At 50.9% G+C, this 286297-nt stretch overlaps 4 protein-coding genes across 4 annotated transcripts; all 4 read right to left on the bottom strand.

Moving 5' to 3' along the window:
- Positions 1 to 68998: 68998 nt before the first annotated feature.
- On the bottom strand, positions 68999 to 85422 carry LOC144277556 (ultra-long-chain fatty acid omega-hydroxylase-like). The gene is made up of 12 exons (XM_077838431.1): positions 85168 to 85422; positions 83638 to 83782; positions 77532 to 77585; positions 75359 to 75486; positions 74005 to 74126; positions 72378 to 72645; positions 71424 to 71490; positions 70868 to 70997; positions 70274 to 70407; positions 70084 to 70148; positions 69497 to 69579; positions 68999 to 69203 (listed from the first exon to the last, which is right to left on the bottom strand). Exons 1-12 carry the CDS (start codon positions 85420 to 85422, stop codon positions 68999 to 69001), a joined length of 1656 nt encoding a protein of 551 aa, XP_077694557.1.
- A 23354-nt stretch (positions 85423 to 108776) lies between these two features.
- Positions 108777 to 158089, bottom strand: LOC144277892 (C-type lectin domain family 4 member G-like). Its single transcript, XM_077838916.1, has 10 exons — positions 157996 to 158089; positions 121095 to 121292; positions 118794 to 118919; positions 117092 to 117154; positions 115417 to 115479; positions 115168 to 115230; positions 112447 to 112536; positions 111472 to 111623; positions 109805 to 109911; positions 108777 to 108915 (listed from the first exon to the last, which is right to left on the bottom strand). The coding sequence occupies exons 1-10, from the start codon at positions 158087 to 158089 to the stop codon at positions 108777 to 108779; spliced, it is 1095 nt and encodes a 364-aa protein (XP_077695042.1).
- A 61038-nt stretch (positions 158090 to 219127) lies between these two features.
- Positions 219128 to 240479, bottom strand: LOC144277918 (gametocyte-specific factor 1-like). Its single transcript, XM_077838939.1, has 7 exons — positions 240458 to 240479; positions 234285 to 234385; positions 230994 to 231120; positions 230345 to 230431; positions 229821 to 229884; positions 225301 to 225395; positions 219128 to 219154 (listed from the first exon to the last, which is right to left on the bottom strand). The coding sequence occupies exons 1-7, from the start codon at positions 240477 to 240479 to the stop codon at positions 219141 to 219143; spliced, it is 510 nt and encodes a 169-aa protein (XP_077695065.1). The 3' UTR covers positions 219128 to 219140.
- Positions 240480 to 260078: 19599 nt separating this feature from the next.
- Positions 260079 to 279590, bottom strand: LOC144277891 (syntaxin-binding protein 2-like). The gene is made up of 19 exons (XM_077838915.1): positions 279554 to 279590; positions 277039 to 277088; positions 276002 to 276083; positions 275325 to 275401; positions 274287 to 274365; positions 273458 to 273561; positions 272178 to 272326; positions 271761 to 271845; positions 268711 to 268841; positions 268460 to 268567; positions 267406 to 267463; positions 266832 to 266897; positions 266025 to 266105; positions 265549 to 265687; positions 264052 to 264158; positions 263460 to 263549; positions 261258 to 261343; positions 260695 to 260852; positions 260079 to 260158 (listed from the first exon to the last, which is right to left on the bottom strand). The coding sequence occupies exons 1-19, from the start codon at positions 279588 to 279590 to the stop codon at positions 260079 to 260081; spliced, it is 1767 nt and encodes a 588-aa protein (XP_077695041.1).
- Between the last annotated feature and the right edge of the window lie 6707 nt (positions 279591 to 286297).

Raw genomic sequence — 286297 nt, 5'->3', positions numbered from 1 at the left:
AAATGAAACGGATTTTTAGTGTAACTTCCACTCAAGGCATAGGACAAACCCTAGGACAAGCATTTTGGGTAACTGTCCCAAAAAACAGGTTCTCCTGGTTATTGACCCTGCTGCCCACGGGGATGCAAAACACTTTCATTCGCACACGGTCTACGGGATATTTAGCATTAGTGGTAAGCAGGGACTCCGCGTGCCCCAGACAAACGCTCAGGGCCACCCGTACTTTCTTCACAAAAAGGGATGTTGATACAATGCGCAATTTAAAGCCTTCGGCTGCACTGCCCATTAAACAGAAAGCGTCTTTACTGCGCGTTAGTTTAATTTTCAAATCCACTCCGTTCAACAAATGAGATACATCTGTTCTGGTCTGTCTTTATTTCAATGGTAATGGTATCGATGTGGTGTTTTCTGACAGGAACGTAATGAGGTTTATCGTAGGTGATGGTGACAAACTCGTTGTTCCTTCCTCAGACAGGGACACAGCGTAACAGGGGAACAGAAAAGTCCCTCACAAACTGGTGTTCTACAATATCTGTGTGCAGATACAAGGAATTAAACCCCCCTGTGATGTCTGCCCAGAAGGAGAATTTTTGGACTCTGCGCTTGGGGCCCAAACCTAGAATGTTAGCTAGCTCCCTGCTGCTAGAAAACATAAAAGTAAAATCAGTGGATTTAAGGCTAACTTTTCTACCCACAGGGTCGTAGTTCATGACCACCTCAGGCGGTGCGGGATGACGAGCCACGGTACTGTTCATATGATCCAATCATTCGGGTATGGACGAGTAATAACCTCGTAGTAGGATAAAACTCTATGCCATATCTCCAAAGGTGATTTCAAAAGGGGTGTCCTCGCTGATAGTGTTCCAGCTGTGCGGTTATTTCCACTAACCCCACCTCCCAGGCACCTGGGAGATCCAAGGGCTTAATTAGCTGTATTGTAAAGTTCGAGCTGGTGTTTTGAGGAAAAACTGCAGAGCTGGCATTGCTGGGCAAAGTCATATAAAACCCGCCGTCGCTCATTTTTATCTCCCTCAGTCTTTGCAGGAGGAATCTTTTTGTTTGTTTGTGTCTAAATGTCAGAATTGAGAAGCTTCCACCCAGCTGGTAAACTTATCGCCCCCCACTCCCTCCCCCCAGCAAACCATTTCACCAGTAGCTGCTTTTTTCTCCCTTTTCCTTTCTCCGCTAGAACTTTTTCGATCCTGCAAATCCTGTCTCGTTTGGGGTTTACTTTTTGTAAATCTTCAGGGTAAAAAGATCCAGTAACTGTCTCACCCTCATAATCTTTTAATCAGTATACAGGTCTCTGGCTCCTGGTTAAGGCTTCATCCACTATAAATATCTCATTGGTAAACGTCTGTTCACAACCTTTTTCAAAAGCTCCTTTGGTTTTAGAGAGTCTCACGTGGTCGCCTTTTCTAAAAGGGGCAAGAACTGGTTTTATTGTAAAACCATCTCTATCAACCGGTTTCCATATCTTCAGAGAATTGGAAGGGTTAACATCAGCAGGTCTGGTACGTAGAGTTCTGTAAAAGCTCTGGTTGTAACTCTTCATAAAGTCAGGTAACCGGTGAATGTGGCGAAAGGCATTATGGGCCGTAAAATATCTCCATATCCTCCACATCTTTTTAAAGTTCTGTTAAATAGCTCCACAACCCCTGCTTTGACTTCATTATTAGTAACAAAAAGCGTTAACGCTGTGCCGTTTTAACAATCTGCTAAAAGGTTTGTTTCAAAATTCTTTCCACCATATCCATATTTGGATAGAATGTCTATCACTGTTAAGATGTACTTAAAACCGCTGTTGTGTTTGGAGAACCGGTGCATATGGACCAAATCTGCCTGCCATTGCGCGTCCACATCTGAAACAACGGTCTTGGTTCTTTTAAAACGTATTTGAGCTGGTTTGTGTAAAGTGTAAGCATCCTGGTGTGAAAGCCAAGCTGTTACCTGTCTTCTATTTAAATTTTTATGATGCTTTTTGGCCACTTGATAAAGAGGATTTACCCCGTCAAAGCCCCCAACTTTCCTGGGGGTGTAACAGATTTTCTTTAACAGAGCCGTCTGTGGAGACATGACTGTTCCTGGGACCATCTTTTACGAACACAAGTATGGAGCGGGACACGTTCATTCTGACACATTTAAATACGTTTTATTAATCGCCTGGTTTAACACAACCTTTTACAGCCGCCTGTAACAAAGGACGCCATGACCCCTACCATGAGGGAGTCTGAGCTGGTTCATTCTTCCATTTTTGTCCTTTTCTGGATTTTCCTCTTGAGATCTGTGTCTCAGACAGGAGCAAAAACAGCTGATGCGCGATAGATTTACTCCCACAGGGCTACCGATGTGTAACTTCTCAAAGGCCTCTAGAAAGGCATCGTCCAGCTGTTGAGAGATTTTCAGACAAAAAACACAGTGTAAGCACCCCACTGCCTGTTTTTAGATTTATGCAATGCCAGGTTGATTCCTAACCCCATTACACCCCCATGATCGACCGTCGCTTCTTAATCATTCATTTACCTGAGCGCCGTCTTTCCCGTTCACCTTGTGACTCCCCCAAGCCACAATTGCCTTCCAACTTTAGGGCATGGACAATGACAGGCTGTCACACTCATCGGGGTGCCTCACAAAGGTTTGGATTTTGGGGTCGGGTTCCGATGTATCCATCAACGGTTGAGTCAAAGGGCCCTCCTCGGAACTGTCACTGCCGTAGCGCTTTCTCCACACAAATCCAAAGGTCCTCGGGGCTAAAACAAAATCTGAAGGTCTCACGGGGGTGGTAAAGGAGTTCATGTTTCCTCTCAGCCTTTGCACAATTTCTAAAACACGTCTTCTTGGTAAGAGATGGCTTCCTCTGCCCGGCGCTGGGACTTATGGGGTGATGGTGCTGCACTCTGATTGGCAGAGGGTGTTGGGAGGAGTTCTTAGAGTGGTCACACGACACTCTTCTGGACAGTTCACCCAGTCCGAGAACCTGCCCCATTTTGGTCAAATCTCTTCTTGGGGCAGTCCTCTGCAGTCAAAACCCATCGCGATTGGTAGAAGGTGGTGGGAGGAGTTCTTAGAGGGGTCACATGAAGCACTTCCAGATGGGTCACACCACCCTGGAACTCCCCCCAGTTGGTCAAATCTCCTCTCAGGGTGGTCTCCAGTGGCTGAAACCCCTCCTGATTGGTAGAGGACGGTGGGAAGAATTCTTAGAGGGGTCACACAAACCACTTCCAGACAGATCACCCTGCCCCAGAACTCCCCCTGATTGGTCAAATCTTCTCTTGGGGCGTTCCTATCAGGGCGAAACCCATCCCGATTGGTAGAAGACAATGGGAGGAGTTCTTAGAGGGGTCACATGACACACCTTGCTTCCGGTCATTTGTCTGCCTTGACCCTGGAAGTAATACCCCATGCCTTGGGACTTCCAGTGACAGGTGGGCAGGGCTTATGTGGGCCAAGGGTGGGGTTAAAGTTTGATTGACAGTAGGGCCCTTATACTACTGGAGCGCCTTGTTCTGTTTGTCTCCGTTCCGCTTCATTCCCCAAACACTCGGCCAGGACAGATGTCACTTATGATCTCAGTTACCACCAGCTGGACAGAGGGACTTGGGTCTTTCTCGAGGACCTGGAGAGCTGAAATTACAGAGGACAACATGTTAGTGAACAGACTGTCAAATCACAGCTAAGCGTGATCACAGAATCTTGAAGTACCAGAGCAGAATGATCACATGGTAAAATGTGAAACTGGGCTCAGTCCTTCTATTGGGATGGAAAATACATGAGAGATGAGTATCATAGAATCATAAAATATCAGGATTGGAAGGGACCTCAGGAGGTCATCTAGGCCAACCCCCTGCTCAAAGCAGGACCAATCCCCAATTAAATCATACCAGCCAGGGCCTGACCTTAAAAACTTCTAAGGAAGGAGATTGTACCACCTCCCTAGGTAACGCATTCCAGTATTTCACCACCCTCCTAGTGAAAAAGTTTTTCCTAATATCCAACTTAAACCTCCCCACTGTAACTTGAGACCATTACTCCTTGTCCTGTCATCTTTTACCACTGAGAATAGTCTAGAACCATCCTCTTTGGAACCACCTCTCAGGTGGTTGAAAGCAGCTATCAAATCCCCCCTCATTCTTCTCTTCTGCAGACTAAACAATCCCAGTTCCCTCAGCCTCTCCTCATAAGTCATGTGTTCCAGACCCCTAATCATATTTCTTGCCCTTCGCTGTACTCTCTCTAATTTCTCCACATCCTTCTTGTAGTGTGGGGCCCAAAACTGGACACAGTACTCCAGATGAGGCCTCACCAATGTCGAATAGAGGGGAACGATCACGTCCATCGATCTGCTGGCAATGCCCCTATTTATACATCCCAAAATGCCATTGGCCTTCTTGGCAACAAGGGCACACTGTTGACTCATATCCAGCTTCTCGTCCACTGTCACCCCTAGGTCCTTTTCCGCAGAACTGCTGCCTAGCCATTCGGTCCCTAGTCTGTAGCGGTGCATTGGATTCTTCCGTCCTAAGTGCATGACCCTGCACTTCTCCTTGTTGAACCTCATCAGATTTCTTTTGGCCCAATCCTCCAATTTGTCTAGGTTCCTCTGTATCCTAACCCTACCTGCCACCGTATCTTCCACTCCTCCTAGTTTAGTATCATCCGCAAATTTGCTGAGAGTGCAATCCACACCATCCTCCAGATCATTTATGAAGATATTGAACAAAACCGGCCCCAGGACCGACCCTTGGGGCACTCCACTTTTATGCCTCACTTTTCATATTGTCACCTGTGCCTGAATTAGCTGGAGACTTATTACTTCTGAATACCACGCTACAGAAGCTCTCCAATACAAAGAAAGCTTTAGGTTCCTCCATTGGCTCCCTTCCATGCTCTCAACAAGCGTGAAGACCCTGACTCGACCAGAAAGATATCCACTCTGCTGTAAATGGAAGAAGGTCCATTGTTTCATTGTTCCACTTTTAAGTTTATTTTCCATCTCTGCTCAGGAGCCACTGTCGGAGCTCCAATAACCCTGGAATTTAACAGAGGCCAGGTCCAAACTGGTTTGTGCAGGATGCAGGGCATCTATTGGAAGAAAAATTGCTGGTGGGAAATTTGGGGTAACAGAAAGTGGCTACAACTTCTCCTCACCTGGGGAGTCCACAGAGAGCCAATAAAGCCCAAAGAGTGGATAGCACTGGCTGCGGAGGGCGCCTTGCCAGGACAACCAGGAGATGCACGGACTCACATCACACCTTCTGCAGCTTCCTCCTTCAGGGGAAATTAAAGCTGACTTTCTACTGGGCAAGAGTGAATTTGTCCTTTGACGTGTGGCTGATGCACTTTGCACCAGTGGTATCGGTTACTGCTGCTTCTCAGCTAAATTCCTTTAGAACTCATGGAAGAGCAGAACTTCAGCTGTATTTATTACTTACACATCAGCAGATGTTCCAGGTCCAGCCATTTCATACGCTGCGTGTCTGTGTGTTCCAAGATGATGCCTAAATACACAATGGAAAACAAACAACAATAAAACCTTTCCTTATTGAGTGCAAAGTGATATTAGCAGCCCCAAGACAGGTCTTGGGCGTCTCCTACTGTGGGCCTAAGGGTGAGCTGTGGGCAAGAGGATGCTAGTGCAGTTTAGAGTCCACACTGAAGAGAATGAGAGAGACTTTTTTTTAAAAAAAAGAATGTTTACACAAAACCCATTTGTTTTAAAGAGTCTGTGTTCCTCTTGCCACTGCTGTCAGTTATTGGAGACATGCTAAGCTAGTGTCTTGGTCTAGTGGTCTGAGCAAAGGACTGGGGCCAGGAATAAGTGAGTTCTAAGCACGGATCCCACAAGGTGACTGATAGGTGAGACTTAGGCCACAATGCCTGCCTTTCTCATGTGGATATTCTCGGGAGAAGAGGGCACAGGGCCAAAGAGGAGGAACCTTTTGCCTCCTTGACAAGTGGTGTGGCCAGGAACCTGAAACAGCAGGCGCTGAGGGCAGGTGGGTTGCATGCCTCCCAATGATGAAGTAGTAGTGAAGAGCACTGAGCAACATTGTGGGTGGGTCTGCACTTTGAGCTAGGGGGATCACTCCCAGTTCAACTGGACAGGCCCACACTAGCTCGGACAGTGCTCGCATGCTAAAATTAGAATGTAGCTAAAGCAGCACGAGCAGTGGGAGGAGCTAGCCCCCTTGAGAATCGACTTTGGGGTTTGGATGGGATCATACTTGGGGTGGTTAAACCTCCTGTTGCTCCTGCCATCGCAGCTACTCTCTATTTTTAGCACTCAGGGCTAGTGCGGGTATGTCTCATCAAGCTGGGAATTAGACCCCCAGCTCCAAGTGTAAACATGCCCTACATGACAGTGTCCCAGCCTCTACGACTAAATGACTGCACCATGCTTTCCCCGCAACAATCCCGAAGCACTTTATAGCAACTCACGATTTCCTCCGACCACCACACTGGAAAGGTAGGGATATTAACATCCCCATTTATGTATGGGAAGCTGAGGCACAGAGAGATTAATGGCAGCTCAGTGCTGCACAGTGGGATTTTCTTCTCTCTCCCTCAATGAGAATACCAAAAGGGACACTGGGCATCATCTCTCACCAGCTAACTTGGCTGCAACTGCCCGCATCTCTTCCCAGCTGCTACAGAAGTACGTGATGGTGATTTTGTACAAGTTCTCCAGCAGCTCGGCATTCTCTTTGGCCTAGAGGAAATCAGGGACACATGAGCTCTCTCTGGCTAGAAGTGCCCTTTGACTGCCAGCACATGCTTTTATGAGCCACATGTAAATCAGAGAAAGAACAGGCGACTGCGTGGACGTGGGAAAAATGGGGATCTGTGGCAGATTTACATTTCCCGTCACCCTCAGTCATATATCCCACTCTGACCATTATTTCCATTACCCATCACACATCCCCCCACACCTCTACACCACCACAAGCCACTCCAGTCAAGAATCTCAGACACTTCAACAGCTCACTCACAAGGTGCCTGCAAATGTCCACCTGGAGCTCTTCAGGCTTCAGCTCGGCTGTGCCATCAAGGTGTTCATTCACTGCAGTTTGGAGCCTCTTCAGTCCCAAAAACGTGACACTGAGGTGAAACATAGCTCTGCATTCCTGAAAAACAGAAAGAGTGTCACACCATTTAATTGTTCCCTACTGAGTGCTTTGGTCATTCAAAGGGAACTCATCTGCTTGCCTGCTCATCTATTCCAGGATAAAAAGGGATTCATCTGGATGTAATTGGCAGAAAACATGCAGGAATGACTAATAGAGGGGAGAGCTTCCACTCAAACCTGGAGGTAGCATCAATGTCTTTTTGGAACAGATCTACCTATGAAAGCTGCTTCACCAGGTCTCTCTTCTGTTCTGGGGAGGCAGGGGCCTGGGGTGCAGAGACAGACAGGAATAGAGAGCTGTCGGGCTCAGACCCATGACCTATCCTGGATTCTGGTGAGGCAGCCATGGACCAACCTGGCGGGAACTCACTCAGCAGGAGGGCAATGAACTGAGGGGAGAATTTGGGCCTCCACAGCAGGCAGGAATAGCAGAGCTCCCCTGGCATTGGGAGGAAGATTCCTTTGGCTTAGTCAATAAGTCACTCTCGGTCTTACCACTGAAACCTTGGGGTTCGGGTCTTGCAGGTGCAGCAGAAGTGTGACCCAGCTCTGTCTAACCTGGTCGTCGAAATAGGCCTTCCATTTTCTTTTTGTCAGGCAGGCCAGGATGCCAAATAGGACAAAGGCCAATAAACGCTGAGCATCATCCTCCTACAGCCAGGAAAGCCCCACAAGTTAATAACTAAGGGGCAATCACATCACGTACCTAGCACAGCCATCTCTTCTATGCTAAAGTTGAGGGATTCCAACTACAGCTAGTCGGAAACACTTTCATGAACCAATTTTTGATTTGAATTTGCTGATTCATCAAGCTATTTTAGCGACAGTTCCATTTTGATGAAATTCCTCCAGAAGTCAGGCAGGGGTCCTTAGAAACCTGCCTGCTGTCTTGCCAGTGCACTCATCCAGCTCCTTGGCAGCTGATCTAGCAGGCTGACTGGGATCATGGGCTTCCAGGCCCCCAGCTTCTGGGACTCTGGCTCTCAAATTTGCAACTCCCTGGCACCTCTAGCTCCCACAGTTTCCTGGGTTCCCAGCCCCGGGATAGTCTGAGAGCAGACTGCATGGGCCCAAGGCTTTCAATAGAGCTCGGTTGAGAATAGTAATTCTGTTTCACAAAGAGTTTTGAAGTTTGGGGAAAGGGATTCCCACAACTAGGAACAAAACCAAAATTTGAAATCTCAAAATTCTCTGCAAAACGGAATCATCATTCCAACCCTCTCACATAAAAATGGTATAGAGCAGGCCCAACACTCTCTATTGTACCTTGGAACCCCCTTTTCATGGTTATCTAGCTACCCAATCTAGTATTCAGACTTTCTTTGAGGTTCTCAGTGGCAAGAAAGAAGAACAGAAGGGGGAGACTGTGGGAGCAGGGATGTCATCCCCATCCTCCTAATGTTCTCCTCCTCCGTAAAACACCTCTCTTTCTTGGGACCGAAACATCTCTTCACTCTGACATGAGCAATGCCCAGGGAGTAAACGGAGTCTAATCAAGATCGTTTGAAGTGGGGCTGGAGAGTTCTGGTCACATATGTTGTCAAAGTAGGTCCGGATCTCTTGGGTGAGGTCTCTGAAGGAAGAACCTATGTCCTTCTCTTTCAGTTCCTTCAGGACTTTGGCCACTGCTTTCATGCTCTCGCCAATGACTTCAGAACTGAAAGGGTCATTTCAGGCCTTGATCAGTATGACCATAAGAAACTTCTTGTGCTTTTTCACCTGTACAAACATATGACATTAAAGAACACTTATCACTTATCACACTTCTAATAAGTTTTCTTTAGCAGTTATGAAGCTGTGGGAATTTCATCTCCCCCTCCCACCCCCTGGAGACCTATAGCTATATTTCAGACCAGGTTTGAGCTACAATGAGCCAAACTCGGTGCCATAATACACCTGTGTCATCCTATTAGTAGATTCCTAGTTACTTAGATTCCAAGGCCAAAAGGAACCATTGTGATTATCCGATCTGACCTCCTGCATAACATAGAACTTCCCTAAAATAGTCTCTGTTGGAAGTAGAGTGTATCTTTTAGAAAAACATCCAATCTTGATTTTAAAATTGCTAGTGACAGAGAATCCACTACAACCCTTGGTAAATTGTTCCAATGGTTAATTAAAATTACCATTAAAAATCAATGCCTTATTACCAGTCTGAATTAGTCTAGCTTCATTTTCCCCCATTGAATCTTCTTATACCTTTGTTTGCTAATGGGAAGAACCCATTCTCAAAATGTGTTCCCCATGTGAGTAATTATAGACTGTCCTCAAGTCACTCCTTAACCTTCTCTTTGTAAAGCTAAATAGATTGAGCTCCTTGAGTCTATCACTAGAGGTATCTTTTCCAATCCTTTGAGAATTCTTGTGACTCTTCTCTGAATCCTCTCTAATTTATCAGCATCCTTCTTGAATTGTGGACATCTGATCTGGACACAGCATTCCAGCAGTGCTCACATCAGTGTCATATTCAGAGGGAAAAGAACTTCTTTACTCTTATTCAAGATTCCTCTCTTTATGCCTCCAAGGATCATTTCAGCCCTTTTGGCCACAACTTTGCATTGGGAGCTTATGTTCAACTGATTATCTGCCATGACTCAAGTGGTTTTCAGCATCATTGCTTCTTGGGATAAAGTCTCTCATCCTGTAAGTATGGCCTGCATTTTTTGTTCCTAGATATAGACATTTACGCATGGTCATATTAAAGTGCACAGATTGTTTGCTTATGCCCAGCTTAGCAAAGGATCCAGCTTGCTCTATATTGACTGCAAAGAGGTTACTCGGGTATGTGAGAGAGCAGAATTTGGCCTAGTGCATTGTATGCAGCCTCTGTAAACTCTGAACAACTATTTCTCTTGGTTTCTCTAGTTATGCTGCATTCTAGTCAGTATTCTCTCTTACCTTCTCAGGCGCCCCATAGGCTAAATTTCCCAGGCCTCTTTCAGCCATCTGACGGACAATGCTGTTCTTATCATGTGACCTTTCTTCCAAGATGTGTAAGACTGGCTTAAGGAACTTCTTCTCCCTGAGCATGGGATCACTCATTAGCTGAAAGAAAATCAACCTGTCCATTAGCCCCAATAGGATCAGTAAGATTGGGAATAGAATTTGAGCAGACATGTCATACACTAAAAACAATAAGGAGTTCTCCTACAGCCCCAGTCTTGTGGATACAGACAAATATGGCTACCCCTCTGATACTTGGCACATAATACACTGTAACTTTAGTATTCCACACAAATGAGAAAGGTCTACAAAACATGGAGCTTTCCTTTTGGGCACTAGAATAGGGATCCACTCACCTCTTGAGAGCCTCTTAGTGGCTGGGTATGGTATCACAGTCCTTTTCTCACCCTGGTGCACCCTGCCAGCTGTCCTCAGTGAGTCTTCCGTGGCTCAGGCCTCTGGCTGAGTCCCAAAGTCCAAATGAACCCCTTCTGGGGTAGTCCAGAACAGTCCCATTGCCCTCACTAGGGTCTCCAGCCCCAACTCTGGGTCCTTTACATTCTGCCCTTTGTTCAAGCTCTCCATTAGCATTGTCCCCTCCGGGGGGCTTATACCACTGTTGGTGGTAGCGGAACCTGGGCCTGCCCCAAACTCTGGGTTCCAAACCATGGACCCTATAAACAGGAGCTAGGCACAGCTTGATTTCAGTTCATTGTCGCTTCTTCCTACCGGCCACTTTTAGCTTCACCCTCACCTCAGGGTTAAAGTTCTTCGGGACTCTCTTCCTGCAAACCCAACTTAAGTAAAGGCTGCCAGAATCAAACTCTGGCTGTCCCCTGAATTTCTGTGGCCAGAGAGCAGCACCCTTTCTTGCCCCTCCAGTTCCTGCCAGGAACTGACCTGCTAAGGCCCTTCAGCTCCTTTTAGCCGAGCCTCATGGGCTCGGATTGGCTGCTTTCATGAGGCCTCTCTAGACAGACCCAGACTGGGGACTCTTTTCCTGGGGCAGGGTGTAGTAGGATCATGGGGCCTCTTGTAAGGAGCCTCAAAGCCCAGGTACAGCCCATCACAGGCACAGAGAGGTTGTTTTTCTTAGAACCGGATGAGCCCCGAAGATAGTTGCTTAGTGTAAGTGGGAAATATGACGCAGACGTTGGAGGAAGGCTGTGGAAAGGGAAGATGCTCCAGCAGGTATCACACTAGCCTAGGACTTAGGAGACCCAGGTTCAATTTCCTGCTCCCTCAAAGACTTCCTGTGTGACCTTGGGCAAGTCACTTAGCCCTTCTGTGCATCAGTAAAATAGGAAGAATAGTGCTTCCCTACCTCGCAGAGGTGTTGTGGGGATATAGACATTAAAGAGTTTGGAGGTACTCAGATACTACAGTAATGAGAACCTAAGATAGACATGAATGTAGTTGTAGGTTGCTTCGTTGGTAGTATTAGGACACCAGGTTCATTCAGAAGATCTGCTGAGCGAAACCAAAATCAGGAGCTGTTGGTTAGGATCAGCACTAGGACTTGGCAGAAGAGATCCAGTCATCCAAACTCTGTCTGTATCTCTCTCAGCCAGCACCTGGTTGTGTAGCTAGTATAGGCAATGATGGCAATAAAAACAACAGAGAGAGAAGGACTCAGAAAGGTGTCGTGAAGTTCCTGGTGAGGTTTCCATATAAAGGAGGACTTATTCTACTGTTTAAAATGACAATTACTCCTATGAACTGAACTGTACAACTCCCAAAAGAAAGGCAGACAACAGTCTAATGGTGAAACTGCTCTTCAGAGCCCTGTGTCTTACCTGGGCAAGGAAAGCTGTGCTGGTGACTCGGTGGTTTTCTGTGGGGGAATTCACCCAGGGGAGGAGGTGCTGTATGATCTCAGGTGTTATGAGTCCAGATCTTAGCAGAAGACTGGAAGACAAAAGAAACCGCTCATGGGCTAGATTGCACACTTCAAAAACTCAGCTGCTCTGATCATACAGCTCTGATATCTAGGAGTGAGAGCCGTGTGTTTCCACCCAGGACACCCCCGCCCACAAAGCTATAAACGGGAGGTTCCCTCTCAGCCACTCTATTGGCTACTGATTCCCAAGGATAAAATGATGCCTCCTAGATCTCTTACCTCACCAGCAGACACACTCCCTCATGGTGAGTCTTGGGGTTTTCCAGAAGAATCCATGTTCTCTGCTTCCTGAGCGCTCTCACCAGTCTCTCATTCCCACCCTTGAAAAGCACAGACTCTAATGCTTTGATAGAAAGCCTGGGGAAAGAGAGGCACAGACCTGCAGCAATCAGGAGGAAGGTGCAGCTTGAACAGAGAGTCAGGAAGCCCTGGTTACTTCTCAGGTCTGCTGTTCAATTGACAGTTCATCCATTGGCAATATCCTGGACACCAGTGTCCGTGGAAGGACTTGATGCTGGGAGGTAAGTTTCAGTCTCATACATCTCATAGGACTAGTTTTGCTAGGGACAAAAATTTGCAGTCATTTTTCTCTTTCTGCAAGCAATATGGGCACTAGGAGAGTACAGTGATATGGAAAAGATACATGATCAGGACCCAGAAACAGGGGGTATAGAGTGTGGTGATCACTAATGGACATTTTGGAGTCATATCTCCAGATATGAGGTGACAGAGTGCTGAGGGTTTGCACTTGAGTCAGCACTCTGGTCACTATTCGTACTAATTCGGTTCCTCACAGAAGGCCTAATTGGATAGAGGTGTACCTGATTACGAGGTCAGATTGGGGCTAGTGAGTCAAGGAACCAATCATTCCATTAACAGGGAATCTGTATAAAAGGACATGGGCAGGAGCCCTTTGAGGGGAACAGACAGAGAAAGAAACTTGGGTGACCAGATGTCCCGATATTTGGGGCTTTATCTTATACAGGTGCCTATTCCCCCACCCCTACCCCCGTCCTGATTTTTCACGCTTGCTGTCTGGTCACCCTAAGAGAAACAGAAAGACAAAAAGCTAGGAGAGCCTGACAAAGTGAGGTCTCTGAGTGGAAACACCTTACCCTCCCCACACACACTGACTTTTGGAGAAGAGTTTAGAAAGTTGAGATACAATATAAAGGTGCTATGTATTGGTAGGGGGATTAAATAGACTATATGTTGGTGCTTAGACGGAAAAAAGTCTCAACGCGGTCTGTGTTTGTGGAAAATGTGGGGGTGCAACGGCCCTCTCTGTCACAGCTGGGGGCTCATCAGGGATTTCCCTGATATCTATGCAAATGGAGAGCCTGTTGGAGAAGCCGGTGTAGAGGTTTGGTAGTCCGGGTGATGGAGGGAACACCGAAACGGGTGATGAAGCAGCAAAGAGAAGTGTAGAACAGGGGCTCTCAACCTTTCTGTTTCTGAGCCTCCCCACACCCTCAACATGCTAGAAATACTCCATGGCCCAGTTCCAGGCCAGTTCCAGACCTCTGCCCTGCCAGGCATCAGAGTCTGGGGCTGGTACGTACATTCTAATTCACTAAAAGGTTGCCCCATGAGTCTCAAATAAAAGCCCATGTTACCAATATCATTGTGAATCGCAGGTACAGATGCTGCGTCAAGAGTTATGTATATGCACTGAAAATTACATTCTTAGGATCTGTGTCTCGGGACTAGTCACCAGGAAAGGTGACAAAATGGTTTTCTTTCAGGCAAGAAATGTTTATCCATCTGTTTGTTTACATGTGCATTAAGCATGTAGGGTTCACATTCAGTTGAGAAGGACTGTGAGAACTTCAAAGAAAGAAAAGTAGCAAGAAGTAGACAGGGGGTGGGGACCCAGTTTTGGGGTACATATCAAAGGTTTGCTCTAGTATAATTGGGGGACATCTTTCGCTTAGGAAGTAGATGGACAGCGACTTTGCTTGATGAAAGAGGGGTCACTATCAGGCTTGGTTGAGAACTTTGGGTGAGAAACATTTTTAGACAGGAGGTTAACGTGTTGGTTAAGTTTAGTTTCTAGGAGCAGCTTATGATTTCATTTTACATGTAACCATTTTTGGCTTGCATTCTTACTGACGATCACTGGACTCTCTGCTCTTTGATAATCTCGCTTCTTGTTTTCACTAGAAATATATCTAAGTGCTGTGTGTTTTGCAGTATAGAGTATAAGAAATAAAGTATCAAGTATAGAGTCTAAAGTAGAAGTAATAAACTGGTGTGTACTGTTCCATTGGGAACAGCAGGCCTGACAATTCTGTGGGAGTTCAGTGGATAAAGGGCTGGACACTATACGGAATGGTCAGAGGACTCGGGGGTGGGTGTGTGCCTGTCATTAACCTGTACAAAGAGACTGAGGTCTGAGGAGGCCTGGGTGGCAGTGTTTGTTTTGCCAGAGCCTGGTAGTTTCAGGGAACTGACCCACAGCAGGCACAGACAAGACTTCCTCACTCGAAGGGCACGTGATGGTAAGGTGCCTCGTAACCCTGGGAACTCCTGGGGAGCGTCACACAACTCTCCTGGAATTCTCTTTATTTCTCTCCCTTCCTTCTAATTACCGGCAAGGGTTGCCCTCAGTAAGTTGTAGTCCTTTTCGGAATCACCTCGGGCTGCTTCTCGTTGGCAAAGGCAGCTTTTGTCCGAGGGTTTGGCTGACCTGCTGCAGGAGAAGAGGAAACAACTCTGGGAGCAGTTCCCGCACAGCTTTGCTCGACTGCAGGGCTGACACCACCTCAAAGATGGCACACGTTGCCTGAAAGGAGAGCATGGTAAAAAAGGAGATCTCTTCCCAACACCATCACACCCTCTCTCCCCGTCTGATATCTGCTGTACTAAATTCTCCCTTCTGCCAGTAACTTGAATGACAGCAAGCAACTCGCTTAACTCGTGGCTCAGTTTCCCACATCTGTACAAATGTGTATGACCTCCCAAGGCACGTCGTGAGTCCTAAGGAAGAGTTGCAAAGCACTGTGAGAAACCTGCTCCAAAGACTTTCTAATGGCCAGATAGTATGAAGTAAAATCAGTCACGTACTCTAAAACTGCCGTATTTATTCCACAGACAGCAGAGCCGGACTCAGGGAAACAGTCCGCCAGAGGAGAAGTGCCCACACAGTAATATTATACCACACTTCCAGCTTTCCATAAGCAGGATTGTCACAGGGCACAGGAAAGCCTGAAAGACGTGTTTGTCATCTAACTTACTAAGAGAGGTTCAGCAGCTGCCAAATGCCTGTCAATTTGTGTCTCTGAGGTGATGCTGCTCTCTTTTCTTGTTGGAGTCTTTATCTTCTCTATTGGCACTTGTAGGACTTGAGTGGCAAGCAAGGGGTCTCCCCCCAGAGATCTCCACAGCTCAGCGATGTCACTGCAGTTTAACAGAAGTTACAGGTGAGCCCTGGACACTTTTGTGGCTCACACTGAATACATCATATTTTAGTAAAGACCAATGTTCTCCTTGCCTATGATGAGAGAGTTAGGAGTCCTGTCCTCCTTTAACGCTTCTCGTGTTTAAATATTGAGTTTCCAGTTACAGAACTAAGTTAAATGACCTAGTCTTCGTGCAGCCTAACCATTAATACTAGACTTCAGAAGGACAGGACACAAAGCGCCAACCTCACTTCCTGTTTTCCCCACTTCCCAGTCAATATGGAATCATGAGCATGTGGCTCCCAAAGAGCTAGGGTTTGGAAGGCAAGTGGATGAAAGAAAAGCCAGATTCCTACTAACTGGACATACAACTATGAGAACGAATATTCATGGCCATCCTATGTCCCCTTCACAAATGTTGTCCCTTCCCTCTGTTTGCCAGAAGCTGGGACTGGGCAACAGGGGATGGATCACTTGACAATGACCTGTTGTGTTCATTTCCTCTGGGGCATGTGGCACTGGTCACGGTCGCAAGACAGACTACTGGGCTAGATGGCTTTTTGGTCTGACCCAGTATGGCTGTTCTTATGGTCTTAGATTCCAGCACTGATAACTGATAACTCAGTTAGGGATCTTTAAACGAAATGATGGATCTGCTTCCAGTCCACTTTTAAGTACCAAAGATGGCAACTCTGCTCTAGCAGCACACCCTCACGGATACCAAGCAGAGGTCTGATGATAATATTGGCCCTAGTCTTTGCAATCAGCCAGGGATTTGCACTTGAAGCTGTCATGCTACCAGGAAACCAACAGCCACTGCTCATTTCCAGAGTGAGCTCAATTCAGGTGTCTAGAGAGGTAGATGTTTCCAACAATACACTCCAGTTATGCCAGTAAAGATAGGTCTTTAGGATGTCAAAGCAGCTATTAATGAATGGAAACAGAATAGGAGTACTTGTGGCACCTTAGAGACTAACGAATTTATTTGAGCATGAGCTTTCGTGAGCTACAGCTCACTTCTTCGGATGCATACCGTGGAAACTGCAGCAGACTTTATATATACACAGAGAATATGAAACAATACCTCCTTCCACCCCACTGTCCTGCTGGTAATAGCTTATCTAAAAGCCATTTCCAGCACAAATCCAGGTTTTCTCACCCTCCACCCCCCCACACAAATTCATTCTCCTGCTGGTGATAGCCCATCCAAAGTGACAACTCTTTACACAATGTGCATGATAATGAAGTTAGGCCATTTCCTGCACAAATCCAGGTTCTCTCACTCCCTCACCCCCCTCCAAAAACCCACCCCCATACACACACAAACTCACTCTCCTGCTGGTAATAGCTCATCCAAACTGGCCACTCTCCAAGTTTAAATCCAAGTTAAACCAGAACATCGGGGGGGGGGGGGGTAGGAAAAAACAAGAGGAAATAGGCTACCTTGCATAATGACTTAGCCACTCCCAGTCTCTATTTAAGCCTAAATTAATAGTATCCAATTTGCAAATGAATTCCAATTCAGCAGTTTCTCGCTGGAGTCTGGATTTGAAGTTTTTTTGTTTTAAGATAGCGACCTTCATGTCTGTGATTGCGTGACCAGAGAGATTGAAGTGTTCTCCGACTGGTTTATGAACCCTGACAGCAGGATTGTCTGGCTATGTAGACTCCCTCCTCAGGCCCTACGCTACCAGCACTCCCAGCTACCTTCGAGACACCACTGACTTCCTGAGGAAACTTCAATCCATCGGTGATCTTCCTGATAACACCATCCTGGCCACTATGGATGTAGAAGCCCTCTACACCAACATTCCACACAAAGATGGACTACAAGCCGTCAGGAACACTATCCCCGATAATGTCACGGCTAACCTGGTGGCTGAACTTTGTGACTTTGTCCTTACCCATAACTATTTCACATTTGGGGACAATGTATACCTTCAGATCAGCGGCACTGCTATGGGTACCCGCATGGCCCCACAGTATGCCAACATTTTTATGGCTGATTTAGAACAACGCTTCCTCAGCTCTCGTCCCCTAAAGCCCCTACTCTACTTGCGCTATATTGATGACATCTTCATCATCTGGACCCATGGAAAAGAAGCCCTTGAGGAATTCCACCATGATTTCAACAATTTCCATCCCACCACCAACCTCAGCCTGGTCCAGTCCACACAAGAGATACACTTCCTGGACACTACAGTGCTAATAAACAATGGTCACATAAACACCACCATATACCGGAAACCTACTGACCGCTATTCCTACCTGCATGCCTCCAGCTTTCACCCTGACCACACCACACGATCCATCGTCTACAGCCAAGCTCTGCGATACAACCGCATTTGCTCCAACCCCTCAGACAGAGACAAACACCTACAAGATCTCTGTCAAGCTTTCTTACAACTACAATACCCACCTGCGGAAGTAAAGAAACAGATTGATAGAGCCAGAAGAGTTCCCAGAAGTTACCTACTACAGGACAGGCCTAACAAAGAAAATAACAGAACGCCACTAGCCGTCACCTTCAGCCCCCAACTAAAACCCCTCCAACGCATTATTAAGGATCTACAACCTATCCTAAAGGATGACCCAACACTCTCACAAATCTTGGGAGACAGGCCAGTCCTTGCCTACAGACAGCCCCGCAACCTGAAGCAAATACTCACCAACAACCACATACCACACAACAGAACCACTAACCCAGGAACTTATCCTTGCAACAAAGCCCGTTGCCAATTGTGCCCACATATCTATTCAGGGGACACCATCACAGGGCCTAATAACATCAGCCACACTATCAGAGGCTCGTTCACCTGCACATCCACCAATGTGATTTATGCCATCATGTGCCAGCAATGCCCCTCTGCCATGTACATTGGTCAAACTGGACAGTCTCTACGTAAAAGAATAAATGGACACAAATCAGATGTCAAGAATTATAACATTCATAAACCAGTCGGAGAACACTTCAATCTCTCTGGTCATGCAATCACAGACATGAAGGTCGCTATCTTAAAACAAAAAAACTTCAAATCCAGACTCCAGCGAGAAACTGCTGAATTGGAATTCATTTGCAAATTGGATACTATTAATTTAGGCTTAAATAGAGACTGGGAGTGGCTAAGTCATTATGCAAGGTAGCCTATTTCCTCTTGTTTTTTCCTACCCCCCCCCCCCCCGATGTTCTGGTTTAACTTGGATTTAAACTTGGAGAGTGGCCAGTTTGGATGAGCTATTACCAGCAGGAGAGTGAGTTTGTGTGTGTATGGGGGTGGGTTTTTGGAGGGGGGTGAGGGAGTGAGAGAACCTGGATTTGTGCAGGAAATGGCCTAACTTCATTATCATGCACATTGTGTAAAGAGTTGTCACTTTGGATGGGCTATCACCAGCAGGAGAATGAATTTGTGTGGGGGGGTGGAGGGTGAGAAAACCTGGATTTGTGCTGGAAATGGCTTTTAGATAAGCTATTACCAGCAGGACAGTGGGGTGGAAGGAGGTATTGTTTCATATTCTCTGTGTATATATAAAGTCTGCTGCAGTTTCCACGGTATGCATCCGAAGAAGTGAGCTGTAGCTCACGAAAGCTCATGCTCAAATAAATTCGTTAGTCTCTAAGGTGCCACAAGTACTCCTTTTCTTTTTGCGAATACAGACTAACACGGCTGTTACTCTGAAACCTGGAAACAGAATGACGCTTAATTTCTCTCCGCACCCCACCGTAATATGTTCTTGGACCTTCCTGCAGAAAGAGCCAGGCTATTAACCCTTAGGAATTATCCCAAACTGCCTGCTGCCTAAATGAAGCCCTACATCTCCTAGTAAAGCTGTGGGATCCGTGTTTTACCAAGATAAATGCAAGAGGTGGAAAGGTAAATACCTGTCCATCGGCAGACATTTGCTGAGGAGGCTGGAGATCACTGCCTCTCGGTGATGGTGAGCTAGAATGGACACTGCCTCCATCAGGAACTGCCTCAAGCCGCCCTCCTGGATAGTAGGCATGTGGTGATATCGTATAGCCAGGATATCTGGTACCTGAAAGGAACAAAACCAGAAAGAAATGTCCCTTTTTCTTTCTCTCCATTCAGTCTACAGAATCAAAACCTTTATTTAGCCATTTGCTGCTTTTTTAGAAATGCCTCACTTCAAGAAACAAATGTTCAAATATGTCTGCATAACTTGAACCCACACAAATTGCCCACACACGGCTGTAAAAATTAACACTGACACACACATAGACATACCAGGTAATTTAATGTGGTGGTGCCCAGCTACGCATTACCAGTTCACATGCACAAAAGGCAGCTTTGCTTGCCCAGATTTTGCAGGTGTGATTTAAGCAGCCAAATCTGACCATTTGCCTCGAAGAATGCAGAGCTCATAAACAACCACAAGCACAAAATATGCAAGTGCTTTAAAGACAGTGTATAAATGCCTGGGACTATAAACAGGTGACTACCTCTCATATTCATTCCTAGCCCTTCACATCTTCAAAACACTGTGCAAACATGGCAGTTCTGCTGCGAGGGTTCCCTGCTCTGAGGACTTTCACCAGCCTTGTTAGAAGATTTGTGGCGTGCTCCTTTCATCTAGCCCTAATTCACTGGGCTCCAGAATAAGGCATATAAATAGTGGATCCCAAAGACCCTAGAGTTTTCTCCCTCCCTCCTTCTCTTCTCAAAGGGTACGTCTACACAGCAAAAAAATCCCACAGCAGTGAGTTTCAGAGCTCAGGTCAACCTGGGCCTGTGGGGCTTGCACTATGGGGCTAAAAGTGGAGCTGTTTCTGCTCGGGCTGGAGCCAGGCTCAGAAACCTGGCAAGAGGGTGGCAATAGCCCAGTGCTCTTTTTAATCCATGTAGCCCTTAGCCATAGGCCTCCTAATAACTGGAGGCCTCCAAGTGTCAGTCATTCTGTCTTCTTGTATTTTCCCCAGAATCTGTTTTCTCAAGCCTTTCTTGGCTGAATACTGTGGCAACAAGCAAGACCAATAAATAACCAACCATCTTCCTTTTCCCTTGGATTATCTCGATTTCCTGCTATTGATTCTGCCATTGCCTGACAGCAGACCATCCAATGTGGCCTCAGTAAAGTCTGTGGCCTGTTCCGAGGGAAAGTACTCACTAACAACCTGGGAACAAATCAAAAACAGGAGAGACCGCAATGATGTTTGGCTCCAGCACTTTTAAAAATGGAAAAAAAGATACCTGCATCAGCAAATGGTGAATTAGCCTCCTGTCTAGCTAGCCATTTGGGATTACAATTCTCTCTCTAGTCTAAAGACTACATTTTTGTATTCTACACTAATGATATCAGGTTAGAGGCAAAGACTCTGTCGCACAGTTAGCACAACATTGTACTGGATATGCAGGTATACCTGATATGCAGGTATACCGGAGATATACCTGCTCCGGGGCCCTTCCTGTAACCCTGCTCAGGCACTGCCCCTGTGCCCATTGCTCAGGCCAGGGTGCCCTCATGTGGCTCCTCTGGCTGCCTGGCTGCCCAGTTTCCTGGCCAGGGGGTGCTGTGGAGTTGCCAGGCCTCCCTATCTGCACTAAGCAGCAGTAAATGGTTTGGGGGGGCAGGGGTGGGGCACGTTGCCCTCCCTACAGCTCAAGGCCTCACAGCCTTTAAGAGCCAGGCCTCGGCTCTGACACTGCACCTGACTGGCCGCAGAAGGGGGAGCCCAGATCAGGGGGACGGGGGCTCCCATTGCACTGCCAGGGGGAACTAGAGAGATCCCTGACCCCAGCGCCTGAGAGAACCTGTTGAGGGAGGAGCAGCAAGAACCTAAATTCGATCATTAACTGTGTGGGGTCCAGTGGATTAGAGCGGATGGTGCTGGGAGCCAGGACTCCTGGGTTCTATCCTCAGCTCTGGGAGGGCAGTGAGGTCTAGTGTGTTAGAGGGGGGCTGGGAGCCAGGACTCCTGGGTTTACCCCCAGCTCTGAGAGTGGTGGGAAGAGCAGGATCTCAGGATTTGATCGGGGAACTAGGACTCCTGGGGCCACGGACTCATGTACCTGGCTGTGGGTGCATCCCAGGGGTGCTAGCACTGACCTGTCACTCCCTGTGCAGGTGTGGACAAGGAGAACCTCACCAAGCTGATCCAGCATGCCAACACCCAGCAGCAGAGAGACATCATCCACAACATGCAGTTCCTGGGCATCCCTCTCATGCCTGGGGTAAGGGACTGGGGCTAGGGGCCAGCAGCTGAACCCATGCCAGGGGGCAGATCTGTGCTGCACAGGGGAGCCCAGGCCATCCTGGAGGTGCCCCCCTCTGGCAGTGACCTACTCCCAGCACAGAGGTGGCCTCTGCCCCTGTACAGTGGGGTGATGCCCTCCCCATATGAGGGTGACCCCCGAGTTATTCCCCATCTGGGGTGACTTCTTCTGCCGCTGCAGAGGACCCTGGGGATCAGGATTAGGATTTGCATCAGCCAGGGATCAGATCGCCAGGGAGCTGGAGCTGGTGACCACTGCATGGGGTGGCCATGTGGCAAATGGGGGGAAGCAGCTCTGTTCTCCCATCAGTCTCTCTCCCCTCCTCTCTCTGTCTCTGTCTCTGTGTGTGTCTCTCTCTCTCGCTCAGTGATCCATTCTGTTCTTTTCTCTGCCTCTCCACTCTGCCCGGCTGGAGCGACTCAGGTAGGCCACGCTCTCCCTGTCTGCCCCCGTTCCCACCCCGTACCTCCTCCCTGCTGCCTCTCACCCCCCTCTCCCTTCCTCCCCCAGAGCGGGCAGCTGCGACTGGAGAGGAAGGCGCGGCTGGAGTCCACCTACCAGCTCTCCCGCTGGACCCCCATGCTCAAGGACATCATGGAGGTACCAGGCCATCTGCTTCCTGGCCTTGGGGGTGGGGGTCACAACTGGCAGGCTGGGCCCAAGGGCGTGGTTTGGGGTCAGCCATGTGTAGAGCCCTGCATATCCGCGCCCCATTTCTGCGGATAGTGGATCGGCTGCAGATACAACTGTGCAGGGCCCTACTCCCCAGCAGCGCCTGGCCCGCGGCATCCAGCTCAGGCAGCCCGGGGCCGCCGCTCCACAGCCAGTGGCTAGGCAACACGTCGGAGTTGGGGCTGTCCGGCACCCACTCGCCCCACCGCACTGCTTCCTGTCCAGCAGCTCGAGCAGCACCAGTGTCCCCACCAGCTCCTGGGCAGCAGGATTTGGGATTGGAGCGGGCGGGGCCCCGGCACCCCACCCCTCCACCCCACTGTGATGCAACATGCTCTGCTGCTGCCGTGTACGCTTGTGACCCCCCAGGAGCGGCACGTGATGAGAAACCCCTTCCCCCCCAGCCTCCACCCCCTCCACACTGCCTCTTCTCCTCAAGACCCCGCCCCCACACTACCCCTTCTCCTCGAGACCCTGCCCCCTCCAAGCTGCCCCTTCTCGAGGCCCTGCCCCCTCCACGCTGCCTCTTCCCTGCAAGACCCCTTCCCCACCCTCGCTAGCTGCTGCTGGTGAGGATGCGGATACAGGTAAAAGGCGGCTTGTGGATCGCAGGCTGATGCAAATCCACATTTTTGTATCTGCGCAGGGCTCTAGCCATGTGAGGGGCTCATCAGAGAGTCCTCTCCTGCTGCCATCCTTAGGGGTCTTAAATCATAGACACGAGTGCAAGGGAGTTGTCTAACTCGGTGCCGAGATGCTGCCAGCTCTGGGGTGGGCCATGGGCGGTATATACAGGGGTCCCTCACCGGGGCTGAATTCTTCCTAAGGAGTGGCAGGCAGCTGTTAACAGCCGCCCAGCAGCGCTGCCCAAGAGTCTAGGGCAGGAGGTGATCAGTGTGTGGGGCTGGAAGTGCAGGGGATCCAGGCAGCACACTGTCATGACTGGCACTGGAATCTGAATGGCTGGCAGGGTCCTTGGCCTAACCTCCAGTGAGGAGCAGCTGTTTGACGCTCATCTAAAGGATGAACTCCTGCAGCACAGTACTGGTCACTGACTGACCGGGGAGAGCGCCCCCTGCAGAGCCCCCCACCCACTCCCTGCAGTACGGCACTCCCTAGCGCCTCTGCTGACTCACTCGCACCCCCCAGCACCCAGTGGCTTTTCCTTAGAGGTCTCCTATCCAAGCACTGCCTGGGCCCAAACCTGCTTAGCTTGTGAGAGGTGACAGGGTCACTCCTTCCCCACACCCTTGCTGGGGGCTGAGCCCCTCATCACCCTGTCCTGTGGGACACTCCTCAAGGGGGTGGGGGGGCACACTTAGTTGCCTTCAACCTACTGGCTTGGGGCTCCTCCAGGCCAAGAATTAACCCCCCCGACCGGAGCTCCTGTCCCTGGCAGATCACAGGTGGGAGGCTCCCAGGCCCCTGTTCCAGCGTTGTGATGGTTCCTCCTGTGCGATTTTGGGACAGGTAGTTGCGGTAACCTCAGTCCCATGCCTAATCCAATCAGGGGCGCACCCCTCTGTGCCAGCCACAGCTTGGCAGGCCTTAAGCTTCCCTGTACAAGTCAACGCAGCGGACTAATGTAAAAGCCCCTATTATGTGGCATTAGGATGTATCATAGCCTAGGCCCCCTGCGTGGCTGGGACAAACCTCATGGAGCAAGAGGCAGGGCCTGGATCTGCCTGCAGCAGGGAAGGGCATTGAGGGCAGCCCCCTGCCTCCCCCGCCCCAAGTGAGGGGCCCTGGATCCGGCTGCAGGAGGTCTCTGCCCTCCCCATAACGGTGGATGGGTGGGGAGGTCAGAGCAGGGCACTGAGCAGCTGAGGGGGATGTGGGGAGTTGGGGGGCATCACTGGAGGAGTCAGCATGCTCTTTGCTGGCTCTCCATGCCCCACCCTGGAAAGGGGGCCCCAGGCTGCTGCCCCCAGGGACTGTCAATCATTCAGTGAGGAGCCGTCCCAGCCCCTCCGCCCCAATGGGGCCTGGCTTGGCCACCAGGTCCGAGGTTCCTGCTGCTTGGCCCCTGCTGATCTGTCCTCCCCCTCACCCCACCAGGACATACTTGAGGACAAACTGGACAAGAATCTGTGGCTCTTTGTGTCGGACCCTGTCCCTATCACCAGCTCCCAGGCTCCTGTCCCCTTCGTGTCGGACCCGGTCCATACCAGCAGCTCCCAGGTTACTGTCAGGTAAGGCTGAGCCTGGTTGGGCTGTGGGCGGCAGAGCCCTGACACACACACCCCAGGGTGTAGGAGCCTATGTGCCTGGGAGTGTGTGGCCAGGGCCTTGCCCTCTACAGGGGAGGGGGTGCCCAAGAGCCTGGAGCCCTGGACCCCTCTTACCATGTCCTCTGCGCCCCAGCAGTCCCTCAACACCCCAGGGCCCAGGATAGAGGAAAGGGACTGGACGAGCTTTAGACAGCACCCCCAGCCCAGGGCAGGTGCCACCCTCCCTTTCTCCCTTCTGCCTGCTTTGGACTCCTGTCCCACTCCCTTGGGCAAGGCCTGCCCCCCAGCCTCCTCCAGACTCTGCCCTTCCATCCGGCATTTCCTCAGCGAGCCCCTGGTATCCACACTGCCCCTCTCTCCCCCCAGCCCCCGCTTCAGGCATTGGCGGAAGAACAAGCCAGTGACTGAGTACCAGACGGGCCCGTGCCTCATCATCTACGGGCTGGGTGGGGTGTCCATGTCTGAGATGTGCTGCGCCTACGAAGTGACCCCGGCCACCAAGGGCAAGTGGGAGGTGGTGATCGGTGAGTAGGGCGAGTCCTGGGGGGAAGGGCGGCTGGAATGCCCAGGTCAGGGACAGTTGGGACCCCCTGGGAGGGGGAGACCCTAGAACTGCCTTGTTCTGCCTCTGGTCCGTGTGCCAGAGAGACCAGGAGGGAGCCCCAGGAGTCCCCCCAAGCCAGCTATAGGATCCCCATCAAGTGTGGGGTTGGGGCAGGCACTGAGCAAGCAACAGGGCCCAGCCCCCGAGGCTGGCCCCCACAGGGAACCATACCCACCCAGCCCCTGCCCCTCCCAGAATCAGCGCTGGAACCCTGCCCCCTGCGTCCCAGCCCCTGCTCTAACCACTAGCCGCCGCTTCCCGCTCAGATGTGGGACAGAACACCTGCCTCCTTGGTCCCACTCTTGGGCCTGGCCTTTGCCCCAACCCCCACCTCCTCCATCCTCCTGTGCCGAGAGCTGTCCCAGGGTCCCGCCACCCCGGCTGCTGCTGGCCCCCAGTCCTTGGGACCCTGTTCCTGCGCTGGCACCTGCATTGTGTGAGCAGCTGTGTAGGCTTGTCCCGCCAGCCAGGCCAGGGCTCCCCTCTGGCACCCTCTAGCCTGTGCCAACAGCTGGGGGTGCAGTGGCAGTGTCCCCACCCCCCTCCTTGTTGGAGGGTGAAAGGAGCCAAGGAGGGGCTGTGAGAGAGCCCCATTCTCCTACCCTTCCTGCACCCTGCTCCCCTGGCTCAGCTCGGAGACTCGTCCTGCCTCTGTAGTCAGTGGACATGGGGGTTAGCACCATCAGCAACCCCACCCCCCACCAGCTGGAGACAGTGAGAGACCAGTGCCAGGTCAAGGACCTGCCCCAGGACCCGGAGGAGTATGGGGGATCAGGGCCCAGACCAGGGGTGACCGTGGTGGGGGATCAGACCTATCACTCATGAGGGTTGGGGGTTGTCTAACTTCTCCTCTCAACCTGCTCGCAGGCTGTGACCCCTCCTGCCCTCTCCCAGCCCATCCCCTGCTCCCTTGGTGCCCAGGGGGCACTCAGCCAGCCACACAGGGTCGCGCACCCCATGAGGTGGGAGGGAGGCTTCAGGCCTGTGAGCTGTGCTGTGCCAAGGACCAAACCCACCTTACCCAGGTCCTGGGAGATTTTTGTGATGCACAGAGTCACTATTCTGGTTGCCTGTGACCTCTCCCGCCCTGACCTGCGGTGTCCCAGCCAGGCCAGTGGGGCGGAGTGGGGGGAGCAGCACGGCTATTGCAGGCAGTTGGGGAGGGCGGGGGGCTGGAGGGCACTGACTTGGCCATGCAGCCATGGGTTGGGGCCTGGGCTGAGCCAGGTTTGGCGCAGGGATGGCCTGGCTGGGCGCGCCCTGTTTGTGATCATCTGGGCCTGGCCTAGGCCACGTTAGGCTAGCACCCCTTCAAGCCCAGTGCCCCTGGCTGGTTCACGGGAGGGCAGGCGGCTGCTTCCCAGCCCAGCTGGGGGCTGCCCTGGGTGGGAGACAGGCAGAGGGAGAAAATGCAGTTCCTCTCCGCAGCACGAGGGGACCAGCCAGGTCAGGCACTCTCAGCCTATGCGCTCCCTGCAGCCCAGACTCTGCATTGCACCCCTCCTGTGCCGCTACCCATCTCACCCTGCCATGGCTCCCCAGCACCTGCCAGCCTCAGAGTGCCCCAGGCTTGGCAAAAGACGATCCCAGCCCCCCAGGGGGCTTGGAAAATGCCCAGCAGCACCCATGTGACATGAAACCTCAATAACAGGCACCCAGAGCAGGAGTGACTCACATGGATTTGGGGGCAGAGCTGGGCATGGAACCCAGGAGTCCTGCCTCCCAGCCCCCCCTGCTCTGCCCATCCTTCTCTCCTCTCATACTCCTGCTAATAATTGCACACGCAGCCTGCTGGGGAACGTGCCCCGGCACAGGTCAGTCCCGTAGAGCCCAGCAGGCCCTGTTTCCCCTCCCCCTGGGCCAGCTCCTGTCTCCCTGCTGGGCAAACGAGCCCTGCCAGCACTGCTTGCCTGCTGTGGACGGGGTGAGAGACCCTGGCACCTGGGATCTGCTGCTCGGGCCCAGCCCCAATCTGCTCAGCTGCGGAGCTTTCCATACCTGATCCCCGTGGGGAATTATCAGCCACAATTAACAGCCATTTGGATAATTGCTGCGCGGCTGCCAGGCAGGTAGGTGGCGGATTGGGGGGTGTGGAATTAAAATGCTCCAGCAGAGACACCTGCCCAACTGTGGGTTCGCCAGCTCCCCCCATGGCTGCCCTTACAGCTGGGCTGCCACTGGGGCTCCGTGTGCACCCCAAGCCTGCATCTTGAGCAAGGGGGACCCCAGCCACACACGCTGTACCCCTCAGCCTGCCCCCAGAAACATGAGGGGGGTGCAGGCCTGAGACAGCCGGCCATGGTCCTGGTTGGTGCTAGGCGGGAGGGTGGGTCTGGCAGACAGGCCCAGCCTCCAGTCCCTCTCAGGGCAGAGTGCAGGATGCTGCCCTGGCTCTGCCATGCTATGCCCCAGGCCCTGGTGAGGGCAGCTGGAGAGGGCTGCATGCATCAGCCCATGCAGTGGGCCTGGGGGAGCTGATCACTGTGCTGGTCCCAGCCCTGGGGGCTGGTGGGAATGGGGTGCCAAGATGCCCCTGTCTCCCAGTGCCAGGGCCCCCAAGACCTTTGGGCCTGGATTGGGGGGATCATGACTAGGGCGGAGCTGGGACCCAGGGCCAGGTGAGGCTGCACCAGGCTTGCAGTAGAGCTCATCCTGCAGAGACCTGCATGCAGACCCTGCTGGAGGGAGAGTGTTTGGGGCAGAGCGGGGTGACTTGGGGGGCTTACAGCAGGGCTGGGGGGAGGCAATGGGAGTAGCAGGGAGGGGGAGAGGTTTGCAGTAACTGCAAGCTGCATACACTGCATGGGTGGGGGGGTCAGGGGTGATTTGGGGTGGGGCAGTGGGAGGCAGGAGTGGGGGTGGGTGACACCCCCATGCAGTGGCAGTGCCCCCTGTAGGCAGCACTGGTGCATCCAATGGGACCCTGAGCAAATATTGTCTAAAGATCGGAGTTAACCAAACCCAGGCTGAGCCAGCCCTGCCCCCAACCTGCCCATCCCTTGTGGGTGTGGACTGCAGCCCGGTGCCCCCTGCCCTGGGCCTGGCCATGCTGGGGGCTGAGTGATCCCAGAATGATGCCCAGTGCACACCCCTTCTCCCGGGCAGGGACTCAGCATCTTTTCCCCCAGCCCTCCCCAGAATCGGCCCCCAACCTCCGGGGCTGGGCGGGAGGCAGGGAAGGCGACCGGCCTGAGCCAAGTTCACAATTATGCAACCAGCCCGTGTGATACTGCTTATCATCTTACCGCGCAGCCCAAAGCCGGCTAACCTGCCAGTTTAGTGGCATTTCATTGCCTGAAATTAATCTCATTTCCTAATTACTGAGTGAGCTCCATCTGCTGGGTTGGGTTGGGCTGGGCTTTAAGAAGGGGGCAGCGTAGTGTGATCAGCATCAGTTACAGAGACAGTCTGTTGGAGAGAACCCTCTCCACCGCCAGCCCGAGACCCCCCTCACCACAGCCAGCCCAGTATCCCCTCTCCCTGCTATGCTGGCTCTGACCATTGTCATTAGGGTGACCAGATAGCAAGTGTGAAAAATTGGAACGGGGTGGGGGGTAATAGGAGCCTATATAAGAAAAAGATCCAAATATCGGGACTGTCCCTATAAAATTGGGACATCTGGTCACCCGAAGTGTCATGTGCTGTGGAGCAGCTCTCAACGTGGGTGCCAACCTCCGGGCAGCCCCAAAATTGGCTGGGTGTTCTCAAAAGAGCTTACAGCAACCAGGTACTGGCTGTGAATTCCTCCAGCCCTGCAACAGCCGCAGACAGTCCCCTGAGGCACCCCGGTCTAGCAAGTCGGCCTCAATGATAGACAGGCCCAGGGTTAGGTTCCAAAAGGCAATAGAAGCTGCTGTCACGTTCAAGCTCTGTTTCTCTTTCCGGGCTAACCCCAGCTGAGCTGCTTGCGGATCCCTTGCTTACGCTTTGAAATCTTGCCCTCCCCAGGTGCCAAGCTCGGCAGTGCTACAGCTCCTTCTGGCCAGGCATTTTATTCCTTGTTCCCAGAGCTCAAACTGATGGAACGAGTGTCGGCACCTGGCTCCCCTTCAAGGGCATGGGGGCTGCAATAGGAAGAGAGCCTAAAATAGGAGCCCTTGTATTAAAGGCCTGGTACAAGGCCTAAGCTAAAGTAGGGGCAAACTTTGCTAATAGAAAGCAAAAGTCAGGCTGTGAGTGAACGTCAGGCCCTGCCCGCTGGCACGTTCCCAGGGTCTGGCGAGCCCTGCACTGATCGTGCAGAAACGCGCAGTCCTGGACCGTGCTGAGCACAAAGGACTCACACAAACCCACTCCAGAAGCGTGGTACGAAAACCACAATATCAAGAATGGTGCAAAAACATTCCCCAAGGATAACAGGAACACACTGAGCCCTCCTAAAAGATAAGGTCAAATAGCAATGTAATAAATAAAAATGTTTTAATCAAACCAATATGTACAAAAAAGTGGACAATAACTAGCCAGGTCAGAGGACAGTATCTAAGTCAGAGGGGCAGCTTGTTTGTATCAGGGTATCTCTGAGAGAATGTGTTGGTCCAGCCAAGGGGGCAATGGAAAGTCCCGCCATTCACTGAGCTGCGTCCATTGTCACAGGCATACATGTCTTAGTATCCTCGTAGAGTCTGCCAGGTGCTATTAGCATGCCTTGTGTCAAGGTTCCTCCCCCACTCTGAACTCTAGGGTACAGATGTGGGGACCTGCATGAAAAACCTCCTAAGCTTATCTTTACCAGCTTAGGTCAAAACTTCCCCAAGGTACAAAGTATTCCACCCGTGGTCCTTGGAATGGCCGCTACCACCACCAAACTAATACTGGTTACTGGGGAAGAGCTGTTTGGACGCGTCTTTCCCCCCAAAATACTTCCCAAAACCCTGCACCCCACTTCCTGGACAAGGTTTGGTAAAAAGCCTCACCAATTTGCCTAGGTGACTACAGACCCAGACCCTTGGATCTTAAGAACAATGAACAATCCTCCCAACACTTGCACCCCCCCTTTCCTGGGAAATGTTGGATAAAAAGCCTCACCAATTTGCATAGGTGACCACAGACCCAAAGCCTTGGATCTGAGAACAATGAAAAAGCATTCAGTTTTTTACAAGAAAACTTTTAATAGAAAATAGAAGTAAATAGAAATAAAGAAATCCCCCCTGTAAAATCAGGATGGTAGATATCTTACAGGGTAATTAGATTAAAAAACATAGAGAACCCCTCTAGGCAAAACCTTAAGTTACAAAAAAGATACACAGACAGAAATAGTTATTCTATTCAGCACAATTCTTTTCTCAGCCATTTAAAGAAATCATAATCTAACACATACCTAGCTAGATTACTTACTAAAAGTTCTAAGACTCCATTCCTGGTCTATCCCTGGCCAAGCACAGCATACAGACAGACACAGACCCTTTGTTTCTCTCCCTCCTCCCAGCTTTTGAAAGTATCTTGTCTCCTCATTGGTCACTTTGGTCAGGTGCCAGCGAGGTTACCTTTAGCTTCTTAACCCTTTACAGGTGAGAGGAGCTTTCCCCTGGCCAGGAGGGATTTCAAAGGGGTTTACCCTTCCCTTTATATTTATGACACGCCCCCCAAATCTCAGCTAGGATGAAACACTGGCTGGGATTTCTTCCTGGAGCTCTAGGAAAAACAGAGTTAATAAGACACATGCATCTCTAAATATACTACCAAGTACATAAAGACTAACAATATTTTCCACATCTCAAGGACGATTTTAACCAGTTGACTCTGGGAAACTTTCACGGGAGAGTGCATCAGCCACTTTGTTAGAAGCTCCTGAGATGTGTTGGATGTCGAAATCAAAATCTTGGAGAGCTAAACTCCACCGAAGAAGTTTTTTGTTAGTTTCCTTGACGGTGTGAAGCCACTTCAGTGCAGCATGGTCGGTTTGCAGGTGGAAACGCCGTCCCCAAACATATGGGCGTAGCTTTTCCAGAGCGTAGACAATGGCATAACATTCTTTTTCAGTGACTGACCAGTTGCTTTCCCTCTCAGACAGTTTTTTGCTGAGAAACACTACAGGGTGGAATTCTTGATCAGATCCTTTCTGCATTAAAACTGCTCCCACACCACGCTCGGATGCATCTGTGGTTACTAGGAACGGTTTGTCAAAGTCTGGGGCCCTTAGTACAGGGTCAGACATGAGTGTCGCTTTAAGCTTGTTAAAGGCCTTCTGACACTTTCCGGTCCACTGAACAGCATTTGGCTGTTTCTTTTTGGTTAGGTCTGTCAGTGGGGCAGCGATTTGGCTGTAGTGCGGTACAAATCGTCTGTAATAACCGGCCAAGCCTAAGAAGGATTGAACCTGTTTCTTTGACTTTGGGACAGGCCACTTTTGGATAGCATCCACTTTGGCCTGTAGGGGGCTGATAGTTCCTTGACCCACCTGGTGTCCAAGGTAAGTCACTCTGTTTAGGCCTATTTGACACTTCTTAGCCTTAACAGTTAGTCCTGCCTCCCTTATGCGCTCAAGGACTTTTTGTAGATGTTCCAGGTGGTCTGCCCAGGAATCCGAAAATATGGCCACATCGTCAAGGTAGGCGACTGCATATTCTCCTAATCCCGCTAGGAGACCATCTACAAGTCTTTGGAAAGTGGCGGGTGCATTTCGCAGCCCGAAAGGGAGTACATTAAATTCATACAGCCCGAGATGTGTGATGAAGGCTGACCTTTCCTTGGCAGATTCATCTAGCGGTACCTGCCAGTACCCCTTTGTTAAGTCCAAGGTAGAGATGAACTGGGCCCGTCCCAGTTTCTCTAACAGTTCATCTGTGCGTGGCATTGGATAGTTGTCTGGGCGAGTTACAGCATTTAGCTTACGGTAGTCCACGCAAAAACGTATTTCCCCATCTGGTTTGGGAACTAGAACCACTGGAGATGCCCATGCACTTTCAGAGGGGCGGATTACACCCATCTGTAACATATCCTGGATCTCCCGTTCTATAGCAGTTTTAGCTTGAGGAGACACCCGGTAAGGTTGGACCCTAATTGGGTGAGCATTACCTGTGTCAATGGAGTGGTATGCCCGTTCAGTCAGTCCTGGGGTGGCTGAGAACGTTGGCGCGTAGCTAGTGCACAGCTCCTGGATCTGCTGTCGCTGCATATGCCCAAGGGTCATGGAGAGGTTCACCTCTTCCACACCACCAGCACATTTCCCTTCGTAGTAGACACCTTCAGGCCACTCAGCATCATCTTCTCCCTGGGCTGTAAACTGACAAACCTTTAATTCTCTGGAATAAAAGGGCTTTAGAGAATTAATATGGTACACCTTAGGCTTTCGGTTGGAGGTGGGGAATGCTATGAGATAATTAACAGCTCCCAGGCGCTCCTGGACCATGAATGGCCCTTCCCACGATGCTTCCATTTTATGGGCCTGGAGCGCCCTTAAGACCATGACCTGGTCTCCTACTTTGAAGGAACGCTCTCTGGCATGTTTATCATACCAGGCTTTTTGCTCTTTTTGAGCATCCTGTAAGTTTTCTTTAGCAAGGGCTAAAGAGGTTCGGAGGGTGTTTTGTAGGTTGGTTACAAAGTCCAGAATGTTAGTTCCTGGAGAAGGTGTAAATCCCTCCCATTTCTGCTTCACCAACTGCAATGGCCCCTTAACCTCACGGCCATATACAAGTTCAAATGGGGAAAACCCTAAACTGGGATGTGGTACAGCTCTGTAGGCAAAGAGCAACTGCTGCAACACTGGGTCCCAATCATTGGAGTGCTCATTTACGTATCATGGCCCCCAAAGTTCCATTAAACTTCTCCACCATGCCATTTGTTTGATGGTGGTAAGGAGTGGCAACCAAGTGATTTACCCCATGAGCTTCCCAAAGGTTTTTCATAGTTCCTGCCAGGAAATTAGTCCCTGCATCTGTGAGGATGTCGGAGGGCCAACCTACCCTGGCAAAAATGTCTGCTAGTGCCTGGCATACACTTTTAGCCCTGGTGTTGCTTAGAGCTACTGCTTCCGGCCATCGGGTGGCAAAATCCATGAAAGTCAGTATGTACTGCTTTCCTCTGGCTGTCTTTTTCGGAAAAGGACCCAGAATATCCACAGCTACTCGCTGAAATGGAACTTCAATGATGGGGAGTGGTTGTAGAGGGGCTTTGACCTGGTCTTGGGGTTTTCCCACTCTTTGGCACACCTCACAAGACTGGACATAGGTAGAAACATCCTTGCCCATTCCCTCCCAGTGGAATGACCCCCCCAAACGGTCTTTGGTCCTGTTCACCCCAGCATGGCCACTAGGGTGATCGTGGGCTAAGCTCAAGAGCTTGGCCCGGTATTTAGTTGGAACTACCAACTGTCTCTGAGGATGCCAGTCTTCCTGGTGTCCACCAGAAAGAGTTTCCTTGTATAAAAGTCCTCTTTCTACAACAAACCCAGATCGATTAGAAGAGCTGAGAGGCGGTGGGTTGCTCCGTGCCGCCGTCCAAGCTCTCTGGAGGCTTTCATCTGCTTCCTGTTCGGTCTGGAACTGTTCCCTTGATGCTGGGGACATCAGTTCCTCATTGGATTGTGGACCTAGGCTTGGTCCCTCTGGAAGCGATATAGGGGATGGAGCTGTTTCTGTTGACTGTGAACCGCTCTCCGCTGGTGCACTAGGTTGGGATTCAGGCTCCGGCTGAGCCTCTTGTGTAGGGTTATCGGCTGCTGCCAGTTCAGGTTCGGTGGGGCCCTCTGGTGTTGAGGTTGCAAGTACTGGATTCAGTGCTGGCACGGGGTCTGGTGTTGGTTGTTCGGCTGGTTCCGGTTCTGGGACTGGTTCCGTCTGGGTCTCTGGGACTGGATCCACTACTGCTGTTGCAGACATTGGCCTGGGGTCCGGGTCCATCACCTCTGACTGGGTCCTGATAGAAGTTTCTGGAACAGAGCTAGGCCTCACGGCTTGTTTAGCCTGGCTGCGGGTGACCATTCCCACCCTCTTGGCCTGCTTCACATGATTGGCCAAGTCTTCTCCCAACAGCATGGGGATGGGATAATCATCATAGACTGCAAAAGTCCACATTCCTGACCAGCCCTTGTACTGGACAGGCAACTTGGCTGTAGGCAAATTGAAAGAGTTGGACTTGAAGGGTTGAATCGTCACTTGGATCTCTGGGTTGATTAAATTGGGGTCCACTAAGGAAGCATGGATAGCTGACACTTGTGCTCCGGTGTCCCTCCACGCGGTGACCTTCTTCCCGCCCACACTCACAGTTTCCCTCCGCTCCAAGGGTATCTGGGAGGTATCTGGGCCTGTGGACCTCTGGTGTGATTCCGGTGCAATGAACTGTAATCTGTTGGGGTTCTTGGGGCAGTTGGCCTTTACATGCCCCAGCTCGTTACATTTAAAACATCGTCCAGCTGACGGGTCACTGGGGCGAGGAGGGTTGCTGGAGAACGGGGTGGCAGGACGATAAGGGGTCTGGAGGGTTCTTTGGGAGGTAGGTGGGGCCTTGGGCGGCCCCCGGTAATAGGGTGTGGTCTGGGGTGGTCCCTTCTGGTCTCCGCTCCAACTGCGACCAGTTTTCTTCTTCTCTGCCACCTCCACCCATCTGGCTCCAATCTCTCCTGCCTCGATTACAGTTTTGGGTTTCCCATCTAGGATGTATCTTTCTATTTCCTCAGGAACACCCTCTAAGAATTGTTCCATTTGCATTAGGAAGGGCAAATTTACTGGAGATTCAACACTTGCTCCTGATATCCAGGCATCCCAATGTTTCACAATGTGGTAGGCATGTCGGGTAAATGACATGTCTGGTTTCCACCTTAGGGCTCTGAACCTCCGACGAGACTGCTCGGGTGTTATCCCCATTCTGACTCTCGCCTTGGATTTAAACAGTTCATACTTGTTCATGTGTTCTTTAGGCATTTCAGCTGCCACCTTAGCTAAGGGTCCACTGAGCTGCGGCCTCAGCTCTACCATGTATTGGTCAGTAGAGATGTTGTACCCAAGGCAGGCCCTTTCGAAGTTTTCTAGGAAGGCCTCAGTATCATCGCCTGCCTTGTAGGTGGGGAACTTTCTGGGATGGGAAGTGGTACTTGGAGAAGGATTACCAGGGTTTGTTGGGATATTCTGCTGAGCCTTTATCTTCTCCATCTCCTCCACATACTTCCTCTCTTTTTCCTTCTCCTCCAGTTCTTTGTCCCTCGCTTCCATAGCTCTCCTGTGAGCAGCCGCTTGGTGTTGTTCTGCTTCTCTCGCTGCCTCCCTTTCTTGTTCCTTCTTCAGCTGCATGAGTTCTATCTGTCTTTCATGTTCCCTTTGTCTTTCCTCAGCCTGAAATTTGGCTAATTCCAGCTGTAGTCGAGCTGAGGATTTGGTCATTCTAACCTCTCTGTTTTTAACTAACTTTACACCCGAGGTTTAGAAATAAACAAACAAAACTTGGCTGTAAAATTTTGCTGTGCTGGAATAGAATACCTATTCTCTGATAGTGATTGTCAGCCTACAGAAAAAGACAATTCCCTTGTCTCTGCTCTGGGCCCAACTTAAAGCAAAAAACCTCCAGCTACTTGGAAACCTGCTTACCCAGCCCAAAGAAAAAAAAAATTCCCTTTCAAACCTGTGCTCCTTGTAAAACAAAAAAATCAAAATCCAAAAAAAAAAACACCCTGCCACTTTTGTCTCCAGGCAAATGGGTAGAGCACACCCCCCCTATTTACTTTTTGGAAGAAAAGAAAAAAAAAAACAAAAACTCTGGGTTGGAAGACTGTGAATTTCCCTGCAGGAGTTAAGTACCCTGCCTCCAGGCAAAGAAAACCTGCAATTCACAAAGATAATCCCCTTTTGTCTCTGCTTGGCCACAAAGCAGGGAAAACCCAAGCTGCTTTCAGTTTCAAAGCTGCTTCAAAGCCACAGGAAAAAAAAATTCCTTTTTAAAATCTGTATTTCTAGTTCAAAAAATCTCAACTGGATCTCAAAATGATTTCAGGTTAATCCCACCACTATGCCACCATGTCAAGGTTCCTCCCCCACTCTGAACTCTAGGGTACAGATGTGGGGACCTGCATGAAAAACCTCCTAAGCTTATCTTTACCAGCTTAGGTCAAAACTTCCCCAAGGTACAAAGTATTCCACCCGTGGTCCTTGGAATGGCCGCTACCACCACCAAACTAATACTGGTTACTGGGGAAGAGCTGTTTGGACGCATCTTTCCCCCCAAAATACTTCCCAAAACCCTGCACCCCACTTCCTGGACAAGGTTTGGTAAAAAGCCTCACCAATTTGCCTAGGTGACTACAGACCCAGACCCTTGGATCTTAAGAACAATGAACAATCCTCCCAACACTTGCACCCCCCCTTTCCTGGGAAATGTTGGATAAAAAGCCTCACCAATTTGCATAGGTGACCACAGACCCAAACCCTTGGATCTGAGAACAATGAAAAAGCATTCAGTTTTTTACAAGAAAACTTTTAATAGAAAATAGAAGTAAATAGAAATAAAGAAATCCCCCCTGTAAAATCAGGATGGTAGATATCTTACAGGGTAATTAGATTAAAAAACATAGAGAACCCCTCTAGGCAAAACCTTAAGTTACAAAAAAGATACACAGACAGAAATAGTTATTCTATTCAGCACAATTCTTTTCTCAGCCATTTAAAGAAATCATAATCTAACACATACCTAGCTAGATTACTTACTAAAAGTTCTAAGACTCCATTCCTGGTCTATCCCTGGCCAAGCACAGCATACAGACAGACACAGACCCTTTGTTTCTCTCCCTCCTCCCAGCTTTTGAAAGTATCTTGTCTCCTCATTGGTCACTTTGGTCAGGTGCCAGCGAGGTTACCTTTAGCTTCTTAACCCTTTACAGGTGAGAGGAGCTTTCCCCTGGCCAGGAGGGATTTCAAAGGGGTTTACCCTTCCCTTTATATTTATGACACCTTGTCAACAATAAACCTGGCCGGGTGCCTTCGTCCCTTAACGGATCTTGTGGTCATTGGGCTGCTGTGCTGGCTGTCTGCACAGAGCTGGGGCAGCACACAGGGAGAACACACACACACGCAGTGAAATATCTAACAACAGAGGCAATCAGTAAGGATGTTTCGCAATGGCCGTTTGGTTTCAATGGGCAGGCCCAGCACTTTACACTAATTCATGCTTCTCCCCTGTTTGGGGGAGTTACACAGGCCATGGCTAAACTACAAAATCAAATTGCCCGCCACAGTAGTTACAGCGCTTGTGTGTGTGTACACCTGGCTCCTTGTGTCTGTGGTGTGTGCTATCGATTGTACTGTCAGTGTGGGGCATTGCGGGACAGTCGATGTAAGCAACGCAGTACGTACACTGACACTGCATTGACCTAACTACGCTGACTGGGGGAAGTGGCATGATTAAGTCGGCAAAGCAGGTGAGTTACATCAGCGGGAGCCAAATTTTAGTGTAGACGCAGTGTTAGGTGGACGTAAGCTGCCTTGCAAACTCAGTAGTGTAGAGCAGTTACAGAGGTTTACAGTGCAAACATTCATTCTAACTTTATACCACGGGCTACAGAGGTTATGGGAGAGATCAATCCTGCAAGCAATTCCACAAGTCAAAACACTCCACACACGCTGATAAGCAGCTGTTTTAACACGGCTAACACACAGGCTGGGTCAAGCTCTGCATTTGTCAGTGTTCAGTGAGGCTTAAGGGCCTGGGCATGAGCTGGCACCTGGTCTGCTAGCGTCACAGGACCCATCTAGCCCAGTACCCCACCCTCTCCCTGCTGCCTCCTTCCCCAAATCAGATCAATGGGGCCAGACACCCCAGCACCCCCGCTAGTTCAGAGGAAGGTGCAAGAACCCCCTCCTAGTGGCTAATGATGACATAATCAGTGGGGGGGTCAGGGGGGCATATCCCCCTCATCCTGACAGTCAGCAGTGGCCTTGTGCCCTGTTTTCTAAATTCTGTCCTGACACCCTTGCTCCCCATCCCCCCACCATCCTTGTCTGAATCCTGCCAGGCTCGCAATGTCAGTGACATCTAGTGGCAGTGAGTTCCCCTGGCTAATTATGTAACTTCCCTTGACATTTGCTTTCACAGAGTGTCCCATTGCTCTTGCAACACTGGGGCAGGTGAAGGGGGGCAAATAGGAGCACCCCTCTCCTTTCATTATATTCTGTACCTATTTCAGCCCTGCTTCTTTTGCTCCTCTTTAAACTAAAGCCTGAGCTTTTTTGTTGGTAAATTGGCCTTTTTCTTGACAGTGTTGTAGAAAAAATTTGCTTCTTTCTAAACATTTCAGGTTTTTGATGAGCAATTTAAAAAAAAACCTTCGAAAAATTATCCCTCCCTCCCCCATTTCTCTGCCCTTAGTCCTTTTCTCATTTGCCACTGGAAAGTGGATGGGAGGGGATGAAAAAAACCCACACATACACACACACACACACACACTCATTTTGGGCTTTTGAAAAATTTTTGCAAGAGGTGAAAACATAAGGGTTCCACACACACACCCCCAAATTTCCAAAGCAGCTCAATTGTGGGGTTGCTGCTCTTCCTGCTGCCCTTCTAGTGCCAGGGTAGACCAACACCCTGTCACACTTTAACCCTTAAATGGCCAGCGTTGCCAACACCCATCATTGCATGGTGAGCCCAGCAGTGGGTGGGTGGGTGGGTGAGTTGGAATGGGATCAGTAATGAAGAATCTTTGCTTTCGTTAGATAAAGTGCCCACCCTCGGCGTGGCGGAGAAGCCCCAGACCTCGCTCCTCCCAAACACAGCCATGCCAGGATGCAAACAAATATTAAAATCTTGTGATTTTTAAAGCAAATCTCATGATTTTGAGGCCTGACTAATGACTTCTGAATGTTGGGGGGCAAGAGGGGCACCAAAGCTGATGGGCCTGCTCGGCCTTCGTGCCATCTGTAGAAGAAAAAAACCATCTAGGGGAGTTGTTTCTTTTTCCGCTTTCTTGCAACGTACAAGAAGATTTATGAGGATTTTTTTTTAATGAAAGAAAGGGATGGGGTTCTACTTGTTTTTTCACTTGAAAAGTGTCAAGAATGTCTTCCCTGTTTTGTTGGAGCTCTCCTTTAGAGGAATCAGAATTAAGGATTTCAGAGTATCATTATGGATTGGGAGCTTTCAGCTATAAATTGAAGGGGTTAGGAGTTGATTCTTCCAATTGTTTGTTAGCCATTTGAATCAAATGCATCTTAACAGAAACCAACAAGGAAATTTTAAACACTGTAATTATGAGGGGAAGTGATTTTTATTCAGTCTTGTTTCACTTCCTTAGTATCTGTGAAATCCATACCTACTCGTCATCCATAGCTCCTCCAAGAAAAACTGGGAAGATATGACCTGAATTTCCATTGTAAAGAAAGCAGCAGACTGATTTATTTATTTGTTTAAAAAGGAACCCACACGTTGGGCCTTTTTTTACATAAAAACCAATTTTCTTTTCCTTTGCAAGACACCTTTAAAACAGCCAGAGGGCTGTTCTCTCCAATATAATAATTTTTTGGTCTGGTTTTCTGGGATTTTGCTTCTTTACTGATAAAAAGACAGGCCTAACTGAGAGACTGAACCCATATTAGGGCCAAATTCTGCTCCTCGGTTACATGAGAATGTCGCTCCCTGACTAGGGCCCAAATCTGTGTAAAGAAGAGTAAACCTGGTCCCGAGGGAGTATCGAACAACTTCCAATTGTTTTTATTTCCTTGTCTTCCAGCAGACGGTGGTACCGATCAATAGTATTGTTCATGCTGTAGCTGTATTACATTTCCTTGACTTTGGCTTGCTCTATGATCATTTTATATTTGTTATCAGGGCCAACCCCTCAGCTAATGTAAGTCATATCATTTCATTAAAGTCAAGGAAACTTTGCTAATTTACCCCACCTGAGAATCTGATCTTTGCAGTTTAATACCAGTCTCCTTCTATATTTACAGGGAATCATGTTTCCTCAAAGGGCTTTAAATCTGATGTCAAATCATTTCAAGTTTAAATTTACAAAGTTTAACAAAGTTTAAGTTTAACAAAGATTAACTGGTTCAAGTTAACATACTTGGAGGCCCAGATATGTTACAACTGTTTGTTTAAGAAGGGTGGTTGAGTCTAAACTATAAAAACAGTTCCAAATATGGACCACAGTTCAGGAAAGCAGCCTTATTCATCATAGCCTATGAATGATGTAAGCAAGTTCTGAAAATGTGGATCTTAGATCATGGTCATAATTTAAAAAAATTAATTGACACAGCTGGACACCATTCACATTTGAAACATAAAGTAGCTTAAAACTGTCCTAGCTTGAAGTGGTTTGAAACTACTTCAGGAAATGTGGTCCTCTTACAAGTGTAGATGCGAGGTTGCATATATGGTAAAGCCATGTATACAGAATGCATGCTGATTTTAGTCCTACAGATTTCCTAAACACTATACAGAATATCTAATTGCTTATTTTTAAATCCTAATCAGAGAAAAATTAAAATGATTTGTGCAAATAATTGAATTCTAAGGATTGTGTAACAACAAACACTTATTTTCTAGATCTACTGAGAGCTAGCTCTGAACCAACAAAACAGTATTTTAGCGTTTATGGTTCTTTACTGAAGCAGGTCTATTCTTTATCTAAGAACATGAAAACAAAAGAATTCATAATATTGTTATCCCTTTTGACCTGAGCAATTAGTGAATATTTTCGGTCTTGTGAGTTGTTTTCACTTGGGGGAAAAATGGATGATGGAGTCAGGTATTTTTTTTGACGCAATCCTGTTTATTTACAAAGAATGTACACAAAGTTCAATTTCCCTAACGACAGCAGGAATAGTTACTTGGCTCACAATTCCAAGCGTCTTTCTATCCAGCAGTCTACCCTAAAGCTCTCTCTCTCTCTCTCTCTCTCTCTCAGCTTTTTCTGAGATCACACTACAAATACTTCTCTGGGGCTCCTTTGTGCTTCTGCGGTGTCACACTCCCTCTCTTCCTCCCCCCGCCCCGAACCCCATCCCCCTGTATTTGCATTCAGACCCCAGTGAAAGCCCCTTCCACTGTATGGCTCAACTCCTATTCCAGCTTTACTTGATGGTGGCTTCTATTATGTCAGCCATCTATTCCACAGAAGAGCTTGATTGTTTTTTACATTGATCCTGAATAAAGGACAACTGGTATGCCCACCAGCTTCAATAAGGCTTCCCCTTTCCCCAGCATAACTACCTGCTTTCATGTTCTTTTTATAAATCTGTATCTTGTAGACTTCCGCAAAACCCACAGCATTCTTCTATTTTTACTAACCTGAAACAGGATATTGAATGCATAATTTCAGTTACACCAATGTAAATCTGTGGTAATTCATTAGAATTATTCCATATTTATCCTGGTGGCAAAATATGTTAGCAAGTCACTAGAGAAAACATGACACTTTTTGATAATTGTTATAACAGATCTATCACAAGCCCAGAGAATTGAAATGATCATTTTTGGTTGGAAAATGTTGATGCAAATTAAACACTTTGTGAATTCCCCCCCGCCCCCATTTTCTAACCAGCCCAACAAGTAATGTTTATAGCCCAAAAACCTAAGGGGCATTCAGAAGGGGCAGCTCCAGGAATTTAGTAGAAAGAAAATCGTATGGTATTAAAGTGATGAGGAGGCTCTTTCTATAGCACTTAATTTCCAGCAGATTTGGATTCAACAAGACAAATAGAGCATGCTTGCAGGTATCAGTAAAGCTATTGCTACATGGATATCTTCCAAAGCAATTGCATGTTAAATTAAATAGTTATTCCCCACCCTTGCCTCAATCAGTGGTTCGAGGCAATAAGTTGAAGATAAACATCTGTCTCTCTGACAGTCAGTGTTGTTTCTTCTCCTCCTCTCTCTTCTCTTTACAGATGAGGCTGCAGGTAAGACTTGTGACCCGTGACCGTCCCTGGCTGCCACTCAGATGGACAGCCCTGAGGCTGTGTCCAGGGCAGCCTTTTATAGGTATGCCCAGAAAACCCCTTAGAAAAGGCGGGAAGCCCTTCTGGGAAACCCCTTAGAAAAGGCGGGAAGCCCTTCTGGGAAACCCCTTAGGAAAACTGGTTCTGACTGGAACTTGTTTACAGCTTCCAGGAGAACTAAAAGAGCGGGAAAATGGACCTATAGTGCAAAACTCCTACCTGCATCTCACTAGAGGGGCAGGGGGGTGGGATGGGGCCAGCTGGCCAACAGGAGGTGGAGGGGCAGGGCTTGTTCCGTGATGACATCAAGAATGCTACGCAGGCTGTGCACGCTGTCCCCAGGGAACACCTCCTTCACCAGGGTCTCCTTCCTATCCTGCAACACAGCAATACCCTCCTTAGGGAGCCCAATCACCCAACCTCGCCATCCCTGCCACCAAAACTCACTTGGCACCAGGTTCTGTGGAGGCCTGCTCCATGAGCCCCTCCCTGGAAGGGAGGCAGCCACAGGGGAGCCTCCATGCCGACAGCCACAGTGATCCCGAAGGGCAGAGCTGCTTGACAGCTGGCCTCAGCCATTGTGTCCCACATGCCCCTCTGCCCCAAGGTGTCCCCAGGTGCAGGGGACTACCCAGCCAAGCGGTGCAGAGCACTGGGGCCACAACCAGCCTCCCCAGCTGTCTTGGGGCAGGAGGGGTTGCTGGTGGCTGCTGAGCAGTGAGGTGCCTCCAGCAGATGGACATGGCAGGGTGGGCTGGGACATGCCCCCCTCACCTACTGGGTCAGGAAGAGCTCCAGCTTGCCATCCTGCACCACGTAGGTGCTGGTGTCAGGCTGGCCAGGCCAGAAGACGTACTCACCCTGTTGGAACTGCTGGAAAAACATGTGCTTACAGAGCTCCAGGAACAGCGACTTCTCAAAATGGCCCAGCACCCTGCAAGGAAGGACGGGTCATGGTGGGCAGAAGGGGGAGCAAAGCCTTCAGCAACTCATGGCAGGGACTTGGGGCTCATGTCATGAAGGGCCCTTGGGGCCCAGCCCAAGCTCCTTCATCACATGGGCCAGAGCACCTGCCCAGAGCCCAGCTGGCTGTGCAGGCTCTGTCAGTCATCCCCCTGTTGCCGGCACCCAGTGCCGAGAGGCTAAACAACAGCTGGAGTTGGTTCGCTACCCGGTGTGCTACACCCAATAATCACAACGGGGTGGAGAAGCAGAAAAGTTTATTTGCAGCTGCAAAAAGGTACAGGGAGAATAAAATCTCAAATCCTGCACCCAGAGCAGGAAGTTACACAGGCTTTTATACATTCTTTTTCCCAGCATACTTATCCAATAGCAAGCTGCCCTAAGTATTCATATAACCAGCCAATCCAGTTCCCAGCTAGTGCCCTTGTGCTCTGTATCATTTCTTAAACCATACATAAAGTTGCTTTATTCAGCATTGTTCTTCCATATCTGCCCTGTTTGGCCTTGCTTAGTTTTAGGCAGTTTGACTCTGCAACATATTGTTGCAGATCCTCAGCATAACTGCTGTGAGTGCCTCCAGGCGGGGGGGCCAAGGACACTTGGGCCTAGTACGCAGAGATGCTGCGAGTGCCTCCAGGCGGGAGGGGGGGCCAAGGACACTTGCGAGTGGGCTTCATCGACATTCGTGGTCTTCCATCCCCTCGAGTTACCTAGTGGCCATGCCCCAGTGTCCCCAACACCCCCACCCCCATCTCAATGTATGGGGGAGTGGGAGCTACCCAGATGGTCAAGTCTCCAGTGACACTACCCTGCTCCAGGATCCCAGTGCCCACAAGCTGTCACCCCTAGGGACAGAGATCTCTCCCTGACCCCAAACACAGCCACTTCTGGGGAAGAGTCCATCTGATGCAATAGCCCCACAGCAACACTGCCAGAACTCATTCAGGACGAATGCTATGCTGGGTCCCCACCACGAGCCCACAAGGGCATTTGCTCTCACCCAACAGAGTCTGCCTCCACCTGCCCTACCCTGGGGAGCACTAGCTCTGTATCAGCCAAGAGGGAAGAGTGCTCCCTACTGGAGAACCAGGGCCACCATTCCTGCTGCTCCAGAGCATTCTTGGCAACTCTCCCACCTATGGTCTGCCTGGGCTGAAGCCTGCACAACTTAGACCAGTTGTTCTCAATCTGTGGTCCGCAGACCCCTGGGGTCCACACATTATGCTTAAGGGGTCCACAAAGGACAGGTTAAAAACAGACTGAACAGAATTCAGCTGTATGTAAGATTTCCCAAGGGGTCCGCACCTGCATTCAAAATTTCCAGAGAGATCTGAACATGAAGAAAGGTTGAGACCCACTGGACTATATGATCTGACAGGCTTACACTGTGTCCAGGCCACCGGTCCCGATTTTCCCAAGACCATGCTGGGAAATTAGTTGGACAGAGTGCTCCATTACACATAGCCAGCTGGCCAGATCATGGGCTCAGGATCATCCTAGCTCTCCTGGATTTCGAACCTCAGAGGTGCCCACCCTAAGTCAAGCTTGCTTGTGGGGAGGGGGAAATGTGGCTGCAGCTGAGTCTGGGCTCGGGGCCCCGGTGCATGGGGGCACTCACCGGACGTTCTTCAACATGTACAGCACCTCGGACGGCAAGTGGGAGTTGGCCACATCAAACTCAGTCAGATCCGCTTCCAGCACTGAAGGCGGTGACTCCTTCAGCTGCAGGAAGGGCAGCTCCTTCTTGATGCACAGGATCCTGGGCACAGGGACAGACAGGGTAGGGGATAGACAGGGCCAACCAGAGAGTTACCTGCAGGGGCAGATTCCCCCCCACACACCCAGGGCAGGAAAGAATCTGCATCATGCATCAAGGAGGCAGGACTTGTTCCTGAGTCATGGCACTCACTCATGCCAGGGGTCTGAGGCCCAAGGGCCTCAGCCAGAGAGCTGAGCAGCACCAAGCCGCAGGCTGGTCTGGTGCCGGTCAACTGCTCTGGGGGTGGGTTCTCGAGGCTGGTGTCCAAGATGGGGTGCAGCTGCTTTGCAGAGCAATGAGAGGTCAGAGTTAGTGCTAATGGCTTAGGGGGGAAACATACAACCCACTCCCGCAGCAGGGCTAGGAACATGGGTGCCTCCACTACCCCTCATGGCAGGGCTGGGCCATCCCCAGTTGTCTCACACCATGGAGGGCGAATGAACCCACTTACTTTTTGGCAATGTTCAACATCTTGAGCTTCTTCTTCATGCGGGGCTGGGAGGTGCTGGAGGTGGTTGTGTCCACAAGGGAGGAAGTTGTTGGGGACACTGGGGCATGGCCACTAGGTAACTCGAGGGGATGGAAGACCACGAGTGTCGATGAAGCCCACTTGCACTAGGCCCAAGTGTCCTTGGCCCCCCTCCCGCCTGGAGGCACTCGCAGCATCTCTGCGTACTAGGCCCAAGTGTCCTTGGTCCCCCGCGCCTGGAGGCACACACAGCAGTTATGCTGAGGATCTGCAACAATATGTTGCAGAGTCAAACTGCCTAAAACTAAGCAAGGCCAAACAGGGCAGATATGGAAGAACAATGCTAAATAAATAAATAAAGCAGCTTTATGTATGGTTTAAGAAATGATACAGAGCACAAGGGCACTAGCTGGGAACTGGATTGGCTGGCTATATGGATACTTAGGGCAGCTTGCTACTGGATAAGTATGCTGGGGAAAAGGATGTATAAAAGCCTGTGTAACTTCCTGCTCTGGGTGCAGGATTTGAGATTTTATTCTCCCTGTACCTTTTTGCAGCTGCAAATAAACTTTTCTGCTTCTCCACCCCGTTGTGATTATTGGGTGTAGCACACCGGGTAGTGAACCAACCTCAGCTGTTGTTTAGCCTCTCGGAACTGGGTGCTGGCAACAAGGTGTACTGGGAAACCTACAGAGACAGCCCAGGTAAGCCACCAGCTACTCTCACGGACAGCACCTGCTGGAGCCAGAAGTCTGGGCGAGGAGAGTCGGCACTCAGCCAACCACATGCTGCCAGCAAGCCATGCAGAAGACACAGTCCGGGAATCCTCATGGAACTGGCCTTCTCCTGCAGGTCACCCCACCCCAGTGCCAGCCCTCCCAGCTCCTGGTGCCTGGTTCCCTGCCCCCCTGAATCCTCACAGGCAGTCAGATGATGGGCCTGGGGCAGAGGCCTTGGGGAAAGCCCAGAGCCCTACTGCCTCACACCGATCTGCTCATGAAGCAGCTCAGTGGGGAGCTGCTGGACAGGACTCCCGGTCGTGGGGATGGGGTTCTGCTCACATCTCTGGGATTAGTGACCCCACAGGACCCTCCCCAGACCCAGACCCAGACTCTGGCAGAGCTATCTGCTGCTGTGCCCCAGGTCTTGGCAACTTGACCCAGCTGGGCTGCAGCATACCCCCCACAGAAGCCCATCTCCCGCCACTGCTCCCAGCTGGAGTTCACTTTCCACCCCCAGCTCTGCCCCAGCTCACCCTCACTGCTTCCTGCAGAGACAACCAGCACCAGGAGACCCACCCCTGCATACCAAACTGACTCGTGAACACCCCCCACTCCGCGTCTCGGCCAGCACTGCCCCCCCTTTGCCCCCAGACAGAGCCAAGTGGGTGGGGAGAGCAGGGAGAGGCTGGGAATGTTAGTGCTTTGAAAACACTCTCCCCACCTTTGGAACATGAGCCTGGATAGGTCCCTGTCATCAGCCAGACTGTCCCCTTGGGGCAGGTGCCTGGGGCCCTCGCATGCTGAACCTGTCCCTCCCTCCAGGCAGGGCCCAGCTCCTGGCTGCCTGGGCAGACAGCCACATGCCCTGCCCTGTCTGCTAACCCCTCTTCTGTTACTTAGTGTGACAAAGCTCTGGAAGGTGCTTATGAGCTGTCTGCACCTAGCACCCTGGCACCACTACCCGCTGGGGGAAAGAATTCATTCTCTCCCTAGGCCATGGGAGAGCTGGCCAGGGATCTGAGACAGAGTTACTCGGACTTTCTGGGCTGGAATCAACATATCTGAGCAGCAGACCCTCAGTGCCTGGAGACAGACACCTGGTTCAGAGGCAGGTGAGCACAGCGTGGTTGGGTCCGGAGAACAAAACCAGGTGGCTGGGGGGAGAGCTGAGCTGGGGGGGAGAGCCTATGTCTACGCTGCAAGAAAAGACCTATGGCCCAACCCCAGCTGACCCAGGTCAGCTGACTCAAGCTGTGGGGCTAAAAATTGCAGTGTAGATGTTTCTGGCTGGAGTCTGTGCTCTGGGGCCCTCCACCCTCGTGGGGTTTCAGAGCCCAGGCTCCAGCCTGGGCCCAAATGCCTACACTGTAATTTTTAGCCCTGTGAGCCCAAGTCAATTGGCCCGGGCCCAGCCTCGCAGCGGTAGGTTTTTCATTGCAGTGTAGACGTGTCCCCAGACACACAGCGCTGACCTGAGGCAGACAAAGGGACAGGGAAAGGAACGGTTCCTATAACAGCTTGGCTTGAGGGAGGCCTGGTGCTGGTCAGCCTGAACTCGGTCTCCACTTTTTCTTCTCTGTGCTAAGCTAGGATCTCTCAGAGCCCTTGAGCTGAGTAATAAACTGTCCCCTTGGCTTGAACAGGCTCCTGCCTCACTGAGCACAGTGCCCACAAGGGCCCAGCACAGGCCTCCCGCAGGAGTCTGACTGGGACGTTGCACTATCCATGATTTTATGAAAATATGCTAATGAGTAGGAATATAATGTAACTGGAATATGCTTCATGGAAAAGGTCTCTTGTAAGGTATCATTACAAAGCTTACAATCCACTGAGTGTGGGCATCCTATTTGTATAAATGTATCACTCTTGTATCTGAAACTGGAAATATGAAATCTAACTCTGAGGGCCTATTGTAATTATGTGAAGAGTGAGCCATTAATGGAATCTTGATGGCTCCCATCAGCCAGGACAGTTGACTGTGGATGGCTCTGTTTGCAGGCAGCCCTTCCTGTGAGTCAGGCTGGGAGGAATGAAGGCTTGGAGTCTCACAGGAAATGTGACCATGTCACCTGGTACTGGAATCCATCTTAAACTTGGTGCTTAACAATTTAGAAGGGGGGGAGCGACCCAGAGAGACAAAAGATTCCTGCCTTGTGCCAAAGCCATATAAGGGGGTGGAACAGAACAAAGGGGACTGCAATCATGAGAAATCCCCTAGCTACCACCTGAGCTGGAACAAGGGCTGTACCGGGGAAAGAACTGTGCCCAGACTAGGAAGGCGTCCAGTCTGTGAAAGAAACTTATTGAAACATCTCTGAGGGTAAGATTTTTTCTGTATTCAGTTGTATGACTGTATTAGAAATAGATTTGCGTGTTTTATTTTATTTTACTTGCTAATTCACTTTGTTCTGTCCGTTACTACTTGGAACCACTTAAATCCTACTTTCTGTATTTAATAAAATCACTTTTTACTTATTAATTAACCTGGAGTATGTATTAGTACCTGGGGGGGGGGAGGGCGGCAAACAGCTGTGCGTATCTCTCTATCAGTGTTAGAATCATAGAATCATAGAATATCAGGGTTGGAAGGGACCTCAGGAGGTCATCTAGTCCAACCCCCTGCTCAAAAGCAGGACCCATACCCAATTAAATCATCCCAGCCAGGGCTTTGTCAAGCCTGACCTTAAAAACTTCTAAGGAAGGAGATTCCACCACCTCCCTAGGCAACGCATTCCAATGTTTCACCACCCTCCTAGTGAAAAAGTTTTTCCTAATATCCAACCTAAACCTCCCCCACTGCAACTTGAGACCATTACTCCTTGTCCTGTCCTCTTCCACCACTGAGAATAGTCTAGAACCATCCTCTCTGGAACTACCTCTCAGGTAGTTGAAAGCAGCTATCAAATCCCCCCTCATTCTTCTCTTCTGCAGACTAAACAATCCCAGTTCCCTCAGCCTCTCCTCATAACTCAATTGTTCCAGACCCCTAATCATTTTTGTTGCCCTTCGCTGGACTCTCTCCAATTTATCCACATCCTTCTTGTAGTGTGGGGCCCAAAACTGGACACAGTACTCCAGATGAGGCCTCACCAATGTCGAATAGAGGGGGACGATCACGTCCCTCGATCTGCTCGCTATGCCCCTACTTATACATCCCAAAATGCCATTGGCCTTCTTGGCAACAAGGGCACACTGCTGACTCATATCCAGCTTCTCGTCCACTGTCACCCCTAGGTCCTTTTCCGCAGAACTGCTGCCTAGCCATTCGGTCCCTAGTCTGTAGTTGTGCATTGGGTTCTTCCGTCCTAAGTGCAGGACCCTGCACTTATCCTTATTGAACTTCATCAGATTTCTTTTGGCCCAATCCTCCAATTTGTCTAGGTCCCTCTGTATCCTATCCCTGCCCTCCAGCGTATCTACCACTCCTCCCAGTTTAGTATCATCCGCAAATTTGCTGAGAGTGCAATCCACACCATCCTCCAGATCATTTATGAAGATATTGAACAAAACCGGCCCCAGGACCGACCCCTGGGGCACTCCACTTGACACCGGCTGCCAACTAGACATGGAGCCATTGATCACTACCCGTTGAGCCCGACAATCTAGCCAACTTTCTACCCACCTTATAGTGCATTCATCCAGCCCATACTTCCTTAACTTGCTGACAAGAATACTGTGGGAGACCATGTCAAAAGCTTTGCTAAAGTCAAGATACAATACATCCACTGCTTTCCCTTCATCCACAGAACCAGTAATCTCATCATAGAAGGCAATTAGATTAGTCAGGCATGACCTTCCCTTGGTGAATCCATGCTGACTGTTCCTGATCACTTTTCTCTCATGTAAGTGCTTCAGGATTGATTCTTTGAGGACCTGCTCCATGATTTTTCCGGGGACTGAAGTGAGGCTTACTGGCCTGTAGTTTCCAGGATCCTCCTTCTTCCCTTTTTTAAAGATTGGCACTACATTAGCCTTTTTCCAGTCATCCGGGACTTCCCCCATTCGCCACGAGTTTTCAAAGATAATGGCCAATGGCTCTGCAATCACAGCCGCCAGTTCCTTTAGCACTCTCGGATGCAACTCATCCGGCCCCATGGACTTGTGCACGTCCAGTTTTTCTAAATAGTCCCTAACCACCTCTTTCTTCACAGAGGGCTGGCCATCTATTCCCCATGTTGTGATGCCCAGCACAGCAGTCTGGGAGCTGACCTTGTTCGTGAAGACAGAGGCAAAAAAGCATTGAGTACATTAGCTATTTCCACATCCTCCGTCACTAGGTTGCCTCCCTCATTCATTAAGGGGCCCACACTTTCCTTGGCTTTCTTCTTGTTGTCAACATACCTGAAGAAACCCTTCTTGTTACTCTTAACATCTCTCGCTAGCTGCAGCTCCAGGTGCGATTTGGCCCTCCTAATTTCATTCCTACATGCCCGAGCAATATTTTTATACTCTTCCCTGGTCATATGTCCAACCTTCCACTTCTTGTAAGCTTCTTTTTTATGCTTAAGATCTGCTAGTATTTCACCGTTAAGCCAAGCTGGTCGCCTGCCATACTTACTATTCTTTCGACACATCGGGATGGTTTGTCCCTGTAACCTCAACAGGGATTCCTTGAAATACAGCCAGCTCTCCTGGACTCCTTTCCCCTTCATGTTAGTCCCCCAGGGGATCCTACCCATCCGTTCCCTGAGGGAGTCGAAGTCTGCTTTCCTGAAGTCCAGGGTCCGTATCCTGCTGCTTACCTTTCTTCCCTGTGTCAGGATCCTGAACTCAACCAACTCATGGTCACTGCCTCCCAGATTCCCATCCACTTTTGCTTCCCCTACTAATTGTTCCCGGTTAGAGAGGGCGAATAATTTCTGAGTTTACCCTGTACAAGCTTTATTTATTTGGGGATTTATTTGGGGTTTGGACCCCCTTGGGAGTTGAGCATCTGAGTGTTAAAGACAGGAACACTTCCTAACCTGTTTTCAATTGAGCCTACAGCCGTTAGGGGACGTGGTTCAGACCTGGGTCTGGGTTTGCAGCAGGCTAGTGGGTCTGGCTCAAACCAGGTACGGCACTGAAGTCCCAAGCTGCCAGGGCAGGAAAGCAGGGGCAGAAGTAGTCTTGGCACATCAGTTGGCAACCCCAAGGGGGTTTCTGTGATCCAACCCGTCACATTGACTCAGCCAAATTTTCTGCAGACAGGCAGGGCTGGCACCCAAGGACCAAGTTTTGGGCCTATCCTGTGTAACTGTGTGGTCCCTATCACACTGAAGGGGTCACTCCCAAGGGACTGGTTATAGGGTGGGGGGGGGGGCATAGGCTAGACCCTGTGGCTCTGTGACAGGGAAGATGACCGGGAGATCAGGCCCACCTGCAGTGATTCACCTGCTAGAGCCCTTATTCCTCAGCTACAGCGGGAGGAGAAGAGCATGGGTTGGGCGCGGTGCCATGGGGCCAGCTCACAGGGGCACCAGGCCAAGGCCAGGGCTCAACACCCTGTGGCAGAACAATCTCTGCAGTTCAGAGCCCCTGGCCGTACTGGCTGGGAGCCACCACCCTGTCCAACACCAGTGTCTAACTGTGAAATTGAACTACCCCCAGAGACGCCCTTCAGCTGGGCAGGGAGGGGACAGGGATTGGAGCACTACACCGGAGCTGGCAGAGCCATCAACACTTTCACTGCCAGCACCCACTGACTCCCCAGCCTGGGCCAGCGCATGGTGCTCTGCCCCAGCCCCATACCTTGTGCATGATCTTGCGTCCTTAGAACAGCACTTTGTCCCGCTTGCGGAATCGATACTTGGGTATCTCCTGATCCTGAACCGCTGAGAGAGAGGGAGACATGAAAGGCTACCAGTGCAGGGAACCCAGGGCCAGCAAGGGTTGGAGCCTGCCCCCTTCCTCACCAATCTGACTCCCTGCTTGCACGCCCCATTGCAACCCACCTCCCAGCCCAGGGAGGGGTGCAGAGGCCTTGGGGGTACAGATGGTAGAGTCTTGCCTCCCCCCCGCCAGCCCCAGGAAGCTGGGCTGGCCGCAAAGAACCCCAGGAGCTTTATGCCCTACCCAACCAGTCCCTGGATACCCCTCACAATCCCTTTGTATGTTGGGAAACTGAGGCACAGGGCAGTGAGTCAGTAGGAGAGAACCCAGGAGTCCTGGTTGCCAGCCCCCTGCTCCAGCTATTGTGGTCTCACTGCCTATACAGGCATGCAGGCACTAAGCCCAAGATGGCCTGATGGGCAGCAGCGTGCCTGAGCCATGGCTGCGAAAGGGATCAGATTTGCTCCCTGCAGGGATTGGCACTTACTCTTGTGGCGCAGCCTAGGGACCAGCACCAGGGTCAAGGTGGCGATGAGCAACATGGAAACTCCAACGCCAATCATGACATCCAGCACCTATAGGAAGAGGCATGTTCCAGACCCGGCTTCCAGACAGGCCGCAGGTGGGTCCAAGGCACCACCAGCCATGCTCTGGAGGACTGAACGGGGCAGGCGAGAGCAGCCCTCACCCTGTGGAGCACTTGTTTGGACGTGGAAATTCAGGCAATATTTTTATGAGCAGTGTGTGCCTCAGTTTCCCTGTGGGCTTTGTCCTGCTATGCAGCGAGTGGAAAAGGGAAGGCACAAAAGTGTCTGACCCAACAAGCCACCTGCCTGGAGACCACCATTCACATGAACTGAACCGATCCTACTGTCAGGGAGCCACAGGATCAGTGCTAGGCCCCCAGCTTTGGACCACTCTCTTGGAGGAACCCCTTCAATGTGGAGACCCCCAGGAGAGATGGGGGACGGGACACGTGCAGTCATGTACTCTCCGCCCCCCGCCCCCTCCGCCCCCCCGCGATTTCTACCAGGGTTCACACCAGAACCTTTAATTTGTGCCCCGGCCCGAGCTACAGAAAGGCGTTGCCTCTGCCCAGCAGAAATCCGGGAGGCCTCAGGGCAGCGGGGATGGTCTCCGAGGCTGGCGCCCAGGGCGTGTCTCCCTCAAGCAGCTTGCCCTGCTCCAGCAGTGTAGCCCTGAGGGGCTCCAAGCGCATCGCAAGCCACAGCGCCCCGCTGGGAGCGAAGTGGGGATCCCCCAACAGAGAGAGGGGGAAGCCTTGCCATTTAACCTCCTGCAGCTGTGTGGGCATGTGTGTGCGCCGGGGCTGCACCAGCACCAGTGCCCAACCTCGCGGAGTCCACCCCGGAGCCAGGAATAGAGCATGGGGAGCTGGATCCCGCGGCCAAAGGCCAGGCAGGACCGGGAGCCTGCAGCCAAAGGTGGGGCTGGCAGAGGAGGGAGGGCGGGGGGGCGGGCAGGAGCTGGTTCTGAGCTGGGAAGTGGCCCTGCATGGCACTGAAGAAGGCACAGTGAGTGACTGGGAGGCCGTGCTGCAGCCCACAGGGTGTATGGCATGATACCCCCACGTGTCACCTCTGCTGCCAAGGTTCCTCCAGGGCAGGCCACGGAGCCGCACCGCCCCCTGAGGCCGAACTGCTGCGGTGCCGGCAGCACTCCGGCTTCACCCCCTGAGCTCTGCTCAGCGAGTCCAACGGAGAGATTCCTGGCAGAGTCCACTCCGCAGGGACCAATGCACCAGAGACACTCACCCAGGCTGGTTGATTTGGCAGCTGGAACCCAGCATGGGAAGTGCTCGCTTCACCATGAGCCTTAAAGCACAGGCAGTTCCCGCCAGCCCAGAGCAACGCCATGCCAGCTGTCTCTGACTCCCTTCCTTGGGCCAAGCAGTGAGAGCTCCCAGCCTCTTCCAGAAGCGCACTCTTTTCCCCCCACCTCCCACCACCCAGTCCTTTGGTCTCGAGCCAGGGTCTCTGCTCAGCTTCTCTGCTGACAGGCGGTGGGGCACTGGTTGCCAGTTATCCATGTACTGGTGACCGGGGTTTTCCACTGATATGGGTCGGCCTCAGCCAGTCCTGTCTAATGACCACTTCAGTCCGCTCAGAGAGCGAGGACACACACACACACACCCCTCCCTCTTCCCCCTCATGTCTCTCAGTCTGCCCTGAGAACAAACAATCCTTTTCCCACACTGGGTAGCCATGCAAAATATAGGAGAAACTGAGGCAAGCAGGACTCAAAAATATTACAGAAAATTCCCATTTTGTCACACCTGCCCCTGTGGTGGAGGATCCCAAAGAGACAACAGAGCCCCAAGGACTGAGCCGTTCACAGTTAAGCTGAGACAGGCTGGGCATGGGCATGCAGCCTGGCTGGAGACCAGGGGAACAGATGACTGCAGGGTGCTTCTGGGAGCAGAGACTCCAAATGGGGTCCACGAGGATGGAGCTCAAAGGATCAAGACATGGCACAGCCCTGGCTCCCACCAAGACAAACTGTCCCATGCTCACCTGTCTCATGCTAACCTAAGGGTCCCCAACACCCTATTGCAGGGGATTAGTAACTACCCCCGCTCTGGAAAGGCCACACAGTATCACTGCAGGTACTAGCTTATGCAGCAATCCCTGACAGGGAAATGTCCCCAAACATGAGCTCACTGTGAGCAGCAGGGGACACTGGAGCCCAGAGGCCCAGGCTCAGAGGTGCTGAGGCTGTGTGGCTTGCCCTGCGGAGACAGTGTGACCCCTGGGATCTGATGCATTACAGGGCTCACCCCAGGATGCTCTGCAGAGGCTGCAGCTCAGACCCCAGACCCTGTGAATTAGGAACAACCGGTCCCAGCACATAGTGCAGCACCACAAGCCAAGCACCTGACCTGCACAGGCTGCGACCACATGGGCCACATCACAGGGAGGGAGGCTGCACTGCAGGGTGCCCGGGCTGTACAGTAGCTGGGTTGGCTGCTCCATCAGCGAGGCTACCCCTGGCCAGGTCTTGGGAAAGTAGGAAGAACCCCCCGCAGCCTGCCCTTCGGCTAGTATCTACTCCCGCCTGCCACACACCCCACCCCTGCTGGCGGAGGGACCAATGTGAGCGGGGCAGGGCAGCCACACACAGCACTAGAGGACCTGGAAGCCAGCAGGCTCCCCACAGCTCAAATCAGGGGGAAATTCTTTCCCAGCCCCTCCCCCAGTCCAAGAACAGTGTTTGACCCCATCAGCCCCTCCACCCACCTCCTGGGCAAGTACCAGAGCCTCCCATCCCACCAGGAGCTGTGCTGCCTTGGGCCCGGGACCGTGGGCTATGCCAGCGGGCCAGCACTTCCACTGCCCACGGGAGGGACCACGACACTGCTCCATATCCCCCAGGAACACAATCCCTCCAGGAGACACCACACCTGGCCCCCACTCCCAGGCATAACCCCCCAGCCCCCCTCCTCACCATGCTGGTCTGGAGCTGATCTTCCACAAAGAGCTTAAGGTTGGGCAGCACGGCTATAAGCGCTGCATCCTGTGTGGAGAGAGATGCAGACAGAGCCTCAGCACCAGCAGGCAGGCTGATGCTGCCATCAAAGCCCATGGGCCCAGCCCTATGGCTGCTCCCCCCAACATCTGGCCATAAAGGTCTCTCTATAGCACCTTCCATCCCAACACGCCTTGCTGAGTGTGCAGTGTGTGCAGGGACCACTGGCCCACCACTGAAATGCAGCCACCACTGGAGTGAGGCTGACAGCTGTTCAAGGGGCACGTAACAGTGCAGACGTAGAAAGGACGTTGAAGTGGAGAGCAAGACTCCAGCAATCCTGGGACACTGTGTCCTGGGCAGGCCCCAGCAGGCCACACCTTCCCAGACACATCCCAGAGGGCCGCTGGGCTCTGGAGAGGCTTCTGCCAAACCCAGGACCACATCTGGGAAGAAGGTTCCCATGGGAGATGGGGGATCCTTGGAGCTGGAATGTGACCTGGATGCTGGATTTAACATTCCTAAGTCAGAGGGGAGGGGCATCCTGCTGGGGCAAGTGCAGGTCCTGGGGAGGACTCTGACTGGGATGCCAGCCAAGGTGCCCTGCACTAGGGAAGTGTCCCCAGCCCCCAGGAAATGGTGGTGGTGGGGAGGGTCTCTTCAGGTCCTTGTCCAGCCAGTGGACAGCACCAGAAGGGGGAGCTCTCTGAACGTGGGTGGCAGGGGTGGAACGAGGGGTTGAGAGGCTGGGAACTCGCTCGCTCCAGCGACTGCCAGGCTCCAGAGGACAAACTGCCAGGGGCCCCAGCAAGGAACTAGACAGCACCTACCTCCTGCTCATCCTGGGGCTCAGACTCACTCTGCCCCATGTCTGCTCTCGGCTCTGGTCCCAGAAAGGTGCCTGAGAACAAGCAAAGACCTTTATGCTGTGCCATTTGGGGGAAGCCGGGGTCCACCATGCCCAGCTCTCATGACCCCCCAGAACCACAGACCTCCTTATTAACCCTCCCAATAGTTTCCCTCCCTCACAGGGGGCCCCATTCCCCCCACCCCGCCTCCCCAAGACAGCACCCTCCCAGCCAGTCTGTTACCTCCTGGCTGGGAGCACAGGTCACTGGGCAACATGGGGCTGGCCCTTCCCTCACTGATCCTCACCCTACTGCCCTTGACCTGAACTGCAGACACACCTGGGGAGCAGCTGGTCCTGTGGGGCTCCCCACCGGTGCTAGTCCCATTGTTTGGGGAAGGACTGTTCCTGCTTGATATCTGCCAAGGAGAAAGGTCTCAGGCAGAGTCCAGACCCTGCCCACTCACCTCCTGAGCCAGGGGTGTCCCTGCCCCATTCCAGGGCAGATGGGCCCTCTGCACCTGCCCTCCAAGTCACCACCTTGTCTATCACCAGACACAGACCGGAGATGCTTTGCCCAAGAACACAGGCAGCATGACTCAGACCCCAACCCAGCCGTGCAGAGTGTGGGGTGTGGAGGAGAGAGTCCCAGTTCGCACTGTGGAAATGGGCAATTTCCAGCTCAGGACAGGGCTGGGCACTGGGGGTCAGGCCTGGACTGAGACGCAGGGGCTGCCTCCCAGCATGGGCAGACGGGTACACAGGAGTTCGGCTGCTTCCAACAGCAGCACGGCCATGGCAGCCGGTTGACTCCCACCTGAGTGTGTTCCCTGGGGGTGAGCGGGATTGTACTCTGGCGGCCACCCGCACACTGGGGCCACACTGCTCTTGTTCACGCGCCAGCTTGTGTAAAACTGTGCCTCTCTCCACCTGTCTAGGGAGCAACCTCCTAGCTGCTGTGCAGATAGACCAGGGGTGACCAGCCTGAGACGGAGCCAGAATTTACCAAAGTGCCTTGCCAAAGAGCCACAGTAACACGTCAGCAGCCCCCCGTCAGCTCCCCCCCCACCACCGCCCCCCGTGTCTCCCAGCTGCCAGCAGCACCGCCGAGCAGCGCCTAACTCTCCATCCCTCTGCCTCCCCCCGCCGCGATCCGCTGTTCTGTGGCGTGCCGAAGGCTCGCGGGGGAGGCGGGAGGAGGAGCAAGGGCGCGGCAGACTCCGGGGAAGGGGCGGGGGCCTTGGGGGAAGGAGTGGAGTGGGGCTGGGGGCTGGGGCTGGGGCAGAGCCCGGAGTTGAGCAGTGAGCACCCTGTAGCACACTGGAAAGTTGGCACCAGTAGCTCCAGCCCTGGAGTTGGCGTTGATACAAGGAGCCGCATATTAACCTCTGAAGAGCCGCATGTGGCTCTGGAGCCACAGGGTGGCCGCCCCGAGATAGACCGTAGGCAGGGAGAGGCCAGTTAAGGCCACCCAGGCTGTGTGTTGCCTGGGGCAGATGAGGAAGGATGTCCAAGAGGGGTGCCAGCCCCTAGAGAGGAGGGGGTGATAAGACAGACTCACTCATTCCCTCCAAGAGGGACAACCCCCCGCACCCCCCAATCCCTCGTTAGTAACGTTCTCCCCCATGCTGTGTTGGCTTCCATCAGAACAGCACTAGCCAGTGCTGCCCCTGCAACCTCTCCTGCCAGTGCTGCCCTGCCCCAGCACCCCGTGCGGGCGCAGACCCTGGGCTGAAATGGCTCCAGCAGGACATTCTCGCTGCACACCAGGACCTCACCAGGAACTCGCTTGCTGCAGCTTGGACACACGGACAGGGCAGGCAAAGCGGCGATACACAGGGGCAGCTTAACCTTCGCCGGCCAAGGCCGAGCTCTGTGGTCTCAGGGGAAGGGGATGCCAACAGAGCCCTGGCCGGCCAGGGAACACATGGGAGAGGCTGTTGGAGGGCCAGGGCCAGCACCAGTCCCCTAGGGAGGGCTGTTCACCTCCTCTCTCCGCTGTGGAATATCAGAGCTAACTTTGATTCCATTGGGAGTCTAGTTACAGGCTGTAGAGCTCACTTTGGGCTAATGGTGCACCAGCACTGAGGCTCCCCTACTACAAGTTGAAATCATGAAAGAGCTAAATTTACTAAGAGCTGAAATCACTGAGCGTTGTGTTAAGTAGTGGGGGAGCCTGAAGATATATTGTGGAGCAGTTTGCGGGACGGCTGGAGTGCCTTGTGGACAGGCTGGTGGAGCAGTTCATAGGACGGCAAGAGCTGCTGGTGGGACGCGGAGCAGTCTGTTGGACGGCGGGAGCTGCTTGTGGGCTGCGGAGCGAAGCGGAGCGAAGCAGTTTGTGGTGCAGCGAGCGGAGCGGAGCGAAGGCCCATGGAGCTGTAGGGCGGTCAGCTTCAGATCATGTAAGGTGCCTTTTACCCCCGCCCCCATCTCCACCCAGGTTGGGAGGTAAAGCTCTGCAGATAAATTTTTGAACTCTGGGGCTGCCCTGACCAGGGACAGAGACTTTTGGGTCATTGGACTTTTGGGACTTTGGGTGATTTGGGGTTGCTGGACTCAAGAACCAAAGGGAAAGGGCATGCCCCAATTTGCTTGGGGTGGGTTTTTTGCTCATGGGTTGTGTTATGAATCCTGTTGGTGGTGTTTCCCCAACATAATGCCACATTGTTTCTCTCTGTTATTAAAAGGCTTTTTGCTACACTCAGACTCTGTGCTTGCGAGAGGGGAAGTATTGCCTCTTGGAGGCGCCCAGCGGGGGTGGTATATATTTGTCCCAGGTCACTGGGTGGGGGCTCGAGCCGGTTTGCATTCTGTTATTGTAATGGATCCCCTAGATATTGAACCCGGCCCTTGTTGCTGCCAACTCTGACGGGCAGAAGGGTTACACAGACTTAAAAGTGGCAATTCTTCAACCAAAAAAATCGTCAAAAACAGACTTGAACGAGAAACTGCAGAACTGGAATTAATTTGCAAACTGGACACCATCAAATTAGGCCTGAATAAAGACTGGGAGTGGCTGGGTCACTACAAAAAGTAAAAACAATGAGAAGTCCTTGTGACACCTTAGAGACTAACAAATTTATTTGGGCATAAGCTTTCGTGGGATATAACCCACTTCATCAGATGGGTTTTAGCCCACGAAAGCTTATGCCCTAATAAATCTGTTAGTTGCTAAGGTACCACAAGGACTCCTTGTTGTTTTTGCTGATACAGACTAACATGGCTACCCCTCTGAAACTTGTCACCACTACAAAAAGTAATTTTCCCTCTGCTGATACTCACACCTTCTTATCAACTGTTGGACATGGGAGACGTCCACCTTGATTGCACTGGCCTTTTAGCACTGACCCACCGCTTGGTAAGGCAACTTCCATCTTTTCATATATATAGTGCTTACTGTATTTTTCACTCCATGCATCTGATGAAGTGGGTTTTAGCCCATGAAAGCTTATGCCCAGATAAATTTGTTAGTCTCTAAGGTGCCACAAGGACTTCTTGTTGTTTTTGCTGATGCAGACTAATGCGGCTACCCCTCTGAAACCTGAATTACGAGAGAGGCAGAAACGGCCACTAGAGGGAGCCATGGAGATTGCACTCTTTGAATCCACAAAGAAAAATACACAGACATTTGAAAAGACCATGGGGCTAGAAGGGCCTCGGTAGGGCGTGAGTATGATAATGACCCAGGCTTGGTCCTGTCATCCCCCTCGTTATCTTAATGCAAAGAGAAATGATGTGACATTGACCCTGGAACTAGATACAGGAGTGGCGATGCCCATGGTCGCTCAAGGGGTTATGTGGAAGTGTGAAAGGGAAAAGAGGACTTGTGTGCAGGTATTTTAGTTTGGTTAAGAGACCGAGCAAGAAACAGGCCAACCTTAACCCTAATAATGCGAGATTTGTAGAAGCGGGGTTTGTGCGAGGCGGATGGGAAAACTACAAGGGACCTTGCTTTAAGATAAGAATGGAACGCAATGTTGACTCAGGATAATGGGATGAGAAATGTATAAACAGGACACAGATATATGTAATGAAAGGGGATAAATATTGCTTTATATTGTTTGTACTTTGAAGATTTGCCTAAGGACAGACACTCTGTCCAATTGCTGTCATCCCTGAAATTGCATGAATAAACTGTCTCTGATTTGTTGTAAGACTGAGTTTTCTTCCACAGTTACAAATCCCCTGTGGGATGATTGAGAGACACTGAGCTGCTTTTACAGAATTACAATACTGGGCAGACAGGAGTATTAGGCAGTCTCCCAGTCACTGCAATATATAAAGGTAGCTGTTCCCCATTAGAGTTAATTGTAACGGAAGGAAATGGTCCCCCATTGATGGGCAGAAAGTGGGTATCCAACGTTTGACTGGATTGGAGTGTGGTGCACCACATGCCAGACAGAGATGGGGAACGGAAAGAAAACTACAAAGCTGTATATAATACAGACATGGGATTGGTAGAAGGCACAGCAGCAAGGCTGGTTGCATCTGACAAGGCCGGTTGCATCTGACAAGGCCATTTCTAAACCCACTGTGACAAAGTGGGAATTTTCTGTGATATTTTTTATTATGCCTATATGTGCCTCAGTTTCCCCTATGAGCTGCAGGGTTACCCTAGGGGGTAAAAAGGCTTGTTTGCTCTCTGAAGAGGCTCAGAGACTCTGGTGTGAATGGCTCCTAACTGTTTGGGGCTTGGGCCCCATATCAATGGAGTTCTCAATAAGACAATGGCAAACCCAATCACAGAGCCTTTGATAGCAATGATCATGGATGGCCCACCTCTCAGCAGGAAGCAAGCAGTGTTTGCCCAGCTGGAGAACAAAGGACTGGGGAGGTGCCAGGGGGTGATTAAGTGTTGGCTTCTGAGGGCTTCTGGGCACACACCTGAACTGGGACAGAGTGATCAGAGGGACAGAGCTTTGGGCTCTGTCCTGACCAGGATGGACTCTGCTGTAACATCCTTTTCTCTGTGCTAGCCAAGGACTTCCTTTGCTGTGTTCCAGCTGGGTGTCCCTACGGATGCTGCTGGAAGAGGAGCATTACTCCATGAGATTGTACAAGTCTCCCTCAGAGATCTGCCTCAGTTGGACTTGCTGAGTGGCATACTCAGTGTGAAGCAGGGGTGCTGAAGGCCCAGAGGTCCAGCCTAAGGAGGCAATGAAGCCATGTGCTTTCCCTGGAGGAAGAGTGAGGTCACTAGGGGCCTGGCTCACTGAAGGAGTTCTCCCAGAGGCTGTTGCAAAGCTGGGCTCATAGCTCCGGTCCTGTGGATTGGTGACAGAGACCTGTTCCATATGCTCTGCGATAGACAGCGGAAAACCAAATGGAGGAATTGCAAAATGGTGTAAGTTCAAGATCATTGAATGGGCTGCCCCAGTTGTGTGTACCCCAAAGAGGGATGGCAGCAGAAGAATTTGTGGGGACTATAACATCACCATAAACTCCGGGCTGAAAGTGGCCCAATATCCAATTGCTAAACTACAAGATTTGCAGAACTGACAGCAGGAGTGATGTTTCCCAAGCTAGACTTGTCTCAAGCCTACCAGCAGGGGGTGCTGGAACCAGATTAAAAAATATCTGACCTTGAAGCCACATAAGGGGCCATTGGGTGTGAAAGCTGACCTTATGACCCCCTTGCGGGGAGCTAGTGCACCTGCTGTGTATCGAAGAGTAACGGTCAGGCGCGGCGGGGGGTGAATGGTGAGGACGGTTATTTTGATGACCTATTGATAACAGAGGAATTCAGAAGGGCTAGAGGAGGTTCTACAGAGATTAACTCTAACGCTATATTTTTGCGAAGATAAGTGTACGTGTTTCAAAACCAGGTTACTCGCTTGGAGCATGGTGGCGGTGGAGAAGGGTAAACCCGTTAAAAAAAGCCACTGAGAATGCACCAGTAACACAGAATGTCTTGGAGTTTAGATTGTTTCTGGCCCCGTTAAACTGCTATGGAAGGCTACTTCCAAATGGAGCCGCATTAAGCAGTCCGATGTCCACGCTGTTATGGACAAATACGAAGCCAGTTTGGACAGAAAAGGAAAACAAGGGTTTTGAGGCCTCAAAAAAGAATCGGAGTCATTCCAGGCTCCTGGAACATTTCAGTCCGGGATCCCCTAGCACTGGTCTGTGAGTGAGGCCTCTCCTGTAGGTGCTGGGGCTGTCACTGCACACACTGGTAAAGATGGGAGTGAAAACCCCAGAGAATTCACTCCAGAATGTTCTCAAAGGCTGAGAGAAACTATTCACAGATAGAAAAAGCGGCTTTTGGCACCATTTTGGGGGTAATTAAACTCCATGAGGACCTGTTTAGACAAATGTTTGCCCTCATCACTGATCATAAACCCTAGGCCCAAAGGCAGGGGTTCCACTGAACTGAGCTGAGCTTCAGAGATGGGCTGTGATCTCCGCTGCCTACCAGTAGGTGTGTATCATACCCCATCAGAGGCGCTGTCCCATTTGTGTCTTTACACAGGGAAGCAGAGAGGAAAACCCTGTGTGTACAGTGTCTTGGCTCACCACCCTATTACAGCTAAGGAAATTGCTCTGGAAACAACCACAGACCCCGCTTTAGTTAAGGTGATGCACTAAGCACTTTCAGGGTGGCCAAATCACACAATCAAAGAGCAACCTGGCCCTTGCTATTTCAGGAAAGTGGAGTTATCCATGGACAATGGTCATTTGCCATGGCGCCATTAGTAATAATACCCGAAAGCTTACAGAAAAGGCTGCTAGTGGTATTACATGAGCAGCACCAAGGGGTGGTAATAACGAAAGGGGAGGTGTGACATAGAGACTCCTTGGCAAAGGGTCCCCTGTTCTTTGCACACATCTCTCACCTCTGACCTGACAAACTCTCTACGCCAACCAGGACTTGCAGGATATTGCTCCATGAACAGTAACGTATAAGGTATCTACAGAAAGCTCAGAACTTGTCAAGATTCATACTCATTACAAGACATACGTATGCACAGGTAATATTTAAGGAATAATGTATTAATATTGACAGCATGCTTTATAAACTTGGAGTAAAAGTCAGTCACCAGGGGATAATATGTCTCAGGGACGGCCTGTTTAAGCAGGAGAGAGTTGTACCTGCTCTTGTTGGCCGGTGATGTAATGCAAGGCTCAGTTGTCCAGCCTTGCTCCATCCCAAGACTATCCATGGAAAACCATCAGAGAGAACTACAAGTAATCAAAACCTCTTGGAGGTAAAGAAAGGAACTTTACAACAGACAGGGGATCACCCAGTCTAGGAATAGAGACTGTGAAGCTGGAAGACCAGGTGCCAGCTCATGTCAAGACCCCTAGCCCTCAACTGAACCCTGACAAAGACATAGCTGGAACAGTCTGGCTCGCCTGGGTGTTAGTGTTGTTAAACTAGGTATTAGGTTTGTGACACAGGGCCAGAAAGGGTTACACAACTAGCAGGCTGATTGACCCAGATTCAACCTTTAAAGACATATTAGTAGATAATGATTATGTTTTTTGTCTGTTTACATATTGTTAGAGTTTGACAATGTAAGCAAATGGTTCCTGTCTATCGCTGGATTCTGTTAATTCAGAGATCAAAAGGAAATGTTAACATTTAGATGAATTGTGAATGTAGTAATATCATCGTCCTTATTTCTCTTTGAAGTTTGTGGTAAACTACCTGTAAACGGCTGAAGATGGGCAGTTGCCTTATGTTAATCCATGTAGCTAATTATCGGTGATGCTTAGGAAATAGGAGGTCTCCTTCAAAGCTAGGATAATTGCCTATTGTTCACCCAAGAACTGCACGCTGTCAAGAGGCTGCTAGAAAACTATAAAAAGAACTCTAGGGCCCTGATCCTATCATCTCTGATCTGCTTAAGCTTCATGAGGGGAAGTTTGAGTCACAAGAATGAGGTCTCCAGTCCCACCTGAGTCACCCTGATATTGGACGTTGGACTGCCACACATATGGACTAATTCTGAAAGTACTTTTTTCAACTCTAAAGCTCACCATCTCTACTATAAGAAAAGAAGTACTTGTGGCACTTTAGAGACTAACCAATTTATTTGAGCATAAGCTTTTGTGAGCTACAGCTCACTTCATCCGATGAAGTGAGCTGTAGCTCACAAAAGCTTATGCTCAAATAAATTGGTTAGTCTCTAAGGTGCCACAAGTACTCCTTTTCTTTTTGCAAATACAGACTAACACGGTTGTTACTCTGAAACCTGTCATCTCTATTATGAAACTGATCTAAGAACTCTATTCATATCTGTATGTGTAATGATCTCTACCCGATACTCTCTCCTTTCATTTTTAATAAATTTTAATTTAGTTGATAAGAATTGGCTGTAAGCATGGATTTGGATAAGATCTGAAATATTCATTAACTTGGTGGGTAATGTGTCCGATCCTTTGGGACTGGTAGAACTTTTTATATAATGAACAAGATTTTCAGTAATCCTCATCATATTTGACTTGGCTGTCTGGGTGGGAGCTGAAGGCTGGGTTGCTATAAGGGAACTATATTTCTGGCTTCTGGGTAACCAGTAAGGTATTGGGGAAGCTGTTTTGTTGCTGGCTTGGTGCATCTAAGTATTAGAATAACTGCCACTTTAATGTATTCTAAGAAGGTCTCTTGTCTAAAGGATCTCTGGCTGTGCTATGCAGGACAGACTGACTGAGCACAGTGGTTCCTTCTGGCCTTGAAATCTAGGACTCTATAACCCATTAGATCCCACTCCCCTCCCAGAGCCAGAAATAGAACCCAGGAGTCCTGCCGCCCAGCCGTTGGCTGTGACCACTGTCTCTCCTCCCCAAGACAGACGCAAAACCCAAGACTCCTGAGCCCCAATATCCTGCTGCCGTCTAGTAAATAGCTGTGTAACCCATCATCAAAGTGAGTGCCACCCCACACCCCAGTAGGCTCACATGGGCGGGGTCGGGGGCTAATCCCTGGCCCTTTTGCCCAGGCAGCATAGCTGGGGCTGGGCTCCTGCCCACATGGTTTAGAAGCAGCTACACACAGGATTTCTGTTATTCTGGTTTTATTTTTCAGCCGCTGAGTTATTTTAGCACCACCCCATTGGCCGGTTCAAATGCCTGGAGCTGCCGGTCCTGGTGCGCTGGGCAACCCGGACCAAGGTTCCTTGCTGCAGATGGCATTACTCCATATGGATGCTGCTGTCACACCCAGCAGGCAGAGAAGACGAGGGGTGTGATGTTATTGACATGAACTGTGACAGTATAGATCATTGTTGCAACCAAGGTCCTATAGTTGCACCAAATCTTGTACAGAGGTCTAGTAAGGTGTCTATGAAAAGGCTGTAATTTGCTGGTTATGATTATGCTGTCTGTATGTGTGTATCATTTTTGTATTTGAAGTTATGAATATTGGCTATGTACTTGTATCTCAATGTGTTTGATTCTAAGTAGCATCAGTGAAGCATTCAGTCGGCTTCTTGAGAAAGGACTGTTCTGCGTAAGTGTCCAATCAGGAAACACTTAACTGACAATGGACCTTGGGAGACTCCAATCCACATCTGAGGAGCCTTCCTGGGAACGTTCAAGGTAGCATGTGAGCAATGGCTGCCGCCGGCAAACTGAGTCATGCATGGACATGTACTTGCCCACATGACTCCAAACTCCATCTTGTTGCTGTGATTTTCCACAGAAAGAACAAATGGGTCCTTCCACATGGCAGAAGATATAAAAGGCCCTGGAAACCCCTCCATTTTGTCTTCAGTCCTGCTTCTGACCTCTGGAGGAACTGTGCTTGAACCTGAAGCTCTGAACAAAGGACAGAACAACCCATCCAAGCTGGGATGTCTGTAGTCCAGAGACTTGATTGGTTTAAATCAGCAGTAATCCTATCAAGCCTGAACTAAGAACTTTGCAATTGTTGTATGTATTTGATTCCATTTGACCAATTTTAACTCTCATCTATCTTTCTTTCTTTTTATGAATAAACCTTTAGATTCTAAAGGATTGGCAATAGCATGATTTGTGGGTAAGATATGACTGGTACATTGACCTGGGTCTGGGGCTTGGTCCTTTGGGATCGGGATAACCTTTTTCCTGTTACTGCGGTATTGGTTTTCATAACCATTCATCCCCATAAGGAGCGGTGCTGGTGGTAATACTGGGAAACTGGACTGTCTGACTTCTGGTTAGCCAGTGGGATAAAACTGAAGTCCTCTCCGTTTGGCTGGTTTCGTGGGCCTTAGTAGTAAAGGACCCCCAGCCTTGGGCTGTGACGGCCCTGCTCTAAGCAATTTGTCCTGAATTGATACTCTCAGTAGTGTCCCGTCAAAGGCTGCTTTGTTACAAGGGGGTGGTGATAACACACAGAACTGGGCACTGAGACCTGGGCCCTTGCTGCCCCTCGCCCCGCTCAGTTGCCCAGAGTTTCCCTGCCAGTGACTGGGTGCTAGCCTAGAGGTCACAGCAGGCAGAGGTGGGTTAAAATTTATTGAGGCCCTGGGCACAAAGAACATTTGGGCCCCCACCCCATTCAAACACAAATGTATCAAAATGTATTAATACAAAGACTCCATTCACTCTTTACACAACGCATTATTAATGAAGCAAACCAGTCCATGATGTCTAAATAAACTACTCAATTTTTCCACATAGAATATGAATACGGCTAGATATCACTACACAAAGGTGTTCACTGCGACTTTGGACAACACCGATGTTACAAGAATCAGTCGTTCACAGGTCAACAAGCAGTTCTTTCATCTCCCCCAGTTTTCTTAAGCCTGACCGTTACGCAGGGGCCCCTCGCCCGCGGCAGTGACTCTTGCTGGTGGCCACTCTGACACTTGTTCCTAAAATACTTAATTAACTTTAAGAAAAAAATAAACAAATACGCACATACACACACGTCCAAATTAGTGTAATTTATTTACGTAGGGTTTGGGGTTTTTTTGCAGACTGAATAATAAAAATAAAGTACAGTTTTCTCTATTCTTTACTGGCCCTAAACAGAATAGAAACGCAAACAAACGTGCTTTGCATGTTCTTGTCTTTTTTGTTGTAGTTTCTTTTGCTTTTTTGGTTGCTTTGGTTATTTTTAGCCTTGTGAGCTAGTAAATCTGCTGCCCTGAAAAGTGATACTTGTATGTTAATATCACTTTTCACAGCCTCCCAGCTAGCTACTAAGTCTGCTGTGAAAAGTGACATTACCAAACATACAAATATCACTTTTCACAGCAGTTACACAGCCCTGGCAAGCCCGGAGACAAATTAAACCCTGTATGGGGAGGTGGATATGGAGGCAGTGGGGGCCCGGGGCACTGGGGGGAATGAATAGAGAGCTGGTGGAGGCAATGTGGGACTGTGGGGGTGGGAGTGGCAGCAGGGGCCAGAGTTGATGGTGGAGAGGGGGGAGCTGGGGGCCTGCACCCGCTGCTGCATGGTCAGGAGCCAGAGCCAGAGAGCCCAAAAACCCGGGGCTGGAGGACGCAGAGTGGGCTTGGGCAAAGGGGGGTTGGTGAGCCTGGGGCTGGCACTTGCTGCCTCACAGCTGGGGACCAGAGCCAGAAGACCCGTGGCCAGATCCTGGGGCCTGAAGCCCTGTGGCCAAGGAATGGAGCACGCGGTTGAAGTCTGGGGCTCGAGGAGGCAGTGGGGACTGGGGAGATGGCGGGGGGGGGGTCCCAGATCCCAGATCCCAAAGCCTCGTGGCCTCGACCCTGCAGCAGGGGCCTTGGACTTCACCATGCTCCGGAACCAACTTAGAAATATCATGAAACCAACTGTCCCGCAGCTCCAGGTCCATCTGCCCCAGCGGCCACATATGGCCCCCTGCTCGCTCTCTCAACCATTGTTTGTCTCTTTGAGCCATGAGTTCCCTGTGGGAGGGAGTGGGTCCCTGCTGGGTCTGCAGCCAGCCCTCCCGGGCACGGTCTGGCAATACACACACACAATGGGGAATTGTACATGTGCGTGAGTAACAAAGGCTTCCCTGCCCCAACTCCCGCAGGTGACTGCAGGCAGCAGGTTGCGATTGCTGGGCAGCTGCCCCCTGGATCACTGCCCCACCCCAAAGCCACCTGCAGCAGAGTGAGAAATGGCCTTTGCCAGCGCTCACCTGGGGCACTGGGGGCCCCTCAGGAAGATCGGCCAGAGCACTGAGCCACGTGCCTGCAGGCCTCTCAGCTGTTCATGCCCCAGGCCAGGCAGGTGGATTGATGAGTGCAGGAGTGGGGGGAGCAGGACAGAGCAGGAGGAAAGATGCCTACCCTCCGGGGAAGAGGAGTGAGAGACAGACCAGACCCTCAGCTACAGACAGCAGCATCGGGGCACAGGTGGGCTGGCAAGAAAGCAGGGGCTGCTCCACTAACAAGCCCACAGCATTTAGGGTTATTGACCACGTGTTCTTAGATGCCCCACCATAAGTATGTGGCACTTCACCCCCCAACTGCATTTACCCTCATCCCCTGTGGGCAGGGCCATTAGCCCCATTGCACTGATGGGAGTTGAGGGCCAGAGGCTGAGTGACTTTCCCAAGGCCACTCAGGGAGCCTGTGGCAGAGCAGGGAATTGAACATGGGTCTCCCACATCCTAGACTAGTGGCCAGACAGCTTGGCACCCTGCCTCTGGCCAGTGGGGGCAGGGAACGCAGGCCAAAGGGTCGCCCAGGCTGTGAGCGGGCAGCGTCGGGAGCCAGGCTGCTTGGCTCCATTTCTAGCTCTGACATTGAGTCACCAGGTGGCCGTGGACATCCAGCGGGGCTGGGGAGAGGCACTTGTCACCCTGCCTCCCAGGGGCAGGTAGGGGAGGGCTAAGCAGCTGGTGTCTGAAAGGAGCCTGCAGCACCTGAGGGGCCCCATGCCCGGACCCCACAGCGCCTCCTTTGGTACAGAGGGCTGGTCTAGATTAGAGGAGAGAGCTGGCCCCACCATGATCCCCACCTGGTCCTCCACTCGGCAGGCCCCTGAGCTGTGCAGAGCAGGCTGGATCCCCGCAGCGGGCGGGAGCGCACGGCCCTAGGAGCACGGTGCGGGGGGCCGGCCCTCACGCCTGGGCCCCAGCGGCTCCAGGTGCAGCCACAGCCCGTTCTCGCTGCGCAGGATCAGCTCGGGCTTGCGCCGCACGGGCCTGCTCTGGTCCAGCCGCAGGGCGAAGCGCAGCAGGGTCAGCACCAGCACCACCTTCATCTCTGCCATGGCGAAGTTCTGCCCGATGCAGTTCCTGCGAGAAAGCCAGGGGTGTCAGCCGGTGCTCTTCGCCTGGAAGCCACACCCCCTGTGAGGGCAGGGATGGGGGAGCACGGACAGACAGATGCTGGGGGGAGCCCTCCCCCCTGTGGGAGAAGGGACAGATCCTCAGCAATAACAGCTGGCCCCAGCACTGACCAGAGGCCACCTCCTGCCTGTCCCACAATGCTTCACTGCAGCCAGGGAGCCGCTTGCTGGTGGGCAGCCGGGGGTGGGGGAGGGGGCAGTTCGTGCGGCGAGGGGCTCTGAGCCCGGCAGGCAGGTTACCTGGGTCCAGCAGAGAAGGGCATGAAGGCCAGTGGGGGCTGGTTCTTGGAGTTCTCTGGGTCGAAGCGGTGTGGGTTATAGACCTGGAGCAGCAAGCACAAGGCACGGTGAGGGGAGCGAGGGCGAAGGGTGGGGTGTGGGGCTGGTCCCGGAGCCAAGGGGGAGCAAAGGCAGCCCCTCCCCGGGTGCAGCTTGGGCACCAGGCTCCCCAAGAGTGAGCTTCTGACTGGGGCCATGCGCTGGCAGCGGGGATGGTTCTGCCTCCACCCAGCACTCAGGGACCCATCCCCACCCAGTGTGAATGGGGGTGCGACCCTCACTCCCCTCTAGGCGAGCTGGGGGGGGGGGGAGGAGGAGCTTCCTCTCTGGGGAGGGTCACTGGGAATCGGAAGCTGCTACTTTGATGGCACTTCAGCACCCCCTGGTGCCACGCTGGGGCATTGGGTCAGCAATGACTCCGAGGGGACAGTGCCCCTACTGAGCCCCGCAATCCCACTCTCTGCAGCACAGCGCCCCCTGGTGCCACGCTGGAGGTGGCCGTGGGGTGGAGTAGAGCCAAAGGGGCAGAACAGAGTAACCAGTGGTACCTGGGGCTCCGGCCAGACAGCAGGATTGTGATGCGTCCCATAGATACTGATCAGACAGACGTTCCCTGCCAGAGAGGAAACTGCCTCATTAGAGAGAGGAAAGGGAGAAGGAGGGGAGGGGTTGTGCACCACAGGGGTTATGGGCCCGGTGCCATGCCCCTGGCTGGGGGGCAGGGAAGAAGGCTGGTACCTTTGGGTAGGACACGTCCGTCAGGCAGTTTGATGTCCTCGGTGCAGCGCCGGGACACGGCCGTGACGGGCGGGTGCAGACGCAGACTCTCCTTGATGCACATGGTGGAGAAGGGCATCCGGGACAGGTCCTCCCTGCAGAGAACAGAGCTTAGCGCTGGCCCCAGAGGTGGATGCATGGGGGGCCCAGTGCGAGCCCATGAGCCAGGCAATGGGGCTGGGACAGACTCGCATAGGCATGGAGCTGGCACTGAGGGGACAAACAACACCGTGACGGGGCGGGGGGGGGGAGCATGCACATCTGAGTGGCAGGGTCCTTGGGCATCCAGGGCGGGACACGCAAAACCCAGAGCAGCAGGGCCCTCGGGCACTGGGGAGCAGCCTAGGGCCATCTTGCAGGGGAAGCCCTCCAGCTTGTGGGGCTGGCAGAGGTGAAGGGACCCCAGTGCTAGGCATAGACTGGTGGGGACGGGAGGGGAGGGGAGGGCAGCGGCTGGGCTAACCCTCACAGGTGGGGTGGGGGCTGTGCTGGAACTACAGGGCGTGGAAGTGGGGGTGCTGGGGGTAAGCACTGCAGCTGAAGCAGCCATCTCACCATTCAACCTCCTCCGACTCCTTGTCCCGCAGTAAGTCCTTGATCTCCTCCCGGCAGCGCTCCTGGTACTCGGGGTGACAGGCCAGGTTATACAGCAGCCAGGAGAGGCCGCTGGCTGTGGTGTCGTGGCCTGCAGAGAGAGAGGCCAGCGCAGCGTGAGAGCCGCGGGGGCAGAGAGGGACCATGGAGAGTCCGGGGCTGGAGGGACCCTCCCCCTGCCAGCACCTCCTCCGGGGCCTTGCTCCCCATGACTCTCTGGCAGTGCCAGCTGGGAACTCCAGGCCCCTCGTGCCTGCGGGGCAAATGGGGTGACTCTGAGCATCTGTCTCCACTACCACCACCTCCTCCGTTGCTGGGACTGTCTGGCAGTGCCCAGGGGCAGATCTGTCTTAGCCCCATTTCACGGAAAGGCACACCGAGCTCACTCAGAGCCAGGGACTGAACCCAGCTCTCCTGCCCTCCCCCCCATGTCATCTGCGGAGACCCCATCCTCCCACATGAGGCTGTGAGGTCAGCAGGCGAGCCCCCCCACCTCCTCTCCAGGGGGGCTCCTCACCCTCAAACATGAAGGTGTCGGCCTCAGCTGCGATGTCCTCGTCTGACAGGTCCTGGCCGTCCTCATCCTGCACAAAGCACACACTGCTGGACGGGTAACCTGGCTCCCTGTGACTCAGGGACCACGGGCCCACGCCTCCCCCACTTCAGAGCCTGGGAGGATGGGACATCTTGGGGTGGAGTGAGCTTGGCCATCTCCCCTCCACCCAGCCCGGGGAAAGAGGCAGTCCCTGCCCTGCCCCACAGCCCCAGGCCCCAAGGTGGGCTCTCCCCTTCCCCCATGCCCAGCCTGGCTCTGGTGTTAGAGCTCCCCAGAGATGCCAGCCTCATGTCGCCAAGTGCAGTTCATATCGCTCCACGCTGAGCATGCTGGGAAGGCAGCTCTGGCTGGGCCGCCCCAGAGAGCTGGGCCGGGGGGCAAGTCCCGGTGTGACAGACATCACACAGCACCTTCCACCTGGCTCCCCAGGACTCTCTGGCAGTGCCAAATGGGAACTCCAGGCCCTGCCCTGGACGTCAACGAACCCCCACACTCCCGAGGGCAGGATCTCCCACTGTGTCCCCTTGGCCAATCGCAGGACATCCGTGACCTCCGCCCACCCCCATGGGGCAGGCCCCCCATGTCCCCTTGGCCAATCGCAGGACATCCGTGACCTCCCCCCACCCCCACGGGGCAGGCCCCCCCATGTCCCCTTGGCCAATCGCAGGACATCCTTGACCTCCGCCCACCCCCACGGGGCAGGCCCCCCCATGTCCCCTTGGCCAGGAGCAGGACATCCGTGACCTCCGCCCACCCCCACGGGGCAGGCCCCCCCATGTTCCCTTGGCCAATCGCAGGACATCCGTGACCTCCGCCCACCCCCACGGGGCAGGCCCCCCCATGTCCCCTTGGCCAATCGCAGGACATCCATGACCTCCGCCCACCCCCACGGGGCAGGCCCCCCCACCATGTTACCTTGGCCAGGAGCAGGATGTCAATGAAGTCCACCGTCCTGCCCTGCTTGGATTTGAGCCAGGCCTCCCTGCCCTGGTGGCTCAGGGCCTGGTGGCGCCGCTGCACCACGTCGGCCGTGAAGCGGTGCACGGTGTCGCAGGCGCGCCGGAAGCGCCGCCCGTCGGGTGACAGGCGGAACAGGAAGTCGCAGTGCAGGAGCAGGCGGTGCTGGCGTCCCACCACCAGGGAGCTGAGTTCCAGGATGGCTGCGATGTAGTCACTGGGTGTCCTGCAACACAACAGGCCAGCATGTGCCTGACAGACCGGGGCGGGGGCCCCCTGATCAGAGCTGGGGGATCCCGGCGGGCTGGGCCTCGCCACAGAGCGATGGCGTGATCTCCCAGCCACGGGATCTCCGGGCCGGCCGGCGGGGAAGTGACCAAGCTTGGGTGCCTCTGGCTGCTGCTGCGGCTCAGCCAGTGTGGGACGGTGACAAATGACCAGAAAGGGTTAAGCATCCTGCAGGACAAATGACTCAGATTCAACCCTTAAAAACATACGGGGAGATCACGTTTGTGGTTTTGGGTATTTACGTACATACTAGCAGAGGTCACCAATGTAATCAAACAGTCCCTGTCCATGCTGTATTCGGTTAATTCAGAGATCAAAAGAACATCAATGAACTGTAAACGCAGGATATCGTCGCTGTATTCCTCTCTCTTTGAAATGTACAGCCAATCATCTGCGACTGGTGGAAAAACCGGCAACTGCCTTGTGTTACTTCGTGTAGCTAATTACCGGTGATGGACCTACTTCAGAGTTGCCCCGATTGCCTATTGTTGGTCTAAGGACTCCAACCTGTCAAAGAAGGCCTGGAGTTGTATAAAAAGACCCTTGGGTCCTGATCCTGTTTATCTCAGATCTGCTTGAGGCTTCATGCAGGGGAAGCCTAAGCCACAAGGACTGAGATCCCAGTTCTGACTGGACCGCCCTGAATATAAACACTGGACTATAACCAATGGACTATTTCTGAAAGAACTCTTTGCCTCTGCAAAGCTCTCCATCTCGGCTATAAATCTGAACCTCAAGAATTATACTCATGTCTGTATGTGCACCAGTGCAGTAAAACAGGTACAAGCTGCCGACGAGGGCCCTGCAGTACACGTATAAACTGGGGGCAGGAGGGTTCTGGGGTGATGGGACTGAGGTGAGGAGCTTCCTGGCAGCGAGAGGCATGCAACAGCAGGATCATCCCCCAAGCGAGTCACAGCACAGCCATGCCGACCCCACAGGCGTTAGCAGACAGATCTGCGAGTGCAAGCACCAAGCACCAGCCTCCGCGCAGCGAGCTGCAGGAGCTCCACCCCCAGTGCTGACCCGGGGTGCAGCCACTATAGCAACCCCCCAACGCCTCCAGACACCCACTGGAGAGCCCCTGCCCAGGCCTGCAGTAACACCCTCCCCGCCCTGGGATCTCCAGTTCAGGGACCCATTCCGTGAATCCGGCCAGGCTCACTGGGGCCAGGCCAGGAAGGGAGGGAGGGACCCTGCAGCCCATTCTCCCCACTCTGACCTCCCCCAGTGAGGGGGCTCCCACCCTCGGGTCAGCGCGGGGCCCTGCTGGGGGAGCTGCCCCCGCGTCACTCACTCCTGGCAGTTGCTGTTGTAGCTGAAGACGCATTTCTGCAAACTGTCCAGGGTCATGAGGCTGATCTGACCAAACATGTCCAGGGAGGTGGAGCCTGACGCCACCAGCCGGCGCCACTTGGCCTGTGGGGGAACAGTGCCCGTGAGAGCCGCCCCCGAGCAGCTGCCTGCAGGGACAGCACTGCGGAGCCCAGTGCCCATGCAATGCGGGTGGGCCAGCGTCAGAGACAGGCAAGCAGACAGGGGAGGAGGCTAGTGGACTGGTGCAGTGACAGGGCTGGGCATGTGGTGGGGGCAGGTGAAAGAGCAGTGGACAGGCGGGTGGGCGGGCAGGGTATCGGTGCAGTATATGCCCGGGGGGCGGTGCAGGGCCAGAAGCACTGCGTAGTGATGGTACAGCATATTGCATAGTGTGTGGGGGAGGCATGGGGAGGGCAGGCTGCTGGTTCCACATATGCCAAGGGAGGAAGGCACTAGTGCAGCGTGTGCTATGGGGGGAGGGTCACGGGCAGGCTGGGGGTGGCAGGGTGCCAGGGCACTGTGTGCCATAGGGGGAAAGGTCCCAGGCAGGCTGGCAGGTGCCAGGGCAGTGTGTGCCATGGGGGGGAGAGTACACGGGCAGGCTGGGGGGTGGCATGGTGCCAGGGCAGTGTGTGCCATGGGGGGAGGATCACGGGCAGGCTGGGATTTGAATGGTGCCAGGGAACTGTGTGCCATGGGGGAGGGTCCTGGGCAGGCTGGGGGTGGCAGGGCAGCGTGTGCCATTGGGGGGAGGGTCACGGGCAGGCTGGGGTTTGAAGGCTGCCAGGACAGTGTGTGCCGTGTGGGGGGAGGGTCCCAGGCAGGCTGGCAGATGCCAGTGTAGCATATGCCGTGGGGGGAGGGTCCCAGGCAGGCTAGCAGGTGCCAGGGCAGTGTGTGCCATGGCAGGAGGCTCATGGGCAGGCTGGGGGGTGGCATGGTGCCAGGGCAGTGTGTGCCATGGCGGGAGGGTCACGGGCAGACTGGGATTTGAAGGGTGCCAGGGCACTGTGTGCCATGGGGGAGGGTCCACGGGCAGGCTGGCGGGTGCCAAGGCAGTGTGTGCCGTGGGGGGGGAGGGTCCATGGGCAGGCTGGAGGGTGCCAGGACACTGTGTGCCATGGGGGAGGGTCCTGGGCAGGCTGGGGGTGGCAGGGCAGCGTGTGCCATGGCGGGAGGGTCATGGGCAGGCTGGGATTTGAAGGGTGCCAGGGCACTGTGTGCCATGGGGGAGGGTCCCGGGCAGGCTGGCGGGTGCCAGGGCAGTGTGTGCCGTGGGAGGGGCCAGAGGCACAGGCATAGATTTGGTGCCATGACGGGAGGGGGTTACTCACATGCATGATGTCAGTGCTCTGGTTGAAGATCTTCATGTAGGGCTTCAGGATGTCGAAGTGGAAGGCTGGTGTCAGCATGCGCCGGTGCCGCACCCATTTCGGACCATTGCTCAGCAGCAAACCGTCCCCTGAGATGACAGGCGCTCAGCTCAGAGCCCTGGCAGAGATCCCGCAGCCCAGGCCCCCTGCAGCCCGCTGAGTCGCAGCCAGCTGGGGTGCTCAGCGAGAATCAACCTCCCTGGTGCATGTTGGGCAGCACGAGAGTGCGTGCACGTGTGCAATGCGTGCATGGGTGGGGGTGTGAGTGAAGCATGTGTGTGTTTGTGGGGGCACGTGTGGGCATGACCATGCAGGTGCATGCGTGTGTGTACGTGCAGGTGCGTGGTGGTATGCACACAGAGGTACGTGCGCATGTGAAGGCGTGTGTGTGATCCTGGGCACACCCATGTGCTGGTGCTCACGGCTATGGCACGAGTAGCTCCAGCTCCACACTGACATAAGAATGGACAGACTGGATCAGCTCAATGGTCCATCCAGCCCAGTCTCCTGTCTGCCAACAGTGGCCATATCCCTCCTTTGTCGTCTCTCTTCCAAGCTGAAAAATCCCCGTCTTTTTAATCTTTCCTCATATGGAACCTGTCCCATACCCCTCGTCATTTTTGTTGCCCTTTTATGAACCTTTTCCACGTCCAATATATCTTTTTTGAGATGGAGCAACCACACCTGCATGCAGTATTCAAGATGTGGGGGTACCATGCATTTATATAGAGACAATATGATATTTTTCTGCATTATTATCTCTCCCTTTTCTAATGGTTCCCAACATTCAGTTCGCTTCTTTGACTGCCGCAGCACATTGAGTGGATGTTTTCAGATAACTATCCACAATGACTCCAAGATCTCTTTCTTGAGTGGTATCAGCTGATTCAGGCCCCATCATTATTTATGTATAGTTGGGATTATGTTTTCCAATGTGCGTTACTTTGCATTTATCAGCATTGAATTTCATCTGCCATTTTGTTGCCCAGTCACCCAGTTTGGAGAGATTCTTTTGAAACTCTTTGCAGTCTGCTTTGGACTTATCCTGAGCAGTTTTGTATCATCTGTAAATTTCGTCACCTCTTTACCCACTTTTCCAGATCATTTATGAATATGTTGAATGGGACTGGTCCCAGTACAGACCCCTGGGGGACACCACTATTACCTCTCTCCATTCTGAAAACTGACCATTTATTCCCACCCTTTGTTTCCAGTCTTTTAACCAGTTACTGATCCAGAAAGGACCTTCCCTCTTATCCCACGATAGCTTACTTTGCTTAAGAGCCTTTGGTGTAGGAACTTGGTGAGTCACTCCCCTTCCCTTGATCAGTCAGGGACTGCGATGAGGTAATGCTCACCTGACCCTGAAGGGTCAGGGTGGGGGGACACAGCCAAGAGGGAAGAAAGAACATGATAAAAGGGAGAGACATTTGCCATGGTCTTCTTCTCTCTTCCACCTCCATCTACAGACCTCACCAAGCCACTGAAGCGCTGATCAAAGGGGAGAGCCTGGCTGAAGGACAACCAGCTAGCCTGTGGTGAGAAGCATCTAAATTTGTAAGGACAATAAAAGCGTTAAGATCAGCTTAGAATGTGTTTTGCTTTCATTTTGTTTGACCAAATCCGACTTGTTTTGCTTTGACTTATAAATCACTTAAATCTATCTTTGTAGTCAATAAATCTCTTTGTTTATTCTACCTGACGCAGTGCATTTCGTTTGAAGTGTGTCAGAGACTCCCCTTGGGAGAACAAGCCTGGTAAATATCAATTTCTTTGTTAAATTGATGAAATCTCATAAGCTTGCAGCGGGCATAACTGGACACTGCAAGACGGAGGTTCCTAGGGTTGTGTCTGGGACCAGAGATATTAGCTAGTGTCATTCAATTGCACAGACCAAGGAGCAGCTTACATGCCAGGGGCTGTGTGTGAACAGCCCCAGAGTGGGGGTTCTCACAGAAGAGCAGGGTAAGGCTGGCTCCCAGAGTCAAGGATTGGAGTGACCTAGCTGATCATCGGTCCAGATAACACCAGAGGGGAACATCACACCCTCCATTCCCCACAAGCCCCTCCCCTGGGGTCCGGGCCCCATGACACCAAGCACAACAGATCCAAGCCCAGAAGAAAGGGCACTCACCTAGCCAGGGCTTCAGGAAGCCGTAGAACAGGTAGTCCTTGGGTGCGATGGCAACTGTGGGGGAGACCAGAGACCGGCAGGCCCAGGGGTTAGTGCTGAGACACACATGGCTCGGGGGTGCAGAGATGCGGCACACCTGGGGTTTAGTGCTGAGACACACACACGGCAGAGTGGAACAGAGATGGGCGCACCCCGGTGTTAGTGCTCAGACGCACACGGCACTGGGGGCGGTAATGGGGTGCACCCTGGCGTTAGCGCTCACACACACATACACGGTTTAGGACACAGGGAAGGAGTGCAGGACTACTGTTATCAGAGCCCCGGCTGGAGCTGCAGCTCCAATGGGCCCCCTTTTGGTCTGGAAAGGGGCAGCTGCAGGAATGTGGGTCTGTCCAGTGCCCACCTGCTCCACAGGCTGTTTCCTAAGGAGCCTTGGCGCATCGCCCTGTGAAAGCAGCCCCCATCAGACAAGGCAGAACCCTGCTGGACACCCTGCTCCAGGCTCTACCCTAGGAGCCAGGAGGGTGGCTGCTGGGGCAACGGGACAGGCTCAGTGAACAGCGTGAAGGAGCCACACGACAGGGACCAGGTGCTGAGCCACCAGGCCCCTCACGCAGAGCAGGCTTGCTCTGAGCAAGTCACAGACAGGTAGGAGGACACGGGGCACAAGCAGCATCCGCAGCCTGGGCCGGGCCTGCAGCGCGACAGAGACTCCTCCTGGGGCAGTGCCTGTGACCCACGGACTGCGTGAGTTTGGCCGTCACGTGGGGCCTTCACAATAGAGAGCTTGGCATCCTTAAAACTCCCTATTAGCTGTATTCCCTGGCTCTGTGAGCAGAGTGGGGATCCTGTGGCTACAGCAGGGTCTGGAGGGGGCTGGGAGCCAGGACTCCTGGGTTCTATTCCTGTCTCTTACATGGACATGCTGTGTGAGTCCCCTGCCCCCTCTGTACCTCAGTGACTCCCTACCTCGCAGGGCTGGGCGAATGGCTGGCACTCGGGTGGGTGACATGGGAGACGGGCAAAGGTGGCTTGGCAGGCCCAGCTCTCTGAGACTGAGCTGGCCACAGCTGCTCCTCTCCCTGGGTCAGCCAGAGACAATAGGGGCAGAAACTGCCCCCCCTGCACCACTAGCCCCAGGACCACCCCCTCTCTGCACCATTCCCCAGATTCCCCCACGCCCAACATCCCACTAGCCTCACGGCCATGCACCCCCACAACAGTATCTCTCTGCTGCTCCCCATAGGCCCCCCCAAGAATATCGGCCATTTGGTCCTTATGACTCTCCCTGACCTGTTTCTCCCCTGGACCACCTCCCTCATTGTCCCCTTCACCCCACAGCCCTGCCGTGCTCCCTTTGGGACCATGGACTGAGTTGATGAAGGTGTCCCTGAGCCAGCTGGATGCTATCAGATCCCCCACTTGCCTATCACCAGCCAGGGATGCTGGCAGGGCTGCAATGAACCTTTGCTCCCATGAGTCACTGGCCCAGAGCCTGACGGCAGCTCCAGCTGGGCTTCAGCCAGCCAGACGTGCTCCTCTCAGGACGCTAAGGGATGGCTACAGCCTCTGCCCTAACTCCTCTGGGGCCAGGGGGACTCACTAAGGACCCTGGGTTGGCAGCACCCAGCCAGACAAGCAGCCCAATGAACAGCCACCTGCCGAGCTGAGCTCGGCCTGAGACCTGATCCCTTCCCCCAGCCCCGACAGCCAGGCAGCTTCCTCCTCAGCCACGTGGAGGAGGGCTGGTCTCAGCAGCCAGTCCTCCTGGCCGGGGGCTTTTCTAGGGAGCAGCTGCCCTCTCACCACTGGGCCCATGTCCCTAGAGGTCCCGTCATGGCGGGTGCAGCACACATAACATCGAGAGCTCCAGGCGCCTGCTGGGAATCCAACCCCTGCTGAGCCCCAGGACAGACAGACAGACGGACACACAAACTGCTGGGGCCACCCTCACTACCTGACTCCAGCAGCACGGGTTTAACGGCCTCTGGGTGGAAGAGCCGGAGAATGGGCCCAAACCACCAAAGGCAGGAGTGGCCGTAGCGCCCGACGAGCTCATCTACGCACTGCATCCCCTCCTCCCTGTTCTGACCCTACAACGAGGAGCCATGGGTTAGCCACGGGCCAGCTGGGACTCCGGCCACGTCTCCGGCCAGGGCGACATGCTGGGCCCAGCGCCCGACTCAGCCCACTGCAGGAGCAGCAGCTCCCCAAGCAGACCAACTGCTGGCTGCTCTCAGAGCGCCTCTGGCTTCATTTCTAATGGGGGAGGGAGGGCTGCCCTCACCTGGCAGTCGGTTGGATGGGGCCACTTGGGGCTCCCTGTGTTATTGCAAACACGGCTCCCAGCCATTCTCCGTGCAGAGGTGAACCCGGGGGCTCAGTGGGCAGCGAGCATGAGCCCTCAGCCCCGGCATGAACTGGCTACATGCATTCACACAGCCCCAGCACTGCATCCCTGCCCTGCGCTTCTCTGCTATCCAGCTGAGCTGAGCAGGAGACTGAGGGCTCCTGAGCCCCGAAGCACCTCTCTCCTGGCCCCGTGACATCCAGCTCTGCTCCAGGGAGCAACGTTCATTGCTCAGACCCAGCTGCTGGCTTTGAGGACTAAGGCCAGACCTCCCTTCTCTGTGTCCTGCCAAGCCCACCTGGCACTGGGGGAGGGAGCTGGACTCTGTTCCCACTGCTGCATCAGCAACGGGATTGTTTACAAAGTTCCCGCAGACTGCACTGGGCTCCTGGGCACAGCGAGTCATACAAAGGGCTGGCGGGGTAGGGCTGGATGCTAGGCTGGCGGGGAGGGGCAGCATTTCTATTTGTTGCTTTGGCTCTGGACTTAGGGCCCTGGTGAAACTTCCAGAGTCACTTCTCAACCACCCTGCAGGGCAGCAGTTCAGGGATGAGCAAACAAGCCCCAGCGTAGCTCCACGTGCCCTTGGCCCTGCGGGCCCAGGCGCCACTTGGAGCAGGGCTAATTGGGAAGAGTGGCAGCAGTACGTTAACGGGGACAGATGTCCCCTCCGCAAGGGGGCAGAAGAGGCTGGAGCAGGAGCCCCCAGGCCAGGGAGCACCGACCAGGCTGGGGGCTGGATTCCGTCGGAGTCTGGCTTCAGCTCATCGCGCGTCCCCCTGCAGCGCACAGCCCCAGCAACTCGCTCACCAGAGAGGGGCCTGCGCTGGCGGTGCTGGGACACCTGGAGGCGTTCTGCCTGCTCCTGCCCTCCTCGCCCACACCCCAGTGGGACTCTGCCCCATCCCCCTATGGCAGCAGGCAGCCTTCTGGGTGCCCCTGGATCCAGAGAGTAGCAGGGGCTGGGCTGGATGCCCCAAAGCAGTAAATGACACAATCTCTCAAGAGCCAAACAGGAACTGGTACAAACTAGGGCACAAGGAAGACCCCACCCCCCAAACACCTGGCCCCCGCAGCTACATGGCCCCATTTTATTCCCCTGCCTCCCTGCACAGAGCACGTTGACGGCCTTTGCCCAGGGTGAGCTGGTGCAGACAGTGGCCTGCAGCAAGAGCAGTCACATCAAGGGAGCTGGAGGAGCTGGACTAAGGCAGCCTGTCCTCCAGGGGGGACCCAGAACCGCCCGGGGGGGAAAAGGGGATTCTGTAGAGCTGCACAGCCCAGCCTGTCCGACAAGGTTTCCACTGCAGCACGGCCCCAGAGACAGGCTGAAGCTTCCTGGGGCTGCCTGGGCAGAGCTGTCCCGCAATGGAGCAGGGAGGCAATAGCCCCTCCCTCCAATGTGCCCCCACCTCAAATAGCACAGCGACAGCTGGGGAGGGGTCTGGGAGGAGCCACCAGAACACCTCAAGCTCTGGGAAACCTGCCTCTCTGGGGGAGGCCACAGGAGCCCAACGGATTTAATTTCTTCAAGGGCAGGAAAAGAGGTGCCTAGATCCCAGCTACCAGCCCCTCCATGGGCAGGGACGCCTGGCAGCAGGGGGCTCTGCCATCCAGCAGACAGCGGCAGAGTCAGATCCAGCGGGAACGAACTCAGACTGACAACACAGTGCAGGTGTTTAACAGGGAGGGGAGCGAGCCCTGGGAACTGTTAGGATATAGATATTCAGGCCTGTCTGTAAAGGCCTATCCCCTAAGAATTTAGGTGTATTCTTATCACTTGGCTAGTTATAGAGGTATAAAAGAAAGAATCAAAATCACTGTCTGCTGGTGTAAGGGCCTTCTCTTACTGTGACAGTCTGAGGCCCTGTTCTTAGCTAAGGCCTTTGGCTAAGCCGCAGAGGCAGCCATAAGCTGGGAAGCGACCGGTCACCTCCTCACATTCCAAACTAGTCACACTGAAATAAGGGGCTATTGGGCTGTCAGGCACTATCAGGACAGGATTGTATTCCTGTCACCTCCAGAGAAAGGGAAGTGCCTAGAAAATGTAAAAGGAAACTTAGTTTGATAGCATCCTGTCTGGCAAGAACTCACTTATCAATAGCTGGGATGTGAAATCCTCATTTCTCTATTGTCTTGTCATTATAGTTCCCACTTTGCTATTGTTTGTCTGTATAATCTCTGTCTGGTTCTGTGATTGTTCCTGTCTGCTGTATAATTAATTTTGCTGGGTGTAAACTAATTAAGGTGGTGGGATATAATTGGGTACATAATCATCTTACAGTATGTTAGGACTGGTTAGTTAAATTTCAGGAAAATGATTGGTTAAGGTATAGCTAAGCAGAACTCAAGTTTTACTATATAATCTGTAGTCAATGAGGAAGTGAGTGGGTGTGGGTGGGAGGGGGTGGGCATGTGGGTGAGGGAAATGGGAACAGGGAATGGGGCTGGGGAAATTGGAATAATGTTTGGCTAAGGGCAGGAATGGGAACAGGGACACAGGTGTAAGGCTCTGTGGTGTCAGAGCTGGGAAGGAAGATACTAAGGAAGGAAACTGGAATCATGCTTGCTGGAAGTTCACCCCAATAAACATCGAATTGTTTGCACCTTTGGATTTCGGGTATTGTTGCTCTCTGTTCATGCGAGAAGGACCAGGGAAGTAAGTGGGTGAAGGAATAAGCCCCCTAACAGGAACAGCTGGCCCAGGGACACAGGGGCTTTGCCATCCCTGGGAGTCTTTACATGGAGATGGGCTGTCCCTTTGTAACGCTCCCTCCAGCACAGCCAGGAGCTTGGGGCTGGCTGAAGGGAGCTCTGGGGAGGGTCTCTGCCTTGTGTGACACCGGCAGTCAGATTAGAGGAGCAGAATGGTCCCTCTTGGCCTGACCCACCCTGCATTCAGCTCTGGGCCCCCTGGACAGTAAACCAATCCCAGGGGTCAAGGCCAGAAGAGGCTGCTGGGCCCACACAGTGCAGAACACAGGGGAGAGCAGCCAAGGTGGCAGGGAAGGATTGGTTCACCCGGGCAGAGGAGCGAGTCAGTTGAGCCAAGGGGCCTGCACTGATTATGTATGAGAACACGAGGGCTGTGACCCACGGGGCTGGGGGGTTGAGCTGGAGCAGAGGGAAACCCAGGCTGGACAGTGCGGACTCCGAGGAGCTATTGCAGGGAGACGGCCATTAGCTCCCCAGGCGGATTGTCCTGTCTGGTGCCTTCCCCAGGGCTCTGGTCGGGCTGCTCTGCAGGGTCTCAGGTGACTGGCTCCCAGCCCTGCCCTGGGGAAGTCAGGAAAGCCTTCATACCACCATGATGTCACACTGGGGGTAAGGGACTGGCTGGGAGCCCTGTCCCTTGGGATGTTCACAGCTAGCCTGGCCAGGGCCCTGGAGAACAGATTGCTGGGGCCAGTCCTGCATAGGTTCCCAGGGGACGGGCTAGAGGGGCCCAGCTGGTGTCTCCCATCTCTGGCCCCACAAGTTGTGTCTATAGTGCACGTAGACACCCGTGACCTGCCCATGTCAGCTGACTCGGACTCAGGGCTGTAAATCTGAGGTATAGACATTTGGGCTTAACTGGAGCCCAAGATCTGGGATCCCACAGGGAGGAGGTCCCAGAGGCCAGGCTCCAGCCCCAGCTGGAATATCTACACTGCAGGGTAACAGCCCCACAGGCTGAGCCCGAGCCAGCTACAGGTGTCTACATGCTGTACGGACATACCCTCAGAGCCTCACCACCACCCCCAGGAGTCAGCGTACCTGAGGCTGTTGTGATCGGCCTGAGGAAATCAGGGTGCACCAGGCACAGGACTGGCAGGAAGGGCCCCATCCATGTCACAAAGACCTGGGAGAATGTAGCCACTGTTTGGGACACCAGGCTCAGCCCCTCCTCACCAGGTATGAACTGCAGGAGGGACGGGGCAGAGTTAATATAGGAGAGACCCAATCCTACCCGGGACTCCTGAGCAAGTCAGCGCATGCCAGGCAGGGGCAGAATCGGATCCTGTGATCAGAGGCAGGACTGCCGTGTGCAATGCCTCACCAAGTGTATCTGTCAAGACCCTCACTCCTGGCCCAGTGCTCACATCCCATCCATCTTGGGGAATGCTCCCCAGAGCAGTCAATACATTTCCGAGACTGCCCCTCTCCCCAAGGACCTAGAGACTGGCCTGACCCCTAGTGTCAGGGGACCCTCCGACACCAACCCTATCTCCCCTCACTGCGCTGGTGGCTGCTCTGAGGCCAAACATGCCTCACTCCAAGCAGCCAGTTGGGTCTCCTAGGTCCCTCTGTGCTCTGAGGGGCAGAGCTCCTGCAATGCCCGATGTCACAGCACATGGTGATTGGCTATGCCCTTGCCAAAGCTACACCAGGTGGGGCCAGCCTGCCAGGGGCTTTATAACCCTCCCTGCTCCACAGCAAAGGCGGCCGAACAGGCCCAGGGGCCACTTACCACCAATGCAGGCAGAGCCATTGGGGTGCAGCTGGCTGGCAGGGGTGTCACGGGGCTGGGCCAGGGAGCATGGCAGGGGCCAGTGGTGAGCAGAGATGCTTCTATGGATTGGTTCCCTTAGAGCCCCTGCCGCTGGGCAAGTGTCTGGGCACCAGCACCCAGAGCCACCCACCAGGGCACATCCCACGCTCAGCCTGGGGCCCTGCCTGGAGAATGTGGCATTTGAGTGCAGGGCACTGAGTGGTTAGGGGGCCATTTGCACCCCTGTCTCACTCTGCATGTGGGCCGGCATCCCACCTGCCCCATCCAGTGCCAGAGGTGGATCCCAGGGCCCTGCCGTATCGGGGGTGCATCAGACCCAGCAGCCATAGGAAGGGCCCCACCCACAGCAGGAGGGGGAGCAGCAGCGTGGCTAATGCCTCTGCCTCCAGCTCAGGCCCGCCTCGTTGGGTCAGGAAGTCTGACTGAGTTCAGACGCTGCTCACTCTGGTGCCAGACAGGGCGCGTGCTGAGAACCTGGTGGAGCTGTCCCAGGACCCTCGTCTCCTACCCCTGCTCGGTCCCAACCCCATTCCCATGTGTCATGCAGCTGCAGCGAGCACGGCGCCCTGAGCAACCTGCCATGCCATGCTCCCCTTGCCAGCACCAGCTGGGGCCAAAGCCCTTCACCTGGGAGAGAGGGAGAGGCTTGAACCAGCAGGGTCACCTGCCCCCAGCCCTCTCAGGGGCTATTCTACCAGCCCCTCCCTTGGGGTGGGCCAGGGTGGCTCCTCCCAGCAGGGGTCAAGCCATGTCTCAGTGGCAACAAGGAGTAAGAGGGGAGAGAAGACACTCACCCCCTTCTCGCCCCCACGGGACATGACACCTACCATCCCCAAGTGTCCCAGCAGCCAGTTGCGACGCGGGGGCTCCGGGAAGCAGCGCAGCCGCTGGCAGGTCACATAGTAGCGGTGCCAGGATCTCCCAAGCTGCAGGAGGGTGCGGAAGAGCAGGGCCAGCAGAGCAAGGAGCAGGGCGGAAACGGTGTAGGCGCGGAAGGGGGTCCGCTCCATGCTCAGCAGCTCCAGCACCCAGTCCGTGAGCGGCAGCATCCTGTGGGGAAAGACCGGGCTGTTACGGGGGTGAACTGCCACTGGGTCCCTTTGTTACAAGCTGTATGTACGTTACTGAGCTGCTGAGAGGTAGATACACTGGAGGGTAGGGAAGGGTCCAGAGTGACCTAGACAAATTGGAGGACTGGGCCAAAAGAAATCTGAGGAGGTTCAACAGGGACAAATGCAGAGTCCTGCACTTAGGAAGGAGGAATCCCATGCACCGCTACAGGCTGGGGACCGACTGGCTAAGCAGCAGTTCTGCAGAAAAGGACCTGGGGATTACAGTGGATGAGAAGCTGAATATGAGTCAGCAGTGTGCCCTTGTTGCCAAGAAGGCCAACGGCATATTGGTAGGAGCAGTGCCAGCAGATCGAGGGAAGTGATTATTCCCCTCTATTCGGCACTGGTGAGGCCACACCTGGAGTACTGCGTCCAGTTTTGGGCCCCCCACCTCAGGAAGGATGTGGACAAATTTGAGAGAGTCCAGCGGAGGGCAATGAAAATGATTAGAGGGCTGGGGCACCTGACTTACGCGGAGAGGCTGAGAGAACTGGGCTTATTTAGTCTGCAGAAGAGAAGAGTGAGGGGGGATTTGACAGCAGCCTTCAACTACCTGAAGGGGGATTCCAAAGAGGATGGAGCTCAGCTGTTCTCAGTGGTAGCAGATGACAGAACAAGAAGCAATGGTCTCAAGTTGCAGTGGGGGAGGTCTAGGCTGGCTATTAAGAAACACTATTTCACTGGGGGGGTGGTAAAGCACTGGAATGGGTTCTCTAGGGAGATGGTGGAATCTCCTTCCTTCAAGGTTTTTAAGGCCCAGCTTGACAAAGCCTTGGCTGGGATGATTTAGTTGGGGTTGGTCCTGCTTTGAGCAGGGGGTTGGACTAGATGACCTCCTGAGGTCTCTTCCAACCCTAATCTTCTATGATTTTATGTGTGAGCCAGGAGAGAACCCAGCCCCCCTAGCCAGCCAATAACCCTTCCTGCTCCTAACCCCCCAGGCTCCCCCACACAGCCAATAGCCCTTTCTGCTCCCCAGAGGCAGCGTGTTTGGGGGGGTGTCACACAGGGTCACATATCCCCCTCTCCCCCCAAGACTTCTACCAGGGTTTATATCCACCGGAGCCAACTGGCTCTTCCCCAGGGCACAGGCTGGGGCTGGCTGGTGTATGAGACTCACTGCCGACTTCTCCCTCTCCTCACACAGGCCTGGGCTCTGCAAAACTGCCGCGAGCTTCCCCTGGGCGGGCAGGGCAAGGCACTTGGCAGCAGGGCGCTGGCTCCCTCGGCCATGCTGCAGAGTGGCTAGTGCTCGCACCTCTTCCCGGCTCTTGCTCCCTCCGCATACAGCTGGCTCTAGCCCTCCGTGCCCAGCACCTCCCTGGCGCAGCTGGCTCCTTTCCTGCCCTTCCCCCCTGCACAGAGCTGGCTCAGGGCTGCCGCACAGAGCTGGACCTTGCCCCAGCTGCCTGCAGGCTCAGGGCGGTTCCCGCCCAGCTAGAGCCTCTCCGGGACCCTCCTGCACACAGCTGGCTTCAAGCTTTTACTCCCGGCGCCTCCAGCTCCTGCCCGTCTCCCCCCATCACACACCTGGGGCTGGGCTCTCCTGGGGGGCACAACAGCCACTCCCCGCCTGCCTACCTACCCCAAAGCCGGCCTTCCCCAGGCCCTGGCTTCCTTACCTGCCAGAGCTCCCTGGACACCAGCTGCAGCAGCCTTTCCCTTGGGTCCTACAGCCTGACAAGTCTGGTGCAGCCAAGGAGGGACTTCCCCGTCGCGGTGGGCTGTAACCTCAGGAGCAGCTGCCTGCAAGACCGGTCCCCAGCTGAGACTCCATAGCACGGCGTGCAAAGCCGCTCTGGAAACCAAAACGCCTTTGTCCCCGGCGCGCTTGCCCTGAGCCCCACTGCGTGCCCCCAGAGCCTTTGCATCGCTCCGCGCCCTCAACAGTTATGGGGCACCTCCGCTGCCGCCCCGCCAGCAGCCCTCCGAGCCCTGCCCCCCGCCCCCGGCTCCCCCTCCCAGCCCGGGGCATTCGCTGCTGCCGGGATCCCGGCTCATGGGAAGCCCCGCTGACACCGAGCGGGGGGGCTGGGCCATGCAGAGCCCGGCCCGGGCAGGGGACGAACCAGCCGCTCCGCTCACCTGGGCCGGGCACGGACGCTGGGACTCACGGGCTAAGCTCCGGGAGCGGCCTTCATAGCCAGGTGGGGCCAGAGGAGGGGCTCGGCTCGGCTTGGCTCGGCTCGGCTCCGTGGGTGATGGGCTCCAGGCTGGGACACGATTGCCCCCTACCGGGGGTCTGCGCAGGTCGGGGTGTGGCTCCGAGCGGCCGCAGCCCGGGGCCGTCGCTTGGCTCCAGCGCCGGTAGAGCCCAGCCCGCCAGCTCCAGAGAGCAGGGGCCACAGCTCACGCTCCAGCCCGCAGGGCCCGGGAGCCACCTCTGCTCTTGTATCAGCAGCTGATTTGTCTGCCTGGTTCCACCCGGGGGGCACTGTGCCGCTGCCCCTCCCCGCTCCCCCCCCCCCCCAGCTCTCCCCATAGCGACTGCAGAGGCCGCAGCGCTATGCTGGTGCCAGCCAGGGGCCCTTGTCTCTCTGGCGAGGGGGCAGGGAGCCCAGCCTGGTGCTCAGGGCCTCTGCAGCTGGCCGGACACCGGAGGGGAAAGCCCAGCCTCCCCCCACCAGCCAGCGTGAATTGGCTCTGCACTGGATGAACCTGGGCCCATCACACGAAGCCACTGCACAGACCCAAACACACACCCAGGGAGCCCATCCAGAACAGTGTCATTTTCAGAAAAAGCCCAGCTAACCCGCCACTTTACACCCCGTGAACATCTGACACCCACAGCCTGGGACTGCTCCCTTGTGTGTGTCTGAAAGCAAAGTTAGGGAGTGTAAACAAACAGTAGTCCAGGTTGCTCTGAGACCTAATTCAAAGTTAAACATGCAGGAAGTTAACACACTGTTAATCTTTCATCAATTTACCTCTACTAGCAAATTGACACCAGTTATGGTACAGAATAAAAAACTAGCTTGGAACGCAGTCATAACTCCATATTAATAATGGTGCTCGCTGGTCACTGGCGGTGAGTGACCCTGAGCCTCAGCACATACAAGTGTGAGTCTCTTTGGGGGCCAAAGGAGCAGCTCTGGAGCTTCAGTAGACCTCTAGGGCTATGGCGTCACTGCAAAACGGGCATAGCGCTGATCAAGTACAACCCTAGTGGAGACAAGGCTCTGGAATTTCTACTTCCATGTAGCTAGGTGAGCTCAAGCTGAAGTGTGTGCGTGCGGGGGGGTCTAGTGTTGACCTCAGCAAGTTACATGGAGGTAAAAACTACTTGTCCCTCGTCTCCACTAGGGCTGTATATTGAGATGCGGAGAATTTAAGGCCAGAAGAGACCATTAGATCAGCGTTTCCCAAGCTGTGCTCCGTGGAACACTGGTGTTCCTCATGAGGTGAAGAGGTGTTCCGTGAAAGAATCTAGAGTTTAATTATGACTCTTGCCCTTCATTTTTGTACTACTTTATAAGCACTTTCCAGTTCGAAATTGTTAGTTCAAGTTATTTAAAATTTGTATTTTTGCTTTGTTTTATAAAATAAAATATATTTGAGCATAAATAACGCAATTTTTTATTTGAAAACCAAACGACTACAGAATAATATTATAAGTATTCGGTAATAGACTAAAAAGTGCTCCGTGGCCAAAACAGTTTGGGAGACGCTGCATTAGATCATCCAGTCTGACCTCCACAGGCCCTTCCACGTCACTCAGCTACCCCTGCATTGAGCCCAGTAACTTGCGTTGGACTAAAGCATCTCTCAGAAAGGCCTCCAGCCTGGATCTGTAAACATCAAGAAATGGAGAATCCACCACTTCCCCTGGGAGTTTATTCCAATGGCTAATCCCCCTTTACAGAGCTATCACCCCTGTACAGGGTGACCACATGTACCGATTTTTGGCTCTCTCTCTCACATAGGCTCCTATTACCCCTCACCCCCCATCCCGATTTTTCACATTTGCTGTCTGGTCACCCTACCCCTGTAGAAACAACTGTTTTGTCAGTGAAGATGTAGCCAACGTGTGTCAAAGCTCATGTCCGTGTGACAAGGCTGAATCCCCAGTCTGTCACTCCGAGTGCGGAAGGTGGGGGCCTGCAAGGCTTCTAAAAATTAATACTGGCCACTCCAAGCTTGTATTACACTCCCAAGGTTACAGCTTTTCTCTGACCTTGACTTGGTAAACGCTGCCACCACCCAAATGCAAAACAAAACAACAACAACAAAAAAACCCCAAAGAAAACCCTTGGATCCAGGAAGGAACACTTGGGAATTCCTCCCTGTGGGGTACCTTAAGCCCTTTCATGCCCCTCCGGGGAAGAGCTGAGAAAGAAAACAAAGGAAATTAGCTGTTGCCACCAGCTAATCAAACAACATGCACAAACCTCTTAGGACACCAAAAATCCAATCCTGTTCTTAAAAAAGGTAAAAAAAAAATTTAAAAAGAAAAAAATATATCTAGAGCTTAGGCTTTTGCTAGATTTTAAAAGCGCAATTCCAAATATTAAGCACCCAACTAGCTTTTGGGGGGGTTCAGCTTAAAGGTTACAAGCAAACAATAGCATCGGGGTTAGCACAGAGGAGATCCCCAAGCCAAAATAAAAAAATAAACCTGATTGTGTCTAACGAAACATTCCCTGTCCAAATAATTTCTTCTAGTTATGGAAGATGAAATGTCATACCTGGTTCAAACCTTACACAACACTGCTGCTCCATGTCTCCTTCTCCAGAGAACAGACAAAGGGAAAGTTTCTTTCTCAATTTTAAAAAGTTCTAACTTCCCATTGGCTCTTGTGGTCAGGTGCCCACTCCTTTCCTTTTACCTGCGGGCTTGTTAACCCTTTACAGGTAAAGCAGAGAACAGACAAGGAGGAATGTTACAACTAACTGGCTGGCTGGGTGTTCATAAACGGGGGCTACCCCCCACCCTTCATTTATCACACCTTGTTCACTTACTCCTGGTCTCATTGCGTTCTGAGGATGTCTGAAAGCAACCTTGACTTCCAGCAAACTAAGTGTGGGGCTGGATTTGCTTCCAGGGCTTTTACAGAAAATAACTGAAAACAGCACACAGTAGCTGAAGACAATTGAAATAAGGATAAGAGATAAGGAGCTTTTCTGAGAGGGGATGCTCCGCAGAAAGGTAGTTTTTAAACTTATTTCTTGTCTTCATGGTTATGAGCTATATAACAACAACACCTAGCTCTTATATAGCACTTTCCACCAGCAGGTCTCAAAGCGCTTTACAAAGGAGGTCAGTCAGTATCATTATTGCCATTTTACAGATGGGGACACTGAAGCATAGGATAAGGAAGGGCCTTGCCCAACATCATCTGAGAATCCACATCTCCTGAGTTCATTCCTCCAAGGTCACTTCCTCCAAACCAAGACCCCCATCCTGCAGCTACTGCAGCCCCAGGGGATGCACAATCTGGCGCAGGATCGGGTCCTACAGTTTTTGGCTGGATAATATTGTTCTATAGAGTCCTGTGGAAAAGAAAACCCTGCCGCCACCTGAACTCTGGGTCGCTCCAGCCCCACCAAACCAACATGGGATAAGTTCCCTTGGTCCTTCAGGGCACTGGTGACTGAATCCTGGGCTGTCCTATGCAAGGTAGATCTGAGCTAGAAGAGTGAGTCAGGTTTCCTTTCAGTCACACGACTCTATGTTTAAATGTTTGTTCTATTGAGGTAAAAGGTTAGCAAAATATACATATAAGTACACAGGCCCTGCATTATCCCTACTGCAACCCAACAAACATTACTTTGCTTTTTCATTACCAAGGATACAAAGTTTATGAGAGAGTTGTAAATACTGTTATATTAACCTCACATTTCATGATTCTGTCGAGTGATAAGGCAGCATATACTGACCTTGGGGCATGCCGCCTTTACCCCATTTCATATCCAGCCTTGGGATATAAACACCTATGAGCCATCACTGGATTTTTTTTCTCCTTGAGAAATTCAAGCACTTTGCAAACCAATTAAACCAGATATATATTTAATTAATAGATGTTAAGGTCAGATTTAAAGACTCCAAGTGATGGAGACCCCACTATGTCCCTAGATCCATTGTTCTGATGGTTCCTCACTGATAAAAATTTCTAGTCTGATTTTTGTCTCACTTCAGCATCTCATTCAGCCATTGTCTCTTAGATTAAAGAGCCCTAGATCATCAGCAATCTCCTCCATAGGGACAGGATAACAGCAAGCGGCTAAGGGCCGAGTTTCCATGGGAGTTTGTAGAAGAGCGTTTGAAGCCTTTATCGGCACATTACAAGAGTGAACAGCTATTGTGACCTGCACCAGATATGCCACACTCACTTCCTGCCTGAGGAGACTCCATCTGCATGAGGTGTGAGGCTGGCAGCTTGATGGAGGAGAAGGTTTGTGGTCCGGAGGAACAGCTGATCATGTTGCAAAACACCAAGGTTATGGCGAAATTCCTGGGTACTCAGATCCAGCCAGCACCATGGCAGATACCACACTGGGAGGCTGTGGAGTCCAGTGACCAAGGGAGACAAGAAAACAGAAAAGATGACTGGAAATTTGTTATCTCTGGAGGTAGGAGAACCCCAAGGATCTGCTCACAGCTGGAAGTATCAAATCGCTGCCAGGCGCAGAGTAAGGCATCTGAAGAGAGCAACCTCCAAGAACGAACCAGAGGGAAGGACCTACAGACATTAGAGAAAAGAACTGAGAACTGCTGCCAGCTCAGGCTAGACAGACCCAGACAAGCCCAAGAGAACATCCACAACTGGCCAAAGGAGACAGACAGTCCTTAGTGGGGACTGTATGCTAAGAAGAATGGACAGGGCATTCTGCAATAGGTAGAAGCACGGCAGGACAGCTAGCTGCCTTCCGTGAGCGAAGATGAAGAACGCCACCACCAGAATAAACTAGATTCTGAGGTCAGCAGGAGAGACCCCTTCTGCAGTGACCTACAAAGACGCCAATTCAGACACACTTCTGCAGATCCTGGAACGTGCCTGCACAGGCTGGAGGCAGGGCTTAAAAGGGGGAGCAGAGCATCTCAGAAGGGGGCAGGCAGCGGAAGGGAGCAGACCTGTGCTCTGAACTCTTGGGAAGGGGCATCCCAGGAACTCTTGCAGCCTGAGGCTTGGAGATACAGACCTAACCAAGAGGGACGGGGGACTTTTGAAGCTCAGAGATTTTAATTTACCCTGCAGGAAGAGATGCTGGTAGGAAGCGATCCAGGGAGGCAGTTGCATCACACTCCAAAGTGCCGATCTCAACAGCCTACCATTGGGCCCTGGATCAGAGTCCCGTGGAGAGGGTGGGCCCGAGCTCCCCTACCAACCCCTGAAAAGGTGACAATGACAGAAGTCTATCCCTTGGTGGGAACCTAACTGGGGATGATCCTGAAGGTGCAAGGGTCCAGAATCCCAAACCCCAACCCAAATGGGAAGCCTGGGAAGAAGACAACTCAGCACACCTGGCCTGACCACTAGGTGGAGCTGCCAGCGAGTGTTCCCCTTCACATGGTACAAACCCCCAGATATGTAAACCAGACTCAGTGTTATGCATCTGACAAATCCAAGCACAAAGGGGCATGTAAGGAGCACATGTTTAATTATCTCTATATTAATGCACGGAGCCTGGGGAATAAACAAGAGGCGTTGGAGACACTCAGGTAGGAGAGAGGACACACGACATGGCTGGTATTACTGAAACTTGCTGGCTTGGATTTGTGACTGGAACGTTAAAAATCAATAGTTAAAACTTGTTCCGTCAGGGCAGAATGGGAAAAAGGGGAGAGGTGGTACTTTACCTCAAAGGCGCCGTTACCTGTCCCAGACCATGCAGAATCACAGGACCACAAAGGCTAATGGATTAAAGTTCTCACTGATAAAAGTAAAACTGAGGATATGGGGGGGGGGGTACTGGTGGGCATCTGTTACAGACCACCTAATCTCACTAGGAAACAGAACAAACTGCTTCTTAAGCATCTGTCAATAACGTGTAGGAAGAAACACTGTTATTATGGGGGACTTCAACCTGGGAAACACTTGCTACACATTTCCTTTGGCTGGTAACAAAACTTCCTTGGGGTGTATAAAAACAATAGATGATAATTTCCTAACACAGAGAATCCTGCTCCCAATGCAAAGGAACTCAGTATGGAACCTCGTTCTGAGGGACAAAGAACAGTTAATCACTGAGCTGAACATTAGCAGTTGCCGAGGTACCAGTGATCATGATCCGGTTGCATTTACTTTGTGCGAACAGAATACGGCACCAATTAGGGTCATGTGTACTTGCAGTTCTAGAGGGCCAATTTCCCAAAGCTTAAAGCAGCAGCTGGCTTAAGTGAGTGGGACCATGAATATATAGTGGGAAACGGTAACGAAAACTGGGAGGTGTTTGGGGAGAACTTACTTGATGACCAAAAAGCTACAATTCTGCAGACACAGAAAAAGTGAGAGTGGGCCAAAACCCAGCCTGGGTCAAAGGAGATGTGGGTTCAGCGATAAAACACACAAAAATCAGTATATAAGGAGTGGGGGAAAGGGGAAGTAACTGGCAATGAATGTAAGTTACAGTTAAACAATGTCGGTATCCTGGATTTCCAGGATGGTCTGTGCCCCCCGGCCTTTACACAGCCATGCTTCATTGTGCTGGGCCTGAGGCCTCCATTGTTTGCCCCATGGCTCTGCTAGTCAGAGATGGAGCCCTTGGGCTCCAGCCCCCCTGTTGTCAGAGGTGCCACGGCTTGTTGGAGGTGATTTAATTATGTTGACAGAAGAGCTCCTCCCACCAGTAGAGAGCGGCTACAAAAGTGATTGTACAGCGGCACAGCTGTATCGGTACAGCTGTGTCACTGGAAACTCGCTAGTGTAGACATGGCCTAAGTTCCGCTTCCAGCGAATGGAGCGTGTTAGATTTTTTCTGCTAGATTGAAGAGCTGATTGTTAAATATTTGTTCCCCATGAAGGTAACTATAGCGTGTAATCAAGGCATCCTTTAACCTTCTTTTTGGTAAACTAAATAGATTGAGCTCCTTGGATCTATCATTGTAGGCATGTTTTCTAATCCTTTAATCGTTCTTGTGGCTCTTCTGAACCCTTTCCAGTTTATCAACCTCCTTCTTGAAATGGGGGCAGCAGAACTGGATATGGTATTCCAGCAGCTGTCAGACCAGTGTCAAATCCAGAGGTAAAATAACCTCTCTACTCCTGCTCAAGAGTTTTCTGTTTATGTGTTTAGCTCTTTTGGCAACAGCATCACACTGGTAGCTCATGTTCACTTTATTATCCACCTCTGCGCCCAGCGAATCCCCGTCCTGTAAGTGTGGCCTACATTCTTTGCTCCTAGATGTATACATTTACATGTAACCATATTAAAACGCATCTTGTTTGCTTGTGCCCAGTTTACCAAGAGATCCATATCGCTCTGTATCAGTGACTTGTCCTCTTTGTTTTTTACTAGTCCCCTTATGTCAGGGTTCCCTCCCCACTCTGAACTCTAGGGTACAGATGTGGGGACCTGCATGAAAGACCCCCTAAGCTTATTTCTACCAGCTTAGGTTAAAACTTCCCCAAGACACAAATTCTGCCACCACCAAGTGATTTAACAAAGAATTAGGGAAAGGACCACTTGGAGTTCCTATTCCCCCAAAATATCCCCCCAAGCCCTTACACCCCTTTTCCTGGGGAGGCTTGAGGATAATATCCTAACCAATTGGTTACAAAGTGATCACAGACCCAAACCCCTGGGTCTTAGGACAATAGAGAAATCAGTCAGGTTCTTTAAAAAAAAAAAAGGTAAAAATCACCTCTGTAAAATCAGGATGGAAAATAACTTTACAGGGTAACAAAAGATTCAAAAACACAGCAGAACTTCCTCTAGGCTTCATTTCAAAGTTACAAAAAACAGGAAAAAACCTCCCTCCTGCAAAGGAAAAATTCACAAGCAAAACAAAAGATAATCTAACACGCCTTGCTTGGCTTTTACTTACAACTTTTGTAATATGAAAGACTGATAGGATAGTTTATAGGAGAAGGAGTTTTCTGACCTGATGCTTCTCTGCTTCCCAAGAGAACACACAAAACCAAAGCCTTCCCCACCCCAAGATTTGAAAGGATCTTCTTTCTCCATTGGTCCTTTTGGTCAGGGGCCAACCAGGTTATTTCAGCTTCTTAACCCCTTACAGGTAAGCAGGAATTCTAGGCTACCCTTAGCTGTATGACACCTTAGTTTTGTGATTTTATGTTTCTTCTTGGTCATTGATAAAAATGCTAACTAACGTAGGGTCAAGAACCGATTCCCTGTTTACTGTTACATTTTGTGACCTATTAGTTAGCCAGTTTTTAATCCATTTAATCTATGGCATGTTAATTTTATATTGTTCTAGTTTTTGAATCAAAATGTCACACAATACCAAGTCAAATGCTTTACAGAAGTCTATTACATCAACACTATTATCTTTATCAAACAAACTTGTAATCTTGTCAGAAAAAGCTATCAAGTTAGTTTGACAGGATCTATTTGCCATAACCCCATTTTGATTTGTGTGACAAAGTGGTAATTTTTTGTAATATTTATATAAAGCCTATGTGTGCCTCAGTTTCCCCTATATGCTGCATTGTTACCTAGTGGGTGGAAAGGGATTGTTTGCTCTCTGGGCGGGCTAAACCAGAGGTGTGAGTGTTGCCTAGCTGTCTGGGCCATGTTTCCCATATCAGTGGAGCATCTGAGAAGAAAATGCCAAATCCAATTGCCAGGACACTGATGCCTAGCAACCAATAAGGCAGGGGGATAAGGATGTGACTGGTTCCCCCCAGCTCTTTGAGGTGCTGCCTGGAACTGGGGTACCACTGACTTTGCCTGACCCACCAGCCTTGACTCCCTTTCACCCTGTAGTGCTGTGACAAGCTGCAGACATGCTCCCGGCCTCACACTTTCACCACCACACAAGTAGGGACACACCTAGCTGCAGAAACACACAGACACTGAAATCATCTTTGCATGGGAAGGCTTAGCTAAGGAATTGCCCAGTACTCAAGTACACACATCCCTCTTGAGGGTAAACCCAAAATTGTTCCGTCTTGCACTGCAGAGATAACTGTACAGCATAAGCTCATGAAATTCACCCCCTCCCTCAGTGTGGAGAAGGCTATACACAGCTTTCTGCCCCAAGTTATGATTTCCACACACTACTTTTAGACAAAACAAGTTTATTAACTACAAAAGATAGATTTTAAGTGATTATAAGGGATAGCAAACAGATCAAAGCAGATTATCTAGCAAATAAAACAAAAACGCAATCTAAGTTCAATATATTCACATAATTGGATATGAGCAGCAAATTCTCACCCTAAAGGCAGTTTACAGAGAGTCTTGAAGACATGCTGCCCTTGCTTGCAGCTTAAAATTAATAGAATCATAGAAGATTAGGGTTGGAAGAGACCTCAGGATTTCATCTAGTCCAATCCCCTGCTCAAAGCAGGACCAACACCAACTAAATCCAACTAAATTCCAGATATTCCAGACACAGGGAAGGCAACACTCTAGCCTGGGTTCAGCCCTTCCCCCTAGTTCAGTCCTTTTGTTTCTCAGGTGTTTCCAGCAGCCTTCTTTCTTGGGCGGGGAGTCAGTGAAGAACGAACAACGATGATGTCACCCCCCTGCCTTAAATAGTTTTTGCATATGGCAGGGACCCTTTGTCTCCCAGTTTGATTCCCACTCCTGGTCAGTGGAAAAACACTAGTATTATCATGAAGTCCAGTACCAAGTGACTTGGTCACATGTCCCTGCAGCCATAACTCAGAGACTGTTTGCAGCGTCCTCAGGAAGGCTCCCTGGCAGGTGACTAGCATCTTCGAAGACCTATTGTTCTCCCTAATGGCCTTTCCCAGCCATCCATCTAGACTGATTGCATTCTGCCTAGTGGGTGTTCCCCAGGTGTAAACACATTTGTAATAGATGCATAGACAATATTCCAAACTTCAGATACAAAAAAGATACATGCATACTAGTACGATAATCATATTCAGTAAATCATAACTTTTCCAATGATCTCTCACATGCCTTATCTTGCACAAAATACATCATAATTATGCCATACTCACATCACAGTAATATTACTATAAAGAATATGGGGCGTCATGCCACAATGAACTTCCCCACCTCTTCTTAGGGAGGCTGAACAGCTTCTCCCCAGCTCAAGAACAAAGGATTGGAGAGGTAAGAGGTGTAGGTTAAGGGTGGGCTGAGGGAAGCAGTCGGGACACACATCTGGGAGTCGAACAAAGGGGGTCAGACAGACATGAGAACATCCATACTGGGCCAGACCAAAGGTCCATCTAGCCCACTATCCTGTCAATGCAGGTGCCCCAGAGGGACTGAACAGAACAGGTAATAATCAAGTGATCCATCCCATCGCCCATTCCCAGCTCCTGGCAAACAGAGGCTAGAAATACCATCTCATAATAGCCATTGATGGATCCATCCTCCATGAATTTATCTAGTTTTTATTTTTTGAACCCTGTTGTAGTTTTGGCCTTCACAACATCCTCTGGCAAAGAGTTCCACAGGTTGTGCATTCTGTTAAGAAATACTTCCTTTTGTTTCTTTTAAACCTGCTGCCTATTAATTTCATTTGGTGACCCTAGTTCTCGTGTTATGAGAAGGAGTAAATAACACTTCCTTATTGACTTTCTCCAAGCCAGTCATGATTTTATAGACCTCTATCATATCCCCCCTTAATCGTCTCTTTTCCAAGCTGAATAATTCCAGTCTTATTAATCTCTCCTCATACGGCAGCTGTTCCATGTCTCTAATCATTTTTGTTGCCCTTCTCTGAACCTTTTCCAAGTCCAATATATCTTTTTTGAGATGGGGAGACCACATCTGCACGCAATATTCAAGATATGGGCGTACCATGGATTTATATAGAGGCAGCAGGATATTTTCAGTCTTATTATCTGTCCATTTCCTAAGAATTCCCAACATTCTGTTCTCTGTTTTGACTGCCGCTGCACATTGAGAATCCACTTTTCAGAGAACTATCCACAATGACTCCAAGGTCTCTTTCTTGAGTGGTAACAGCTAATTTAGACCCCATCATTTTATATGCATAGTGGGATTCTGCTTTCTGCCTTTTCTGTATTAGGATTGATTATTCTATTATTTCCCTGTAGTAATGGTCTGGATCAGGGTTCACTTCCCAATGTTTAGTCCTCTCTGCACAGCTCTATAATATGCCTCTTAAGGAACTGGTTACATGCCACCTCCCTCACTGTTTTCTGGAACTAAGCTTGTTTCTACTGTTGCGGTCACTTCTTGCAAAACTTTGCTGTTGCATTCAGCGTCTCAGCTCTCCCGCCAGCTGTCGCTGATTTACAGGTTGCTCTGACCCAGCCATTACAGTCGCTCTGGGACTGCTCCCTTCGTTGTTCTAGGCCTGAGGCCTCCACATTTTGCAATGTGCTTCTCGCCGGGGCTCCCCAGTGAGTCCAGCTGAATGTAGACCCCTGTGAGAGACTCGACCCCTTTGGCAACGATGCAGCCAGCAGGGATTGGCAGTGACACTGCATGGCCTGTTCAGACCACGCCCTCGTCATTGGTCACCTGGACTCCAGGACCAAGGGGGGCAGGTTTGTCCGGGAAAGCCAAACCGAGCTCAGAGCCTGTGTTGGCAGCATCCCCTGCCCCTCTGCTCCAAAATCCCTGGATTTCAGCTCTCTCTGCTACACAGCAGTCATCTTAACACCCCACACACCCACTTGGTCCCTTTCTCTCAGGTGCCGTCCTGCTGAGCACACACGTTCTCCTCTCCTTGACAGTTCATTCAAACCAACCCAGACCTGCCTGCTTATGACCCACACCCCTTGTCTCACCTTGTCCCAGAGGAAATATTAACCCCTTTACACCCAGGCTGTGGCAATACACAGTGAGTGGGGAAACGGAGTCATGCATATTGTTCATAAAAACATTACAAAAATGTCCACATTCTCCACAACAGGTGACTGAGAAGGGAAGTCAAAGGAACCACTGAAATATCAATGGCCAATACGGTTAATGCCAATAACGTCGAGGAAAAAAAAACACACCTTGTGATGGTACAAGTCCTTTGCTAGATGTAGACGGTTCAGTGTCAGGACCCCTGAGCTCTGCTGCTGACTGGTTGGGTGACCTGGGGTAAATCCCACAGCGCCTCTGAACCCCACTTCAAAAATAACCAGAGTTAAAGACACAACTCCTATCAGAGCCTTGCCAAACAGATTTCACCGGACCAAATCACAGTCAGTTCTCTTCTCCACTTCCCAGCCCTCCAGAGACTGACGGGCTGCGGCCACAGACAGAGCAGGAGGGACCGAGATGCCACCAAGGCCTCAGGCCCCTGCAGTGGCAGAGAATTGTTTGGGTGAGACAGGTTCAGATGATCCTAGCAGGATCCCTGCTCCATGCTGGAGAGGAAGCCGAACCCCAACTTCCCCTGCTCCCCCAAGGTCCCTGCCAGTCTGACTTGGGGCAAAATACCTTCCTGACCCCAAAACTGGCAATCAGTGTGACCCTGAGCCTGGGAGCAAGAATCACCAACTGGGCATCTAGGAACAAAGCACTTACTGTAACACCTCAGGGCGGGTGGCAGGGATAGCTCAGTGGTTTGAGCATTGGCCTGCTAAACCCAGGGTTGTGAGTTCAATCCTTGAGGGGGCCATTTGGGATCTGGGGCAAAAATTGGGGATTGGTCCTGCTTTGAGCAGGGGGTTGGACTAGATGACCTCCTGAGGTCCCTTCCAACCCTCATATTCTATGCCCTGGTCCATATCGTCCTGTGTCCTTCCTTCAGCTGTGGCCAATCCCTGATGCTTCAGCGGAAGGCGAAAGAAAACCAAAATGCACTGGGCCAATTGTGCATCTGCGGGGAAAGTATTCCTCCCTGACCCCTGCAGGTGACAAATTGAAGCCCTGAAGCATGAGCATTGATTGTAGAAATTGTCTAAGTGTAAAGCTGTGAGTGTTCTCAGCATGGTGAGGGCCATGCAGCGCTTCCTCTGCTCTCCAAGCCAGAGCAAAGAGTATGGTATTTTATCCTGGTGCTGGAGCCAGAGATACAGGACAGGGGTGGGGTTATTATAAATGATGTGAACTGCGCTTACACCACACAAATCAGACAAGGCCTTGCCCAAAGAGCTCGCAGACTGAATGAGGTAAGAGAGACAAGCAGCACAAATCCATCCCACCTTCTTCTCTGCATTGGGTGAGAGCACAACACGCTCCCTGCACTGGCCCTGTGGGGCTGCCAGGCTTGGTTGCCGGGCTCCCATCTCTTTCTCTTGCCCTCTCTGGCTGCGTGTGGAAGCAGGATGCTTGTGCACTAGGAGACCTGTGGGAACAGATTTCCTTCTGAGAGCAGTAATGCTAATCCCCGCTAGGATGTTGCTCTGCCACCCGAGTCTGTCCCCTAGCAACAGGAGAGACAGCAGTGGACATTGGGACAATCCCCAACATCAGCCCCCCCATGGCATCACCATGGCAGTCCCCACCCTTCCAATTGCTTCTGCCTGCAGGCATTGCTGAATTTCAGCTGCTCTCTCTCCCTCAACCATGCTATGGGTCTGTTTGCCCCGAGCCCTGTTACGAGCCAGTCCGTCTCCTCCCCTTTACAATGAGTCTATTCTGATTCCATTCCAGAGCCACTGACCTTGGGGCCTGAACCCCCGGCCCGGGCCGGGATTTTACACTTGGCAGAAAAGCTTTGAGCCAGGATGTTCCAGTTACTTCAAAGGCAAAAGTGGCTCCAGAGTGGCAGGGTCAATGAAACAAGGTCTCCCCTGCTCTGAGCACATTCTAGGGTCACTCGTCACATCTCTCCTTTATCTTTATCCCCAACCTCCTAACCCTTATCACCTCAGACCTGTTGGGCCCAAACAACAGAGCCCTGGGCCCCAAAGCCCCACATCTATCAGAGATTTCAAACCCAGACTGGGATCTGGGTCCCAATTGACGCGATCTTCACTATGAGGTGAACCACAGCCCCAGACCCCGGCAATTTGGGCTGTTAGAGATGGAGCCCAGATCTGAATTCGGTATCTTGGCCATCTCTTACAGTGACCCATAGCACAGGGTGGGACTAAGGGGACCTTATGGCCTCTTCTTTCACGCACACACACACACACACAGAGGGAGCCAGGGAGAGCTGAAGAATGGTCAGTCACCTCAGTTTACCCCGTCACGCTGTGTGGAGAGGCTCACAACTGTGAGTGCTGACCTCCAGGGCAGTCTGTCAATAACAGGGCAGACACCCCATGCTGGTGCTGTGTTCTATAATTAGATTTCACCAAGCCAGTAACAACTGTGAATTCCTGGATCACTATACCAGCCTTACCATGGAGTCACAGACAGTCCCCTTAGACTCTCCAGTCTATCCTGCCACCCAGACAAACTGGACTTAGTGATAAATGCTCACTTACACCAAAAATCGCACCACATTCAGGTTGCTTCCAGTCCCAAGGCACCAGTCACTTATCCCAGATCAGTTGGTACCTTCAATCTTCTACCAAACACAACGCCCGCAGCCAGTCCTATCTGAAAGTTTATTAACTAGGAAAAAGAAAGAAATAAACAAATGAGTTGCAATCTAGATCCTAAGAGTGACAGAGTTGTAGTGATCTGTCAATTCAAAGTGTCTTTGAGGGCGAACTCAAAAGGCAGCCCCTGGTGATTTCTGACTTCAGTTTGGTGTCTCCAGCCCTGTCAGAGTTCAAACAGTGAATTCGGAACTGTTTAAGAACACTTTGCTAGATGCCCGAAAAGCCACAATAATGACAGATGAACATACTGGTTAAAAAAAAAAAGACCTGGTTTAGAGGGGAAGTGAAGGCAACTATATACATATATATCTCAAATAAATGGAAGAAATGGGGAAGTTGGTAGTAATGAATATAAATCAGAAGCTAGGAATTGTAGAAAATTGATAAGGGAAGCAAAGGGACACAAGGAGAAATCTTGTGGCCAGAAGAGTTAAGGACAATAAGGAGTTTTTTAAGTCTATTAGGAACAAAGCGAATCCTAACAATAGTATTGGTCTATTACTAGGTGGAAATGGTAGAATTATCAATAATAACAGAGAAAAGGTAGAAGTGTTCGATAAATATTTCTGTTCTATATTTGGGAAAAACACAAATGATGATTCATTTCATATGATAACACTCTTTCCATTCTACTAGTATCTCAGGAGGATGTTAACCAGTAGGGACTCATGTTTAATCAGTAGGTCTGGATAACTTGCAAACAAGAGTATTAAGAAAGCCTGCTGAAGAGCTTGCTTTAATGTTCATTTTCAACAAGTCATGGAACATGGAGAAAGTTCCAGAAGAGTCAAAGAAAGCCAACACTGTGCCAATATTTTAAAAAAGCAAACAGGATGACCCAGGTAATTATATACCTGTCAGTCTGAGATTGATCCCAGGCAAGATAACAGAGCAGCTGATACTGGAATTAAAGAACAGTAATATAAGTAACGTCAATCAACATGGGTTTATGGAAAACAGCTCCTGTCAAAGTAACTAGATATCTTTTTTGTTGAGTCTATAAGTTTGCTTGATAACAGCAGTAGTGTTGATTTAATATACTTTAATATTCTGAAAGGCATTTCACTTGGTACTGCATTCAAACTAGAATGATATAAAATTAACATGATGATACACATTAAATGGACTAAAGCTGAATGAACTAACTGAAAGTTACATTTTGAGACTATATATGGTGAATCATCATCAAACAGGTGATTCCAGCAGTGCACCACAGGGGTCCGGTTTTGGCCCCACATTATTTAAGGTTTTTTTCAACGACTTGGAAGAAAACATAAAGTCACTGACGAAGTTTGCAGACGACCCAATGAGTAGGGGATATTTATAACGAACTACATTCAAAAAGCGACATAAAAAGAATTAGCTGCAAATGCGAGCACCAAACAGGCAATGGTTAATTAAGGTTACCCCCGCAACTTTAATTTGGCCCTTGTGCATATGCATTATGACACGGCTTTTAATGCCATGATCGTTCACTATTACCCACAGGACCCTGGCCCCAATACTGGCATTTCCACACTTTTGAGTACATGGCTTTGCAACCTGAAAAAAACAAAATACCACCAAGTGGAGCCAAAATAACCCTCCTTGTGGGACCACAGGAGAGTTGACGCATTTCAATATACAGCATGGACCTCTGCCACTTGAGCTAACGGAGGAACTGGTAGAAGTGGTCGACTCTTATCCTCTCTCTGCACCAGCCTCTAGAGAGGGATGGGACACACGCTTTGCCAGTGGGTTCACAGCTATTTGCCTGACAGCGGAGGAATGCTGAGAGGCAGGGCTTGTCTAAGACGGCGGATTAGTCCACCCTAACGAGAATGAGTGTGGCTTGAAAATGCCTGCGTACACACAACACAAACCCTTAAAGGGCGCTAACTCAGGAATCCTGGGCTCTGTGCCAGCTTTGGGAAGGGCATCTGTTCCGGGGGCTATTGACTCTGCTACCCCCTCCCCCACCCCACCCCTTCTGCCCCTGCCCCTAACATCTCCCTCCTCCTCCCCCTCTCCCCTCTGCGCCTATGCGCCTAGCCCTTATCCTTTTCCCCGACTACTCTCCCCTACTTCTCAGCCCCACAAACAGCCAGGCCCGCTGTGTTCCCTTCTCCCCTCTTTCTCACCCCTATGGTTAGGCTGTTTCCTCCGTCTCCGGGGGAGCATTGAGTGCACAGGAGAGACAGTCTGGGGCCCAGCACCACAGCATCCCCCAGCAGCCAGGAGGAGCCATTATAGGAAAAGCCCTGCTCATCCTTGTAGCCTGTTTCTGGTGATTTCTGGGCCCGTTTTGCTGTGATGCCCTGCCCTGCTCTTTGCACATAGAATCATAGAATCATAGAATATCAGGGTTGGAAGGGACCTCAGGAGGTCATCTAGTCCAACCCCCTGCTCAAAGCATCTGAAGAGGTAAAGTATTGCAGCTAACTACATAGCTTCACCCCACTGCTTCTCTCCCTCGCTTTGGGCCAAACAAAGTCCGTGCTGCAGTGCTGGTCATTTTCGGGAACCGCCAAGGTCAGCACCGCCTGGCTGCAACCCGCACCCACTCCCACACTCAAACTCCCTCCCAGAGCCCGCCCCTTTATCCCCTCCTGCACCCCAAACACCTGATGCCCCAGCCCTGAGCCTGCACCCCACACCCTAACTCCCTCCCAGAGCTCTCACCCCTCATCCCCTCCCGCACCCCAAACCTCTGCGGCCTCTGTCCTGAGTCCCCACCCCACAGCCAAACTCCCGCCCAGAGCCCGCACCCAAACTCCCTCCCAGAGCCAAAACCCCCTCCCACACCCAAACTCCCTCGCAGAGCCTGCACCCTGCACCCACTCCCGCACCCAAACTCCCTCCCAGAGCCCACACCCTCTCCCACACCCAAACTCCCGCCCAGAGCCCACACCCCCTCCCGCACCCAAACTCCCTCCCAGAACCCGCACCCCCTCCCGCACCCAAACTCCCTCCCTGAGCCCTCACACTGCACCTCCTCCCGCACCCAAACTCCCTCCCATAACCTGCACCCCCTCTTGCACCCCAACCCCCTGCCCCAGCCTTGTGAAAGTGAGTGGGATGGGGAATGGTATCAGGGCCCGCATCTCAGACAGCCTTCCTGGGCCCTGATACCATCCCCCACCCCACACACTTTCCCTCTCTGCCCCGATCCCATCTCCCGACCCCACACACTTTCCCTCCCCATCCCTGATCCCATCCTGCACCCCGCACACATGCCCTCTCCACCCCTGAACCCATCCCCCACGCACACATTTGCCCTTCCCCCAAATCCTATCCATGTGACCCCAGGGACCTCTTGGTGCCAACTGGCAGAGGGGACAAAGTGGATGCACAGGGTTAACTTGGATCCCCTGGCTCAGGAATAAGTATAATAATTCACCAAAGGTGACATGAAAGGTCTCTAGCGAAAGCCAGTAGCTCACTGGTCATCACAATCACTGTGAAACATATGTACGGATAATAGTTAAGAAGTTATGTATAGATGCTTAAAAATATGTGGTTTAAGTTGGGGGCTTCTTACCAGAAGGTGATTGTGACAGGGCGCTTGCCTCGCACTGGCCCTAAGAGGGTTAAAATCCATCTAGGGAGGCTGAGGGGCAGGCAGCCAAAGGAGGGGCTGCTGGGGAAACAGCCAATTAGGGCAGCGGCTGCAGAAAATTAGGGTGGCAGCTGGAGCAGCCAATCAGGGCCCAGCCAGCCTACATAAAAGGAAGCTGCAGACCAGAGCACATAGTCTGCTGCAGGGAGTCCTAGGGAGAAGACTGGCTTCCTAGAGGGCTATAGAGAGACCAGCACTGGGGAAAGGGCAGGTGCTAACAGGGACTGGGAGAGCTCCTGACAGACTGCCAGGACTTACAGGCTTGAGGCCCTGGGAAAAGGAGCTGGAGCCAGAGGCAGGAGCAGAAGGAACTGAGGCTGCGGGGAAGTGGCCCAGGGAATCGAGACAGTGAGCTGGAAGGAAGGAGCAGCCTGGCTGTGGACTGCCAAGCTGCTGAGAGGAGTGGCTGGATGCTTGTTGGAGGAGTCCCCTGGAAGTGGGGAACCGGATGGTGACATGGCTGGAGGGCTGTGCCACAAAGCAGATGAGAGAAAGGAGCTGTAATAGGTCTGCAGGCGGAGGTGAGAATGGGAGAGCCACCACCCAGAACACACCTGCTGCACTGAGCTAATTCCTGAAATGACCAGCAGGTGGCGCCAGTGTGGTGAGTGATGCCATGACAGGGATAAGCCGGTTCCTTTCAAGCAGGAGGTGAGAGATGCTTCTCTCTCCGTCTGAGCTGGTGTGTGCTGTAAGACTCACACTGGATGCCTATTTGCTTTATGGAGCCTGAACCTAATCAAGAGTTTGCAAAGTCTACAAGAAAGATGCAGACAGGAGAAAGCATCCAGCAGGGGGCATCCTGTTTACGAGCAAAGACAATGGATGTGGGAGGAGGGGTATAACTGGGAGTACTGGGGTACACATATGAGCCTAAAACGAGGGGACAGGCTACCAGCATGCATATCTTACGAAAGGAGGGTCCCAGCTGTTAAGTGCTGAGAGAAAGACTTTGGGTGAGCTAAGCTTTGTTAGACAGGGAAGTTTCTCTGGTTAGTTAAGTTGAGGCTCTAGAAACCATGTTATGATTTTATTTGACAGGTAACTATTTGTTTCCAATATTTGTTACTTGCTGCTTTTCAAACTTCTATTCTTAATTGAACTTATACTTGGCTTCACTGTATAAACATGTCTAAGTGCTGTCTTTCAAGTGGAGCTGTGTTCTGAGGTGTAGCTGCTAAGCTGCAGTGTCTGGCTCCTTTAGGAGCAGTGTAGCCAAAGGCATGGTGAGTGTTCCCCTGGAGAGGCCAGCCCCTGTGCCATGGGACACTCACTCACAGGACTTGGGTTGGAGTGCATTTATTGCTAACCCTCACAATTCCTCTGTCCCCTTTTCCCTCCCCAACATCCCTGTCCCTCCTTCCCTCCTCCACACTAGTAGGCTTGCCAACTTTCTAAACCCTGAAAACCAAACACTCCTGCCCCACCTCTTCCTCTGAGGCCCTGCCCCACCTCTCTCCCACTCCATCGCTCGCTCTCCACCCCAGCCCCCATGACTCATGCCCCTAGGACTTACCTGCTGCCTTGTCACCATGCCTCAGTGGGTCACAACTGAATACCAAATTCAGACCAAACTGCTGAGAAATAGGGCAGATACACCCCAAAACTGGTGGTTATTCTTCCATAAAAGATACCAGATCAGCAACAAAAGTAAACTTCTGGCTAACAAGAAGTCAGAAATTCAGCCTCCTTAGATATTCCAGTCCTGGATTCAACATCCAGACACTAGACTTAATGATGTGTGATTATTTAAAACCAATTTCATCAAACAAAGGGTTCTTCTGATCCCAAAGGAGCAGCCACATACCCAGATCAATATATAACTCAGATCTTACCCAATAATCACGCTGTTGTCAGTCCTTTAGTATCTCATATCTAAAGGTTTATTTATAGAAAGCAAGAGGTGAGACTTAAAATTGGTTAAAGGAATCAAATACATACAATAATTGCAAAGTTCTTGGTTCAGGCTTGAAGCAGGGATGCACTAAACTGCTGGCTTGTTAAATCTCTGGTTGCTTCCAAATGACCCGGGGCCCTTTAAATCACACCCGAGCTACCAGCTGCAGAGGCGGCTGGGAGGCTCGGGAGCGATTTAAAGGGCCCAGGGCTCCAGCTGCCGCTACCGCAGCTGAGCCCTGGGCCTTTTAAATCACTGAGGAGCCCTGGGGGCTCCCGGCTGTCACCGCTACCCCAGGGCTCTGCGCTCTGGCAGAGCTTTAAAGGGCCTGGGGCTTCGCTGTGGTAGCAGCTGCCAGAGCCCCGAGCCCTTTAAATCCCCACCTGAGCCCAGCTGCCCGAGCCCTGGGGTAGTGGTGGCCGGGCTCCATTGGGGATTTAAAGGGCCCCGGGGCAGTAGCGGTGGCTGGAGCTGTGTAAATTTTAGCCCTAGTTAGCAGGGGAGGAAAACTTGCACTAAACCAGGAAGTTGGTCACATCCTTTACTATAGAGAAATGACCAGATCTATACCATGTTGATGGGATTGACTGGCAGGTTCTAAAATTTGACTTCTTGTGCAGTAAGGATTCTGCCCCCTTTCCCCATAAATGCTGATAATGGATTAATATAGTTCAGGGGGCTAGCTGGGTTTTCCACCCAATAAATTGCCACATTGTGAAAGAGTCTGTTTTGTCTAATAGTTAAAGCAGGGGCTGGAATTCAGGGCACTTAGGATCTTTTCCCAGCTCTGGGAGTTGAATGGGGTCTAGGGATTAGAGTCAGGGGGGTTGAGAGTCAGGATTCCTGGGTTCTATCCCTGGCTCTTGGCGGGGAGGATGGTTTAGTGGTTAGAGCAGTAGTAGTCAGGACTCCTGTTTCCAGCCATGTGAAATCCTGTAGTGTAATAAGAGCAGGGGACTGGGAGTCAGGACTCCTGGGTACTAATCCAGTCTCTTCCACTGATTCACTGCTGTGACCTGGGTAAGTCCTTGTGCTTCAGTTTCGCCAGCTATAAAGTTGGGGTGATAGTACCTTGCTCCCAAGAGTGGAAGGGGTGAGGTCTGTGAGGTTTAATGCACTGAAGTTTGTAAAGAGCTGGCAGACCTTGCATGGAAGGGGCAGAGGGCAGCGGGGTGGCTCTGTGGTTATTAAGATGCACTGGCTGTGTTGTGTTCCTCCTGGCCACTGTTTAACAAGTCCACTTCTTTTCACAGATCCAGCCATCCCCATTCATCGTACACGCAGCGTCGTTCCACTTCCCATCTTTGAGCATCATCACACAGTCCTCACCGCTGCCAAAATTGTTGGGCTCCCCTCGATCCCAGTTGCTGGGGATCAAAGAGTAGCAAACTCAGCTAGGCATTCGAGGGAAGCCCTGGTGAAATGCACTCCCTGAAATCCCACTTAAGCCCCCAGAGAGGGTGATCCGGCCTCACCCTCTGGAAAGTGGTTTGAGGCTGACTGTTACAGAGCACTGGATAAGAGCCAAGTGTAATGATATAGGGCCTGACTGACCTCTGTTACTCTAGTTTTAAACTGGTCTAGCTATTAACTTCAATAGAATTTACACTGGTGTAAATCTGGGGTAATACAGTGGTGGATCAGGGCCGTACTGTTACAGTGAGTTACCCACAGTCTTACAAGTGCTTTTCCTGAGTGGCTGAGCACTGACCAGGCTTGGAGGACACCCTGCGTGGTTAGTGCTGTGATCCACATTCTCTTTGGTCAGTCCTCGCTTCCAGCCTGACTCTCTACGTGGAGTTAATTCTCAGGATAGAGTCACTTCCTGGGAACACTGGGCTATTTGGGCTGAGGTTTATGCAAGAGGGGACTGAGCTGGGTGCTGTTGGTGATACCTCTGCCCCAGGTCTAGTGTAAATAAACAAGTTACACTAAGAAGGAGCCAGATTCCACCGATTTCTTCTAAAAGGGGAAACTGCCCCGTAAGACCCTGAAAACTGCTACTGCTCAGCTGAAGGTGACAATTTAAAGCTGAGCATCATCCACCACTTTGTTCTCTACCCCACTAGCTCAGGTTCCCTGTAGGGAAACTCTGGACAGTTTAAAGAGCAGAGCAGATGGAAGATGAATCAAGAAAGGGCAGCTCCACCCACTCAGCCAATGACTCAATGTGTTTGAAATGTACTAATTGGCCAGTTGCACCAGAGCCAACCCCCCACCCTGCCCTCATGTACCAGTGAGCGGGATTGGGCTGACCTGTGTGACACAGAACTGTCGTCGACCCATATAAATGTCCCTTCATTGCTAACATCGTGCAGGCCAATCCAGTACTGCTTGCTGTTAGCATTCTTTGTCAAAAACTCCTGAAAAAAGAAAATGATTGATTGCAATAAAATATGGCCCAAATCTAAGGCACCATCCCAATCCCACCTCACACAGCCCGTACTCCTCTCTGTTGTTCTCCTTGTGCCGAGATGTGGCCCATTGGGTTAGGCAGTGACTGAGATCGAGGCCCCCTTGGGCCAGGTGCTTCACAGACACCTAGTGAAAGATGCTCCCTGCCCCAAAGAGCTTACAATCCAACAGACAAAACCAAGGGTGAGAGGGGAAACTAAGGCATGGTGATTTGTGCCAGGCCACACAGAAGGTCAGTGGCAGAGCAGCGAGTAGGACCCAGCTGTCCTGGCTCCCAGGCTTGTCCTGCACCACTAGACCAGGCTGGCTCCCCTCCCAAAGGACCTGCTGAGGGAGCTGCGGCTCTGGATGGATGTGGAAGCACCATGTGGACATGGAGGCTAGGCAGGAAACATCAGGGAGCTCCCAAGTGACCACGATCTCATGGATCCCAGTCCTCCACCAGACGCTGTGTGTCCTTTCCCCATCACTCCTTACAATCAGGGGTCTCTCTCTGATTCCCGCAAAGGTTCCCTTCCCAGGGACCTTCCCTGGAGCTGTCAGGCTGATTTGCCTGAGGGTCCCCAGCAGCCTGACTGGCGCTTGGGATGAATTGTGCAGTGACTCTTGGGAGTTGGGGGAGCGCCCGAAGTCTGTGTTCTGGGAAGCGGTTTGCTACTCGATCCTGTGCCAATAGACGGTGCTCACGTATATGTAGCATGGTCCCTGGGTTTTGTAGGACCAAGACAATTTCTTGTGCACTGCAAATGGCTACCTCAGAGCGGCCATACTGGGTCAGGCCAATGGCCCATCTAGCCCAGTGTCCTGTCTTGCGACAGTGGCCAGGACCAGGTGCTTCAGAGGGCATGAACAGAACAGGGCAATTATTGAGTAATCCATCCCGTGTTATCCACTCCCAACTTCTAGCAGTCAGAGGCTTAGGGACACCCAGAGCATTGGGGTTACGTCCCTGACCATCTTGGCTAATAGCCATTGATGGACCTGTCCTCCAGGATCTCATCTCATTCTTTTTTGACCCTAGTTATACTTTTGGCCTCCACAACATCCCCTGGCAGTGAGTTCCTCAGACTGACTTTGTGTTGTGTGAAGAAATACCTCCTTAACTTTGGTTTAAACCTGCTGCCTATTAATTTCATCAGGTGATGCCTAGTTCTTGTGTTCTGTGAAGGGTCAATAACACTTCTTTATTCACAGTCTCCGCACCCGTCCTGGTTTTATAGCCTCTGTCACATCCCCCCTTAGCCATCCCTTTTCCAAGCTGAACAGTCCCACTCTTTTTAATCTCTCCTCATCTGGAAGCTGTTCCAGCCCCCTGATCATTTTTGTTGCCCTTCTTGTGCACATCTTTACACCAGTGCATAATGTGTTTCCTAGGCACTGAGTAGAGAAACATCAGCTACTATCCTGTCCCCAGGCATCTCTCTCATGCCAAGAGCCTCCCAATTGCTGGTAGACCATCTCCACGCCCTGTCCGGGCTGTGTGGCTGGACTCAGTGAGCCTGACTGACCTGCTTTTGTGGGTTATCAAGAATAATCAGCTCGGCACCTTGGTCTTTGCAGGCCTGCTTGGCATAGGACCAGTGTTTACGCACTGTGGAGAAGTAGTAGCAGGTCCCTGAATTCAGCAGCCAGCCAGCTGGACAAATGCTGCAGGCAGAGTCTGCAATGCAAGACAAGCAGAGGTCACTCTCAGCGCTGGACTGCAACGGACAATAATAGCGTCTGCCCAGTACCCTTTAGCCAATGACCTCAACGCGCTTAGCCAAGGTGGGGAAGCGTCACCCTTAATTTGCAGAGGGGGGGAAACTGAGACAGAGAGAGGTGCAGTAACTTGCTCAAGACCATTCCCAAGCTGGGAAGAGAACTCAGGAGACCTGATTTCCGGCCTCACCTGCTCTAACCACTAGCCCAGTGGTTTTCAACCTTTTTTCATTTACGGCCCTTTAAAACATTTCTAATGGTGGTGCAGACCCCTTTGGAAATCTTAGACATAGTCTGCAGACCCCCAGGGATCCGCGTACCACAGGTTGAAAGCCACTGCACTGGACAACATTGGCCTCAAGGAGCTGGGAATAGAAGCCAGGAGTCCCAGTGGCCAGCCCTCTGCTCTAACCACTAGACTTCATATACCTCCCAGAGATGGGAATAGAACCCAGGTGTCCTGCATTCCAGTCCCCTGCTCTAACTATTAGACAAAACTGACTCCTTGACAAACTAGGGGAAATCCCAGCTAGCCCCCTGAACATTAACACTGCTTGTGGGGAAAAGGAGCAGGAATCCTAACTGCACGAGGTGCCATGGCCCAGGCCCCCATTTGCTGGGTGCCGTACATTATTTGTTACATGGATTATGGCAGTGCTTAGATGCCGCAGTCATAGATCAGGCCCCATTCTGTCAGGCATGGTACAAACACAAAACAGAAAGACGGTCCCTGCCATGAAGAGCTGACAGTCTCAGCAAGTCGAGGCTGGCGTGTGTCTCACTGTTCCTTTTCTGGACAGCATCCAGAATCTTGTAGGCTTCAGCCCTGATGGTATCTCTGTCACTTTTCGCTTTGGCCAGACCCTCTGACACTGCAAACACAACACACTGTCACATGTAGGAATAGGGTTGTACCCCTTTAAGCAGTATGTGAGCCTTGAGTGGCGCTCACCATATTCTGTACTTCAGAAGCTGCCAGAAGCCAGCTAGAGCAGCTGGTGTGTGCAGCTAGGCCTGGCACACCTGTGTGCAGATCGTAAACACTGGGACTTGGGGCCTGGCTGTGACACTGAAGTGGGGCCCCTATCCCAGCAGCAGGAGTCACAGAGCTTGTTACACGGTCAGTCTGACACAGTCATTAGGGACTGGAGACCCGGCTGGAATCACCAGCTGAACCTGAACCTTTCACAAGGGTCAAAATCATTCATCTAAAACCAGGTCCCTGCCCCCAAACCTCAGCAGGAGCCCTGCCCTCGCCTCACACCCAGGCACACTGCCCTGCCCCACAATTCCCTACCTCTGGCTCCCCAGTTTATTACACCTGGGTCATCTTCTGCCCAGCCCTTTCATCTACCTGCCTCCCCTCAGCCACTAATGAGTCACCATCCCCATCTCCCTCCCCTCGGCCCTCCCCTGCTTCCAAAACACATATCCCCTCTCCTAGCGGTCCCAAGTGAACCTAGGGAGAAAGAAACAGCCAGATCCCCCCTCTGTAGCAGCCCAGCCCATGGGAGTCCTTAAAGGCCAGAGACTCCTGCAGTGACCGGGAATGCACCTGGGGTGAGAATCTCTGGAACTGAAGAGTGAACTGGCTTCCCCAGTTCACCCCAGCTAGTCACACACACTGAGCCTGGTACAAGAGGAGCCCTGAGTGCAGAGGCTCTGTGGGCACTGGCTGTGTCCCTGCCCCTCTGGTGGGTCACCCAGAGTAGGGCAGGGCCCTGATTTCCGGCCTCGGTGACTTGATCCCAAATGCTGCTTGCGCGGGCTGGCCTGGCGGGGTAGGGTGGAATGGATCCCAAATCGCCATGGGAACCTGGCGCTGGGATTCTCCATCCCGCTGTTGCCGGCACCCAGTGCCGAGAGGCTGAACAACAGCTTGAGTTGGTTTGTTACCCGGTGTGCTACACCCAATAATTACAACGGGGTGGAGAAGCAGAAAAGTTTATTTGCAGCTGCAAAAAGGTACAGGGAGAATAAAATTTTAAATCCTGCACACAGAGCAGGAAGTTACATAGGCTTTTATACATTTTTTTTTCTAGGGGCGTACACCGTGCCCTAACCCCTGAGCTCTGTCCCTGTCCCATACCTACAGGGTAACTCTGGGCGTCCCCAGCTTCCAACAGAGCATATAATCCGGATTTTGAAAGGTTTCTACCTTATTCAAGGGACCGGTTCTTTACCGCCGTCCACAACAGCTTCTCCACTATATGAGTGCGTTGCACCGTTGTGCCCTCTGGGGTTGATCAAATCGCGTCTCCTCCGAGGCCCCCGATGAACTCACCGCTGCGCGCTGGGCGTCGGTTCTCGCCGCAATCCTCGACCTCCAGGAGGGGTCCGGGCAAGGCTAAATTGCAGCCTCGTCGCCCACCCAGGGACGCCAAAAGCTATTAATCATAAAATCATAGAATATCAGGGTTGGAAGCGACCCCAGAAGGTCATCTAGTCCAACCCCCTGCTCGAAGCAGGATCAATTCCCAGTTAAATCATCCCAGCCAGGGCTTTGTCAAGCCTGACCTTAAAAACTTCTAAGGAAGGAGATTCCACCCCCTCCCTAGGTAACGCATTCCAGTGTTTCACCACCCTCATAGTGAAAATTTTTTCCTAATATCCAATCTAAACCTCCCCCCTGCAACTTGAGACCATTACTCCTCGTTCTGTCATCTGCTACCATTGAGAACAGTCTAGAGCCATCCTCTTTGGAACCCCCTTTCAGGTAGTTGAAAGCAGCTATCAAATCCCCCCTCATTCTTCTCTTCTGCAGACTAAACAATCCCAGCTCCCTCAGCCTCTTCTCATAAGTCATGTGTTCTAGACCCCTAATCATATTGCCGGCACCCAGTGCCGAGAGGCTGAACAACAGCTTGAGTTGGTTCGTTACCCGGTGTGCTACACCCAATAATTACAACGGGGTGGAGAAGCAGAAAAGTTTATTTGCAGCTGCAAAAAGGTACAGGGAGAATAAAATCTTAAATCCTGCACACAGAGCAGGAAGTTACATAGGCTTTTATACATTTTTTTTTTAGCATACTTATTTAATAGCAAGCTGCCCCAAGTATCCATGTAGCCAGCCAATTCAGTTCCCAGCTAGTTTCCTGATTCTTTGTATTATTTGTTAAACTATATATAAAGCTGCTTTATTTAGCATTGTTTTTTTATATTTGCCCTGTTTGGCCTTGCTTAGTTTCAGGCAGTCTGACTCTGCAACATATTGTTGCAGATTTTCAGCATAACTGCTGTGTGTGCCTCCAGGCGGGGGGGCCAAGGACACTTGGGCCTAGTACGCAGAGCTGCTGCGAGTGCCTCCAGGCAGGAGGAGGGGCCAAGGACACCGGGGCCTAGTGCGAGGGGGCTTCATCAACACTCGTGGTCTTCCATCCCCTCGAGTTACCTAGTGGCCATGCCCCAGTGTCCCCAACACCGCTCTCTTCTTTCTGCTGTTCTCCACCCCCTCCTCTGCCTGAGCCCTGCTCCCTGCCCCCCGCCCCGCCATGGGCACTCACCTTCCACTCTCAGCGTGGCCTGGTCCGACTGCAGCCTCTTCAGCTCCGTGGCCAGCTCCACCTCTGAGAGATAAACAGGGCTGATCACGTTCCTGAGAGGGGACCCAGGGCTCAGCGGGAACAAGGAGGTGGCCAGGGAATGGGGGATGTTGGGGGGAGCTTGGAAGGAGGAGGAGTGATGTGACTGGGGTGCAGGAGGTTCGTAGAGGTGATGCTGGGCTGTGGGTCTGTGAGGGCTTCAGTACGTACCAGTGCTGTGCATGGCGGACTGGTTGAAATGAAGTGTCTCCAGTTGCTTCGCTGTCTTGGAGCCTGGAAGACACAGAGGCCGGTGAGCTGGGAACTACCCCTCTCTTCATCTCGTGGGGCAGGGCCGTGTTCCCTAGCAGAGCGGGTCTGTAAGGTACTGGGGTCTCCCGGGGCTGGTTTCCTTCCTGGGAAGAGGCGGCGCGGGTGGATTTTCTTTCGTCCCCTGGCCATGACGGTCCATGACTCAGGCTCCGAGATGGAGAGCGACTTGCCCCAGGCCAGGTAGTGAAGCAAGATTAGAACTCGGGGCTCCCTGCCTCGTGTTCATTCACTCAGACCCCACCTCCAGCTACCAGCCCTGCCTGGGGACAGCTTGTTAGTGAGTTTAGTTAGGGCCCATCCAGACTAGGGAAATTTGTACTAGTGTCACCGTGGACTGGTGCAAATCCCTAGTGCAGACACATGGCACAAGGCTTGCCCAGGTTACCAGGATTAGACCCATTGATGTGAGTCCTACTTTGCATTATCCCAGTGTGTGTCTACATTAGTGTTTTGCATCAGCATTTACCTATCAGGACACGGTCTATAGACAAGGGGCAGGTTCTCCATCACCTGGAATTATTAAAAGATTGTCTGTCTCTTTCTACAAGTTCCACTCCAGCTTCACTGCCAGATATGGGCTGGATATAGGAATCGCTGGGTGGGATTTTCTGGCCTCTGCTATGCAGGAGGTCAGACTAGAGGCCCATAACAGTCCCTTCTGGCTGTAACATCTATGAGCAACGATGGTGCAAACTTCCCTAATGCAGACAGGAACCTAGCTAGTTAGATAGACCCTGAGCCAAACACCACTGAAGACAATGGGAGCCTTTCTATTGGTTCGGTGGGTTTCAGATCAAACCATTAGTTAGTTAATAGGAGCAGAACAGAAAAGAAGAGAGGTTTGGTATTTCTTGTTTCCTTGTTTCCCTTTGCCTGTCTGTCTGTCTCCACCTATCATCCCATGTCTTACACTTAGGTTGGAAGCTCTTTGGGGCAGGAACTGGCTTTGTGTACTATGTTTGTACAGCACCTCACACAATGGAGTCCTGGTTCATAACTGGGGCTCCTGGGTGCTGCCATAATACACCTAACAGGCGAGTCTGGGATCCATAGACAATCACAGTCCTTGTTATAGCCAATGAGTGCTAAGTATCCCCTTTTAGACACAAGAGGAGGAGCAATCAACCTCATTTATGTAGTGAAACAGCTGCAGACAATGAAAGTGACCACCCAAGGCACCAGGCTGCATGGCAGGAAAGAGCTGTGTGGGCCGAGGGGCACCCTGGTTGTAGCCCCAGGTGTTCGGAGCAGCCTGTGTGTGAGGGAGGCTGAAGGAGCTGTGAGCGGGACCCTGTCAGGAAGCAGAGATGGAGTTTCTTGGGCACAGAGCTGAAGGGGCAGAAGGGGCATTTCCGAGACAGGGAACAGCCTGCAGCTGTTTGTTCCTGCTGTGTTCAAGGGAACAAGATGTTCTAACTAAACAAGATCACAGCGAGAACAGACCTGCTTGGGAGCAGCGATTGCTCCCCCTAACAGGAACAAACCCGACAGCACCTCCGATTTTGGCTTCTGCCAAAGGGGCAACATCAGTAATACAAATACACGGACACTCATAAGTAAACTGAATTGTTACCGTTGCCTCTCAGTACAGATTGACCAGTCCGCAACTGCTCCAGCTCCTTGGACATCTCCGAGTCTAGACAGAAGGACAGATGCCAGCTGTTGTTTATATGGTTTGGGGGGGGGCGGGGGGAGGGGGGCTGAGTTTTTGATTTGGGTTCACAGCGTAGAGCGACATGCCGCATTTCTACTTTCCAACTTCCCCCTGTGGAGATAATCTCTGAGGGTGATATCCCCAAAGGGATTTTGGCATTGCAATGCTGAGCACCACAGTGCCTAGAAAATCCCAGGAACACCCACAAAGCCGAGTTACATGCCCAGGCTCCGATACAATGACTGGGGAGAGCAATGCATCTGAGTGCAATCCCCAAAACGCAGCACGCTAGGTGGGGAGCTGTGTAAGTAGCCAATGGGAGATACTGATGAGCCATCCCCACCCTTTTCTCAGAGCTAGGCATGCTAATCCAGGCTGCAGGAATGGGAAGTATCTAGCTCTGCTAGTGATCCACAAACAGGAACTCCTCTCCTGGCTTAGGCACCTAAGTAGTGTCTTTTGGGAATGAGTTAGGTGCCTGCCTCGTTCTACACAAAATGCAGGGGAGGAGGTGCTGCTGCCCACCTTATAATTTATAGCCCAATGGTCAGAACACTCACTTGGGATGTGGGCGACCCAGGTTCAAATCCCTCCTCCCTGGCAGAGGAGCAGAAAGGATTTGTATAGGGGTTTAGGTGGGAGACAAGCATCCAGATGCCTGGAGGGAGGCAGGAGTGTGCATGCCTAGAGGTGTCGAGTGAGTTTAGGTGCCTACAGTGCTCAGTGGGAGTTTTGTGGATTGCAGTAGGAGCCTTAGGTGCCTCACTGGCTTCAAGGATTTCACCCAGAGTCCCCTCTGAATGACCTCTGCCCTGGCGCAGTCTGGCCAACTCCAGAGGTTAAAAACCAATCACAAGATTGGCTTAAAAATCATGAGATTTGTGAAAAATAATAGACTTTACTTTTCTTTTCTTTGCCTCCTGGTTTCTGAGCCATTACATCGCTTTCCCAAGCTTTTCTCTGCAACTAGAATCCGTCTCAGTATTTTTAAATGAAGGCTCAGATTCTCACCTAATCACAGGACACCTGGAGCTGGGGCTTTAATTCAAACACCACCTAGAGTTCACAACGCTGAGGCTGCTGTGTGTAATGACACCCACCAAGGCTCCTCAGCAGGATGTGAATCCCTGCCACAGCAAAGACCTTTTGAGCTACAGGAGCTACTCTCTTAACTGGCAGGAGTAGTTAGGCTGTTATCCTGCGTGGAGCAGCTGCTAGAGGGCATCCCAACACACATTGTACTTACTTGTACCTGTGAATACATTCAAGAATCAAACACCAGCGTGTTCCTGCTCACAGTGTGGGCTCTGGGAAGGTGCCCCACTGCTGTGAATTGGAGGGCAGGTGGCCTGACTTAATGAGCCTTGTCTTACAATTAGCAGCACTATGGCACAATGAAACACATTGCAGGGCCTATATCCCTTCTCCTGCAGTGTCTTGACACTGGCCATTGCCAGACACAAGGGGACCTGGCTGGGAGGTACTCTTGGCCTGAAATCCTGGCCTTGCTGAAGCCAATGAGAGTTTGGCCATTGACTTAATGGAGTCAGGATTTCACCCCTGGTCTTTTCCACTGGTCCATTCCTGTGTGATAGTCCTAAACGCACTCCGGGATACTTACACTTGCCAATCACCATGGCGAGGAGGATGACCCATAATACAAACGACAAGGCGTTCACAGCGTTAAGGGGTAATACTGACCTTTCCTCCCCATTCAGGCCGCTACCGCACTGCAGCAAGGAATTCCCTGGAAGGCAGGAGCAGAGACAGCGGGGGTTAGAGCATTGGTCCCTGCCCTCTGGCGAACCAGTGCTGCGGGGGCAGGTGTGCTCGAAGCCTCGCAGGGAAGGCACTAGGGGAATTCAGAATTCACTATTATTGTAATTCATAAATAGAGATGGACGTGCCACTGGGGTCAGGAATCTCTGTGTAGCACAGAGCATGCAGGGGAATTCACACCCTCTATCTATCTATTCCTATAGAATCATAGAATATTAGGGTTGAAAGAGACATCAGGAGGTCATCTAGTCCAACCCCCTGCTCAAAGCAGGACCAATCCCCAACTAAATCATCCCAGCCAGGGCTTTGTCAAGCTGGGCCTTAAAAACTTCTAAGGATGGAGATTCCACCAAATCCCTAGGTAACCCATTCCAGTGCTTCACCACCCTCCTAGTGAAAGAGTTTTGCCTAATATCCAACCTAGACCTCCCCCACTGCAACTTGAGACCATTGCTCCTTATATCCACCCTATCTATCTATCATTTGCCCACCTGGATTTCCATTGAGCCTAAGCCCCAGAAGTAAGAGAACCCCATTTCCTGGGAGTTCCCTCTGTTTTCCCAAGGATCCTTTGGGGGAGCCAGGCCATGAGATCCATGTGAGATGCTGGGATGATTCCCTGGGGTTTCACCTCCCACCCTTTCTTCTCTCTGCTTTGACTGCCTTCCACCATCAGGATACAGCTCCGCGGCTGCAACCCCTGCCTACATCTCCCCCTCACCCCCTGTTCAGTGCGTGCTCCCCTCCTGATGGTTGCTTGTACCACCTCCCTATGGCCAGCCCTGGCCTCCCCCCCAGTGCCCTATGCTCTCCCATACACTGTCCTCTAAGATTCCTCCCCATCTTGCTGCAGACTCATGCGCCATGAAGCCTGCCAGGCAGAAAGGCTGCCCCCCGCTCTGTGCTGCTCTGTCCCATCCACTGTAGCCTCCTCCAGGCAGGGACAAGCCCTTGGTTCAGAGCGTTGCTCCATGCACAGTACCATGTACTCACCAGCCAACCCCCCCTTCCTCCACTGCCCCAGCCCACTGTGCTGCTGTCAGTGGGGAGGGGAAGGAAGCAGCTGTGTCTCCAACGCCTACATCTCAAATCAGCGCCCCCTCCCACACACACACACACACATATCCCCCTTCACTTTCCAGGAATGAAAGTAAAAAAAGAGGAAGAAAAGAAGCACAAATCTGCTGTAAGCACAGAATTGCACGAGGCATGTTCCTATTGCACAACGCAGGGACATCCCGCCTGATCAGCAGAACTCTGGCTCTGAAATGCCTCTCGTAACACGTCCACCCCTGGGCCTGGGACAGGGATCAGGGCCAAGGCTCCTGATGGTATAACCTGCAATTGTGTACGACGGGCTCCAGCGCCCAGCAACTCGTACATTGTGGACACTAGTCCTGAGTGCAATATGGATGCAAAATGGATCTATTTATCCATTTATCCATTCAATCCCATAAATGCTAGCCATCCCTATATAACCCCATCCAGCCATCCCCATACTCCTCCATCCGTCCATCCATCCAGCCATCCCCATACACCCCCCTCCATTCATCTCCATATACCCCCCATCCACCCATCACCATAAACCCCCCTCCATCCATCCATCCCCATACACCCCCCTCCATCCATCTCCATATACCCCCCCATCCATCTATCCATCCCCATACACGCACATCCATCCCTATCTATCTCACAATCTCCATACACACCAGTTCATCCACATCTATCTATCTATCTATCATCATACAGCACCCCTCCATCCCCATACACTCTCTCTCTCTCTCTCTTGCTCCCCCGCTTTTAAACCCCTCATTGCCAGAGTATGCAAGCACCAAACATAAACATCTGATGAAATGCTGCTGAGACAAGCCTGGAATTCTCAGCCTGGCTCTGCCCAGCACCTCCTGCTGTGATGTATGAAACGCCACCCTCCCAGAGTACAGACCTGCCTTCGAGTCTGACTTCGCTGCTGAGCACTATGCCGCTCCATAAGTAGGGCCCAATCCTGCAAACCTCGCTGACACCGCCCTCCTCTTGGCTTCACTGGGGTGTGGAGTCTGCAGGATCAGGGCGTGTTATCAAGGAGTGAGCTGATTAGCAGGAAATGATTGCGCACTCTCCCACTAATGCAGCCTGGGGTTACCTGCTCTCCCAAAAGCCATTTCTGTCTCCTGTTCCTTGAGCGTCCCTTGGTCGGACTCTTCGCACTTTTGGTAAATGCTGCCTGAAGGCATCACTCTGAGCCTCTTCCTACCCCAATGGCTCAAACGGCTTTTATACCAGCTGAGGTTTTGAGCATCTTTCCTGGAAAAGGAAACACATGTACCCAGCCACTCTTCCTCTCTTCAGAACACAGAGATCTGTGACCCTGTCACTTCTCCTCTAGCAGCTGGGAGCCTTCATCCAATCAGGATTCCTGGTGCAGCTGACAAACAATAGCCACCCACCCAGTGACCCAAGGAGCACAGACAATCTTTAAGTGGGAGGATCTTTTCAGAGCTGGGCATGTCCTTACCCTGGGCCCGGCAAGAGGGGTTCTCGCGTGTGCAGTCTGTGAACATTGCTGTTCAGGGAAACAGAATGGTGAACATCTTGCAAATAAACAAACGGCACTAAGAAAACACCTGACTCCATGTCACCGATTTCTGCTCCAAACAGGAAGCCAATCTACAAGGGCCTGAAAAGCCACTTGTCAAAGGGCACCAACATCTTTCTCTCTTTTCAGGGTCTTTGTGCCATTGATGGCACTTGGCATCTTGTCAGTTTCACTGGTTTCCAGCCCTGCATAGGCTGTGAGTCGGGTTCCCCTGTTGTTTGCATTGATCTCTCTCACAGCACCAGGGAGGGGAAAACAAGGAAAATGCAACGGTAAAAGTACAAAAATTGGCAGGAGTACCCAGGGGAGGAGTAGGAGCTGAAACAACTTGTGTAACTAAAATCACTAGGGGGAATATTTTCAAAAGCACCTAAGGGGATGTCTACACTGCAGCAAAAGCCATGCGGCATGGCTGCGGCTGACCCAGGTCAGCTGACTCAGGCTTGTGGGATGCAGCCTGCAGGGGCTAAAAATTGCAGTGTAGACATTTGGGCTCGGGTGGGAGCCCAGGCTTTGAGACCCTGCCCCTCACCATGTTTCAGAGCCGGGGCTCCAGCCCAAGCCCAAACGTCTATACTGCAATTTTTAGCCCCACAGCACAAGTCCCAGAAGCCCGAGTCGATTGACCCCAGTTCTGTGGCTCAGTGCAGTGGATTTTTTATCGCAGTGTAGACGTACCCTAAGTAATTTAGGAGCATAAATCCCAGTTTCAAAAGGCACTTGGGGCCAGATTTTCAAAGGTATCTGGCCCCTAGAGATGCAAAATCACCTCTCCAGCCCACAGACTGTAACAGTGATGTTGGTGTCTCAGGGAGTTCTGTTCTGAGTAGAGTTCTAAGAAAGGGGATGATATCTTGGGTTCTGGAACCGGACCAGGACTCCTAGATGCTACTGTAATACAAATAAATAATAATCGTCTGTTCCTCAAGAAATGGCTCTCATCTCCAGCTGGCTGACTCCAACGCCAAGATAGCTCAGGACAGAGACACTGCCAGTGACAGAGCTGCAGAATACCTCTGAAAACTGGGCTGAGAGGGGAACCCAGCGGAGAAAGAGGAAAAGGAAGATCTCACCTGGGCCAGCAGGTAAATGATTGGCCTGGCTCCGCCGCCTCTCTGTGGGCTGCTCTGCCTCAGTTTTTGCACCAATGTCACTAAGCCCTGGTCTACACTAGGACTTTAGGTCGAATTTAGCAGCGTAAAATCGATCTAAACCTGCACCCGTCCACAGGATGAAGCCCTTTATTTCGACTTAAAGGGCTCTTGAAATCGATTTCCATACTCCACCCCTGACAAGTGGATTAGCGCTTAAATTAGCCTTGCCGGGTCGAATTTGGGCTACTATGGACACAATTCGACGGTATTGGCCTCCGGGAGCTATCCCAGAGTGCTCCATTGTGACCGCTCTGGACAGCACTCTCAACTCAGATGCATTGGCCGGGTAGACAGGAAAAGAACTGCGAACTTCTGAATCTCATTTCCTGTTTGGCCAGTGTGGCAAGCTGCAGGTGACCATGCAGAGCTCATCAGCACAGGTGACCATGATGGAGTCCCAGAATCGCAAAAGAGCTCCAGCATGGACCGAACGGGAGGTACGGGATCTGATCGCTGTATGGGGAGAGGAATCCGTGCTATCAGAACTCTGTTCCAGTTTTCGAAATGCCAAAACCTTTGTCAAAATCTCCCAGGGCATGAGGGACAGAGGCCATAACAGCGATCCGAAGCAGTGCCGCGTGAAACTTAAGGAGCTGAGGCAAGCCTACCAGAAAACCAGAGGGGCGAACGGCCGCTCCGGTTCAGAGCCCCAAACATGCCACTTCTGTGACGAGCTGCAGGCCATTTTAGGGGGTTCAGCCACCACTACCCCAGCCGTGTTGTTTGACTCTGTCAAGGTTCCTTCCCCACTCTGAATGCTAGGGTACAGATGTGGGGACCTGCATGAAAAACCTCCTAAGCTTCTCTTTACCAGCTTAGGTCAAAACTTCCCCAAGGTACAAAATATTCTACCCTTTGTCCTTGGATTGGCCACTACCACCACCAAACAAATACTGGTTACTGGGGAAGAGCTGTTGGAAATGTCTTTCCCCCCAAAATACTTCTCAAAACCTTGCACCCCACTTTCTGGACAAGGTTTGGTAAAAAGCCTCACCAATTTGCCTAGGTGACTACAGACCCAGACCCTTGGATCTTAAGAACAATGAACAATCCTCCCAACACTTGCACTCCCCCTTTCCAGGGAAATGTTGGCTAAAAAGCCTCACCAATTTGCATAGGTGACCACAGACCCAAACCCTTGGATCTGAGAACAATGAAAAAGCATTCAGTTTTCTTACAAGAAGACTTTTCATAGAAATAGAAGTAAATAGAAGTAAAGAAATCCCCTCTGTAAAATCAGGATGGTAGATACCTTACAGGGTAATTAGATTCAAAACATAGAGAACCCCTCTAGGCAAAACCTTAAGTTACAAAAAAGATACACAGAAGGAAATAGTTATTCTATTCAGCACAATTCTTTTCTCAGCCATTTAAAGAAATCATAATCTAACACATACCTAGCTAGATTACTTACTAAAAGTTCTAAGACTCCATTCCTGGTCTATCCCCGACAAAAGCAGCATATAGACAGACAGAGACCCTTTGTTTCTCTCCCTCCTCCCAGCTTTTGAAAGTATCTTGTCTCCTCATTGGTCATTTTGGTCAGGTGCCAGCGAGGTTACCTTTAGCTTCTTAACCCTTTACAGGTGAGAGGAGTTTTCCTCTGGCCAGGAGGGATTTTAAAGGGGTTTACCCTTCCCTTTATATTTATGACATGCCCCCCAAATCTCAGCTAGGGTGAAACACTGGCTGGGATTTCTTCCTGGAGCTCTAGGAAAAACAGAGTTAATAAGACACATGCATCTCTAAATATACTACCAAGTACATAAAGACTAACAATATTTTCCACATCTCCAGGACGATTTTAACCAGTTGATTCTGGGAAACTTTCACGGGAGAGTGCATCAGCCACTTTGTTAGAAGCTCCTGAGATGTGTTGGATGTCAAAATCAAAATCTTGGAGAGCTAAACTCCACCGAAGAAGTTTTTTGCTATTTTCTTTGACGGTGTGAAGCCACTTCAGTGCATCATGGTCGGTTTGCAGGTGGAAACGCCGTCCCCAAACATATGGGCGTAGCTTTTTCAGAGCGTAGACAATGGCGTAACATTCTTTTTCAGTGACTGACCAGTTGCTTTCCTTCTCAGACAGTTTTTTGCTGAGAAACACTACAGGGTGGAATTCTTGATCAGGTCCTTTCTGCATTAAAACTGCTCCCACACCACGCTCGGACGCATCTGTGGTTACTAGGAATGGTTTGTCAAAGTCTGGGGCCCTTAGTACAGGGTCAGACATGAGTGTCACTTTAAGCTTGTTAAAGGCCTTCTGACACTTTTCGGTCCACTGAACAGCATTTGGCTGTTTCTTTTTGGTTAGGTCTGTCAGTGGGGCGGCGATTTGGCTGTATTGCGGTACAAATCGTCTGTAATAACCGGCCAAGCCTAAGAAGGATTGAACCTGTTTCTTTCACTTTGGGACAGACCACTTTTGGATAGCATCCACTTTGGCCTGTAGGGGGCTGGTAGTTCCTTGACCCACCTGGTGTCCAAGGTAAGTCACTCTGTTTAGGTCTATTTGACACTTCTTAGCCTTAACAGTTAGTCCTGCCTCCCTTATGCGCTCAAGGACTTTTTGTAGATGTTCCAGGTGGTCTGCCCAGGAATCCGAAAATATGGCCACATCGTCAAGGTAGGCGACTGCATATTCTCCTAATCCCACTAGGAGACCATCTACAAGTCTTTGGAAGGTGGCGGGTGCATTTTGCGGCCCGAAAGGGAGTACATTAAATTCATACAGCCCAAGATGTGTGGTGAAGGCTGACCTTTCCTTGGCAGATTCATCTAGTGGTACCTGCCAGTACCCCTTGGTTAAGTCCAAGGTAGAGATGAACTGGGCCCGTCCCAGTTTCTCTAATAGTTCATCTGTGCATGGCATTGGATAGTTGTCTGGGCGAGTTACAGCATTTAGCTTACAGTAGTTCACACAAAAACATATCTCCCCATCTGGTTTGGGAACTAGAACCACTGGAGATGCCCATGCACTTCCAGAAGGGCGGATTACACCCATCTGTAACATATCCTGGATCTCCCGGTCTATAGCAGTTTTAGCTTGAGGAGACACCCAGTAAGGTTGGACCCTAATTGGGTGAGCATTACCTGTGTCAATGGAATGGTATGCCCGTTCAGTCAGTCCTGGGGTGGCTGAGAACGTTGGCGCGTAGCTAGTGCACAGCTCCTTGATCTGCTGTCGCTGCACATGCCCAAGGGTCATGGAGAGGTTCACCTCTTCCACACCACCAGCACATTTCCCTTCGTAGGAGACACCTTCAGGCCACTCAGCGTCGTCTCCTCCCTGGGCTGTAAACTGACAAACCTTTAATTCTCTGGAATAAAAGGGCTTGAGAGAATTAATATGGTACACCTTAGGCTTTTTGTTGGAGGTGGGGAATGCTATGAGATAATTAACAGCTCCCAGGCTCTCCTGGACCGTGAATGGCCCTTCCCACAATGCTTCCATTTTATGGGCCTGGAGCGCCTTTAAGACCATGACCTGGTCCCCTACTTTGAAGGAACGCTCTCTGGCATGTTTATCATACCAGGCTTTTTGCTCTTTTTGAGCATCCTGTAAGTTTTCTTTAGCAAGGGCTAAAGCGGTTCAGAGGGTGTTTTGTAGGTTGGTTACAAAGTCCAGAATGTTCGTTCCTGGAGAAGGTGTAAATCCCTCCCATTGCTGCTTCACCAACTGTAATGGCCCCTTAACCTCACAGCCATATACAAGTTCAAATGGGGAAAACCCGAAACTGGGATGTGGTACAGCTCTGTAGGCAAAGAGCAACTACTGCAACACTAGGTCCCAATCACTGGAGTGCTCATTTATGAATTTACAGAACATGGCCCCCAAAGTTCTATTAAACTTCTCCACCATGCCATTTGTTTGATGGTGGTAAGGAGTGGCAACCAAGTGATTTACCCTCAAGGGATTATGAGTGGTACACTGTCAGTAGCAGTACTGGAATAGATGGGCAAAGGAGGGCGGGTTATGCTGTTGTGACCCTCCATGACACTGTGGAAGCTGAAGGTTTGCCTGCTGGGACCTCTGCCCAGCTTGCCAAACTAATAGCCCTGACCCGTGCACTTGAACTTTCAAAAGGAAAGCAGGTCAACATTTTTACTGATTCAAAGTATGCTTTTGGTGTGCTACATGCTCATGCTGGCCTATGGAAGCAAAGGGGAATGCTGACAGCCCAAGGCTCCCCAGTCAAGTACGGGCCCCAAATCCTCCAGCTCCTAGAAGCCATACAACTTCCCTCGGAAGTGACAGTGGTACACTGTAAGGCCCATCAAAGGGACGATCAAGATGTGGCCAGAGGTAATGACCGGGCAGATAGAGAGGCTAAGCATGCTGCCACCCTGCCATCCCCTCAGACTGAGAACGCCCATATGCATGCCCTTATGCCATCAGTAGGGGAGCTTCCAACCCCTCAGTACTCTGGGGAGGAGAGACAGCTAACTGACAAACTCGGTCTCCGGGAAAAGGAGGGATGGCTCCATTCCCCAGAAGGGAAGGTCCTCTTACCAAAGGGCCTGATCCAGCCGGTGCTGCAAAAATTACATCAAACCGCTCATGGTGGCAGGGAAGCACTTATCCAGCTAATGGGAAAATACTTTATCACTTCCGGACTCCGACCCCTGGCTGCCCAGGTACAAGCGGACTGCTTAGTCTGCCAAAAGAATAACCCCTGACTGGGACATCCTGTGCCACCAGCTGCCCTAGAACCCACTCCGGGCCCCGGACAAGTGTGGCAAATAGACTTTACTGAGTTTCCCCGGACCCAAGGGTTCAAATAGCTCCTTGTCATAGTGGATTGGTTCAGCGGATGGCCAGAAGCCTTCCCATGCCGTAACTGCACTGCCAGAACAGTGGCCCTCAAGTTTGTTAAGGAGATCTTTCCTCGCTTTGGACTCCCCCTGTGGATGGAATCTGACAACGGGACACATTTCACGTCAAAAATCATTCAAAGCATCTCACATGCCTTACAGGTCCCCTGGAAACTCCCCTGGAGACCGCAGGCCAGTGGGGTAGTGGAGCGTACCAATCAGACCCTTAAACGGCATCTCTCAAAAGTGTGCCAAGAAGCCTCACTGTGATGGCCTGATGCTTTGCCCCTCGTCCTACTTCGTATCCGCATTCTCCCGAGGGTAGATTAGGGCTTAGTCCCTTTGAAATTATGTTTGGAAGGGCATGCCTTATGAATGGTACCTCGGTTCTGTCAGGGGAATGGAGCTGGGTAATGGTTTTTTGTCACAGTATATGTGTTCCCTGTCTGCTGTTCTCTTGTCTCTTCACAGGTATACCAAGGATTCCCAGCCTCTCCCCTTGGACTCTCCCTTCCACTCCTTACAGCCCGATGACTCTGTGCTTGTTCGTACCTGGAAAGACGAGCCTCTCCAGGAAAAGTGGAAAGGACCCTATACCGTCCTGCTGATCTCCCATACAGTGGCAAAGATCGAGGGACACAAGAACTGGATCCATCACTCTTGTCTGAAGGCAGTAACCGCCCCCTCGTCAGCAGGACAGTGGACCATCCAACCTGCTGACTCCTCATCTAGTGATGATCTCTGGCTAAAGCTACTGTTTAAAAGACACAAATAGTGGGCATCTTAATGTTAAAATGGGCCCTCCCAGGTCCTGGAGACCCTGGGTTGGGATAATTAATTGGGTAAGATTGTTATTCTCTGTATTGTTATTTCCAAACTGTGCATATCGGGAGCATAACTCCCTTGTTTCGCTTGCGCACCATGTTGCTACTTTAACAAACCAGACTGATTGCTGGGTATGTGCTCCAACTCCACTGTCCCCCAAAACGGGAATGCCCCTTGACATGCTGCCCTTGACCCTAGCAGAATTAGCCGCCACCAAAGAGCAGGAAAGAACAGACTCGCCGTTCTGGAATAAGACTTCTTTACAGCAAGCCGCCTATCAGGACCAGGAGTATTCAGTTGCAGTACTCACTGAGGGAGTGTTATGTTTTACCCAAAACCAATCTGATCACTATGGGCGTCCTGTGGGAAAAAGCTCTTGTGTTATTACACAGTGGGCTGATGGGTATTGGGTAAAGACCAAAAGGGGAGGCCAACAGTGTGGGTGTAATGGTTCCTCCCCTTTTAGGGAAACTCTTACAAATAATTTTACCACAAAAGAAAGGTTTGGAAATATAACTTGCCGTCCAGTTAATATCTCCAACGTAGCCCTACAGGGTCACTATTTTGTATGTGGCCGAAAGGCTTACAAGGTGCTGCCAGCCAACTGGACAGGTAGCTGTTATATAGCTCATGGAGTTCCTCACCTTTCCATAACTGCCACACTGTCCAAAGGAAAGATTAGAAATGCCCGAGACACCTCTGTTGCGTCACGAGAAAAGACCCTGCGGCGACTGACTACGGCATTGGAGGGCAATATGAAGAATTCCCTCACAACCGAGAAGCTTGTAGGGTGCTCTGTACTGGGAATAGCGCCACTGTTTACCAGGCCAGCCACGGCATGCATAGGCCGCTATACTGCAAGGCCGCAAGTGGTACTTGAGAAAGTGGCCTTCGAGTTAGAGGACATGGTTAGTGATTTAGGATCAGCAGTAAAAACATTAAATAAAGAGGTACAGCAGCTCAGGACGTTTTCCCTCCAAAAAAGGCTGGCTTTGGACTAATCTCTTGGCATCCCAAGGAGAGGTTTGTGCCCTCGTCGGGCCCCGATGTTGTGTATATGTCAATGATAGCAGTTATGAGATCTATGAAAAGGTGGTACAGGTTGAGGCCCATGCCTGAGCCGGAGCACAGGTTGCCTATACTGTTCCAGAGAGCGCTTGGTTGCAAACCTTGTTTTCAGGCTGGGGTTTGTCGTCTTGGCTTGGTGGTATATTTAGCCTGTTATTGAAACTTTTCTTTTCTGTATTGCTTGTATTACTGGTATTATGCTGTGCAGTATCATGTGTTAGGGCCCTTTTGCAAAAGTTAATAAGTCATTCTTTTCAGGGCTATCACAAAGTGCTTATGCAAAGTCCTATTGTAAAGAAATAAGTAGCCCAAGTGAGAAAACTCAGAGCCAAGGCTGTTGAGTGTTCTCAAGGGAGGGAGTTGTTGGGGACACTGGGGCATGGCCACTAGGTAACTCGAGGGGATGGAAGACCACGAGTGTCAATGAAGCCCCCTCGCACTAGGCCCAGGTGTCCTTACTTTATGTTTCAAATGTGAGTGGTGTCTGCTGTGTCAATTAATTTTTTTAAATTATGACCATGATCTAAGATCCACATTTTCAGAATTTTCTTACATCATTCATATGCTCGGATGAATAAGGCTGCTTTCCTGAACTGTGGTCCATATTTGGAACTGTCTTTCTAGTTTAGACTCAACCACCCTTCTTATACAGTTTGGAAGTTGTTCGATACTCCCTCGGGACCAGATTTACTCTTCTTTACACAGATTTGGGCCCTAGTCGGGGAGCGACATACTCATGTAACCGAGGAGCAGAATTTGGCCCTCATATGGGTTCAGTCTCTCAGTTAGGCCTGTCTTTTTATCTTATCTATTGATATAGCATCCATCCCGAGAGTAGAAGAGCAGCTGTCCCATTTCAGATGAGATACATCAATACCTATATTGATTATTCACAATGTTTTTATCTTTGTTGTACTGTTCCTTTTGAGAAATAAGAAAATAGAGTCAAAGTAAAATGTACTTTTTCTCCCAAATCTATGTGCCATTCCTGATCTTGATTGAACAGGGGAGAGCGTCTTTCCTCTGGATTAAGAATCCAGCTGAGACAACTACCCCAGCCCCACACATTCTACAAGGGAATCCAAAGTCAGAGCAGTGGCATTCAGTGAAGGGTAGCTGCTCTCTTTGAACATCCTGATAGATGAAATAAAGGACTGGGGGTTATCATTAAAAGTACCTTAAATGGGAGCTCAATCCCCAGAGCAATGATTGCCGAATCAGGAAAAAACAAGAAAGTATGTCCTCTCAGGGATTGGCATATTCAAGTTTACAAGAGAGACGATAAAGACTGGCCATGACGTAGAAAAATCATAATTCAAGTTTGCCAGTAAGAAAAGAGCCTGAGTAATAGTCAGCTAAAGAATGGAAGGGACCAGTTTACCCAGGAAGTTACAAGAGCCTTTATTAAAATGGAGAGCTACTTTTGTCCTTCTGTCTGCTTGCTTCTGGCAAAGGTTCTCAGGAATAGAGGGGGAATCTCTTGGGGTCCAGCAACTCTGCTGGCTTGGGAAAGTGTGCACTGCATCACCCACTCCTCCCTGTGTGAGACAATCTCTGTGCCTCTGTTTCGACAGTTCAAAACCTTGAAAAATATCTTGCTTTACAGCTCAATACAGAAATTGCCAGAACCTAGTCCTGTACTTTTTTCTTTAAAAACAAACAATGAAATGGGGATGTTTGCACGACAATGACATGAATCGATGTCTGTATTTTTATATCTTTAGATGCCCAACAAATATATAAAAATCTGCATGAAAATAACAATTAGTAAGTTTGCAAAACTGAGCAATGGAAAGTTCGGAAATGCCAGGATTCAGGGAATCTGAGTACTGTGCACGTGCATTTTGACACAGTCTTTAATTGCACAATTGTACTATTTTTTTCCACAGGCCCCTCATTCAGTGACCATTGAAGTGTTGTTTGTTGTTTGCCTTCAGACACTGTGTACATACTTCTGCAACGTGAACACATCAAGTCAGGTTCCAGGTCGCAGTCCTTCTCTTCCAGGGGCTCAGTGGCCAGGGCCCAGTATATCTAAAATATCAGGTAAATCCCTGGGATTAGGGGTGTGGCTGACAGGGCCTATTTCTCAGGCACCATGAAGTGTTCTACTCTAAGGATGAGGCTTGTCTGTGCAGTAGATAGAGCTTTCTCAGGGGACAGTCTGTGACAGGAGAACAAACTCCCATGTCATTCCGAGGCTATTAGAGAGACAAGGTGGGTGAGGGAGAGGGTGACCAGATAGTGAGTATGAAAAATCGTGATGGGGGTGGGGTGGGATTGATAGGCACCTAAACCCCGAATATCTGGACTGTCCCTATAAACTTAGGACATCTGGTCACCCTAGCTGAGGTAATATCTTCTGTTGGACCAACTTCTGTTGGTGAAAGAAATAACCTTTCAAGGACCTGAAGGAGAACTCTGTGCACTCCTTTCCCCAACAGAAGTTAGTCCAATAAAAGATATTACCATGACAGATGTGAGTCATATTATTAATGTACTAGACGAAGCTGCTCAGATACTTCATTGAGGAGAACAGTGGAAAAACCTAGATAGAATAAAGTGAAGGAGAAAGAGAGAGCCTCTTTCTGAGATTATCCTTTTCCTTCTCCCTAATGATCCTATTTGCTAACAAAGATATACATTCTTAGTGCTGTTGTGGCTTTGTGCAGAAGTGTGAATTGTCTCAGTAGATTCTGATGTATTTTATCTTTTAGGCAAAGATATCGAAAACAGGGAATACAAACAACACATGTTATGCAAACCCGTACCACTAGGTGGAAGCAGATATTTTGAGTTGTCATTAATTGAGAAACCATTTCAAAAAGCAAAGTAATGTTCTTGGAATTCTGCTTTAAGCCACAAGGCACACAGCTAAGCAGAGTCATCTTTTGAGTGCTGGATCTTTAATTTTTTTTCCATACGAGAACCTGCTTAAAATCCCATTAATAAACTGTGTTCTCTTCACTCTCCTATTTGTCTGTGCTGTGACGGAAAAATCTAATTGTCTGTCAATAATGGCTTTTATTTGAAGCAGAGAGTTAGAAAACATGTGTGTAAAATGCTTTGAAGAAGAAAATCTCTCTAGAAATGCAAATTATTATTATTGTTCTTATTGGGTCAAATTCTACAGTAGGTATTTAGGCTCCTAGCTTCCACTGATTTCAGACAGACAGACACAGACACAGACCCTTTGTTTTTTCTCCCTCCTCCCAGCTTTTGAAAGTATCTTGTCTCCTCATTGGTCATTTTGGTCAGGTGCCAACGAGGTTACCTTGAGCTTCTAAACCCTTTACAGGTGAGAGGATTTTTCCTCTGGCCAGGAGGGATTTTAAAGGGGTTTACCCTTCCCTTTATATTTATAACAAATGCATTTTCTGTATTTACCAGCTTTGTTTTCTTGCATCCTCAGTCATTTTGGGCCTTGTACATAATGTGTATAAATGGAATATTTATCATCCTCTCTGACTGTAATGTGTTTTAAGTGATGGTATATTGTCAAGCTGCATTCAGTATGGGTTAATCTGTTGATCCTCATTAGTGAGAGAAGTGTATGAATTACGAGCCCAAGCAGGATCCCGCTGCTCATTGCTGCAGCTCAACTTGCACTGCTGCAGAACACTATTTGTGTGTGTGCACAACGCTTTTGTGTTGTGAAAACCTTGCCCCCTGTAAATACACTCAAAGTCAACCTCTGATCCAGCTCTTGTCAAATGCAGCCAGTTAACATCATGGTGACCTCGGGTGTAAAGCTGTGGCCTCTTCCTTTTGAGGGTCTACTGTTGCCCAAGTTCTAAGTCAACTGTGGCAGTGTTTGGGTGATGATGTGCTAATTTATGAGCTCCTTGATGCCTCCACAGTGTTTGTCATGGCTTTGCCACACATCCTCTTGTTCTGTTCTTGATCTTAATTTGTTCTGTGGCATGACATAGTTCATGGTGTTACTTGTCACATGCACGAACACTCTTCCCATCACTGGTCCATCCGTCGTGGACTTATATGTGGATGCCTTGCCCGGATGTTAACAGCTGCAATGAGCAAGCATTCTTACAATTACCTGTGCTCCTACCTGATGCTGCATTTTTGAAAGGCCCAACTTTATGGAGCCAGGTGTAGACAGTGAGGGGTGCAGAACACCAGCACAGAGACAGGCAAACTCTCTGTGCTGACCATGCCCTTAGCTTCTTGCAGAGCGGCCTGCTGTTTATGTACTAAAAATGGAGTAGGCCTCAACTGTGTGCCACTGGATACTTTCCATCTTGTGCAAATGTACGAGTCCCCAGTTTACACAATGGCATGAAACAGGGGCTGAGTCACATCAGACCCTGACTCAGGAAGAAAGTTCCCGAAATAGGTAGCACTATATTAGTTATCTGCTGGCGCCTGGTCAAAGGGGGCTTTTTGCTTGCTTTATTATCCTCTTGTCTATTTGTTGTGCTGTTAAGATGTGTTAATTAATTAATGACAGTTAAGGACCATCTTGTTCTCTGTTTGTACAGGTCCTAGCGCAATGGGATCCTGCTCTGTGACTGGGACTGTGAGGCAGTACTGCAATACAAATAATCACATGCTGATCTCCAGAAATATTTTTATAGCATGGCCATCCCCACTAGCTTAAGAGATTAGTCACGGTAAATGGAAGTATGTGAACCTGACATCTGCAGTTTAACTCAGTCCCCTTGTCTCCTGCACTGAGTGTTCTTTCTGCTCAATACACACTCAATGGTAGGCATGCCCACAGAATAGGGTTATGAAGATGGGTCTCTGGGAGGCTTTGACTTCCTCTACCATGGGATGCTATTGCAGGAAGGAGGTTTGCTGGGAAGAGATGGGGTCCATCTGATCAAGAAGGAGAAGAACATCTTCATGCACTGACTCACCAACCTTAGGAGAAGAGCTTAAAACTAAGTTCAGAGGGGGCAGGTGAAAAAAGCCACCAGGTAAAAAAAGGTGGCCTTAATAGAGAACTAGCTGTGTGGGGAGAAGTAGATGTGGAAAATTGCAGTAGAATTACAGGAGAAACAAGAGGGAAATCCATGGGGGCATCCGCTTAACATCTTAGATGTCTGTACACACAAGCAAGGAGTAATAATAATGGGGAATAAGCAGTAAGAACTGGGAGTTTTAGTACATGAATCTTAACTGAGCTTAACTGCATCACAGATACTTGATGGGATAAATCTCATGACTGGACTATTGGTATAGAGGGCTATAGCTTGTTGAGGAAGGACAGGCAGGAAAAAAAAGAGAGGACATATTGCATTGTAAACCTGTTCTGAGGTCCAGAAGGAGGTGAGAAGCAGACCAGTTGAAAGTCTCTGAGTAAAGATAAAAGAGGGAATAAACAGGGGTGAGGTCCTGGTAGGGGGTCTATTACAGACCACCAAATCAGGAAGAGGAGGGAGATGAGGCATTTCTAGAACAAACAACAGAAATATGCAAAACACAAATCCTGATCGTAATGGGGGACTTTACCTACCCAGACATCTGCTGAAAAAGGAATATGGTAAAACCCAAAATTACCCAATAAGTTCCTGGAATGTACTGGGGACAATGCTTTGTTTCAGAAAATGGAGGAAGTAAGCGGGGGGACAGCCATTTTAGACTTGATTCTGACCAGCAGGGAGGAGCTGGTGGTGAATGTGAAGGTGGAAGGTGATTTGGGTGAAAGGGATCAGGAAGGATAGATTTCATGATTCTAAGGAAAGGAAGGAGTGAGAATGACCGGAGAAGGACTGCCAAAAGCAGACTTTAACATCCTCAGAGAATTGGTAGGTAGCGACCATGGGGAAAAAGTCTAAGGCATAAAGGAGTTCAGGAAAGCTGGCAGTTTAACCTCCAGGAGACAATATTAAAGGCACAACTGCCAATGCAAAGGAAAGACAGGAAGAATAGTAAGAGGCCAATGGCTCCATCAGAAGTTTTGTAATGACCTGAAAATCAAAAAGAAATCCTACAAAATGGGGAAACATGGACGAATTACTAAGGAGGAGTACAAAAGAATAGCATGTCCGTGTAAGGGCAAAATCAGAAAGGGTAAGGCACCAAATCACTTATACATAGCAAAGGACACATGTCATTGGAATTCTTTTTCCATATGGTTTACTGCAAAGAGTGTCATCACTCTGAATGCTTTGAAGGCAACATCATCTCCAAAATCAAGTGTGGCCTCTACATATGGCCATACATATGACACCACACTGTATTAAATACAACAAAAAATAATTTAGTTGATTTGTTTGGCGGGACATGGAAATGAAGAATAAATTTCAATTCATTGTAAAACAATATAAAATCAATATTTGTAATACAGTCCAATAAGATTTCATCAAGCTTTTTAATCAACCGAATTAAAAAGCAAAGGAAACCAACCACCCACACTCAAGTGTCACTGTGCATTCCAACCAACCACCCACACTCAAGTGTCACTGTGCATTCTCCAAGGCAGTTTCTTCTCTTTCTTTGTTCGGTGCTTTTATTTTCTATCCATTCAACCAGGAGCAGATTTTCCAATAAAACCAATATTGGAAAGTGTGGCAAACTGAGAGAGGGACGGAACCAAAATTCAAAATGATTTAGAGCGAATGAGAAATTCTACACTGGAGCAAATTTAGCCACCTATTGGACTGCGTACATGGATGGGCCCAGATATTGAAATGTATTTAGGTTCCTCACATCTATTGATTTCAGTGCGAGTTAGGAGCCTAAATATCTTTGAGGCTCTTGTCCATGTCATCACAGCACCCACCTGGTCAGCAGCAGTTTATGTGCTATGTCACAGTCACAGCGATGTCATAATAGTGCTTGCATTATCTGAACTGGCTATCCTGGACAGGACAGGACAGCCTGAGAGGCCAGCTGCCTATCAGTACTGGAGCTCTTTGGAGAAAGGACTGGAGGAAGTGTTGAGGAAAGATTAAAACATGAATAAATTTGTGAGTGAGCAGGAGGTAACCGACAGAGGTAAGGGTCAGCATTGTATTCTCTATATCCATTCTATATTCACACACACATGTAGAAAGCATAGGCATGCAGATTAGCTGTAATGTTCTCCTTTTGTATGAGCAGAACCTCAGCTGCTGGAAACCAGTGTCCCTCTGTTGACTTCCTTGTAGCTGTGTTGATTTACACCAGTTGAGGAGTTGGCCTACAGCCTCTGGACCTGGAAACTTTCCTGAGAATCTGAGTTTCTAGGGAATGTTATGGGGGAGGTCTTCCTTCTTTTCTCCCAGTTGTTTTATGTTTGTTATGGGCCCTCATTTTGTGTCTTCTGCATCCATGGAGCCAACTCCATCAGAGAGAGGGGAAATTAGAACAAAAAAGGCAGAAGGACTTCTCCTCTAGCTGTCTAAATGAAGCTCTGCTAATATCTTAAATGCAAGAGTACAAAGCATGGGGTCACATTTCTTAGCAACACTAGTGCTCCTCATCCCACACGGATGGGCAGTGTAGGTTACAGTTATGATTCCGTTTGCATCTGGGTGTTACAACTGAAGGATGCAATTTGCATAACGGATGGGCAGTCTTTCCTGGGAAGGGGAAATCTTGTTAGTTCCTCCTTCATGTTTGGAATGCTGTTACAATGGAGACAGATAAATACGGCATTTCAGATTTCTTGTGAAATATTAAGTCTCCTGGAGAATTTCTGCTCAGAACGAAGAGATACATGGGAGATCAAATCCTGTTTTTTTTCATACACCAGCTATTTCATTGTTTCCTAGAGTTTAAGGCCAGAAGGGACCATTAGATCATCTAGTCTGACTTCCTGTATTTCACAGGCCACTAAATTTCACCTAGCAACCCTACCCTGAACCCCAAAACTTGTCTTGGACGAAAACATTTCAGTCTTTAGGAGACAAAACTGTTGTGTGCCATCAGCAGAGGACAGGAGAGACTGAGGTTCCACCAATGCCTGAGGCCCTTGCAATGGTCGAGAATTGATTAGGTCAGATATACTCAGATTATCCTAGCAGGTGATCAGTGCCCCATCCTCCCACTCAAAGGTCCCTGCCAATCCGACCAGGGGGAAATTCCTTCCCACCCACAACTCTGGAGATCAGTTGGACCCTGAGCATGTGAGCAGGACAGCTGAGGAAACAGATTCTCTGAACCATCTTAGAGCACTGGTCCACCCTACCAGGTGTCCCATCTCCTGCTATGGTCAATCCCTGACGCTTCAGATGAAGGTTGGAGGGACCCACCCCACCCCACCCCACTCACAGTGTACACCTTGCCAATTGTGCATGGGGGTGGGGGGGGGCGGGGGAATTCCTTTATGACCTCTACAGGCAACTGTACAGGGGGGAGGGATAGCTCAGTGGTTTGAACATTGGCCTGCTAAACCCAGGGTTGTGAGTGCAATCCTTGAGGGGGCCATTTAGGGATCTGGGGCAAAAGTTGGGGATTGGTCCTGCTTTGAGCAGGGGGTTGGACTAGATGACCTCCTGAGGTCCCTTCCAACCCTGATATTCTATGAACTGGATGAACTCCGTTCCATGAGTCTTCTCTGCAAGTATTTAAACTACCATAAAAGAAGATTGAAGGCTTTCTTCAAAACAAGGGGCCTAAAGTTAGGCTTCTAAATTCATACTGAGGTCTCCAACAGTGGCCTGATTTTCAAGAGATACCGAGCCCCAAAAGTTCCCAGCATAGCCAATAGGTACATCTGGGTGCTGAGGATTTTTGAAAATGGGGCCCTGACTAAGCAAAACTCTTAAGCATGTGCTTAACTTTAGCTCTATTTCTTGGCTTAGAGTTAAATTATTACTCTGTATGCTATCAAAACTCATCAATTGACAGTAAAGAGGGAAAGGAAGATTATTTTACGGGGGGATCTACTTGAAAGGAGCATATTTGCTTCATTATGATTTCCCCCCAAGCACACTGGGTAGTTCAGCAAACAAACCTGGTCATGAGGAGGAAGGAAGAGGATTTCCAGGATTCCCAGGTCTACTTCTCACAGTGTTGGGGCTCCTGCAGAATCTTTACTGGATAGTGAATTAAAGAGGCCAGCACCAATTTCTGCTATCCTTTTATTTAATTTCAGGTGTTTATAATGAGGTTGTTTCCCTCCTGGCACATATGGATGATCAAGATAAGGGCAAAATTGCCCTCAGGATTGCCTTTATAGCCGAGACCAAGCTGGCTATCGTTCTGACAGTTCTGCTCGAGAAACTGCAAAAGGATGAGGTAGGGCAGTTTCATGAAATTACATCCGCTTTCCAGGTGTCCACACCAAATTCTGCCTGACTTCATGGGGGTACAGGGGACTGCACGGGGATAATTCAGTGTAGAACTTGGCCTGGCGCACCATCAGGAGAATCAGTATTCGCCCTTCTGTCCTCAGGCGTAAACTCATCATGCAAAATGCTGTTCTTACAGATCAGGATGATATAATGCTCTATAAAGAGAGCATTGTCCTTTTACTCACAGTGGAGTACATGGGCTGTAGACAGTAAAAGTACACCATCGGACTAGCAGTAATCTCTTCTAATAATACTTTGCCCTTCTTTCGCATCTTCATCCAAAAATCTCAAAGCACTTCCCTGATACTAATGAATTAAGACTCACAGCACCCTTGTGAGAATGGGAAGCATTATCCTCATGTACGGATGACTTGTGTCACAGGGAATTAAGTAACTTGCTCAACACCACTTAGCAAGTTAGTCAAAGAATGTGAATAAAACCCAAGTGAACTGACTCCCTGCTCTAAATCCTAGCCAACACTCCTTTATTATGATGACATATTATTGAGATTATAGCATTGAAGGGACCCTTATCTATATATTTTCTACGGGGGGAATTCTGCAAGAAAAAAATAAAAATGATGCGTACAATATTTTAGAAGTTCTGCAAAATTCTGCATATTTTGTTTGTCAAAATATTACAATATAATTACACCCGTTAAAATTATTTTTGGTTATTTATTTCAAAATACCTGTCAGCAAGTATGTCTGTATGAATACAGACAACAAAAAGGATTCAGGAAATGTTTTTTGACAAACTGATTCCTTACTATGCATGTTAATACAGAACTCAGAGTAATAATTCATTTAAACTCAATACAGAACCATATTTCTTGCACCCCTTAGGCACAGTGCAAAGGCTTGGTAGAGTCAGGGGTAATGGAGGAGCTGAGGGAGAGGGAAGTAAATTGCTGGGAAGGAGCCTGGGTGTGAACTTGGAGCGTTGCTGGGTACGGGTGGGAAAAGTCTGGAACAGTTTTTTTGGGAGGGGAGGGGAGGAATTGTTAGGCAGCTCCCCCCATGCAGACCCTGTCTGACCCCTAACCTCTCCCATTCAGTAAGGCACATCTGCCCCTGTCTCCATGTGTTCCTGCACACCCGTGGGTCCTGGCACCCCCTGTCCACATGTGTCCCTCCACCCCCACTCAGAAACCCACTCCCGTGTAGATCTAACGGCTGAGCTCATTGCCCCTGGGAGCGGCTGAGGACTTACTGCAGGAGTTGGGTATTTTATATTCCACATTTACAAATTCTGCCTGGAGTGGCTAGAGCAAGGGCAAGGTGCTCATTTTTATTGTTTGTTCTGAAGAAATGAAACTAGAGAAGGGGGCAGTGAAGGGCGCTTCCTCTGGCTCTTTTCTCTCCAGGAAGATTAAACGATGTCAGTTGCTCGGCTGCTTCTGAAGCGCTGCTCAGTGCGGTGCTTGTGGAGGGCCGGGCACGTTTTACACCAATTAAGCCACCAATTAGGGCAGGGGCTTATTAGCCACATTCCTGTCTGGTCGGCAAGAAAGAGTTTTCCCAATTCTTCTCTTTTATGTTTTGTCCCCAGCAAAACAGAGTAGACATTTACTGTGTCCTGGAGAAAGTCTTACAGCAGGACACCCAGGGCCTGGAGAGAAGGCTTGCGAAGAAAATAATAACACTAGCCTCAAACCACATGAGAGAGACTCAGGTAAGTTAGTTCTCCCGAGATACCAATCAAAGGATCCAAAGCTTTAACTCATTCAAACTCTCTTTTGGGGGGATAAACTATATACTGAAATGAAAATGTATTCTTCTGTTAGAGGCCCACACCTTCCTCCAGACCAAAGCCCAGGTCCTAGACAGCACTTGTGCACATGCATAAGATGGGACAACTCACGTGCTGAAAGTTACACATGTGCTGAAGTGCTTTGCAGGATCAGGACCTGAGACACATGATCTCAGACCCAGAGACAGGCCTATGGTGTCTTAAGGAGCAAGTCTTTCCCGAAGTCTACTCAGGATTTCATTATTGAGACTGATTTTATGGGGAAGGCGCTCTGATACTGTAGCGATAAATGGCAGTATAAAGCCCCAAGACAGACAGAATCTGAGCTATCTCCAAAAGAAGCAGCATTGGATTTAGAATATAGTTTGCCAGCAGGAAAACCCATGGAAAAATCCCTCTCTTGTTCCAAAGGAAGTCAGCCTCCTTTTGGGGGACAGTTTATTCCAGGAAAGCTCTCGGAATATCTTGAAGCTGCCCAGTCTGTGTCTCACTTACCGCCTCAGGGAAGGGCAGGGAAAATATCATGTGACTATGGTGACCAGTCACCCACCACAAGTAGCTAACAGTGAATAGGCTAACGAAGCAGCTTGCAAGCAACTCGAAGGCTGAAAACTGGTTAGCCAAGTGACTCAAGGAATATTTATGACGAATGACTCTACCCTCAGAAAGTTGGGTTGGTTCATTCACAACTTGTGCACAGAAATGAGAACTTGACTCATGTAAACAACTCTGGCTAGTGCAACCGGCTTCAGTCACCTCAGTCTCTCTTTTTTGGTTTTAGGAAGCAAGAAATGAACTAAAAGTGGCAGCTAGCAACACCTTAGTGACTCTGGCATGCTGCTATTTCAGTGATGTCATGTTAGAGCTGATGTATCATCTGGAGCTGCCTGAGGAGTTTATTTTCATTACGTTGGGCAACCTGTCATCCGCCTATGGTATGGTCACTTCCCTCTTTTCTTTCAAAGTGATTGTTTTTCATTTAAGGACAGGGGATTATCTCTCTACCTAAAAATGTTACCGCTAAACAGAGCTCTGTTTGAGTGTGTGTGTAGAAACACAAGATTAACTGCTGTTGCTAGTTCTGGCCTCCAGATCATGAGCGATCCAGCCGGAGGTGCAGGCTCTAACTTATGCCCCTGAGTGAAGTACCTGAAGGATGGGAATGAGTGGAAGATCAGGTCTAGTGGAGCTCTTCTCCACCCCACTTCCCATCTCGCCCCAGTGCCCTCTCCCCTTACTCTGGGAGTGAGTTGGGCATTGGGCACAGCTGTACACTTGTGGAGGATTCCCCCCTTCAGGGTGAATCCCCCACTGGCTTTCAATGGCTGATTTAAAGCCATTCTGCTTTGCTTACGCAGCGCCAATGGCCTCGGAACCCATAGCATCCTGCCCCACAGTGTTTCTAAGTGTGTTGTAAGAAGGCAGAGAGCAGCTGATTGTCTGTCTTCCTTCTCTTCTGGCCTTTCTCTGCAGCACTTAAGTGTATCCCTTTTGTGGGAATGATCCTGAACGTCATGATCTCCATGTTGGAGTTAGTCAAGGACAGCAGGATGAGACAAGCATTTTGTGGTGGTAAGTGCCAGCACTTCCTGTAGGTGCCCCAAATGGATATTTAGGGGGTCTTGGTACAGATTTAAGTGACTGAACCAGTTTGCAAACAGGCCCTGAACTGTGCTCCCTTCCCTGGATTGCACCAGGTGCTGCGTTCCTTGGCTCCCGTGGCACTCAGTGAAGTTGAGAATGCTCCTTACTTTGCAGGAGGTGCTGAGCATTTGTAAGTTCAGGCCCTTTGTGACTCACGCATATCGTTTAAAATAAACAGACACAAAGGCTGAAGCTTTGGAGGCTCCTGGGGGAGGAGGTGAAGGGAGCAGATTTCATTACTGTACATTTAAAAATCCCCTGTTTCCCACTCCTCCACCCATTCTCTCTCCTTAGTTTCTTCATCATCATCATCATCTCCTTTCACCCTCTTTCTCTGTCTTCTCTTCTTCTCCACTTCTCTCTTCCTTTGCTTTTCAGGTGATGCTCAGTAAGGGGTTAATCCTGGGCCCTTGAGGGAAATGGGAATTTTGCCATCCACTTCATAGAGAACAGGATTGGGCCCTAATTCGTCTTAGCAAGGACACTAGATACACCTACTTTTAGGGCAAAGTGCTCCCCACTACCTTCAAATCCCACTAAAGCCAATGGCAGTTAGGGGCACTGAACATCTTTCAGACAAAGTGTAACTCAAGATGAAATCATACAGTGTTCGGGTTGAATAAACAACAACTGCAGAGGACGCGAGTCTTCAAATGATGGTAATTGAAAAAAGATGGAGAGATGTACAAAGAAAAAAGCCTTTTAAGAAACAAGAAATGGAATGGGGGAAAGAGAAATAGCTCCAAATTGATATGGGATTTCAGCATCTAGTCCTGATAGGAGCTGCCATGGAATTGGAGTAAACAATAGGCCTGGGTGTCTTCTCTGAGAAAGCAACTTCTCCTCATTATTACTATGTCCTTTTCATATTGCCTGTCTTCTCTCCTTCCGTGCAGTTCTGGAAAAATGCTCAAGGGCAGTGAATGGATATTTTACGAACTGGGAAAAGTGCTCATTCCCCAGAATGGGTGAATCACGATTCTGCAATCAAATTCTTCCCTTATATTGTCATGTGACCAGCAACTGGCTGACCTGTGAGGAGCTGGAGGTGAGAATTGCTGACTTTTTAAACCTTTAGCGGAAATTGTGATGTTACATTCTGTGTGTCTGGCACTCTTTGTGATGATGGCATTTAATGGTAGGTCCTTTTGGATGGAACAGAGTATCATGTAAAACATCGAAAACCCATACGTTTATAATGTCACCACATCATGGAAATTCGGTCTGTACCTAGTGTACATGGATTCTAGTTTTGTGCACCTAATGTGCAGATGAACCCGGGATAGTGGGCTAAATTAATTCCTGGTCTAAGTCCATTCAGCCCCAGTGCAGTTACAGCAGGGATGAGTTGGCCTAGAATGCATATTAATCTGGGGAAATATTTTACCTGCTCTAGTTGTGAGGTGCATTAGAATATAATCCTGACACCAACCCTACGAGTCCTGGTTCTTTACCAGGAAATATTGGGATAGGACCGTTCCGACAGTGGAACAAGGGAAATTGCACTCATTAGAAGTAGAAAAGGTGTGCCTATTGGAAGATATTGAATGAATTCGTAGGAACATAAATTCTGTGTCTCATCTATGCAGCTCAAGCAGGCCATCATCAAAGCCCTTGGTCCCATGATGGGCATCCTACTACACAAAAAGGAGCCACCAAATCCAATATTTAAGGAGATCTCATGGCTCCTTGAGCAATATAAGGAGGAAATTGATGTTTTTCACGTCACCAAGGTGAGGTACCACTCATTAAGGTAACTGTCTCTGTGTGTGCATGTGTGAACTGCAGGAGGAATTTGCTACCAGTGGGGTTTCCTGGTCTAGATAGTGACTTGTTAGATAATAAAGATGCACACAAGTTCTGGCTTTATACACATGGTGACCCAGGCAACAAGATTTGTAGGTAACTGCCTCTGATGAAAAGCATCCTCTGTTTCCTGGGGAGGAGGAGAAGGAGATAAAAAAACAAAACACCTGCACAACAAGATACTCCCTCCTTGTGATTTCCCAAAACATCCTGTCAACTCTGTGTCTCTCTTTTAGATCCTAAGCTCCTCAGAGCAGGGGCTACCATCTGTTGTCTCTGGTCGGTACCAAGCCAACTGTCAACGGTTGAAAATCAATAATAAGGAGGCTTGAGGGTCATTGTTTTGCACTGCATAACTAGATAGATATAAAATCATTGCCTGTCTGTTTCATCTACCGTTCTATGCAGTGCTGTTGTAGCCATGTTGGTCCAAGATATTGGAGCGACAAGGTGGGTGTGATAATCTAATTGAAGATATCGTCTCACTCGCCTTGTCTCTCTATTTCATCCACCCTCAGTACCACATGAGCGAGAAGTAAGGGGCCATATTCTGTCTTCAGTGGGGCTACACAGTTGTAAATGAAGTCATGAGACAGCTCTAACTTCTTGGTAGTGATATTTACTCACCGTCTATGTTGGTTGAAGCTTTCTAGTACAGAGTATGTGGTCACTTTGGGGGTTGAAATACTCATGATTTGGAGGGAACCAATGCATCATGGACTTGTTTGATAGCATCAGGGCACTACACAACTGTGTAAACATAGTAAAGTATGTAGATGGCATCCGAGACATTCTGGAAGCTTCAAGCAGCAACGGAGAAAAGTGTGTTAGATGCAGGAAGGAATTCGATTTTCACCTTTTTTTAAATCAATAACCTGGCAGAGGACATAAAATCATCACTGATAAAGTTGACAGGTGAGATAAAAATGGGGGAGTGGTAAATAATGGAGAGGACAGCTCACGGATTCAGAGTGATCTAGATCACTTAGCAAACGGGGCGCAAAGAAACAATATGCCTTTAAATATGGCTGAATGTAAATGTATGCGTCTAGGCACAAGGGATTTAGGCCAGACATACATGATGGGGGATGCTGTCCTGGGAAGCAGTGACTCTGAAAAAGATTTTGGGGGTCATGGGGCATAATCAGCTGAACATGAACTCATGCTGTGGCCAAAAAAGCTAAAGCTGGGATGCATCAAAAGGGGAATCTCAAGGAGGAGCACAGTGGTTATTTTACCTCTAAATCTGGCACTTGTCTGACGACTGTTGGAATCCTGTGTCTAGTTCTCGTGCCCACAATTCAAAAAGGGTGTTGCTAAATTGACAGAAGAGCCACAGTGAGGAAAGGATTAGAAAATATGCCTTACAGAGGGAGAATCAAGGAAGTCAATCTATTTAGTTTAATACACAGAAAGTAAAAGGGTGTGTGATGGGGTTTACCTACCCCGCATTGGTTCAGCAGGGGTTAATCATGCTTTGTGGGCTGAGGAGGTCATGCCCCCTCATCTCTGCTCGGCATGCTTCAGCTGGACCCAGATACAAAAGAGAGCCGCTCAGCTCAGGCTGGGATGGCTGCCAAAGGGAGCAGAGGCGCATTGCAGGCTCCTGCAGAGAGACTGCCAGTGCTCCAGGATTCAGAGGCCAGCCGGACTCTGGCTGCAGCTGACCCCCAGCCACCCAATGCCAGAGATGGAGGAGAGACCCCAGAATCCCTGAGACTCCCAGCTGCGGAAGAACGGGTGGGAAGCAGCCTAGGTGGACGAAGCATTGATCCACTTGAGGTAGCAGGCTTGACTCAGCATGCTTTGGAAGGATCCCCGCTGAGTTGGTGGCAGATAGCCCTGCGCCCTGGGCTGGGACCCTGTGCAATAGGTAGGACCCAGTGGAGAAGGGCTCACCACTAGGCAACACTACCCTGCCGCAAAAGGTGGTTCTATCGACTCTGGCCACTAGGCCGCATTGCCCTGCAGCCAAGGGTGGGTCTACTGACTTTGGCCACTAGGCCGCACTGCCATCCCGAGAAGGGCAGCCCAAGTGACTCAGGCTGTTGGGCCGCGGTCCCTCACCCAAGGGCTGCTGCTGTTCTGATCCCGACCATTAGGCGATGCTGCCCTAGGAGCCCGGACTGCTGTGGTGGCTAGGGAGACTAGGCCAGTTGGGCCACTCCAGATCTACTTCAATTCCTCCTCAACCTGATACCACCCTGACGGGGTGGACCTATCCTGTGACAGGGTGACTTAATTACAGTCTATAATATCTTACATGAGGGACTCCTATTATCTAATGGGCCCTTCCGTCTAGCAGAGAAAGGTGTCACTTGATCCAATGGCTAGAAACTGAAGCTAGACACTTTCAGACTGGAAATACGGTGTACATTTTTAATGGTGAGATAATTAACCATTAGAGCCATTTCCCAAGGGCCGAGGCGGATTCTGATGATTTTTCAATCAGGATTGGTATGTTTTTCTCAAAGCTCTGCTCTGGGAATTATTCTGGGCAAGGTCTATGGCCTGTGTCATACCGACCGGAGGTCAGACTAGGTGATGGCAAGAATCCGATCTGGCCTTGGAATCTAGGAATCCCCTGAATCTGCTTCAGTCACTACATATGGCTCCTTTGTGTGCCCACCATCTGACTTTTGCCCTCTGTTGCAGAGTCTGAGCCAGCTCTTGGAGGTCTCTGTTGAATATAAGATCCCTCTACCTAAAGGGAAGTTTCAAGCCATCTGCAGTGCTCTGCACAACCAGGTGAGGGGTGGTTTTGCTTGGATCCCTTCAGCTTAGGCACAGCAGATCTGAAGCATATTAACACTAAAAAATCAATGGAATGATCGTGCAGAGCCTGGGGACCTCCTTATGCCTTACTGATTTCTGCAGGCTCAGGAGTAAGCAGGGAGCGGTCTCATTTTCTTAGCTACTATCCAGCTCAGTTTGTAAAGCGATTGCACCATAAGCCGATTACCAGGGGGAGTCAGAGTTGTAAAGTAAAAACTGTGGCTGTGTCTTGATTAGGTCAGCTCTGCTGCTCAAAACACTTTAGCTTCTCTTATCTAATGTATTGGTCATTGTCTTTGAGTCTTGCTGTGCATGCAGGACCATCTCCCTGGGGTTCAGACCTCTAGTTGGACAAGCAGGAAGTGGAAGCTTAGAAATGAATTGAACATTTTTCTTTTCCCTTGCTTCTGATTAGGTTTTCTTTCACCATTTCCCTTCTTCCCACAGATCTGTTCTCCAGCTAAGCAGCTCAGCATAGAAAACCACAAAGAGCTGTTCCATTGTGTACTTCTGCTAGGTAAGGGGAAGAGACTCTGAGTTACACAGTGGTTTCTTTGTAACTTCCTTACCTTTGTGAGGTACGGTAAGAAGAAGAGTTCTGCAGACAGTGAGGATGTGATTTCTTCCCTTGCAGCCCGTTCTTCTCCTGATGATCTGCTAGCATTTCTACACAAGCAGCTGGAGATTGAGCATGAGGCCGTTCGTGTGGCGTCTTTAGATTTCCTGAGAGCTATTGTGGGTGCTGACTGTAAGTAACACAGGAACAACTGTGCCAGCTGCCCTATTGGCCGACATGCTGAGGGTTGAGTTGAGGACATCCAGAGCTAAAAGCTTGAGCTACTAGAGATTGAGCTAAAGAACCAAGGCTTTGTAGGCACGGCAGGGCTGCAGCAGACTCATCACCTCTGCAACTGGGGCACAGAGGCTCTAGAACACACAGTCACCAGTGGTTTGGAGATCCACTAAGGGACCAAATGCTGCCCTAAGTTACTCCCATATGGCCACACAGAAATCAACAGGTTCAACTAAGTGCTGAATGTAGCCCAAGATATTTGTCAAGGTCTTTTTCAACTTCAAATACAGAAGTTAACTTGGGGCTAATGCATGTTAACAATAATCAGATAAAAATAGAATAATACTCCTGACTCAAGAATCCTAAGTATATACACTCTAGACTAGATTCTGAGTTCTGTTATGCCGGTGTAAACACAGATTAACTTCAGTCACCTCAGTCTATCAAACTCCTTTATAATATTTCCATCATGGTAGTAGGATGATGGCACTATTTAGAGAAATGGAATTACTTTAGATTTACACTGGTGCAACTGAGACCAGAATCTGGTCCTATGTCTTCCCCACTGATTCTGTAGAGGAGAGAAGCTTGATACTATTCTTAACTAGGGCCCTTTGAAATCCAGGATTAATTCCAATGTGGAAAGTGAGTGTGTGTGGAACAAAGAAGCACAGTACACCTCTCCTTATCTTTCAGTGCCTGAGACAAGAGTTAAAAAGCTTCTGATTGTGAAGGCAGTGAAATCTACTCTCAGTGATCAGAATGCTACGGTAAGATTGTGTGTGGAACAGTGAACTATTTCAACTTTTTCAGTGTTATGGGATGAATGGATATCTGGGTGGAGCTTTCATTCCGATCCAGATGAGAGACTGCAGAATAGAGAAGGCATGTCATTCTCCTACCGGTGTTAAATGTATCCATGTTTCTAATCCAAGGAGACAAAATCAAAAGCATAAGGACTCTCATATCATATCCTAGCTCCTATTTCCGGCAGAAGGGCTAACAAGAAGTGCTGTGTGTAATCTCTACCCTTGCAGGTGAGGAAGGCAGCTCTTCATTTCATCAGGACGCTGCTCAGTTCAGGAAGTGTGGAGAATTGTGCAGCATGGGATCTGGTAGCATATGTTTTCAGCGAGTTCAGTGTGTCCACCAGCAAACTGGTAAGGAGAGTTCTTAACACTTAGGACTCGGTCCTACCATTCTTGCATGCTGATTGCTCCCTTTGACTTCAGTGGGAGTTTTGACTCCAGGACAGCTGGACTGAATGAATAGAGCCAGAATCGGATCCGTTATATTGGTGTAAAGTCAAGGTAACTCCACTGACTTGAGTGGTGTTACTCTGGATTTATACTAGTGTAACAGAGACCAGAATCTCACACTGGGTATTTCCATCTAACAGAGTTATCTATGCTGCTCCAACCTCTGATGAGTCATTGAACATTCAGAAAACACCATTTTTCAGTGAAATATTCCTGTACAAGGAAGCACATCTTTTTGTTTTAAATGGACTCTCCAAAAAACAGAACGATGCCCCGTTCTGTGGCTGTCAAAGCAGACCTAAACTATCAGCAAAACACTCAGGTTATGCAGGTTGCATAAAAATATCTTCAATCCGTATTTCTATCCATGGACACAGCCCCGGGCCCCAGACACTTTGTGCTCCATGACTGAATCCATGATATGTATGAACATAAACAGTTCAACTTGACAGTAAGTTGTTGAAGATCTTAGCTCTGCCTGGCCCCTTTTCGACAACGTTGGAGCTTGTGGCAATACACACTCACACATATATCTTAAAGAAGGCTGCTTTTTCTCATCAGGCCAGTTTTGGTCTCCTTTAAACTGAAATCAGTAGAGAATTAGGCCCATTGATAGAATCACACTCACTACACACAGAATGACCAAGCTGGTTGGGGCATCAGAACAAAGAGATTGGATCCCCCTGGTTCTGCAAATTTATTTCCCCTGGGCAGAATCGGAATGGTTTTCCTCAGAGATCAAAAGATGAAACAGTTTTTCAAATTTTAAAAAATTGAACACTGTTGGGGGAACTCTTTTGTGTTCAGTGAATCATTCCCTTCATTTTAGGGTTTTCCTAAGCCTGGGATCTGACCCACCAGTTCGGAGTTTCTATTATTCTCTTCCCTTCAGACGTTTGTGCACTTCCAGTGCAGTATAAAAGCAGGCATAGGTCAGTGCTCAAGATGGCTTTGTAAGAGAAGGACACTGGTTCTATTGCCAGTGTCTTACTACTAGCGAATAAGTTCTATGTAGCTATCTCACAGCAGTGTACAACACTTCTCACCCAGGATGTTGAGGAAGAAAGCACGATCCAAACCCTGTGCATTGACATCCTGCAATGTCTGGACACCTCAGTCAATGGAATGACCCAAGTAAGTGACCTCTTGCTACTGCTTCTTGAAATAGGGACGTTCTTCCTTACGTTCCTTGTACCCCTCCACAAGGAAGCCTTCTGCACAGTCAGCATAATGGAGGATCAGCATGTCAGATTCAAGTCAGGGATGATGTGACCCCTTCATCATGGAGTAAGCGGTTCACAGTAGAAAAAAGATATAAAGCAACTTAACTGGAAGGAATCATGTTGCAGAGATCGTCTCTTAATTCTTTCCACTGTCTGAGTGCAACTTCCCCTTAGATCCCCCATGAATACTTCTGAAATGTAGAGTTGGTGATCCTAGATTTGAAGAGATATTGGGGCTGGGACTGTGCCTTATATAGGTCTGTCAAGTTCTGGGTAAGCTTATGGTACTATCTAAATATCTCCATAATGCTCTAATGCTGGGAAAGAGGCTTCATCTCTGGGTGAGAGCCCAATTGCTCACTGTTAGGGGGCTTATTCCTTCACCCACTCACTTCCCTGGTCCTTCTCTCATGAACAGAGAGCAACAATACCCGAAGTCCAAAGGTGCAAACAATTCGATGTTTATTGGGGTGAACTTCCAGCAAGCATGATTCCAGTTTCCTTCCTTAGTATCCTCCTTCCCAGCTCTGACACCACAGAGCCTTACACCTGTGTCCCTGTTCCCATTCCTGCCCTTAGCCAAACATGATTCCAATTTCCTTACCCCCATTCCCTGTTCCCATTTCCCCCACCCCCCTACTTCCTGATTGACTGCAGACTATATAGTAAAACTTGACTTCTGCTTTGCTATACCTTAACCAATCATGTTCCTGAAATTTAACTAACCAATCCTAACATATTGTAACATGATTATGTAATCAATTATATCCCACCACCTTAATTAGTTTACAGCCAGCAAAATTAATTATACAGCAGACAGGAACAATCACAGAACCAAACAGAGATTATACAGACAAACAATAGCAAAGTGGGAACTATAATGGGGGGAGGGATAGCTCAGTGGTTTGAGCATTGGCCTGCTAAACCCAGGGTTGTGAGTTCAATCCTTGAGGGGGCCATTTAGGGATCTGGGCCAAAAATTGGGGATTGGTCCTGCTTTGAGCAGGGGGTTGGACTAGATGACCTCCTGAGGTCTCTTCCAACCCTGATATTCTATGATTCTATGATAATGACAAGACAATACAGAAGTGAGGATTTCACATCCCAGTATTGGTAAGTGAGTTCTTGCCAGACAGGAAGCTATCAAACTAAGTTTCCTTTTACATCTTCTAGGCCCTTCCCTTTCTCTGGAGGTGATAGGCACTATCAGGACAGGATTGTATTCCTAACAGCCCAATAGCACCTGATTTCAGTGTGACTAGTTTGGAATGTGAGGATGTGACTGTTCGCTTCCTAGCTTATGGCTGCCTCTGCTGCTTAGCCAAAGGCCTTAGCGTAAGAAGAGGGCCTCAGACTGTCACAGTAAGAGAAAAAAGAAAAGGAGTACTTGTGGCACCTTAGAGACTAACCAATTTATTTGAGCATAAGCTTTCGTGAGCTACAGCTCACTTCATCGGATGCATACTGTGGAAACTGCAGAAGACATTATATATACACAGAAGAAAAGGAGTACTTGTGGCACCTTAGAGACTAACCAATTTATTTGAGCATGAGCTTTCGTGAGCTACAGCTCACTTCATCAGATACATACCGTGGAAACTGCAGCAGACTTTATATATACACAGAGAATATGAAACAATACCTCCTCCCACCCCACTGTCCTGCTGGTAATAGCTTATCTAAAGTAATCGTCAGGTTAGGCCATTTCCAGCACAAATCCAGGTTTTCTCACCCTCCACCCCCCCACACAAATTCACTCTCCTGCTGGTGATAGCCCATCCAAAGTGACAACTCTTTACACAATGTGCATGATAATGAAGTTAGGCCATTTCCTGCACAAATCCAGGTTCTCTCACTCCCTCACCCCCCTCCAAAAACCCACCCCCATACACACACAGACTCACTCTCCTGCTGGTAATAGCTCGTCCAAACTGACCACTCTCCAAGTTTAAATCCAAGTTAAACCACAACATCTGGGGGGGGGGGAGGAAAAAACAAGAGGAAATAGGCTACCTTGCATAATGACTTAGCCACTCCCAGTCTCTATTTAAGCCTAAATTAATAGTATCCAATTTGCAAATGAATTCCAATTCAGCAGTTTCTCGCTGGAGTCTGGATTTGAAGTTTTTTTGTTTTAAGATAGCGACCTTCATGTCTGTGATTGCGTGACCAGAGAGATTGAAGTGTTCTCCGACTGGTTTATGAGAGAAGGCTCTTACACCAGCAGACAGTGATTTTGATTCTTTCTTTTATACCTCTATAACTAGCCAAGTGATAAGAATACACCTAAATTCTTAAAGTACAGGCCTTTGCAGACAGGCCTGAATATCTATATCCTAACACTCACCAAACAAGATAGTGTGTTTAAAAGACAGAGTGAGGGGGCACCAGACAGGTAGAGTGAGCTAATGGGGAGAGAGAGATGAGGTGATAGGTTAGGGAAGGGTCCGTGATGAATCGAAGGAGAAGCTACATGACAGGGAGGGATTCAGACAGCAGGATACTGGAGGTGGGGGGGGAAATAGCTCCGTACTGAACAGTCTCGCTCTTCTCTGCAGGTGTTATGGCCAAGGCTGCTGGAGTATGTGGTGCCAGCTCAGTACACGGGTACTTTGAAGCCTCTTTGCAGATGCCTGAGGGAACTGGCTGAGAAAAAGCAGCAGGAAGGAGAAGCAGCTGCTTGCCTCGACTACAGTGGACGAGGTTTATAAGAGAAACTCTTTCATTTCTTCTCTCCAGGCACTATGAAATGAACAGGTTCAGTCTGCTCCAGTTCTCTCATCTGCAATCAGGAGGCTAAAATTAATGAGGGATGGTCTTGGGATTACAACCCGGCCATGGGAGGGAGCTAGGAAATGTGGGTTCTGTTCCCAGCTCGCCACCAAAATTCGGATGTGACCTTGGGGAAATCACTTGATCTTTCTCTCTCAGCTTCCCCACTTGTGAAATGAAGGAGTAATTCATGCCAACCTCACAGAGGTGCTATGAGGTGGAATTCATACATGTTTGTAGAGCATTCTGAGATGCTCAGACTGAAAGCACTATGGAAATGCAAATTATTATCAGCTGTATTCAACATTGGTGGGCATGTTGGACATGGATAGGTGAAGAACATCAGCAGGACTCTCTGCAAAGCCTGGCATAATTAACGCTATTCTGTTTCTTTCCCTAGTGCAACTCCCTACACCCCAGGGGCTGCTGGCGCGACTCCTGGTGAGTAGACCATGAGAATAGGTTTTCTGTGGAATGGGACAGTTAACTATACAAATTGGTTTTGTAGCTAGATGCTTGACTTAGGCTGAGGGATGTGTATGACTGGGTCTCTCTCTCTCCTCGGCCTCTCCTGAGACACACTGTCCTGCATCCTCCTACTAGCTCGAATGCTTTCTTCTTCAGGAAGGCACTGCAGTAGAAGCAACAACTCTCTTGGATTGTCTCCACAATGAGAGTCTCTGAACTATTCCCTCCCTCAGGAACAAACTGGTATTGTGCTGACAAAACTTAGCCTGTTCTTTCTCTCTCATTGACAGGTAGTAGCCTCATCCCCTTATGAAAGAGAAGGACACGGATGTGCTGCCTTGCAGTTACTAAAGGCCCTGCACCAAACTGTCCATGCAGCAGTGGGTGAGATGTGGGTAGTAAAGATCCCATCTCTGCTGCAGTACATTGAAGGTAAAGTGTTAGTTAGGAGGAGTGTGGTCCATGGAGAATAGAAGGGAAGCCAGAAAATGCAGCTTCGTATTGACGTGTGTTGTGCCATTCCTGTTGCAGTACGTGGGAACAGTGGGGAATTGAAATGGGGCTTCTAGGCCCACACTTTTCCTTCCTCTGGATAACTGTGAACCACTGAGGCCAATTCAAACAGGGCAGAATCAGACCAGGAAGGTTTCAGCTGAATGGAAATGTCACAGCACTTTCCCCCACACCTTTGCAAGGTTATTTTTTGGGAAGGTCAATATGCATGAAGCTGGAGGTTAGTGAAAGATTTTGGGGTTACATATAGAGTCTGATTTTGCAAACGGACTTTTTCTGAAAATTAAACCCCACGTTTACTTTCAAGGGGGATTCAATTAAAAAACCCAGAGTTTGTCTTTCTGTAAGGAAACCTGCACCATAAAAGCTAGGTTGGCCAAGTGGGTGCCCTAGGGAGAATCTAGGTATTGTGGACCTAATAATGTCTTTCACCAATTTTACAGTGGTATGACTCTATTGACCTCCATGGAGAAAACCCTTCAGTCAGCGCAGGCTGTGTCTACACGATGGCGTTATGCCAGCAGAGCTCCAGTGACGTAGCTGCGCCTGTCTAGTCTCTGTGGAGCAGGACAGACCCTAAGTGCAGCACAAGCCCGCTATGTTTCTCATGAACATCGAATCCCCCAATGGACAAGCGGGTTTGATATTTCAAAAAAGATTTTAAAAAATGAGCTGTATCTTCCCTCCTGGCTGCGGCTGTACAGAGTCCCCAGCACTACACTGTGCTGACATTAAAGAAGGCTAGGTTAGAGCTGGACACTCAGAAACAGGGCCAGATTCTCAGCTGATGTAAATCAGTATAATTCCATTGACTTCAGTGAAGCTACACGATTTACATCCAGTTCGGATTTAGTCCAGAATCTCTGATTCTGCAGGAAAAGTTTGTATTCCTACTAAACCCAGTCTTCTGATGTGCTGAAGAGTTTTGTGAGGTGCTCAGCACCCTCAGCTCCCATTCAAGTCAAGAGGAATTGGGAGTGCTCAGCATCTCACTCCTGGTGGGTTGACGGACCCTGAATAAAAATGCCAGCAGGGTACGTAACATCTGACGAAGTGAGCTGTAGCTCACGAAAGCTTACGCTCAAATAAATTTCTTAGTCTCTAAGGTGCCACAAGTCCTCCTTTTCTTTTTGCGGATACAGGCTGAGACGGCTGCTACTCTGAAACAGGACATTTTCTGTTGGTCCAACAAAGAACGTTGGCGCAGGTCCCTGTGACGGCGCAACGACTCACCCCTGCAGCGCCTCCTGCTGGCCATCTGGGAATTAGCTCTTTCCAGCACAGAGCACCCTCTGCAGGCCCATGTCCCTCTCAGACCCCGGTGCCCTTTTTACCCAGGGTGCTGTGCCCTGGCAGTACCCCCTCAGTCTCTATGGGTCTCCCTTCTCTGGGGAACGCCCAACCCTCTAATCCCCACCTTGCCTCAGTCTGGACCCCTGCACCTTGGGACAGATTGCAGTGTAAGAGCCAGTCACCACAGGCAAGGGGGTTTGGGTCTGCTGCCTTTCCCTGCAACCCAGTACCCCTATGGGCCTTGGACCAGGCCCGATAGCCTGGGGAGTTGCCACCCTAGAGCTTCCCTGCTCCTCTGGCCTTTCCCCAGCCCAGCCCAGCCCAGCCTCATTCCCAGTACCCTTTCTGCAGGCAGGCCCTACTCCCTTCAAAACTAGAGAGAAAGACTTTCTCCTACTAGCCCACGGCCCTCTTATAAGGGCCAGCTGGGCCCTGATTACCCTGGCTACAGCTGTGGCTGCTTTCCCCGTCAGCCCAGCTCTTGTTAATCCCTTTCATAGATTCATAGATATCAAGGTCAGAAGGGACCATTATAATCATCTAGTCTGACCTCCTGTACAACATAGACCACAGAATCTCACCCACCCACTCCTGCGAAAAACCTCTCATCTCTTTCCCTCCTACAGCCCTCGCCCAGGGCTGTTTTAAGCCCCTCAGGACAGGAGTGGGGTGACTCTCCCAGAACCCAATAGGTACAGTTCCATTTCGCCTTGAAAGCCCAGGTATGTTACAGCTTGGCAGACCAGGAGTTTTAGAAGGACTGATTGGAAAGGAGATACCTGGGATGACTCTTCTTGCTAATCTAGGTGACACTGTTGTTTTTCCTCCTGCTTTATAGGAAACACAGAGAATTCCCTGGACCATGCACGGTGGGAGCACATGCTGCTTCAGGTAGAGGATGGCTTTCAGATGTATTGTCACAGTCCTCTCTTCCCCCTCCAAATATATCAGCTGGGGAAAAAATTAATGATAAATTATTCATTATAAGCAGAGCTGGTCAAACCATTTCATTTGCAACTTTTGTTCAATTAAAAATGGCCTTTTTATTTTCATGGGACATTTTCAAATTTTTCAGGGTTCTTTTTTTTTTTTTAAACACACACACAAAAAAACCCCAGAACAAAATAACCCCAACCCAAATAGAAAATGTTTAGTTTTTTGAAACTGAAGCTGATTTTTTTTTCCAGTTGCTTTGCTGTTTGTCTCCTTCCCCCTTCCCCCACTCCCCCTCCCCCGCTTTTCAATCACAAAGTGGAAGAGGGGGAAAAAAGCACGGGGATGAGGGATAAAGGGAAGGAAATGGGGAAAACAAAGAATTGAATAATGGTCATCTTTGATTTTGAAAAGCAAAATATTTTTGTGTTTTCACTTTTCATTTGTATGTTGAAAAATCAAGAAAACAAAAAATCCCACTTGTTTTGTGAAATGGCCTTACTATTGTTCAACCAGCTCTAGTTATAAATCCCTCTGTATTACCCCTGGGAACAACACAAAACTTAACCAGAAACCCAGCATGCTAATGGTGCTAATGCATCACTGGGGGACGTCTAAAGGATTTTTTTTTCTATTTGCCACTCAAAAGAAAACTTGCTCTGAGAAACCCAAAAAGGAAAAGAGACAAGACAAGGTTTGGTGTCTGTATCTCATGGAGAAGCCTTTGTGGTCAGAAAGAGCTCTTTACAGCCTCATGTAAATCCAGACAAGGAAGATTTTTATGGCGAGGGCTGAAAATGAAAGGAAAGGACCTAGTGACAAAGAAGCCCCAGAAGGTTTGGAGTTCCATTTGGGGTTGGATTACACTCTAGAATTTCCCATTCCAGATCCAGCCTCATTTGAAATTCTTTGGGCTCCAAAATCAACTAAGATTAGGTTCTCTTGTGAGGTTTCTGATATTTCCTGGCTGCTGTTCAAAAGTCGGGCCTGAAACAGCAAAGTGCTGAGAGTTACTAACCTCTGGCTGACTTCAATGGGAGTTGAGGGTGTGACCCCGGGTCCTTTGGGTACCCACTGGCAGAGGCCACAGGAGTGCATAGGGTTCCCAGGATTCCCTGGATCTGATCTCTATATCATCAAAGGGTGTCATGTAAAGCCTTTCCTGGATGCCTGTGCCACACTGCATAATCCTCATAATCATTGCACAGTGACTGGATGGATAATATCTAAGGCGTTATGGTTGTCTACTGAAATTGATGCTTTGAAGGTCTGTGCGTTGGGGCTGGTCACCAGAAGGTGATAAAGAAGTTTCTTTCAGGCAGAAGATGCTTAGCTGCTTGAATGGCTGTATGTCGATTGAGTAATTATTCACAGTGGATGCTAATCAATAGAGCAAAATTCTAATCAAGTGATTGCAAAGTCTCCAGAGGAGATTCGAGACAAGAAAAACAAACAAACAATAGGGGGTACCCTGTTTATAAGCGGACAATGGATGCTTGGAACTATATCTGGAGGTCCAGAGGTATCCTGCACCAGGTATCCTTCACCTATTGGACAAATTGCCAGCTGGCTTGTCTTATGAATAGAGGATCACATTTGGTCTGGGTGTTTCCTGCTGGGAGAGAGATTTGGGGGAGCTATCCCTTGTGAGACAGGGGACTGTTTGGTTCTTTAAGTTGAAGCTCTAGAAGTGTGTTAGGATTTTATTTTTATGTAACCATTTGTTTACATTAATTTTTCTTGCTGCTTCTCAAATCTCTGATCTTGGTGAATTAAACTCTACTTCTTTTCACTGTCAATGTATCGAAGTGTGTGAAATGGAGCGGTGATGCTGAGGTGAAACTGGTAAGGTGGTGTGTAGCAAACCTCTGAATTCTGTGAGTGTCCAGTGGAACAGGGGCTGGACATTCTGGGGATGTCCAGAGGGCGAGCGGTTGGAGTGTACTGATCGCTTATCTGTGGAAGGACAGTGGATCCTGGACGGGGTGAGAAGGGTGTGCTTGTGTTTCCTGTGACTGGCAGAGTCAGGAGCTGACACTTGGCAGGTACAGAGAAGGCTTCCTCATGCTAAGGGCAGGTGGTAGTGAGGTCCCTCACAACCCTGGGTACCTCGGGAGGTGTCATAAAGGGTCCAGAGCACTTCAGAGAAGGTGCCTGGTTCTTCGTAGTCCAGGGCCCTTTGTTCAAAGTTGACTAGAGCCATCGTCCATCCACTGGAAAATCACTCCTCGATGGTCAGACGTTTTGGCTCCATCTCATTCTCCAATTCACTGTCCATCTGGGTTTGGGGACTGAGAGGAATCCTCAGGCAAAGGTTCAAGAACAAGAGGCAGAGGAAGTCTGGGTTGTCAATGTTTATAGTTCTCAATAGGGAAATAATCTTCCCAGGACACCTGAATATTGGAAAGTGTACAACAGAACAAGGAAGCAAAAACCAACCAACCAAACAAAACCCCAAACCCCACAACAGCCCCCACATTCTTGCAATTAACCATCTGCTTTAACTCTGGTTTTACACGCAGTTCCTAAGAACATCTCTGGAGATGATAGACGACAGTGCCTGGAGCAGCCAGATATCCCTTGAGTTGAGCTGGCAGATGGCCGGCTATGCCAGCCCCTCCAAAGAGAAGGTTTGTTCTCTGTTAAGGTTTAGTTTCTAGTTACTTTCCCCTGAAATTCTGATTGGAGGGCTGCATAAGGCTTCTCTCAAGGTTTCATTATTTGATATTTTATTCTGCGTCTAAAATTTGTTTGTACTTATTCCCTGCTCTCTTGCCCCCCTGCCCTTCCAATATTTGCTTGGACAGGCTGCTTGTCTGTCCTGCATTGTTGGTTCTCTGGCTGGGCTAGACGATGGGATGTTTCTGTAGCATGGGTGCTTGGACTTGGCTGTCTTGTTCCTTCCTGAGTGTTGCTGAGCTGGGTCTGTACTGACAGGCACGTTGTGTTCCTGATATCCCAGGGCTGGTCTCTTTCTTTCAGAGTTTCCTGTATAAGGCTCTAGGAACGTCCTTAGCAGCTTGTCAGGACCTGGTCCATGTTAAATCACAGATTCATACACTTCTGACGACAGCAGATTATATGGAAGCCCCTGAGAGACAGGTGAGGCCTCTGTCCCTCTCCCCATTTTACCAAGTAATCCCTGAATGCTCCCTGTGGGGCTCAGCTCTGAGTTGGCCTGGGACAGATGCCATTTTGCTTCCTATCCTCTTGATTGCTATTTCACTCAGCGCCCGCTCCCCATGTGTCTCAGGCCTGATTGGCACTTTACACCACTTTGGGTGAAAGGAATGGACTCGTGGGCTCTATCAGACACCTGGTTCGATCCTAACCTGTATTTCTCTTGGGTGACAGGGAGTCGTCTCCATCCTCGCAGTCTGTGCTGCGAGCCACTTGGACCTCACCTTGAAGGCACTTCAGGAGTTTGGGGCTGCAATGAGCCAGGTTAAGATGTCTGGGTTCGTCAGCCGCCTGAAGGTAAAGGAGCCAGGGGGTTCTCTCAGACTTCCTCTCCCTCTGAAGCAGGGGCAGCAGCCCCGCGGTAGTGTCTGCTCCGGTCAGCTAGCATTGTCCCCCAGTGTCTGCGTTCTACGTGATGCCGGCCGTTAAGCAGACAGGAGCACAATGTGGAGCTGGGGTTCTCTCAAATGATTTTTACCGTCTGATGACTCATGGCTTGAGCGCCCCTCCCATGCACAATGTGTGGGAACTACATCAGTTGCTTGCATGGAAAAGCATTGAAGGTATTTTTAACTGTTTTTTATTCCAGGTTAGTAGCTGGAAATGAGGAGGTGTTGCAAGCAACATGTGGCTTACCAACCCGCTTTAGGTAGACCACCAGTGGTCTACGGATGACAATTAGGGAACCTCTGATTTAGAACAGTGGTTCTCAACCTTTCCAGATTAGTGTCCCCCTTTCAGGAGTCTGATTTGTCTTGTGTCCCCCAAATTTCACCTCACTTAAAAACTACTTGCTTACAAAATTAGGCATAAAATTATAAAAGTGTCCTAGCACATTATTCCTGAAAAAAAGACTGCTTATTTTCCCATTTTTGCCCTAGAATTAGAAAATACATCAACTGGAATCTAAATATTGTACCTGCATTTCAGCGGGCAGTATATAGAGTAGTCTAAAGAAGCCATTGTATGAAATTTGAGTTAGTAACTTTGCAAGTGCTTTCTTTGTCATCTGCTGTAAAACTAGGCAAATATCTAGATGAGTTGATATACCCCCTGGAAGACCCCTGCAGACCCTCAGGGGTACAGAAGTCCCCCTGGTTGAACACCACTGATCTAGAGGATAGAGCAGGAGACTAGGCCTCTGGGCTCCCATTGCTGGCTCTGCCATTTACTCACTGTGCAGCCTTAGGCAAGACATTTAGCGCCTGATCTTGTACCCACCAGTGTCAATGACTAAGCTCCCATGTACTCCACTGCTGTCGGTTCAGCCTTTTCGGCTCTCTGGGTCAGAGTTACCCAGTGGGAATGATGGCGATGGGGCGGCGAGTTCTATGGGCTCATGGTGCCCGGGCTCCAGCAGTATTCAAGGCTCGGGGGCCCGGCTCCACCAATGTTTGATTCATTCCAAGGCCAAATGAATCAGAAGAACTTGTCTCTAGTGATGTTTCCTATTGTCTAGGATTACCACCATGGGACAAGAGGCAAGACTCGCCGCACCCTGATGCTGACATACAGCAACGTGGCTGTCCATGCTCCAAAAGAGCAGCTTCTCTCCCGAGTAGAGGCAGACATCACAGGGAACGTCCTTCACCATTACAGAATCAGTTGTCAGGTAAGAGCTTTTGCGTGACAACTGTGAGGAGCATTACCCTGAAGTTATAGCATTGCCTCTGAGCTTATAGAGAGAGGGCTTGTATTTTCTAAAACTCTCCTTTGAGCAATAATTTGTCACATGTCTCAAATTTAAAACTGTAATGGATGGAGCGTGAGCTGTCACATGTTGTATCACTTTTGTTGCTCTTCTTTGTATTTCTCTAGTTTTTCTATATTCTTCTGAAATTCTGTCGAGCACAGCTGCACAGTAATTCAGATGCAGTCACACTCAGGCTATTCAGAATAACACTCTAACTCCCCTAATATGTATGTGTATCTAGCTCTATCTTTTGCTAGCCAAGAGAGAATGGTGCTAATTTGTATTTATTTCTTTGCTGTCACTCTGTTTCTTGGACTCACTACTTCCCTTCCCTCTTCTCTGTCGTCTTGTTTGTCTGTGTGCTCGTTATTTCTGTTCCCTAGGTGTCTGACTGCTGGTACTGACTCTCCTCTCAGTGCAACCTCGCCACGTCACTTTGCCATTCAATTCTGCCCTGTCTAAGTGAGAATCTCATTTAGCCTTTGTCAAAAAAGTTGATATCCTCCAGAAGTTCACAAATGCAAATATTCCATAGGATGGCCCCTGATCTTGACCTCTGCAAAACACCCCCTCTGGATACATTTCCTGCCTTTTGGAAGATTTAACAATCATGATTTCTCTCTGCTCCATATTCACCAGCCAGGCCATTTTGAGGATGTGTGTTATGTGGGACTATAGACATTGCTAATAGCTGTTTTGCATTTTGTTTTTCAGGTGCTGGGCATCGCTCTTACAAACAAGGTAAATTCTAAATAATCTGCCCTCAGCTCTTGCCTTTTCTATCCACAAGTTGCTTGTTTAAATTGCACAGAGCTTGATTTCCTTGCTACATCAAGCAGGAGTCCTGGCTGCTCTGGTGTAAGTGGCCCTGGATTTCTTTCATGAACCTGGGTTTTCTCTTCTTCTGAGGTGGGTGCAGAGCCAGGGTCCTCTGCCTTCTGGGGTCTGTGGACACCTCTCTCCTCTCCTGTGGCTAGATTTAATTCCTGATCTTTATCTTCTGGACTCTGGTTCTTCTCTCCGTTTCTCATCCACATCCTCTTGTTTCTCCTTCTGGATTATGTAGGACATGCACCTAAAATTAACCCTCATCCAGAATGTCACGGAGATTAGCTGTGCCATTTTGGAGACCAGAGACTCCCAGGAGTTCGAATTCTCTTACAAACTGGAGCTCCTTGGCTACATGCTGGTGAGTGATGAGGAGCTTTGAGGACTGAAGTACAATGGAGTTTGTTGTAATGTCATCAGACTGGGTTTCCAGGTAGATGTTGTTTTATCCAGTGGCTGTGACTGTACCACCGCAGTCTCATGAGCTACCTGCACGGCACCCAGAATGCTGCTGGGTCCACTCTGAGCTTGGCAGGGATGCCGACCTATTGTGGGCTGTAAGTGGCAGGAATGGCTTGTGTCTGGGGAGTTATCTTTCTGTCCTCCGTATAGCCTGCAAATGGCCCTACAGTCCATTTCTGAGGCAGAGAGCCTGCCGAGCACGGTGTCTGTTTATTACAGGTCTGGCATATGGCCCTGTTTCAGGGTGTGAGAGGAAAGCCTCTCTGCCTTTCAAATCCATTTCCCATTTTTTTTAATTTCCCTATTCGTGCATTTCAGGACTTCATTAAAAAGGAACCACTGGATTCCCTGGCATCTCCAGTTCGCTACAAGGCAATTCTTGCCATTAGACATCTGAGGTAGGCTATTTTCTGCCATATTTCCTGGCCCTGTGACATCGTCTTTGTTAGTTCATGAGTGCCAGGTTGGGAGCAGTTTGATGCCTGCCGGGTTTGGCTCACATGCTGCTCACCAGCAGAACTTTAGTTCTTGAGGGTTTGAATGTGTCCATTTGGAGGTTTGTGCTTGAAAGACACAAACTTGGAGGTCGTGGGGCATGCAGTCCAATGCAGGAGAGTTCAGATGGGGAGGGAGGTGTCTGGCTTGCTGGCAGGGGGAAGGAAGCTTGTGGGTTTCTCTAAAAAGGGGACTTGAAGCTTTAGCTTTACTTCTCAGTGAGCCAATACTTAATAGAGGTGCAAAGAGGTGCTCAGCTGCAAAGTGAAGGGTTGTTTGCATTTGGGGTTTTAGATTGAGACAATCTCCAGTCATTGGACCCATTTCTTTTACTTGGAGGTGGTACTGAGTCTAATGCATGACTTTTCTCTCTCTCTCTTTCTTCTGCCAGCAAACTCAAACCATCTTTGACCTTGAAGGAAAACCGTGAGCTCCTTCATCAGTGTTTCAAAAGTTTGTTTCCCCTCCCTCCCCTGGAGAAGATGATGAAAGAGGAAGGTGAGACAGCAAAGGATGCTCTGCCTATACAGGTACGTGACAACAATTCTCCTCAGGCACCATCCACTGTATTTCTGCCCAGCAGGCACTGGGTGATGGCAGTCACACATGGCCTCCCTGGCAAGGTTATGGTTAGCTTTCCCCAGCCCCCAGTCGTCCCCTCCCCGCCACACACACACACAAATTATCTGTGCTGAGCCTCACTCCTTCTCTTCTGGTTTCAGTCACTGTACGTAGAGTCCTTGGAAGCCCTTAGCAAGCTAATGAAGACTTTGCTGGAGGAAGAACCAACCGCACACTGGTTCCAGGAAATGTTTCAAGTGAGTAGACCATTGAACCATGGTGAAGATTGTTTGTTTGTTTGTTGTGTTACTGCAGGGAAGAGTCAGAGATTTAGGGGGTCAAGCTTCAGTTGTGGAGGAATTTTCCACAATGGAGTGAATTGTCGGGGGAAAAAGCACCAAATTCTTCCTGGGATAAGCAGGCATGTGCCCTGCTGAAATCCACAGAAGCTATGCCATTTTATGCCAGGGCTGGATTGGGACCAACTTCTTACAATGTAGTTGACACTACTTGGACCGGCAAGAAAATCACCACTGCAGTAGCCAAATCCAAGAGAACCAGTTGAAACTGATCACCTCTTCAAAGAGTAATTCATTCATATTGAGTTAAGCCCTGTGTATGGAAACTTATCCAGAGGAGACTTCCTGTTCCTCAGACATGAACAGAATATCTTGAAGAGCTGAGGGGTGGGGAGTTTGATGCACCTTCAGTATAAAAATGAAGTTCTAAAAGGAGCTGGGCTTCGGGGGGGACTTCTCTGCTCTTTTTCAAATTAATAAAAAGAAATGCTCCTCTCTGTCATTTGGCCACTCAACGTGGGAGAAGTTGCCCAGGAAACAAAACACAGCAGCAGACATCAAACAGCATGTAATGTGGTAGACAGCTCCCATCAGACAGTCTACAGGAGACATCACGTACACAGGCCCAGGTTCATCTCTCATGTAACTCCTTTGTCTTCAATCACTCAGAGGTGAATCTGGTCCCTGGCACTTCCATTAGACATGTAATTCCTTCGCTCCATGGAGATCGGGTGCTTTGGAGAGGGATTTTAGTGACAATTAAACCTGTTTAAGAGGAACTTTTGGGAGGGATTTTCTGGTACTAACTCTGTCCATTCCCCTGCTCTACCAACAGCTACTAGAGACATGGCTCCATTCAGAGAAGGAGTGGGAGAGAGAAAGGGCCTTGCAGGCCACCATCCAGCTGCTGACTGCCTATCAAGAGACAGTTCATAGCACAGTGAGTATAGCCTTCCTCTTCCTTGAGTTGACTTCCCTGCTTATATCCGATCTGACACTCAACGCAAATGCATGAAAAAAGCTTCCAGGGCAGCAGCTGGGATCTCAAAGTGACTAAGATCCCTCTGCTTCCATAAGAGAGAGGTTTACACAACAATGCTGTGACCACACTCCGGGCAGACTGCAAGAAGTAGAGGGCAGACGATCCCCCAAACTGATGGCTTATTCTAGAATTACATGCACCAAGTCAACAGCAAAAGAGCTTCCACCCTAGTTAACAAAATGCCAAACACGGTCCGCTTTTGGCATTCCAGACCTAGGCTCCCTTCTAAACAGCCCAGTCTAATATAGTGAGGGGTTACTGAAAACCTGATTCACCATATGTGAGGTTCACCCATCATAAAGGACCAGATGCTTATCCCCAAGTCAAGGTGAATCTCAGGTCTTTCCCAAATAGCATGCTGCCAGCCAATCCTTAATAACGAAATTGAAGATTTCTTCTTAAAAGAAAGAAGAGAGTTACAAATGGTTAAAAGATCAATATCCATACAAGTGACTGTCAATGTTCATAGTTCAGGATCACAACAGTGATGGAATAAACTGCTGGCTTGTACAAGTCTCTCTGGAATCATCCCAACAGATCAGAATCCAAAGGCAGCTTAGATGTAAAGACTGTTAGTTTTTCCATGCATTTTCCAGGTTCTTTCAAATGATGATTTGGAAGCTCTCTGTCCTATGGCTTACACTTTCCCTGTTCAAAGTTTCAGCAGACTAGAGATGACAGGATGAGGCCCGAGCCTTCTCTTTTCTAGCTATTCTAGCAGGCTGACAAGCCTACCTCACAAAAATGGTTACAGCAGGACCTTCCCCCGAGAAAGACTAGGCAATGCAGATCGCCTCCTGTACTTTGCTTTGAAGCTAATCTTCTATTTCCTGTGCATACACAGTAAACTAGTTACTCATTCGCATAAGGTGATTAGCCGTTCTTCCATTATAACACAGAGAGTTAAGCTGAAGACAATGTAGAAATTATTAGTTTCCTGCAGTATCTTACATCTTTGATTTTAAGGTTAACTGAACACCTTGCACACATAATGAAGACCTGAAAGGGAATGAGCATCGACAAGCTAATTTGGTTACATTGTGAAACTTCTAACCGCGTATAGATCAACACAGACAAATAGACTTAGCATCTATTGTTCCTTTTTGAATGAGTTGAGGATTGCTAGTCTAATCCATCTCTTTGAAATTCACATGCAAGTGAACTGTCTTGATACAGTGGAAGTGCCTCTTGTAAAGTTATTATGGGTCATACACAGGTTGCCTGGTCTGCCAGTGTCACAAATGCATTCTTGGTTCTTATGCTCCCAGGGTGGTAAAGGAAAATTTCTATTTAACCAGCTAAGAACATAAAACATAAGAATGGCTAACCTGCCTCCCGCAAAAGAATGGTTCATCTGGCCCAGTATCCTGTCTTCTGACTGCATTGTGTGAAGATATGCTTCCTTTGGTTTGTTTTAAACCTGCTGCCTATTAATTTCATTGGGGGACCCCTTGGTCTTGTGTTAGGTGAAGGGCTAAATAACACTTCCTTATTGACTTTCTCTACACCAGTCATGATTTTATAGACCTCTAGCATATTCCCTCTGAGTCGTCTCTTTTCCAAGCTGAAACGTTGCTCTTTTTTTAATCTCCCTTGGGTGAGAAGTTATCCCATAGGCCTAATTTTTGTTGCTCTTCTCCATATTTCTTCCCATTCTAACACATCTTTTTTGAGATAAGATGACCAAAACTGCACGCAGTATTCAAGGTGTGGGGGTCCTGTAGATTCCTATTGTGGCATAATGATATTTGCTGTCTTCTTATCGATCCCTTTCCTAAGGGTTCCTAACATGTTGTTAGCTTTTTTGACTGCATGTTGAGCGGATGCTTTCAGAGAACTGTACACAATGACTCTGAGGCCTCTTTCTTGAGTGATAACAGCTAATTTAGACCCCATCCATTTCTATGTACAATTGGGATTATGTTTTCCAATGTGCATTACCCAGTACAGTACAGGAATCAGGGGCACAATGTTACCAGATGTGCCTGTTACTTTGGGGTAGGCTCATTGATTAGGGTTACTCTTCTGGGGGGGGTAGTCTGTAATTCTATTAATGTGCTGCTTATGTCACTTGTGTGTTCATAGGCAGCTCTACTCCTTCCTTCTGCAAGTGCCCTCCCAGTGGAGCTACCCTGCAGGACCTCGGTTCCCCAGGGCTGGGTCCCTCCAGCCTAGAACTAGATGAACACGCTCACACGTACGCTCACACTAGCAGAGCGAGTCTGAGCGGACCAGGTCCATCAGCCCTCTCCAGCTGATCCTCTCATATGGCCCTGGACTCAATGGGCTGGGTTAAGCAGCACTTTCAGCTGCTCCCCTCTTATGTGCCCCAAGTTTAACACATCCCTATCCCACTTCCACATTACAATTGTACTGGTAGTAACCCACTTCATGAGCAAACCCCACAGTATTTTTGGGCGCTACCGGGACCTTTAGCTTAGGTAAAAGAAGGGTTGCTGCAGAGTAAATGGGGGAAGCGGAAAATACAGAGTAAAATTTGGAGAGCGAGAGAGAGGGAGAGAGAAGCAACCAGCTGAACCATAAAAGTTATTTATTGAATAATAGTGATAACTACACAAGGAGGGCTAAACAAACATAATGGTTACATTTGAAAGGTTAATACCTGAGGAAGAAAAGAAAACAGAGGGGCGGCGGGGGGGGAATCTCATCCACTCCATGAGGCTTGAACTGGGTGGGGTTCCCAGGTAATGGTGGTAGCTCAGGGTCCTGAGTGCTGGAGACAGGCAGAGCCCCCAGCACAATCAGTCAGGAGATGGAATCCCAGTGGAACTGATGCAGAGTTTGGGTCTATACATCAGAACCCTTCCTTGGGCATAGGTAGTGGGTTTTGTAGAGAAAATACAATGGTTCAAGGGAGAACACTAGATTTGTTTATGGGTAAACTAATGGGTTTTCAAGGGTTTTCTTTAGGCTAGACAATAGGAGCTGATCACTCTTGGCTATGGGTGGTGGTTTTTTCCAGGGAGCTCACAAGGCAACTAGGCTGCTTCAGTATTTTAGGATAATAAAGATTTATTACTAGAATTGGTCTGATAATTGCTGAGCTAGGTGTGTGCAGGCATAGGTTCATTAGCATCTGGAGCAGGGATTCCCATGATGCAATGCGTCCCTGCTTTTCTGGTCCCAGAGTTCAGTGCGGTTCTCTGTTCCTCATTCTTCATGCTAATTCCTATCCCATCTTTCATGCAGATGAGGCTAGGGGAGTTGTCTCTGTTCTTCATTCTGTATGCAAATGGAGATGTCTTAATCTTGTCACTCTTCTCAGGAGGGGTGTAGCTGTGTCTCCCAACACCCTTCATTGTTCTCTGCAAGCCTTTTCTCTGATGGGTTTTGGTTCAAACAGAGACTGGTGGGGGCGGGGGGTGTCTTTCATGAGTCAGACAGGCTAGATACTGTGCCCTGGTTCCCCAAAAAACACAGAGCTGACTGGTCTGAACAATAAGGATGGCAAGTGAAGTCTAGTCCAACTGGAGACCATTCATTCTTTGTTCTTCGTTCTTTTTTCATTAGACTCAGGGAACTTTTGATCAGTTTGGATCTCTGATTGGACTAATAGCACCATACAGCTGTGATTCGCTGGCCACGTCCCGTCAGTGGGTGGTTGACTGTATCAGCTGCCTTCTCTGTATACAAGGTGAGGAGACCATTAGCAGGTATAAGGAATTCTTCACCTTCTTTCACTGTTGTAATGTCCATTTGTCTGCCTATCTAGTTCTTTCTGTCCTGTCTGTTGTCGCTTAGATAACAGAATGGTGGGCATCTTGTAAATAGCTCATTAGAAGAGAAGATTCTGATGTGTAAAGAGCCTAGCACACTTTTGGGAACTGTACAACTAATAAATGGTCTGCATACAGGTAGATAAGGGCTAAATTCCTTAGGGCTTGTCTACACAGGGACAGTAAGGAAAGTTAATCCAAATGAACTAAAGGTGTACATTTCAAGTGCATGAGGTAAATGGCATTAAACACATGTGTGGATGCTCTGATTCTGAATTAAAATGGGCCTTATTAATTGTAGTGAATTCCATGAATGAAACTAACCTGAATGAAGGCCACTTTAATTCTAAAAAAGTGTGTCCCCACAGGTGTTGAATGAAGTTTAACTAATGCATTTTGAAAATGAATGGGGATTAGCTTTCTTGAATATCTCCATGGAGACAAGCCCTTGGTACTAAACATTTTCATTCTCTTTACCCTGCCACTGGCTGGATTGGAGGGGTTTCCTGGAATAATTCTGTAAACAAAAAGTTCTTCCAGCAGCCCTCTGTCATGAGCATTCCGAGCTACTGGAGTAAGTAGAGGCCATTTTCCCCCTTTGTGAAAGAGTAGGATATTCTTTTCACCTAATGGTTAGATGTTAAGGGATAGAGCTTGGTTATCGTTTAAGGCCATTTCCAATGAGGGTGACCAGACAGCAAATGTGAAACCTCGGGACAGGGGGTGGGGGGTAAGAGGAGTCTATCTAAGAAAAAGACCCCAAAATGGGGACTGTCCCTATAAAATCGGGACCCCTGGTCATCCTATTTCCAATGATTCTTAATCAGTCCTAAAAACAGTATTGGTGATTCAGACACAGAATAAGGGACTCCAACCTTTGAATGTACAACATAGTAATCCCAGCATTGTTTAGAAGTGACTGATGATGAGCCTAGGTTTCTTGCCAAAGTTTTTTGTCTATCCCCGTCTCTTTTACAAGGAGAGTTTGGTGGAGGGATTCACCTCTAAACTGGAACCTCTGATCTACCTGCATGAGTTGTACTTGAATAGGAGCTTAGATGTAAATAGTGAGAGCAGAGAGACTACTGAAACCAGACACACACACAAAGCTGCTCCAAGCTGAATACAGTGCTTGTTCAATCCTGAATCATTCACAATAACATACCACTACTGTTAACGTTCAGACATTTTAGGGTGTAATCCCGACTCCATTCCAGTCAACAGGAGTTTTGCCATTGACTTCAGTGGGGCCAAGATTTTACACTATGCTGATGACAACATAGCACATGGATCCTCCCGTATGAAGATCCATGCAGTAGGGGTTCAGTTTCCTTAATTGTTACAGTACTTTTTCTCCTTTTCTCCACTCCAGGCCAGTCCATAAACCTGGGCTCAGCAGAGGAGGAGCTGAGATGTCTCCGTGAAGCACTAACAGCTCCAGACCCCGAGGCTCTGTTTCAGGCATCTTCCAAAATGGCCAGGGTAACTGACTCAAAAAGCTTGTGCGGATGTGCGAGTGACCGGGCACCGTTCATTTGACATTTGCTCTTTCATGATGCCTTTCCGTACTCGGAGCGAGCTGTGGGAGCAGGGCGTTGGCTGCTAGTAACCAGCAAGATGCTTTTCATAGATGTGTGCTCTGAATGCCACGTAAAAACCAGATTCCACAGAATGTTGCACGCCCATGAAAATGCGCACGCGGATGCACACGCATGTACCTATCCAGCAGGGCCGGCTCTTGCTTTCTCACTGATCCAGAGCAGTGAAGCACAAAAAATAATGAAATAAAAGAGCCCCCATGCCGCCCTAAGATTGGCCGGAACACCGCCCCTTGCAATCTGCCGCCCCAAGCACGAGCTTCCTCGGCGGGTGCCTGGAGCCGGCCCTGCCATCCAGCCATCCAGGAGAAAAACTGTGTTAGTGGAACATCAAGCTGAGAAACCACCCAGGATTCATTCCGTCACCTTGTGGGTTTGCCTTTGCCGATATTTGTGTGCACGCCTCTCTTGACTGACTTCTATATGCTGTAAAAAGATGCAGTGTATGTAAGAGACTACAAAGGGAAACTTACCTCCTGCATATCCAGTACAATGTTGTGCTAACTATGCAACAGAGTCTTTGCCTCTAACCTGATATCATTAGTGTAGAAGACAAAAATGTAGTCTATAGACTAGAGAGAGAATTGTAATCCCAAATGGCGAGCTAGACAGGAGGCTAATTCACCATTTGCTGATGCAGGTATATCTTTTTTTCCATTTTTAAAAGTGCTGGAGCCAAACATCATTGCGGTCTCTCCTGTTTTTGATTTGTTCCCAGGTTGTTAGTGAGTACTTTCCCTCCGAACAGGCCACAGACTTTATTGCGGCCACATTGGGTGGTCTGCTGTCTGCTAGCCCCACCTGTGCCACGGCAGCTGGACTATGGATGAAGATCATCCTGAAGGAGCGTGGAGATGCCATGCTGGACAAGGTAAAACTGGGAACTGGAGAGCTTTTCTGCCTAAACTCTAGGCTTTTTGATCTTTGCCCTCATGTGTAAGGAAGAAAAATCTTGCTGTTTCTCCCCCTCGGACATAGAGTCGATTCCATCTCTGTTCCTACCCTAAGATAGGCAATGGCAGAATCAATAGCAGTAGACCGAGATAATCCAAGGGAAAAGGAAGATGGTTGGTTCTTTATTGGTCTAGCTTGTTGCCACAGTATTCAGCCAAGAAAGGCTTGAGAAAACAGACTCTGGGGAAAAGACAAGAAGACAGAATGACTGGCACTTGGAGGCCTCCAGGTATTAGGAGGCCTATGGCTAAGGGCTACATGGATTAAAAAGAGCACGGGGCTATTGCCACCCTCTTGCCAGGTTTCTGAGCCTGGCCTCCAGCCCGAGCAGGAACAGCTTCACTTTTAGCCCCATCGTGCAAGCCCCACAGGCCCAGGTTGACCTGAGCTCTGAAACTCACTGCTGTGGGATTTTTTTGCTGTGTAGACCTACCCTTTAAGAAGAGAAGGAAGGAGGGAGAAAACTCTAGTGTCTTTGGGATCCACTATTTATATGCCTTATTCTGGAGCCCAGTACATCAGGGCTAGATGAAAGGAGCACTACACAAATCTTCTAACAAGGCTGGTGAAAGGCCTCAGGACAGGGAACCCTCGCAGCAGAACTGCCATGTTTGCACAGTGTTTTGAAGATGTGAAGGGCTAGGAATGAATATGAGAGGTAGTCACCTGTTCATAGTCCCAGGCATTTACACACTCTCTTTAAAGCACTTACATATTTTGTGCTTGTGGTTGTTGATGAGCTCTGCATTCTTCGAGGCAAATGGTCAGATTTGGCTGCTTAAATCACAGCTGCAAAATCTGGGCAAGCAAAGCTGCCTTTTGTGCACGTGAACTGGTTTATGTAATGCATAGCTGGGCACCACCACATTAAATTACCTGGTATGTCTATGTGTGTGTCAGTGTTAATTTTTACAGCCGTGTGTGGGCAATTTGTGTGGGTTCAAGTTACGCAGATGTATTTGAACATTTGCTTCTTGAAGTGAGGCATTTCTAAAAAAGCAGCAAATGGCTAAATAAAGGTTTTGATTCTGTAGACTGAATGGAGAGAAAGAAAAAGGGACATTTTTTTCTGGTTTTGTTCCTTCCAGGTGCCAGATATCCTGGCTATACTATATCACCACATGCCTACTATCCAGGAGGGCAGCTTGAGGCAGTTCCTGGTGGAGGCAGTGTCCATTCTAGCTCACCATCACCAAGAGGCAGTGATCTCCAGCCTCCTCAGCAAACGTCTGCCGATGGACAGGTATATACCGCTACCTATTGCATTCATCTTGGTAAAACATGGATCCCACAGCTTTACTAGGAGATGTAGGGCTTCATTTAAGCCGCAAACAGTTTGGGATCATTCCTAAGGGTTAATAGCCTGGCTCTTTCTGCAGGAAGGTCCAAGAACATGTTAAGGTGGGGTGTGGAGAGAAATTAAGTGTCATTCTGTTTCCATTCATGGATAGCTGCTTTGACATCCTAAAGATCTATCTTTACTGGTATAACTGGAGTGTATTGTTGGAAACATCTACCTCTCTAGACGCCTGAACTGAGCTCACTCTGGAAATGAGCAGTGGCTGTTGGTTTCCTGGTAGCATGACAGCTTCAGGTGCAAATCCCTGGCTGATTGCAAAGACTAGGGCCAATATTATCATCAGACCTCTGCTTGGTATCAGTGAGGGTGTGGCTGCTAGAGCAGAGTTGCCATCCTTGGTACTTAAAAGTGGACTGGAAGCAGATCCATCATTTCATTTCAAGATCCCTAACTGAGGTATCAGTTATCAGTGCTGGAATCTAAGACCATAAGAACAGCCATACTGGGTCAGACCAAAAGGCCATCTAGCCCAGTAGTCTGTCTTGCGACCGTGACCAGTGCCACATGCCCCAGAGGAAATGAACCCAACAGGTCATTGTCAAGTGATCCATCCCCTGTTGCCCAGTCCCAGCTTCTGGCAAACAGAGGGTAGGGACGCCATTTGTGAAGGGGACCTAGGATGGCCATGAACATTCGTTCTCATAGTTGTATGTCCATCTAGTAGGAATCTGGCTTTTCTTTCATCCACTTGCCTTCCAAACCCTAGATCTTTGGGAGCCACATGCTCATGATTCCATATTGACTGGGAAGTGGAGAAAACAGGAAGTGAGGTTGGCGCTCTGTGTCCTGTCCTTCTGAAGTCTAGTATTAATGGTTAGGCTGCAGGTGGACTAGGTCACTTAACTTAGTTCTGTAACTGGAAACTCAATATTTAAACATGAGGAGCATTAAAGGAGGACAGGACTCCTAACTCTCTCATCATAGGCAAGGAGAACATTTGGTCTTTGCTAAAATATGACACATTCAGGGTGAGCCACAAAAGTGTCCAGGGCTCACCTGTAACTTCTGTTAAACTGCAGTGACACCGCTGAGCAGTGGAGATCTCTGGGGGGAGACCCCTTGCTTGCCACTCAAGTCCTACGAGCCCTAATAGAGAAGATAAAGACTCCAACAAGAACAGAAGGCAGCATCACCTCAGAGACCGAAATCGACAGGCATTTGGCAGCTGCTGAACCTCTCTTAGTAAGTTAGATGGCAGACACGTCTTTCAGGGTTTCCTGTGCCCTGTGATAATCCTGCTGATGGAAAGCTGGAAGTGTGGTATAATATTGCTGTGTGGGCACTTCTCCTCTGATGGACTGTTTCCCTGAGTCCAGCTCTGCTGCCTGTGGAACAAATATGGCAGTTTTAGATACGTTACTGATTTACTTAATACTATCTGGCCATTAGAAAGTCTTGGGAGCAGGTTTCTTTGCAAATCTTCCTTTGGACTCACAGCATGCCTTGGGAGGTCATACACATTTGTACAGATGTGGGAAAGTGAGCCATGAGTTAAGCAAGTTGCTCGCTGTCATTCAAGTTACTGGCAGAAGGGAGAATTTCGTACTGCAGATATCAGACGGGGAGAGAGGGTGTGATGGTGTTGGGAAGAGATCTCCTTTTTTACCATGCTCTCCTTTCAGGCAACATGTGCCATCTTTGAGGTGGTGTCAGCCCTGCAGTCGAGCAAAGCTGTGTGGGAACTGCTCCCAGAGTTGTTTCCTCTTCTCCTGCAGCAGGTCAGCCAAACCCTCGGACAAAAGCTGCCTTTGCCAACGAGAAGCAGCCCGAGAGAAATCCGAAAAGGGCTACAACTTACTGAGGGCAACCCTTGCCGGTAATTAGAAGGAAGGGAGAGAAACCAAGAGAATTCCAGGAGAGTTGTGTGACGCTCCCCAGGAGTTCCCAGGGTTACGAGGCACCTTACCACCACGTGCCCTTCGAGTGAGGAAGTCTTGTCTGTGCCTGCTGTGGGTCAGTTCCCTGAAACTACCAGGCTCTGGCAAAACAAACACTGCCACCCAGGCCTCCTCAGACCTCAGTCTCTTTGTACAGGTTAATGACAGGCACACACCCACCCCCGAGTCCTCTGACCATTCCGTATAGTGTCCAGCCCTTTATCCACTGAACTCCCACAGAATTGTCAGGCCTGCTGTTCCCAATGGAACAGTACACACCAGTTTATTACTTCTACTTTAGACTCTGTACTCGATACTTAGACTCTGTACTGCAAAACACACAGCACTTAGATATATTTCTAGTGAAAACAAGAAGGGAGATTATCAAAGAACAGAGATTCCAGTGACCGTCAGTAAGAATGCAAGCAAAAAATGGTTACATTTCAAATGAAATCATAACCTGCTCCTAGAAACTAAACTTAACCAACAGGTTAACCTCCTGTCTAAAGATGTTTCCCACCCAAAGTTCTCAACCAAGCCTGATCGCGACCCCTCTTTCATGAAGCAAACTCGCGGTCCATCTACTTCCTAAGTGAAAGATGTCCCCCAAATAGACTAGAGCAAACCTTTGATGTGTACCCCAAAATTGGGTCCCCACCCCCTGTCTACTTCCTGCTACTTTTCTTTCTTTAAAGTTCTCACAGTCCTTCTCAACTGAATGTACATTAAGCATGTAGGGTTCACATGTAAACAAACAGATGGATAAACATTTCTTGCCTGAAAGAAAACCATTTTGTCACCTTTCCTGGTGACTAGTCCCGAGACACAGATCCTAAGAATGTAATTTTCAGTGCATATCCATGACTCTTTACACAGCATCTGTACATGCGTTTCACAATGATCTTGGTGACATGGGCTTTTATTTTAGACTCATGGGGCAATCTTTTAGTGAACTAGAATGTACGTACCAGGCCCCTCGGGACCCACTCTCTGCCCCTCGCCAGTTAACACTAAGATTCCTGAGTCCTCAGTTGACTTCAGCTCTGGTAGCACATTAATGTACATTTCCCACCAATCTCACAACATGATTAGTTTCTCTTCTTGTTGTGTTTCTTTATTTCGTGCCAACAGGGTGCTCAAATTACAGACTTCATGGTTTTATAATGTCTCTGAATTTTCCTAGGAAACCAGGATCTCAGCTCTCTTCATAGATGGGCAGCAGGTATCAAATAAACATAAGGAAGTACTACTTCACACAACACACGGTCAACCTGTGGAACTCATTGCCAAGGGATGTTGTGAAGGCCAAAAGTATAACTGGGCTTTTTTAAAAAAAAGAATTAGATAAGTTCATGGAGAACAGGTCCATCAATGGCTATTAGGCAAGATGGTCAGGGATGCAACCCCAAGCTCTGGGTGTCCCTAGGCCTCTGACCGCCAGAAACTGAGACTGGACAACAGGGATTGGATCATTTCATGATTGCCCTGTTCTGTTCATTCCTGCTGAAGAAGCTGGCATTGACCACTGTTGGAAGAGAGTGTACTGGACTAGATGGACCATTGGACTGGCCCAGTAAGGCTGATCTTAGGTAGTGGCCACAGTGGGTCAGGTTTTCAAGATGGGTGCCTCAGTTTTGTCCACAAAACTTGAGTTTGTTCAGATGGATGGGTACCTAGCTATGTGATTGCAGGCGCTGCAGACACGAGTATATATTCTGCTCATGCTGTTGGCCCATGTGCAGGCCCATTTTAGGTACCTATATGTGACGGGGTGGTAGGCTGTGCCCCGGCCTCTTCCATGGACACAGACTGCTCCGAGTCCCTCCAAAGTGTTCTAGGGATGCCTGCTCCTGAGATCCTGGTGGTAAGAGCTCTGATGACTGTTTGACCCCAACGGATGATCTTAAGTCACCTTTACGCTTGACCTTTGTTTTCTTTCTCCTCCCTCTTGTCTATACTTTCGTGTCTAGGTTTCTCCAGCCCCTTTACATATATTTCCTCTTTACCTGGCCCTTCAGGTTTTGTTTCCACCCTCCTGGGCCTCCATACCTGCCTTGGTGTCCCTGTTAGAAAGGGATTCCAGTCCATGCCCAGTAGAAGGCAGTGGGGCAATCCATCCACTACCGCTACATGTTTCTGCCTAAACTTCCCCTTAATATTCAGAGTCCTTAAAATTGGGCAGAATTTATCGTCCCCATGGACACTGGGCAGAATTTATTGTCCCCATGGACCTGGTATTCAGTTTTGATCCTACCTCTGGGAAGTATCCAGTGGGGTTTCACTAACTCCTGCCTGATTAGCAAACAGGATGAAGCTGTGTCCATTAGTCCCTTTGCTGGCTCCTCCCTACCCAGACCGATACAGTAGGTACTTTCTTTTTTCTTTCCTGCCTGGGAGTCTTGTCCCAACCACAAAACTGGGCAAACCCACAGTCCATTTTAGGACAGTCTCTTTTTAGATGTCCTTCACGTCCATGTCGGAAGCACACCGTAGGCCAAGCTCCCACTACAGTTCCTTGAGGCTCCTCCCTCTTCTTCTTGCTGCCCTTCCCAGCTATAGGCACTCTGGTCCTTCTCAGATCTAGTCCCTTAAACCACTGACTCACTCTGGGAATGTCCGCCTCTGTAAATTCCTCTCACTTTAACTGTGGGGTCCAGATGAACTGGCTGGCGCCACAGAACCCATCCTCGGATATGCTCAGGGAGACTCTGAAGAAACTTCCAGAATCATGCAGTCCATGATCTCCCCCACAGTCTGAGTATCTGGCCTTACCAATGAGTGGCCCAATCTTTTAATTCCTGTCCAAATGCACAGAGGCATAATCCCTCAATCCATCTTTCAACTCTACATTTCTGGCAGTACTTTTCTGTGGACAGGCCCCACCTCGTCCAGCATGGCTGCCTTAATCATGTCATAATCTCTTGCCTGCTCATCACTAAAAGCCCTGTATGTGCTTCCCTGGTTAAATAGGGTGTCAGTTGAAGGGCCCACATTGTTCTGTCCCTAGGAGGTCTCACTGCTGCTCCTTGAAGAGTAACCAAAAACACATCGGGGTTGTTCGCAGGTCCCATTTTACAGTCTGATCTCCTGTGCCTGGTTTCCATTTCCTGTCACAGGACTCACCAAACTTTGGAGGAGTTGTTGCCAGACCTGGGCTTGCTCCCGTATAAATTCCTGACGGCTCTTTTGCTGTTAAACCTACCAGGCAAGGAAAGGCTGTTTTTCTGCCTGGTGGGATTGTTGGAAGGTCTGTCGGGTCTTCTACACCAGTGGTCTCCAAACTGGGGTGCGCGGGATGATCCCGGGGGGTGCGTGGCAGCAGAAGCGCCGCCGGACAGCACTCCGCCGTTTTTTTCCTTCGGCGGCAGCTCTGCACGTCCACGGCTGGTGCTCCCCTCTGGCGGCCCGCCTGCGGCAGGTCTTCCATCGGTGGCGCGTCTGCGGCAGGTCACTCTGGGGGTGCGTGAGCCAAAACGTTTGGAGACCACTGTTCTACACCAGCAGTTCTCAACCGGGCCGGTTTTAGGGGGTCTGCCAAGCAGGGTTGGCTTTAGACTAGCTGGGGCTCAGGGCAGAAAGCTGAAGCTTTGAGCCCAGCCAGGCTGGAGCCCTGAGGCCCAACACCTGCACTAAAGCCCCGAGCCCCTGCACCCTGTGGGGTTAAAATCCGGAGCCAGGAGCCCCAAACGCTGATGCCTGGCAGGGCAGAGGCCTGGAACTGGGCCATGGAGTATTTCTAGCATGTTGAGGGTGGGGGGAGGCTCAGAAACAGAAAGGTTGAGAACCCCTGTTCCACACTTCTCTTTGCTGCTTCATCACCCGTTTCAGTGTTCCCTCCATCACCGGACTGCCAAACCTCTACACCGGCTTCTCCAACAGGCTCTCCATTTGCATAGATAACAGGGAAATCCCTGATGAGCCCCCAGCTGTGACAGAGAGGGGTGTTGCACCCCCACATCTTCCACAAACACAGACCGCGTTGAGACTCTTTTCCTTCTAAGCACCAACATATAGTCTATTTAATCCCCCTACCAATACATAGCACCTTTATATTGTATCTCAACTTTCTAAACTCTTCTCCAAAAGTCAGGTGGGGAGTAAGGTGTTTCCACTCAGAGACCTCACTTTGTCAGGCTCTCCTAGCTTTTTGTCTTTCTGTTTCTCTTAGGGTGACCAGACAGCAAGTGTGAAAAATCAGGACGGGGGTAGGGGTGTGGGGCGGGGGGGAGGGAATAGGCACCTGTATAAGATAAAGCCCCAAATATCAGGACATCTGGTCACCCAAGTTTCTTTCTCTGTCTGTTCTCCTCAAAGGGCTCCTGCCCATGTCCTTTTACACAGTTTCCCTGTTAATAGAATGATTGGTTCCTTGACTCACTAGCCCCAATCTGACCTTGTAATCAGGTACACCTCTCTCCAATTAGGCCTTCTGTGATGAACGGAATTAGTAGGAATAGTGACCAGAGTGCTGACTCAAGTGCAAACCCTCAGCACTCTGTCACCTCATATCTGGAGATATGACCCCAGAATGTCCATTAGTGATCACCACACTCGCTGCCCCCTGTTTCTGGGTCCTGATCATGTACCTTTTCCATATCACTTTACTCTGCTAGTGCCCATAGTCCTTGCAGAAAGAGAAAAAGGACTGCAAAATTTTGTCCCTAGCAAAACTAGTCCTATGAGATGTATGAGACTGAAACTTACCTCCCAGCATCAAGTCCTTCCAGGGACACTGGTGTCCAGGACATTGCCAATGGATGAACTGCCGATTGAACAGCAGACCTGAGAAGTAACCGGGGCTTCCTGACTCTCTGTTCAAGCTGCACCTTCCTCCTGATTGCTGCAGTTCTGTGCCTCTCTTTCCCCAGGCTTTCTATCAAAGCATTCGAGTCTGTGCTTTTCAAGGGTGGGAACGAGAGACTGGTGAGAGCGCTCAGGAAGCAGAGGACTTGGACTCTTGTGGAAAACCCCAAGACACACCATGAGGGAGTGTGTCTGCTGGTGAGGTAAGAGATCTAGGAGGCATCATTTTATCCTTGGGAATGAGTAGCCAATAGAGTGGCTGAGAGGGAACCTCCCGTTTATAGCTTTGTGGGCGGGGGGTGCGGGGGTGTCCTGGGTGGAAACACACAGCTCCCACTCCTAGATATCAGAGCTGTACGCTCAGAGCAGCTGAGTTTTTTTGAAGTGTGCAATCTAGCCCATGAGCGGTTTCTTTTGTCTTCCAGTCTTCTGCTAAGATCTGGACTCATAACACCTGAGATCATACAGAGCCTCCTCCCCTGGGTGAATTCCCCCACAGAAAACCACCGAGTCACCAGCACAGCTTTCCTTGCCCAGGTAAGACACAGGGCTCTGAAGAGTAGTTTCACCATTAGACTGTTGTCTGCCTTTCTTTCGGGAGTTGTACAGTTCTGTTCATAGGAGTAATTGTCATTTTAGACAGTAGAATAGGTCCTCCTTTATATGGAAACCTCACCAGGAACTTCACGATACCTTTCGGAGTCCTTCTCTCTCTGTGGTTTTTATTGCCGTCATTGCCTATACTAGCTACACAACCACAGGTGCTGGCTGAGAGAGATACGGACAGAGTTTGGATGACTGGACCTCTTCTGCCAAGTCCTAGTGCTGATCCTAACCAACAGCTCCTGATTTTGGTTTCGCTCAGCAGATCTTCTGAATGAACCTGGTGTCCTAATACTACCAACCAAGCAACCTACAACTACATTAATGTCTATCTTAGGTTCTCATTACTCTAGTATCTGAGTACCTCCAAACTCTTTAATGTCTGTATCCCCACCACACTCCTGCGAGGTAGGGAAGGACTATGTTTCCTATTTTACAGGCAGGGAACTGATGCACAGAAGGGCTAAGTGACTTGCCCAAGGTCACACAGGAAGTCTTTGAGGGAGCAGGAAATGGAACCTGGGTCTCCTAAGTCCTAGGCTAGTGTGATACCTGCTGCAGCATCCTCCCTTTCCACAGCCTTCCTCCAACATCTGCATCATATTTCCCACTTATGCTAAGCAACTATCTTCGGGGCTCATCCGCTTCTAAGAAAAACAACCTCTCTGTGCCTGTGATGGGCTGTACCTGAGCTTTGAGGCTCCTTACAAGAGGCCCCGTGGTCCTACTACACCCTGCCCCAGGAAAAGAGCCCCCAGTCTGGGTCTGTCTAGAGAGGCTTCATGAAAGCAGCCAATCCAAGCCCATGAGGCTCGGCTAAAAGGAGCTGAAGGGCCTTAGCAGGTCAGTTCCTGGCAGGAACTGGAGGGGCAAGAAAGGGCGCTGCTCTCTGGCCACAGAAATTCAGGGGACAGCCAGAGTTTGATTCTGGCAGCCTTTACTTAAGCTGGGTTTGCAGGAAGAGAGTCCCGAAGAACTTTAACCCTGAGGTGAGGGTGAAGCTAAAAGTGGCCGGTAGGAAGAAGCGACAATGAACTGAAATCAAGCAGTGCCTAGCTCCTGTTGATAGGATCCATGGTTTGGAACCCAGAGTTAGGGGAGGCCCAGGTTCCCCTACCACAACAGTGGCATAAGCCCCATGGAGGGGACAATGCTAATGGAGAGCTTGAACAAAGGGCAGAATGTAAAGGACCCAGAGTTGGGGCTGGAGACCCAAGTGAGGGCAATGGGATTGTTCTGGACTACCCCAGAAGGGGTTCGTTTGGACTTTGGGACTCAGCCAGAGGCCTGAGCCACAGAAGGCTCACTGAGGACAGCTGGCAGGGTGCACCAGGGGTGAGAAAAGGACTGTGATACCATACCCAGCCACTAAGAGGCTCTCAAGAGGTGAGTGGATCCCTATTCTAGTGCCCAAAAGGAAAGCTCCATGTTTTGTAGACCTTTCTCATTTGTGTGGAATACTAAAGTTACAGTGTATTATGTGCCAAGTATCAGAGGGGTAGCCATATTTGTCTGTATCCTCAAGACTGGGGCTGTAGGAGGACTCCTTGTTGTTTTTAGTGTATGACATGTCTGCTCAAATTCTATTCCCAATCTTAATGATCCTATTGGGGCTAATGGACAGGTTGATTTTCTTTCAGCTAATGAGTGATCCCATGCTCAGGGAGAAGAAGTTCCTTAAGCCAGTCTTACGCATCTTGGAAGAAAGGTCACATGATAGGAACAGCATTGTCCGGCAGATGGCTGTAAGAGGCCTGGGAAATTTAGTCTATGGGGCACCTGAGAAGGTAAGAGAGAATCCTGACTAGAATGCAGCATAACTAGAGAAACCAAGGGAAATAGTTCTTCGGAGTTTACAGAGGCTGCACACAATGCACTAGGCCAAATTCTGCTCTCTCACATACCCGAGTAACCTCTTTGCAGTCAATACAGGGCAAGCTAGATCCTTTGCTAAGCTGGGCATAAGCAAACAATCTGTGCACTTTAATATGACCATGTGTAAATGTCTCCATCTAGGAATAAAAAATGCAGGCCTTACTTACAGGATGAGAGACTCTATCCCAAGAAGCAATGATGCTGAAAACCACTTGAGTCATGGCAGAGAATCAGTTGAACATAAGGTGTCCCAATGCGAAGTTGTGGCCAAAAGGGCTGAAATGATCCTTAGAGGCATAAAGAGAGGAATCTTGACTAAGAGTAAAGAAGTTCTTTTCCCTCTGAATATGATGCTCATGTGAGCACTGCTGGAATGCTGTGTCCAGATCAGGTCTCCACAATTCAAGAAGGATGCTGATAAATTAGAGAGGATTCAGAGAAGAGTCACAAGAATTCTCAAAGGATTGGAAAAGATACCTCTAGTGATAGACTCAAGGAGCTCAATCTATTTAGCCTTACAAAGAGGTTAAGGAGTGACTTGAGGACAGTCTATAACTACTCACATGGGGAACACATTTTGAGAATGGGTTCTTCCCATTAGCAAACAAAGCTATAAGAAGATTCAATGGGGGAAAATGAAACTAGACTAATTCAGACGGGTAATAAGGCATTGATTTTTAATGGTAATTTTAATTAACCATTGGAACAATTTACCAAGGGTTGTAGTGGATTCTCTGTCACTAGCAATTTTAAAATCAAGATTGAACGTTTTTCTAAAAGATACACTCTAGTTCCAACAGAGACTATTTCGGGGAAGTTCAGTGTTATGCAGGAGGTCAGGCCGGATAATCACAAGGGTTCCTTTTGGTCTTGGAAACTAAGTAACTAGGAATCTAATGATAGGATGACATGGGTGTATTATGGCACCAAGTTTGGCTCATTGTAGCTCGAACCTGGTCTGAAATATAGCTATAGGTCTCCGGGGGTGGGAGGGGGAGATGAAATTCCCACAGCTTCATAACTGCTAAAGAAAACGTATTAGAAGTGTGTTCAGTGATCAGTGTTCTTTAATGTCATATTTTTGTCCAGGTGAAAAAGCACAAGAAGTTTCTTATGGTCATACTGATCAGGGCCTTAAGTGACCCTTTCAGTTCTGAAGTCATTGGCGAGAGCATGAAAGCAGTGGCCAAAGTCCTGAAGGAGCTGAAAGAGAAGGACATAGGTTCTTCCTTCAGAGACCTCACCCAACAGATCCGGACCTACTTTGACAACGTATGTGACCAGAACTCTCCAGCCCCAGTTCAAGCGATCTTGATTAGACTCCATTTACTCCCTGGGCATTGCTCATGTCAGAGTGAAGAGATGTTTCGGCCCCAGGGAAGAGAGGTGTTTTACGGAGGAGGAGAACATTAGGAGGATGGGGATGACATCCCTGCTCCCACAGTCTCCCCCTTCTGTTCTTCTTTCTTGCCACTGAGAACCTCAAAGAAAGTCTGAATACTAGATTAGATAGCTAGATAACCATGAAAAGGGGGTTCCAAGGTACAATAGAGGGTGTTGGGCCTGCTCTATACCATTTTTATGTGAGAGGGTTGGAATGATTCCGTTTTTGCAGAGAATTTTGAGATTTCAAATTTTGGTTTTGTTCCTATTTGTGGGACTCCCTCTCCCCAAACTTCAAAACTCTTTGTGAAACAGAATTACTATTCTCAACCAAGCTCTATTGAAAGCCTTGGGTCCGGGCAGTCTGCTCTCGGTGCTGGGAACCCAGGTGCTGGGAACCCAGGAAACTGTGGGAGGTAGAAGTGCCAGGGAGTTGCAAATTTGAGAGCCAGGGTCCCAGACGCTGTGGGTTTGGAAGCCCACGATCCCAGTCAGCCTGCTAGATCGGCTTCCAAGGAGCTGAATGGGTGCACTGTCAAGACAGCAGGCAGGTTTCTAAGGACCCCTGCCTGGCTTCTGGAGGAATTTCATCAAAATGGAACTGTCGCTAAAATAGTTTGATGAATCAGCAAATTCAAATCAAAAATTTGTGCATGAAAGTGTTTCCGACTAGCTGTAGTTGGAATCCCTCAACTTTAGCGTAGAAGAGATGGCTGTGCGAGGTACGTGATGTGATTGTCCCTTAGTTACTAACTTGTGGGGATTTCTTCGCTGTAGGAGGACGATGCTCTTCGTTTATTGTCCTTTGTCCTATTTGGCATCCTGGCCCGCCTGACCAAAAGAAAATGGAAGGGCTATTTCGCCGAGCAGGTTAGACAGAGCTGGGTCACACTTCTGCTGCACCTGCAAGACCCGAACCCCAGGGTTTCAGTGGTAAGACCGAGAGTGACTTATTTACTAAGCCAAAGGAATCTTCCTCCCAATGCCAGGGGAGCTCTGCTATTCCTGCCTGCTATGGAGGCCCAAATTCTCCCCTTAGTTCATTGCCCTCCTGCTGAGTCAGTTCCCGCCAGGTTGCTCCATGGCTGCCTCACCAGAATCCAGGATAGGTCATGGGTCTGAGCCCGACAGCTCTCTATTCCTGTCTGTCTCTGCACCCCAGGCCCCTGCCTCCCCAGAACAGAAGAGAGACCTGGTGAAGCAGCTTTCATAGGTAGATCTGTTCCAAAAAGACATTGATGCTACCTCCAGGTTGCAGTGGAAGCTCTCCCCTCTATTAGTCATTCCTGCATGTTTTCTGCCAATTACATCCAGATGAACCCCTTTTTATCCTGGAATAGATGAGCAGGCAAGCAGATGAGTTCCCTTTGAATGACCATAGCACTCAGTAGGGAACAATTAAATGGTGTGACACGCTTTCTTTTTTTCAGGAATGCAGAGCTACGTTTCACCTCTGTGTCCCGTTTTTGGGACTGAAGAGGCTCCAAACTGCAGTGAATGAACACCTTGATAGCACAGCTGAGCTGAAGCCTGAGGAGCTCCAGGTGGACATTTGCAGACACCTTGTGAGTGAGCTGTTGACGTGTCTGAGATTCTTGACTGGAGTGGCGTGTGGTGGTGTAGAGGTGTGCGGGAGATGTGTGACGGGTAATGGAAATAAGGGTCAGAGTGGGATATATGACTGAGGGTGATGGAAAATGTAAATCTGCCACAGATCCCCATTTTTCCCACGTCCACCCAGTCACCTGTTCTTTCTCTGATTTACTTGTGGCTCGTAAAAGCATGTGCTGGCAGTCAAAGGGCACTTCTAGCCAGAGAGAGCTCATGTGTCCCTGATTTCCTCTAGGCCAAAGAGAATGCCGAGCTGCTGGAGAACTTGTACAAAAGCACCATCACGTACTTCTGTAGCAGCTGGGAAGAGATCCGGGCAGTTGCAGCCAAGTTAGCTGGTGAGAGATGATGCCTAGTGTCCCTTTTGGTATTCCCATTGAGGGAGAGAGAAAAAAATCCCACCGTGCAGCCATTAATCTCTCTGTGCCTCAGCTTCCCATACATAAATGGGGATGTTAATATCCCTACCTCTCCAGTGTGGTGGTCGGAGGAAATCATGACTTGCTATAAAGTGCTTTGGGATTGTTGCAGGGAAAGCATGGTGCAGTCATTTAGTTGTAAAGGCTGGGACACTGTCTCGTAGGGCATGTTTACACTTGGAGCTGGGGGTCTAATTCCCAGCTTGATGAGACATACCCGCACTAGCCCTGAGTGCTAAAAATAGAGAGTAGCTGCAATGGCAGGAGCAGCAGGAAGTTTAAGCACCCCAAGTATGATCCCATCCAAACCTCAGTCGATTCTCAAGGTGGCTATCTCCTCCCACTGCTCGTGCTGCTTTACCTTCTTTCTAATTTTAGCATGCGAGCGCTGTCCGAGCTAGAGTGGGCCTGTCCCATTGAACTGGGAGTGATCTCCCTCGCTCAAAGTGCAGACCCACCCACAGTGTTGCTCAGTGCTCTTCACTACTACTTCATCATTGGGAGGCATGCAGCCCACCTGCCCTCAGCGCCTGCTGTTTCAGGTTCCTGGCCACACCACCTTGTCAAGGAGGCAAAAGGTTCCTCCGCTTTGGCCCTGTGCCCTCTTCTCCCAAGCATACCCAGGTGAGACAGGCAGGCGTTATGCCCTAAGTCTCACCTATCAGTCACCTTGTGGGATCCCTGCTTAGAACTCACTTATTCCTGGCCCCAGTCCTTTGCTCAGACCACTAGACCAAGACACTAGCTTAGTATGTCTCCAATAACTGACAGCAGTGGCAAGAGGAACACAGACTCTTCAAAGCAAATGGGTTTTGTGTAAACATTCTTAAAAAAAAAAAGTCTTTCTCATTCTCTTCAGTGTGGACTCTAAACTGCACTAGCATCCTCTTGCCCACAGCTCACCCTTAGGCCCACAGTAGGAGAGGCCAAAGACCTATCTAGGGGCTGCTAATATCACTTTGCACTCAACAAGGGAAGGTTTTATTGTTGTTGTTTGTTTTCCATTGTGTATTTAGGCATCATCCTGGAACACACAGACAGGCAGCGTATGAAATGGCTGGACCTGGAACATCTGCTGATGTGTAAGTAATAAATACAGCTGAAGTTCTGCTCATCCGTGAGTTCTAAAGGAATTTAGCTGACAAGCAGCTGTAACCGATAGCACTGGTGCAAAGTGCATCAGCCACACATCAAAGGACAAATTCACTCTTGCCCAGTAGAAAGTCAGCTTTCATTTCCCCTGAAGGAGGAAGCCGCAGAGGGTGTGATGTGAGTCCGTGCATCTCCTGGTTGTCCTGGCAAGGCCCCCTCCGCAGCCAGTGCTATCCACTCTTTGGGCTTTATTGGCTCTCTGTGGACCCCCCAGGTGAGGAGAAATTGTAGCCACTTTCTGCTACCCCAAATTTCCCACCAGCAATTTTTCTTCCAGTAGGTGCCCTGCATCCTGCACAAAGCAGCTTGGACCTGGCCTCTGTTCAATTCCAGGGTTATTGGAGCTCAGACAGTGGCTCCTGAATAGAGATGGAAAATAAACTTAAAAGTGGAAGCTATTGAAACAATGGACCTTCTTCCATTTACAGCAGAGTGGATGACTTTCTGGTCGAGTCAGGGTCTCCCCGCTTGTTGGGAGCATGGAAGGGAGCCAATGGAGGAAGCTAAAGCTTTCTTTGTATTGGAGAGCTTCTGTAGCGTGGTATTCAGAGGTAGTAAGTCTTCAGCTATTTCCGGCACAGGTGACAATATGAAAAGTGAGGCATATTCATCTCTCATGTATTTTCCACCCCAATAGAAGGACTGAGCCTAGTTTCACATTTTACCATGTGATCATTCTGCTCTGGTACTTCAAGATTCTGTGATCACGCTTAGCTGTGATTTGACAGTCTGTATACTAACATGTTGTCCTGTGTCATTTCAGCTCTCCAGGTCCTCAAGGAAGACCCAAGTCCCTCTGTCCAGCTGGTGGCAACGGAGGTCATAAGTGACATCTGTCCTGGCCGAGTGCTTGGGGACTGAAGAGGAACGGAGACAAACAGAAGAAGGCGCTCCAGTAGTATAAGGGCCCTACCGTCAATCAAACGTTAACCCCACCCTTGGCCCTCGTAAGCCTTGCCCACCGGTCACTGGAAGTCCCAAGCCATGAGGTATTATTTCCAGGGTCAAGGCGGACAAATGACCGGAAGCAAGGTGTGTCATGTGACCCCTCTAAGAACTCCTCCCATTGTCCTCTACCAATCGGGATGGGTTTCGCCCTTATAGGAACGCCCCAAGAGAAGATTTGACCAATCAGGGGGAGTTCCGGGGCAGGATGACCTGTCTGGAAGTGGTTCGTGTGACCCCTCTAAGAATTCCTCCCACCAGCCTCTACCAATCAGGAGGGGTTTGAGCCACTGGAAACCACCCCGAGAGGAGGTTTGACCAATCATGGGGAGTTCCGGGGTGGGGTGATCTGTCTGGAAGTGGTTTGTGTGACCCCTCTAAGAATTCCTCCCACCGCCCTCTACCAATCAGGAGGGGTTTGAGCCACTGGAAACCACCCCAAGAGGAGGTTTGACCAATCATGGGGAGTTCCGGGGTGGGGTGATCTGTCTGGAAGTGGTTTGTGTGACCCCTCTAAGAATTCCTCCCACCACCCTCTACCAATCAGGAGGGGTTTGAGCCACTGGAAACCACCCCGAGAGGAGGTTTGACCAATCATGGGGAGTTCTGGGGTGGGGTGATCTGTCTGGAAGTGGTTTGTGTGACCCCTCTAAGAATTCCTCCCACCGCCCTCTACCAATCAGGAGGGGTTTCAGCCACTGGGGACCACCCCGAGAGGAGATTTGACCAACTGGGGGGAGTCCCGGGGTGGGGTGACCCGTCTGGAAGTGCTTCGTGTGACCCCTCTAAGAACTCCTCCCACCACCTTCTACCAATCGCGATGGGTTTTGGCTGCAGAGGACCACCCCGAGAAGAGATTTGACCAAAATGGGGCAGGTTCTCGGATTGGGTGAACCGTCCAGAAGAGGGTCATGTGACCCCTCTAAGAACTCCTCCCAACGCCCTCTGCCAATCAGAGTGCAGCACCATCACCCCATAAGTCCCAGCGCTGGGCAGAGGAAGCCATCTCTTACCAAGAAGACATGTTTTAGAAATTGCGGAAAGGCTGAGAGGAAACATGGACTCCTTTACCACCCCCGTGAGACCTTCAGATTTTGTTTTAGCTCCGAGGACCTTTGGAGTTGTGTGGAGAAAGCGCTACAGCAGTGACAGTTCCGAGGAGGGCCCTTTGACTCAACCGTTGATGGATACGTCGGAACCTGACCCCAAAATCCAAACCTTTGTGAGGCACCCCAGTGAGTGTGACAGCCTCTCATTGTCCATGCCCTAAAGTTGGAAGGCGATTGTGGCTTGGGGGAGTCACAAGGTGAACGGGAAAGATGGCACTCAGGTAAATGAATGATTAAGAAGCGACTGTCGATCATGGGGGTGTAATGGGTTTCGGAATCGACCTGGCATTGCATAAATCTAAAAACAGGCAGTGGGGTGCTTACACTGTTTTTTGTCTGAAAATCTCTCAACAGCTCGACGATGCCTTTCTAGAGGCCTTTGAGAAGTTGCACATCGGTAGCCCTGTGGGAGTAAATCCATCGCGCATCAGCTGTTTTTGCTCCTGTCTGAGACCCAGATCTCAAGAGGAAAATCCAGAAAAGGACAAAAATGGAAGAATGAACCAGCTCAGACTCCCTCATGGTAGGGGTCATGGCGTCCTTTGTTTCAGGCGGCTGTAAAAGATTGTGTTAAACCAGGTGATTAATAAAACTTATTTAAATGTGTGAGAATGAACGTGTCCCCCTCCATACTTGTGTTCGTAAAAGACGGTCCCAGGAAGAGTCATGTCTCCACAGACGGCTCTGTTAAAGAAAATCTGTTAAACCCCCAGGAAAGTTGGGGGCTTTGACGGGGTCAATCTTCTTTTTCAAGTGGCCAAAAAGCATCATAAAACTTTAAATAGAAGACAGGTAGGAGCTTGGCTTTCACACCAGGATGCTTACACTTTACACAAACCAGCTCGAATACGTTTTAAAAGAACCAAGACCGTTCTTTCAGATGTGGACGCGCAATGGCAGGCAGATTTGGTCCGTATGCACTGGTTCTCCAAACACAACAGCGGTTTTAAGTACATCTTAACAGTGATAGACATTCTATCCAAATATGCCTGGGCCTTAGGCCTAAAAGACAAGATGAGTGGTGAGGTATCCAAGGCCTTTAAAGCTATTTTTAGCCAAGGTCGCGTGCCTCAAAAATGACAAACTAATCGGTGGAAAGAATTTTGAAACAGACCTTTTAGCAGATTGTTGAAATGGCACAGCGTTAACGCTTTTTGTTACTGATAATGAAGTCAAAGCAGGGGTTGTGGAGCGATTTAACAGAACTTGAAAAAGATGCGGAGGATGTGGCGAAATTTTACAGCCCATAACGCCTTTTGCCACCTTGACCTGTTACCAGAGCTTTTACAGAACTCTACGTACCAGACCCGCTGATGTTAACCCTTCCAATTCTCTGAAGATATGGAAACTGGTTGATAGAGATGGTTTTAAAATAAAACCGGTTGTTGCCCCTTTTAGAAAAGGCGACCACGTGAGACTCTCTAAAACCAAAGGAGCTTTTGAAAAAGGTTGTGAACAGTCGTTTACCAATGAGATATTTATAGTGGATGAAGCCTTAACCAGGAGCCAGAGACCTGTATACCGATTAAAAGATTACGAGGGTGAGACAGTTACTGGATCTTGTTACCCTGAAGATTTACAAAAAGTAAACCGCAAACGAGACAGGATTTGCCGGATCGAAAAAGTTCTAGCGGAGAAAGGAAAAGGGAGAAAAAAGCAGCTACTGGTGAAATGGTTTGCCGGGGGGACGGGGACGATAAGTTTACCAGCTGGGTGGAAGCTTCTCAATTCTGACGTTTAGACACAAACAAACAAAAAGATTCCTCCTGCAAAGACTGAGGGAGAGAAAAATGAGCGACGGCAGGTGTTACATGACTTTGCCCAGCAATGCCAGCTCTGCAGTTTTTCCTCAAAACACCAGCTCGAACTTTACAATACAGCTAATTAAGCCCTTGGGTCTCCCGGGTGCCTGGAAGGTGGGGTTAGTGGAAATACAACACCCACATAGCTGGAACACTATCCGCGAGAACACCCCTTTTGAAATCACCTTTGAAGATATGGCATAGAGTTTTATCCTACGACGAGGTTATTACTCGTCCATACCCGAATGATTGGATCATATGAACAGTACCGTGGCTCGTCCTCCCGCACCGCCTGAGGTGGTCATGAACCACACAACCAACCTGGTGAACACTGGCTTGCCTTGTGTCTGGCGGAGCGTAACGTGGAGAGCTTTTAGACTTATACGGGCACCCCCCGAAGAGCATGTTGTTCCTAAAAGCATTGTGAAATTTTTAAACAAAAATGCCACAGGCATTGTGTTTCACAATAGGCAATTACAAGACCCCCGCTCTGTCGCCTGCGACTATCACCGAGTGTTTTTCTTACATCAGCGGAGCAAGTGTTTATCTTTTGACCGGATTTTAAAATTGTATTCTAACGACTTAGTGCAAAACGACCGGATGGTGATGAATTTTGTAAAAAATACATTTTAAATTCTTGGGCATGCCTAGCCTTGCTCAAAATGTGTTTCAACAAGCCCAGACATGTGTATCTTGCAATGCTTTTTATAGCCAGGTTATCCAATATTCTCAGGCATAACAGACAATGTTTTCTTTGGCATTATCCAACACATTTTTTATAAAGTAACTTTTCCCACAGTTGCTAGGCCCCGCGAGAATTGCAGAAAAGGGGTGTTTCCACCTCGTATCCATTTTAAAATCCGTAGGGCAGGGTTTTAAACCCTTCTCCTAGGACCCTCTTGTTGTAAATGACTTTCTGTGTTTTCTTAAGGGTTTTGGTCTCTATTTACCACTGATTTTTGTTCCTTACGATAGAGGGCTGCTGCACCTCTCTCTTTTTTGAGGTGTTTTCTCGCAGGCCCGTGTAATAGTCCAGGACTAGATTTTTCAAACTGTCAAAGTTGATCTTTTGACAGTTTGCCAAGTTCAGGGTAATACCTTTGACTTTCATATAGGCTTTTCCTCCCGACAGCTTATACCCGTATGTTTTCGGGCCTGCTGACACAAACTCGGTGATGTGTTGATCTGGCGGGATCTCACTCGTGAGGGAATTTAGAAAGAGTTTAGCGATTTGGCATTTAGCGGGGTTAAACCTGATCTCGTGTTGGCACAAACGCATGCCTTCTTCCTGGTAGAAAACGTTCATGTACTTATTTTGTTTTTCTTCGTCTGTGCACCAGCTGGGGTACCCTGAAGCCTCTTGTTTCTGGTGGAGGTGTCATTTGATGAAGTCTTTTCAGAGTACATCAGATTTTTCATTAAAAAGCCAGATTTCATATATTTTTGCCACCGCGTACCCCTTCGCTATGGCCGCGTTCAATTCCACCGTGCACCAAGTCCCCAGGATGGCCCTCTCCTCGTCAGTATGGATGCACATCTCCCACTGCTCGGTTTCCGCACAGGTTCGGCATAGCGGGAACATAAGCTTGCCACCCACTCTGACAGGTAACAATGGGAAAAAGAAACCTTGTGTGGGGTACACTTTAACTTTTGCAATTCCAAAATAATTTGCAAGGGGTCCAAATTTGTCATAAACTATATCAGAGTGTTCGAGAGGGTATTCTTTGGTTTTCTTTACAAAAGGGTAGAAGCTGGTAAAATCATAATAGTGGATTTCTTCCCTGGAGTTAAGTTTGTAATATAGGTGCATAGCGTTTGTCCTTCCCCCAAAAAGAGCATCCCTAGGCACGAGAGACTAGGGCAACTGGGCTCAGTTTAAAAAACCTGCAAGCTCCCTGTCTGTTTCTTTCATCACTTCCCACTCTTGCTCCCAAAGAGTCCTCACTACAAAACCAAGTTGTTTCAGATAGTCGGTCTTGAGCTGCGTCTTGTAATAAAGAAACCCAAAAGTTGTCCCCGTCATAGGGTTTTGTGCTTTTTCACGACAGGTGGCACAAGCGTGGAAAAGAACACCCGTTAAACTCTAAGGCTGTGTGTACCCTGTCAACACTGGCATAACCGTCTAAAGAGTAGGAGCCTACCTGTAGTTCCCCACCCTGTAAAGCATGCCGTATTTGTATAGTTTCTTTGTGAGAGGTATACAACAGCCACTGAACAGATGGGGTCGAATATCTTTTTCCTGCCTGTGATCATTGTCTGGAGGGAGAAGAGCTACCGTGTTAGGCTCCAAAAACATAAACCTGTACATAGCCATGCAGACAGATGCCAGTGTTATGTACCAGAATGGATCTATACACAGTTTTATCTCGGTGAATTTACCAGGTTCTCTCTCTACTAGATCTCCCTTCTCCATCTTTTTCATAATCTCTTTTCTGTAGAGGATACAAGGCTGTCTCAAAATTTTGACATCCTGCTGACAGTAATACACGAGCTCTTTCTGCAAGTCAAACGTCTCCTACCTGTGGGCCTGCTACCAGTCGAGAAACTCTGCTTTTTCCCTGGGCATCATGCTTTCTACACCATAGTGCTCCACACCGGGCATAAGCCCCACGTCATTTTGATTTTCTAAAGTGTTCAAAAAATGTGGAAAATACCCTTTGCACCCTTCAAACCCCATCACCTGCGGGAGCTTACCAAGCTTCATGGGCAAGAAGTTTAAAGAGTCTATAAAACGAATGCCCAGGACCTTACACACATTACTTTACTACCCTGAGTGATCAGTTCTAGGCCCATCTTTTCCTTCAGTAACTGTCTAATGATGAAGTATGCATGGTAACCTTTGGAATTGTGCGCCTGGAATGTGTAGACCCGGAACTCTTTGCCAATAAAGGTCTGAACAAACATAGAAAGACACTCATCACCCTTAAATTCCCAGGACTTTTCTGGCTTGAGGGACATAGCAAAAATGTAATTGGGAGTGTGCAACCCAGTCTCCTATGTGTATTCAGAATCATAACAAATACACTTTTCTGAGGATTCGGGCTTTCTAAGGCAGTCCATAAAACCGAGGTGACCGTCTACATCACCAGCGATCAAAGCCTGACCCCGCTTACAGCGCCTCCCTTTACACCTGTGCCGCTTGTCCACGTAAGACTGACCCTTATCGCACAACGTTTTAGACAGGCATTCAACTTGTTCTGTCGACGCCCAGTCGATGTGTCTGTCTAAACGCTCTCTGGACTGACAATACAGTCTACAGTGAGGAGACCTCAGCTGCACATCCACGCTGTCTGAGCATGTTATGCTCAAGCAGAGGCAGCAGCTGGACCTGCAAGAGTGGCCGTGACTGTGCACCGTGGGGCAAAACTCACTGTAATTTTTTGCTCCAAACAACTTTTTCACAACCAGAACCCCCTAGTAATGCTCATCGTGCAACAGGATGAAATAAGTCTTGGGCTAAACTGCCCCCCCCCCGTATTAAAAAAGCCCCTTTCGCCGCATACAGCATCACCTGTATGTTGACTCCTAAATGCTGTTCAGACATTGCTACGTCACTGAGCATAATCTTTTTTTCATCTGACCAGCCCAGTTTCTCATGCAACTTTCTCGCCCCCGCTAACGATTCCGCGTCCGTAGGTTTGTGGTCGGACATGACGGCCAAGAGTCCACGCGCAAAACACAGATGGGTACCCGTGTAAGTCAGGTCTACTAAACATTGTCTCTTTTTTATGGATGATTTGACTACTGAGGATAGAATTTAAAACTCTATGAGCGGTCCCCACCCCTGTTTTTTTACAAGTGTCACAACGAGGTGCAACGTCCCATTGACATGCAACTCTATTGCTCTATGGCAGCTTTGAGGTCTGATTGAAGAAATCCTCAGCAGACAGCTCATCCCTAGTTCTTCAGACCAAAAACAACGGCTTAGTTAAGTTACAGCTCTCTAAATGTAACTGAACATAATCATCAGGGCCTACCCTACCATTAACGTCATCGAGAACTAACTGTATCCCCCTGTGTATGGCTTCAACAACCTGCTGAGCTGAATTTATTCGCTCAAGATTGACAAAATGAAATTCCTCACAATACACCGACCCCCCAAATCTAGGTAATTCACGTTGCCAACTTCTCACTCTCTCCATACACACCTCTGCATTTTCAGGGTTACTTGGGGGTTCCTCTGCGGGACCATCAGCGGCATCTTCTACATCAGATGCTATTTGAGAGTCAGACTCCGAGGCGCCTCTGTGAGGGTCATCGGGAGAAGATGGGGACCCATCATTCTAGAGAGCCCTCTGGGGAATTTTCTAAACCAGACTCTGTGTGAGAGTCTGATTCCACCTCCCCATTTTCAGACATGCCAGTTTGAGAGCCTCCAGTCGAGGGCATCTCTTTTTGTCCCCCCTCCCCATTACCTCTTTAGCTCTTTTTAAAATTTTTACAGCGATCCTGGCCTGGAACTTTTTCGCAGCCATTTGTTTGTCCACCAAGCGCTATCCCCCCTTTTGTTTACACCTGAGCTGATGTGTATCCTTGCGGGTGCCCCTTTCCACGACTAGTCACGCCTGCGCAGAGCCAAAATTTGAAATATTTTTCAAAAAGTCACCCACCAAAGCTTTTGCTTTGTTGATGTGCTTTCCAGCCCTCCGTTCTTTTAGACCCCCTGAAGATACACCATTCACCGGTATTCTGAACGAAGCATCATATTTTCCCCAAACCTTTTTTAGAATACCGTTCTTTTAGAACCCCCGAGGATACAACGTCCCTCAGTCTTCTGAACGAAGCATCGTAGGTGGGCGTTTTCACTCACGGTTTTCTCAGGGCTTGGTGTGGAGGTGGCCGCTGAGGAACTGGCGTTGTGTTTGCGTGGTTGGTTTTCACCAGAGTTTTTTGTTTTGTCCTTGGCTTTGACGTAATTGAGGTTTGGACTGCCCTGATGCTTCATCTGCACTCTTGTGCTGTTTTGAGTTGTTAAAGGTCTCAAAGCAGATTTCTGGTTCTTTGGCTGGTCTGGTGGAGGTGTCCCTGTAGCTTTGACTACAGCATTGTCAGGAGAACTGCACATACCCGATTAGGGGGGAAGGGACATATTACAAAACTTAACTTTACCATCTTTCTCACCCACACCGATGTATTTACTTAAAATACAAAACCTCATAACCTCACAAACACAATATATTTACTGGGCTTCATCCATCCATCCGGGGAATTTTTCTTTTCAGCTGTCTCTTTTCTTTTTCTTTTAAGCTTGTTTACCCTCTGCTCTAAGGGTCTCTCATGTTTTCACCGTACGGTGGAGCAGACAATATTATGATGATGATGATTATTATAAATCACATGAAACTGTCTTGTAAAGTTAAAAATAAAATATTCATTAGGGTGTTTTTCTATTTAAAAAGTCAGAGCTTTCAAACAAAATAATCCATTTCAGGCTGCACAACAAACAGGAGTTTTGAGTTTATTTCTACCACTTTAAAACAAAAAACAACAAACCCGCAAACATTTTTTTTAAATACACCTCATTTTGCAAAATAAAAACCAAACTGCTTTTAAAATCAACTTTTAAAATCCAGTTTAAAACACATTTTGCACAGTAAAAAAACACCCTGTTAGTTTGAAACACACCATTACTATCAGTTTGCAGCCATATACTTTAAAAAAAAACCACCTATGTTTTTTTTACACACGCACACAGAGAGAGAGAGAGAGAGAGAGAGAGTTTAAAACACAAAAAGAAAAGGAGTACTTGTGGCACCTTAGCGACTAACCAATTTATTTGAGCATAAGCTTTCGTGAGCTACAGCTCACTTCATCGGAAGCATACTGTGGAAAATACAGAAGATGTTTTTATACACACAAACCATGAAAAAATGAGTGTTTATCACTACAAAGGGTTTTCTCTCCCCACACCCTACTCTCCTGCTGGTAATAGCTTATCTAAAGTGATCACTCTCCTTACAATGTGTATGATAATCAAGGTGGGCCATTTCCAGCACAAATCCAGGTTTTCTCCCTCCCCGCCCCAAGAAAAACAAACCCACTCTCCTGTTGGTAATAGCTTATCTAAAGTGATCACTTACATTGTAAGGAAACCTGGATTTGTGCTGGAAATGGCCCACCTTGATTATTAATGTGTGTGGTGGGGTTTTTTGGTTGGTTGTTTGGGGTTTTTTTGGTAAATGTAGTATTTTAAACTTTTAATGGCTTTGAATTGCTAGAAAGAGTGACCCATAGCATTCAAAACCACTCCTGGGTCATATTTAAACTGTCCAGTAGAGTTCTGCCAGTTCCTGGGTCCTTTAAACTGTCCAGTAGAGTTCTGCCAACTCCAGGGATTATATTTAAACTGCCCAATAGCATCTGCGAATTCCTGAGGTTTTATTTCATTTCATATTAATCCGAACTCACCCACCCACCTCCCTTACTATGGGTGCACACCCATCAAATTTATCCCTATAGCAACAAGGGTAAGGAATCACAGTTACCTTCACTATTCAGTGGGGGTGTGGTTAAAACCATTCAGTTCAACAGGATGAGTCAACTCTGTTGTACTCAAACACATGTCTGAACCATCCCTCTTTTGTTTTCGTGTTGTAAGCAGAGGCAGGATGAGCTCTACCCTGACATCTGGTGGTGAGTTGTGGAAAAGGACTTCAGGAGCTGATCTCGTTTGCACAGGCACACCCACCCCGCCTAGCATGAGCCCACAGGAGCCCAAACGGTCACTTTGGCGGCTGTGGGATCCCCAGTGTCTCTGTTATTGGGGCAGGAAGAATAAAGTGTCGTTATCCTGATTATGTGAATCAAGGACAGTGGAACTGTACTTGGCCTTTTATGATGGAGGGACTCGCCATCAACTAAGTAGCACTCACTAGGCAAGGGACAAGGATTGCAAAACCCAGTGAATTGAAAGAGTTTGAGGATGGAGGTTTGTGCCTAGTGGTGTGAGCCCCCTTCTGAGGGCCCCAAACACCAATTGCACCTTCTCTCCATTATGTAATATCAGAGAGAATTTTGATTCTATTAGGAGTTTGGTTACAGACTGCAGAGCTGAATTCACTTTGGGTTCATGGTGCCCCAGCTCTGAGTCCCACTACTATTTAACACAGTATTCAGTGATTTCAACTTGTCGTAGGGAAGCTTCAGTGCCCCACTGGTGGGGGCTTGACCTGGTTTTGCATTGTGTTACTGGAATGGAACTCCTAGATACTGAACCTAGACCCTGTTGTTGCCAACTCTGATGGGCAGAAGGGTTACACACTGTAAACACATTTTTAGGATTTGTTCCCCTCCCACTTCACAGCTTGTTGCTGTAAATGGGTCTCTTTTACACAAAGACACAAGAGCTAGGTTCTCACAAACCATTTTTTTTTCAATTTAAAAGTCATACAGCTTCTTGAAAACAAACCCAGATCTCCATTAAAACTTTTAGCTCACTTAAGAGCCAGAGACCTTCTAACAGAAACACAGATAATCACAAAGCCCTTTTCATTCGGTTTTTTAAAAATGTACAGCGACCAAGTTTGATATTGCATGTTTGTCCCCTCATCATTCTCTCAATTAATCCTTTTAGATTTCTTACAAATAGTCTTTTTCTTAAGCAGGGTTCTGTCAGTTTTTGTGTGGACCAGACGGTCAATGTAACGCTGTAAGCAGGCATCTTCCGGTTTGGACATTTTCTTTAAAACAGGGTCAGGGTCTCCACTGAATTGCACAGCATTTCTCAAGGTCACCGCTTGCGCTAAATGTTCTTGGGTTAGGCACAGACGTTGCATAACATAACCTATGGCAATAATAGTGTTCAATAAGCTTTCCAAACACAGCTCAGCACACAGGCCCCAGAGCTTGCAGTTTCTATCCATTGAAGTCTAAGTCACACAGGCATGGTGCGATTGGGCTGGGGCATTTATGACACAGCCCTCACCATTTTCAAAAAGCTTTTCCCTAAGACAGTGATGAAGAACAGCATAAACAGCAACTTGTACAATAGTCCGCATAACATTTTTACGTTCGTGACGTGGCACTGGCTCAGCGAGTTCCATGCCAAGCCTCTCCTAAACTCCTCATAGCCGTCCTCCTCGGAGTCATCTTCAACAATTTCTAGCGGCGTTGAGCAAAAACAAGGCGGGCCTGGTTCACCTTCGCTGTTTGATGCAACGCCGTCCAGGGCCTCCGGGTCCTCTAGAAAGGCATCGTCAAGCTGTGGAGAGATTTTCAGACAAGAAACAAGCGTAAGTTCCCACTGCTTGTTTTTAGATTTACACAACCCCTGGTTCCTATCCCCATTACACCCAATCATCGACCGTCGCTTCTTAATCATTCATTTACCTGAGCTACGTCTTTTCCATTCACCTTGTCTGCCAGTGCCTCCCCCACGCCATGATGGCCTTCCTCCTCCAGGGTGGCGGATGACGAGAGGCCACCATGCTCATGGGGGTGTCTCATGAGCAGTTGGGCTTCAGGGTCGGATTCTGGCATGTCCATCAATGGCTGGGCCAAAGGAATCCCCTTGGCTTCTCTCTCATCCTCTTCAGAACTGTCGCTGCTGTAGCGCTTTCTCCACACAACTCCAAAGGTCCTCGGGGCTAAAACAAAGTCTGAAGGTCTCACAGGGGTGGCAAAGGAGTCCACGTTTCCTCTCAGCCTTTCCACAATTTCTAAAACATGTCTTCTTGGTAAGAGATGGCCTCCTCTTCCCAGCGCTGGGACTTATGAGGTGATGGTGCTGCACTCTGATTGGCAGAGGACGTTGGAAGGAGTCCTTAGAGGGGTCACACGACCCTCTTCTGGGCGGTTGACCCCGTCCCAGAACCCACCCTATTTTGGTCGAATCTCCTTTCGGGGCTGTCCTCTGTGGCCAAAACCCATCGCGATTGGTAGAGGGTGGTGGGAGGAGTTCTTAGAGGGGTCACACGAGCCACTTCCTGACGGGTCACCCCGCCCCAGAATTCCCCCCAATTGGACAAATCTCTCGGGGTGGTCCCCAGTGGCTGAAACCCTTCCTGGTTGGTATAGGGCAGTGGGAGGAGTTCTTAGAGGGGTCACACAAACCCCGGAACTCCCCCTGATTGGTCAAATCTTCTCTCGAGTCGTTCCTGTCAGGGCAAAATCCATCCTGATCAGCAGAGGACAGTGGGAGGAGTTCTTCCAGGGGTCACATGACACACCTTGCTTCCGGAAATGTGTCCGCCTTGACCCTGGAAGTAATACTCCCATGAGGTGGGACTTCCAGTGACCTGTGTGCAGGGCTTACAGGGTCAAGGCGTGGGGTTAACGTTTGATTGATGGTAGGGCCTTTATACTACTCGCTCCTGCGACCCAAAATTGGAACAAGAGAGACTATAATACTGGAGAGAAAGAAAGGAATGTTTTGAATGTTTTAAATCCTTGTACTGTGCTGTAAATTCTTTTCCCCAAATTCATTCAAAACATTCATTTGTATTTTTTATTTTTCTATTTATTTTGTTGTTTTATAACACGATACAGCAACTATAATACTGGCCAGTATTATACTTTTATAAATAGAATACAACAACCATAATACTGGCCCGTATTAGCCATTCTCCTACTGCTCAGATGCTCTAAGGGAGAGAAGGATCAGGCCCTGTAAAGTAGGCTGGGTTGATTTTTTATGATTCGAAGTGTTTTTATTACACATCAGGACATCTAGTCATTCTGATTTAATTGGGGATTGGTCCTGCTTTTGAGCAGGGGGTTGGACTAGATGATCTCCTGAGGTCCCTTCCAACCCTGATATGCTATGATTCTATGCAGCCTCTGGACAAGCTCAGTGATAAGCATGTACATTACACTGCTTGCTCAGGGGTCATTACTATAGAAACAGCCAAGTACTGGCCCAGATCCTCAAATACACCTGAGCTTTAGACTTTGCGTTGTTCTAACTTACTCTGTCTTGTAAGAGCCGTTGCTGTACGGGAGATTGCTGTAGCACCGGGGTCGGTAACGTTTGGCACGCAGACCCCAGGGTAAGCCCCCTGGTGGGCTGGGCCAGTTTCTTTACCGGCCACGTCCACAGGTTTGGCCGATCGCGGATCCCACTGGCCGCGGTTCCCCACTGCAGGCCAACGGGGGCTGCAGGAAGCCGTGGCCAGCACATCCCTCGCCCCGCGCTGCTTCTCGCAGTAAAACAGAAGGTTTATTAGATGACAGGAACATGGTCTAATACAGAGCTTGTAGGTGCAGAGAACTGGACCCTTCAGCTGGGGGGTCCATTTTGGGGGGCAGTGAGCCAGACAACCACGTCTCCCCTTCACTCCATGTCCCAGCCAGCCCCAGACTGAAACTCCCTCCAGCCCCTCCTCCTCTGGGCTTTGTCCCTTTACTCAGCCAGGAGGGCACCTGATTCCTTTGTTCTCCAACCCCTTTAGCTCTCACCTTGCAGGGGGGAAGGGCCCAGGCCATCAGTTGCCAGGAAACAGGGTGTCGGCCATTCTCTGTGTCCAGACCCCTGCACACACCTGCCCTCTAGGGATCTGCAACGATCATACACCCTTACCCCACCACCTAGATACTTAAGAACTGCCTAGGGGAAACCGAGCAACCACGCACTATTCAGAGGAAACATTAAGAACAGTCCCACTTCGTCACACTGGGTATGAGATCTTGCTGTTTGTGCAGGGAGCTGGGAGCCCCAGGGTGCCCTGTTTAACCCTGGGACTTGGTGCCTCTCCAAGAGGCCCTGCAATGAGCGTTGGACTGAAACCCAGCCAGCTTGGTTTACATCCGGCCCACAACAGCGTCAGATGGAGCGAACGGGCCAAAGTGAAAGCAGAGCCTCTCCCCAAGCCTCTGGGAAAGACCGACCTGCCTTGCGGGGCGGGTGTGCAATTCCTAGCTTCTCCCTCCCTCCCGCCTGCTGTTAACGGGAGGCAAACAGAGACTGCAATAAACCCCTCTGGTAGGAACGAGCCTGCGCCGCTGGGGAACGGAGCCACCCGGAGCAGATTAAAAGCCCTAGTCCCAGAGCCAGGGCAAGCGCTCTCCTCTGGACAGTGGTTGGGGACGTCATACAGGGCGGCTTTCGGGCCCAGGGTTCTCATCCTGGCGCTTCAGCTGCTAGTTACCTAGGGCCTCCTCTTCTGCAGCGCTGAGTCCCACAGCTGCACTGAAGTCACTGGGGCAGATCCACTGCTCGTGTCAGTGACCACGGCTCCAGGAACGGGGCTGGAGAATGTGCTGTGCCGCTGAACAGGGCTGGGACAAACTGCCCCAGCCGAGGTCTGCCCCGGTGGGAGCTGTGGGGAGCCCAGTGTACTGGAAGCTGCTGCTGCCCTGGGGTTTGTGATGGAGAATGTGGGGTTACGGGGGGGGGGGGGCAATTCAGCACAAACAGCTCCTTTCGATTTCCTCCCAGCCACCCCAGGATGGGCCAACCCCTCCCCAATCAATCAAAGCCCAAGACGGGGATCTGAAGCTCGACATGAAGTTACTCCTCCGCCAGCTGATGTAACCCACGCACCTTCTGGGTGTGGTGTTGTGTCCCATCGAGTGGCACCAAGACCATTCGAGAGAGAGATAAGATGAGTCTGCTCTGCAGCCGTCGCTAACAGCCAGGGGGCTTTTAGCTCATGCGATAGAGTCATGCACTAAGCTCCAGAGGCCCCAGGTTTGATCCCCACCCGCCGACGACCAGGGTCTGTGGGAGAGACGCTGGCGTGGCTGGCAAGGGGCAGCAGGAAGGGTTTCCACTGAGCGTTAAGGGAAAGGAACTTGCTGGCTGTGGCACGGTGCAGCCGGCTGGTTGGCACACCGGGAAAGGAAGATGGAGAAGAGCTCCAGCCCTGGCTGCGTCCCCAGCTCTTGTCTTGGCCTTGTAAAAGGCTAACAGACGTAGTGCGAGCTTTGAAAGCGAACACACCATGTTCTGGGCCTGGAGCAGCGGCTGGGAAGCGTTCCCATTCAACAACCGCCCCGGGATCCCTGCAATCCGCACCAGAGTGCAGGGGGAGGGGAGGGAGCTGGAGGGCCTTTGAAAACACAGACAGCTTGATGCCAGCCTTCCCTGGCTGCATGAAGCTATTCCTCCAGAACCATGCCACCAAGGGCCCGGTCCTGCAGCGGGACAGCCGGAGGGTTGGTGTCGCGATCCTCCTGTTCTACAGAGGGGGAAACTGAGGCACAGAGCTGGGCCACGTCAGGGCACGGCTGGGGATGGAGCCCGTCAGATCCTCACGAGCTGCTGTGCGGTGCTAGCCCTTGTGTCTGTGCCCGGTATAAACCCAGGCCCCTTGTGCAGGCCCAGCCGTCCGTCCCCTGGCGGGCAGCAGGGCCCATGCGGGAGCCCCCACGCAGCCCCCCACCGCCCTCGGCTGCAAAGCAGCCCCAGCCCCACGGCAGGGTTACGTTCTCCTCCCCTGCCCTGTGTTCTGGCTCCTCCAGGACCCTTCACGAGGCTGGCAGGGGAGCGCTGAGCTTGGAGCCTGGCCAGGCTGGAGCTGGCCCAAAGGAAACACCTCCACGGTCTTTCCAGGTGCCACCCAGTCCCCCGGCGCCTGCAGGAAGGTTTGGGGTAATCACGCACACGCTGGGTCTCCCAGTCACCAACGCTTTGCCCAGAGCCTGGCTCGGAGGAAAGCGCAGACCCGGTCCAGCCAGCCTTGACGTCCCTCTCCGCGGAGCTGGGAACGCGCCTGGAGCTGCCAGCCCAGTCCTGTCTACTCAGCGAACGGCTTGCTGCTGCTCTTTCCCGGGTCTCCTCCTCCCTCCCCAGCCCTGGAGCCAGACCAGCACCCACACACAGGCCTACTGTGCCCATGGCTGTACAGCGGCTGCAGGGCTGCAGCCATCGCGTCCTGGACATATTCAAGGGGAGCCCGATGGGATTGGCCAGGCAAGGAGGGCATGAGCCCTGCCCAGCTAGGATGGGGCACCATCCCCAGGCTGCTGCATCAAAGCCAGCCCTGGCTAGGAGCGATCAGCGACACTGCACTGGCTGATAGGTGCCATGAGCTGGGTGGGTCTCATCATCCTTCTTCGGGTGCCACTGCAGAGGCGAGCTCCTAGACCAAGGGGGAGGGAAACAGGCATAGGGAAGGGGAGTGACCGCACCCCCTCCTTCCGCACCCCACCCCCTGCCCCAGCCCTGAGCCCAGTCCAGCACTTCAAACCCTTTGGCCCCACCCCATAGCCCCTGCCTGCACCCCAAACCCCTCATCCCCAGCCCCACCCCAGAGCCCACACCCCCCCCCCAGCTGGAGCCCTCACCCCCTTCCCCAGCCTGGAGACCCCCTCCCACACTACGAACCCCTCGGCCCTCTTCCCCAGCAGCAGGTCAGAGCCACGCATAGAACCCAGGTGTCCTGACTCCCAGGCTTCTGCCTGCTAGGCCGATGTAGCTGGGCCACCCAGATGATGCTTAGCACATGGCTCCCCCATGTGATGGGTGTCATCATCCCCATTTCACAGAGGGGAAACTGAGGCACAGAGCAGGTGAGGGCCTGGCCCAGTGGGTGCCTGAGCCAGTGTTCGGTGCTCCTGGCTCCCAGACCTGTGCTGAGACAAACACCCACCCCCTTGGCACTTGCTGAGCGGGCTAGCAAAGGGGATGCAGCAGGACAGCTGCAGCCCCTAGTTTGAACAGGCTGCAACCCCAGCACCTTTCACCAGCCTCAACCCCCAAAACAAAGGCCCCTCCCAGCACCAGCAGCTCCCTCCTGGAGTATCCAGCCTGGAGCGCCCCCCAGAAGGTCCTGGGAACAGCTCAGTAAAGAGTCCCCTGTTTGCCTTCTCTGTCTGCCCCCTGCATCAGCCCCCTACCCCAGGCCCGTCCCCCCAGCTCCAGGGAGTCAGACCCGTCAGCGACCTCCCTTTTTCCACCATGTGCTTTTAATTTTAGTCTGACTTGAGAAACTGGAAGAAGTGGGGGGGCAGGGTGAGGCAGTGGGATGGGGGCAGGGGGTAAGGAGGTGGGGTGGGGGAAATGAGGGGTGAGGAGGGGGTGGAACTGTGGTCGTGGGTGGGGGGCATGAAGAGTAAGGGGGGAGTGGGGCTGTGGTTGGGGCAAGGAGGCATGTGGGTCAGTAGGGTGGGGCAGGGAGGAGGAGGTGCGTTGGTCAGTGGGATGGGCGCAGGGAGGAAGCATGTGGGTCAAGGAGGAGGAAGCGTGTGGGTCAGTGTAGTGGATCAGTTGGGTGGGTGCAGGGAGGAGGCGTGTGGGTCAGTTGTTCCATGTCAGTCAGTGAATCATTCCCCCCCGCCCCTGTGTACTGCATCCCTATTGAGGACCCCCCACCCGCCAGGTGACCAGGCCATTGAACAAGCTGCAAGAGGAGCCAGTGAGTGCCCCAGCTGGTGCACGGGCGCCAGGTGCCAGGGCGAAGCTCAGAGCTCTGCTCTGGCTGCATTTCTGTGCCCTCTGGCTCTGCTGGGGGTGGGGGATGTCTGTGCTGTCAGCCCTGTGCTGCGGGGAACTGGGCTGAGACCAGCTCGCCTCTGCGTCTTTTGGGCCACACCTCAGAGGCCCTCACCCCCGGAAGCTGAGTGAGTCAGCTGGGGGAGGACAGAGCTGGTGAGAGAACCCAGGAGTCCTGATGCCCAGCCCCCCTGCTCTAACCCCCAGACCCTGCTTCCCTCCCAGAGCCGGGACAGAACTAGGGTTGCCAGGTGTCCGGTTTGCAACCTGAACTCCCGGTGGAAAAGGGACCCTGGCGGCACCGGTCAGCACTGCTGACTGGGACACTAAAAGTCCGGTCAGCAGCACAGCAGGGCTAAGGCAGGCTCCCTACCTGCCCTGGCTCCGCGTGGATCCTGGGAAGCGGCCGGCATGTCCAGCTCCTAGGCACAGGGGCAGCCAAGGGGTCTCTGTGCACTGCCCCCACCCCGAGCACCAGCTCCATAGCTCCCATTGGTCGGGAACGGTGGCCAATGGGAGCGGTGGGGGCAGAGCCTACAGCCGGAGACAGTCTGTAGAGCTGCCTGGCCACACTTCCATCCAGGAGCCGCAGGAACATGCCGGCCACTTCCAGGAGCTGCCTGAGGTAAGCACTGCCCGCACACACACACCCCGCACCCCAACCCCCTGCCCTAGCTCTGAGCCCCGTCCCGTCCTCCGAACCCCTTGGCCCCAGCCCAGAGCCCCTGAACCCCTCATTCCCAGTCCCACCCCAAAGGCTGCACCCCCAACCGGAGCCCTCACCCCCACTCCCCCAACCCCCTGCCCCAGCCTGGTGAAAGTGAGTAAGGGTGGGGGAGAGCGAGCGATGGTGTCAATCAATTAAGGTGCTGGGGTATGACTGGTTAAAGAATTGTTTTGCAATGTGCTAGGATTAGTTAGAAAATTGTTTTCTAATATTTTAGTAAAATGATGGTTAAGGTAGAGCTAAGCAAGACTCAAGTTTCACTATGTAAAGGTGGGTCCAAAAGGAAGTTCTTTGGAACCAACTCCAGGACACAGCCCCAAGGTCAGAGCTGCCAGGCCTCAACACCTGCCAATCGCACCATGCGGAAGCTGGAGTCCCCCAGATGACCTGACCCTGGCTGGCAATCAAGAAAAGGTCAGCTGCCTTATTGGGAGTGGTGAGTGGTGAGCATTGTATGCGGAGCAGGTGCATTCTGTTTTGGTGACTGTCAATAAATAGAGGTTAAGGGTATTCCTGTGAAAGGCTCTTTCACTGGTAAAAGACCCCACAAACCTGCAGAGTGTGAGGTTATGCCCTGAGCCCACGGAAAGGTAACGGTGGGTGCCCTAGAGCGCGAGGTTATGCCTGAGCCCTAGGAACTGGGTACGGGTTGGTGCCCCTAGAGTGTGTGAGTAACGGAGAATTGTGTGTGTAACAGTCCTTCTCACACAGGACTGGAGTCAGGATTGTCACCCCCATTTAGCAACAGGGCAAACTGAGGCACGGGCTAGTGAAAGTGCTTAGAGCCAGCCCAGGAGGCTGAATGGCACCAGGCCTGAGCTCTGGCCCTCCACAGAATTAGCTCGGGTCTCAGGCCAAAGAGCGCCATGCCCCTGCACCCTGCCTGTCGGCAGGTGGGGCAGGTTGACCCCTTGGCACCAGCATGGGCAGCGTGGCCATGGGGCATATGGCAGCCTGGACGTGGGGCACGCGGCCTGGGGGAGTGGGGAGCTGATGGGCCGGAAGCTGGAGGCCGCTGTTCTGTTTCCTCAGAGTCACTTCCACGGGCTGCAGGCTCAGGGCGTGATTCACCCTGTGACAGCCGTCAGGAGCTGGCCGGGATGGGAGCAGCAGGCTCCGGGCTGGGGCCCTGAGAGGCAGCCGCTGGAGATCACTGATGCTGTGTCACCCTCCAGGAGAGGTAGGTCCCTCTGCACCAGCCAGCTCCATCTGCAGGTGGGTGGGGCACAGGGTACAGCTGTGGCGGGGCTTGGTTTAGCTTGGGGAACCCTCAAGTTCATCTCCTTACTGAGGCTGTTTGGGCCAAACATGGCTCCAGAGCCCACCCCGCTTCCCCCGGATTACCCCCCCTCCAGGAGCTGCCCCTCCGCCCCCAGGGCTGCAGAATCCCCCCTGCCCAGGCCACTGGCTGCTCTGGCTGGCTGCAGAGGGGATTGTTCCCCCGTGCAGTGCACAGGCCCTGCCCACAGAGCCACGTGCAGCTCCCAGGTGCTGCGCTGCCTCCTGCTGGCTGCACAGGGGTCCTGCCCGTTCAGGGAGCCATGGGACTCACCTGGCCAGTGCAGATACAAGAACCTGCCCCAAAGCTTCGCTGGTGAGTCCACGGGGCAGGGAAAAACTTGTCCCTGCTGAGCTCTGTGCAGGCCCTGGGGAGCCGTGCCCTGGCACTGCCCTTCAGGCCAGGCTTCCACAGGTATGTAGGTGCTGAACTCCTGGGGTTCAGTGGGACTTTGGTGCCTAAATCCAGCCCTTAGTTTCCCATGCCTCAGTTTCCCTCACATGCTGAGGGTCGTGGCCCTGCAGCTGGGGGAGGGTTGTGAGGATAAAGGCGCTGAAGCCCCTGAGGGGCCCAGGCACTGGAGGTTTGGGGGCCCACCTTACCCAAAGCTGGCAGGATGGGAGTGGTGCTGGGTTTGGGTGCGCCCTACAGCAGGGCTCAAAGAGCCACCTCGGCCTTCCTCCCCAGAGCCCACAAGCTGACTGTTGTCGCTGTGGGTTTTATCCAGTTCAATGCCCCATCCTGGCATCACCGTGCAGCAAAACAACCCGCCCACTCCCTGGTGCACAGCTGAGCTAGGTGTGCTGCGGGGACCTGCCCTTTGCAGCCGGCGGGGCGTGGCCCAGTGCCAACTGCAACTTGGGGCAGCTCCGCCCGTCTGTGCTGGGGCACCAGCGCCACTGGGCTACTGAGGCCTGAAACTGCCAGCGCAGAAAGGCCTGTGTGCCCCTTTCCTACGACAGACACCCCAGGACCCTGCGCTAGCAGGGAGCCCCGGGGTCATGGCGAGAAGGGCAGAGCCACAGCCATGGGGAGAAGGAGCCGCGGCCTGTGGCCATGATAGCAGAGTGTGGGGAAGGGGGTCACTCTCCGCTGGGGCAGGGTTGCCGCTACCCTTCCCCCTGGGAAGCTGTTTGGGTCAGGGGGGGTCACAATCTGAATCTGGGCCTGGCGCTCTGCTCAGCTTTGAGTGACACCTCGGCCCCAGGGCACTGGGCTGGGGGGGGCAGCCCCTGGGGGGATCAGCGCCTGTGCCAGTGGGGAGGCACCTCTCTGCTCTCAAGCCACCTCCTGCACTCAGATGCCCTGTGAGTGGGGCTTGCAGGCAGGCCATGGAGGGGTCAGCCTGGGAGGGATGCTGGGGGGCTACAGAGGTCAGCCTGGGCTGAGCTGGGAGGACGCTGGGGGGTGACAGAGGGTCTGGCTGGGCTGAGCTGGGAGGGATGCTGCGGGGGCTACAGAGGTCAGCCTGGGAGGATGCTGGGGGGTGACAGAGGGTCGGATTGGGCTGAGCTGGGAGGATGCTGGGGGTGACAGAGGGTCAGCCTGGGCTGAGCTGGGAGGACGCTGGGGGGTGACAGAGGGTCTGGCTGGGCTGAGCTGGGAGGGATGCTGGGGGGGCTACAGAGGTCTGACCTGGGAGGACGCTGGGGGGTGACGGAGGATTGGGCTGGGCTGAACTGGGAGGGATGGTGGGTGGGTGATGGAGGGTTGGGCTGGGCTGGGCTGGGCTGGGCTGAGCTGGGAGGGATGCTCAGTTGTAGTGGAGCTACAAAGCTGGGGGTTGTAGTAGAGGAGAGAGGTTGTCTTCACCGTGTTGCTCAAGGATTGTCTTGTAGCCAGTTGGTGTTGTGGGCTTGTGTGGAAGAATGAGGTGGGCAGTAGAGGTGACTGGGTTGGCAGTACCAAGCTACCTGCCTCCACGGTGCTGCAACCAGCTTGGCTAGGGAAGCACAGGGCTGAACTTACAGCTGATGTCCCCGATCCAGGCCAGGTAGGTGCATGGTGCAGTGGAACCCAATGGGTGGGAGGAGACTACCTCTCTCCCCATGGCGCCCTCACAGACAGCCAATGGGCAGCTGTCTATGCCCGGGGGTCTTAGTGTTTGCAGTGTAGCTGTAGCCAAGTGGGTCCCAGCATATAGAGGGGAGGCAGGGGGGAATCTCTTTCATTGGACCAACTTCTGCTGGAGAGAGAGAGCTTCAGAGCCACACCAAGCCCTTCTTCAGGTGTGAAGTTCTCCCAGCTCACAGCAATGGGCAAGTGCACAGATTGTTCAGCGTAAGGAGTTAGCACATGTTGTAAGTGACCATGTGAGGTGTGGTGGTGCGTTAACACCGCTGCAGGGGCAGGAGAACAAGGGGGCTGGTGGGTTACAGGTGGTTGTAATAAGTCGGAGAGCCAGTGTCTGTTCAGCCCATGATTTTCAGTGTCTAGCCGTTAGGAATTGAGCCTTAACCCACTAGCCCCCCTTTTTGTCCTATGTTAACAGGCCACTTTACCTCTCCTGGCCCCTTCCACCATTTGCTAACTGTGACGGTGCACTCATATGATGTTATGAAAATATGCTAATGAGCGTGACTGTGATGTAACTGGAATATGCTTCATGCAAAAGGTCTCTTGTAAGGTATCATTACAAAGCTTATAATCTACTGTGTGTGTTCATCCAATGTGTATAAATGTATCATTCTTGTATCTGAAACTAGAAATATGAAATATAACTCTGAGGTCCTATTTGTAATTACGCAAAGTGTGGGCCGTTAATGGTGGCTTGGAATCTTGATGGCTCCCATTAACCAGGACAATTGGTTGTAAATGGCTCTGTTTACTTGTAAGTCTTCCTGTGTACATGTGCTAGCAAGTGGGTAATGAAGTCTTACAGTGACATGTGATCATGTCACCTGAACTGGAATCCATCTTTAACCTGGTGCTTTTCCATTTAGGACGGGTGGGAACCCAGAGAGGGACAAAGGATTCCCGCCTTGTGCAAAAGATGTATAAGGGGGTGGAACAGAACAAAGGGGGCTGCAGTCATGAGAAATCCCCTAGCTGCCACCTGAGCTGAAACAAGGACCGTACCAGGAGAAAGGATTGTGCCCAGACTAGGAAGGTGTCCACTCTGTGAAAGAAGCTTATTGAAACATCTCTGAGGGTGAGATTTTATCTATATTCAGTTTTCTACTGTATTAGGCTTAGACTTGTGTTTTATTTTATTTTGCTTGGGAATTTACTTTGTTCTGTCTGTTACTACTGGGAACCACTTAAATCCTACTTTTTTTATTTAATAGAATCACTTTTTATTTATTAACCCAGAGTAAGTATTCATACCTGGGGGGCAAACAGCTGAGCGTATCTCTCTATCAGTGTTATAGAGGGCGAACAATTTGAGTTTACCCGGTATAAGCTTTATACAGGGTAAAACGGATTTATTTGGGGTTTGGACCCCATTGGGAGCTGGGTGTCTGAGTGCTGGAGACAGGAGCACTTCTTAAGTGGTTTTTAGTTAAGTCTGCAGCTTGTGGGGGATGGGCTCCCACCTCATCTTTAGGGGATCAGTATAGCTGTAGTGACTGGCAGCTCCAGGGCACTGGGACAGGGACAGCCCCTTCCCACTCCCCGCAGGAGATAGCAGCCTCCAAGCATCCCCTGGGGCAGGTGTTTATGTGACTGCTGTACCCCAGAGAAAGCCCCCAGCCCTGCCCTCCCACATGCTTCACCAAAGCCCAGCCACTGGGAGGGGGTCCCCTGGGCTGCCTGCCTCACAATGGCCCAGACCTGCAGGGCTGGGAGAGACCCTGAGCGATGCCAAGGGAACCCCCCTCTCCCTCTCCAGCAGGATGCCCAGCCCCATGGCCTGCAGCCTGGAGAAAACTCCTTAGAGCCACCCCCAACGGGAGCCAGCCCAGGACGTGGGCTGGTCCCGGAGTCACTGCTGCACTGCAGCCCCTCCACCCTGCTACTGCTACCCCCAACCCACTGCTGCCCCCTTGCACTGCCAGCCCCATTCCCTGTGCTGCCCTGCCAAAGCAGGATGGCGGTGGGGGCAGAACAAGGCAGGGGCTGGGTCAGTGCAGGTCCCATTTCATCCATCTCCTCTCTGAGTCAGCCAGTTTTTCCAGCCTCTCCCAGCTGGCCTGGGTGCCATCACTTGCTGGCATGTTCCGAGGCTCCTGGCCCAGGGAGAGTTAGGTTTCCAGGCATGCCTGGCACCTGGAAATGCAGGTTCTGGTGGTGGTGGTGGTGGTGGGGACACTGGGGGATGGAGCCCCCCTGAGCCTGGCAGACAATCCCTCGGGCACCCGTTCCAGGGTGGCGGTGATGGGGTGCTCAGTGCACTCTGTAGAGCCATGTTGTTATTGATGTGGGAAGCCGTGTTCACCTCCCCAGGCAACAGAGCCAGGAAATAGAACCCAGGAGTCCTGGCTCTCAGCCCCTCGCCCTTCCTGCTGTAATCACTAGACCCCACTTCCACCCCAGAGTTGGGAACAGAGTCCTGGAGACCTGATTCGCTGTCCCTCTGCTCTAACCACTTGACCACCTGCCCTCCCACCCGTGAAGAAGGCAAGGGAGACTTGACAAAGGGATTCTTTATACCAGCTCTCCAGCACCATCTGCTGCCCCAGCAGCCCGGTTTGTTTTACAGAGGCCCTGGCTTAAGCATTTATTTTCAAGATGAAAATTTTTTGATGAAACACAAGAACAAAATCAAAACAAGTGTTTATATTAAAACAGAGTCATTCTGCAAAACAAATGGCATTATAACTTATTGTAGCCTTTTTTGGAGGCAAAATGTTTGAGTCTCTTATTTTGATGAACATCATAGAATCGTAGGACTGGAAGGGACCTCGAGAGGTCGTCTAGTCCAGTCCCCTGCACTCATGGCAGGACTAAATATTATCTAGACCATCCCTGACAGGGGTTTGTCCAACCTGCTCTTAAAAATCCCCAATGATGGAGATTCCACCACCTCCCTAGGCAATTTATTCCAGTGCTTCACCACCCTGACAGGTAGGAAGTTTTTCCTAACGTCCAACCTAAACCTCCCTTGCTGCAATTTAAGCCCATGGCTTCTTGTCCCATCCTCCGAGGTTAAGATGAACTACGCCACCATCCTCCTGGTTTCCAGAAAGGCTCAGCTGGCGCGGGGCCCTGCTACTCGGCAGAAGAGGGTGAGGGCTGGTCTACACGGGCACTTTACAGCACGGTAACTTGCTCACTCCGGGGTGTGAAAAAACACCCCCCTGAGCACAGCAAGTTTCAGCGCTGCAAAGTGCCCGTGTAGACAAGGCCCCAGCGCTGGGAGCTATTCCCCTCGTGGAGGTGGGTTTTTTAGAGCGCTGGGAGCCCCACCGCTGTGCCGTGACCACACAAGCCATGTTAAAGCGCTGCCACAGCAGTGCCAGTGTAGACTAGCCCTGAGACTGGGGCGGGGAGGAAGAGCAGGGGGCTCTTCCTCTTCTCCCCTCCCCCCTCTCCTGGCCATGCCAGACTGTGCTGTCCTTGGGGCAAGGACCATGGCCAATAGCCAGGGCTGGTGTTAAAGGGCTGGGGTGGGACAGGCTGCACAGAGCCTGAGGCCGAGGAGCCAGGCCATTTTGTCAGGAGCCAGGGGTGCTTTGCCCTGAGGGAGGCTGCTGCGCAGGGGCACGCAGATCCCAGCTCCCCCTCACGCCCACAGGGTGGGCTGCACTCTGCCGTGGCTGGGGAGGGGTCGCTGGTGTAAGGGGCGGGCTCAAACCCTCCCTCCAGAGGTCACTCCTGTCCTGTCTCCCACAATGCCACAGGGCCATGCCTACCAGGACAGCATCTTGAGGGGTAATTGCCACCTCGCCGCCCTCCCAAGCCAAAGCGAATGGGGAGTCCCCCAGGGACCCAGAAACAAACCAGGCACTCTAAAACTCATCCTGCCATCCCCAAACCTAGTGACTCCAGCCAGCCACCCAGCCTTGGAATCTGACCTTGGCTCAGCTCACTGGGCAACATCCACCCCAGAGCTTAAACTGTTCCCCCCGGCTCGTTGTATCCGCAGTAACAGGATAAGGCCCCTAGCTTGCCCTTCTGCCATCAGCTGCAGCTTACCTCAGGCACAGGCCTGCCCTAGCGCTCGCAGATTACAGATAAAATGCCAAATTAACAGTTGGGTCGATACTTTATTTTTGCAATTAAGAAGTATACCTGCCACCCTCCCCGTACCTGCAGCCTGCAGGGCTTCGTGGGGATTATTCGCTCCACAGTGGAGTGGGTAGTGGCTAAATGCTTTTATCCTCTCAGGCTGAAACACAGACATGAGGCTGAGAAAAGCAGGTCTGCAAAGAACCCAATTTAAACAAGTCTGGAAGCAAAGCCCAGAAGGAGATTGCACAGCCAAAGCCTCAATTGCACCCTTCCAGCCACACAGCGCCTCGGAAAGCGTGGAAAGAAAGAAAAGCAACTCTCGGCCCCATGGGGTGCCAGCCACATGTGAGAGGAGCGAATGCAAGGGCTGCAAACGCTGCCTGCCCATCAAAGCTCCCAGCGTTGACATTCTGAAATAAGGTTTCCATCAGGCGGTCTGTATTTCACAGCCAAACATGAAATAGACAATTTGCTGAAGCTATTGACAGAAATATGCCTCTTCTTAAGGTGCCATAAAGGGGTCAACAGTGTTTGAGATGCTTCTCCAGCCTGGTGGGATGGATGCTCAGCTTCCAGGCTGCTCTAAATGCTCCGCACATAAATAAAGGGGATTTCAAACTCCTGTCTGACAAGCACAGCTGCAGGCCTTGGAGCTGTTTGTGCTTTAAAAAAATGTAGTCACAGGCAGCAAAGATAAACAAGGAGTCACACACGTTATGAGAACCCCAGCTCTGCAGGGACCTGGGAGGGGTTATTTAAAAGTTCATTCCCCCACCTCCCCAAATCAGACATTTTTACCTGGATTAATTCTGGCAGGTGCTTGAAGTGTTTGTTTCCCTTTGCAATACCCAAAACACAATGTTGGGACTATTTTAAACTGATAGCTAAAAAATGTGATCAAAGCAAAGACAGCAGAGCTAATGCACCGCAGCACCAGGGAACTTAACACTTTCTTAAAGAACCTTCCCAAAGCGGAATTGTCCTAGGGACTATTCAAACTCGCTTCAGCTCAAGTTCTAAGGGCACAGCACCAAACAGCAACAGAACAAACCTATCCCAACGTAAAAGTTCTCTGCTTCTGAAAGCCAAACTCGTGTGACATGCACGGCTGACTTGTAAGCCTGCGTCCTGCAAACATGTATTTAATGCTATGTGCAGAGTCCCATTCAATGGGACCACACGTGACTACAGAGAAGCACATTTAGATAAGCCTTTGCACAGCCAGGTTTAAGTTACCTTCTTTGTTAGCTCTCGGCCACAGCTGGGTGCTGACATAGATTGCCATCGCTCCAATGTAGAGTTCTGACAGTTTCCCCTAGCTGATGATGTCCTTCTGTTTTAAATTGCGTGTCACAGGCTTCAAAATTATGGGGATTTTTTCTTTCATTCATAAAAGATTTTAGAAATAGCTTCCAAAAGAAAAGTGTGAAGAATTACAGACAAGTGTTCAAGGAACAATCTCTGTTTAAACTAAACTGGTAACAGGTTCATATTTTCAATAACTGACTTAGGATGGTGAACTCCTTTGATTTTCACTGAGCTTAGACTCAAGTTTCTCATTCACTTTTGAAAATGGGATTTAGGTCTTGGCTATCAAGGGAATCCCATGAAACTGACTGATGTGCTTTGCAGACTGCCAAGGCTGAAGATTAGGTTAGTCATTGTGATTGGTATTTTGTTTACATGTAAGGTCAGTGTCTGTGTTATTACTTTACCATAAGTTATACAAACTGAGGAAGATACTGACAGATGCAGTAGCTAGTGCACTTCCGACTCAACATCACGTTCATTAGAATTGGTAATTTGGTTCAAGCTAAGGCTCAGGGGGTGGGGTTGGTTTTGTGACAGAATAAATTAGGAGTCTTGCTGTTTTATGAGACAATGGAATTTATGTTTAAATCTTAATTTTGTATTTCCTAATATTGTTTGCATTGGAAACTGAGAAATGAGTGATGGGCATGACTGGAACTCAGGTCAATGCAGCTGTTTGGGAATAGTGATGCCAGTGGTGTAACCCGCCTGCAGGAGCACTCTTATTCCAGTAGAAGAGTGGGTTACTGGGGGTGGTTTAGCTTAAACCCCTTCCTCAATTGATATAAACCAAACCAAGGCCCTTTGGATACTGACCTCAATGTCCACGAGCATCAGACCCATGCAGCTAGAAAGTCTGAATTTTAACCATTCACTTAAACCAAAAAATATTTTCCCACACCAACAAGGCCAAAGGCTCTTAAGTAATTTAAGCACTGGAAATGTTACCTACAGCCTAAAATCTATTTGTGCTGTTCTAGGTTGCCATGACTGGGGGCTCATTTTCCTCTTGCTAGACTGGATCAATTACCTCCTTAAATCAGATTTATTCTTCAATGCACCGCCTTGTTAAAGGCATACACAGCTCAATCACACCAATCTCACTACAATCTAGAATTCACCAGTCGGTGCTGGAGGTAATGTAATCTACCATTCTGAGACGATGGAATTCTTGAGAGCAGACAGGGCTGCTTATAGGATTAGAGAGATGCTATAAACAGGTTATTTTTCTCTTCATTTTTGTTGGAAGACAAAGGAAAAGGAAATAAAATGGCCTGCTAAAGTGGTGTAAGATGACAAGGCAGTGTGAGCAATCCAAAAAGCAGGTTTTATTGAAATACGAACAAAAGTACAGCCATGGACAGCTTTTAGGAACAGCATTTCCAAAACATGGGAAACAAAACAAAAGCTCAAACTCGGGTTATTTTCACCCCTGAGAAATCAACTAAACTCTTAACTGTGTCTCTTTTCTCTACATGCCTCATTGTTTTAGCTTTATGCAGTGTAACGTAACTGCGCTGTGCAACGCGCAAACAAACGCACAGTGATGTCCCCGAAAGCACTTAAAGTGCAACCAAAGCAGCTCCCTCCACAATGCTGGTTTGAGCGCGTTTGGCCAGGTTTCCCGGTAGCCTCCATTCTTCTTCAGGGGAGCTCCTGGGTAATCTTGAAAATCTGCTACCAAGTTGTGGGACCCCATTTTCAGAAGTGCACCTAACCAGTGCAGGAATGGTGGCCCAATGGCTATTAGCTAGTACCACTGTTGCTAATCGCCCCATGTACCCATAATCAGACTAGCAAGATGTAGGTTTTCAGCCCATCCTGAACACTTCCACAAATAAAACTATAGCTCAATGCACTTGTTTTTGTTTTTTTTTTTTCAATAAAGGAAACCAGAGAGTAACTTTTGACAACGGGCTTCTCAAACTTCCCCTTGTTTCTAACCCTGGAGGAGCATCAAGTTGCTGGGTGGTCAGGTGAAGCTTTCTTGTAAGGAAGACCACCACTGATTTATCCTGCATACAGACATTCTGCCCCAGCTCACTGCTATCCTGTGCCTTGAGACAGTCACTTCCACCACTGTGAAGCTGCTGCGACATGCTACCACAAGTGCAAGGGCACCAAGGAACTGGGCCCCGTCTCTCTCTGCAGGAGGCACTCTCCAAACACCAGATCTGGCTCTGATTTTGGAAAAGGGCTGTATTTCTACACAAGGCAGATGGTGCTGGGCAGTCTCTGACAGCATAGCCCTGGTTTCCAGCTCAGGTACAAGTGCCTTTGGTGGGTCCTAACTAACCCAGGATAATTAACATGGAGAGAGGGTTGAAAAGAATCAATAGGATTGATTCCTCACAATCCAAACCCACAAATGAAAAACCTGCGGGTGTTAGAGCAGCAGAGAGCTTGTAACCTCAAGAGACAAGAGCAGCTGAGTGCAGAGTTCAGGAGCACTTTGCCTAACTCTGCCAGAGCAGAGGGGACATCAGAGTAGGTCTCCTTTTCTCTAAGATGTCCCCTTGCAGTTGCAGTACCTTATCTGCAACCTACTAGATAAAAGGTTATAAACAGCTTGCTTCTATTTCAGTTAGGCTCCCCCAAACTGCCAGACCCCTTTTGGATATGCTTTGAAAGGGGTGTGTGTGTGTGTATGTTGGTTATTTATTGCATGGGTCTTTTAGATCAAAACCCAACCCAGCTTCTGATAACAAGTTAGCTGTAAGGTCACATGTACATGTTGTTAACGCCCTACTAAGGTGGGGCAGGCAGGGTAAGGTCAGAGCTTGTCAGTATGAGTGCTGCAGGTGACAGGCTGGGACAAGACACAGCATTGACTGACAACAGGGGATTATTTCCATGATCCCATAGTGGGGGAAGGGGTACTCTGCCCTAAACCCAGCTGAGAATTTTCTTGCCCTTTAATACTGGAGAGTGGGAGTTTGAGACACATGCAGCTTTGGCCTAACTGCTCCACTGAAGCCAGCGCCTTCCACTAGCGTCACCAGGAGCAGTTAGGGTCTCTACACACGGAAGTCTCCCAGAATAGCGACATCTGTCTCAGGCCCCATGCAGACACACTCTTCTAGAATACGAGTGCCTTTTTCTTATTTAGCTTAATCCACTTTGGAGGTGGATTAAGTTTTAAACTAAATTAGAAAACGATACTCTTATTCAGCAGTAAATGTCCACACAGGGAGTTAATCCGGAACAGCTATTTCAATAACTTTCCCACTGTAGACAAGTTTGAAGGCCAACACCAAGCCCTTTGGGAAATCCCAGAGGTAGCTCCACGCAACGCTGTTTCAATTCCTGCCCTGGTGCTGATGGGCACGCTCAGTGTCTGAGGTCTGTGCACCTTCCTGCCTCCACAAATCTTTGAGGCAATGCATCAGAATAGCTAGCCTAAAAGAAGTCCCATGACATCTGTCCTCTGGAGGTGAACATGCTGACCTAACAGCACACGCAGAATGTATTCTCTGGAGGCGCTGCAGACTGCGTCAATCTGGAGTGCGGAGGTTAGTGACATGCTGCCACTATGTACAATTGTTAGGGAGAGTTATTCTGCATACACTGGGATCTTCACAGACTAGTTTTAATGGCCAAACTAAAGATGTATAGTTTGCTTTGCTGCTAAGAAGTTGACTACTTAACTCTGCCCTCAAGAGAAATATGTTCAAGCTGCAAAGACTTAAAAAACTACGTAACAAGTTTTATAAACAGAGCTGCTGCTAATGGAGGGGAAGGTGCTACTTACCCATTTTCACAAGTTTTTAGACATTTCTCTCATCGGGTTTGCAAGTGGGACCTACTAAACCACAATGCCAGGAGTGGAACACTGAAATCCCTCCCAAGAGAGTATCTCGTGGATGCAACAATGGGTGTATGAAGAGCTCACTAACCAGAGCACATATTTATTTCTTGTCAGAATGGCAGGGTGGCAAAAACGGATTTTGCTACACTTGCCTTCTGACCAAACACACTTCACTCCCTCAAAGGGCCAACCCTATAGTTGTTTCCACGGTGACAAGCGGATGTCAAGCGCAGGATTATTCTTCCTGTACAGGATCAAGCAGTGATGCTAGGCTAAGAGCAAGGAGGGGCCTTTGCTCTTTACTCAGAATATCAAATCTTCTCTTTTGTGTGGTGGAGGGGAACAGGACAAGACAGGTTTGACTAGAATGTGATGGCCAGATCCTATGTCTGGCTGACATGCAGATGCTGGAGCCAGCCGGGGATAGAAATATCTTCTAGTGTAATTAATGTAAGCTAAGGACTACTTGAAACTATGCTGACTACCACAGTTCTCCCGAGACTGCTCTTTGGGCCAAGAATGGCTGGAGTGTCTGATGCTTTAGGGAGGCCCACTCCAGCACTTCTCTGCCCCAGGAGAAGGGAGCAGGTAGCATGAAACTCGTTATGCCAGCTTGATGTCAGGGAAATTCCTGGCTGCCCTCTGTTCCCTTTGCTCTGCTGGACAGACACAGATGGGACAGAGCTACAGACCAGGATCTGGCTGGATAGTCTCACGCTTTAATGTTATCCAGATCACGTGACACCAGGTGTTAGACTGGGGGGATGTTCCAGGATGCGTAACGTTCCTGCCACCCCAGCCCTGTCCTTACAACAATTAACGTTCCCTCACCTTCTCCATGAAGCACAAGGACACCCACACATGCCCCTGCTCAGAACTAAATGGCACTCCCTGTGACGGAGTACAAAAATCATTTGCAAGTCCCCACAGCCCAAGAGAGTCTGAGCGAGACTAGAGAGGGGCACCAGGCCAGAGGTGCTCAAGCAGCAGCATGCACTGGGCATCACATATGTGAAGTGTGGTGTTAGGGCTGCCACGGTGGGAGGGCACAGTGCAACTGTTTTATTGATAAGGCAGCCACTTTTCAGCAGAATCCCCTATTCCAGCTCCATTACAAATGAACTTTTAGGCCTAATCTAAACAGCAATGAGAATATTTTGTTTTAAAGACTTTTTGCTTTGACTCCCCCATACACCATCTACAGTCTGAATGGCAGCTCCTTTTTCACATCTAGGTGGGTGCGCATAACAGGCAGGCCTTAGAGCTGCAGCTGATCTGACCCTGGGACACACAAACACATTTAAGGTCTCTGGAGGGAAACAGAGGGAACCAAACATTCAGGTGCCTAACTTCCCATCGGGGAGAGATGTACCACCGAGAGCTTACCCCCAGTGTGGGCTCACATGGACCAATGGTCTGACCTGGCACAGCAATCCCTATGAGAGGGACGTACCATCAGCACCATGCAGTGGTAAACAGCTGCAACACATTTAAATCCAAAGACATGCAGGGCTTGAGCAATGATTTACGCAAACCCCCTACAGCAGGTAACTTGTAGAGCATGCTGATCCAGACAGTTTGAACTCTGCTAGCTCCTTAGCATCAGCGTGTGTGGAGTTAGTTTTTGAGGGTTTGATCTCTGATATCAAGGGTTAACAGCATTCTGTCTAATTACCTTGGTCGGGATAATTTCGGGACAGCAGTCGATACATGAAGGACAGTTCTGCAGGAAGGTTAGGACTGCGAGTGCTTAGCCAACACAGAGGGAATTTATAAGTCAGAGTCTCCTAACCAGCACCTCACATTTCTAAAGGAAACAGATGATGAGCACTCAATAGCAGCGTCTTCTCTGGTCTTCAGTTACCGGCTCCTGCAATTAGATGAAAAAGCAAGAGATTTTAGATAATCAACAATAGCAGCTCTAACATCATCCCTCAGTTGTAAGCATCAGACAAGCTGCTTTGGACTCAGTCTAGGTCCACAAGCTACTCCCTCACCAAAGTCAATCACTGTGTTGAAACGCAGACACTTGGACTGTTCTTCCACACTCGTGCTCACAGCCAGGCAGTTTGCGGTCTCCCCAAAGCAGCGACGCAGCACTCGTCATGCTACCACCCCCAGAGCATAAGCAACACCTGTACAAGCACAGGGGAGCTAGCGTTTTGCTCCTTGGTCAGCATACCAGGGAGTAGGGGAATGGGACTGGAGGCCTGGATACAGGCTATGGGGCCCTTTCATATACACAGAGAAGGGGGGAGTTTATTAGACAAACCGTTCTCTGTTTACAAGCAACATGCAGGAAAAGCTCCTTAACTGGGGGAAGCAGGTGTCTCACTGCTCTATATAGAGTCCCAATGTATGGTGGGATGCTGTTATTCCTGCCCCTTTGGCTGTGCTCATGCAAGATCAGGACTAGTGCCCAACCTGAGCCCAGAGCTCAGCATTAGTTCCTTCCCAAAAATAGACCCAGCCTGTCTGGCTGGAGCTCCAACACCTTCAGTGGAATGTAAACCAAGCAACCGTCCTTACTGCTGTGACTTTGGGAGCCGACCCAGCAGAACAAGGCTGATCCCGTGCATCAGCCCATAGTGCAATGTTCATTAAGAAAGATCAAATATGAAGCACAGGTACGTTCTGTAGGTCTCCAGGAAACCCTGCTAGACTGGATCCTCACCACACCTTGGCTAGAAAGCTGGCTAAAGCTTTATATGACCAGCTGCTCTATTTGGGCACGCTAAGGGTCCTTACCACACACTTGGAGTAAGTCGTTCTGCTTTAGCTCACTCTCAACCAATCCAAATGTACACAGACACATCTGAACTCATCTCCAGTGTGTGTTTATCAATGCTGTGACCTTCAGGCACTGAGCTAAGCCATTCCCCCTTTCACCCAAGTATCCTCCTTAGAAAACCTCATCTCACAAGATTAATGTACTAGAAAATCTAATCAGATACAGGTGCACACAATTTCAAGGTGGCCTGCCCATACAGTGACAAGACTGACTGCAGGTTTTGTCTGTGAAATGTTCCAGTACCTGTCCAATGATTCATGTGGACTCTCCACCTGAAATCAGGACACCTACTGTCCAGCATCTGGAAATAGTCGACTATTCCATACCACAGCCAGCCAGCCCATAGTGATGACCGTAGCAAAAGCTGATGAGCAGTCATTTTTCAAGTACCAATTTCCCATCCATGCACCTCAGCATAAAAAAAAAAGCAGAGGGCTGCCGACAACGCACCCTGTACTCCCTAGACACATGCACCCAGCAGATTTTATTGTGAAATTGGTACAATATCCTGGGCTGCCTGGCTTTTTAATCATGGGAGGTGATTAAGCATCTGGTTGTACCTAACAGGTCTGCTTAAAAAGGAGTCCAAAAGAGGTGTTTTGAAGGCAAAATGCAAGCTTCACTGCTGCTCTAAGTACTGGAACATTTTTAAAGTTTAGTTCTGGCTTGAAAAGCGAGGATATTAGACAGTTCCCTTTACTCTGACCTGCCACTTCTGTGTATTTGTTTGTTATCTTTCTGCTTACTTTACTGACCAAACTACTTCTGCTAGCCCTGCAAAGCCAGCAAAGCTGAGAGGGAGAGCTGGCTTGTGTATAGCCAGATTAGTCAAACTGAGTTCCAGCTGCAGAATCTCTAATTCTTGGCAATGCACAAGCCAGCGTGACTTTCAGATTCTTACTTGGATTCTAAGCTCTTTGGGGAAGGGACTGTCTTTTTGTTCTACAGCCCTTAGCACCATGAGATCCTGGTTGTAACAACGATATAAATAATATCGTCATGAATTTTCTGGCCTAACATCTGAGGAAAACTTGGGAATTAATCACCTCTCTCTTGTTCCCCCGCCCATGTGTTTTATGTAAGGCTGCTTTTGACAGGAGAACTGCACTTAAAGGGTAAAAAAAAATATCCTGCTTGGTGCAAAGAAGGAGTCGATTAGCATAGTGTGTTACAATTTTCAGATTTTTCTTAAATCAGATTACATCCAGACTATTAGACGTTATGCTTTTGAAACGTATTCATCACTCAGCACCTCAGAGTTACAGTTACATGAATCCTGACCTACTAGCTCAAAATACAGTGATAAAAATAAACTACAGAAATAAGCTTCATACCAAGCCCCCATTTATGTGGAGTGTGTTTTGCACTGCAAATAACTGTGTCCATGATGCTGCATTCTCAGTTCATTCACGCTTTCGCCTGGCAATTTACAGCAGGCGTCAAGTAGCATGTGTATTTCAATGGGGATCTCCTGCAAAAGTGGAGGCCTTTTTTCTTAAACTGGCAAATTCCTACCCAAAGTGTAAACCGTAATAATGCTATTTTGTGCTTCTCTATCACCTTTCATCTGAGGATGCTTTATAAATTGCATGTTTATCTTCTCAGATAACTAGTAATACTTAACTCGCAGGGTAAGTATTATCATAGAATCATAGAATATCAGGGTTGGAAGGGACCTCAGGAGGTCATCTAGTCCAACCCCCTGCTCAAAAGCAGGACCCATCCCCAATTAAATCATCCCAGCCAGGGCTTTGTCAAGCCTGACCTTAAAATTACTATCCCTCCATTCTGTAGATAGGGAAACTGAGGCACGGGGAGCTTAAGTAACTTGCCCAAGATCAAGGAGACAGTCTCTGTAGCAAGTGGGGCTCACACTGGGAACAGATGCTCAGATTACAGAAACTCTGTCATATACTCAGAAGTAAAAGACCATAATCCTCCCTAATGTTTAAACTAATGGCTACTTCAAAGGAATTCTCTTGCAAAATCTTGCTTTCTTTCAAGCCACAGGCATCCCCGGAACAGGGCAGCTTTATGGCCAGTCCGTCACAGCTACAGTTTGACAAGGGGACCAAGAAAAGCGCTCAATGGGTCACACCTCCTTCCAGTTAATGCCTGTTGCTGTTTAAGGGGTAAAAGATTTTCAATTAAGTATAGTGTAAATACATGAAACTCCCTCCCTAAGATCCAAATGGCATGGAATACCACCAGGCTGTTTAATAATAGATACCCTGAACTCAATGCTTTGGGAATCGGGCTCTTGGGACATTGGGCAACTGAATCGGTTTTTAAAGAACAAAACCTTGTGAAGAGTCATATGTGGCAAGAGCTCATAAGAGCTGCAATACTGGGTCAGATCATATTCCATCTTGCTCAGTATCCTGTCTCCAACAGTGGCCCCTACCAGAGCTTCAAGGGGAGTAAACACAACAGAGCAATTATGGAGTGATCCACCCCTCTCTTCCACTCCCAGCTTCTAGAAGTTACAGATTTAGAGTCACCTAAACCATGGGGTAACATCCCTTATCATCTTGGCTAATAGCTGTTGATGGAGCTATCCTCCATGAACTTATCCAATTCTTGCTTAAGCCCAGTTACACTTTTGGTCACCACAACATCCCATGTCAATGAGTTCCACGGGTTAGTTGTGCACGGTGTGAAAAAGTACTTCCTTTTGTTTGTATTAAACCTACTGCCTATTCATTTGATCAGGTGACCCCCTGGTTTTTGTATTGTGAGAAATGGTAAATAATGCTTCTCTATTCACTTTTTCTACAACAATCATGATTTTATAGGCCTCTATCACATCCCGCTTAGTCATCTCTTTAGTCTCTCCTTGTAAGGTAGCCTATTTCCCCGTTTTTTCCTACCCCCCCCCCCCCCCCGACATTCTGGTTAAACTTAGAGAGTGGTCAGTTTGGATGAGCTATTGCCAGCAGGAGAATGAGTTTGTGTGTGTGTGTGTGTGTGTGTGTTTCCGGGGGGGGGGGGGGGGAAGGGTGAGAAAGCCTGGATTTGTGCTGGAAATGGCCCACCTTGATTATCATGCACATTGTAGGGAGAGTGGTCACTTTGGATAAGCTATTACCAGCAGGAGAGTGAGTTTGTGTGTGTGGTTTTTGGAGGGGGGTGAGGGGGTGAGAGAACCTGGATTTGTGCAGGAAATAGCCCACCTTGATTATCACACACATTGTGAAGAGAGTGGTCACTTTGGATGGGCTATTACCAGCAGGAGAGTGAGTTTGTGTGTGTGTGCGGGGGGGGGCGGAGGGTGAGAAAACCTGGATTTGTGCTGGAAATGGCCCAACTTGATGATCACTTTAGATAAGCTATTACCAGCAGGACAGTGGGGTGGGAGGAGGTATTGTTTCATGGTCTCTGTGTGTATATAATGTCTTCTGCAGTTTCCACGGTATGCATCCGATGAAGTGAGCTGTAGCTCACGAAAGCTCATGCTCAAATAAATTGGTTAGTCTCTAAGGTGCCACAAGTACTCCTTTTCTCCTTGTATGGAAGCCATTCCAGACCCTGGGTAATTTTTGCTTCCTTTTCTGAGCCGTTTCCAGTCCCCACAGCCTGACATCTGCGGTTTGGAGATCGTCGTCCCCTCCACTAGCAGGACATGTGGTGGACAGGAAAGCACGGCAGCCATGCAGCAAAGGGCTGAGACAGGGCATTCAGAGTAAGGCATGGAGCTGAAGCTCAGGATCTGACTTTGGGAGGGATAACAGCCATTTCAGCTCATCAGGGATGGACTCAGATGACTGAGAAAAATGCCAAGTCTTGAGCCCACACTCCCCAACAACTACAATAGACTCACCCATAGACACCATTGGGAACAGACCCAGGCTTGTATATAGGGGAAATTTACCAACATTTATTCCAGGGGGAATTTTGTGCCACAACACAGTGCAGAATTTGCACATAATTTCATTCCCCCCCCCATCCCCCCCAGAGCAGAATTAGTGCTGCAAAGCTGCTGGCTGTCAGTAGCAGATGCGGGACCTAGCAGAGCCTGGCTCTCCAGCTTGCAAATACATGTCACTGCCAGGGGGAGGGGGAGCTGGACTTTTCCATGCAGGTGCAGTTCCCAGCAGGTCCTGAAGGAAGGAAGTGGCATGCAGGAAACTCTGTACAAGCCTGGGACCCAGCATCAGGCTGTTTCTCCCTCTGGATCCCTGGGTTCTGGGTGGTAGGGGGTGCAGGTGTCTGGGGGACTAAGGGGGTGCCCCACAGCTGGACTCTGGGAGGGGAGGGGGTGTGGATGTCTAAGACTGGAGGGACAGAGATTTCTCCCAAGATGGGCCCAGCTGATGTGTGTGACACACTCAGACAGGTGCCCAACAAAAGCATAACAGAGAAACAGGAACTGGGTTGTTGTAGGAGTTTCTTTGACTCTCTACTCCTGGGGGAATCTTTTTTTTGCTGTCTGTATTGTTACAGACATACTGGCTGACAGGTATTTTGAAATAAGATCCCAAAATAATTGAAACTCCTGTGATTATATTATTATTTTGACAAATAAAATATACAGAATTTTAAAATATTGTGTGCAGAATGTTTAATTTTTAGTGCAGAATTCCCTCAGGAATACACATTACTACACCACTATGTGGGTGACTTCCTACATGAACACTTATTCCAAACAATGGCCTTTTTAGTTTAGATTACATCCCCTTGGAAGTAATACTGGTAGGTTTTCCTGGATAGACACACCCTAGCTCTGAGTTTTCAATCAAGTTTTGCAAAACCAAACCAAATGCTACAGCTGCTACACACGTGTACAGCTTCCACTGACTTCAGTAGCAGCTATCCCCGAAGAGCTACAACTGTGTTGAGCTCCACTGTGCCAAACTCAGACCTGTTTGTAAGCCTCGACTTTTGTTCAACCAATAGCGGTGAATAAGTTAAATGTCAGATGCTACAGTAATGGGGGCAATACATGGAGCCTGACAACCTTTGACACAATGCCACCTACAGCAAAATAAAACCTGGAGACAGAAGACACTCCATCTACTACAGAAATGCAGCTGCTTCTAGGGAGGATTGTGTTACAGAGCTCTCCATCTCCACTTGCTGATGGTGGTAATAAAAGCATTTCAGTTTATGGAGGAGAATGCTGACACATGGAATAAAAATACAGAGAAAAGTTATCCCGTTCCACTTTGAGCTAACATGTAGGTCCCATCTTACAGCATGAGGAGACCACCAGCTGTTGTACTTACTGCTTTTCCAGGATAGGCTATATGGCAAGGACTTGGGTGCTCTCATGCCTGACATTAGGTTACTCTTTTGTTCCATTACTACGCTGGACCCAGGGCTGAAAGAGATCAAAGACGAATTATCCTACACATGTGTACTTTTTAGCCAAGTACCTTTTACTATAAATATTCAAGTATTCTTCTAAAACTGAAGACAACAGAGTATGTTAATTTAAACAAACCTTCATGCAATCAGAACAGTTACTTCTCCTCACAAAGGCTAGAGAAAAGTGTACAACATGTTGATGCCATCTACTTTGACTAAAATCCCCAGAATCAGTCATCCAGACAAGAAAGAAAGAAGCCAAAGACAGCAAGAAAAACCAGAGTTAAAGCTTGATTATCAGTATTGCACTGCCCTCAACTGTAAATGGCATCTCAGCACACATGCCCTAGTCATCTCTATACATGCAGACTTCATGCAGAAGTCTAACAGTGAATGCCAGTGAAAATGAGATAGGATCAGAGGCTAAAATAGAGAAAGAAAAAGTTAAAAATTACTTAGACAAGTTAGATGTCTTCAAGTCAGCAGGGCCTGATGAAATACATCCTAAAATATTCAAGGTGCTGACTGAGGAGATATCTGAGCCATAAGCAATTATCTTTGAAAAGACATGGAAGACAGGAGATTCCAGAGGACTAGAAAAGAGGCAAATATAGCGCCGAATCTATAAAAAGGGGAATAAGGACAACCTGGGGAATTACAGACCAGTCAGCTTAACATCAGTACCCGAGAAGATAATGGAGCAAATAATTAAGCAATCAAATTGCCGAATCCTAGAAAATAATAAGGCGATAAGGAACAGTCAGCATGGATTTGTCAAGAACAAATCGTGGCAAAACCAACCTAATAGCTTTCTTTGACAGTGTAACAAGCCTTGTGGATGGGGGAGGGTAATGGTAGATGTGGTGTATCTTAAGTTTAATAAGGCTTTTGATATGGTCTCGCATGACCTCCTCATAAACAAACTAGGGAAATACAACCTAGATGGAGCTCCTCCAAGGTGGGTGAATAACTGGTTGGAAAATCGTTCCCAGAGAGTAGGTGGCTCACAGTCAAGCTGGAAGGGCATACTGAGTGGGGTCCCACAGGGATCAGTTCTGGGTCCAGTTCTGTTCAGTATCTTCATCAGCAATTTAGATAATGGCATAGAGAGCACATTTATAAAGTTTGCAGACAATACCAAGCTGCAAGGGGTTACAAGTACTTTGGGGGACAGGATTAAAATTCAAAATGATCTGGACAAACTGGAGAAATGGTCTGAAGTAAATAGGATGTGCACCACTCCATAGTCATCATAGTATTATTATTAGGATGATTATGGCATAATTATGATGTTTTGTACAAGTTCGTCATGTAAGGTGTCATTGGAAAAATTATGATTTGCTGAATATGATTATCCTATTTGTATGCATGTATCATTTTTGTATTTGAAGTTATGAATATTGACTAGGTATCTGTATTTCAAAGGGGCTTACTCTGGAAAACACCCACAGCCAGCCTTTCAGGTACAACAATGAAGAAGCCAAACAGTGCTAATGGCTCATCAACAAAGACAATGGGCTGTGGAATAGCTTAGCCTTCCTGTGGAAGGCCAGTCTGTAAGTTATGGCTGCTATGACTCTGCAAGGGCATGTGACCAGACCATGCTTCTGGACTCCATTTGGGGTACCTGAATTTTTCCACAAACTGGTCTGGGAACCAAGTTTGAAACAGAGCTCCTGCCATATGAAAAAGCTATATAAGGCAAGGAGTGACATCGTTGGTTGTTCTTCACTTCCCCACAACTCAACAGAGAGAAGCTCTAAAAGAAAAAGTCTTAGAACAGGGTAGGAGATCCCAAGCTGCAAAACAAATGCAGCTTGTCCCTTAAGAATCTGCAAGCCTGACTGTATCATCAACCAGGGTGAGAATTTGTTAATTCAGATCCAATCTTTCTAGTATTTTCAGCTTATAGTTTGCAGTTCTGTTTATTTACTAGGTAATCTGCTTTGGTCTGTTTTCTATCACTTATAATCTCTCTTTTGTAGTTAAACTTTTTTGCTTTATCTAAACTGGTATGCCTGTGACCAAAGTGTCTGGGGGAAAATCTCAGCCTGGTTAACACAAGTATGCATTGTCCTCTCCACACTGAGGGAATGGCGAACTGGGTAATAAATTCATACTGATTGGGGTTTTGATCAGGGCGGGATGGTACAGCTCTGGGGTCCCAGACTGGGGGTTATTTTGGCTGTAGCCTCTCTATTGCTGGATCATGCAGTGGCTGTCCAAAGCCTGCATGAAACTGCAGCTGGGTGTGTCCCTGCCTGTGTGAATGCTGCTGGGAGTGTAGGTCCAGGAGCAGTCTATAGCCTGTCACAGCAGCACAGTGCTGAGAGGGAGCCCAGGCTGGTGAGTCAGTGGGCTCAGTGGAACCCCAGTCCCAGGTGGCACCCCTGGGGGAAGCCGTCACAGGATGAAATTCAATAAGAACAAATTCAGAGTACTCCACTATCAGTTGCACACATACAAAATGGGAAATGACTGCCTAGGACGGAGCACTGAAGAAAAGGATCTGAGGGTCATACTGGATCACAAGCTAAACAGGAGTCAACATCATTCTGAGATGCATTAGCAGGAGTGTTGTAAGAAAGACGCGAGAAGTAATTCTACTGCTCTAGTCCATGCTGATTAAATGTCATCTGGAGTATTGTGTCCAAAGATTGGTGCCACATTTCAGGAAAGATGTGGACAAATTGAAGGAAGTTCAGAGAAGAGCAACAAAACTGATTAAAGGTCTAAAAAACATGACCTGTGGGGGAAGATTGAAAAAAATTGGGTTTGTTTAGCCTGGAGAAGAGAAGACTGAGGAGGGACATAATGGTTTTCAAGTAGATAAAAGGTTGCTACAAGGAAAAGGGAGAAAAACTGTTCTCTTTAACCACTGAGAATAGGACAAGAAACAATGGGCTTAAATTTCAGCAAGGGCGGTTTAGGTTTGACAGGAAGTTTTTCCTTTTGTCCAAGTGGTTGAGCACTGGAATAAATTGCTTAGGGAGGTTGCAGAATCTCCATCACTGGAGATTTTTAAGAGCACGTTAGACAGACATCTGTGAGGGATGGTCTAGATCAGTGGTTTTCAAACTCTTTTTCTGGTGACCCAGTTGAAAAAAACTGTTGATGCCCGCGATCCAAAGGAGCTGGGGATGAGGAGTCTGGGGTGTGGGCTGCGGCCAGAAATGAGGGGCTCAGAGTGTGGGAGGGGGTCAGGGGCTCTGGGCTGGGGCTGCAGGAGCAGGCTCTGGGTTTGGGGGGTTCAGAGCTGGGGCAGGGGTGTGGTGTTACCTGGGGAGGCTCCTGGTCAGCGGTGCAGCTGGGGTGCAGAGGCAGGCTTCCTGCCTTTCCTGGCACTGCGGACAACGCTGCACCCCGGAAGCGGCCAGCAGCATGTCCGGCTCCTAGGCGCAGGGGTGCAAGCAGCTCCGCATGGCTCTCGCCCACAGGCATTGCCCCACCCAGCTCCCACTGGCCGGGAACTGGCCAATGGGAGTGCAGAGCCGGTGCTCGGGGCGGGGGCAGCGCATGGAGCCCTGGGGCTCACCCCCCATCTAGGAGCTGGACCTGCTGCTGGCCGCTGCCAGGGCACAGTGCTGTGTCGGAACAGCTAGGGACTAGCCTGCCTTAGCTGGGCAGCACCACCGACGGGACTTTTAACGGCCCGGTCAGCAGTGCTGACGAGAGCCGCCGCGGCCCAGTGCCTTTCATTCCGCAACCCAGTTCTGGGTCACGACCAGCAGTTTGAAAACCACTGGTCTAGATAATACTTAGTCCTGCCATGAGTGCATGGGACTGGACTAGAGGACTTCGAGGTCCCTTCAGTCCTACAATTCTATGTCACTGTTACAGGCTGTAGAAGTTCATATGTTGATGTCCTCTGATTAGACAGGTAAGGCACAGTACAATGATTTGGGTGTTCAGGGGTGAGACAGAGATAATGACCAGACACATTATGCTTCATTTTCCAATCCTGCATTGTGATTACACAAACCACAAAATGATTATTTCTGACTCAGGTCATGAGAGATTAGATTAGCTGTCAGAAGTTTAAGCCTAAATTGCTTAACAGCTGACATCAGTCTGCATTTCTATCAAGCCCAGTTTAGTGTTTAATAACCCCCCCAACAAATACAGAACCAGTGGGGATTGAACCCAGGACCATCAGCACTAATAGTACTACAGTAGAACTAGAGGAGTAACCATTATCTGGTAGCAACAGTATGTTCTTATACTCTCCTATGGATCTGCCACTAAAAGGAGACAGGAAACATTGACCCAGGGGCACAGGAATGTTGAGTCATGCCAGTGGGAACGCCCCCACCATCACCCCAAAAATAGAATTCATAAAGTAAATTGCATCTTCCCAACAACACAGCAGCATGAGTTCAAAGTAGTTTGAAAGCACATCTTTTATGGAAAGCACTGTCACAAGAAATACACCTTTTGCTACCTGTTTACGCCACTACTGAACGTGCCCCAAACGAAAGCAGAATTTGATTGCTCCTGTAGATCTGCCAAAAGGAAATAGACATCATTGTGGCTCAGTACCGAGTAACTTCTGCAAGCGTCATAGCCACATCAAATAAGAAATATGGCAGAGACGCTGCTAGGTTTACAAAATGGAATGAGAATTTTTTAAGGCTTGGCATAAGTGACAGCAAAGCAGACATTTAACTGAGAAATATAAAGTATAAAGGTTATCATCAATTTCCATTTTCATCAAAGCACAGATGGTGCAACAGACTATATGGAAAACAACAGAAGTTTTGTAGAGAATAGAAGGCATGTGGAAGAGCCTGTGAAGCAGGAGAGCTTCATTTGTTCAGAGACAGTATAATTGGGTGTCCCAACACATGATCTGTGCAGAAGAATCTATGGGACCTCTCTCTCCTAGTCCATGTGACTTCTTTGGGGACAAGAAGAAGGGAATAGCAGGCGCTGACAGCCCGTGTCATCAACCTACGTCCTTACCTCTATCCCAATCTTCGTCACATGGGGGCGGCTGCCACATGCTGACAATGTTCATCTTCTCTCCCTGGCAGTTATTTGACTGACTCACTTAAAGCAAAGAAGAGTCTTAGTGAGAAAATCTTTTTGGATAAAATAAAATCCTATTTTAGGTACATTAATCATTTTTTGACCTAGCTGTAGAATAGCTCTAGGCCTTGGAGAGGAGCAGCATACACTGGAAGCTGATCAGGTACTCCCCTAGTCTTAGGAGCAAAACTCTTGAGGCCAGGGATGGGCATCTTGAAGGTAGCAAAGGGATACAAAATCCATCAGGTTTCAGAGTAACAGCCGTGTTAGTCTGTATTCGCAAAAAGAAAAGGAGTACTTGTGGCACCTTAGAGACTAACCAATTTATTTGAGCATGAGCTTTCGTGAGCTACAGCTCACTTCATCGGATGCTGTAGCTCACGAAAGCTCATGCTCAAATAAATTGGTTAGTCTCTAAGGTGCCACAAGTACTCCTTTTCTTTTTACAGGTAAAGGGTTGCTTATGGAATAATAGAGCATTAAAACAATCTAACATTAACAGCAGAAGTTACGTTAGAACTCCGTTAGCCCAAGAGTTCCCAAAGTGAGTTTACAGAGCCGAAGGAGTCTAATATTTTCTCACCAATGTGCTCCTCAATGCAGCTTTTGTCATCACAGCTTGATATATGACAGCTGATCTCAGCTCTGGGAACCTGATGGCGGGCATTAAAGGGGCATGTGGCTAGCTGCTTTGCAATTTCAGGGTGGTTCTAGAGAAACAGAAAAAGCATGTGATATCTCACTGAATTCACCCAAACCCTTGTGTTTTCTAATCACTAGTGAAGGGTTTGTGCATTCTGCATCCTGAAATAGGTTGAAAAAATTAAAACAAGGAAAGTCAAACTTAGTTCAGGTCCTGAGCACAAAAGCAGTGGAAAAACAGCAAAGCATACGCATCCTTTATGATACAGCCTATGTTTGTTTATTTTTACATTTAAACTACGCCCTGCATTTATCTGATTGAAGATCAGCCCCAGAACAAGCACAGTGAAACTGTTGCAGTGTCATCACTGGCATGGTTCAGTGCACAGATGAAATTGCCCTAAAAACCCTACATGGGGAGTAAGTGCTTTGAAACCCTAAATAATTCAGCCACTTTATTTGTAAATTAAGTAAGAGACAAACTAGAGAACAAGAAGAAAATCAAGGAAAGTGTGAATGATGGAGGCAACCTAGTGACAGAGGATGTGGAAAAAGCTAATGTACTTTTTTTGCCTCTGTCTTCACGAACAAGGTCAGCTCCCAGACTACTGCACTGGGCAGCACAGCATGCGGAGGAGGTGACCAGTCCTCTGTGGAGAAAGAAGTGGTTCGGGACTATTTAGAAAAGCTGGGCGAGCACAAGTCCACGGGGCTGGTATGCTGCATCCGAGAATGCTGAAGGAGTTGGCGGATATGACTGCAGAGCCATTGGCCATTCTCTTTGAAAACTCATGGCGATCGGGGGAGGTCCCAGATGACTGGAAAAAGGCTAATGTAGTGCCCATCTTTAAAAAAGGGAAGAAGGAGGATCCTGGGAACTACAGGCCAGTCAGCCTCACCTCAGTCCCTGGAAAAATCATGGAGCAGGTCCTCAAGGAATCAATTCTGAAGCACTTAGAGGAGAGGAAAGTGATCAGGAACAGTCAGCATGGATTCACCAAGGGCAAGTCATGCCTGACTAATCTAATTGCCTTCTATGACGAGATAACTGGTTCTGTGGATGAAGGGAAAGCAGTGGACGTGTTATTCCTTGACTTTAGCAAAGCTTTTGACATGGTCTCCCACAGTATTCTTGCCAGCAAGTTAAAGAAGTGTGGGCTGGATGAATGAACTATACGGTGGATCGAAAGCTGGTTAGATTGTCGGGCTCAACGGGTAGCGATCAATGGCTCTATGTCTAGTTGGCAGCCGGTATCAAGTGGAGTGCCCCAAGGGTCGGTCCTGGGGCTGGTTTTGTTCAGTATCTTCATTAATGATCTGGAGGATGGTGTGGATTGCACACTCAGCAAGTTTGCAGATGACACTAAACTGGGAGGAGTGGTAGATACGCTGGAGGGCAGGGATAGGATACAGAGGGACCTAGACAAGTTGGAGGATTGTGCCAAAAGAAATCTGATGAGGTTCAACAAGGACAAGTGCAGAGTCCTGCACTTAGGACAGAAGAATCCCATGCACCGCTACAGACTAGGGACCGAATGGCTTGGCAACAGTTCTGCAGAAAAGGACCTAGGGGTGACAGTGGACAAGAAGCTGGATATGAGTCAACAGTGTGCCCTTGTTGCCAAGAAGGCCAATGGCATTTTGGAATGTGTAAGTAGGGGCATTGCCAGCAGAGCTAGGGACGTGATCGTTCCCCTCTACTCGACATTGGTGAGGCCTCATCTGGAGTACGGTGTCCAGTTTTGGGCCCCACTCTACAAGAAGGATGTGAAAAAATTGGAAAACGTCCAGCAGAGGGCAACAAGAATGATTAGGGGACTGGAACACATGACTTATGAGGAGAAACTGAGGGAACAGGGATTGTTTAGTCTGTGGAAGAGAAGGAAGAGGGGGGATTTGATAGCTGCTTTCAACTACCTGAAAGGGGGTTCCAAAGAGGATGGATCTAGACTGTTCTCAGTGGTACCAGATGACAGAACGAGGAGTAATGGTCTCAAGTTGCAGTGGGGGAGGTTTAGGTTGGATATTAGGAAAAACTTTTTCACTAGGAGGGTGGTGAAGCACTGGAATGGGTTACCTAGGGAGGTGGTGGAATCTCCTTCCTTAGAGGTTTTTAAGGTCAGGCTTGACAAAGCCCTGGATGGGATGATTTAATTGGGGATTGGTCCTGCTTTGAGCAGGGGGTTGGACTAAATGACCTCCTGAGGTCCCTTCCAACCCCGATATTCTATGATAAGTCTCTGCCTGCGCTAGAGCTTAAGTCTTTGCAGTTAATTTAACCCTTCTGAAACAGGAGGGAAGTTACTCAATGTTCCAGCTGAGGCCACATCTATATTGGGGGCATTTTGCCAGTATAGGTAAACTAGTGTGGACATAGAAGAGCACTACTGTCCCCCACTGAATGAAGAGCTTTTACCCTTAGAAAAGAGCAAGAATACAAAGAGGACGAACCCACTGCTCAGGCTTGCTCTGCATGGCTTTTCTATCACTATAGCGATGTTGGCTAGGGGTGTGATTCCTAACCAATACAATCACACCAGTACATCATCTTAACACGTGGATGCAGTTATACCGATATAAGTGTGCTTATACCTGTACAACTAATATACACTAGCACTGGAGAGCTTAAAATAAGATACTAGACTGAGAGGACAAAAGAAAGGAGCAGATTCTCCTCTTAAATATACAGCATTCTCGCCCAGGATAGAAGACTGAGAAGAGGGACTTGCAGACAGATGTACACTGAATAGAGTTATTAGCAATATAAAAAAAAGATGGCTTAGCAGCTCTCCTGCTCTGATTGCAAAGTAAAGAATTAACTGCAACATCAGATTGCTTCTGCTTTGGCCAGCCAGAAAGCATCCATATAACTCTGGCTGCATTTGCTCCATGGCCTGTATTGGGAAGTAAATACCCTGGTCCCATGAGTGAACTGTTGGAAGAGAATAGGATCCCATCACTGAGCTAGGTATTCTGAAGAACCTGTTTCGCCTTTCTTCAGGGTAAATGCACTGATCTGAAGGGCATTACTAAATATGAACTGGATGCTTTTACGAAGTGGTAAATGGATGAGCGATGTAAATATGAAATAAAGACGGCTTCTTCTAGCCTAATAGCAAGTGAATGCATCCTTCTAGCAAAAGGCAGCACAGCGTACTGAGCTCACCATGCATTAGCATTTACAAAAATATGATTTCCCAAGTGCATTAGAGACCTTAACATCCCATCCTACCTTCCTGCACTTTATAAGATGATAGGGAAACCGACAGGCCCTGATTTGATGATAGTTATCATAGGGACATTGTATTAACCTCTCTGGATCCAAAGCATCAACTGGAAGAGAAGGAATAAAAAGACAAAAGAAAACATTCTGTAAAACAAGATCTAAGTTCATCATCAACACAATTAACAAGAGTGGAAACATACTAGGTACTGGAGCTGCCCTCTAACGGGGTTAAGCCATCAATTTTTAATAGCCGAGACAAAAATGCAAAACTGCTAAGTTGGCACTCATTGTGTGTCCCCAACCAAATTCACTTCGGATTTTGGGTGAGTGGAATATTAAATTAAAAACTGAGGAGGGATAGCTCAGTGGTTTGAGCACTGGCCTGCTAAACCCAGGGTTGTGAGTTCAATCCTTGAGGGGGCTATTTAGGGATCTGGGGCAAAAATTGGGGATTGGTCCTGCTTTGAGCAGGGGGTTGGACTAGATGACCTCCTGAGGTCCCTTCCAACCCTGATATTCTATGATTCTATGAAAGCGCAATCAGTAGTGCAGAGTGGCCAGTACATATTAATGACTATACTTATGCAGAACAGTGAGCTGGAAATAAACATTACTATAAAAACCCTTGAAGCTACCAAATTAGCTAGTTGTACAGCAGTGACATGCTAAGGATTGGCAGAAGCACAGCATTCTGAAGTAAATCCTTTTGCATTTACCTTCATACTCCAAGGCCATCTCTGCTGGATTAAGAAAAAAATCAAACTAAACCAAACATGTCTGGAGTTAAGGATGCAATTTGCACTACAGAGCACTTGGCCCTGTAAAGTGCAGAGGTTGGCAGGTGCTTAAGAGCCCAACACTCACTGAACATAGTGAGGGGCTAAGTCACAGGCACTTTTTGAAAATGTTCCCTCCTAGTCCATACTATGACCCAGAGACAGGCATGAGTCACCTTAATCACTTAACAGTTACACAGAAGGGACAAGGTAGGGGAGGACCAACTTCTGATAGTGAGACACACAAGCTTTCAAGCATACATAGACCTCTTCTTCAGGATTCAGTTTGTGTCCGTGCAGCAGCTTTCTTGCCATCACAAATGTGTCTCCCCTCACACCTTCCATGCTATTTATCCACGTTTGTATCAGTGTACAGAGGGCATGCACAGAAAGGAACATGGACCAACGGACAGTGGGAGGTTTTCTAGATAGCTGGAAGTAAGGAGGACGGGCCAGATTGATTACATAAATCAGTGTTTTTCAACCTTTTTGATACCAGGGACCAGCTTAGAACCATAGAATATCAGGGTTGGAAGGGACCTCAGGAGGTCATCTAGTCAAACCCCCTGCTCAAAGCAACACCAACACCAACTAAATCATCCAAGCCAAGGCTTTGTCAAGCCGGGCCTTGAAAACCTCTAAGGATGGAGTTTCCACCATCTCCCTAGGTAACCCATTCCAGTGCTTCACCACCCTCCTAGTGAAATAGTGTTTCCTAATATCCAACCTAGACCTCCCCCACTGCAACTTGAGAGCATTGCTTCTTGTTCTGTCATCTGCCACCACTGAAAACAGCCTTGCTCTATCCTCTTTGGAACCCCCCTTCAGGTAGTTAAAGGCTGCTATCAAATTCCCCCTCACTCTTCACTTCTGCAGACTAAATAACCCCAGTTCCCTCAGCCTCTCCTTGTAAGTCATGTGCCCCAGCTCCTTAATAATTTTCGTTGCCCTCCGCTGGACTCCCTCCAATTTCTCCACATCCCTTCTGTAGTGGGGGGACCAAAACTGGACGCAACACTCCAGGTGTGGCCTCACCAGTGCCAAATGGAGGGGAATAACCACTTCTCTAGATCTGCTGGCAATGCTCCTACTAATACAGCCCAATATACCATTGGCCTTCTTGGCAACAAGGGCACACTGCTGACTCATATCCAGCTTCTCATCCACTGTAATCCTCAGGTCTTTCCCATGCACTGTAGCAGTGCATGGGATTTCCTTCCTTCCTTCCTAAGTGCAGAACTCTGCACTTGTCCTTGTTGAACCTTATCAGATTTCTTTTGGCCCAATCCTCCAATTTGTCTAGGTCACTCTGGACCCTTCCCTACCTTCCAGCGTATCTACTTCTCCTCCCAGTTTAGTGTCATCTGCAAACTTGCTGAGGGTGCAATTAATCCCATCATCCAGACCATTAATAAAGATGTTGAACAAAACCAGCCCCAGGACTGACCCCTGGGGCACTCCGCTTGATACCAGCTGCCAACTAGACATGGAGCCATTGATCACTACCCGTTGAGCCCGACAATCTAGCCAGCTTTCTATCCACCTTATAGTCCATTCATCCAATCCACACTACTTGAACTTGCTGGCAACAATACTGTGGGAGACCGTATCAAAAGTTTTGCTAAAGTCAAGATATATCACATGCACTGCTTTCCCCATATCCACAGAACCAGTTATCTCATCATGGAAGGCAATCAGGTTGGTCAGGTATCACTTGCCCTTGGTGAATCCAAAGCTTGCAGCCTTTCTAAACAGTGTCAGGGAGATCTGAGAGACAGGCCATTGAGAAAGACTGACACAGGTACTTAGGACAAATGGCTACTTGTGACGAAGTGGAAAATGTCCTAGTGTTTGCATGAATACTGTGCGCGCCTCAGTTTTCCCTATGTGTTGCACAAGTATCTAGGTGGTGGGATAAGGGTGTGTGACCTTTGCAGATACCCTGAGAGGGAAGGTACAAGTGCCGTCTAGCTCCCTGGGCCCAGACAATAGTTGTATCCTGGCAACTGATTGCCGGGCCCCATCCTCTGCAAGAGCCAGTCGGAGGAATTGGAGAACAAAGGGAGGTGGAGGCCAGGTGACCGGTTTGCCTGGGGAACAGCATACAAGATGGAGGAGGGGCAACTGGGTGCGACTGCAGGTGGACTGCTGGAGGCTGGTCAGACTCCTGGTTTGGGACTCAGGAGGAGAGACCCATGGCTCTGGGTCTCCTCAAGTTGAACTTTGCTGTAACTTCCCGCTTTCTGTGCTAACAAGATTCTTCTCTATGCTGTGTTCCAGACGACTAATAAACCCTTCTGTTTTACACCGCTGGATGAGAGTCACTCCTGACTGCTGAAGTCGGGGGTGCATGGCCCCTTTGGAGGGCATGTAAGGTTTCCCCAGGTGTCCTATTCAGGTGGCTCACTGCAGGGAGCTTATGGCGTACGACAGGGATGCTGAATGCTCTGAGGTCAGACCAAGGAGGAGCTGAAGCCCAGGAGGCTTGTCCTAGTGCGAGTGTGCCCCAAGGGGTAGTCACACTGCAAGAGGGTCCTGGTCTGGGGGCTAGTCTTCACCAGACTCACTGCAGCTGCGCTAAGGTAGGGCAGTAGTGTAAATGCACTATGAAGACCAGAGAGCGCTTTCCTGTCAGCATAATTACTCTACCTCAGTGAAAGGTGGAAGCTATGACAGAATGAGAGTGTTTCCCACTGACTTAGTGCTGGTGTGGACAGCTCAGGGGGGTGGCTTTTTCATATCCGTGACAGACATAAGTGACAACAACTTAAGCGGAAGCGTAGACAAGCCCTGAATTTCATTCAATGGTTCCAGAGCACCAAGCCCGTGCATCCATGAACTACTATAGGGTGGAAAAAAGTCCTCAATGCATCAAACCAACACCATATACCTGGCTAGGCCTCTGGAGAGGGCAGCACCCTTACCTGACCATGGTACTAATTAGGGCTGTCGATTAATCACAGTTAACTCACGCGATTAACTCAAAAAAAAATTATTAAAAAAATGAATCACACAGTTACATTTCAATTGGTATTCTATTGTGTGTGTGTGTGTGTTAAACATTTTCAGATGTTTTCTACATTTTCAAATATATTGATTTCAGTTACAACACAGAATACAAAATGTACAGTGCTCACTCTATTCTATTACAAATATTTGCACTGTAAAAATGATAAACAAAAGAAATAGCATTTTTCAATTCACTTCATACAAGTACGGAAGTGCAATCTCTTTATCGTGAAAGTGCAACTTACAAATATAGATTTTTTTGTTACATAACTGCACCCAAAAACAAAACAATGTAAAACTTTAGACCTTACAAGTCTACTCACTCCTACTTCTTGTTCAGTCAATCACGGAGAGAAACAAGTCTGTTGACATTTATGGGAGATATGCTGCCCACTTCTTATTCACAATGTCACCTGAAAGTGAGAACAGGCATTTGTATGGCACTTTTGTAGCCGGCATTGCAAGGTATTTACATGCCAGAGATGCTGAACATTCGTATGCCCCTTCCTGCCTCGGCCACTGTTCCAGAGGACGTGCTTCCATGCGGATGACACTTGTTAAAAAAAATAATGGGTTAAATAATGTGTGACTGAACTCCTTGGGGGAGAGCGGTGCACCCCCTGCGCTATTTCACCGCACGCTGCCACAGATTTCCTGTCATAGCAGTTGCGGATGATGACCCAGCAAATGATGTTCATTTTAAGAACACTTTCACTGCAGATATGACCAAACACAAAGAAGGTACCAATCTGAGATTTCTAAAGATAGCTACAGTACTCGACCCAAGGTTTAAGAATCTGAAGTACCTTCCAAAATCTGAGAGGGTCGAGGTGTGGAGCATGCTTTCAGAAGTCTTAAAAGAGCAATACTCCAATGTTGAAACTACAGATCTAAACCAACAAAAGAGAAAAGCAAACTTCTGCTGGTGGCATCTAACTCAGATGATGAAAGTGAACATGTGTTGGGCCACACTGCTTTGGATCGTTATTGAGCAGAACTCATCAGCATGGACACATTATCTCCTGCAAATGTAAACAAACTTGTTTGTCTTAGCAATTGGCTGAACAAGAAGTAAGACTGAGTGTACTTGTAGGCTCTAAAGTTTTACATTGTTTTGTTTGAGAATGCAATTTTTTTTTGTACATAATTCTACATTTGCGAGTTCAACTTTCATGATAAAGAGATTGCACTATATTACTTGTATTAGGTCAAGTGAAAAACACTATTTCTTTGGTTTTTTTGTAGAGCATAAATATTTGTAATAAAAAATAAATATAAGTGAGCACTGTACACTTTGTATTCTGTGTTGTAATTGAAATAAATATATTTGAAAATGTAGAAAACATCCACAAATGTTTAAATGGTATTTTATTATTTTTAAGTGCGCGATTACATTTTTTAATTGCTTGACAGCCCTAGTACTAACAGGATATTAATCATGTTGCGTCTGTAGCAAAACGCATTTTGGAGCCAGCCACTGGTAATATAGTCAATTATGAATTATGGCAAGGACAGGGCCTTAATAAGAACAGTCACTTCACTGGGATGATCCCCAGGAAACTGATTTAGGCCCTGGCTGCACAAGACATGACTGTAGCTTTATAACCAGTTTGTACCCCACAAAGCAAATTTGATCTGCTAGTTGGATCATCCATTTCTCCAGATCACAGACATGCTGCAGCTGGGGGACATAGTCCACTAGGTCAATGTGGGAACCCACAAACCATGATGCACACTGTGGAGGACTGCAAAATGGCAACTTCCTGGTGGTCTTCATGCCTTGAACATCACTGATAAGAACGCTGCGACTTGGCCGGATTGCATACGCTAAATAAATAAAACGAATCACACATAGCTGCAGTTACGCCCCCACTCCAGCCTTCCTGGCTCACAAAGGTTGGGTCATGATGTACAGTATCTGCACCCAATACACTGCCTAGAAGCATTTGTCTCAGAACACCCAGTCCCGGACCCAACAACTACATATTACCCAGCCAGTCTCACACCCACCTTGCAAAACCTAGGTATTGTTTCTTGCTGTGATATTGACCCACATTATCCTTTATTGCCTCTAAAGTTTGTGTGGTTTTGAATTGCAAGACCACCACTGCACCTGGTTTTGGGTCCCAGAATGAAAGAAGTTGTGAACTGCTGCTCTAATACAAAGAAGCATATATTCACCAAATTTAATGCCTATAGCGGAAAGTTACTCCACTTCCTCCTTTAACCAAGTTTAAGATACTTTCATACTTTCAAAGATCTAAGCTGTCTCTCACTGTATCTTTGCAGGATACATGAATAGAAATATAGAATTGTAGGACTGGAAGGGACCTCGAGAGGTCATCTAGTCCAGTTCCCTGCATGAATATTAGAAGCCAGCAAAGAAACACTTACCATAGTTGCCTTCTAAATCCATTTTACTGCTGCTGAAAGAACTGAAGCTTTGTTGGAGGATGCTTTGAGCCAGTCTCTCAGTGTCACTCTCCTCTTAAAAATATCAACCCTACAGACGAAAAATGAGGAGATTCACAGATTTCTAAGGCCAGAAGAGACAATTATGATAATCTAGGAGTGGTTTTTAACCTGTCACCTGCAGACCCCTGGGGGTCCACAGATTATGTCTAGGATTTCCAAAGGGGTCCTGCACCTCCATTCAAAATTTTTTAGGAGTCCTCAAATGAAAAGAAGTTGAAAACTACTGATCTAGGCTGACCTTCTGTAGAACACAAGGCATAGGACTGCCATGAATTAATTCCCATTTGACCTAGAGCAGATCTTTTTGAAATCAAAATTGGATGTCTTTCTAAAATTTGATGGAGAATCTACAACAGTTAGTAATTTTTCCAATGGTTAATTATCCTCACTGTTAAAAATAAACCTTATTTCCATTCTGCATTTTTCTAGCTTCAACTTCCAGGCACTGGAAATAACTTTAAAGTCATTTCAATTTATCCATCACAGCTATTAAGTGTCAAAGATCAACTGCACTACAGCAAGTGGTAGACTTTATATCTACGCTGTACATGCATAGGATACAAGCTTATTCTTGGGGGCCCACGTATAATGTAGGGTACCGGGAACCACGTATTCTTGTGCTCCACAGAGAAAAGGTTTCCTCCGAGATGCTAAAATCCACAGATTTTTGTCTGAAACATCCTCTTTTCCCAATACATTTAAGAGGATTCAAAGAACCAGTTCCCAAGAAAAATTAAGCCATGTATTTGGGCAGCTCAGTTATCTTTTCTTATACACACTTAAAGTAATACTCCATCCTGAGCCCCTCCACCTGCCTGAGAGGTCAACACTTTTACACCTACCTTGTGACTCATGATCTGTATAAAGAACTTTGTTCCTTTTGTTTTCGTTAAAACAAACAAACAAAAAACGCAAAGAGTTAGATTCTCTCCTGTCTTCACTGCAATTCATACAATTTGAATGCATCGGTCATCTAAAAAAAATCCTTCCCCCCCAAGATTATAAGTCTAAATAAGACAGAATTTAAAGGACTGCACAGTCTAGAGACAACCTGAATCTCAGATTTGGTTGCCCATCAGAAAATATGTTTGCTACCCCGCCGGCCCAGCCGGGGAAAGGGAAGGGCTACCCGGCCGGGGGGAGGGGGAGGGGGAGGGGGAAGGGCTACCCGGCCGTGGGGAGGGAAGAGGTTACCGCCCGGGGGGGGGGGAAGGGAAGGGAACCCGGCGGGAGGCGTTACCCAGCAGACTTTGCGCCAAACCGGGGGCGCGTGGTCTCAGTGCGAAGGCGGCTCCTGCAGCTCCGGAGCAGGCACCGCGAAGCTCCTGCGTCCCGCGCCGTGAGTGGGTTGAGGTAGGGGGTTGGGGTGCAGGAGTGGGTATGGACAAGTTAAGGAAGGACGGGCTGGATGAATGGACTATAAGGTGGGTAGAAAGTTGGCTAGATTGTCGGGCTCAACTGGTAGTGATCAATGGCTCCATGTCTAGTTGGCAGCCGGTGTCAAGTGGAGTGCCCCAGGGGTCGGTCCTGGGGCCGGTTTTGTTCAATATCTTCATCAATGATCTGGAGGATGGTGTGGATTGCACTCTCAGCAAATTTGCGGATGATACTAAACTGGGAGGAGTGGTAGATACGCTGGAGGGCAGGGATAGGATACAGAGGGACCTAGACAAATTGGAGGATTGGGCCGAAAGAAATCTGATGAGGTTCAATAAGGATAAGTGCAGGGTCCTGCACTTAGGACGGAAGAACCCAATGCACAGCTACAGACTAGGGACCAAATGGCTAGGCAGCAGTTCTACGGAAAAGGACCTAGGGGTGACAGTGGACAAGAAGCTAGATATGAGTCAGCAGTGTGCCCTTGTTGCCAAGAAGGCCAATGGCATTTTGGGATGTATAAGTAGGGGCATAGCGAGCAGATCGAGGGACGTGATCGTCCCCCTCTATTCGACATTGGTGAGGCCTCATCTGGAGTACTGTGTCCAGTTTTGCGCCCCACACTACAAGAAGGATGTGGATAAATTGGAAAGAGTCCAGCGAAGGGCAACAAAAATGATTAGGGGTCTGGAACACATAGTTATGAGGAGAGGCTGAGGGAACTGGGATTGTTTAGTCTGCAGAAGAGAAGAATGAGGGGGGATTTGATAGCTGCTTTCAACTACCTGAGAGGTGGTTCCAGAGAGGATGGTTCTAGACTATTCTCAGTGGTGGAAGAGGACAGGACAAGGAGTAATGGTCTCAAGTTGCAGTGCGGGAGGTTTAGGTTGGATATTAGGAAAAACTTTTTCACTAGGAGGGTGGTGAAACACTGGAATGCGTTGCCCAGGGAGGTGGTGGAATCTCCTTCCTTAGAAGTTTTTAAGGTCAGGCTTGACAAAGCCCTGGCTGGGATGATTTAATTGGGTATGAGTCCTGCTTTTGAGCAGGGGGTTGGACTAGATGACCTCCTGAGGTCCCTTCCAACCCTGATATTCTATGATTCTATGACTCCAGCTAATGGTGCAGGCTCTGGGGTGGGGCTGGGGATGAGGGGTTTGGGGTGCAGGAGGGAGCTCTGGGTTTGGGGGAGGGGCTCAGGGCTGGAGCAGGGGTTGGGGCACATGCTTACCTCAGTGAGCGGGGCTAAGACAGGCTCCCTGCCTGTCCTGGCTCTGCGCTTGACCTGGAAGTGGCCAGCAGCAGGTCCAGCTCCTAGGCTGGGGGCTTGGTGCGCTGCTCTCACTCGCAAGCACTGACACCCCCCACCCCCCCGCTCCCATTAGCTGCGGTTCCCAACCAATGGGAGTGTGGAGCTGGTGCTCAGGGTGGGGGCAGCACACAGAGCCCCATGGCTCCCGCGCCTAGGAGCTGGACCTGCTGGTCACTTCTGGGGCGCAACGCAGTGCCAGGTCGGGACTAGCCTGCCTTAGCCCTGCAGCACCGCCGACCGGACTTTTAACGGGACGCTTTTCAGGGTCCCTTTCCAACTGGGCGTTCTGGTCAAAAACCAGACACCTGGCAACCCTATGTACGCTGGGAGTGTGGTCAAGTAGGGAGGGGTGTCTGCTCATGAGCTATGGGCTGCCCTGCTTAGACTAAGCTGCCCGGCCCATGCTGGGGCCTCTGGAAGTTGTCACTTCAGTACCATGATGTGCTTTTGCTCTGAAACGTGACTAGCTACAAATGGCATCTCCTTAGCTGGCCTGCTGTGTGTGTGTGTGTGTGTGTGTGTGTGTGTGTGTGTGTGTGTGTGTGTGTGTGTGTGTGTGTGTGTGTGTGTGTGTGTGTGTGTGTGTGAATCAGAGCTGTGACAGTAGTGACAAAAATGAGCAGGGGGAGGATTTGTTGCCTTTTGCTCGTCTTAACTCTGCAGAGCCAGCCCATGAGAGAGAGCTCAGGTGTATTCTGCATCATCATTGTTATTATTTATTTGTATTAGCATAGTGCCCAGGAGCCCTAGTCATGGACAAAGATCTGTTGTGCTAGGCACTGTATAGTGATTAAACAAATGCAACATTAACAGAATTAATATCATATTGCCGCTATATAAATCCACACTACATCCATATCTTGAATACTGTGTGCAGATGTGGTCGCCCCATCTCAAAAAGATATATTGGAAATGGAAAAGATACAGAAAGGGGCAACAAAAATGATTAGGGGTATGGAACAGCTTCCTTATAAGGAGAGAGAAGACTGGGACTTTTCAGCTTGGAAAAGGAATGACTAAGGGGGGATATGATTGAGGTCTATAAAATCATGACTGGTGTGGAGAAACTAAATAAGGAAGTGCTATTTCTACTTCTCATAACACAAGAACTAGAGGTCACCAAATGAAATTAATAGGCAACAGGCTTAAAACAAACAAAAGGAAGTATTTCTTCACACAATGCACAGTCAGCCTGTGGAACTCCTTGCCAGAGGAAGTTGTGAAGGCCAAGACTATAACAGGGTTTAAAAAAGAACTAGATAAGTTCATGAATTAGTCAGGATGAGCAGGGATGCAAAACCAAGCTCTGAAGTGTACCTAAGCTCTGTTTGCCAGAAGCTGGGAATGGGCCAACACTAGGTAAGGAGGAATTCTAGGCTACCCTGAGCTGTATGGTTATGACACTATCTGACCCCCCTGCTGGGTCCCAAGGCCATAGAGCCATTCAGCCAAATGGATGGTATTGAGATGGGGGACTATGACCTGTTCAAAGAGGCTTTGCTGCTGAAGTATGAACTGACCCCCGAGGCATACAGGAAACAATTCCGGGGTGTACGCAAGGCCCCAGGTGTCACTTACAAGGAGGTCATCAATCTGCTGGGGGAATATCTCCATAGGTGTGGGAAGGGCACAGGGGCCACTACCGCAGCGGAGGTGTGTAACCCGGTGGGGTTGGGGCAGCTGTATGACATCTGCCCTCCAGACCTTAAGATGTGGTTAGTGGACTGGAAGCCTAAAGATCTGCGCAGTGCAGGGGCACTAGTGGATGAGTTTGTGAACAGCAGATGGGGGCAGGAGGGAGCTCCACATCAGGAATTATGATGTGATTGGAATAACAGAGACTTGGTCGGATAACTCACATGACTGGAGTACCGTCATGGATGGATATAAACTGTTCAGGAAGGACAGGCAGGGCAGAAAAGGTGGGAGAGTTGCACTGTATGTAAGGGAGCAGTATGACTGCTCAGAGCTCAAGATTGAAACTGCAGAAAAACCTGAGTGTCTCTGGATTAAGTTTAGAAGTGTGAGCAACAAGGGTGATGTTGTGGTGGGATAGACCACCGGACTGGGGGGATGAGGCTTTCTTCCAGCAACTCACAGAAGTTACTAGATCGCAGGCCCTGGTTCTCATGGGAGACTTCAATCACCCTGATACCTGCTGGGAGAGCAATACAGCGGTGCACAGACAATCCAGGAAGTTTTTGGAAAGTGTAGGGAACAATTTCCTGGTACAAGTGCTGGAGGAACCAACTAAGGGCAGAGCTCTTCTTGACCTGCTGCTCACAAACCGGGAAGAATTAGTAGGGGAAGCTAAAGTGGATGGGAACCTGGGAGGCAGTGACCATGAGATGGTTGAGTTCAGGATCCTGACACAGGGAAGAAAGGAGAGCAGCAGAATATGGACCCTGGACTTCAGAAAAGCGGACTTTGACTCCCTCAGGGAACTGATGGGCAGGATCCCCTGGGAGAATGACATGAGGGGGAAAGGAGTCCAGGAGAGCTGGCTGTATTTTAAAGAATCCTTATTGAGGTTACAGGGACAAACCATCCCAATGTGTAGAAAGAATAGTAAATATGGCAGGCGACCAGCTTGGCTTAACTGTGAAATCCTTGCTGATCTTAAACACAAAAAAGAAGCATACAAGAAGTGGAAGACTGGACAAATGACCAGGGAAGAGTATAAAAATATTGCTCAAGCATGCAGGAGTGAAATCAGGAAGGCCAAATCACACCTGGAGTTGCAGCTAGCAAGAGATGTTAAGAGTAACAAGAAGGGTTTCTTCAGGTATGTTAGCAACAAGAAGAAAGTCAAGGAAAGTGTGGGCCCCTTACTGAATGAGGGAGGCAACCTAGTGGCAGAGGACGTGGAAAAAGCGAATGTACTCAGTGCTTTTTTTGCCTCTGTCTTCACGAACAAGGTCAGCTCCCAGACTACTTCACTGGGCAGCACAGCATGGGGAAGAGGTGACCAGCGCTCTGGAGAAAGAAGTGGTTCGGGACTATTTAGAAAAGCTGGATGAGCACAAGTCCATGGGGCCGGATGCGCTGCATCTGAGAGTGCTAAAGGAGTTGGCAGATGTGATTGCAGAGCCGTTGGCCATTCTCTTTGAAAACTCATGGCGATCGGGGGAAGTCCCAGATGACTGGAAAAAGGCTAATGTAGTGCCCATCTTTAAAAAAGGGAAGGAGGATGATCCTGGGAACTACAGGCCAGTCAGCCTCACCTTAGTCCCTGGAAAAATCATGGAGCAGGTCCTCAGGGAATCAATTCTGAAGCACTTAGAGGGCAGGAAAGTGATCAGGAACAGTCAGCATGGATTCACCAAGGGCAAGTCATGCCTGAGTAATCTAATTGCCTTCTATGACGAGATAACTGGCTCTGTGGATGAGGGGAAAGCGGTGGACATGTTGTTCCTTGACGTTAGCAAAGCTTCTGACACGGTCTCCCACAGTGTTCTTGCCAGCAAGTTAAAGAAGTATGGGCTGGATGAATGGACTATAAGGTGGATAGAAAGTTGGCTAGATTGTCAGGCTCACCGGGTAGTGATCAATGGCTCCATGTCTAGGTGGCAGCCGGTATCAAGTGGAGTGCCCCAAGGGTCGGTCCTGGGGCCGGTTTTGTTCAATGTCTTCATAAATAATCTGGAGGATGGTGTGGATTGCACCCTCAGCAAGTTTGCAGATGACACTAAACTGGGAGGAGTGGTAGATACACTGGAGGGCAGGGATAGGATACAGAGGGACCTAGACAAGTTGGAGGATTGTGCCAAAAGAAATCTGATGAGGTTCAACAAGGACAAGTGCAGAGTCCTGCACTTAGGATGGAAGAATCCCATGCACCGCTACAGACTAGGGACCGAATGGCTCGGCAACAGTTCTGCAGAAAAGGACCTGGGGTGAGAGTGGACGAGAAGCTGGATATGAGTCAACAGTGTGCCCTTGTTGCCAAGAAGGCCAACGGCATTTTGGGATGTATAAGTAGGGGCATTGGCAGCAGATCGAGGGACGTGATCGTTCCCCTCTATTTGACATTGGTGAGGCCTCATCTGGAGTACTGTGCCCAGTTTTGGGCCCCACATTACAAGAAGGATGTGAAAAAATTGGAAAGAGTCCAGCGGAGGGCAACAAGAATGATTAGGGGACTGGAATACATGATTTATGAGGAGAGGCTGAGGGTACTGGGATTGTTTAGTCTGCAGAAGAGGGGGGATTTGATAGCTGCTTTCAACTACCTTAAAGAGGGTTCCAAAGAGGATAGATCTAGACTGTTCTCAGTGGTGGTAGATGACAGAACGGGGAGTAATGGTCTCAAGATGCAGTGGGGGAGGTTTAGGTTGGATATAAGGAAAAACGTTTTCACTAGGAGGGTGGTGAAGCACTGGAATGCATTACCTCGGGAGGTGGTGGACTCTCCTTCCTTAGATATTTTTAAGGTCAGGCTTGACAAAGCCCTGGCTGGGATGATTTAGTTGGGGATTGGTCCTGCTTTGAGTAGGGGGTTGGACTAGATGACCTCCTGAGGTCCCTTCCAACCCTGATATTCTATGACTCAGAAGGGGAGTCACACAGAGACCTCTCCAGGGTGGGACTCCAGGAAGCCCAACTCACAGGTGCCCCTGAAGGCCGGGGCAGGCTGACCCCCCGTGGGACTTGAGGGACCTGAAATGTAATTACTGTGGCCAAAAAGGACACAAGGTGGCTCAATGCCTGAAGATGGAGGAAATGGCAGCCAAGCAGAACCCGTGGGGGGTCAACCGAAGCCCACCAAGAGGGGGCACCGCGGGTCCAGGGGGCCGCAGTCGACAGGGCTATGCTGGGAGTGGGGGGGGGACACTGAGTGAGGGTAGGGCTTGACAGTGCTGGGCCAGAGCCTCTGTCCCAAGGTGGGGAAACTGAGGCACCACCAACCAGGGCTGTACCCTCAAACCCAGCAGCCAAATTCCAGATGGAGCTGCAGGAGGATCCCTCCTTAGAGAAGCCGAGGGCCCTTGCTGGCCACAGTGGTGCAGGATCCCAGGGGGAGGACTGCCGGGAGGGATTCCTGTACCGGGAATGAGCTGTGTCAAGTTTCCTTCCCTACTCTGAACTCTAGGGTACAGATGTGGGGATCTGCATGAAAATCCTCCTAAGCTTACTTTTACCAGCTTAGGTTAAAACTTCCCAAGGTACAAAATTATTTTACTCTTGGATTTCCACTGCCACCACCCAACTTTATCTGGGTTTACTGGGAAAACGTAGTTTGGACACGTCTTTCCCCCCAGAATCCTCCCAACCCTTGCACCCCACTTCCTGGGGAAGGTTTGGTAAAAATCCTCACCAATTTGCACAGGTGACCACAGACCCAAACCCTTGGATCTGAGAACAATGAAAAAGCATTCAGTTTTCTTACAAGAAGACTTTTAATAGAAGTAAAGGAATCACCTCTGTAAAATCAGGATGGTAGATACCTTACAGGGTAATTAGATTCAAAACATAGAGAATCCCTCTAGGATAAACCTTAAGTTACAAAAAAGACACACAGACAGGAATAGTCATTCTATTCAGCACAGCTCTTTTCTCAGCCATTTAAAGAAATCATAATCTAACACATACCTAGCAAGATTACTTACTAAAAGCTCTAAGACTCCATTCCTGTTCTGTCCCCGGCAAAAGCAGCATACAGACAGACACAGAACATTTGTTTTACTCCCTCCTCCCAGCTTTTGAAAGTATCTTGTCTCCTCATTGGTCATTTTGGTCAGGTGCCAGCGAGGTTACCTTTAGCTTCTTAACCCTTTACAGGTGAGAGGATTTTTCCTCTGGCTAGGAGGGATTGTAAAGGGGTTTACCCTTCCCTTTATATTTATGACAGGCTGGTTCAGGGCCAACTGAACCTTGGAAAGCCAGGAGGCAATTGGTGGTCCTCCCCCAGAGGTACCACCACAGACTGTTGCACTTGGCCCACAATATTCCCCTTTCAGGGCATCTGGCGCACCAAGCAGAGGCTGCTGCAGAACTTTTAGTGGCCCGAGGCCTTTGACGCCGTCCAACAGTATTGCAGGTCCTGGGACTCCTGCCAGAGGGTGGGGAAGGCCCAGGATAAGTGTAAAGCAGCTCTGAGACCTCTGCCCATCATAGAGGAGCCTTTCCAGAGGGTGGCCATGGACATAGTGGGGCCCCTCAGCGGGGCAACCCAGTCGGGGAAGAAATACTTTCTGGTGGTGGTAGATTTCGCTATGCGCTACCCCGAGGCAGTGGCCATGTCGTCTATGGAGGCAGACACCATGGCAGATGCGCTGCTCACCATTTTAAGCAGAGTGGGGTTCCCCAACGAGGTCCTTACAGACCAGAGGTCCAACTTCATGTCAACCCTGCTCCAGTGCTTGTGGGAGAAGTGTGGGGTCCGACACACCTGGGCCTCAGCATGTCACCCTCAGTCCAATGGGCTGGGGGAGAGGTTCAATGGGACCCTAAAGATGATGCTGAAAACCTTTATGGACCAGCACCCACAGGACTGAGAGAAGTATTTACCCCACCTGCTGTTCACATACAGGGAAGTGCCCCAGGAATCCACAGGGTTTTCCCCTTTCAAGTTGTTGTATAGGAGGAGGGTCGGGGATCCCTCGACTTGATGAGGGACGAGTGCGGGGGGAAGGCCTCCCCTGATGGAGTATATACTGACCTTTCTGGAAAAGCTCGTGGAGCTCATGGGCTTGGCAAGGGGAAACCTAGCCAGGGCACAGAGGAAGCAGAAGGTCTGGTACAACCGCTCAGCATATGCCTGCTTCTATGCTACCAGGGACCAGGGGATGCTTCTCATCCCCACGAGGAAGCACAAGCTGCAAGCTGCCTGGGACGGCCCCTTCAAGGTCATCAGACAGGTAAATGAAGTGAAATATGTAGTGGAACTGTCCATCCGGGCACACAGCCACCAGGAGCACCATGTCAACATGATGAAGCCATACTGGGCCAGGGAGAAGTTGGGGCTGGCTGGGTGTGGGCAGTGGGAGGAGAAGGGAGAGGATCCCCTGGTGGGACTCCTCCCTGAGGTGGGGCTGACCCCTGGCTGGAATCAATTCTCCTCTCAGACCAGCTAACCCCTGCCCAACAGGCAGAGATCAGAGAGGTGCTGCCTTCACATCGGCAGCTGTTCTCCAACTGGCCTGGGCTCACTAACCTGGCTGTTCACCGGGTGGAGACGGGAGCCAACCTTCTCATCAGGTGTTCCCCATTCAGGGTCACTGGGAAAACAGCCCAGGACCTGGAGAGAGAGGTTGGAGACATGCTGGCTTTAGGGGTGATCCAGCTGTCCTCCAGCCCCTGGGCCTCGCCCATGGTGCTGGTCCCCAAGGAGGACGGGTCAATCCGGTTCTGTGTGGATATGGGAAGTTCAATGCCATCACCGTGTCCGATGCCTACCACTGATAAAATCCTAGACAAGTTGTGGGGGCGCTATCAAATCCCCCCTCACTCTTCTCTTCTGCAGACTAAAAAACCACAGTTCCCTCAGGCTCTTCCCATAAGTCACGTGCCCCAGCTCCCTCATCATTTTCATTGCCCTCCGCTGGACTCTCTCCAATTTGTCCGCATCCTTTCTGTAGTGGGGGCCCAAAACTGGACACAATACTCCAGATGAGGCCTCACCAGTGCTGAATAGAGGGGAATAATCACTTCCCTTGATCTGCGGATAATGCTCCTACTAATGCAGCCCAATATGCTATTAGCCAGTCAGTCATTCGGCACCAGCTAGGGGAAGGTCTCACACCCAGGCCATTCTGGATCAGAACCATGTGTGGGGAGACGGGAGCTGAACACAGACCCCTCCCCAAGCTCTCAGCAGCCCCCAGGGCCTCGTCCCTGCGATCCCTCCAACGCTGTGGGCACAGGGACCTTCAGCCAGCACTCCCATCGGGCCCCACAGTGGGGAACCCAGCCCCTAACCTGGCTGGTCCCTCCCACGGCCTTGACGCTGGCCCCAGTTCAGCCCCGTTCCCCCACTCTGCAGGGCTCTGGAGAAGCCTCCACTGGCAGCTTTGCGGCTGGCGCTCTGTGGCAGCTCCTGCCGAGGCCCCAGGGCCCAGGCCGGGCAGCGCTGCCCTCCCAGGGGGCTCGTTAGCCAGGGCCATGCAGACGCCTGGGGCCCAAAAGCCAACCATGGCTCCCCAGCCAGGAGCGGGTTTCCTTGACACCTGGGTACCCCAGGGGGCCAGATCCTAAAGAGCAGGAGGGGAAGATGCAGAAAGAGGAGAGCTGTGCCTGGGGCCGTGGAGCAGGGGGATGGGACAGAGCGACATTTAAACCAGAGGGGCGGAGGGCGCGCCCCATCTTCCTCAGAGCCCTGGGCTGGCCTGTGCCCCCTGGCCCCAGGGGTGGGGGCTGGAAAGTGACTTGCCCTGCCCCAGAGTGCCAAGGCCACTGGCTGTACCAGAGAGACAGGGCAGCTGCAGGAAACTGCCCCTCCTCCCCATCCCCCGCCCCCCCGAGCCGGGCTCTGTGGGGCCAGGATTCAGGCCTGGGGAGCTTTGGGCCTTGTGGAGGGGACTCCAGCACTGGGGAAAGGGCCAGCTCGACTGCCCCAGAGCCCAAGGCTTGCATCACACCCCCATCCCCCATGCCAACGGCCCTGCCCTGAAGGGACCCATCTAGGGGCAGAGTGGAGCTCAGGCTCTGTAGCCCCAGCATGCCAGTCCCACAGCCGGCAGGCAACGCGGGTGCTGTCCCAACAGGAACTGGACTGAGCCCCTCTCCACAGCCACCACCCACTGTCAGACACTGCTCCCCTGGGACAGATTCGAACCCGTGCCCCAGAGAGGAGAGACGCCCCCTACCCCCGCCAGCCCAGAATATTATTATTCATCTTACATAGCACTGTCCAGCAAAACACTTCCCAAAGGAGGTCAGTGTCATCATCCCCACTGTACACATGGGGAAACTGAGGCAGAGGGCAGGGAAGGGATTTGCTCAAGGTCACCCAGTGGCAGAGCCAGACATAGACCTCAAGTCTGCTGCATCCCAGTTCAGTGCTTTACCCACTAGGCCACACTGTCTCCCTTGACTCTGTGGCCATAGCTCGGGAGCGGCTTTCCCTCCATGCACCGCCAGGGGGAGCCATGAGATGTTTAGTATTGTCTGTCCCAAGTGTGGGGAGGCACGAGCCACCCCGGGTCCCACACAGGTGCCTCTGTCCAGATGGCATGAAGGCCGAGCGGGCCCATCAGCTTTGGTGCCCCTCTTGCGCCCCAACATTCAGAAGTCACTAGTCAGGCCTCAAAATCATGAGATTTGCTTAAAAAATCACAAGATTTTAATATTTGTTTGCATTCTGGCATGGCTGTGTTTGGGAGGTGCGAGGTCTGGGGCTTCTCCTCCACGCCGAGGGTGGGCACTTTATCTAACGAAAGTGAAGATTCTTCGTTACTGATCCCATTACAACTCACCCACCCACCCACTGCTGGGCTCACCATGCAATGATGGGCGTTGGCAACGCTGGCCATTTAGGGGTTAAAGTGTGACAGGGTGTTGGTCTACCCTGGCACTAGAAGGGCAGCAGGAAGAGCAGCAGCCCCACAATTGAGCTGCCTTGGAAATTTGGGGGTGTGTGTGGAACCCTTATGTTTTCACCCCTTGCAAAAAATTTTCAAAAGCCAAAAATGTGTGTGTGTGTGTGTGTGTGGTTTTTTTCATCCCCTCCCATCCACTTTCCAGTGGCAAATGAGAAAAGGACAAAGGGCAGAGAAATGGGTGAGGGAGGGGTAATTTTTCGAAGGCTTTTTTTAAATTGCTCATCAAAAACCTGAAACGTTTAGAAAGAAGCAAATTTTTTCTACAACACTGTCAAGAAAAAGGCCAATTTACCAACAAAAAAGCTCAGGCTTTAGTTAAAAGAGGAGCGAAAGAAGCAGGGCTGAAATAGGTACAGAATATAATGAAAGGAGGGGGGTGCTCCTATTTGCCAGCCCCCTTCACCTGCCCCAGTGTTGCAAGAGCAATGGGACGCTCTGTGAAAGCAAATGTCAAGGGAAGTTACATAATTAGCCAGGGGAACTCACTGCCACTAGATGTCACTGACATTGCGAGCCTGGCAGGACTCACACAAGGATGGTGCGGGTGGGGGAGCAAGGGTGTCAGGACAGAATTTAGAAAACAGGGCACAAGGCCACTGCTGACTGTCAGGGTGAGGGGGATATGCCCCCCTTCCTTCCCTCCCCTGACTGGTTATGTCATCATTAGCCACTAGAGGGGGTTCTTGCACCTTCCTCTGAAGTAGCTGGTGCTGGGGTGGCTGGCCCCATTGATCTGATTTGGGGAAGGAGGCAGCAGGGAGAGGGCAGGGTACTGGGCTAGATAGGTCCTGTGACGCTAGCAGACCAGGTACCAGCTCATGCCCAGGCCTCACTGAGCACAGACAAATGCAGAGCTTGACCCAGCCTGTGTGTTAGCCGCGTTAAAACAGCTGCTGATCAGCGTGTGTGGAGTGTTTCGACTTGTGGAATTGCTTGCAGGATTGATCTCTCCCATAACCTCTGTAGCCCGTGGTATAAAGTTAGAATGAATGTTTGCATCGTAAACCTCTGTAACTGCTCTACACCACTGAGTTTGCAAGGCAGCTTACGTCCACCTAACACTGCGTCTACACTAAAATTTGGCTCCTGCTGATGTAACTCACCTGCTTTGCCGACTTAATCATGCCACTTCCCCCAGTCAGCGTAGTTAGGTCAATGCAGTGTCAGTGTACATACTGCGTTGCTTACATCAACTGTCCCGCAATGCCCCACACTGACAGTACAATCGATACCACACACCACAGACACAAAGAGCCAGGTGTACACACACACAAGTGCTGTTACTACTGTGGCGGCTGCATGCAGGGCAATTTGATTTTGTAGTGTAGCCGTGGCCTGTGTAACTCCCCCAACAGGGGAGAAGCATGAATTAGTGTAAAGTGCTGGGCCTGCCCATTGAAACCAAACAAGCCATTGCGAAACATCCTTACTGATTGCCTCTGTTGTTAGATATTTCACTGTGTGTGTGTGTGTTCTCCCTGTGTGCTGCCCCAGCTCTGTGCAGACAGCCAGCACAGCAGACCTTGAGTGAACCGCCCAATGACCACAAGATCCGTTAAGGGACGAAGGCACCCAGCCAGGTTTATTGTTGACAAGGCATGCTAATAGCACCTGGCAGACTCTACGAGGATACTAAGACACGTATGCCTGTGACAATGGACACAGCTCAGTGAATGGCGGGACTTTCCATTGCCCCCTTGGCTGGACCAACACATTCTCTCAGAGATACCCTGATACAAACAAGCTGCCCCTCTGACTTAGATACTGCCCTCTGACCTGGCTAGTTATTGTCCATTTTTTTTGTACATGTTGGTTTGATTAAAACATTTGTATTTATTACGTTGCTATTTGACCTTATCTTTTAGGAGGGCTCAGTGTGTTCCTGTTATCCTTGGGGAATGTTTTTCTGCCATTCTTGATATTGTGGTTTTTGTACCATGCTTCTGGAATGTGTTTGTGTGAGTCCTTTGTGGCGAGCACTGTCCAGGACTGCGCGTTTCTGCAGGATCAGCGCTGGGCTGGCCAGATTCTGGGAACATGCAAGTGGGCAGGGCCTGATGTTTGCTCACAGCAGGGAGAGGGGATACTGGGCTGGATGGGCCCTGTAGGAACCAGCCAGGCTGAGTTTCCTGCAGGGCAGAGGGAGGTGAGTGGGCCTCGTTAGATGCAGCCTGGGGGGCTGGCTGTGGTGAGGGGGTCTTGGGCTTTGGGGGGTTCTCTGCAACAAGCTGTCTCTGTGACTGATGCTGATCACACTACGCTGCCCCCTTCTTAAAGCCCAGCCCAGCCCAGCCCAGCAGCTGGAGCCCACCCAGTAATTAGGAAATGAGATTTAATTTCAGGCAACAAAATGCCACGAAAGTGGCGGGTGAGCCGGCTTTGGGCTGTGAGGTAAGATGATAAGCAGCATCACACGGGCTGGTTGGTTGCATAATTGTGAACTTGGCTCAGGCTGGTCGCCTTCCCCACCCCCCGCCCAGCCCTGGAGGTTGGGGGCCGACTCTGGGGAGGGCTGGGGAACGAGATGCTGGGTCCCTGCCCGGGAGAAGGGGTGTGCGCTGGGCATCATTCTGGGATTGCTCAACCCCCAGCATGGCCTGGCCCAGGGCAGGGACCCAGCAGTCCATACCGACAAGGGATGGGCAGGTTGGGGACAGGGCTAGCTCAGCCTGGGTTTGGTGAACTCTGATCTTTAGACAATATTTCTCCTAGGGCCCATTGGATGCACCCGTACTGCCTACAGGGGGCACTGCTGCTGCATGGGGGTATCACCCACCCGCACCTCCTGCCTCCCACTGCCCCACCCCAAATCACCCCCTGGCCCCTCCACCCATGCACTGTATACAGCTTGCAGTTACTGTAAACCTCTCCCCCTCCCTGCTACCCCCACTGCCTCCCCTCAGCCCTGCTGTAAGCCCCCCAAGTCACCCCGCTCTGCCCCAAACAATCTCCCTCCAGCAGGGTCTGCATGCAGGTCTCTGCAGGATGAGCTCTTCTGCAAGCCTGGTGCAGCTTCACCTGTCCCTGGGTCCCAGCTCCGCCCTCGTCATGATCCCCCCAATCCAGGCCCAAAGGTCTTGGGGGCCCTGGCACAGCTGGCACTGGGAGACAGGGGCATCTTGGCACCCCATTCCCACCAGCCCCCAGGGCTGGGACCAGCACAGTGATCAGCTCCCCCAGGCCCACTGCATGGGCTGATGCGTGCAGCCCTCTCCAGCTGCCCTCACCAGGGCCTGGGGCAGAGCATGGCAGAGCCAGGGCAGAGGGCCTGGGCCTGTCTGCTGGACCCACCCTCCCTCCTGGCACCGACCAGGCGCATGGCCAGCTGTCTCAGGCCTGCACCCCCCTCCTGCTTCTGGGGGCAGGCTGAGGGGTACAGCATGTGTGGCTGGGGTGCCCCTTGCTCAAGGTGCAGGCCCGGGGTGCACATGGAGCCCCGGTGGCAGCCCAGCTGTAAGGGCAGCCATGGGGGGAGCTGGCGAGCCCACAGTCGGGCAGGTGTCTCCACCGGAGCTTTTTAATTCCGCGCCCCCAATCCGCCGCCCACCTGCCTGGCAGCCATGCAGCAATTATCCAAATGGCTGTTAATTGCGGCTGATAATTCCCCACGGGGATCAGGGATGGAAAGCTCCGCAGCTGAGCAGATTGGGTCTGGGCCCGAGCAGCAGATCCCAGGTGCCAGGGTCTCTCACCCCGTCCACAGCAGGCACGCAGCGCTGGCCGTGCTCGTGTGCCCAGCAGGGAGACAGGAGCTGGCGCAGGGGAAGGGGAAACGGGGCCTGCTGGGCTCTACGGGACTGACCTGTGCCGGGGCACGTTCCCCAGCAGGCTGCGTGTGCAATTATTAGCAGAAGTATGGAGGGAGAGAAGGATGGGCAGAGCCAGGGGGGCTGGGAGGCAGGACTCCTGGGTTCTGTGCTGAGCTCTGGGAGGGGAGTAGGGTCTAGGGGTCAGATCAGGGGCTGGGAGGCAGGACTCCTGGGTTCCATGCCCAGCTCTGCCCCCAAATCCATGTGAGTCACTCCCGCTCTGGGTGCCTGTTATTGAGGTTTCGTGTCACATGGGTGCTGCTGGGCATTTTCCAAGCCCCCTGGGGGGCTGGGATCGTCTTTTGCCAAGCCTGGGGCACTCTGAGGCTGGCAGGTGCTGGGCAGCCATGGCAGGGTGAGATGGGTAGGGGCACAGGAGGGGTGCAATGCAGAGTCTGGGCTGCAGGGGGGCGCATAGGCTGAGAGTGTCTGACCTGGCTGGTCCCCTCCTGCTGCGGAGAGGAACTGCATTTTCTCCCTCTGCCTGTCTCCCACCCAGGGCAGCCCCCCGCTGGGCTGGGAAGCAGCCGCCCGCCCTCCCGTGAACCAGCCAGGGGCACTGGGCTTGAAGGGGTGCTAGCCTAACGTGGCCTAGGCCAGGCCCAGATGATCACAAACAGGGTGCGCCCAGCCAGGCCATCCCTGCGCCAAACCTGGCTCAGCCCAGGCCCCAACCCATGGCTGCACGGCCAAGTCAGTGCCCTCCAGCCCCCCGCCCTCCCCAGCTGCCTGCAATAGCCGTGCTGCTCCCCCCCCTCCGCCCCTCCCGCCCCAACTGGCCTGGCTGGGACACCGCAGGTCAGGGCAGGAGGGGTCACAGGCAACCAGAGCAGTGACTCTGTGCATCCCGAAAATCTCCCAGGACCTGGGTAAGCTGGGTTTGGTCCTTGGCACAGCACAGCTCACAGGCCTGAAGCCTCCTTCCCACCTCATGGGGTGCGCGACCATGTGTGGCTGGCTGAGTGCCCCCTGGGCACCAAGGGAGCAGGGGATGGGCTGGGAGAGGGCAGGAGGGGCCACAGCCTGCGAGCAGGTTGAGAGGAGAAGTTAGACAACCCCCAACCCTCATGAGTGATGGGTCTGATCCCCCACCACGGTCACCCCTGCTCTGGGCCCTGATCCCCCATACTCCTCCGGGACCTGGGGCAGGTCCTTGACCTGGCACTGGTCTCTCACTGTCTCCAGCTGGTGGGGGTGGGGTTGCTGAGGGCGCTAACCCCCATGCCCAGTGACTGCAGAGGCAGGACGAGTCTCCGAGCTGAGCCAGGGGAGCAGGGTGCAGGAAGGGTAGGAGAATGGGGCTCTCTCACAGCCCCTCCTTGTCTCCTTTCACCTTCCAACGAGGGGGGGGTTGGGGACACTGCCACTGCACCCCCAGCTGTTGGCACAGGCTAGAGGGTGCCAGAGGGGAGCCCTGGCCTGGCTGGCGGGACAAGCCTACACAGCTGCTCACACAATGCAGGTGCCAGCGCAGGAATAGGGCCCCAAGAGCTGGGGGCCAGCAGCAGCCGGGGTGGTGGGACCCTGGGGCAGCTCTAGGCACAGGAGGATGGAGAAGGTGGGGGTTGGGGCAAAGGCCAAGCCCTAGAGGGGGACCAAGGAGGCAGGTGTTGTGTCCCACATCTGAGCGGGAAGCAGGGGCTAGTGGTTAGAGCAGGGGCTGGGACGCAGAGGGCTGGGTTCCAGTGCTGATTCTGGGAGGGGCAGGGGCTGGGTGGGTATGGTTCCCTGTGGGGGCCAGCCTGGGGGCTGGGCCCTGGTGCTCGCTCAGTGCCTGTCCCAACCCCACACTTGATGGGGACCCCATAGCTAGCTTGAGGGGACTCCTGAGGCTCCCTCCTGGTCCCTCTGGCACACGGACCAGAGGCAGAACAAGGCACTAGGAGCAGGGGGCCACAGGGAACTATGTAGGTTCTGGGGCATGGCTGGGTGAGCCAGCACTGCACCAGCAGGGGGCGACCACAGGCCAGAGCAGAGCTGCCCCCAGGCCCTAGTCCAACAGTGAAAGGAGCAGCCACTGCCCCACCCTGCTCCCAGGTGCGGGGAGGCAGCGCTGGTCTGGTGACTCGGAGCCAGGACACCTGGGACCTGCAGCAGGGCTGGAGGGGGAGTTGGGGAGATCCCGCTCCCTGGGCCCTCAGCCACCCGCCCCGCCCTGTGCCCTCCCTTCCCCTGCCTGTGAACAGCAGCAGAGACCTCGGCCAGCCTTTGGCAATGCACTTCATTGGCCCAGGCACATGCCCAGCAGGGCAGTAGCCGGGGGCAGGGCCAGCACTGACTTTGTGATAATGGGTGGGGGTAGGCAGGGGCTCAGAGCTGCAAACAAACAAACTCTCCCCCTGCGCCCCCCACCCCCTGGAGGTCACTCCCAGTAAAGGAGGTCACTGCCTTTACCTGGGATCACTCCTGCCAGCGCTTGCCCCAGCACAGCCTGCCTGGCAGGCAAGAGGGAGAGGATCTCTAGGGCCCGTGGGATTCAGGGGGTGAGGCTTGGCTCAGGGCTTGATCAGACCCAAGGGGGCTGGAGCTGGCTGCCTCAGATGGAGCTGGGGCTCCAGGTGCCCAGGGCGTGGCTCTGATACCCAGGGAAAGGCAGTGGGGAGGTGTCTGCCACTGGGCAGGGGCATTTGATCCAGGCCCATCAGGTGGCGAGCCCGCTCTGCCCTGCTGCTAGGGTGACCAGACAGCAAGTGTGAAAAATAGGGACAAGGGGTGGGGGGTAATAAGAGCCTAGATAAGAAAAAGCTCCAAATATCAGGACTGTCCCTATAAAATCGGGACATCTGGTCACCCTACCTGCTGCTGACCAACCCTGGACGCGCCTCCTACGCAGTCCTGGCTCCACCCCCACTTACTTCGGCACTCTGACTGCAACTCCTGCTAGGACCCCTCCCCCCTTCAGGAGCCGAGGTCCCCACTGGGGGACAGGGCCAAGAGGCCAGGGTGCCAGGCTGTGATGGGAGGGGTGCAGGGAGCCAGGGCTGGGCCAGCACCCCAAGGCGGTGAATGGGGATGATACGGGGGCAGGGGGGGGGGGGTCTCTTTAACTGTTTTCAGACTGGACAGACACAGCCTGGGGCTCAGTGGCGGGGTCACCCCCCCCCCCCCAAAGCCAGATGCTGGTAGCAGCCTCTGTGCGCCCCCCATCGCTGGCAGAGGGGTGACAGGAGGGGGAGGGAGAGGGGCTGTGCTTTGGGTCCCAGGGAGGGGAGATAGGAATGGCTGAAGCTGGTAGATAATGGAGCCTGACTCTTCTCCTAACCAATCGGGGGCAGGGTGGCCACGGGGCACAAAGGGTAACGGCCCTAGAGGCTGTGCCAGAGGGAGGAAGCCTGGCCTGCCCCCTGCCCGAACAGCCAAGCAGCCTGGGGGTCCTCCCCCCACCCAAGAACTGACACCGCAGCCAAGAGTAGGGGGGAAGATGCCTTGTTGAGAAGAGCAGGTGGAGCTGGGGGCAGCAAACTGTGGGGGGCAGAGTCTCTGGGGGGAGGGGGCTGCTTCTAGGCCTCCTCGGGGTCCAGCTGGTTGAGGGTTTGGATGTCATCCAGGAAGCGCTTGGGGGTCAGGATGTGACTGGAACCTGGGGGAGAGAGAGGTGGTTGGCAGTGGTGGGCACAGTGAGGCAGGTATGTGGCTGGCATCACCATCACCCCCATCCTTGCAGCTGGACCCTGCTCTAGTGCAGGGGGGGAGGGACTGTCTCCTATCCCCCTTGGCCTGGCACCGCACCCCTCGTGCCGCTGTACCCTGCACAGCCAGGCAAGAATCCACGCGCTGACAGTGTTCCTCACCCTTGGGTCTTCGAGGGGTGTGTGCAGGGGGTGAGCCATATCCCTATGGGAGTTACTGGGGGTGTCTGACTGGGGCCCCACACATGGTCCCTGGGCAATGAGAGGCCTGGAGAGACAGAGGCCAGGAGATCAGGCGGCTAGATACAGGCCATGTGGGGCAAGCACATCTGTTCCCAGGCCCCTGGGTGTGGGAGGACAGAGGGTAGCATGGGAGCCCTGTGGGTGCTGGGCAGGCAGTTCTAGGGTCGCCCCCTCCCAGGGGGTCCCAACTCTCCCTGACCTGGGCATTCCAGCCGCCCTTTCCCCCAGGACTCGCCCCACTCACCGATCACCACCTCCCACTTGCCCTTGATGGCCGGGGTCACTTCGTAGGCACAGCGCATCTCAGACATGGACACCCCACCCAGCACGTAAATGATGAGGCGCGGGCCTGTCCGGTACTCGGCCGCTGGCTTGTTCTTGTGCCAATGCCTAAAGCGGGCGCTGGGGGGAGAGAGGGGCAGTGTGGATACCAGGGGCTCGCTGAGGGAATGCCGGATGGAAGGGCAGGGCCTGGAGGAGGCTGCGGGGCAGGCCCTGCCCAAGGGAGTGGGACAGGAGTCCCAAAGCAGGCAAGAGGGAGTAGGGGAGGGTGGAACCTGCGCTGGGCTGGGGGTCTGTCTAAAGCTCGGCCAGTCCCTTTCCTCCATCCTGGGCCCTGGTGTGCTGAGGGACTGCTGGGGTGCGGGGTACATGGTAAGAGGGTTCCAGGGCTCCAGGCTCTTGGACATCCCCTCCCCCGTAGAGAGCAGGGTCCTGACCACACACTCCCAGGCACAGAGGCTCCTACACTCTGGGGTGTGTGTGTCAGGGCTCTGCCGCCCACAGCCCAGCCAGGCTCAGCCTTACCTGACAGCAGCCTGGGAGCTGGTGGTAGGGACCGGGTCCGACAAAAAGGGCCACAGATTCTTGTCCAGTTTGTCCTCAATGATGTCCTGGCAGGGGGTGGGGGGGGGTGGGGGGAGGACAGATCAGCAGGGACCAAGCAGCAGGAACCTCGGATCTGGTGGCCAAGCCAGGCCCCATTGGGGTGGAGGGGCTGGGACGGCTCCTCACTGAATGATTGACAGTCCCTGAGGGGAGCAGCCTGGGGCCCCCTTTCCGGGGGGGGGCATGGGGAGCCAGCAAAGAACACGCTGACTCCTCCAGTGATGCCCCCCCATCTCCCCACATCCCCCTCAGTTGCTCAGTGCCCTGCTGTGAACTCCCCACCCATCCACCGTTATGAGGAGGGCGGAGACCTCCTGCAGCCAGATCCAGGGCCCCTCATTTGGGGGGTGGGGGGGGAGAGGCAGGGGGCTGCCCTCAGTGCCCCTTTCCTGCTGCGGGCAGATCCAGGCCCTGCCTCTTGCTCCATGAGGTGTGTCCCAGGCACGCAGGGGGCCCAGGATATGATACATCCTAATGCCACATAATAGGGGCTTTTACATTAGTCTGCTGCATTGACTTGTACAGGGAAGCTTAAGGCCTGCCAAGTTGTGGCTGGCGCAGAGAGGGGGCACCCCGATTGGATTAGGCGTGGGATTGAGGCTACCGCAACTGCCTGCCCCAAAATCCCACAGGAGGAACCATCACAACACTGGAACAAGGGCCTGGGAGCCTCCTACCTGTGATCTGCCAGGGACAGGAGCTCCGGTCAGGGGGTTTATTCTTGGCCTGGAGGAGCCCCAAGCCAGTAGGTTGAAGGCAACTAAGTGTGCCCCCCACCCTCTTGAGGAGTGCCCCACAGGACAGGGCGATGAGGGGCTCAGCTCCCTGCAAGGGTTAGGGGATGGAGTGACCATGTCACCTCTCACAAGCTAAGCAGGTTTGGGCTCAGGCAGTGCTTGGATAGGAGACCTCTAAGGAAAAGCTACTGGGTGCTGGGGGGTGCGAGTGAGTCAGCACAGGGTGCTCTATGACCCCAGAGTGGCGCTACGGGGCGCTGTACTGCAGAGAGCAAGCGGGGCGGGGGTCTGCAGGGGGTGTGACCAGTACTGTGCTGCAGGAGTTCATCCTTTAGATGAGCGTCAAACAGCTGCTCCTCACTGGAGGTTAGGCCAAGGACCCTGCCAGCCATTCAGATTCCAGTGCCAGTCATGACAGTGTGCTGCCTGGATCCCCTCCACTTCCAGCCCCACACACTGATCACCTCCTGCCCTAGACTCTCGGGCAGCGCTGCTGGGCGGCTGTTAAGAGCTGCCTGCCACTCCTTAGGAAGAATTCAGCTCCGGTGAGGGACCGCTGTATAAACCGCCCATGGCCCACCCCAGAGGTGGCAGCATCTCAGCACCGAGTAAGACAACTCCCCTGCACTCGTGTCTATGATTTAAGACCCCTAAGGACGGCAGCAGGAGAGGACTCTCTGATGAGCCCCTCACATGGCTACAGCCCTGCACAGATTCAAAAATGTGGATGTGCACCAGCCCGCGATCCACAAGCCGCCTTTTACCTGTATCCGCATCCTCACCGGCAGCAGCTAGGGAGGGTGGGGAAGGGGTCTCGCAGGGAAGGGGCAGCGTGGAGGGGGCGGGGTCTCGAGGAGAAGGGGCACTGTGGAGGGGGTGGGGGCTTGGGGGAAGGGATGTCTCATCACGTGCCCTCCTGGGGGGTCACGAGCAACAGTACACAGCAGCAGCAGAGCATGTTGCATCACAGTGGGGTGGAGGGGTGGGGCGCCGGGGCCCCACCCACTCCAATCCCAAATCCTGCTGCCCAGGAGCTGGTGGGGACACTGGTGCTGCTCGAGCTGCTGGACAGGAAGCAGCACGGCGGAGCGAGTGGGTGCTGGACAGCCCCAACTCCGACCTGTCGCCCAGCCACTGGCTGCAGGCCAGCGGCCCCGAGCGCGCTGCGTCCCCCAGGCTGCCTGAGCCGGACGCCACTGGCCAGGTGCTGCTGGGGAGTAGAGCCCTGCACGGTTGTATCTGCAGCTGATCCACTATCCGCAGAAATGGTGCGCAGATATGCAGGGCTCTACACATGGTTGACCCCAAACCAACCCCTCCCCCTTGGGCCCAGCCTGCCAGTTGCAACCCCACCCCCAAGGCCAGGAAGCAGATGGCCAGGTACCTCCATGATGTCCTTGAGCATGGGAGTCCAGCGGGAGAGCTGGTAGCTGGATTCCAGCCGCACCTTCCTCTCTGGTCGCAGCTGCCCGCTCTGGGGGAGGAAGGGAGAGGGGGTGAGAGGCAGCAGGGAGGAGGTGCGGGGTGGGAACGGGGGCAGACAGGGAGAGCGTGGCCTACCTGAGTTGCGCCAGCCAGGCTGGCAGGGGAGAGGCAGAGAAAAGAACAGAATGGATCACTGAGCGAGAGAGAGAGAGAGAGAGAGACTGATGGGAGAACAGAGCTGCTTCCCCCCATTCGCTGCATGGCCACCCCAAGCAGTGGTCACCAGCTCCAGCTCGCTGGCAATCTGAGGTCCTGACTTCCAGTATCCTCTGCCAGGGCAGAAGAAGTCACCCCAGATGGGGAGTAACTTGGGGGTCACCCTCATATGGGGAGGGTGTCACCCCACTGTACAGGGACAGAGGCCACCTCTGTGCTGGGAGTAGGTCACTGCCATAGAGGGGCACCTCCAGGATGGCCTGGGCTCCCCTGTGCAGCACAGATCTGCTCCCTGGCATGGGTACAGCTGCTGGCCCCTGGCCCCAGTCCCTTACCCCAGGCGTGAGAGAGATGCCCAGGAACTGCAAGTTGTTGATGATGTCTCTTTGCTGCTGGGTGTTGGCATGCTGGATCAGCTTGGTGAGGTTCTCCTCGCTCACACCTGCACGGGGAGAGACAGGTCAGTGCTAGCACCCCGGGACGCACCCACAGCCCAGGCACATGAGTCCGTGGCCCCAGGAGTCCTAGTTCCCCGATCAAATCCTGAGATCCTGCTCTTCCCACCCCTCTCAGAGCTGGGGGTAAACCCAGGAGTCCTGGCTCCCAGCCCCCCTCTAACCCACTAGACCCCACTGCCCTCCCAGAGCTGAGGATAGAACCCAGGAGTCCTGGCTCCCAGCACCATCTGCTCTAACCCACTGGACCCCACACAGTTAATGATCGAATTTAGGTTCTTGCTGCTCCTCCCTCAACAGGTTCTCTCGGGCGCTGGGGTCAGGAGTCTCTCTAGTTCCCCCTGGCAGTGCAATGGGAGCCCCCATCCCCCTGATCTGGGCTCCCCCTTCTGCGGCCAGTCAGGTGCAGAGTCAGAGCCGAGGCCTGGCTCTTAAAGGCTGTGAGGCCTTGAGCTGGAGGGAGGGCAACGTGCCCTACCCCTGCCCCCCCAAACCATTTACTGCTGCTTAGTGCAGACGGGGAGGCCTGGCAACTCCACAGCACCTCCTGGCCAGGAAACTGGGCAGTCAGGCAGCCAGAGGAGCCCCATGAGGGCACCCTGGCCTGAGCAATGGGCACAGGGGCAGTGCCTGAGCAGGGTTACAGGAAGGGCCCCGGAGCAGGGCCCTGCCCCACCGAGCCAGCATGGGATAGGAACCGATGGGGGAAGAGGGACTGTGCCAAGTGTCAGGGTCAGGGAGGTTCCCCAGGCCCTGGTGAGTTTGGGGAAGGGGCTGGATGCAGCAAGAAGCAGGGAGCTGGTGCAGGGATGACACAAGGGGTGGGCAGGGGACTGGTTGCAGGAGGCTCAGAGACACAACATGGTATCTGAACAGCCTGCAGGAAGGGAGGGAAGTCCCCCCTCCCTGCAGAGAACGGGCCGGGGGACTGCTCCAGGTGTGTGTCTCTCCATCCCCCCTCCCTGCAGAGAACGGGCTGGGGGGCTGCTCTGGGTGTGTGTCTCCATCCTCCCTCCCTCCCTGCAGAGAACGGGCTTGGGGGAGCATGGAGGGCGGACACTGCTCGGAAGGCAGTAGCAGGGAGCAAAGGCCGCCAGATCTGACCCCAGATCTGACCCCAGATCGGAGCATGGGCGTGGCGCACTGGCAGGCTTGCAGGCACCGAGAGGTGGGCAGAGGGAAGACAGGGCTGTAGAGCCAGGCTGGACACAGACCCTGGGAAGCGGCTGGCCGGGGGGCGCCCTGCATAGCAGGAGGGCTTGCCAGTCTGAGCAGTGCTATTCCCCACCAGCCCCACAGGCCTGGGCCCCACCTCCAGGAGCATCCCCCTGCAGCAGCAGGCCCCGCAGTGCTCCCCTTGCAGGCCTGTGGCATTACCATTCTTCAGGAAGATGTAGATCAGGATGATGCGGATCTTGTCATAGGCCTGCACGCTGGGGTCCAGCAGGACAGGCAAGATGATCTTCATGGGGTCCTTGATCTTCTTCCCGTCCACGTCCGTCCCCATAGCCAGGTCCTGGGGGCAGGGAGAAGGGGACGCACACACAAGGCCCAGGTCAGGCCACTCTGCTTCCTCCCGCCCATGCAGCAGGATGGGAGATGTGACGGCCCCCTGACGCACAGATCGCCTACCCCGTGCCAGGGCCCCCTCCTCCCTGGGGTCAGCTCCCTCTGGGGTGAGCAACTGGCCCCCAGGGAGTAACCCGAGCCCCATGTCCTCCTTCTGCACCCCTGGTGCTGCATGGGGGGGCTGATCCTGGCTCCAGCGAGCCTGCGGCTCTGAGACCCCTCTCTCCGGGCTGAGTCCATGAGCCAGACTCTGCCCACCAGCCAGGCTCTGCCCACAGACCCACCTGCTCCAAGCTGCACAGCTTCTCCACTCTTTCTTTGAAGTGCTGCATGCAGTGCTCAGCCAGGTTCAGATGTGTGGAGTACTGCGGGGAGAGACCGGGGCACAGGGGGAGTTTACCGCATCACCGGCTGGTCCAGAGCACCTGCACCTCCCAACCCACAAGGAGGGCCCCTCAGCCAGAGGGGCAGCCCCAATTGGCTGTAGAAGCCGAGCATATAGGGATTGTTTTGCCCAGCCACCATATAGGGCTGCCATATAGGGATTGATGTGCAGCCACCTCTGGGGTGGAGTGGGGCAGCTGGAGGGGAGGATCAGGAGGAGGGAGCAGCTTCCAAAACAGCCCACGGCTTCTCTGTTAGTCACCATGAGGTTGGGGGCTTGGAGATCAGCAGGTGTCGGGGTACCTGTGCCAGTGGCCAGGAGCTTTCTGTTGGCACATGGCTCAGTGGCACCAGGAGTGGCTCCAACAGGCTGGTTTGGAAGCCCACCAAGGCCCTCTCCCGAGAGCTGCAGCAGCAAGGCACGGGCTTTACCCAAGGGCTGCCTTTGGTGGGGCTAACGTGGCAGCTCTGGGCACTGACAGGCAGGCTGCTGCCCATGGTGCCACACAGCACCTGGGGGGAAAATGGCTCTGCCCAACGGGACAGGTCAGCAGCTCTCATCAGGCAGTAAAGCGGAGTGCCACAGAGTGCCCTGCCCCCCAAGAGAGTCCCTACTGTCCCTCACCAGCCCCACAGAGCACCCTGCCCCTCCCATCAGCCCCACTGAATGGCCTGCCCCCTGCCCACTAAAAGCCCAGCCCCGTTACCCTGTTCAGCTCCTTCTGATACTGGGGCATCTTCTTCAGGATCTGGGACAGGTCCTCGATGTTGGCCTGGAGGGAGGCGGTGGTGAGATCCCGGCCGCTCCCAGTGCTTGGAGCCCCCTGCAGGGCAGAGGCAGCAGGGCGGGTCACTCAGGCCATGCATGGCTGCGGCTTAGGTTAGACCTGCCCTTTCCAGGCCAGCTGGAACGAGATGGGAGCCCCGCAACCCGAGCGCCCCTCAAGGTGTAAAGCAGCAGTGGGCCAGGGAGATGCCAGCGTTGGCTCCCTGCAGCTCTCCCTGCGCGGTCCCGATCCTGCTGTCTGACCCCGCCCCATGGGCCTCTGCCCTCCCCCACTGTGGGGAGCTCCAGAGCTCTGGCTGGGGGGCAGGGGACTCCACATACACCTCCAAGCCCTTTACAGGCAAACCCTGGGAGCAATGGGACAGCCACCCCGCCCCCGCCAACCCCTCCTGGGGCAGCAGGGAAGCCTCCCCGCCCCATCAGTGGCAGTGGGATGGGTCCCCCTGTCCCTCCAGCTTGAACTCCCCAATCGCTCCCCACAACCCCTGCCGCACCTTGTCCGTGGTCAGCCTCTTGCTCTCATAGAAGGTGCGCAGCAGCTCCGTCACCTTCCTGCAGCAGGGAGAGGGGTCAGGACGGAGCCAGGCACTGCCTTGGAGGTAGGGGGTACCTTGTCCTATGCTACAGGGAATGGAGCCCCCACCCCACAGGCACCAGGGTTCTCTGCCTCAAGAGCCTCAGACAGGCTGGGGGAGGCCCTCTTCCTAAGTTACCCCAAGGCAGAGTTCAGTGCACCTCTGGGGGCTCCTGGCGCCCTGCTGGGGGGGCCTGGGGGGCATCAGCTGGCCCAGCAGGAGGTCGGTGAGGGACTCACTCAAGGGAGCTGTAAGGTGCATGGGGAGACCCTGGGATCGGGGGAAGACAGTGTCCAGGCGGATCCCCAAGAGGAGATGTGGACAGTGGCTCTGGAAGGGAGCGCTCAGGGGTCCTTTGGGGAGAGGGGCTGGGTCCAGGGGGTCTCAGCACTCAGAGAGGAGTATGTCTGAGGGACAAGCTCCAGCACTGGGTGGGAGGGGGAGGGGGGCCCTGGCACTGCGCAGGAGAGGGGTGTGTTGCGGGGGGTGGGTGTCCCTGCACTGGGTGGGAGAGGAGTGTATCCAAGGGGTGGTGGGGTTCCAGCACTGGGTGGGAAGGAAAGGGGAGGGGTGTGTCTGAAGGGGAGGATGGGGGAAGTCCCGGCACTGGAAAAGAGGGGGAGGGGTGCGTCAACGGGGTGGGCTGTCCTGGCACTGGGTGGGAGAGGTGTGTCCAAGGGGGGAGTCCTGGCAGTGGGCGAGGAGGGGAGGACTGTGCCAAAGTGGGGGTAGGGGGTCCCAGCATTGGATGGGGAGGGGAGAGGTGTGCCGAAGGTGGGGGGGAGTAGCGAGACCCGGCACTAGGCAGGGCACAGAGGGGTGTGTCCAGGGGTGTCCTGGCATTGGGTGGGGCACGGAGTGGTGTGTCCGGGGGGGGATGGGTCCTGGCCCTGGGTGGGGCACGGGGGGGTATGTCCAGTGGATAGGCGGGGCATGGCGGGGTGTGTCAGGGGGCAGGGCCGAGTGCGCTCACTTGGAGGCGTCAGCGATGTGCATGTGGCGTAGCTGCACCCAGAGTTCGTCGTCTTCGTCCAGCAGCGCCTCTTTCTCCTGCGAGTCGCTGATGCCCGTCGTCTCGTACCTGCAGGGGGGAGATGGGGTCAGGCTGCGGCACCCCTCGCCCGAGCGTGGGGGCTGCGGAGCAGTGCAGGTGCCTGGGCCACATCCCCCCCAGCCCTCCTGAGGAAGGGTGCGGGGCGCCCCCTGCTGGCAGCCAGGCCCTACTTGTAGGTGTCTTTCTCGATGCTGAGCAGGTCGTAGGCCATGGCCTGGTAGGTGAGCTCGTGCAGCAGTGGGGACACCAGATCGAAGCTTCGGTCCACGATCAGCAGCTGAGAACGGGCTTTGTCTGGGCCCTGGGGCAAAGGAGAGAGAAACCCGTCACCTCCTGCTCTGGCAGAGGGTTCCTGGCCTGGCTTACACGGCACAATCCAATGGGCCCTGGTGGCCTGAAATTTCACTACCCACCCTCTCTGTGGCCCAGCCCCCAATCCCAGGGGGAAGCCAAGAGACACCCCCCAAGCTAGCTGAGATGTGCCCTGGGGTCCTGCCCTGACCAGCTGCACTGCAACGCCCCCTGCAGGGACGGGCTACCTACCCCTCATGCAAATAGCAATGCCCGCCTCCCCCAAGCATGCTCTCTGCTCGTGCCTCTCCACCAACGGGAGCATGCCCCTTACAAGGCAGCTCCCTGACTGCCCCCTGCTCCATATGCTGTGTGGGGACGGGGGGAACTACACCAGAAGGGCCTGGCTAGTCTATCATTAACCAACACCAGGCCCAGAGACTCTTTGATACAAGGTCCCAGAGGGGGACGACAGGACATTATCCCTATGCCCCACCTTGCATCTGAGCTGGGACCCCATATGAAGCTCTAGCTCCCCAGTCCCAGCCTGTGTGGCCCCCCAGCATCCAGTTGGACAGAGACCACTCAAATGGTCAGCATCTCAGACCCACATCATGGGGGGGCTGGCCCAGCCCCTGCTTCCTGCCTGATCAGCATGCACTGCCCTCTTTGCGCAGCAGGTGGCGATAGGAGACCAGCCCTGCGCTCTCATGGCAGACGGCTCTGAAACCGGCTCCAGCAGCCCCAGCGGAACCCAAGCCCACCCAGGAGCACCTCGGCAAGGGGCTGTGTCTGCTCTTTGCTGGGTAGCACAGACAGTCGGGGGTGGGTGGGGTGGGGACGTACAGCCCCTGATGCTATCCCAACTGTCCCACCTCAGTACGTGGCCCGATTTTCAGCCACGCTCGGGAGCAGAACGTCGGACCGGCCACCGCCCACCCGCCTGGCAGGTCTCCACAGCCTCTGGGTAAATGGGTTGAGGCTGACGGGGGAGCGCCTCTCTTGGAGGAGTATCTGGCCCCCACCACTGTAGCACTATCATTGCTGCATCCTGCCCCCCCATGCACGTGGGGCTGGGCAGGGCTGTCACCGCATTGCAGAGGGGCCCAGAGGGGCTGGGTGACTCACCCAAGGTCACACAGGGAGTCTGTGGCAGAGCAGGGACATGAACCCAGAGCTGGCACCATCATTCCCCTCTAGCCCTACCCAGCCTGGATGGATTGCTATGCTCAGCCCCCGCCCCCACCCCCCACGGGACTCTGCTCACACCCTTTGCCAGTTTGGCTCTGCTGGAGGGATCCCCGAGTGCAGATGGGGGCTGGCGTAACCACCGGGTCACCCCACCCTGCCCAGAGCAGAGGGGTGCTTAGTGCACTGGTGGGTGCCACAGCACTGCCTGTGCCAGCTACCCCTCAGGGCTGGCAGCTGGGAAACATCAAGGCAAGAGGAACTAGTGCAGACAAGGCCCCAGGGTGCCGGGACTGCGGGCTGGGTGGCTTTGGAGACCAGAACAGTTGGGTTTCTTAGGCACCTGGACCCCAGCCTGGGCAGCCCAGCCCACTGAAGGTTAAAGCAAGAGGCCATTCTGGTCAGCCCAGAGCCCGGCCGAGCTGCAGAGAAACCTGTTTTCAGCTCCGGGTCTCTCACTCAGGGCCTGTCTACATGTAAACCACTTCAGCTGCTCCGCTTCAGTGACTCTGCCTTTCCCATACCCCCAACCGACGCAGTGGCACCAACCCAATTGCCTCGTGTAGACCAGGCCTCGGCCTGACCTTGGTCAGTTCTCAGGCGAGAGCTCCCAGCTTCCCGCACTCATCCCCCAGCTCAAACCTTCCCAACCCTGTGTTCTCGAGCTGGGGGCCCTGCTCCAATTCCCTGCTGGGAGCATCCAGCCAGGAGCCATTGGAGCCAGCACGGTCTTTCTGGCCCCCAGGCTGATCTGTGTTGGATTCTCTTCATTTCACCAAGACAGGGAGGTGACCCCCTCCCCCCCCCCCCGCCCCGCATGACTCTTACCTTCCCCGAGAATCCTTCCCCTTCACCCCCTGCCAGAGAAGCCAGGAAATATATAGGGAAACTGAGGCATGCATCAGATTCATAAAAGATATTACAAACATTCCCAGTTGGTCACAGGTGCACAGTCTCCCAGCAGCTCAGCAAAGGCTGGAAGCAAGAGCAGAGGCAACAGGAGGGAGAGATCTGGGCAGGCCTTGGATTTTACATCACTTTGCTTCTCCTAGAGGGGTAGGAGCTATTGGGTTTCCCGTGTGAGAATCCAGAGCAGGGTGGGTTTGCAGCTCCCCTCTGCTGGGGGTAGGACGGGGATGGCAGGAGCTAGGGGAAGCCCACAGGCCAGGGCTGACTTGTGGCTAAGGCTCGAGAGAGCTGGGTTCTATTCCTGTTCTGGCAGACTCCCTGTATGCCTCAGTTTCCCATCTGTAACACAGGCCACCCTGCCTCCCCTGGGAGGCTGAATTCATTAGTGAGATTCTGATACCATGGTGATGGGTGTAGGAGCACACACAGACAGGAGTGTCCAGGTGTGGAAGAGGCTCTGTGTGCGAAGCTTAGTTCTCTGACCGAACTGCCCTGTTTATAAACAGAGAGATTGTGCTGGGCACACACTTCCCCAGTTGGTGCCTCGGTTTCCCCATCTATACAGAGGGGATAAGGACACTAGCCTTTGTAGAGCACTTTGAGATCTGCCCACAGCCAGTGTTAGAGAAGGGCTGAGGCCATTAGTTCAGCCACACAGGGAATGCTATTGTTCTGCCAACCCCTCAGGATCTCCACGGGTGTCTAGACCCCACCCCTCCCCTGGCCAGGATCTCTGAGCAGGTTCTAAATCACTCCTCCTTCCTTCTACTTCTCATGTGCTCCCCCGTGGCTCTGTCCCATGGCAAGGGTGTGGGCGACACAGCTCGCTCACCTCTCCCATGCTGGGCTCGTATGCCTTGAACGCCTTGAGTTTGGCCAGCACAGCGTGCGCCAAGTGGAAGTTATCTTCATGGTCCCTGCAGCAAAGACAAACCCTGTGCGTCAGAAACAGCTCATCCCCCAGGGGCACACGCACTTCCTGTAGGAGGTAACCAGGTACCCTCGCCCTTTGGGCACACTCACTTCCTGTAGAGGATGGCTGGGTACTTCTCCATGGCTCACTCACTTCCTATAGGGGATAGCTGGGTACCCCTCCCCCTGGGCACACTCACTTCCTGTAACGGATAGCCAGGTACCCTTCTCCCTCTGGGCACGCTCACTTCCTGTAGAGGATGGCTGGGTACTTCCCCATGGCACACTCACTTCCTATAGGGGATAGCTGGGTACCCCTTCCCCTGAGCACACTCACTTCCTGTAGCGGATGGCTGGATACTCCTCCAGGGTTTCACACAATGTGGCAATCTGCTCTGCCAGCATCTCCAGCTGCTTGTTCTTTTCGAAAAAGCGGTAGGGGCTGAACCAGTTGTGGAAGGTCTTTGGCCTGTCCAGGGAGTACACCTTGGGGACGGGGGAGAGCAGAGATCAGACCCCGGTGCCAACTGCTTGCAGCCAGGCCAGCTGTGCCCCATAGACGCGCTGTTGGATCAGGCCAGCCTGGTGGAGCTGTAGCGAGCCCCTAGTGAGGGAGAGATCCCTTTGCCAGTGCCACTCCTGTTGTGGTAGAGGGATAGCGAGCCAGAGATTCATGCACCAGCCTGGGATGAAGATGCCCCAGGTTCAGGTCCTTACTTGGCTGCAGACCCCCAGGTGCCCTCAATGTTGGGGGAGGGGGCTTGGCGATGCTTCTCGTCTGGCGAAAGCCCCAGCATAGCCACGGGCAAACCCGGCATCAAGGTGCGTCTGCCGCTGTCGCTTATTTCACTGGCCGAACAGAACGAGCCACTGGGACAAATGTGCTTGGACACCAATAAATAGTATCGGCCCATGAAGGGTTTGCTGGCGCAACGGGACGGGTGAGCCAGCAAAGCCTCCTGACGGACACTCAGCTTATACCAGCCAAAGCTTCTCTTGGCTCAGCTGGCACCGGTACCCCAGATAAAATAAGCTAGAGTGGCGAAAGGACTGCTTTGCCAGCGTAGCGGCATCTACCCAGGGGCTCTGCCACCACAGCTGCATCAGTTACAGGGGGGATTTTTTCTCTCATGTCCCTGTAACAAACCCATACCAACAAAGCTTTTGTGTGTAGCCCAGGCTCATGTCTCTCTGTGCCTCAGTTTCCCCATCAATGCAATGGGGCTGACACCACAGTCCTGCCCCTCAGGGGCAGGAGGGGGGAAATCCACTGATGACACAAGGAGGGGATGGGGTGGTTGGGTAAAGGGCAGGCGTGTGGAGTATCGGGCTGTCTTGCAGGCCTAGTATAAACCATCAGTAAGAGCTGGTAAAGCCAGGGAGGCAGGGCCCTCCTCCCCCATACATCTACCATCCCCACCAGGTGCAAGCCAGCGATTCCACCTCTCACAGGGTGTGAGCAGCCAGCTAGTCCCTGCTGTCCTGTGCTGGCGTCAAACCCGGGGCCCTAGAAGGGAAAGGTTCCCCCGCCAAACCACATGAAACAATAAGGGTGTGGTGTCGTACGTCACCATCCGCCCCGCGGACCTGCTCCTCCAAAGCCCGGCCACCCCTCACCTGGCTCTCATAGGGCAGGAAGGCCATGTTGATCTCCTTGAGGGTTTTGATGACCTTGGTGATCCGTGACTTCCTCAGCTCCTTGAACAGAGGCTCAGGACAGGCTGCAAGGCAAAGGCAGTGGGTGGGAGTGACAGGCACAGGGCTCAGGACCCCCAGCACAGCGCCAGCCCCCACGAACGGGGCCAGGACGGGCACAGCAGGGGCAGTAGTGCTGCACGCTTGTGGGGAACCTGGGCAAGCCAGCAGGGCCACACAGGAGTCAACGATGAGTCCAGCCCCCCGAACCAGAGTCATGCCGGGTTCTCGCCTTCTGCAGCATCAGCAGCGAGGGGGAGCCACAATCTCTCCAACGCAGCCCCTGTCTCACGCCCTGCCCTCAGCCCGCCCGCAGGGCTGAGTGACTGGAGTGTACAACTCAGGATGATGCACAAGGAGGAACGGGGACTTGGGCTCCCCCTGCCGCTGTAACGGGGAGAAGCAGATATGACCCTGATCACACTGGGTATTCTGGTGGTGTCCCATCCCCCCACCGAGTTGGGACTGATGGAGCAATGCATGCTGGGAATGGTAGCAAGAGGCCGCCTTTCTGGGCACACGCTGCAGGTGTCTGTGAGCCGTGCTGGCTGGAGGCAGGCCCGTGGGGGAGAAGGGATAGGTGGGGTCATTCGGTCTGGCCTGCTGGGGCTGCATCCCCCTGCAGGAGGGCAGAGCATAATCAGGGTGCCGCGCACTGGCCTGCCGGCAGAGAGAGACCTCCCACCCACAGGCTCCAGTGTGCTGCTGCTCAGGCTCCCAGCTGGGGGATCCCCCGACCCCCAATACTCACGGCTGAGGAAGAAGACGTGAGCTGCCTTGTAGTTGAAGGTGGGGGTGCCCTGGAAGTCATTGATCAAAGCCTGCACTGACTGCAAAGCGGAGAGAGGGGGGTTGTTAGCACCTGCCGAGGCCCCTCCCTGCTGCTCAAATGGCCCAGCCCATGCCCAGGCCCTGGGGACTCAGGGCCTAGCATGATGCCATCGGGAGGTGGGCTGGTTTTCACCCCCCTGGCTCTGGGCTCCCTCCCTGCCTGGAGCAGGGCTTGTGCCCATGTGCCCGGGACATCCTCAGGGCCCAGCCACATCTCTTGCTGGCACAGAAGTGTCCATGCCCGGCCACAGATGAGGCCTGGCATTGCCTTGCTGCTGAACTAAGTGGGCTCTGAGCAGTGTCCAGGGAACAGCCGGCCGAGCAGCAATCCCAGGCAACTACCATCAGGGCCCCCTCCCTCCCCGGGCGCCATGCTGGGCACCTGCAGCTTTGCCACGCCAGCTAGCCTGGCAGGGTGTTTGGAACCTGTTCAGACCCCTCGACCGGCCATTGTGACAGGTGAGAACCTGGCTGTCCTGTCCCAAGCCCCAGGCCCCAGCTCGCAATCCTCTCCTACAGCGCTCCCTCCGCGGGCAGCCCCTGCGGGTTCTGGGCTTCACCCTGCTCTGCCAGTGCCCCCTGCCCCTGGTCTCCCTCCACTCACCTCGCTGCTGCAGATGCAGGAGCCTCCTCCCCAACAGCCCCTGCTCCCTGAGCCTCTGCCTCAGCGAGTCTCCTTCGCTTTGAGTCTCAGCTGAGGTCGCCTCTCTCCACCTGCTGCACCTGCCCATCCAACCCCCACAGGACTGCACTGCGGAGAGGTCTGGGGGACAGTCTGTGCCTCACGTGGCAAAGAACATGAAGCCCAGCTCTGGGGAAGCAGCCTCTTGGGGAGCCCCGACCCATCCTGACGTTGTGCTGCGCATCCCCCCGGACAGCGCCACCTCCAGGCAGCACTAGGAGCTGTCCCGGGGTCTCCCCTGCTCCCCATCCAGTTGCCCCAGGCCCGAGCTCCTACCTCCTCCACTGGGCTGAGCAGGTAGATGGCCTCCAGGCTGGGGATTGGCTCCCGGCACTTGTTAATATCTTCCACAACTAGGAGAGAGCAGACACTGGGCGCGGGTCAGTGTGTCCTAGCCACCCGCCCCAGCCGCTCTCCACCAGGATGTGGGGAGGGGAAGCCAAGGGGCACAGTGATGTTCGCTGGCAGCAGGCCGGGGCGTTCCAGAGGCGACAATGCAGCAGCCGCTTCAATGTGGGGCCGTGGGCTGCGATGCTGCCACAGTATGGAGCAGGGAAGGAATGGCCCTCTGTACTGTGCTGGGGGCACCCCGCTAGAGTGCTGGCTCAGCTCTGTGCCCCTCAACCCCAAGGGCTCCTCCACCCTAAAGCAGGGAGCCAGCATTCGCCCTCCCCAGCCAGGTCCCTGCCCACAGCATTGGGGAGGAGCAGCGAGGAGTTAGCGGGAGTCTGAGAAAAGCGGTGAAGAGCCTCCACGGGCTGAAAGTGTCGGGCTAAGGGAACCAGACCTGGCTGGGAAGGTACCGATAGGAAGGAGGGCGTCTAGGGGGCTGCAAAGCAGGGAAACTAGATGCAAACGTGAATGTAGACAAGTCAACTCCCTGACTGTGAGGTGTATCCAAGGGGGAGGGGAGCCCTGGCTGGGAGAGCAGACGGGAGGGAGGAGCCACTCACGTGTGATGCCTTCGTCTACGATGTCGGACATCGTGCAGCATGATGAGAGGATGCGCGTGCTGGGGTGGTCCATGATCAGCACCTGGGGTAGCGAGAGGGGAGCGCTCCACTTCGGATGAACTAGTCACTGCCCTGAGCCCAGCTGCCCACCATCATCATCCACAGCACAGCCAAGGGAGCAGAGCGACTGCTAATGGCAGAGCCCTTCCACAGCCCTTTCACAGCAGAGCAGCAGGGCCGGTACCAAGCCTGCACTTTGCTGAGCTGACCGTGCTAAGGACTGCGTGAGGAGCTACAGGGAGAGCGGCTCCGAGCAGAGTGGCTGGTACGAGATGTAGGAGACAAACCTGGGACACCCGGCCATTCAGAATGGTTCCATCCTCCTAGACTGGGGGAGATCAGCCTCTTCGCCCAGGTGACAGGGTGAGTGCAAGAGGCAGGGACAGAACAGGAGTCCTAGCTCCCAGTCCCCTGCTCCGATCCACCAGATATCCGCTCCCCAGCCCTCGGACAGAACCAGGATCAGGGCACAGAGAAATGGAACGAGGGGAGTCTCCGTGTTCCCCTAGGAAAGCCCTGTAGGCCATTGGCCCAACATCTCCACATCTTCCTGCCGTGCCGAATGCTCCCTCTGCCGCACCGGCCTAACCCGCTGCTCCACATCCCCCAGCCCAGTCCATGCCGGGGGCTCAATAACCTGCCTGCCCAATGGTGCATACTGCCCCCATGCTTGGCACTCTCCTGCTCCTCCTCCCACCCAGGCTGATTCACTGGTCCCAGTGGTCTGATCCGGTGTGTGTGGGGGGGGAGATATGGGGCTAGCTGGACAAGCTGGGTCTGATCCAGCGCAGTGGGAAGGCAGACATACCCAAGCCTAGCTGGGGACGGATGATGGGCTAGACAGAGCAGGGATCTGATCCAGCCTGGAAAAGCTCAGGTTCCTAATGAATCTCAAGAGGCTGGAGGGGGAGGAGCATGATATATGGATACAGCATATCCCCAGGGGGACACCAGGGCAACAGGTTCGGCCTGCTTACCTTCCATTCTCTTTCCTTCTTCACGCTGTGAAGGACAACGCTGAGGATCTCTGCGAGTGAAAGAGATGAGGATCAGTGGTGGGGCTCGGATGGGACGGCTGTGCCCTGAGCCAGGACCCACTGGCTGGTGGAAGGACCCCTCGGGGAAGTGGCTCAGAGGCTGCTTTCAGGCCAGCTAGCGATGTGCTCCTAGCCGAGCCCCCAGTCGGCGATCGTGGTGGGGTGACAGGCTAGATGGGCCATGGGTCTGATCCCCCTTCCTTTCTGCCAGGCTGGATACGAGCACAGCTGAACTAAGGATCTGGCCCCGTGCAGCAAGAGAACAGATCCTGTCCAGCACCTCTTGACTGGAGGGGATCCAGGGACCCTCTACAGTGTGTGGGGGACAACAACACAACAAAGACTTCAAATCCTGAGTCCTGCACATAGAACCCCTCCAAGGCATGCCCCGCTCAGAGAACTGCCGGCCTGTCTCCTGGGCACCTTCCACGGCCCAGCTAAGCAATTAGATAGTCAGCTCTTTGGGCCAAGTACCATCTTTTTGTTGTGCCCAGCACAATGGTACCCTGACCCATGACTGGCGCTCCTGGGCACTACCGTAATACACCTAATGAATAATGTACAACGCCTTGCAAAATGGGGCCTTGGTCCATGACTGGGGCTCCTGGGTGCTACCATACTACATCTGTTTGTTTTACCCCTACGAAGCACCTGATTCTGGCTGGCCCCGTAGGGCAATAGCCCCACGACCCTGACCTGTGCTCTCACTCTCACTCCCACTCCCGGTAGCTGGTGTGCGTGAGTGCACTGCCCAACACACTATGTTTCCACCATAACTCAAGCAATGCCTCTCCCTACCCCACCTCTAGCCCATTAGGACTTGGCTGCTCAGTCCTAATGAGGCTCCAGGGGCTATTCTGCACCAGGATGCACTGGCCTCCCTGCTGCTTTCCTGCAGTTCCTTTACACCTGTGGCATGCGGATGCCCCGTTCAGCGGGGCACGTGGAGCTCTAGTGCAAGGTAAGGGGCCGGCAGCACAGCCTGGATCCAGACATGGTGAAGGCAGACATGAACCTGCTTTCTCCACGCAACTCTGCCCAGGCATTTGGACCCTGAACTGCAGTTACAGCTCCCCACGCCAGCCCTGGGCTGCCCCCACCAGCTGTGCCAGTGCCCCTCACTACTGACTGGAGCCCCTGCAATCCCAGCCCTTTCCTCCCCCCCATTCCCAGCTCTGCCAGTGCCCCTCACTCCTGTCCACAGCCCTCTGCTATGCCAGCTCTGGTCTGTCCCCCACCAGCTCTGCCTCACTCCTGACCTGCAGCTATTGCAGTCCTGGGTTCCCCGCCTCACGGCTCTGCAGATGCCCCTCACTCTTGTCCGCAGCCTTCTGCTATTCCAGCCCTTTGCTCCCCCCCGATTCCCAGCTCTGCCAGTGCCCCTCACTCCTGTCCGCAGCCCCCTGCTATCGCAGCCTTGGGCTACCACCCTCTCCCAGCTCCGCCGGTGCTCCTCACTCCTGACCCGCAGCTATTCCAGTCCTGGGTTTCCCCCCCCGCCACGGCTCTGCAGATGCCCCTCACTCCTGACCTGCAGCCCCCTACTATTCCTGTTCAGAGACCCCTCTTGAACCAGGGCAGTATGGCCCACCCCAAGTATTCAAAAGTCACGGTGTCAGGCCCTCCTAATTGTGCGATTTAGTGAGGAAAAGCTAAGAGAAGAGCTAAGGGTTATTAGCACCACCGGCCGTCCTGAACTGTGGGCCACTTTTGCTCTGTCCCAGTTCTGGGGGCAACCATGGAACATCAGAACTGAATCCACTTTCCAAGAGTCTTTTAAACCCCAGGTCTGTGGTCTGGATTTAGCCACAGGCCACGTCCACTGCAGCCTGGGCTGGAGATTCAGCAGTGGGTCTGGGCTTCTGAAGTAACAGAAGTGGGTTGGGCTTCTGAAGTGTAAGGCTTTAACTTGCTCTCTCCTACATTACAGCTATAGCCTACGCCAGCTGTGTTGGGGCCGGGCAGAAGTGTACTGCTTCACTACGTTACAAAGCGGCTATGACGTCATTTTTCTCCTCGCGCGCAGCCGTTACCCGTTCTGACAGGCTGTTTATAATGCTAACTTTACTAGTTTTCAGAGGTTGTCGGGGGGGGCGGAGGGGGGTGCAAGGTGGAAGTTTCGCCTAGTGCACAAAATATCCTTGCACCGGCCCTGGTGGGAGTCATCCTGATGGAAAGAGATGACAACGATGACGCCCCCCCAGAGTGCAGCTCCTATGGGAGGGGGCAGCCCTTGGGGGTAGGGCAGACAGCCTCCTCCCCTTCCTGGTGTATGACAGGCAGGCGGGGGGGAGCTCTCTGCTCCGACTGACTCCTAATCCTCCCCGAGGGTGAGACACCCCCAGGAGCGCCCCTCCCAGGGCCCCCCAACTGGGCCCTGCCCCCCCAGACCCACACCCAACCAGACCCTGCCCCCGACCGGCTCCGCACTCAGACCCCCCGGCTCCGCACTCACTCTTGCGCACCACCGCCTTCAGCCCGGACGGGGCCATTTCTGCCTCTTGCCACGTCCCCTCGAGCCCTATGGGTAGAAGTGGGACTCAGCTGTGTGCGGGGTGGGGCTGGAGTCAGGACTCCTGGGTTCTGCCCCGGCTCTGCTCCTGACCTTGGGCACGCTCTGGCCTCTCCCTGCCATGCTCTGGGGAGTGTCTGTGACACTGGGCGACAGCCCCTAGCGACGCTGAAATCAGTCACTGGTGGACGGGCCCAGCCCCCCCTAGTGTCACTGATGGACGGGCCCAGCCCCCCCAGTGACTGATTTCAGTATAAAGCAACTGGGGTGCTGGCGGGTCGATGTCTGCAAGGCTGAAGACGGCCGAACGCCGCAGCCCCCCACTTCTGGCGCTGCGAGGGCTGGCCCTGGGCACCAATGGGCAGGCGACCGGTGACAGGGCCACGCAGGTCCCCACTGAACCCCCACCTGGTCACGTGGGGCGCAGAGGGAGGCGGGGGCCTCGGGCAGGGTTAAAGCGAGGACTGGGTTGGGGTAGTGGGGCCTCAGCCCACTCCAGTCAGGGCCCCCCACTGAGCTGCAAGTCCCCCCTCCACCCAGCCTCCCCCCATCAGCCAGGCCCCTCGCCCCCCCTCCACCCAGCCCCCCTCAGCCAGGCCCCGTGTTGTACCCAGGAACAGGAGCAGGTCGAATGGAGCGAACGGCCTCTGCCCGTCTCGCCCCGTCGGGAATGGCGTCCTTCAGCGCTGCCGGGGGCGGGGAGGGCCGGAGGGAACGGACTGTACCACTGCTCAGCCAGTCCCGGCCCTTCCTGCACGGAGTGGCGGGAAAACATGGTACAGTCCCAGCCGGGGTGGAAACAGTCTGAGGTAAAATTGTCCTGGGAGCTGCCAATGGCGGGAAAAACCGGTTGGATCCAGTTATGACTGGGCCATGATCACCGTAAACAACAAGATGGCGGTCACAAGATGGCCGTTCAGACGCCATCTTGGATTGCTGCTCTGTCTTTACAAACCCCATATTGAATTTAATATACACATATTTTAACAGACTATAATCCTATAACAAAACACATCCAACAGTATACAGAGCAGTATAAACAAGTCATTGTCTGTATGACATTTTAGTTTGTCCTGATTTCGCTAAAGCTTTTTGTGTAGCCTGTTGGTGTACCCCCTGGAAGACCTCTGCGTATCCCCAGGGCCACCCGTAACCCTGGTTGAGAACCACTGGGTTAGAGAAACGTGTGTGTGTGTCTGTGTGTGTGTGTGTGTGTGTTTGTGTCTAGGAATCAGGACTCCTGGGGTCTAACCTGACTGCGAGCGGAGTGGGGTCTAATGGTTAGAGCAGAGAGCTGGCGGGTTGGATTCGTGGGTTCTAGTCCAGGCTATGCAATTGATTCATTCTGTGACATTGTTGGGAACACTGGGGCATGGCCACTAGGTAACTCGAGGGGATGGAAGACCATGAGTGTCGATGAAGCCCCCTCGCGCTAGGCCCCGGTGTCCTTGGCCCCCCTCCTGCCTGGAGGCACTCGCAGCAGCTCTGCGTGCTAGGCCCAAGTGTCCTTGGCCCCCCCGCCTGGAGGCACACACAGCAGTTATGCTGAGAATCTGCAACAGTATGTTGCAGAGTCAGACTGCCTGAAACTAAGCAAGGCCAAACAGGGGAGATATGGAAGAACAATGCTGAATAAAGCAGCTTTATGTATAGTTTAACAAATGATACAGAGAATCAGGGAACTAGCTGGGAACTGGATTGGCTGGCTATATGGATACTTGGAGCAGCTTACTATTGGATAAGTATGCTGGGAAAAAGGATGTATAAAAGCCTATGTAACTTCCTGCTTTGTGGTACAGGATTTGAGATTCAAATCTCCCTGTACCTTTTTGAAGCTTCAAATAAACTTTTTTTGCTTCTCCACCCCGTTGTGATTATTGGGTGCAGCACACCGGGTAACGAACCACTCAAGCTGTTGTTCAGCCTCTCGGCACTGGGTGCCGGCAACAGCTTTTGGCGTCCCTGGGTGGGCGACGAGGCTGCAATTTAGCCTTGCCCGGACCCCTCCTGGAGTTTGAGGATTGCGGCGAGAACCGACGCCCAGCGCGCACCGGTGAGTTCATCGGGGGCCTCGGAGGAGACGCGATTTGATCGACCCCGGAGGGCACAACGGTGCAACGCACTCACATAGTGGAGAAGCAGTTGTGGACGGCGGTGAAGAACCGGTCCCTTAGACGTGGGGGAGGAGCAGCTGCAGGCCACGGTGAAGAACCGGTCCCTTGGATAAGGTAGGAACCTTTTGAAATCCGGATTATATGCTCTGTTGGAACCTGGGGACGCCCAGAGTTACCCTGTAGGTATGGGACAGGGACAGAGCTCAGAGGTTAGGGCACGGTGTACGCCCCTAGAGTGCATTCTAGCAAACTGGAAGGTATTTGGTGCGGATCCGATGACTAAGAGCCAATTAAAACGATTCTGTACAGTTGACTGGCCTCAATATCAACTAGAGGACCAGGAGTGGTGGCCACCAGGAGGGTCAATTAATTACAACACGATCCTTCAGTTACTCCTGTTCTGTCAGAGAACAAGGAAATGGAATGAACATATGTATGCGCATTTGTTTTTGACTTTATGTACTCGACCAGATATTTTACAGCGCTGTAATCTGACTCCGACTGGTTCGGTAGCAGCTAATGTTAGTCCCCAGACCCCCACCCCCACTGTAATGGCAGAGCCGGTGTCCCCTTCGGCCCCTACACCCACACCTTGTAAGTCCCCAATGGTTGGCCTATACCCCTTAATCACCGAAACTAAAGTCGCCCGGTCTGGATCAGACAGGCGTCCTGCCACAACTATGCAGGTTTATACTCATGTGCCCTTTAATCCTGTGGATTTGGCTGCTTTCAAAGCACAGGCAGGAGAGTTTTCCACCAACCCAAGCAGGTTTATATCAGTCTTTGAGGGGTGCCTCAGTAGTCACAAGCCGGACTGGGATGATTGTAATGTCCTCCTGCGAACCCTATTGTCTGAGGTTGAAAGACAACAGGTTGTGTCCAAGGCAAGGGAGGAGGCGCAGAGACGGTACGACCGGGATCGTATTAATGTCCCTGACCCGGATGCACAAGTCCCCTGAGCAGACCCCAGGTGGGATCCAAATGATCATGGGGATATGACCCGCCTTACCTCCTATAAGGAGTTGCTTTTACATGGACTCCGTCACTCGGCTGTCCGACATAATAATTGGGCAAAGCCATATGAAGTAATGCAGGATTTAAAAGAAAGCCCAGGGGCCTTTCTGCAGCGTATTCGGGACACCATTCGACAGAACACTAATGCAGACCCCGATGATCAGGCAACTGAGTCAATTATTAAGGGAATTTTTACGAGCAGAGCAGCCCCTGATATTAAGAGAAAGTTACAAAAAAAGGAGGATTTAATGGGTATGACCATGGCACAAATTTTAGAAACTGCAAACCGAGCTTATAGTCTGAGAGAGACAGAGAAGGAGAGAAAGCAAGTGAGATTGATGGTAACAGCGGTACAGGCCGGCACTAAGAGAAGTGGCCGGGGAGGAAGGGGCCGTCGACGCGACTGTCCGGGCCTGCAGGAGAGACGACTGGGTCGCAACCAGTGTGCCCTGTGTCAACAGGAGGGACACTGGAAAAATGAGTGCCCAAAGAGGAAAGAAAAGGGAGGTGCCCCTATGATGGTGATGGTGGAGCAGGAATAGGGGTGTCAGGGGAGACGGACCACCCTACCCCCGGAACCCCGAGTAAAGATGCGGGTGGGAAGCTCAGAAATAGATTTTTTAGTGGACTCTGGAGCGGCCCGAACTGCCGTAAATCAGCCTCTTCAGTTGCCAGTAGCAGATTCCCTTACTGTGGTGGGAGCCACAGGCAGGGACACCAAGTGCCCAGTGTATGCCCCAGCGGAATGTGCTTTGGGAGATAGGACTATATCCCACAAGCTGGTATACCTCCCTGAGTGTCCAACACCTCTGCTGGGACGGGATCTACTTTGTCGCCTCGGTGCCACCCTGCATTTTACTGAGGACGAAATAACCCTTACCTTACCCCCTGAGAATGCCTGGATCATGACCCTTGCAGTTGAGCCCTCAGCCATGCAAGCCCCAGAATGGAGCCCGTGGGAAGACCAGGTGTACCCCCTCGTGTGGGCATCAGGGATTCCAGGAAAGGCCACCCACCAGACCCCTATTACTATTCAGCTCATACCAGGGAAAGGCCCAGTGCAAGTAAAACAGTATCCAATCAAGAGGGAAGCCAGAGAAGGTTTACAGGAAACTATAGATCGATTCCTAATGTATGGTATTCTCCGGGAATGTCAGTCAGCCTGGAACACTCCCATTCTACCCGTGCAGAAGCCTGATGGCACGTATCGGCTGGTACAGGACCTAAGGGCAGTCAATGAACGGGTTAAGACTCTGCACCCTCTTGTCCCTAACCCGTACACCTTATTGGCTTCTATAGGGGGACAGTATACCCATTTTTCAGTCCTTGATCTGAAAGATGCTTTCTTTACCATCCCAGTTGCCACCCCATCCCAGGAGATCTTCTCCTTCGAGTGGGAGGACCGAAAAAGGGTTAAAAAGCAACTTTGCTGGACAGTGTTGGCCCAGGGATTTAAAAACTCTCCCACCCTTTTTGGCCAGGCTCTGGCCAGGGACCTACAGGAGTGGGATGATGAGGAGGCTCTCCTTCTGCAGTATGTAGATGATTTGTTAATTGCCACTGTGGGCCAAAAACCCTGCCTTAAAGCCACTGTGAGCCTCCTGAATTTTATTGGACTCCAGGGATATCGGGTAGCACGGAGTAAGGCTCAAATTGCCCTCCCAGAGGTACGGTACCTCGGGTTTCACATACGGCAAGGGGAGCGTCAGCTTTCAAGCGAAAGAAAGGAAGCTATCTGTCAAGTTCCTACCCCAAGTAACCGTAAGCGGCTCAGGGCATTTCTGGGTATGGCAGGCTTTTGCAGGATATGGATCCCAGAGTTTGGACTGTGGGCTAAACCCCTGTACGACTGTGTAAAAGGAGCAGATCATGACCCCTTCTATTGGACCCCAGAGGCTGACAGGGCATTTAAAATCCTGAAAAGAAAATTGATGGAAGCCCCGGCTCTGGGCCTGCCAGATCTCTCTAAGCCGTTTCAGTTGTATGTACATGAACGAAGGGGGGTGGCCCTAGGAGTGCTTACACAGCTGTTAGGAGCATGGAAGCGTCCTGTGGCTTATTTTTCTAAGCAATTGGATCAGGTTGCAAAGGGTTGGCCGGCATGTTTACGGGCGGTCGCAGCTACTGCCCTATTGCTTGAGGAAGCCAAGAAGCTAACATTGGGAGGGGTTATGCAAATCTATACTCCCCATATGGTCCGAGCCTTATTGGATGCAAAGGGAGGGCTTTGGCTCACCCAGGCTTGGATTGCTCGGTACCAGGCTAAGCTGTTAGAGAACTCTGAAGTCACCTTACAGCCTTGCCCCTCCCTTAACCCAGCCACCCTCTTGCCAGAAACAGAGGAACAGAAACATGACTGTTTAGAGATCATAGATGTCCAGTACTCCAGCCGTCCGGATTTAAAGGATGTACCCCTCCCAAATGCAGATTATGAGTGGTACACTGATGGTAGCAGTACTGTAATAGATGGGCAAAGGAAGGCGGGTTATGCTGTTGTGACCCTCCATGACACTGTGGAAGCTGAAGGTTTGCCTGCTGGGACCTCTGCCCAGCTTGCCGAACTAATAGCCCTGACCCGTGCACTTGAACTGTCAAAAGGAAAGCGGGTCAACATTTTTACTGATTCAAAGTATGCTTTTGGTGTGCCGCATGCTCATGCTGGCCTATGGAAGCAAAGGGGAATGCTGACAGCCCAAGGCTCCCCAGTCAAGTACGGGCCCCAAATCCTCCAGCTCCTAGAAGCTGTACAACTCCCCTCAGAAGTGGCGGTGGTACACTGTAAAGCCCATCAAAGGGAGGATCAAGATGTGGCCAGAGGTAACGCCCGGGCAGATAGAGAGGCTAAGCATGCTGCCACCCTGCCATCCCCTCAGACTGAGAATGCCCATATGCATGCCCTTATCCCATCAGTAGGGGAACTTCCAACCCCTCAGTACTCTGGGGAGGAGAGACAGCTAACTGACAAACTCGATCTCCGGGAAAAGGAGGGATGGCTCCATTCCCCAGAAGGGAAGGTCCTCTTACCAAAGGGCCTAATCCGGCCAGTGCTGCAGAAATTACATCAAACCACTCATGCTGGCAGGGAAGCACTTATCCAACTAATGGGAAAATATTTTATCACTTCCGGACTCCGACCCCTGGCTGCCCAGGTACAAGCGGACTGCTTAGTCTGCCAAAAGAATAACCCCCGACCGGGACATCCTGTGCCACCAGCTGCCCTAGAACCCACTCTGGGCCCCGGACAAGTGTGGCAAATAGACTTTACTGAGTTTTCTCGGACCCAAGGGTTCAAATATCTCCTTGTCATAGTGGATCGGTTCAGCGGATGGCCAGAAGCCTTCCCATGCCGTAACTGCACTGCCAGGACAGTGGCCCTCAAGTTTGTTAAGGAGATCATTCCTCGCTTTGGACTCCCCCTGTGGATGGAATCTGACAATGGGACACACTTCACGTCAAAAATCATTCAAAGCATCTCACATGCCTTACAGATCCCCTGGAAACTCCATACGCCCTGGAGACCGCAAGCCAGTGGTGTAGTGGAGCGTACCAATCAGACCCT

The sequence above is a fragment of the Eretmochelys imbricata genome, chromosome 20, assembly GCF_965152235.1.
Source record: "Eretmochelys imbricata isolate rEreImb1 chromosome 20, rEreImb1.hap1, whole genome shotgun sequence".
NCBI classification, from domain to species: domain Eukaryota; kingdom Metazoa; phylum Chordata; order Testudines; family Cheloniidae; genus Eretmochelys; species Eretmochelys imbricata.
Note: the sequence above shows the minus strand (reverse complement) of the source record. Positions and strands in the feature narration are given on the sequence as shown.

Coding starts and splice junctions, on each gene's coding strand:
- LOC144277891 (XM_077838915.1), bottom strand. CDS start 279,590: ATGGCCCCGTCCGGGCTGAAGGCGGTGGTGCGCAAGA. Junction 268,568..268,710: donor ATCGAGAAAGACACCTACAA/GTAGGGCCTGGC, acceptor TCCCCCCTGCAG/GTACGAGACGACGGGCATCA. Junction 266,898..267,405: donor AGAGGCTGACCACGGACAAG/GTGCGGCAGGGG, acceptor GCCTCCCTCCAG/GCCAACATCGAGGACCTGTC.
- LOC144277556 (XM_077838431.1), bottom strand. CDS start 85,422: ATGCTGCCGCTCACGGACTGGGTGCTGGAGCTGCTGAGCATGGAGCGG. Junction 83,783..85,167: donor CCCGTGGGGGCGAGAAGGGG/GTGAGTGTCTTC, acceptor TCCCTCCTGCAG/TTCATACCTGGTGAGGAGGG. Junction 72,646..74,004: donor TACAACAGCAACTGCCAGGA/GTGAGTGACGCG, acceptor GTTGTGTTGCAG/GACACCCAGTGACTACATCG.
- LOC144277918 (XM_077838939.1), bottom strand. CDS start 240,479: ATGGATTTAGAAGGCAACTATG. Junction 230,432..230,993: donor CTGCATTGAGGAGCACATTG/GTGAGAAAATAT, acceptor CTTTGCTTTAAG/TGAGTCAGTCAAATAACTGC. Junction 229,885..230,344: donor TGACGAAGATTGGGATAGAG/GTAAGGACGTAG, acceptor TCCTTTTGGCAG/ATCTACAGGAGCAATCAAAT.
- LOC144277892 (XM_077838916.1), bottom strand. CDS start 158,089: ATGGCTCTAGTCAACTTTGAACAAAGGGCCCTGGACTACGAAGAACCA. Junction 121,293..157,995: donor CCTTTATGACACCTCCCGAG/GTACCCAGGGTT, acceptor TGTTCTGAAGAG/AGGAAGAGTGGCTGGGTACA. Junction 112,537..115,167: donor GGCCACGCTGAGAGTGGAAG/GTGAGTGCCCAT, acceptor TTGTGTTTGCAG/TGTCAGAGGGTCTGGCCAAA.